Source organism: Notamacropus eugenii, chromosome 4, assembly GCF_028372415.1.
Source record: "Notamacropus eugenii isolate mMacEug1 chromosome 4, mMacEug1.pri_v2, whole genome shotgun sequence".
Classification (NCBI taxonomy): Eukaryota; Metazoa; Chordata; class Mammalia; order Diprotodontia; family Macropodidae; genus Notamacropus; species Notamacropus eugenii.
Window position 1 is genome coordinate 139,853,430 of NC_092875.1, and position 255,310 is coordinate 140,108,739.

Here is a 255,310-nt window from a genome sequence, read left to right on the forward strand (position 1 = left end):
TCAACCTCAACATATCAAAAATAGGATTCATTATTTTTTCTTAAAACTCACCCTTTTTACATTTTTCTATTGAGAGCAGCATAAGACATCAGATACAGAATACACACACACACACACACACACACTCACACATATTGATTTGCTGAACTTCCTCCCCTCTTTCATCTTTGTTACAAGAGAAGATTTGCTGAGAGGAAAGAGAGGTTTATTGATCAATCAGTAAAAATTTATTAAACACTTGCTATGTACTATGTATGGCACTAAGTGCTGAGAGTCCAAAGAAAAGAGAAAAAAAAAACCACATTCCCTTACATCAAAGAGCTTACATTTTAAAAAGGAAGACATTGTGTGTTTGCTTACATGTACATATTTACATAATATGTGTATTCATACATACATGCATTATAAATGGAAGATAACCTCAGAAGTAAGATATTAGAGTCAGCAGATGGATTTTTTTTAAATAACAAGTATGACTAAAAAATAAAAAAATCAATAAAACTTTAAAAATGAGATCCAATTGCTTTGCGGGTCATAGAATCTGAGATTTAGAAGGTACCTGAGAAGTAATTTATTCCAGTCTGCACTTAGAGAAGGAATTTCCTCTGCAGTATTTCCAACAAATGTAGTACAGTGGAAAGAGCAGTGAAATCAAAGAAGAATTTATTGTATCTTTATAGAAGGGAAATTGGAGACAGAGAACTTGGCTTCAAAGCCCATATCTGATGCTTACTACTCACATAACCCTGGACAAGTCACCTGACCTCTCTTGACCTCAATTTTCTCAACCTTAGAAATGAAGGCATTGCACCATATGATCTCTGAGGTTCTTTCTGAACTCCAGACCTATGGTCCTATGATTCAGTAATCCTTCACCTGAAGTTCTTTAGTGATAGGTAGCTCATTATTTCCTGAGGAAACTCCTTCTTGCGGACAGCTCCTAATTTTTAGAAAGTTTTTTCTTACATTGTGGCAAAATCTGAGTATCTCTAACTTCCAGCTAAGAGATCAGAGGGCCAAGAAGATATCTAATTATCTTCCACATAACAACACTTCAGACATTTTAATAGTAACATGCCCTAAAACATGTCTTCCAAGACTTTTCTTCTATATGCTAAATATAATCAGTTCCTAAAACCAATACTCATGGGGCATGATTTCATCGTTGTCATTGTTAAACTTATTAAGGCAGGGCATCTAGGATTGTAATTTCTAAGATATTTTTCTAAAGTTTTGGTCTTATATTTTAGATCATCCTATTGAGTTACACTATAATATGATTCTCTGTGATGGGAATTATTTTCCTCCAACCTGTAAGCACGCACACCAAAATGTCAAATAGTCAAAGATTACATGCACTAGTTACTGTCTTGGCTCCTTTGCTGTGTCAGGCTGTCACATTGACATTGTTTGTTTAGGGAAAATATTTATTTTTATAGTTGCTAATTGAAGATGCAGCTATAAGTTTTGAAAAAATCAAGGGAGACTTTGTAATAACTATAGTACTTCTCCAGCAATTTAAGTTCATAGGATTTTATAATAACTGACATTTAATTACATAATCACATTTAAGACTCATAACCCCATTAGATTAGAAACACAGGCATTATCTCCATTTTACAGATAAGGAAACCGAGACTCAGAAAGGCTAAGTCACTTCCACATGGTTACATAGTACCTAGTAAGAACTACTAAGTGTTCAAAGCAAAATTTGAATCTAGTTCTTCCTCAATTAAGACCAGCACTCAAGTCCAGCACAACTTTTTGCCTTTACAATTCAGAGAGGTATTGGAGATCACCTAGTTCAACTCTTTCTCTTAATGGATGGCAACTGAGATCCTTAGATGTTAAATGCCTTGCTTAAGATCATACAGGTAGTAAAATACCAGAGAAGGAATTCAAATAGATGTCTTCCAGCTGGAAACTCAATGTTCTTTCCATTTTTTCAGTGTTTATCGATGGTATAAATATAACTGGTATAATTTTATGAGTTGGAGATTCTCTAACCACACGCCTCCAGTCATCCTGATGAACATCTGGTCACTGGATCCAGATGGCTCAGGAGGAGAAGTGAGGCTGGTGACCTGCACAGCCCTCCCTCACTCAAAACAAAGTCAAGTGCAAGTCATGTCATCATTTCTCTGATGGCATGGTCTTCTTCAAAAATGAAGGACAAACACAACAACAACAACAAAAACAAACACACGTGCACTTTTACAGGAAAAACACAATGACAATACTTCTTTACTCATGACAAATGCATAATGTAAAATTTGAAAAATGTGGAAGAAACATATCCTAATGGAGAAAATTGGTCAGGGAACCCTGCAAACTTGAATTTCCTATGCCTCAGGTGATGTAATGGATAAGCACTGGACTTGGCATTAGGATGCTCTCAGTTCTGATCCAGACTCAGATATTTACTAGCTACGTGTCCCAGGGCAAGTCACTTAACCTCTTTGCCTCAGTTTTCCCTTCTGTAAAATGGAGATAATAAGAATACCTAAGGCCTGGATTGCTTTGAGGATTGAATGAAATAACATTTATGCTACATTTTGTAAACCTTAGAGTGTTAGCTAAATGCTATTACTGTACTTATTATTGTGTTGTTGCTGCTGATAGTAGCATCTGTGTAAGAAACTAACTTTAAACCTGAGGTATGACTCACAGTGCTTTGAGCACAAGGTATTGTCTTTGTATGTATGTGTATGTATTTATTGGAGATTTATACACCACCTACTTCCAAAAATCATTTGACAAGACCTACAAAATTAAATGCCATATAAAAAGAGAAAGTCTTGCATCTTCCACATACTAGCTGTGTGGCCCTGGGCAAACTGCTTAACCTTTGAGTGTCACAAGCTGCTGTCTGTAAAACTATATGGTGTAGAGAAATTGTCAAATGATTTGAGCTCTATATATTGATAAAATCCCATTTACAGATTAAAATAAAAAGGAAATTCTAAATAAGAAACACACACACACACACACACACACACACACACACACACACACACCAACAGCTAAAAGGAGTGGAAAGATGGGTGTTACAAAATGAGCAATGAATTTAAGCCTGTGTTTCTTGGCAGCTGAAGCCTAAAGGGAAATGCATTGGGTTACAGAGTTTGATAAAAGACTTTGCCACTAAAATTCAGGAAGAATTTACTGTGTGCATCCTCATATTAGAGATCCTGGGCAACATGACAGCCATTGTCTTCCCTGAGTATTCTGCAAAACACATAGAAATGCTGGTAAAATGAACTTTTAAAAATAACAGCCTTCCATAACAGTTAAGGGCATCACATTAAATCTTAATATAGTTGAAGTTATGTTCTTGAAAGAGCTGGGATAACATGGGTTGGTAAGATTGCTTTTTGATGATCTAACCATACAGAGAGAAGCTCAGAGAACTCTTGCTTGGGAGTAACAAGACAGGCTACAAAGGGAAGAAACACTCCCTATCAGTTCCTTCTGGTGTTTCAGGATAAGCGATCTCCTATCTCAGGCTCAAAGCCGAAAAGAGAGATCCACAAAGAGATATATTTGTGGATGTGGTAGAATCTCCTCTAAAGGGTTATATATTCCATTGAGGTAATATCTTAATAGCATTCATTTAGGGATGCAGGACATGGTATATGTCAATTTTCATCAGTTATCAATTTTTATCTCCTACCTACACATAGGCTGTCTTTTCCCCTGCTAGCAAAAATTGAGATTCATGGAGTATCTGCAGGATATTCATTAATTACAGGCTGTCACATCATACTCTACTTAAAACCATCCTTATCTATCGTAGATATAGTTCTTTAAGATTTTCAAAGCACTTTTTATATGTTAACTAATTTGATCCTCACAACTCTAGGAGGTAGGTTCTATTATTATTTCCATTTTATAGATGAGAAAACTGAGGCAGATAGAAGTTAAGTGATTTGATGCTGTGTGCCAAGGTCAAACAACTCGTAAAGATCTGAGGCTAGATTTGAACTCAGACCTATCTCACTCCAGTGCTCTATCCACTGCACCACTTCCCTTTGGACTGCGAATATCATAAGAAAGAAGACAAAATCTTGTTGATTATTATCATATTTCAGAGTTACTCCTTGGATGACTTAATATCTGAGGTGGAATATTGAAGGAACAAGGAAATAACATTTTGTTTTTATTTTATTAATAATTCACTGTTTTTATCAATAATAACATTTATATAGCGCTTTAAGGTTTGTAAAGTGCTTTACAAATATTATATCACTTGATTCTCACAACAACCCTGGGAAGTTCAATTGTTTTTCAGTCATGTCTGAAGCTTTGTGACTCCAACTGGGGTTTTCTTGGCAGAGATGCTAGGGTGGTTTGCCATTTCCTTCTCTAGTTTATTTTACAGATGAGGAAACTGAAACAAACAAGGTTAAATGACTTTCCCGGGATCACACAGCTAGTAAGTATCTGAAGCCAGATTTGAACTCAGGAAGAACAGTCTTCCTGACTCCAAGTCTGGCACTTTATCTATTCTACCACCTAGCTGCTCACTCTAAGAGGTAGGTGCTACAATTATCTCCATTTTACTGACAAGGCAGAGAATGAGTGATTTACCCAGGATTGTAGAGCTAATAAATAATCTGAGGTTGGATTTGAACTCATTTTCTTGACTCCAGGTGCAGCACTCTACCCACTAGGTTGTCCTAAACTAGCTGTCCTACTCATGAAAGGTTAGAGTTGACATTGCAAAGAAAATTATTTCAGTAGCAGCTATTCCTATATAAAGCAACTTGCTGATCTAACTAGACGGATCTGAATGGATAAGTTGAATTACCTTTTATTTGGGGGGGGGGACGTCCTGGTTAACTCAAACATCAAAATATGTTGCTTAGTCCTTCAAATTACGACGAATGGCCATCAGAAATCTCCAAATTAGACTTGAATTCAATTATTCCTTTATCTTGAAAGAGGTGATTGGGCAGAACCAAAAAAAGGAGAGTATAATTAGCAACTGGCTTCAGAGGTCCATAAAAAAGGCTCCGAGTGCTCCCTGCTGGCCAGTAAGAAGAACAGCTAGATAGCCATTTGAATTCTGGAAAAAGCATACATGTTGTCAATTAACCCACACATGTTTATTGACTACTTAGTAAGTAATAACCACTACTTTGTCCTGTGAAAGATACACAGAACTATAAGATATCCTTAAATAGCTGTTTCCCTTGCCTCAGAGGAACTTGTCTTTCTGCTCTCTGCCATTTGTATTCACAGTGCTTTTAGTCAAATCTCTTTAGACATCCTTTATGATATTGCCCATGATCACATAATTAGTACACATCAGAGGCAGGTCTTCCTGATCAAAGGCTAACCCTCTACATGTGACTCTGACCCCGCTTCTTTGATATTTGTTATCCAATTCAAAATTCAACAATTATCAATTCAATAAACAAGTATTAAGTACTTATTATTGCAGGCAACAATATTATCATTAAGATTTCTGAAATCAAAATGAAATGAATTCAACTAAAGGGAAATGAATTCAATTCAATAGACATTAATTCAGCTCACCTATGTGCTAGTGACTGTGCTATGCACAGTAGGGATGCAAGAATAAAAATCATGTAGGGATTGTGGGGGATAAGGATGAAAGTCATTTCTCTCAGGTAAAATCCCTTTGCACTCAAATTCTGGAAAGCCTTGCCACAGAGAGACGCTTCACATGTTCATAAATTTTCACAGGATCTCAGTCTCGAAGAAGTTTTAAAGATTATCTAGTTTAACTCCTTCATTTCATAAATAAGGAAACTGAGGTTCCAAGAGATGATTTAGCTAAGGTCATACAAGTAGTAAACAGCAGAGCAGGTATTTGAACCAACCTTCTGATTAAATTCAGCTCTCTTCTTTATACTACTTTGCCTTTCTCTAGTCAAGTCAGCATTTATTAAGCACCTATTGTTTGCAAAAAGCATATCAGAGACTCCATTTTTTTTTTGCTCATTTTTGCTCATTTTTTTGCTCATTTGCTCTTTTGCTCATTTCAATCTTAGTTATCTAACATTTCCTGAATGGCAGATTAACATCATCAGATCTATTTTGCAGATAAAGAAATTAAGGGAGAGGGACTGTATCTTACTTGGCAATTCAGAGACAGAGACTAGAAACCAGAATTTTCTGGTACCCAAGTGCCAAGGCTTTTCTTATTACATTTGTTCAGGAGCTTTGGTGGTCATAGAAAGGAATTTTTGTTGAAGCTAGAAGGTAACTTTAGATAACTACTTTGAAAAAACTAATAAATAAGATGGGATATTTTCACATGTTGTTTGGTGAGCAGCTGTAACAATTCTCTTGAGTTGGAATGAGGTCATTCACAAAGGTATGAAAAATGCAACATCCAATTATCTAGCACTCTTCCAAATCATCTGGTCCTTGCTTTGGCATTGGGGGATAAAACAATATATTTGCTATGCTAAAGCAAAGGCACAATTTAAATAACTTAGTTTGAAGTCCTTTTACTCTATACTAGAAAAGTATACAGGAGTTGTAATGACTTCATTTGCTTATGCAGTAAATAGGAATCATTTTATGAGTTTCTAACACAGCTGACAGTCCAGTGGAAATAACACTTAACTTTGGAGTCAGAGGTTCACCTATCTCTCCCCACAATGCAGTGGCAGGGTGCATGGCAAAATGACCAGGTGGGATAAACTTAAAAAAAAAAAATAGTGAATTATTGATTAAAAAAATTGTCTAGATTTCCCTCATAATGGGGAATTCCTTTATGGTAATTTTTTTAAAAGAGAAAAAAAATCAGCAAAATCAACCAACACATCGGAAAAAATCTGACATTTTATACAGTGTTCCACACCTGTGGATGGATCTTTACTTCTGGAGAGAAGCAAGGGGAGCCCAGGCTTCTCCTGTCTCTTCTTTGGGCACAGCATTGAAGTTCAATTGTTTTGTGGTGGTTCTTTTTTACATTAACATTGCTACAATTATTTGGTATGTTGCTTTTCTTACTATGCATAATTTACATCAGTTCATATACATCTTCTTCTTTGAATTTATCGCTTCTTACAGTACCGTAATATTCTATTGCATTCATGTGCCACAATTGGTTTAGTCACTCCCCCATCCCCGTATTAATAGGCATTTACTGTTTGTTAAAACAAAAGGTGCTGCTACAAACATTTGACTTTATATCGAGCTTTTCTTTTTGCTCATGAACTGAGTATAAGTCTAGCAACAGAAACTAAGTCAAAGAGAATGGACACTTAGTCACTTTGTTTCTAAGATCTTTCAGCTCCAATGCACGTGGAGGGCAATTTCTTAAAGGTTTTATCAATCTGTAAAGAACTGGTGACATTACATTCTTGCCATCTGAGGATTAACCTAGACTGATTCATCACACCAGCAACAGGTGATGAATTTCTATACCAAAGACCATCTACTAAATCACAAAAGCTATTGAAGCTTTCTTTGATGTGTCATATAAGGGGGTTTGACTACATTAGAATCTCTTAACCGTTTTTGTGTCATAGACCTCCTTTGGCTGTCTGGCGAAGCCTTGACTACTGCGATGTTGCCCACAACAGGAAATGTTAATTTCAGTCAGAGGATAGTGAAAGTTAAGATGCAGTTTTTCCCCCTTTTGTTTACAAACCACTGACCCCACCATAAGAGTTCCTTGATTAGACAATCTCAAAGGTACCTTCTACTTTTCAGATATTTAAAAAAATCTATTTCTGGATCTTTCCTTTCTCTCAAGATGGCAGACAAAAAGCCCCCAAAGGAACCAAAGGAAAATAAGGAGAGCAAAAAGGAAGATGTGGCTGAAATGGTGGTGAAAAAGCCTTGAAAGCATTGCAGTTGGAACTCAGTTCAGGTCCAGGGATCGGTAGATACTCCAGGTCTGAAATGTATTCCAAGAGAGCTACGTACAAGTAGAGATACACTGCACCAAAAACCAAGATTGAAAGGGAAAAAAAAAAGAGATGATGCCAGCTACTATCTCAAAGCCAGTTTGTGGTGATAAGAGTGGAGGAACCCCATGTGGTAAAGATTCGCAAAATGCCTAGCTTTTACCGTACTACGGATGTGCCTAGAAAACTGCTAAGTTATGGCAAAAAACCCTTCAGGCAGCATGTGAGGATACTTTGAGCTAGCATCACGCCAGGGACTGTTCTGATCATGTTCACTGGCCCACACGCAAGTGAGTGATTTTCCTGATGCAGCTGGCTAGTGGCTTGCTACTGGTGACTGGACCTCTAACCATCAACCATGTTCCTCTGTAGAAGGACCCATTAGAAATTTGTCAGTCACTTCTACCACGGTTAACCGTTTGGGCATAAAAATTCCAGATCTTACTGACCAATGCTTACTCCAAGAAGAGGATCTGTAAACCTAGCCAGCAAGGAGAGATTTTTGACACAGAAAAGGAGAAATATGAGATTACAGAGCAGTGCTAGGCCAATCAGAAAAAAGTGGATTCTCAGATCCTGCCCCAAATAAAGAAAATTCCTCAGCTCTGTGGCTACCTGCATTCTGTATTCTCTCTCTTCAATGGCATTTATCCTCACAAACTAGTATTTTAAATGCCTTGCAGATAACCCTTTATTAAAATATTTGGAATAGCTAAAAAAAAATCTATTTCTGTGAGCCTTTTGCCCTCAGTGAGCAACACTCTATCATTATGCTTAATGAGTGGAGTGGGCAAATATCTAAACAATTCTTAGTTGTGCTTTACTCAAAAATAGCTTACGGAATTTTGCAACTTCACTTCTAGAGCATGAAAAGGTCATTTTCCTCCTTTCTTTAGACTAAAAGTTTTATATAATTTAGCAACTTTTGACAGCTGACAAATCATAAAAGGCTATAGACTTCATGAAGTGAATGGCCTATACTTAAGAAGTACTTTATATATGAAAGCATAGCCCTGAAATTGCAGAAATCCCTTCGTAGGGCTTAAGTAGGACTAATTAAAATCTGAGTAATTTTAAAATTCAGTAGAATGATATTCTATCATAGACCAAATTATTAAAGTTTACAAATGGAATTCCCTATGGGAGAATACAACTATTACCAGTCAGCTATACTTGTTCTCTGAGGAAAGCCTGCCCTCCTCCTAAGGTGTTGGCTAGGTTACGTATGGTGCTCTTTCATCTCAGGACCAGGGGTCCAGATGAGGCCAAAGATTCCTCTCAGACTCATCTTCATCAATGTTCTTACTCCTACTTTGCCAGCAATGAGGCCTTAAAGTGTACTTTGTACTTGGTCTATAGGCCAAGGGAAAAGGATGGGAAGCTTGGTCTATAAGTTCTTTGGAGTAGAATCTTATATTTAATTTTTAGTACAGTGCTTAATAAACATATTTATTGATTAAAGACATTTTTATAATAAAAGAGAATACCTGTAGATAACATTTCTAGTCAATGTTAAAAGTTAGAAATACAAAACAGAATAATATAGTAGAAATATGTCATTTTCAAACATTTACATTTTATTTTTATTATTAAAATAATCTTCAAGAAAAAATATCAATACAACACATGGCTCATTACCAAAACATGTAAAATTCATCATACAAAAAAAAAAAAACACTAATTCAGAAAATGCACTCCAAATGTATGGCATGTTTTTTTTTATAGATTGAAGAAATCAAAGTACATGGTGGTGGTATCGTAGCCCATCTCAGAGGCTGGCATGCTGAGCAAGGAAAGTTCTTATTCGTTGTAAAAGTTCCTTCTTCACGCTGTCAGGTACAAGTGCTGAAAAGAATGAAATAGAAAAAGAAATAAAATAGCATACAGACTACTTCCAATTCATATACAGTAAAGTTTGCCATATGACTCATGCCTGTGAAAGAGAATTCTATAAAGAAGCCAGGTTAACACCAGAAAGGGAACTTTAAAAGTCTAAGTTAAAAGTATGAAAGACCTATTAAAATACATTTACCACACAGTTGAGATTTCCTCAACATATGTACTAATTCTCTACCTTAGGAGAAGACCTGAATGAGACACTACAGGTCATCTTTTTGTGGCCAACCTTCTTACTGATGATTTTTTGTGCCAACCAAACCAACTTGCAATTCTAGGCCTCCCTATTCACGTTCTTGCCTATTGCCAGGTTGGTGAACATCCCTGGAAGGACCTGTACCAACAATTCATTTTCTTTGCCCTTAGATAAGCCTATAATGCTACCTGGCAAACTTTCAGTAATTTATCCCCCTAAAACCTGGATTATGAAATGTAACCTCTTAGCAGTAAGGGCTTCTCAGGATCCACCTTCTTTACTTCAAGTCCAAGTTTCAGCCAAATTGGATAACTTGTTGTTCTCCAATATTATCTTGTCTTCTCCTGTCTCTATGTATTTGTAGAGGTGATTCCTCATGCCTAGGATCCTCCTTCCACATGTCCACCTGGTGAAACTTCCTTCATGAAACTTTCCTTAGCCTCCTGGCTAAATCTGAGTTTTCACTCTTCAAATTTTCTTACAATTCTGTCAGACACTCTCCTTTGCCTGTCTTAAGTGATGGGTATGTTGTTTCCAGTTCTTTCCCATCACTAAAAGTGTTATGAATATGTTGGTACATAAGGGACTTTCCTTTGTGTTTTGAACTCTTTGGGAAATATAGACACATACATACACACATACTGCAAAATATATCTTTATCTATGACATCATGATTTATAATTACACTAAAACAGTGACTAAAATGTCCATATTATTTTACCTTGAGATCCCACTTGTGTGTGTGAAATTAATGTACTTATTTTTCTGCAGACTGTCCAATATTGACTATTCAAATTTCTGGCCATCTGTGCCAGAATATGAGGTGAATATGTGCTGAATATGAGGTGAAATCACCATTTAAACTTTCATTTTTTATTAAAGAGTTGGAGTAATCCTCCATATGGCTGTTAAAAATCTGCAATTCTCCTTTTGAGTACTGCTTATATCCTCTGACCACTTAATTACTGGGGAAAGTTTCTTGGTCATTTATATTAATCTCTCTTCTCATATAGTACTATATGTACATATATGATTATGTATGTGTTTGTATTTAACGTGTTCTAATACTATCTCTTTCTCTGATATCAGAACTTTATCAAACATATTTGATACAGGGGATTTTTTTTTCTTTTTTTGGAGGGGGTTATGTCATCTAGACCTACAGTTCTGTCCATATGGGAAACTCCAATGTGTAGAAACTCTTATAGAGCAGCAACTACTTGGTAACTTACAAGTCAGGAAATCAATTGCTTAGGGAATGTCTAAACAAACTGTGGTTCATGAATGGACTATTATGGTGCTATAAAAAATAATTATAACAAAGAAAACTCATAACCTGATATAAAGTGAAGATAGTCTAAAAAAACAACACAATGACTACAAAAGAAAAAAGAAAAACAAAACTATAAAACCATCATATCTGAATGCCACAAAATTATAATAACTAAGCTCAGCTTTGAAGAGATATGATGAGAATGAACATCCCCCCATGTCTTTGCAGGCATGAGGCAGTGTGGGTGTCAAATAGTGCATATAATGCCAGAATTTTTTGAACTTCTCCATTCGCCTATCCCTTTGTCTTCCCTCTTCTTTTTTCTTTATTGTAAGGCACAGATCTTTGAAAGGGAGACAGGGGGAGGTATACATTGGGGAAATGTAGCGAATACAAAAACAAAAGACACCAACAAATTTTAAATTTATTTTAATTTAATTTTAATTCATTCATTATTAATTAAATTTAATTTAATTATTGATATAATTTTTAAAAAGAATCATTAGTGGAATTGATAACTTAAGCGACCTTGCTCATGATCACATAATCTTTACATTATTAAAGGCAAGAATTGAATTCCAGTCTTTGTGACTCTAAGGCAAACTGCCTCTTTGTCTTAAGGGCTATGTGACTGATTAAACATCATGAATAATTTATGCCACAAACAAAAGCATAAATGCTATCAAGGTATCAACTTCAAGAGAAAAATATAAGATTTGCAAGGTCACTGCTCTTTCATGGCTTCAGAATTCAGATAAATTAATATTTCTTTCCTTTGCTACTTCTAAGTAAAGAAAGCATCAGAGGAGGAGCTATGGATGAGGCTGTACTGCAAACTTTGCAGTCTAACAGACTGTCACGCAGGATATACAAGTGGCCAGTTCTTGTCACTTTTGGAGGTGGTATAAATTAGGGGCTTGGAATAGACCTACTAAGCAAGGGAAGAAATCCCAGAATAATGGCTAGGAAATGAAGATAGACTGTCAAATAATCAATGTAATGTATTAGACTTACAGTTAATCCAGAGTGTTTAGTTCTACAGAATTTAGATTCCTAAAAAGAGACTGTTTCAAACAACTTATTTCTTACCTCTGCCTTTTGGAGTTATCTCTGCCACCAAGTCATCAACTGTGACGTGTTCCAATCCTTTTTCTTTAATCACATCTTTAAAACGCCAAAAACAAAATACAAATACCATACTTTTTACAAGCCATATAATTAATTATAACTAAATAGTTTGTTTGACTAGACATCATGATTCATGTCAGGGAAAACACAATGGATATAATGTAACCTTGCAAATAAATTTTAAATGTTTACAAGTTCATTATTTAAAAAGCCTACCCTTTTTTAAAATATATAACTTCTACATTTAACAGAAACTAATAATAAAGCCCCAAATTAAGAAAATTACCATTTTATTATGATGCTTAAACACAGCATTTGTGAGGAGCTAGAATCTTCTGTCCATTGAAGAATTTGTTTTAGGATAATCTGAGGTTCTCAAAAATGAGGAAACCAATTTTTTTTTCTGTGCTTAATTTACTTGGTTTGGCCAAAATTTACATGTGGTATAACCACTCTGTTGTTACCCTCTGTGCCCCACTGTGGAATAAATCAGCATTTGCCCAGAGCCAAAGCAGTCAACCCAATGTACCTTCAAATGTTATTTGCTCTCTCTGTCTTACGAGAAGGAATACACAGAAGGGAAAGGAAAGAAAAAGGAATAAAAACATTTATATCGAACCTACTATGCACCAGGCACTGACGTAAACCACTTCTCATCTGATAAAATAAAGTAGTTAATGTGTAAGAGTGGGAGGGTAGATAAGTGGAAAGTATGAGGATTAAAAAATAAGATATACTTGGCTATAGGCCACTCTAGCAAGGAAATGCTATAAATTGTTTTCAGATCTATTAAATGTTGAGATGCACATCACATATATTTCTAAAACACACTAAATAATAAACACCTAGATATGTTAAAACCCATAAAAAACTGATATACTACACAAAAAACCTTTAAAAATGAGCAAACTTAGATATGCATGTACCTTTTGAGGCTTCAGTGCTAACACTTCAAGGGAAGAGAATAAAGTAAATGACAAAGCATGTCCTAACTGTTAATATGATTATAATGTGTGCAGGTGACATAACAAAAGGTCTTTAAAAGGTGAGACTATGATGTAATGAGAGGCTGCCATGCTGCAGTGCAGGAAAACCTGGGTTCAAGTGTCATCCTGGACACACGCTGGCTCTGTGACCCTGGGCAAGTTATTTAATCCCTACTGCTCTAGACCAGTGGTGTCAAACCCACATGCAGGCCACATGCTGATTTAGAAAGTCACAAAAGAACATCATCCACATTGTATCATATTTTTATTTGTTAAGCATTTTGAAATTACATCTTAATGTAATGCCCATTTTAATGTAGTGCCCCTGGCCCTGCATTTGATACCTCTGTTCTAGACTATCAGTTGCAGAGAATGTGCTAATCTGTAGCTGGTATAGGGAGTTTCCTTCTCCAGGTATTCTATCGATATATTGCAGGTACAGTCCTTATCTCTATCATGAATTATGGGGTTTTTTTTTGTTTGGGTACTTTTGGTAACCAAATCTTGTTTAAAATTTCATGCCTGGAACTATCTTCCTCTTCATCTCTGCCTCTCGCCTCCTGAGCTTCTTTCATGTCTCAGCCAAAGTCCCACCTTCTATAAAAAACCTTTCTCAGGCCTCCTTAATCTCAGTGTCTTTCCACTGACACTACCACCAATTTATCCTGTTTTTATCTTGTTTTTACTTGTTTGTATGTTGTCTTCCCCATTAGATTGTGAGCTCTTTGAGAGCAGAGACTTTTTGTTTTCCTTTCTTTGCATTCCTAGGCCTTAGCACAACTCCTGGTTCAGTGTAGAATCTTAATAAATGCTTCTTGATTTGACCTCGCTTAAAGGAATCCAAGGAGCACACAAAATGTTAATTTTGGTTTCTGTTATTCAAGGTTTGGCTCACATGCTCCCTCTCTAGGAAGAATTCTCTGACCCTCTGATATTAACTCCTTAAATGACTTTGTTTTTTACTCATTTCTGTACATGCTGTATTTCCTCCAATAAAGCATAATCGACTTAAAGGCAGAGACTTTTGTCTCTGTGATCAGTGGTGAGGTCACAGCCCTGACTGAATTGAGTATTTAGGCATTCCTAATGTCCAACAGAATGACTTACTTACACATAGCAGATACTTAATGAATAGAAGACCTATTGTAAATGATAAAAACTTGACTTATAATAATAAATGACCAATCTACATATTTCAAAAAGACTACTAATGCCTAACAAAATTCTTATGACACATTGTATTGATAATGCCTTTTTGCTTATTGTTAATTTTGTTTCTTAATGAGATCTTGCCCACCCATTAATGAGCCTGCCCATTAAGGGGAGTTTGATTAAGGAAAATTTGTAGGAAGGCCCCCACCTTTTGTTAATTTTCTAATGAGGTACTGGTTCTCAAGGGTTGTGATGCCCTCTAGCTCTGAAAAAATGCAAAATTACACTGAGGTGAGGCTTTACTTTGGGGCTTACTGATTGGAAGTGTTTGTTTGGTCAGATGAGACTCTGGGCAGCAGCTAAGGAGTCATCCTCCTCTCCCCACCCCCAAATGTAGGTATGTATGATCAGACAGTTATCTGTCTGTTGATTTGTGACGTATGTATTGCTTGTGTCAGGCAGCTGGAAACACTGTCTGTTGATTTAGCTGTATTTTCTCTGAAGTTCAGGGTGCTTTTCCCCTTGAACTAAGTGAAAGATGTATGTGCCTGATTAAAGTGATTGTTGACCTCTCAACCTGCTTTCCTTTTAGAAAAGCAGATCAAAGAACCTGTACAGCAGGCCCTCTTGTATATGTTGGGGGTCCTTATTTTTACACACATATAAATAATAAATATAAATAATTCATAGCTTCAAGAAGCTACTACACTTTGTAAATATAAATGAAGAAACTTATCCATTAGATATCCCAAAGTCTAAGCATGAGCAATCTTTAAATAAAATATTTAAGAACCCTTTCTACATGGGGAAATCCATTTTACATATAAGGTAAGATTTTAGGTGAGAACATGACATTTGTTTATCTTTTGTGCCATGAGTGAAATCAGATTCAGTGAAGACCCCTCAGGCATGAACTCCCAAAAACCCCCACCCTTCCAACCAAAGCTAAAATAACTAAGTATCCCCCTTAGGCAAATAAAATGCTCCAGGATGGAGGAGAACCACCAAAGTTCTGGTCATGTGACCTGGTGTACCCTTCCCCTTTACCACCTCTTATGCCAGTCCCATCAGCAATCTTCCCTTAAGTTTCATATTTGGTAACAAAAACCCTCACTGGTGAGCAATGATCCTTTCCATGTTCTTTGTCTCTGGGGTAAATTCCTGCACTTAGACTGTACGCCTGGACTCCCAGCCAATGGGAAGAGAGACTAGTGGGCTTCTGCATTAGGGACTATATAATGTTGTACTCCGCTCTGTTCAGGTGCATTCCCTAGTTGACACCACCCATGGTCTCACGGGAAGTGCCCCTTCTCATGGGATTGTAATAAATTCCTTTTTGCCTTCTACTTTGACAAGCCTGAGTTTAATTTGAGTAGGGGTTGCTGTATCCCACACATGCCATATTAAAAACGTCTTATAAGGTTATTTTTAATATCCAAACTAGTGAGATTTGTCATTCCTAAATAATTCTTATTTTCCAAGAGAAACTCAGAAAAAAGTTCTTACTATGAAAGTTTGGATGCTAAAAGTAAACTCATAAGACCTTGTTAATATGGCACAAAAGAAACAAATGTCATGTTCTCACCTAAAAAGCTTACCTTATATACAAAATGGATTTCCCAATGTATAAAGGATTCTTTGTCTTCTGAATCTGTAGAAAGGCATTGAGAGAGATCTTAATATTATCAAGTTCCCGTCTGCATTTGTTTAAATAAAAATCTGGGTAAAGACAAATTGAGTATATATGTATGTCTCTAACAGACACAAAATCAACAGACTTCAGTACAGCAAGACTAGCTTAAATTTGTAAACAAATCAAACACTGATTACCTTTACAATGGGCTTTTAATTGATCTTTCCAACCACATTCAATTAATTTAGCTCTCAGCAACTCTTTAAGTCTGAAAAAAAAAGAATGTTAAACATTTGTAGCATAGTGTTTTAGTACAGATTTCATTTGCGAATCTTAGATTTTCCTTCTTTCATAAGCACAAGTTCAAACCTCTTCCTTGATAATCAGCTGCACTGATTAGGTCCACCCGCCTTCACCAAATCAAAGAATTATAGCTCATATGGGTCACACTGTGTTATGTTACATGAAGTTACAATCTACTTCACATTGTCAAAAAAAGTCTGTTGAATTAACTGGTCCGTTTTAAGGATGAGAGAGCTAGGTGGAGCAGTGGATAGTGTGCTAAACTTGCAATCAGGAAGACCTGGGTTCAAATTTGACCTCACAATCACCCCCTGACATAGGTATTACAGGAAATATTATCATTTTACGGAAGAACAAACTAAAGCTCAGGGAGACTAAGGTGAGATTTGAACTCAGGTTATACTATACTCCAAATCTTTGTTATCAGAATTACTAAATCCAGAGGTTCTTCTGGAAACTCAAATATTTTCAATTTTTTTGTAGTTACGGCCTTAATCAAGGAAGAAAAGCTACCTCATTGACACCCTGAGTTCAATTTATTAAATACGTTAACCTTTGAATGGCACCTAAAGTTCTTCACAAACTCTATGCCTACCTTTCCAGCCTCAGTATATTTACTCCCTTTACTACATTCTATCACCCAAACAAATGGACCTCCCTGATACTCCTCACACACAACCATCCATTTTCCATTTGTGTGTCTTTGCTCTGGCTATCACCACCACCTTACTCATCTTAACCTTTTAGAATTCCTTGTTTCCTTTAAGACTCAATTCAAGCATTACCTCCTCCATGAAGCCTTTCCTGATCTCCACAGATCACTTCTTATTTATTTTGTATATATTTATATATATATAGTCTTCTCCAGCAGAATATAAGCTTGCTGAGGGTGAAGAACGTTTGATTTTTCTCTTTGAATCTCTAGCATCCAACATGACGTGTTATGGAGTTAATGCTTACTGAATTACTGAATTAAGAGATCATTTAGTCAAGTTTCATATGTTTGCATAATGATAAAACGTGAGTCTCACTGAGGTTAAATGACCCTACCAGTTAGTGGCAGAACTGTCCCTGCACATGCTGTTCTACCATACTCAGGCTTCTGCTGAATCTCCATGTCTAGAAAATGCACAAAAGTATGTTCACTTCAGAATCTTTAACTGCTTTCAAGGTGCTAACTACTATATAAAAGCCCTTTTAAAGAGGACTGCCAGGCTAGCCACCTCTTCATTTCCACTAGCTACACTCCTGTGGACTGGACTTCCATTATGCCCCTAGGAAATTCATCATCTTGTGAGATTTTATCAGCCTTGGTATCCATACCTCATCAATACTCTCAGCATCCTATGCCTCTCTGATTGAAGGTTAGGGGGAGGAGCACAGAACTCATCTCCAAACCTCCATTTAAAGAGGGCTCCCAGGACAATCATCTCTTTATTTCTCAAGTTGAATTCCTGGTTCCATCCTTCTTCTACTCTCCTCCCTCTTTGTTTCCCCTTTAGCTTCCTTTTGTGTGCTATCTTTCTCCATTAGATTATAAGCTTCATGGGAGCAAGGATTACTTTTATTTTTTGTATTTGTATCCCTGGTGCTTAGCAGAGTGTTTAGCACATCACAGGGTGTTTATTAAATGTTTACTAAATGACAAGGCCTTTCTTGATACCTTTTATTGTTAATGTTTCTCTCTTCCTTACCAAAATTTTGTGCATATTTTATACTGATTCATCTCTGTACAATTTGTTGAACAGCAGGGACTGTTTTGAATCCCTGTGCCTTGTACACAGTAAGTGCTTAATGAATACTTGAACTGGATAGACCAGATTTTTTAATTTCTTGTCCAGTGTCCCATATATATGTTAGACTAATTGGTGATGCTTTCTCCTTTGCCACCTCAAACTCATAAGGCAGCATTTCATAGTGGAAAGAGTACTGAAATGGAAATGGATCTGTGCTCTAATTTCAGTTCAACAACTAACTACTTGTGTTACCTTGGATAAGTAACTTAACCTTTCCGGGCTTCTGTTTTTTTTTTTTCATCTACAAAATGAAGGAGTAGACTAGATCTCTAATAATTCTTTGCAATTTTTTATTATTTTATTCCTTAGCTTTTCTTCCCAGCCACCCTCAACTGACTATCAGGAACTTACAAACTTTAGTCTGATAATACTCCTAGATGGATCTTAATGAGTTGAGAACTGAGAGCCTTGGCAGAGGCAGAGATTTAGAAGTTGTATAAAAATAAGATTAAAAAAACACCACTTGGAAATTGTACTTTGTTACAGCTTGTCTTTGTGAATTAATTTTCTCAAGAAATTGGAAATGGATAAAAGAACAGGCACTGACACACAATAAACATTTCTTTTAAGAAAATTTAACAAATAAAATCAGTCACTATAACAAAGCCCATAAAGTACCTCAGGAAAAAGGAAATACTTTTTCTCCTTGTCAAGCAGACATAGGACACCACTAGTTTAAAATAAAAACTCATTTCTAAAAGCTTATGGAAAGGATGATGGATGATTTGGATTACTTATCACTTCATAAAACATTGAGAATGAATAGAAGGTAAAGCTTACAGAAAACTTGGTAGAACTTAATGAAGCTAGGCCATCTAGAAGACAATGAGGAAATTGGATGGAGAAAAATGGGGAGAAAAGTATCAATATTTCTGTAACAAACTTTCCCAATAAGTACTGATATCCATATTTGGATCCTAATACTGCAGTCTCCCATATGTATTGAGCGAGAAAAGACACTTCATTAAGTGTCTACTCTGTGCCAGGCACTATATTAGGGCTAAGGGATACAACAAAAATAAAATGGTCCCTACCCTGAAGAAGCTTACATTCTATCAGAGGATACAATCAGAGGAATATCTAAGTAGCTACAAAATAAATAAAAATAGTATTTGGGGCTTGTGGGGTAGTACTACAAAGGCTTCTTGTAAAAGGTGGCATCTGAACTTGATTTTCATGTTAACTGGATTCAGTGAAGAGGAGAGAGGAAGAGGGTGAATTCTACACAAGAAGAAACTGCCTATACAAAGGAAAAGAAACAGCAGTGCTATCTGTCAGGAAAAGCAAGGTCAGTTTGGTACAACTAAGTATATGAAAAGGAAGTGAGTATAATAAGGTTGGAAAAGTAGACTGGCACCAGCTTATGAAGTGACTTTAAAGAGGAGTTTGTTTCTGAAACTAGTAGTAATAAGGAACAACTGGAGTATACTAAGGCATGAGAAGGGAAGAGATAAGCTTTTGTAAGTGATGCTACAGGAAATGACTGTGAGGTGCTTAATAATGAAATATCACTCTGTCTACTATTTGTTGATTTAATTTAGTAAAGTAAAATTCCAAATTATGGACTCTCCTCCAACAAGGTATCTCCCACACATAAGTAAACATCATACATGATTCTGTTGAGACATAACAGACACAACTCTGGTGACATTTCAATTTTTAATATCAAGTGAGGCATAAACAGGGAGACACATTCTAGCAAAATAACAATGACAAACATTGTAATGGAGACTGATCAGTACAGAATCCAAATAAAAGAGAGATTTCTTATAGATGGTGAGATACAAGAGAGTTTTTTTCTTTTTTCTTTTGGATGATATGTATTGATTACATCTTATATGAGATCCATAATCACCCAGGAGTTTACCTATTTACAAGGGAAAAACCAAATGGATGAAGAATAATTTATGGTCTAGTAGCTGAATGGAGAAGCCAAGGAGGTGGTCCATTAGTATAAATCTTGGACAGATATTACAGATGGATAAAGAATGAATGAAGCATTTATTAAGTAAGCACTTATACACCAAGTACTGAGAATACAAATAGAAAAAGTAAGATTGTCCTTGCTCTCAAGGATACGACATCCTAATAGAACAGATAACAAATTTTGAAAGATAGGAACTGCAGGTCAAATAGAAAATTCCCACAGTCTTTAAAGTGAATTGACAAAGCAGACAGCAATGCCTTTTCTTTAATGTTATTCGTTAAAGCCACTATTCCCAGGGTTCAGTATCCTACACTGTTGCCATCAGGTTCTGAGGGGAGATGGTAGTCAAAATCGTGGAGGTGGCTTGACTTGCCTGGTACAAGCTGCAGCCTCCTAATTCTCCCTCAGGGGGCTGTGCTCCTTCATCTAGGCTGGTTTACCCCTTCTCCATAGGAATTGCTTCCCTAGATAATGGCTGTGAAAGCTGATCTGGAAGCTGCTAGTTTGGGGTTGGAGTGTAAGACACAGGACTCCCACTCCCAGAGCTGCTGTACCTATGCACTAAGCCAAGAACTGAATATCTAGAAAACAATGGGGTGGAGTGTGTTTAGGTGCTATGAATGACTTCTCTCCTCAAGTTTCCCCTTCAAAAGTCCATCTTTTCAAGAACATTATTATTCTAGTAATACTGTATGGTTGTGAGTCATAGAAGAATTTTCAAGAATTAAAATTCTGGTTCACCCAAAGGAAAAGGGAGAAACACATTGTGGTTATGTGTAGGTTGTAATATATTACCTGCATAGAATTTTACATGAGCAACAGTATAAAATATATCAGAAGTATGATCAGAAAAAGAGTGATTCAGGTCATATTTCAAAACTGAGAGATAACCAATGGACAATCTTTATATATCACCCTTGGTATCCACGTAACATAGTTAGAGAAGGTTTCCAGTGTATCAGCTGGATTCCTCCAAGGGATTTTATTGGTAGGAGGTAGATAAGAGTAGCACAAGATAAAGTGTGGATGTGTTTTGATCTATGGTGCCAGAAGGAGTATTTACATTTGAGAAGATCCACCCAAGTTTTGAAGTAAGATATCCTTAATTAAGTTTCCTTTAAAAAAGTTAAGAATGAAGTTTATATCAATTTTCTATAACTCTTTCACATGTAGCCTACTATTTTTCTTGATATAAGCATTTCTAAAGATTTATGTGTTATAGTTACATAAAACTGCTTGACCAATAAAGTAAAATATTACTTACCGTTCTCGCTCACCAGTTTCTATCAGTTTCTGGTTAATAGTTGCTCTCATCTGTGCATCTTTGTTCATTTTGCTAATCTACATTTTAAAAAAAGTATGTTTTTATAGTGTTAGTTGTCAGATCCAATAGGCAGGATCACATCTTTTTCACATTTTACTCATTGCTTGGAATGCTGTTTTAAAGATTTTTAACAGTATTTACTTACAGAATCCCACGATGAAACACACTGATAAATTTTCTAATCCTATCTATACACCCTCTATTTTTTAATCTTTGGTTAACAATTTCTATTTTTTTGCTCACATGGTACATTCCAGATTGACATCATAAAGCCAAAGAAAATACTAACCAATCAGTTTACACACAAGAGTGAGGCACCATGCTTGACAACCAGTGAGTTTGGTCAATATCAGCTAATCACTTCTGAGAGAAGACGTATAAATTACTTTCCTAGACTAGGTCTATTACTATTACTACTTTGACAACAGTGAAGTTTATGAAAGAAAACTGACTTTAAAGTGTGTCCAAATTTTTTAAATCAGTTTATACTACTTAGAAATCATTTAAAGAATTATCAGGTTCTGAAAAATTCAATTCAACGAAGATATGACTAGTTTGGTGAAAGGACTACTGGATTAGAAATCAAAGGATCTGCATTCAAATTCCAGCTTTGTCACTTAATCCCTATAGTACAGTAAAAGTCAATCATTTAACCTCTGTCTCTTCATTTATATAACTAAAGAGTTGAGTTCAATGACTTTTGAGCTCTCTTCTACATCTAAATCTAAGATATAAGTATTGGGGACACAAAGGCAAAAAGTTAACAATCCTACACTTCAAGGAGCTGATAATCCACTAAAGGAATAATAAGAGAACACACAAACTAAGAGGAGGTCATTTGGGAACTATTAACATCTAAACGTATCAAGGAAGGTTAATTATATTTTTAAAAGTCATTTTTAATATTAATTATACTATTTCTCTACACCTTCTACTCTATGGTCCTTGTAGGTTTTGGATGAAATTTCCCTCGGTTGTATTCAAATAGACTTCCACTAACGAAGTGGTTTTTGTTTTATCAAGTGGTTATACAGATATTTCTTTCTGTGTCAGTTTACTGATGGGAAAAGCAAACAAAAATCCCAAACAATTTATCTGTTCCTTTTAAAAAGTTGCAGGACTGTGTATGGAGGTGAGTGGACATGTTTAGATTTCATTTTTAAAATGAGTTGCCCGGCCTGAAGGATGGCATTAAAAAAAACAACACCTGTACATACATGGCCGTAAATGCACTTTAAAAAATACCTTTGCTAACTATCTAACAAAATGTGGATACTATTTCTGATTATACGTTTCATCCTTATATCTAAAATGATTTTTAAAAATGGAGTCATAAACCAGAGGTTCTTAGTCATTTTTGTGTCATGAATTCCTTGGGCAGTCTAGTGAAAAAGCATATATTTATATGCTGAAGGTACTCTAAGTAAAGTTCACGTAGAAAATTTTGACTTGCACTGAATGCTAAAATTTCTTTACCAGCGGTGCTGCTTTCCTTTGCCTTTTCCTTTAGTGGGAAATAATAGCCAGGCTGAAACAGTGGGAAAAGCTTTACCAGTTACACTCCTTGTCCCTGAGCAAACCACTTCATGTCTCCACACGTCCATCTCTCTATCTGGAAGAGGGGATGAACTCTGTGGACAGATCTGTGGACAGCTGCCAGCACCCAAAGTCTCCAAGTGACGGGTTTGCTGAGTTAAAACGGCATAGGGTTTCCAGTGCGGTAGCTCTATGTTTTGGGAGACTGGGCAGGACAAGCAAAGGAATTTATGCTTCCCTAGCAGGGGTCCGAGGTTCACATGCGGGAAAGTCAGAAAACAGGAGGACGCAAAGTGAGCTTGGGTCAAGTCAAGATGCATTTATTAGACGCCTAGCTATTCGCCATGCACATCAGCTTAGAAACCACCAATCCCTCCGCTAAAACTGATTTTCGCCCAGCCCGATCAGCTCGTCTTACAGAAGTTCCCTTTTCACCGAAATCTCCGCGGTTCAGTGAACAGATGGCAGTTTCAACACAACCCGCCGGGCTGGTCTGCACCAGTCCCTTAGCTAGCCCTGAAAGCCTGGCCGCCAAATGGTGGTGGAGGAAAAAGAAGAGGATATGGAGTACAGGGGCCGGCACGACAAAGAAATACAAGTGACCGGCTCAGGGCCCACCTCCCTTGCTCAAGCTCCAGGGGTAACGCCACTGGGATAGGACACGGCCGTTCAGCTGGGGGGACGATCTATCTATCTATCTCTTAATGGGTTCCAGGCCCTAGACGGTAGGAAGAGGAATGCACAACACCCTTCGCTACCTCCTGAAAGAAGTCGCAAATAACTGAGTTTTATTAGACAGCTACCTACCGTACTCTTGCCTCCGAACCTTTCTCTGGTAACAACGCCTTATACCAGCAACTACAGGAAGCGAGAAGAAGTGTTTCCGGAGCGTAGCGACTCCTAAGAAACCGCACAACCCTCAAGTGGCCGGCTTTCTATTCGCTTAGCCTTCTGGGTAAACGAGTCTATGAGCCAATGGAAGACATACATTTAGACCTCATAAAAAAACAAAAAAACTACCCTTCCCAGCATGAATTGTGGTTTAAGACTCCCTCCCCCGCCGACTTCGACAACTACATTTCCCAAAAGCCCACCGAGGCTGCGGAGCTCTCTGGGACAGGAGAGAGGTTCTCTCCAACCCTACGAAAGCAGAAAGAGACGCGGACCTTTTAACCGCACTTTGAAAGTGGAGACCCGCGTTCTAGCTGACGCGGAGGGAGTGATGGAGGTGGCGGCTAATTGCTCTTTGCGCGTAAAGCGGCCCCTGTTGGACCCACGCTTCGAGGGCTACAAACTGTCCCTGGAGCCTCTGCCCTGTTACCAGCTGGAGCTGGACTCAGGTGAGTGGGGTAGGGCCCCGAGCCCCCCTCGGCCCTCCGACTCAGACTCCTCTGGGACTGCGGCTTAGGCTGCCCGCCCTTCCCAGAAACGTGCCGGGCTCGGAGCAGTGGGGCCCTCGGTGCTCCGATCCTCCTTCCCTCGGATGTCGGATGCCTGGCGCGTGGCAGAGTTCTCCTTCGCTCCCGCCCACCCGCCGGAGGATCCTGCCATTAACGAAGCTTCCAGAAGCCTGTGTTGTATTACAGAGAAACTGGCCTATCCCAGCTGGACTTGCTCTTGACTTTCAACTTCCCTCCTCTGTGCATTTGCCCAGGCTGTGTTCTCCCCTACGTGGCACGCACAGCCTCTTCCCTTTAGACTACCCTGTCTTCCTTCAGAGTTCAGCCCTGGGGCTCCTTCCACACCGGGACCCCCTATCCCACCATCCTCAGTGGGTAGCATTGCCTTGAATTGACTTCGTAGTACTTTTTGCATCAGTTTACTTAAAGTTTACTTAAGCTCCCAGAGGGTAGGGACAGTTTTCCCTTTTTGACTTTGGATCCTCAGCCCCCAATTCAGGGGCAGCATCGTTCAGGTTAGAGATGGTCTTAGAAAGACCAGGTTTCAGGTACACAATGAGTAACTCACTTGTGTATCCCAGGCAGCTCCCACAGCTCTATAAAGGGGTAGGAGTTTACCAGGATTTCTTCGCCTTGATGGGAAGATGAGAGAGACAGTGGAAATTTCCAGGGCTCTCTTACTGAATGCTGTCTGACTTGAATTTCCTGTGACCTTCCCCCATCCCCTTCACCTCTGTTCCGCAGTGTTTACTGGAAGATCAATAGTGAAGGAGCAGCCTCAGTTTGTCTTTTTATGTGAAATCAGAACCACCCGCTTTGTATCATCTGCCCCACTGTGCCTAAGTCTGCCCTGGTATAACAGACAGGTTTAATCTTCGTCTTTCAAATACTGCTATGTAGACTTAGACGCTTTAGCACTAAGTTTTTCTTTTAAATTACTAGGAAACACCTACTGGCTTTAAAAAAAATTTCCAGTAAGATATTTAATCAGTCAGCAGACATTTTATTAAGCTCCTACTATGCTGTGCCAGGCACTGTACCAAACACTGGAGACACAAAGTTAAAAAATTTTTCCACAGGAGCTCACAGTCTAATTGGGGGAACCACGTGCAAATAATTGTGTACGAACAAAATATAATCAGGGATAATCTTAGAGGGAAGACCCTACCATCAAGGGGGATGGGGAAAGGTGCCCTGCAGAAGGGAGGGCTTGGTGAGACTTGAAGGAAACCAGGAGGCATAGATGAGGAGGGAGGGGGTTCTAGCCATCACTCAGTGTAATGTAAGTGCTGGAGTGGGGAGTTGTAGTTTGCTGTGCCAATATCACTGCATCCCAGAGTCACTGTGGAAAGTGACATGTAAGAAGACTGGAAAAGTGGTAAAGGACCAGATTATGAAGTATAAAGGCAATAGCTTACATTTATATAGCACTTATTTTCTCAGAATTTCTTGTGAGTTAGTTAGCGGAAGTAGTAATACGCCCATTTTGCTGCTGCTGAAACACATTGAGCAGCTTTAGTCAGCCAAAATAGTTAAAGTCACTGTGACTAGCAGAGGGCAGGTCTTCTGATGGTATTTCTTCCTCATGCTATTCCCTAGAGTAATCATGCTGGTAGTATTGATTGGACAAATCAAATTATGAAGTATCATATTTTAGGGAAATTTTGTGGGCATTTTCCATTTAATAATAAAATTGATAACATCTAGCAAACCACAACATTCCATTGCTGCTTCAGTACTTTTTCACAGAATTGAAGGTTGTCCTCCCATTCCTGCAGTGAAGGCAAGTACCCCTCCAGCAAGAGTTCTTTCCTAGTTTCAGAGTGAACAGAATACTAGCCCTAGAGGCAGGAAGACCTGAATTCAGTTCCTTTCCCAGATGCTTCTCAGCTGTGTGATCTTGGGCAGTTCCTTTTTCTCAACTTCACTCAGTTACTTCAATTGTAAAATAAAGATAAAACCCCATCAGGATAAATGAACCTCATATGATTGTTCTGAGGATCAGATGAGTCTTTCTAAACCTTAAAGTGTATATATATACAAATGTTAACTGTTATTGTTATTACAAAAATCTATAATTTAACAGATGTCCTGACTATTACTGATTTTAGTAAAGTTATTTTCTCCATTTAATACCATTTTCTTTTTTTTAAATAGTTAAGGTTTATTTTTAAATTAAAAATATTTAAAAAATCTGCCCTCACCCTCCATTGAGAAAAAGCCATCAATCCGTAGCAGTATAATCTCCTCAAAAATATTCCCGTATCAGCCTAGTTTGAAAATGTCTCCTGTATTTTAAATTAATTGCCCTTCTGTTAGGAAGTGAGTGACTTTCTATTACCTTTCTGTTAGGAAATGAATGAATGTTTCATCTTTATTCTTTTAGACTCATGTTCATCTTTGCTCTGATCAGAGTTCTAAAATTTTTATAAGTTTTTCTTTAAAATAGCATATAATACTGTTTTCATTGTGCATGAAAAACTGTATTTGTAAATTTTGTGGCTTGCTGGATACTATCAGTCTTGATAGTCAATGAAAATTGCCATAATGTTTGCCTAAAATGAGATAGATTTTGTCATCGTGTGTTTAGTCTGAAATAAAAACCTCTAACCAGGGATCTATGTATCTTTTAGGAAGTCTTTACTGATCAACTAGGGTTGTTTAAAGATCCATTCCACCATACTGTGAGCAGTTGGCATAGGGGCTTTCCAGTTTGAAACTCTTTCTACCATAGCCCCAGCAGCAGTTGGTTTGTAACTTACAGTTTTAGATAGTGGCCTGGAATCCTGAGATCTTATATGTATTGTTCCTGGCGAAACAGTTAATATGTACCAGAGTCTGAACTTCATTCTAAGCGTTTGAGAATCATACTGTCTCTCAATCTAGTGATAGGTCTGTAGTAAAGAGAATTGTTTAATTTGGTCAGAGATAAATTTTTTTCTATTTTCCATCATATTGATCTTCAAGCAAGAAACACCTAGAGTACCAATCCCACTTAATTAGCAGTTCAAAAAATTTGTAAATAGCCTTAAGGAACTTCTCCTAGATAATACTTTGTGGCATTGTGGATATAGTACTGTACTTGGAGGCAGAATCAGTTAACTTCTCCAAGCCTTGGTTTTCTCATCTTTATAACGAAGGAGTTGGTTTTAGTAGCCATTGCCACACGTGAGTTATGACTATAAAGTTAATGAAACTTATTTAAAAAAACAGTGCCCCATAGAAATGGGTGTTCTTCAAAGTTGTTAACACTGGGATGCAGCCATTGTTATCGCCATCTCACAAAAATGCTTTTGAAATTGTCTTCTGATGCAATGTGAAATATCTCTCTACCTACCCAGAGCCATATTTGCTCAGAGCACTGTGAGAGATAGACACAAACCCCAAAACACCCAAAACCTCCAATATCATTATATGATGTTCATACCCTTTGTTTTTATTCATTTTTTAAAAAAATTCAGTCAGTCTGCATGCAGTTACACCTTCATCTCTAAGTGGTTCTTTACCTGATCAGGGTGCTCCAGCAACAAAACACTGATGCGTGTCTTGTGCTTCATGCCACATATTCTCATTTCATATACAGAATTTACAGTCATTCACTTTTACATTATGCAATGCCATTTACAGGTATTCAGTAAGTACAAATCAATAGTCCTTACTTGATGAGGAGGGAAAAAAGTAAATAGAGAAGAGGGTTGAAATGGTTAAAGAAGAAACTGTATAGAGTGTGATACTATAGAAGGAATGTTGAATTTGGTCAGTGGTTTTGTTTTTCTGTCTCTGCTCAATGACTAACTGGGTGAGTTGAGGCAAGTAATTTGACTCCAGATTTCTCATCTATGTAGTGAGGTAATTATAGAATTTCAGAGTTGGAAGGGCCCTCAGGTCAATCTAGGTCAACCCATAGTGGAGATAAAGATCTCCTCTAACATAAGTGACAAATGGCCACCATGTTTTGATTGAAGACCTCAAAGAAGGGGGACCCCCACTGTTTCCTAAGGCAATCCATTCCATATTTGGGTAGCTTTAATTTGATCCTCATTCATTGATGACTATGTCTGTAACAAGGACCAGTATAGAAATGATGAAATATTTGTTTTTGCACTGGCAGGTAGTAAATTTTGGAAACTTCTTGGCAGCATACTTTTATAAAAGGTCATTCAGTCTGAGGGGCAGCTAGGTGGTGCAGTGGATAAAACACCAGTGCAGGAGTAAGGAGGACCTGAGTTCAAATCTCACCTCAGACACTTGACACTCATTAGCTGTGTGACCTTGGGCAAGTCACTTAACCCCAGTTGCCTCATCCTGGGTCATCTCCAGTCATCCTAATGAATATCTGGTCACTGGATTCAGATGGCTCTGGAGGAGAAGTGAGGCTGGTCTGCACAGCCCTCCCTCACTCAAAACAAAGTCGAGTGCAAGTCATGTCATTATTTCTTTTATGGCATGGTCTTTTTTGGCAACAAAGGATAAACACACACACACACACACACACATACACACACATACATTCTCCCTCTCTACAGAATTTTATATCCATTGATTTAATTTTTATAGGTGCAACATGAGAAACTTGATCCTTTCGCATGAAAACCCTTCAGGTGCCTCATCCTTACCATTCTAAGGAAGTTGCCAACGTCATCTCCAGTAATCCCAGCAAGTGTTTAAGCCCTGGGAATATCCAAAGTTTAGGAACTCTATAAATCAGCCAAGTAAGGATAAAGGAAGGTGGCAGAATCCTTTTTCACTGAAGGTTGTAACTACAGCAACACATCACTTATCCTATGTTCTCAGGAAATTGTGTCTAGGCTTGGGGAGGTAGCAGCCCTAGTCTTCTGCTTGGCATAGATCACATCACTTTCAGTTCTGGATATCAAACTTTTTTCTTAATTTTAGGTTTTTTTAAAATTAAATTTTTTTTTTGATTACATTTTAAGTTACAATCTCTCCTTTCTCCACTCTGCACTAGAGAAGGCTACCACTTCTCACACAGACACACACACACACACGTATGTATGTGTATATATATGTATAGCTCTATGTGAAACCATACTATGTATACTTCTGTTTTTTAAAAATTTATTTATTTTTAGTTTCCACAAGATTTTGACTTCCAAATTTTCTCCCCATCTCTCCCCTCCCGCACCCCAAGACATCGTGCATTCTGATTACCCCTTCCCGCAGTCTTCCCTCCCTTCTATCACATTCCCTCCCTTCTCTTATCCCCATCTCCTCTATTTTCTTGTAGGGCAAGATAGATTTCTATACCCCATTACCTGTATTTCTTATTTCTCAGTTGCATGTAAAAACAATTTTTAACATTAGTCTTTAAAACTTTGAGTTCCAACTTCTCTCCCTTCCTCCCTCCGCACTCATCCCCTACTGAGAAGGCAAGCAGTTCAATCTAGGTAATACATGTATAGTTATGCAAAAGACTTCCATAAAAGTCATGTGTAAGACTAACTATATTTCCCTCCATACTATCCTGGCTCCCATTTATTTTATTCTCTCTTTTGACCCTATCCCTCCTCAAAAGTGTTTAACTCTGATTACCCCCTCCTCCCATTTGCCCTTCCTTCTGTCATCCCCCTCACACCATACTTATCCCCTTCTCTCCTACTTTGCTGTAGTGTAAGATAGATTTTCATACCAAATTGAGTGTGCATGTTATTCCCTCCTTAAGCCAAATGTGATGAGAGTAAGCTTCACTCTTTCCCTCTCATTTCCCCCCTTTTCCCCTCCATTGAAAAATCTTTTTCTTGTCTCTTTTATGACAGATAATTTGCCCCATTCCATTTCTCCCTTTCTCCTCCCAATATATTCCTCTCTTACCCCTTAATTTTCTTCTTTTAGATATCATCCCTTCCTATTCAACTCACCCTGTGCCCTCTATATATATATGTGTATAATCCCTCCAACTACTCAAATACTGAGAAAAGTCTCAAGAGTTACAAATATTATTTTTCCATGTAGGAATGCAAACAGTTCAATTTTAGTAAGTCCCTTATGATTTCTCTTTCCTGTTCACCTTTTCATGCTTCTCTTGATTCTTGTGTTTTAAAGTCAGATTTTCTATTCAGCTCTAGTCTTTTCATCAGGAATGCTTGAAAGTCCTGTAATTCATTGGGTGACCATTTTTTCCCCTGAAGTATTATACTCTATTTTGCTGGGTAGGTGATTCTTGGTTTTAATTCTAGTTCTTTTGACTTCTGGAATATATTCCAAGCCCTTTGATCCCTAAATGTAGAAGCTGCTAGATCTTGTGTTATCCTGATTGCATTTCCACAATACTCGAATTGTTTCTTTCTGGCTGCTTGCAGTATTTTCTCCTTGACTAGGGAACTCTGGAATTTGGCTACAGTATTCCCAGGCATTTTTCTTTGTGGCAGTTGATGAATTCTTTCAATATTTATTTTACCCTCTGGTTCTAGAATATCAGGGCAGTTTTCCTTGATAATTTCATGAAAGATGATGCCTAGGCTCTTTTTTTTGATCATGGCTTTTAGGTAGTTCCCTAGTTTTTAAATTGTCTCTCCTGGATCTATTTTCCAGGTCAGTTGTTTTTCCAGTGAGATAGTTTGCATTGTCTGCTGTTTTTTTCTTTCCTTTGGTTTTGTTTTATAGTTCCTTGATTTTTCATAATGTCATTAGCTTCCATCCACTCCATTCTAACATTTAAGGAATTATTTTCTTCAGTGAGCTTTTGGATCTCCTTTTCCATCTGGCCAGTTCCGCTTTTTAGGGCATTCTTTTCCTCATTGGCTTTTTGGATCTCTTTTGCCATTTGGATTAATCTGTTTTTTAAAGTGTTATTTTCTTCAGCAAGTTTCTGGGTCTCCTTTAGCATGCTTTTTGACTCCCTTATCATGATTTTCTTGCTTCACTCTCATTTTTCTTCGCAGTTTTTGCTCTACTTCTCTTACTTGATTTTCAAAATCCTTTTTGAGCTTTTCCATGGCCTGAGACCAATTCATATTGTTTTTTGGAGGCTTTTGATGGAGGTGCTTTTATTTTGTTTTCTTCTGTTTTCATGCTTTGGTCCTCCTTGTCACCAAAGTAAGATTCTAGAGTCTGATTCTTTTTCCAGTTTTTGCTCATTTCCTCAGCCATTTACTTGATTTTTGAGCTCTTTGTCAAGGTAGTTCTCTGGTTCCAGCGGGGGTGGGGGCTGTACTGTCAGCCGCTCCATCCCCCTACAGTCTGTGAGCCTAGAGCTTCAGAAACAGTTACTGCTCGTGCCCCTGCTGCTGTTGCAGCTGCTGAGGGTTCCTTCATCCCCTCCCCCTTCTGTTGCCCTGGGCCTGGGGCCGGACCACTCCACTCTTCTTCTGCACTGGTCCCACAGGCTTTTTCCACTGACCTTCCAATTTGTCCTTGGCCTGAAGTCTGGAAACTGCCATAGGTGGGAGAGATTCAGTTTTCCCAAGGCCTGATCACGTCCGCTCTGTGCCAGTATGACCTACGCTGGCCTTTGCCCTGGCCTCTGCATGGCGTAATAGACACTTCCCGTGACCCTTCCAGGTTGTGTTGAGCTGGAGATTTGTTTCACTCCATCTTTCTGTGGATTCTGCAGCTCCCAGATTTGTTTAGAGTCATGTCTTACAGGTATTTGACTGAGCTTGGCAGGAGCACTCTAGAAAGTGCATACTATTACTCCGCCATCTTGGCTTTGCCCCCTGCATCCTATGTATACTTCTATTTATCATTTCCTTCTCTGGAAGTGGGGGTAACATCTTCCTTCACAGGTCCTTCATTTGAATGTTTATAATATTCATAATAACAGTCATTCACAGTTGTTCTTTGAACAATATTGCTATTATTGTATACAACTTTCTCTTTGTCCTGCTCATTTTGCTTTTCATTATTTCATGCAAGTTTTCCCATGGTTTTTTCTGAAATAATATTGCTTAGCATTTCTTATAGTACAGTAATAGTCCATCACAATCATATACCACAACTTGTTTATTCATTCCCCCGTTGATGACCATCCCCTCAATATCTAGTTCTTTGCCACTGCAGAGAAAGCTGCTACAAATATTTTGGAACATAGAGGTTCTTTTCCTTTTTCTCTGATCACCTTGGGAAACAGACCTAATAGTGAAATTGTTGGGTTATACACAGTTTTAAAACTCTTTGGGTATAATTCCAGATTGTTCTCCAAAATGGTTGAATCATTTCACAGTTCCACCAACAGAGTATTAGTGTCCCAGTTATTCCAGTCCCCTCCAGCATTTGTCATTTTCCCCTTTTATTATCTTATCGAATCTGATAGGTGTGAGATGATACTGCAAAGTTATTTTAATTGTGTTTCTCTAGTCAACAATGCTTTTTTCATAGGACTATATATAGCTTTAATTTCTTCAAACAAAAAAAATGCCTATTCATATCCTTTGACCATTTATCAATTTAGGGATGACTCATGTGCTTATAAAATTGACAAAGTGCTCTGTATATTTGAGATATGAGATCTTTATATGAGAATCTGTCTAAAAATTTTCCCCTAGTTTTCTTCTTTCCTTCTAATCTTGGCTACATTGGTTTGATTTATACAAAAACTTTTAAATTTAATGTAGCAAAAAATTATCCCTTGTATATCTCACAGTGTTCTCTATGTCTTGTTTATTCATAAATACTTCTCCTGTCCATAAGTCTGAAAGGTAGTATGTTCCATGTTCTTCTAATTTATTTAAGATATCTCTTTTTATGGTTAGGTCATGTATCTATTTTGACTTTTTCATGGTAAATGGTATAAGATATTGGTCAATACCTAATTTCTGGCATATTACTTTACAGTTTTCCCAACAATTTTTTTTTTAACCAAATAGTAAATTCTCATCCCCAAAGCTTAAATCTTTGCATTTGTCAAACACAAAGTTACTATAAAAATACTATAATAATTTATTATTGCGTACTGTATGTCTGCCCTGTTCAACTGATCCACCTTTATGTTTCTTAGCCAGTATCAGATAGTTTAGATAATTACTTCTTATAAATGTAAATTAAGATCTAGTCCTGCTAAACCGCCTTCCTTTACTTTCTCATTAATTCCTTTACATTATTAACCTTTTGTTCTTCCAAATGAGTTCTATTACTATTTTTTCTAGTGCAATGAAATTTTTTCTCAATATTTAATTGAGGTGGCATTGGATAAGTAGAATAGTTTGGGTAGAATTACCCTTTTAATTATATTGGCTCTGCCCACCCATGAGCAGTTACTCTCCTTCCAATTATTTAAATCTGACTTTATTTGTATAACAACTGTTTTATATATATTCATATAGTTTCTGGGTTTATCTTGGCAGCTATATTTTATACTGGCTACAGCTGTTGTAAATAGAGTATCTCTTACTATCTCTTCTTGCAGGGCTTTGTTGGTGACCTGTAGAAGTGCTAATGACTTAGGTAGGTTTACTTTATATCATGCTATTTTGCTAAAATTATTGTTTCAACTAACTTTTTAGTTGAATCTCTAGGATTTTCCAAATATATCATCAAATCGTCTGCAAAAGAAATAGTTTTATTCCCTTGTTGCCCATCCTGATTCCTTAAATTTCTTTTTTTTCTATTATTGCTAATACAATATTGAATAATATTGGAGATAATAGCCATCCTTGTTTCACTCCTCATCTTATTAGGAAGGCTTTTTAGTTTATCCCCATTACAAATAATGCTTGCTGATGGTTTTAGGTAGATAGGTCTTTTCAGCTTAAGGAAATAAAATCTATTTTTACCTACCCTTTCTAGCGTTTTAAATTGCTGTTGTAGTTTGTCAAAAGTCTTTTCTGCACCTCTCGATATAATCATGATTTTTTTTGTTACTTTTGTTATAATGTATAACAATTATATATATATAACAATTATATATATAATATAATCAATTATGTTAATAGTTTTCCTTACCCAATCTCTGTATTCTGAGTATAAATTTTACTTGGTCACAGTGTATAATCTTTGTGATATATTCTTGTAGTCTCCTAGTTAGTATTTTATTTAGGATTTTTGCATCCCTCTTCATTAATGAAATTTGTCTATGTTCTTCTTTTTTCTGTTTTGGCTCTTCCTTGTTTAGGTATCAGTACCATATTTGTTTCATAAAAGGAGTTTGGTAAGACTCCTTTGCCTATTATTTAAAATAATTTATTTAATCTTATAATTAGTTTATCTTTAAATGTTTAGTAGAGTTCACTTGTAAATCCATCTGGTCCTGATATGTTTTTCTTAGGAAGCTCATTTATGGCCTGTTCAGTTTCTTTCTCTAAAATAAGTTTTCTGTTAATCTAGGCAGTTCCTATTATTATAAGTATTCTTCCATTTTACTTAAATTGTTAAATTTATTGGCATATAATTGGACAACTCCTGGATGACACGTTAGGAAGGCCATTGATAAGCTTGAAAATAGCCAGGAAAGAGTTATCTGGATGGGAAGGGTGAGTTCATGCCATGTGAAGATCACTTTATGGGAATGTTAAGCCTGGAGGAGAGATAACTTGGGCATGAGGGGAGGATGTTAACTCTCTTCAGGTTTTTGAAGAGCCCTTGTTAGGCTTATACTTTTTAGCTATGACAGCAGAATTAGGAAATTGATTAAAGGGAAATTTTGTCTTGCTATAAGGAAAAACTTATTATTTAGAGCTATCCCAGATTGGACTGGGCTGTGTTGGGAGGTTGGTTGCTTGGTTGGTTGAGTGGTCCTGTGTCAGTGTCTCCCATGTCATGCAATTAAATCCACAGTTCTTGAGAGAGACTTTGAAAGTTTCCTTGTATCGCTTCTTCTGACCACCATATGATTGCCTCCCCCATGTGAGTTCTCCATAAAATAGTCTTTGGCAAGTGTACATTTTACATTCAAACAACGTGGCCAGCCCATCAGAGTTGTGCTGTCTGAATCATAGTTTGAGTGCTTGACAGTTCAGCTTGAGCAAGGACTTCAATGTCTGATACCTCATCCTGCCAGATGATCTTCAGAATCTTCCTAAGGCAGTTCAAATGGAAGCGATTCAGTTTCTTAGCACTAGTAGATTGTCCATGTTTCACGGGCATGCAACAATGGCTCTGTAGACCTTCAGTTGGGTAGTCAATCTAATACCTTTTCTCTCCCGGACTTTTCTTCAGAGCCTTGCAAACACTGAGCTAGCTCTGGCAATGTGGGGAGGTAAGTACAGTAGAACTCACTAGGGTGTAAGCAAAAGCTAGATGACCACTTGCTGGCCATGATGCAAGAGGATTCTTTTGCAGGTATGAATGTGACTGGATGGCCCAGTGGCCTCTGAGGTTCCTTCTTCTCCATGAGATCCTGTTAAATACTTGAATAAAATTGTCATGATCCTCTCAAATCTCCTCTAGTCTAGCATGATCACCCCCATTTCCTTCAGCTAATCCTCCTATAACATTGGTTATTAGTTTCTAAAGTGTACTCCCAATAGTTATAATTCTTGAACATTTAATAATTTTAGCACTTTAGTGTTTCTCTACTTCACATTTTCACATATTACAAATTGACCAGCAAACATTCATGCTTCGTAACAGTTTCAGAAAGAGTTAATGCCACCCTGGGGCAGTATTTTTAATTTCCATTAACAAGGAGAACTACATGACTATTCTGTATCTTGTGGAGGCTTAAAAATCTTGAAGCTTCTTGAGGGCAGGTAGTTTAATTTTTTCCCCTTATATTCTTCTTGTGTAGCATTGGGACTTTCACCTACATATGTGATTGTTAAATTGAAGAGAAGTGATAGAAATAGATGAGATCTGTGATCCTGTTGATATAGTTATCTCCTTCCCTGATGCTGATTGTGAGCTGGTCAAGCTTTGATTCTCATTTGTCTTTCCTTATGTAACTAGAAAGACTTCCTTTAGGTCTTTTGACAAAAACAAAAAATAAAAAAAAAATTTTGATTAGTAATATAGCACTCCTTCTCTTCATCTCTTATCTTTCACTTACATGACATGGTACCTTACCTCCTTTGATCCATATATGCTTGTTGAGATATATATATATATTTTTTTCTTCCCAATGATGTATCACTGCTTTATGTTCTTTTGCACTGTTTTATATATGTTTATAAATTTCATCCACATGGTAGTGCTACAGAACAGTCATGTTATTGAATGATGCCTAGCCACTTAATGTGATTAAATTTTTTTACCTATTGTTGTAAAAGACTGCTTTTTTCCAGACTATTTAAAATGGTTTTTTTTGAAGGTATAGTATTTCAAGTCAAAACTGATGAAAATTATACAAAAATGATTGCCAAATTTAACTATGCAGGATATCTTCAAAATCTTAGTGCAGTTTTAGGCTTTAGTAGTTTAAAGCTGCACTAAGACTTCTGAGACAGTGTATATCTAAGTAGTTGATAATCCCTTCCTGATGCCGGGAATCTGGACATATGGATAGGAAAGGCTTGGCTCAACCAGAAATCCAGTCAGATCTCTGCACAATGTTGATATTGATGAATGCACTGTCAGTTTCAAAGTAATATATCACTTGTGGAAATTTCTAAACATAGATAGGTTTAGGATTTAAATAATGAAGCTAAGTATAATCAACCCAGCAACAACAAAATAAAATTACATCTTTTCTATTCTGCCTCATTAATGATAAAACAACTTGTAGTGACAGAAATGGCCAGAAGAGGGAGACTTGGTACTGTTGTTAATCTCTTTAAATGGCAATTTGATTTTTATTTATTTTTATTGAAAGCCAAGAGTTAGGTACTACTTATTAAACTAAATAAAAGGAAGAAAATCTTCAGTATCTGTTATATAAGGAGAAACCTTTTGTAATGATTTGCAATACTGTTGTACTTTGATACTGTGATACACTGTGTACTGTGATAAGAGTATATCACTTTTCTCCTTGGGGATATAGAATTATCACTTCCAATTGTTTCTGTCATTGAGGTAAATGTAAAAAAATACTGTGGAGTAGAATGTAGGGAGATAGATAAACCTTTGATTTGGAATCAAGGGAGCCTGTGCTCTTGACTCAGCTCTGTGGTTTGTTATTCAGCGTTAGGAAAGTAACGTTACCTTTCTCAACCTTCTTTTTCTTATGGGTAAAATGAGCTGAGGTGGAGTGGAGGAATATTGGTCAAAGTCCAATTGAATATATTGAAAGAATATCAGTATATGTTTAAGTTTCCTAGTATGAGGGCATGAGTTGGGGTGGAGGAGAGACTGTAAGTCAGCCACTGAATTCTTTGAGAAAGGTGAGGGAAGGAGTGATCTGGATGACCACTAAATAATGGAGGGAATAATAACCACTAAACAGAAAGTCCTTATATTCTGTTACTTATAATTTTAGTATTCCATAAATATTCATTAAGTATCTGTTATGTGCCAGGAACTATACTAAGTGCTAAAAATTTAAAAAAAAAAAAAAGAGGCAAAAGGCAGTCCTTGTTCTTAAGGAGCCCACAGTCTAATGGAAGAGACAAGCAAACAAATAAATACAAACTATATAAGTATAAATAGGAGGTAATTAGTAGAGGGAAGGCATGAGAATTGAAAGGGTTTGGAAAAATCTTCCTGAAAAGGTAAGATGTTAGTTGGTCCTTAAAGGAAGCCAGAGAAGCCATCAGGCAGATGAGGAAGGGGTGCAAGCATTCCAGGTATGGGGGACTGGCTAAGAAAATGCTCAGAGCTGAAAGAGGGAACAGCTTGTTTGTGGAAGAGCCAGGAGGCTGGAGTCACTGGCAGGGAAATAAGTATAAAAAGACGGCAAAGATAGGAGTTGGCTAGGTTGGGAAGGGCTTTGAATGCCAAACAACAACATTTTGTATTTGATCCTGGAAGTAATAGGGAGCCATTAGGAGTTTACTGAGTAAGAGGATGACGTGACTGGACCTGTACTTTAGGGTATTTTGTAAGAATTTAGTTTAAATTTGTAAGAATTTGTAAGATAATTTGTAAGAACTGATTTAACATTTTACTTGGAATTAAAAGATTATTGAAATTGCCAGTTTACAAACTAGTGCTTTCTCATAAACTCTGATCTGGTGTTCTAAGTTCTTAAGATCAACTGAACCCCACTTAGGCCAAATTGCTTGACTTGTGGGATCCTGGATCCCAAGAATCTGGGATACCAAGAAGTCTGGAGCAGAGACTGGATTTGGAATCAGAAGACTTGGTCTCATAGTCCTAGCACTGGTACTTCAAGTAATAGGCAGAGTTGGAGGTCACCTTAGAAATCATCTCATCCTTCTTAACCTTTTTTTGTGTCATAGACCCTTTGTGAAGTCTCTGGGGAAGCATATGTTTTTAAATGCATACTTAGGATTACAAAGGAAACCAATTATATTGAATTATAGTTATCACAATATAAAAATTCATGGACTCCAGCTTAAAACCTCTGATTCTAACTATGTTTTTTTTTCCATATGAGAAAATTAAATCTAGAGAAACTTAAATGACTTGCCTAGAGTTACAGATAGTTAAGTACTAGAATCAGAGTTTAAACCTGGGTCTTCTAGTACCAGAACCATTTTTTTTCCATTGTACCACATTGAAGTCTCTCTGAGTGATTTTGGAGCAGTCACTTTACCTGTCTCCTGGTTTTGTCATATATAAAATGAAGAATTTGGATCTGAAGATTACTAATGTCGTCCCCTTTCCAGCTTTGACATTTTGTGATTCTGTAGGATGAGTGATTTGGTTTAAGATAGGAACTTTATGAATTAATCTTTTAAAAAAGGTTTGGAAATTCCAGTTTTTTATTTTTTACAGTGTAGTCATTTCTGGAAATTTTCATCTCCTCAATGTTAAATGATAAAATACTTTATAACTGCTGCTACTAACTTGATAAAAGAGTATGCTTTTCCCAATTTCTCTGCCTTTCTTGACTGTACCATTAGTGGTATGGAAGGCTATGTGCTTTGCTTTTGTCTATTTGGTCCTTTCTTTGGCCTTGAAAGGAATCTAATTACAAAACTATTTTTCCTTTCTTTTTTTTCCTAGCTGTGGCAGAAGTAAAGCTCAGAGATGATCAGTATACATTGGACCACATGCGTGCCTTTGGCATGTTTAATTACCTTTACTGTGATTCGTGGAATCAAGATAATATCTACTTTGTTGATCAGCTTGGAAGAATTATGAACTTAACAGTTACTCTGGTAAGAATAAAGTCATTAAGAAAGAAATTAGATACATTTATATGGTAATCATTCAATAGATGAATATTTCTTTAAGTACCTGCTATGTACCAGGCACTGTCCTATGAACTGGGGATCTAAAAAGGACAAAAGACAGACCCTGCCTTCAAGGAATTTATAATCTGTCAACCAGTGGGATTCTGTACTTTATATAGCCTCTCTAGAATGTTCAGATATCAAATCTGGTATCAAGCCTTATACAAATAAGGCCCAGGAAGGGAGAGTATTTCAAGTCATGAGGAAGATCTAAGGGTGGACTTCATAGAAGGGACCATGGACCCTTTAATAAAGTGCCATTGGTTCAGAACTCTGCCTTAGTCTCTTATATTGTAGATTGGACAATTTTAATCCCTACAGAAGTACTGGAGTGATTTGCCATTTCTTTCTCCAGCTCATTTTCCAGGTGAGGAAACTGAGGCAAACAGGGTTAGGTAACTTGCTCAGGATCACACAGCATATTGAGTGTCTGAGGCCAGATTTGAACTTGGATCTTCCTGACTCCAAACCTTGTACCCTATCTACTACACCTAGCTGCCCTATATCTGGAGTACCTAAAAGATGTTATTATTGACTAAGTCAGTGGGCTGCCTCTTCAACTGCAGAGAAAGGTACATTAAAACAACTCTGAGGTGTACTACCTCATACCTATGAGATTGGCTAATATGACAAAAAAGGAAAATGTTGGATATTGGAAGGGATGTGGGAAAACTGAGGACACTAATGCATTGTTGATGAAGTTGTGAACTGATCTAACCATTCTGGAGAGCAATTTGGAACTATGCCCAAAGGGCTATAAAACTGCATACCCTTTGATCCAGCAATATCACTGCTAGGTTTGTATCCCAAAGACATCCAAAAAAAAGGGAAAATATTTATAGTAGCTCTTTTTATGGTAACTAAGAATCAAAGGGATGCCCATGAATTGGAGAATGGCTAAGCAAGCTGTGTTATATGACTGTAATGGAATATTACTATGCTATAAGAAATGGCAAGCAGGGTGATTTCAGAAAGACCTGGAAAGACTTAGATGAACTGAGGCATAGTGAAGTGAACAGAACCAGGAGAATGTTGTACTTAGTAACAGCAATATTGTTAAATGAAAAACTATGAATGACTTAGCTATTCTCAGCAGTACAGTGATCCCAGACAACCTCAAAGGGCTAATGGTGAAGCATACTATCCCCCTCCAGAGAAAGAACCAATATTGACTGAATATAGACTGAAGCATGCCATTTTTCACTTTTTCATTTTTTTTCTTTTATTTGAGTCTTCCTGTACAAAATGACCAATATGGAAATGTTTTACATAATTGCACATGTATAACATATCTGATTGCTTACCCTCTCAGGGAGGAATAAAGGAAAGGGATAGAATTTGGAACTCAAAACTTTGAATAAAATGTTTAAAAAATTGAAAAAAATGAGAGAAGCAAAAAAACAAATTATAAGAAATTATCTATTATAGAAAACTTTTATTGATACTTTTTTTCCTATTAGCCCTTCCATTTTACTTTTAGATATTAATCTATTCTCCTGCGGTATAAAAATACTAATATTAATTTTAAAACACGTTATTAACACAGTAATGCAGAGGTACTGTGTTTTAGAAGTTAGAACCAGCCTCATAGTTAATACCTGAGTTCAAGTCCAACTTTCTGCCTTTTTATGCCTTTTGGCAAGTCACTTAAACTCTTGCTGCCTCCATTTAATTCTGTTAACACTTTTAAGTTGCAGAGCTGGTGCTGATCCACCCTAATAAGGGAAATTCCCTCACTAGAAATTCCCTACGCCAGGGAGTCATGGGTATGTTTAAAACAAAGCAAATCACATAACACATTCCCCCATATACATACACACCAACGATACATACAGTGCACAGGTGTACTTATATGTATTCAAAAGTTGTCCTGTAGTTTTAAGGTATTGAAAATTGTGTGTATGTATGGAGGGGGTGGCATATTGTGTCATTACTGGTATTCTGATAACATTAAACCTTCTCTTTCAAGAGCTGGAACTCTTTTACCCTACCCATTTGTGATGGATGTATATATTTCAAGATTGTATTAATACTCCACTCCATCCTCAAATAGAGTATAATGGACATAACTCAATCTTTTCTTGATTATTTAGTCTTAGCAATTGTGAATAGCAATTAGATATAGTGATACCTTACTGAATATTTTATTTCAGAAGTTCCTTGTAGATTCAGAAGCCTGCGATCATCTATATTGCTGTCATTTTACTAGCTTATTCCAATATGGCTCATATTCTAACCCCAAAGTAAAAGCCCATAATGTATAATGTATTTGGATAACTGAGTAGTTGTATGGTTGTCGTTGGTGTAGAGTTGTTGTATGGTTTGTCAGTGTTTGTTCTAGAATTATGCCTGTATGTGGACAGCTAGATGTCACTAGTGTTCCTCTAATAGCTCATATTATAAGTTTTAATTTTCAAAATGTATTCACATATATTACCGTCCCTTGCCCCCCATAAAATCTCTGTGAGGTAGTTAGTAGTATCCTTATTTTGTAGATGAAGAAACAGATGACATCACACCATATTCACAAACAGTAAGGGAAGGAAATTTTCATTACCTCCTATTTTAAGGGGAGGGGCGGGTAAGGGAAAAGCTGTTAGTTCTTTTTTGAAATGGACCAAGGAAAGAAAGAAACCTAGTTTGCAAAAACTTGGTGGCAGGGGGCAGCTAGTACAATAGACAGAGCACTGGCCCTGGAGTCAGGAGAACCTGAGTTCAAATTCTGCTTCAGATAGTTGACACTTACTAGCTATGTGACCCTGGGCAAGCCACTTAATCCCCAATTGCCTTGCCAAAGGAAAAAACAACAACAAAAACTTGGTGGCAACAGTAGACTCATGGGGTATTTGAAAGAAAATAAATGTAGTTTAGAATGCCAATTCTAATTTTATATTGACCAGAAGCCCTAGTACACCAGGTACTTTATGTCCTCTTACCCAGATAAAGCTCCTATCTCAAGTTATAGGGACCAGCATTGGTGGGAATGCGTATTCCATATGTTGGGACTACATCAGAGGAAAGATAAATTCCTAACATCCCAAGTTGGAACTCTGAATATGTTTTCCTGTAGAAACATTATGGTTGGGTCCCTTAGCATTGTTAGTATAATACTAAACTTAATGCAGATCATGAGTTAAATAGCTTTTGTGGTTTATTATGAGAACGTAGCTGTCTTGTATAATATTGTTTCTATGGCTTTTATTAATTTTCAGTTTCAAATTTGTAAATGAACTTTTGTAATATAACCTATTTGTAAGTAAATGAGTACTTGATACTATTGGCATCTTGGGTACAAGACTCATTTATGATACTGCTAATGATTGACATTTATATGTCAGTTTTTAAAAGCACTTTATATATGGTTTTACATTTGATACTGTGACCCTGGGAGCAGGGGAATAGAAGAGTGATGATTCCCTTTTTATATCTGAGGAAGCTCAGAGAGATTAAGTGACTAGCCTGTGCTCACATAGCTAGAAAGCATCAGAATCTGTAGATGTTTTAGTCAATACCGATTAATTTGTACTTTCTAATTTAGATCTAGTTGTTCTCAAAAGGCAGGGTGGAGCTTGTCTTGCATTTATTATCAGTCTGATAATCTGTAGTTTTGTATTTCTTTGCTTCTAATTAAAATGGTACTTAGCTCAAATCTGGTTAGTTTTCTTCCCCCCTTAATATAGCATATCATTAACACTGGATCTAAAATATTAATAAATAACTGAAAGTTGAGGAGGTCTTCTTGATGAAGGACTAGTAATCAGAGACTGCTGTTTTCTTATTAGCAGTCCAATGTACTTGAAAGACCGTGTTCTATTTGTATTCTTTTCCTCATGTTTCATAGTTTATTTTCATAAATAGTATTTTTATACCTCTTTGTAGGATGTATAAATAAAGTTTGAAATCTTAGAAGGGGAATCTGTATAACATTCATCATAGCCAGGTAGGTCAATTTCGAGATATACACACTTGTCTTATTAAATAAAAATGTTAATAATCTTATTGATTAAAGAGTGTCTGTACTAGGGAAGAAAATAAACATTTTCATATCGCACTTACTATGTGCCAGGCACTGTGTTAAATATTATCTCATTCAGTCCTTAGAACATGCAAGGCAAGTGCTATTATTTTCCTCATTTTATAGTTGAGGCAACTGAGACAAGTTAAATGACTTGCCCTAGATCACACAGCTAGTTAAGTGTCCAGAGCTGCATTTAAATTTAGTTCTTCCTCACTTGAGGCCCAGTGCTCTGCATCCACTGCATTGCCTAATTATCCACAGTTGTCCCTTCAACTGTGATATTTTGATGGATTGTTGATCTCTTTGGTGTAAATGCTTTCTTCCCCCAGTACAGATAAGAAGCCCTTCAAACTTCCTCATTCAATGTGATTTTCATCTCTGTACTTCAGTAAATTATCCTTTTTATTGAGTACACAGAATGACTTTCTCTGATTCTTTTAATATCTTGAGCATCCTAGTGTGGCATATTTGAGTTATCTTTCCATGGTCTTACTAGCTATCTAACTGATCCATCCAATTTTCTCTGTATGATGGGTTTTACTCAGCTTCTCATATACAAACCTAATAATGTGCTGAAACCATTTGTGTCATCTTCAATGTTGATTTTTTTGAGATTGTGATGTTCCATGATTTGCAGCCATATGACATCATTGGGGAAAATATTAGTTTTTAAGAGGTAGTCTTTTCTAGTATCGAGCTTAGCATCAGTCATAGTTTATTTAGTTTCTTAAAGGTAATCTAGTCCTAAGACCCAGATGATAGGAGCCCAGAATTTATGTTAAGGAAGAACTTGGTTTAAATCTTGCTTGACATACTTATTAGTTATGTGACCTTGAGCATGTCATTTAACTCTCCATGTCCTAATTTCTCCATATTTTAAATAAAGGAATTGAACTTAATGGCTTCTAGGGCCCATCATGCTCTAAATCTTTGTTCCTGTGATCTCCAATAGACTACAGACTTAACGTAATTCAGCACTGTGATCTGTCAGAAAAACTGTGATATTGGATTGAATTGAGAGAACTGTTTCATTACTGCATAGATAGGCAGTTACATTACAGCATCTGATTCCACATTCTAGCAGTTCAGTACCATTATATTCTCATTCTTTCTATCTTGGACTGCTGGATTTCCACTGATGGCCAACAGGTTACAGCTTATTGATGAGGAACATCAAAGTTGGTGAAGTGGTGTGGAGAGGAGGAGGAGGGGAGGAAACGAACATTTGAATTAGAGAGGAGAAAAAAAGAAAGGGCATAAATATTTTAGTGATTATGTACTTTAATTTTTTGTTGATGCCTTTATGTTTCATAAAAAGATTATTAAATAAAAATTGTACACAAGATAAAAATACATTTTCTTAAGCTTCTGCGATTTGTTTTTAAAGGAAAAGTATTAATAGTCATACAGCCAAATAAAGGTAACAAACGTTACTGCTGAGAGCCTTTCCTCAGAACAAAGTGCTTGTTTTTAAAGAGCAGAAATGTCTACTTTGATCTCCACTTATTGTAGTTGATTGTGTGATTTTTTTTTCATTCTAGCTATGATTTTTTTAAATTAAACTGACAAATTAAAGTTGAATAGATCTGCTTAAGGCTCTGCAAATAGATATGAGCATGAAGACTATTTATTCAACGTTGAAATCTTGTCCAAGCTGCTCAGTAGACTCATCTTTTAAAGACATTTATAATTAGCATATTTAAAATATAACATTTTAATAAATATTTACCACATATTACTGTTATTATGTTAGTTGCCTTCGTAGTAACTGTAGTGTTTTTTTATACAATTAAAGGCTTTCGCATATAGTTTAAAATTGCTAAAAATGTATTCATTATATGTTGAATGTAATTGACCTGCATGGGGAGAAAAACACTGATGCTATACTTAAATAGTACAGTTTTTTCTCTTAAAAATTTGCCTTTGATACTTTGGATCTGTAATTTTATGACTGTGAGTATTCCTTTTATGAAAGTAGGTACATCTTGGCAGTCCTCAAAAGTCTTTTGATGTTGTTTGATTCTTGTTTATGTAGTCTATTAGCCTTGCGTAAGAAAACTTGTTATATTTTCCAAAGTTCCAGAAACATAAAGCAAACCAACTGATTCTGTTTATTAAAGGAAAGATAGCTGAATCAACTTCTAGAATTTTAAATGCCTACAAATCATCTATAGAGAGTGCCTCTCAAGAAATTAAACTGATTATGATGCTCATACATGAATTACCCTATGAGTAACTTTATCTTTTCTGGAGTATAAAGAAAAGGAGACAAAATTCCTGTCCTGTGTCTAAAGTCTATCTGTATCATATAGTTTAGGCAGAGATTTCAGTAACTTAGAGAACCCACAATCACAGATTACTAATCTAGTTTGTTCTTCCATAATTAAGGGGACAGATAACTTTGCATGTAGTTTATTCAGATGCCTAAAGGAGAAAAAAAAAGCTTGATTTGGGTTTATTATACATATGTATTATATATATCCTGTGTGTAGTGTGTAATGAGACAACCTGATGGTAGTGGATAGAAAGCTGGCTCAAGATTAGCTGGCTGAGGTTCAAGGTCTAGTCACTGCTACTTGTTAGAAAGGTTGTCTGAGGTGGCTTAAAGGTAGTGAGGGCCAAGGTGAAAAGCTTTAAAAGGAAGACACAGTTTTGCATTTGATCTTGAGCAATAGGGAGTCACTGGAGTTTATTTAGTAGAGCAGTGATAGGGTCAAATCAAAAAAAAAAATCATTTTGTCAGGTAAGTAGAGTATGTTTTAGAGTGGGGAGAGACTTTTGTCAGGGAAATGAATTACAAATTCATTGTAATAAGCCAGGTGAGAGATGCTGGGACTCTGAATGAAAGTGATGGCTGTAAATGTAGTGAGAAAGGAAAAGATGCTGAGATACCATGGAAGTAGAAACAGTAAGAATTGGCAACTGATTGGCTATGTCTTCTGTGGGAGAGTGAGGAGTTGAGATAAATACTGAAATTGTGATCCTGAGAGACTTAGAAGGATGACTGTACCCTCAGAAGAAAGAGGAAGGTTTGAAAGAATGGTTTGGGTTCGGGAGAGGGCGTTTTACATCTTTCACAGTCTTAAAATGATGAATCTCTGTAATAATGTGGACACAGAACAGTTTAAGAAGCTTTTAGGAAAAATACAAAGTGACCAATGGTTTGAGTGAATTTTCCTTGTAATTCAAATTTGAAATAGTTTTCTGATAATGGCATGGAAAATGTACAGTCATATCCCACTTAATCTTTTGAATTGGTTCTAAGAAAACATTACTTTGGAAGAAATATCTTTACTGGGGACAGTTTTTTCCATGGCAGCTATGTTATAGATGGACAAAAAGTTCCTTGGATAATCAGGGTTCAAACTATAAAAGCTTAAAATGTGCCTTTACAGAAACAAGAGGCTCTGATAACTCTGGTCTGGACTTGGCTTTGTGAATACAATAAAAGACATGTATTTAGAGTTTTCACAGTCCCACAATATGAAGACCTCTTCTACCAAGGGCCCCCCTGAGATTTTTGACTGGATGTAGTGGTGAAGTATGCGTATGTATTTGTACCTGGGCGCTCTGACCGAATGACACTAGAAACGATAAGAGGAGGTGGAAAAAGTGAGTTGCTCTGTGTTCCTTAGTTTAGGGTCCTGTTTAAAGTGTAAAGTTTTCACTAGATGACAATTTACATCCAAGTTCAGATATGGGAAGCCATGTGTTACAGTAGAAAATGCTGAATCGGAAGTCGTAGGACTTGAGTTCAGATGCTTGTTCTTGTACATACCACTTGTGTACAACCTCTGGGCTTCAGTGACCTCGTCTATAAAATGAGAGAGCTACACTGGATGACCTATTCCTCTTTCTCTCCCTGTCCTTCATTTACTCTTCTTAAAGAGATGGAGGATAAGAGCAAAGTGGGTCTTAAACTTTGAATTTTCAAAAGTTGATTTAAAAACCAAAACATTTAGCCTAACCTTTCTTTCTTCCATACTTCTGTGTTCTAGAAGCAGCTATATAGAACAATTAATTAAAATTTCTTTCAGGGTGGTGTTCAAAGAGATACTCAGCATTACATAGTAGGTTTATCAGTAAGCAGTCCCAATGAAAAACAGATTAAAACTGGGTAACTAGGCTTGGCTGGGATAGCCTCTTGGGATTGGCTGGCGAACAACAGCTTGGGCACTTTAGGGTGAAGCTTGAGTATAATATATTAGTTAATTGGATCAAGCCAACTTTATTGAGATTAGGACTTTATATAAATGTACGAATTCTTACCCATAAAACTTCATCATGAAAAATCAAAATGTGATTGCTTTATTCATCTATATGTGTCTATGAAAGATGTTGATATATAATATTTCTTTCTTTTTTTTCCTCCTAGGACACTGCCTTAGGAAAACCAAGAGAGGTTTTCAGACTCCCTACAGATTTAGCAGCTTATGACAACCGTCTTTGTGCATCTCTTCATTTTACATCTTCTACATGGGCTACACTGTCAGATGGAACAGGCAGATTGTATCTTATTGGAACAGGGGAACGTGGAAATGGTACTTCTGAAAAATGGGAGGTAAGGTTTGAATAATAAACCACTATGTCCAAATTAAGATAAACCAAGACTTTAAAAGATAATTTTTTTCTCATGGGAGTGGAGAGTCATTAGAATATTTTTTATCATGTAGTCCACTAAATTAAATAAATAACTTGATAAAGAAATTGTCTTTAGTTTTGATATATTGCTTTGCAGGCATTGGGTTGATATTACCGAATCCTGCCTGTGGAAGGAAAGTGCTGACAAAACACACACATTGGATGTATGAGACGGGGAAAGAGCTTAAGTGTTATTTAATGCTTTTTTTCTCTCACTGGAACCCAGGTTCCTTTTCTTCTAAAACATTTGCCTGGCTCTAACATTGTTTTTTACTTTCAGGTCATAACCTGGATATAATAGAGTCTTCTCTGACTGTCCATTTTTGTTCATCTGTGTCTTCTTTACTCATTTAAACTGAATATTTTGCTAATTTGGTTTCAAGAAATGTTAGTGGATTTAGCTTAGGTTTTTCCAACTTTGCACTCCCTTTCCTATACCCACCATTGTGGATAGTATGGTATAGTGGAAAGAACGTTGGATTTGGAGTCAGGGAGGGTCTGAATTCAACTCTTGCTTATTTGTGTGACATTAGGCAAGTAACTTTCCTTCTATGGAAGTCATTTTTTTCATCTGTAAATGAGAGGGGTAAACTCAATGACCAGTAAAATCCTTTTTAGCTCCAAAAAGCCTATGAACTTTTCCACTTTACATTAAAGTGCCATTTATATTATTATTTTGTAATTTCCCTTCACTTATGTATGATTTTTAACTTTTTTCATGTCATATCCTTCAACTTTATTTTGTACCTAGACTCTCAAGTGTTCATTTTGAAATTGAGTATAATAAACTCTAATTTGGGAGTGCTAGTGTTGAAAAATTAAGTATATCACTCCTTGATACCTTAGTGTTAATTGTTCTGAGCCAGTCAGATAATACTTACCTACTATCTTTGTGTACTTAAGGAAGTCAGGTAACTTCTCTAGGTCTTAGTTTTCTCACCTGTAAAATAAGTGTTGAGTTATGTGAACTCCTAAGGTCTTTTCCAGTTCCTAATTTGTGATCCTATGATTATCTAGTTGTGTAACATTAGTGAATGGTATTCTGGTTGTTTATGGAGAAAGGCAGAGAATGAGGGGTGTTTGATATCTCAGAACATTTCCAGAGACTTCCATGCTTGGCATAGATTGAAGGTCTCTCTAAGGGTGCATGAGAGCAGTGAGTACTTGGGAGACAGGAGAAGGGAGACTAAAATAAAAGATACAGAATTTTTGAGCTTTAGAACTTTGAGAAGTGTCAATGTTCTTTCATTAACTATTTTGTTTTTGCAGCATTTAAGGGTTTGGGTTTTTTTTTAGCGTTTACAAATGATGCTTATGTTAACTTTTTTAAAATGACATTTTCAGAGTAAATTCCAAATGTTGAAATTACTGAGTAAAAGGATAGGATTTTTTTAACTTTTTGCTATTTACTACTTGATTGTTCTCCAAAAGGTTCTAGTGATTTGTCATTTTATCAGAATCCATCTGAGGTGCAAAGCAATGGGACAGTACATCAGTTCTCCTTTTCTTCTTCCCCCATTTCCCTGTCCCAACCCCATACGTACACTTTTTCCCCTCCACTGGGTTGCTTGACTGCTCACACAACTTATTTGAGGTGGGAGTCACTAGATGTATTCCTTTTAGTGAGATCAGTCCTTACCAGTTGCCCTACCACTGCCTCCTAGGGTCTTCCAAGAAACAACCTGCTTCTAAACGTTCCTGACCCCTAGACCTTGCTATCTACCTTGTGTCTGAAGTTTCTGTTATGTTTGTCTCCCTCAATTCAAGAGTGAACTCCTTTGAGATCAGAGACTATCTTGATTTTTCTGTTTGCTACCCAACTCTTAGCTCATTGCTTGACTGATAGTAAACACTTAGTAAATACTTTTTCATTCATTCATTCAGTAACAATCCCAACAACATTTATTTTAAATAATTTTTTTTTTGCCACTTGATGGATGTAGGCTGCTACTGATGGGGTGCTCAGGCCCCAGCCCTAAGGTCATGTCTCTGGAAGCCTCCCAATTTCTCAGTAGGCCAAAATTTTTTTCTTGTTACAGAACACTTATCAGAACAGACAGAGAGCCTGACTCAAGCATTTTTCTCCCTGGCTGGCCCAGGGACTCTTCCTCCTACCAGATCTCCAAGATCCATGCCTCTGACAACTCCCTCAGTGTCTGGCATACTCCCTACACTTTCCCATCATAGCTCTCAAAGCCACCTGGATCCTTAGATTATCTAATTAGTATTCCTGGCATTCCTTTCCCATTTCCCTTTTCCATATAAACCCCAGCACCATCCTCAGTCTCTCACTGGTTCCCATAAGGGCCCTTTCCTGCTTTTGCTAAAGAATTGCAACAAACTCTTTGCCACTTGATTAAGAGAAGACTTGAGTGTGTGAATTAATTCCAGGCAACACTGCCTTGGCATTCTTGAGGTCCCAGCACCGCATAACCTTGTCACTACCTTAAAGTTGTTTTAATTTGTATCTCTGATTATTTGTGAAATTGACCTTTTTTTCAGGTACTTAGATTTGTGTGTCTTTGATAATTATCTTTTTCATATCTCTTGACCATCTATCCATTGCATATTAGGAGTTACTTTATAAATGTTAGTGTTTTGTTCAAAACTTCCAGTTTAAAATGCTGAGTCACAATAACTGTGGGTTGACCTTTTGTGTCATTTCCCTCCTTTGTCAAAATGAACCTGAGCTCATCTGTCAGAATTTATTACTTAAGCATGTTAATTTCTCATTTTATTTTTCTTATAGATTGTGTTTAATGAAGATCTTGGAGATCCATTTGTCATACTTCACAGTATTTCCATTATAAAATCTGAGGACCATTCAGTAGCTACCATACTTCTTCGAGTTGAGAAAGAAGAATTAGACCAGAAAGGAAGTGGCTTCTTTGTTTCTTTGGAGTGGGTCACTATCAGTAAGATAAATAAAGGTAAAATGTAAAAAATTTTAAAGTGTTTGAACCTCTCTGTGACATGGATATTTATTGTATAGTTTAACACTGTGAACCCATTCCTATTCGGGTTATTTCTCAGATTTGGTACCAAGAAACTGGAATTGTTTTTTGTTTCTGGGTGCATAGGCCCAGAGCATTAGCCTAAATGTGCCCTTTGGGATAGTTGAAAGAAACAGGAATAATACATCCTTCTGCATTTGATTTTATTTAATAGAATTCTTATTAAAAGAATAGTCAGTACTAAAATTTAGTGTTTACAGGATTACTCTTGGGTACTAAGAATGATATAATATGGAAAAAAATCATTTAAGTGCATCGATATAGACTGAAATCTCCCTTCACTAAGCCTCAGCCTTAAAGATTCAATTAAACATTGCATTTTCTTCTTACCCTCGGTAAAATCTCTTATTCTCACTAACAGTGCTTCCAGGGCTTGAAAATGGCCCACTCTTTTTCCTTTTGCCTATTTGTGAAGACTCATTCAATTTGCTACTAGTCAGGTCTCAATTCTCCTTGCCTTTCTAGCAATGTTCTATGAATGGTTAAGAGAAGTATTCCATAGGAATAAGGAATATTGTTCTCTGTGAAGAGGGCTTCTGTCCTCATTTCTTCCAGTATTTTCCTGTTTATATAACTTTGGTAATGGTTCATTTCTTTAGAAAAGGTCTTTACTTTAGGTCTTCAGGTTTAACTTTTTTTTCTTTTTAACAGGTTGACTTTTTTCCAGTGGGAGGAGGGAACTTTTTTTTTAAGCCAGAACTACTAAGTTCATTTGTAGTAAAGTTATTTGATTTGAACCCTGTAGGCCCAACTTCACTTTGCATGATTTATTGATTTTTTGGGCTCTGTGTCAGAATCTTTTAGCCTGACACAATCTGTTAAGAAATATCTTATTAGGGGATTTTTTTCTTTCTGTTAAGGTAAAGAGTCACTGAAGTTGGTAAAGAACTTTAGGTTCTGGATAAATACTTCCTATATTCTTATACCAGGTAGTATATCTCTTCTCTACAGATAAAACACATTATAAGAATACCTCATTTTAAGTCAGTCATCAAGGATTTATTAAGAGCTTACTATATGCTAAGCAATGAAAATTCAAAGAAAAGCAAAAATAGTCCCTCCTCTGAAGGACCTTTCTATCTAAGGGGAGAGACAGTGTGTTAACCACTATGTACGTACACAAGATACATACAGAGTAGATGGAAGATAATCTCAGAGGGAAGGCACTAGCATTAAGTGGAAACTTGAAAGGCTTTTTTCAAAAATTGGGATTTTTTAGCTGAGATTTAAAGGAAGCCAGAGGCCTAAGGTGAGAAGGGAGGAGAGCATTCCAAAACTGGAAGATATTTAGTGACAGAGTTGGGACATGGAATATCTTGTAAGAAGGCCAGTGACATTGGATTCTAGAATATGTAGAGAGGAGTAAAGTGTTAGAAGACTGGGAAGGGGCTAGATCAGTATAATGTTAATGGGATTTAATATCTACTCTGCCCATGGAGCCCATGCTTAGGGGAGGCTTGCTTATGGGCAGATTTTCACACCTTTTGCTAATTTCTAATTAGACACTGAGTCAAGAGGATTGTGATGCCTGCTGGTTCTGAGACGTGTACGTATACTCTGAGTTGGTATTTTGCTTTGGAGGTTCGCTTATGAGAAGGGCCATTTGATTCCCTGGTCGAGACTCTGAGTAGCTTTATGTAAAGGCTCCAGTGGTGCGTGTAAAATGTATAGCAATATTGTTTTGATTCAGGCAGTCAAAGCCCTGTTCGTTGGTCTTTGTGCTAATTTTCTCTGCCTGTATTTTTTATGATGTTCAGGGTGTTGCCTTTTACCCTGAACTAGTGAATGTAATTAAAGAAGATTGTAAACTCCTTAAAAATTACTTTTTTTTTTTTTTAAAGAAAATCAGATCCAAGAACCTGTGCCAGCAGGTCATCCTGGGTATGCTAGGGTGCTTGTTGTTACAATCAGAGGTAGGGAACCTGCTTCTTTGAGGCCACATGTGGCCCTCTAGGTCCTTGGGTATGGCCCTTTGACCGAATCCAAACTTCACAGAACAAATCCCCGTAATAAAAGGATTTGTGCTCTAAAACTCTTGGACTCAGCCAAAAGGCTGCACCCTCCTTTTCCCCCCAGAATCTTGAGGGCTGCATGTGGCCTCAAGGCCACAGGTTCCCCACCCCTGGGCTAGATTGTGAAAACCTATTAAAACCAAATGGAAAATTTTATATTTGATTCTGGAAGTAATAAGTAAGGAGCCACTGTAGTTTATTGAGTTGGTGGTGGTGACAGTCAGATCTAAAACTTTAAGAAAATCACTTTGGAAGCTAAATGAAAGATGGATGGGAGTGGAAAGAGACAGGCAAGGAGACCAGTTAGCAGGATTGTAGTCCAAATGTGAGGCGATGAGGGTCTATGCCAGGGTGGTAGCAGTTTAAGAGAAGAGAAAGAGGCAGCATCAGAAATACTGTGAAGGTAGAATCAGTGTAGGACTTGGTAGCTCATTGGACATGGGAGGAGGGATGAGAGAGTGAGCAGTAGAAGATGACACTTAGGTTTTGAGCCTGATTGATTGAGAGGGTGGTGAGGGCCTTAACAGTAATAGGGAAGTTTTGAAAATTAGGATTTTTTTTTTACATAAAACTAGTTATTAGTTGAGTGATTTGCTTTACAAAATAATTTTGGAATTTCTTTAACAAACTGCCTTAAAACATTTTAAATATTTGTTGTTGTTCAGTCATGTCTGATTCTTTGTGACTCTGTGGACCATACTGTCCTTGCTTCTTTGCAAATATGTTGTAGTGGTTTGCTATTTCCTTCTTTAGGAAAGGTAAAATATTTAGGCTACATAAATTGATTACATATAACTGAAGAAGTGCATGTTGATATAAGTGAGGCAAACGTTTTGTTGTTGTGAGAACACTTTAAACAACTCATTCTTTTAATAGTCATGTAAAAACCTTGTTTTAAAAAAGATTTTTAAAGAGTTTTTATTGAAAGTTTTTTTATACTTGATTAAAAATAACTTTTGTCTTTTTCTATAGAGATTCAAAAATATGAAATTACTGAACGTAAAGTACTCCGTGGTAAATCAGTTCCACATTATGCTGCTATTGAGCCTGATGGCAATGGTCTAATGATTGCTTCCTGCCATTCCTTCAAATTTGTTCATGATGAGAAACAAGATGAAGAAATTAAAGATGAGAAACTGACAGATAACGGTAAAGGTAATTTTACTTTAATCTGTTTTTAGCAGATCTATTTTGTACTTGCTTATGTGTATCTTTGTAAATAGTGTTCTGTTTGTGTTTGTTTTTCCTGCTTCTCTAATTATGTTATTAATTCTTTGAGGACAACAGTCTTTTTGCTTCACACCTTCTTATATTATTTATATGATTACAACAAATGGAGAAGTTTTGAATGGTGTGGATAAGTTGTGGTAGTGTACTTTCCAGGGATGTACACATTGACAGTGAGGTTGATGCACACATTGCCAGAGCTAACTCAGGAGGCTCCAAAGAAAAGTTTGGGAGAGAAGAGGTATTGGACTGACCAGCAAATTGAAGGCTTACAGAGCTGTTGTGCTGACTTCATTGTTATATGCCTGTGAAACATGGACAGTCTACCAGCGCCATGCCAGGAAACTGAATTGCTTCCGTATGAACTGTCTTAGAAAGATTCTGAGGATCACCTGGCAGGATAAGGTACCAGACACTGAAGTCCTTGCTCGAGCTGGACTGTCAAGTATTCAGCTTCAGAGAGCACAACTCCAATGGGCTGGCCATGTTGTTTGAATGTAAAATGTACACGTGCCAAAAAGACTATTTTATGGAGAACTCACATGGGGCAGGTGATCTCAAGAACTTTGGGTTTGACTGTGCAGCATGGGAGACACTGGCAGAGGACTGCTCAGCATGGTGTGCCTGCATCAGAAAGGGTGCTGTGCTCTTTGAGCAAAGCAGAATTGAGACAGCACAAAGTAAACGCAGGATGCATTTGGGATATCCACCCCACATATTCACACAGACTATCTGTGCCCAACCTGTGGTAGAGCATTCTGAGCTTGTATTGGTCAGATCAGCCACAGTGGGACACACTGAGAATTCACTTTATCATGGTGATGTCATTTTGATCCTCTTCGAAAATGAAGGACAACGACCAACCAATACTTAATGCCTAGTATAGTGCTTCACATAGACAATACTTGGTACATATAGTTTGACTTATTCGAAGAAAGAAAATATTCTTAATATATCCATCAAAATCATCAAAGCATATTGGTATAGTAAAAAAAATATATATATAGTATAAAAGAACTTAAAGAAAATTTACAGGAGAGAAGAGGGTGGATCTGGGGCACCAGGGTTACATGGGTTGTTTTATGCCATCCAGTATCTCCTGGGAATTTAGAACCTCCTTTCTGTTGCTATCAAAATACTTTTCATTTGCCAGCTTTTGTCTTCATTTGGTACCAGCTGCTCTCCTTGATTTCAACTCCTTCATCTTCCTCATCCATCTGCTAGGGCATGGGGGTACACCCCGTCCTGGTATAAGCTTATCATCAGATAAACTCATCACCAGGAAACTTTTCATTTTGGAGATTACTTCAGCTTTTCTATCCACATCTACTACCCTTAGTTGCTTCTGCCTCTGAATGGATATCATAAAATACCAAAGTGAAATATGTGATTTCAACCTCAAGCTTTTCTAAACCCTGCTTGAATCTGTGTAGCTAGGGATTGAAAAAAGGAGGTCATTTATGCCTTTGATCTTTTTTAACCTCATTTATTTTCACAAAAAATGCCATGAACTCTTAAACTGTATAGTCATTCATAACTTCAGAGATAGAACAGATACCAGAGGGCTGAGCAAGAATACCCGAACAAGAATCCCCAGCAAGTTTCTGGCAAGTATTTGTATAACTTCTGCTTTGAGATCCTTAGTAATAGGAAACTGACAGCTAATGAAAGTAGTGTGTGCTGATTGTGGATAGTTATAAGGAAATTTTTCCTTATAGTCATACTGACTCTCTTTAGCTTGGACCTATCACTCTTATCCCTGTCCTCTCAGGCCACACAATCAAGTTTAATTACAACTTTTAAAGTAATTTACAGTCATAGGATATCAGAGTTGAAAAGGGAATTAGAAGTTATCCTGTCCAGTCTGTACCTTAGGGCACACCCAGCAAGTGGTTATCTAGTCTATGTTTTACATTTCATTATCTCCCATAACAGCCATTTCTTTTTTCCCTAAATTTAGTTCCTTTTCCTAGCTAAATACCCTTAGTTTCTTCTACTTATTTTATTTATTTATTTTTCTTTTTTTTAATTTATTTTCAGTGTTCTACAATCACTACCATATAACTTAGATTTTTTTTTCTCCTCCCTCCCCCTCCTTCCTACCTCTCTCTCCTCTCCCTCCACGAGACAGCATACAATTTTATATAGGTTCTACACATACATTCCTGTTAAGTACATTTTCATCATAGTCATGTTGTATAGAAGAATTAAAATGAATGGGAGAAATCATATAACAAACCAAAATGTAATACAAAAGAAAATGATCTGCTACATTCTGCGATTGAATTCCATAGTTCTTTCTCTGGATGTGGAAGGTGTTTTGCCTTAAAAGACCACTGGGAATTTTTTAAGTCCTTACATTTCAGTGAAGGTCTAAGTCTACCAGAAAAAATCCTCGCACACTGTGGTTGTTGCTGTGCACAAAGTTCTCCTGGTTCTGCTCCTTTTGCTCAGCGTCAGATCATATAAGTCTTTCCAGGCCTCTCTGAAGTCTTCCTGTTCATCATTTCTTACAGCACAATAGTATCCCATTACATTCATATGCCAAATTTATTCAGCCATTCCCCAGTTGATGGGCATCGTGTCGATTTCTAGTTTTTGGCCACCACAAAGAGAGCTACTATAAATATTTTTGTACCTGGGGACCTTTTCCATTTTTATGATTACTCATTTTGTTTAGTAAATAAATAAAGTTCTTTAGTAAATAATATAAAATAAGTCCATTCATTCATATTGGTTTTCTTCTTTGGGATGTATTCAAGTTTATGAGCACTCTTCTTTACATGGCACCTAAACACAAACTCTGGATGTGTATGGAAAGCCAGTTTGGCCAGATTCCTTATTTTGGCCATTACATGTCTTAATTTATTCTAAGAACTTGTTAGTTTTTTTGCTTGCCAAATTACCAAGATTATAAGTGGCTTTGAATTCTGGTATTCTGAATTAACATTCCTTTTTTTGCTGTTTTAATCAATGTTTATTGCAAACCTGATGTGTTATTAGTTTAACATTTAAATAGATTTTCAGTGTCATTGTAGCTGGTACTTCTTTCATTGGCACAGATTACATCCCTTCCATTTCTTCTTATATTACATTATTGTTTTTTATGTCTTAGATACAGGAATCTACCTGTTGTGCAGAGATCCTTTTTCTAGATCTCTTGACATTATATAAATACCAGTACTACATATCTAGCTTATCATTTTTTTAAATTGTCCAGTTGGTATCATCAGTTATTTTATCTATTTCCCATTTGTTCACTTGAACAGTTTGTTTAAATAAACCTAGAGTTGTTCTTTTAGTACATGTAATATATTTTCCTTTATTGCTTTTTCTAATGTGATATCGAATTTTATCTTTGTTATAACGTATCCTGGACTTGACTATATACAGTTGGCTGATCCAGAAATGATTTACATACTGATCGTCATTCATTTCCTGTATGTTAGAATATAGCCAATTTTTAAAATGTTATGTTATTCTTGCTTTGTCTTGTGTACTCTGATTCCCTTTTTGAACAAAATATCATTGACTAAAGGGATGAGATCTTCATATGGACTAAAAGCTTTTAGTAGCTCTTATTTCTTATTCCTGAACCACATCTTTAAATATTTTTTTCTGTCCTGCTATAGAGGCATTGAAATATCCCATTGAAACCTTTGCATTCAGTTAAAAAGAAAATTCTTATCAATTTCTTCATAAAATTTCTCTGCCTTAACATCCTCTGCCACAGATGTTTTCATGATGATCTTTTTGGAAATGCTTACTGTAAAACACTGCGACACAAATTATGAAATTATATTTCCTGTTGCCTTCTGGTAAATGATAACATTGAGTGTGCCAGTTCCATTGAGAACTTGGAGGTCATTTGTCCATTTAATTTCACTTTCCTTTTGTCTTCTTGTTTCACTTATAGTGAAGATGTTGATGTTGATGGAATTACTTCCTTCCGTATAGTATGTTCAATCAGTGATTCCTAGATCTCACCAGCAGTTAAGGTGATGGTTAAATTTATAGGCAATCCAAAAATTGTGTGATTCATAATAACTTGTATGTCATTTTTCTCCACTCTGTCACTGCCAAAATGGAAAGGAGCTTCCCGGAACTAAAGGACATTTTGTATTTTTCTGTTTCATATATTGTCATGATCATACATCTCATGACCCTAATGGATATCCTATTGGTGTAGAACTTTTCCTTAATTAGCTAAGTTGGTTTAAGCTAGAGAACAGTTTGTGTAGTCCAATGGCTGGCACATAACAGTAACTCAATAAATATTTGTTGATTAATTACTTGAAAAGTATCTTTGGGTTTTACTGCTTGCTACAAGCTCACCATGAGTGAAAAGTAGTGTGGCAGCCCACCCAAAAATAAGTTATCTTAGCTCACATTCATTTCATAGGGATCTTAAACAGGTGTGGCCCAGAGAAGGTATGTAACTTGCTCAAGATCATAGTACAAAGTGGCACAACCAGCATTTGAACACAGTTCCTCTCACTTCACATCCAGTGCTCTTTCAACTGCTTCGCCTGCTTTAGAACCTGAGTGATTGTGAGGCCCACTGTACTTCAACCTGGTCAGACCTTATCTGGAGGACTGTTATTTAGTAAGAACATTCACAGGCTGAAAAGTACCTAGAGATGAGATGCCCAGAATTGAGAAGGTTCCAGAGACTGCCAAATGAATATCAGTTAAAGGAACCAAGTCTGCTAGCTTGGCAAGAGAAGGGCAGAGGTGGAGGTGGTCATAGGGACATGACTTTTAAGGTCCCTTATTTTCTGAGATTCGGAGTCTTTGGTTTTCAGAAAACAGATGTGGCCTCTGACATGGAACTGTACTTGAAACCTTTTCAGCAGGCAAGAACCTGATGAAACATTGCCTTCCATTAGCGCAGCTATTGAAAATTTAGTCATCTCTACGCTGTGACAAAGGCTTAGAGTAGAACTTTGTGGGAGATTTCCTTCATTGATGGGATTAAATTGTGGTGGGTTTGTAGCAGTATGACTTCTACAAGCTATATAAAATGGGAAAAGAGATAATATTATCTGGCTGTATAGGTGAATTGTCAACCTGACTGTGTTGCTTCCTCCAAGTCACAGCGATTACCTAGCTAGGGTCTTCATCAAATTATTGGTAGAAATGATTTGTTATTTTGTTTACTTTTAAGTTCTTTTAGATGGATTTGGAGAAGGGAGAAGATGGTGTGGGAAGAAAGGGCAGGCTCTGGACCTGTGATTTTATTGGTATGAGGAAACTCCTGCTGTTGAATCTACCTCCACTGATAGAGATTAACAAGTCATGGATTATTTATGATTTTAGAGAGCTACCTGGGGCACAGATTGTACTGACTTGTCTGTGGTCACACAGAACCTAAGAAAAGGAAAGGAAATTGATCAAATTCCTATTTTTATGAGACTAGAATTCCTTGTTCTGTGGAATATTAATTAAGAAAAAAAAATATTTAATGTGTTTGCCAGAATTCTGTAACTGAAGACCCTCATAAAAAAGTGTGGAATGATTTGAGATTTGTAGTCAGATTTTCTTGAGATCATCATCTGCAATGATTTCAGAACATGTATTTTTTTTTGAATGTTTGGGTATACAATTTTAATTATTTGAAGTATTTTCTTCCTTCAGTAGAACCTTTGTATTACTGGCAGCAGACTGAAGAAGATCTGACAATAACAATACATCGTTCGGAAGATGTTTCTAAAGAGGATGTTGAAGTACGGTTTTCCCCTGATCATATCAGTATTGCCCTAAAAAAGCAGTCATGTTTGGAAGGAAAACTGTATTCATCTATTGATCCTGAAAGTAGTACATGGATAATTAAAGAGAATAAAAGGTATTTTATACAGCATATTCTTATTATTCATTATTGCTATTGTTTTCTACCTGATTTTAAGGGATAATAGTACTGTTTTTTATTACCTAAGAATTCCTTTTTATTATATTGAATTCAGTAATAACTTTTCTAGACATTTGTAGGTTTTCCAGGAACAATTGGGTTATGAAGATGTCATCTATTACAAATGCAGCACATAATTTATAGAATTAAGATTCCGTGCTTTCTACAATACCAAAAGCCCCAGACAACTTTCCTAGTTATAGTGTACTCTGTATGCTTGCTATCAGACTGCCAAACTTTAATTTAGTTCATTATTCTTGAAAGCTAAAATATGCAAATAACTCAAATACCTTTGCAAAAGTATGAAACTAATTCAAAAGGAAATGGAGTTATCATTCTTCTTTCTCTTGTGGAGGAAAGAAAACATCCTCAGGGTTCCAAACACATGACAGCGATAAAAGATTATATCAAGGCGTACTGTTTACATGCTTAGCTTTTAGTCTCAGCAGCCTCCCCTTTCATTTATGGGCAGAATCTTACGTTTATGCTCTAAGTTTTCTGGGTTTTTTGGTACTTTTGCCAGACTTGGTACTTGATGCTCTCAGATAAATACTTAGTACAAAATTTGAAAAACAAAACAAAAAAATCTGTAGTTCAGTACAATGAATATTGCCTATATTTATAAATGAAAAAAATCCATGTGTATGCTATAAATTTTATTTCCTACCGTGAGCCAGGTTTTATATTTAAGATCTGTTCACCAAATCGACAATATAACATTTGCCTAATTTACAATTTAATTAAGAAGATTATATCAGATGAGTCAAAGTAGAATCTTCTGAACTTTTAAAGCCAAAATGATTGTCAGGACACTTCATCTAGCATTCTTCACAAAGACTGTATTTTTCAAAAGTATAAGTTATTTTGGTTGGATTATCTTCAAAATGACAACAAACAGTGCCCTATAGGCTTTCCAGTTATAAAGAAGGTTAATTTACAGAAGCTTAGAAAGCCAAGACTAGACATAGTAGACTTGATTGGCTGTTACTTACAGTGCATACGATGATATAACATTTTTAAGGCATTTTCTGTATTCAGCTTAGAAGATGTTTCTTCCCAGGAAGTTGAATTTTCTGTCAAATGCACTTGATCGAATGAGTGAATTTGGTTCATAAAATGGATTTATTGCAAACTTTATATATAAATCTTAGATATCACTAAAGAAGTTCTTTATTTCATCTTCTTATCTTACATCATGAAGCATATTAAATCTCGTATGGCCTGCAGTAACAAAATCAGTAACAAATCACTCATTGGATTTGTCCACAGTTTTCAGATACATGCTGTTAAACAGCCACATATTTTCATCTACTAGGTCAAGAGCTGTATGATCTATGAACTGGTTCAGATGATGATGATAATCCTTAGATTTCACTTTGCCAGCTAGTGAAAATTACATTTCAAAAACAGTGTCAGTCAGACTGGCCTGTTAACTGTCCCCCACACATGGCATTCCCTCTCCTCTCTGTGTGCCTTTGCACCAAAGATCTAGAATGTATTCCCTCCTCATCTCCACTTCAGAATCATTAATTTCTTTTTTTCTTTCTTTTTTTTTTTTTTGCCATGTGGATTGCCAAGTTTATTTTTATCATTTTAGCAAGAAATTTTACAAGTATAGAAGGCACAGAAGATGCAAAATTGAATTGAAAATTGAATTTATAAAGTAAGCAAAGAATAAAAACAAATTTCAAATTATAATGACACCACAGCATACAGCCCAGGAAAGAGATCTCAGGAACAAATGTTCTATTTCAAGTTTGGGCTTTACCTTCTTGGCACAATGGATTTTGAATTGGAACATCTTTTGCTACCACCTACAAGAATAGACAGATGATCTTGTCTGGTTTCGTCGTCCAACTAGAGACATCTTCAGAAGCTGCATACTGTTGCTTTTGGGAGAGCCAATTTTCAGAGTCTTGTAATTCAGAATCTTTGTTTCTGTGGCACTGCCCAAAAGGGACTCTTTCTTCTTTTTAGGCACTGTAGGTAGGACGATGTCCTCCCAGTGACAGTTTGGAAAGGGCAAACAAGCTGACCACTTTAGCCTCCTAAGATAAGGTAGTTACCAACTAGCCAGTGAGGACAAAGAAAATAAGGGATGTCAGAGTGCACTAAGTGTTACTTCTTAACTGTATTCAGGTTATTAATGAATTGTAGCAAAAGTCATTGTACTACAGAATTACCAGAGCAACCATATGGCTTGGCCTCAGAAGTAGGTAGTAGTGATATAAATGTATCCCAAATCCAGTTTTAAGAACAATACTTGTTTCATTTAGGATGAATGTATAGTGGATAGCAGAGCCCTATCCCATTCTCAGGCAGCTGCTGAGTGGAGAACAAGCAACACTCCAGTCAGAGTGTTGAGACAGCTTGCTCCAAACTCCCTCTACAGAGATAAAGTGCAACAGTTATCCACATGAGGAGAAATCAGGCACATTAGTCCTTTGGTCCATATAGGAGAGGATTAGTTTAATGACCTTAGAATCAAGAGCGCTCTGGCCCTGATCCTGTTGTTGCAAAATCTCCTTGCCTATATGCAACCTCCACATACACCTAAGATATGGCAGCAAGAAATTTTGAAGAGTTTCTGGTTGGATGGCAAGATCTGTGGACTGATTGCAAACTTTGCTGTGGAACAATAGAATCCACTCACTTAGAAAGTCCTTTCTCAAAGATCCTCAGTGTACCAGAAGTCAATCATTTCTGGGAATTCTGGTTCTGGATCGCAAAGGGGAAAATAATGAGCTCCAGGATCCAGTCATTTGTAGAGTTGATCTTTACTGTACTTGTTATACCAGGGTCCAGGGTTTTTTGTAAACTTTTGCAGGTTGCCACTTAGAAAATCAATAACTCATTATATATTTTTGTATTTAACATTCCAGTTCAAGCATTGTCTTAGCTTTAGTCTTTTCATTATTCACTAGAACCTAGCTTATAAAGGAACACAGAAAGAGCTTGAGAGAATTGTGATTGAAGAAAATCACCTGACTGCCAGGGAGCTCTGTCCTGCAGTCAGTGGATAAACCAAGCCTATTGCAGGAGAGCAGAATAGACTGAGCACTGTTTCTGTGAATTTGCAGAATCATTGTTTATGGCTTCCATCCCCTCTCCCCCCACCCTCCTGACGGCCATATCGTCTTACAGATGGATTTTTCCAGCTCCTTACATCAACCTGTACTCACTTTGTTTCCAGTGGGTCTTTTTTTTTAGAGGGCTCTGGGGCCTCTTTAGAGAGGACAGAGATTTTTCTCCCAGTACTGGCATCTGGATACTTGAAAGCTCAAGAAGAGTCCATGAATATGCTGGGAATGCTGCTGCCAAAGTAGCTGCCAAAGTAATTTGCAGCAGTGGCCTGGTACTTTTTAAGCTCCAAATATTCCAAGGTTCATTTAAGCATGTTTGAAGTGGCATGTGTGTGTACAGTGTAGTATTCTGCAGCATATTCAATTTCAGAAATGCATTTTTCAGTTTCTTTATCACTGTCCATTGAAACTGGGTTTTTTGCCACCTGTACAGTTTCTCTGTCTCTGTCATAGCTTTTTCTCTCCCTATTTCTGCTTCTTTCTCCACCACCTTTTGTTTCTGTGCATTAAAAGGAGTTTTTCTTAGCTTTCATAGCTCAAAATTTCTCTTAGGGCTTTTGGGATTTGGAGTTTTGAAACACAAAGAGCCTATGTAGTTAGCCTGAGGGCCGTGATATTCAGATTGTTTGTAGGGCCTGATTCATGTTTTCTACTATCTGATCGGACAATTCAGTGTGAACTTCCTAAAGAGTTTGGGCACAGCAAAACTGGCTCAACTCAGTTTATTTTATTGAAAATTTTAAGTTTGACCATAATTTGCAGTGTAGTTCATCATGATACCAAATATTACTAAAGAAATCAAAATATTATCAGCTGCTCTTCAGTCAGTATAGATCATGACCCCACCACTTGTTCCACAAGGCACATTTTTAACTTTGTCCGTTTGTAATGTTGTCTTCACAGAACTGTAGGTGGTAATAAAGAGCAACGTGATAGGATACCTTGGTCCACTAAGTAAAGTTCCTCCCTTTAGTACACAGCAAAGTGTCCCTTCTCTCTCCTGGGAGTGAAGGCACAGAAGAGAATAACTGCCAGCCCTGCAACTTCAGCCCCCAGAACTCTGGCTTGAGTCATTCCTAGCTCTTCCTTCTCTTTACCTGGTGGAAACCCCATTCCTCCCTGGCATCACCTCTGCTCTGCAATAGCCTTTAGGGGTCAACCCCCATGGACCCAGGAGGGAAGCCCTCCCACTAATTTATTTCAAATAGATCCAGCGACAATTTCTATGTGAGGCCTTTTTTAATCTTACCCCCTATATTGCTGTTCCTCACACAGTACTCCATTTCCCATCTCTTTGCCTTTTCACTGTCTATTTTCATGCCTAGAGTGCACTCTATGACCTTCTCTTAGAATCCTTTGTTTCCTTCCACATTCATCTCAGCTGCTACTTGTACATGAAGCCTTTCTTGATTTCAAAACTGCTAATGCCCGTCTTCTGTAAATTCGTCTGAAATTTTTGTAACATGTTTTCTTTGTATTTATATGTGTTCATGTAGGTCTTTTAGGAGCCTAACAAAACTTTTCAGTTTAGTCTTTTTATCTCCAATGTTTAGTACAGTTCCTATCATAATAATAAGTATTTAATAAAAGATTGGGAAAAGACTTGGGGGATTTGGTGAGCTGAAAATTATATTACAGTGTAATTACATTGCAACGAAGTATATTTGTCATACAATTATGTTACAGTGTTTGTAATATAATATATAATATTACATGTGTATGTATTACATAATATATATAATTATGTAATAATATATTGTATATAATATAATTACATTATATGCAATACAATAATATAATAAAGTGTATTGTATAATTATATATAACATATAATTATGTATAATAATTACATTTTATATAATACAGTATGTGTAATATAATACAATTATATTACAGTAAAGTAATACAACAATCAAAAAACCTAATGTAATGTCTTAAAAAAGACACTGTCCAGAACTGTGGAGATAATATCTTGCTGCATTTACCCTTTGTCAAACTATATGTGAATTATCGTGGTCACTTTGGAACTCTATATTCTAGGAAGAACATTGACAGACTTAGAGGACATTTAGAGGAGTGTGATCCAGATGGTGAGGAGAATGGAGACCATGTTGTTAGAGCATTGTTTTAAGAAACTGGATAAGTTTAGCTTTCAGAAAAGAGGACTTAGGAACATATGTTATCTCTCTTAAAGTATTTAAGACTGCCATGTGGAAGATGGGTTCAAATTGTGTTGCTTGCGCTCCAAAACCAAGAGTGAAGGATGTAAATTGCAAGGGACCAGAATTTGATGTAAGGGAACAACTTCCTAATAGTTATGTTGTCCTAAACAATGACCTTGAGTGAATTAAATCCCCTTTGCCAGAGGTCTTTAAGTTGAAACATGCATGACTACTTGTTAAAATGCCCTAAAGAACTGCCTTGGGCTTGTTAGGCTCCCCTTTACTAGAGTGCTTTAAGCTGGGTCTGTAGGACTATTTGTTAAGATGAGCTAATACTGTAGTAATACCTCAAAGTTTCCATATTCTTTTTTAAGTCATATCCAGGTCTTCATTTCCCACTTTGCGTTTCATTGGAGAATGTTTAGAGTGTGGGTTGTAGGTTTGTTTTAATAGCATATCTGGCTCAGTTCTCATGTATTGAGTATACGCCACTACATATAGCCTTTTGCTGCGTTGTGGCTTAATTTTCCACTATAGATTGCTATATTATACCTTCAGTGTGTCATTATCCAAATCTGGTGTTTAGAATGCTATTGAAGTGCACAAGATTTAGTTTACTCCTTCACTGAATGCTCTAGATTGCTATAATGTAGTTACAGGTCTTAAAATTAATAGTAATTCAGATTTTTATAGCAATTTACTGCTTGCAAAAGTACAATACCCCTTTGCAAATATTTTTACCATTTTACAGGTAAGGTTTTTAAGTGACTTGTCCATGAAGGCATCTGAAGGACTTCTTCAGATTAAGACCTTCTATCAACAGGTCTAGTATTTTCATTAAATAAGAGAATTATCATAGACTACACAGGTGTATAGTTCTACTTCTGTGTAGTTCTGGCTTTTCTCTTCTGTCACCTCAACCCCTTTGGCTTGAGAGGCTTTTCTCTGCTGTCACTACTTGCCTCTCCTTCCAACTACTCTAAATAATTTCTTTTTTTATGGCTACATCAAATGGTCTATGCATTTGTGTTTTTTTTCTGCTGCTTGAACCAGTGGCTTTTTTTGGTTTCTTCCAGTTTGGTGGCTATTCTAGTTGCTTGAAAATGCTATCAGCTGACTAGATAAAGGGGGTTTAGTAGATGTTAACTAAAGAAGGTTTTTTAAATTAGTATTATGAATACTAAAATATCATGCTTAGTTAATTGAAGGAGTTAGGGATGACAAGTTTAACTTTTTCAAATCATTTGGCACAAGTACAATTTATCCTTAATGCAGAGGCAGCTATCATAGATGGAGTAATACAGAGCTGGCCTTGTAGGAAGAAAGATGTGGAGTTAAGCTGTGCCTCTGACACAGGCCAGGGAAGAAGATGCTTGTAATACCTAAGAACTTTATTATTATTAGAGCAGTGAGAAGTATACATAGACAGAGGATATGCATGTGAGTTGACTATGATGGAATGATTTCAGAAATATAAAATGGTGGGAAAAGAGGGATGCATTGGGAGAAAGGGGAAGGGAGAGGTAGAATGGGAGAAATTATCTTACATAAAAGAGGCAGAAAATGAGCTTTTAGGGAGGAGGGGAAGATCAGAGGTGTGGGGCAATGAATCTTACTCTCATTGGAATTGGCTCAAAGATGGAATAACGTCGATATTGAGTTGGGTACAGAAATCTATCTTACCCTTTGTGGAGGGGCCAGTTATCTTGCCTTTTGTCTTCCCGCTACACTCTGACAACTGGAGGATAGAATGAGGCTGACAGTTTTGCTCAGCTCTGCCTCACTTCACATCCAGTTTACACACAAGTGAAGACATCATGCTCATGTTGTCACTGGTTCTCTTCGAGAACGAAGGATGAATAACAATTGTTTGTACCATTGTCTTTTTTGGTCTTCTTTCATACTTTCAACCTTTGGATTTTTTCCCCTTTTAATTTTGTTCCCCAGTTCTTCTAATCTGTGAGGTATATGAACATAATTTTTGTTGGAGCCAACTGACATTTCTCAGCAGCCTTTCATAGATTTTCCCCCTTCCCTATCCACATCATATCACTTTATACCTGGCCTTTGATGATAATCTAACTATTCCATATGCTACCTTTTTTTTAATGCCGTTCATCCCTCGAAGTTGCTGCAGTAATCTTTTTCAAACATTTGCTAATTTGTTAGTTCCTTGAAAAATCTTTCATAGAAAATATGCTGTTTTACACACAGCAGGCACTTAATGTGTGTGAATACAGGAAGCAACAAGAATGCCTGCTTATTGCCTATTTTACCAAATCTAAATTCCTTAGACCAGTTTCTTTATCTGATTGTCTTTAGCCCAAAACTTTCAGAACTGTGTAGTAAAAATCCTCTTTCTCTAATAGGTATTTTAGATGATTTCTCCTGTGTTTTAGTATTTTATGAATAATTTATTTCTAGAACAGCTTATAGTAATAAAACTTTTTGTCCATTAATCTTTTAGTTTGGAGGTGTCTTTGATTAAGAAGGATGAAGGACTGACATGGCCAGAGTTAGTATTAGGTGATGAGAGAGGAGAATTTGTAAGAGATTCAGCCCAGTGTGCTGCCATAGCTGAACGTTTGATGCATCTGACATCGGAAGAACTGGTAAGCAATTTAAACAGCTCTTCTGAATTTAAAACAGTCTTAGGTTATCTGTGGGGTATTATATGCTTTCTGCTGATGATATAATGTTCTTTCTTTTAAAAATATTTCTGATTGGGTCATTAACCTTGATTATATGAATATGACTTAAAATTCTAATATGACACTTGTGTCTCTGTACTATGAATGTGTTAAGTTTTCTTTCCTTGTTAAGTAGATTGACTGCTGACTGATTTGTGGTTGTTGCCAAAATCTTATTTTCACATAGTTCGAATTGCTAATAAACTGTTATCAGTTCTGGAAGTTGCATAATCCTTGATTATAGTATAATTTGTGTTGAATTAGCATTCAGTAGATTTTTTTTAGGTTAAAAGGTCACAGTATTAACTCATTAGATGCTTGCTTCACAAAAATAGAGTTAATTTAAAATACAGTATCGTATTCACGTAGTGGTGACTTGTGAAATTATATTTTAATTTTTTTCGAATAATCACAAAATTACACTGATATATACTACCAGTTTAGTAATGCCAATTGCTGTGATGACTTCTTTAATTACACACAATGGTGATAGATGACCTGGAGAACAGAATATCTTCTACATCTATAGGAAGTTTGTGGTTAAGTAAACTCTAAGGTAGAAAGAAAATAGTTGACTATTGATAGTAATTAGAGAAGAAAAGAAAGACAAATTTAGTAGTATAATTTCATCATCTTGTTATAGCTAACTAGAAATTTTATTTGTCAAAACGAACATCTGTAACATGTAGGATAAACCAAACATCAAATCCATAATTAAATAATCTAAGTAAACTATTCAAAGGCAGTTCAGTGCTATTAAGGTAATGATAATAAGTAGGAAGATGATTTTACACATTGTAAATAATTGGGGCAAATTCTGTATTGTGATGAATCTTCGATCTCATTGGTGTGGGTATTCCCTCCACTAGCACAGTTTGCAATTCATCTGTGCATTCATATCCTTTGGGATTCATGTCCATGTCCTTTTATAAATTCTGCAGAAGATCTATCCAACAGCTTGGAGCATATCCTCCTAACATTCCTTGGATATCAGTGTAACACTTTAGACTCTCTATCCATTATTCTACCTGCCCTTCACTTCTCCCTTCTCTTTGCCCTTCTTAATGAGTCTTCTTTTGGGATTGATCTTGAGGCCTTTTACAGACATCTTGCTTGTCTGTTTTTGGATGCTGTGCAGCATTTGATATCTGTATTAAAATGTGTCACTCAGAACTGAACATGGTATTTCAGGTATGGTTTGGTCACAGATAGTGTATCTCCTTCCTCATTCTGGATACTGTTCTTCCCTCATTGTTGTTGAGTTATTCATCATGTACAAATCTTCATGACCCCTTGGACCATACTGTCCATGGGGTTTTCATGGCAAAGATACTACAGTGGATTATCTTCTTATCTATGTCTCCAGTGGATTAAGGCAAACAGAAATTAAGTGACTTGCCTAGGGTCACATAGCTAGTAGTAAGTGTCTGAGGCCTGATTTGAACTTAGGTCTTCCTGACTCTTGGCGTGGTGCTTTATCCACTGAGCCACTTAACTGCCTCCTATCCATCCCTAAGATTGTTTTAGCTTTTTTGACTGCCATATTAGATGATTGCACTCTCTTCCTGTATTCCCTTCCATACAATCCCTACTGTTGCTCAGCATTTGAGTGACCATTTTACTATCCTATTCAAGCAACTTGAGTGATTTCCTATTGCCTCTAGGATGAACTATAAATTCCTTAGTTGGGCATTTAAGACTCCTTCATATTCTGACTTTAGCCTGTCTTTCCAATATTTTCATATTCTTCCCTCCCTCAGTTTGATCCAAACTAGTTTACTCCCTATTCTTGAAAAATTCTTTCCTATAGGGAATTATTTACCCATTTTGACCTTTGTATGGATTATCCTGTCTGACAGTAATGAGCACCTCAGATGAGCATATCTGTTTTCATGCTTTACTTAACCAGAATTATCTGATATTATTCCTGTTATGGAATCTTATTAAATATTTAGCTTGTGCATTGGAGAAACTTTGTTGGAGGAGCACCTTTAAGGTTGTTTCACTCTACTAAATTGTGATATATTTTTTCTTTTTCTAGCCACAAAATCATTTATTAGAAGTTCTCAATTTAATCGTTCTTTTCCTTATCTCATAATCTCTGGACATTATCTCCCACCATCTCATCATTTACAAGTATCTGATGAAGTGCTGGCCCTTCCCTTTGCCAAGGTTAACCTTTCTACATGGACCTTTGATGTACTAATTACTTTTCATCATTTCCAGAAGGTTCCCCTTCTCAATTATTTACTTTTCTCTAATCTTCAATCTTTTTCTTTCTAGTGGTTCCTTCCCTGATGATTTTTCCTTATCCCTGATAACCTCCCCTATCCTTAAATCCTATTTCCCCCAACTGCCATCCCTTTAAGTCTCCCCCTATTTTACATCCCCCCACCCCACATCACCATAAGCCAACATCTGTTGTTTCTCGTCTATTTCTTAGCCAAAATCTTAGAAAAAGTTATTTGTGCTCTCTGCTTCAGTTTTTCTTACCTTTTCTAAATCCTCTGTGGTATGGTTTCAAGCCTCGTCATTCAACTGAAAGTTCTCTTTTTAAGCTCGCAATGATTTGGCAATTAAGAGAGCTAACGTACTTTTGTCAGTCCTGATCCTTCTTGCTCGCCCCGTAGCTGTGTGTGTGTGTGTGTGTGTGTGTGTGTGTGTGTGTGTGTGTGTGTGTGTGTGTGTGTGTGTGATTTCGCAAATGATCTTATATTTTATATATACTTGTTGCCCTTAGCTTCCTTGTCTCTCTTGTTGAAATGCTCTTTGAACTTTCTATTGGCAATTATTTTGGGTCAGTTAAATTTCCCATGAGTCAGTTATCCTTTTTTCATTGTCAGTGAATTGTTTTAGTAGTTTGATCTAAAGCTTATGATTGTATGAAATGACTTCACATTTTATCCTTTCTTCACATGTTGATCAGTAACTATTCTAATCAGACCATGATATGATTGCACACACTGAGCCACTTCTGAAATGACTCCTATGTCAGTTCTGAGCTGTTTTCTGCTTAAGGTACAGCCAGTTTTGTTTTGGTTATAATGTTTGTTTTTACCACTTCCACTACTGCCTTAGTCTAGCTCTCTTCATTCATTGTATTGAAGTGTGAAATTTCTAAATATTCTACGTTTACTCCCATTTATTTCTTACTCATGAGCTATATTTCTGAATACTTTATCTCTTGGCAACCACTCCTGCATACCTCTATGTTGTAGTTTCTGAGTATCAAGGGAAATGTTGTCTGGGTTTGGAGGATCTTGCTTGTTTTTTTTGTATAATTTTTGTGATACTGCATCCTCTGCAACAGACATTGACCCATAAACTGTAATGTAAATTAGCTTGTGGCTGTTTGTTTGCTTGTACTCATTGTGATCCCTGCAAGGCAGAATGATTAAATGTGCTATGAAATAGTGTTTCTTTTTGCATTTTGGTACATAAAACCAACCATATCCACAAATGTTTCTTAGGAGAAATTGTGAGTTGCCTTTACATCAAGCTACACTTTAATTTCCTTTTTAGCGGTGATTCTAATATATATTTGACTCAGTTCCCTTAGTAGTCAGTTTTTTATTCATATTTAAAGTAGGATATAAGTTAATGTTTGTAGATAAAAGTGTGGTTCTTAGTGTCATCTGCCTCCTTGTCACATTGTCATGACAGAAGCAGAAAGAAGTCACTACATAATGGTAGGTAGGAAAAATATATTTTATTGGCTGAATTGCAATTCTGTTTTGCCAGAATTTTCAAGTCATTTTTAAAGGAAGGGTTCTTAATGTATGGTCCATAAACTTGTTTTTTAAAAGTGTATTTTAATCATCATAGTTCAGTATCATTGGCTTCCTTTGTAGTTCTGTGTATTTTGTTTTATGCATTTTAAAACATTCTAAGAAGAAGTTCTCTAAGTTTCACCAGACTGCCAGAGTTAAGAACTTCTTAAAGACATCCTCCTCCTTGCCCAACTTTTTCTAAATAATTGGGAAGGACTTTGTGAAACAGAGGTAACTTTAGAGGATTTTTGAATGATGGAAAGGAAGAGGCTTGTTGTTAAAGAGAATTGTTGAGTACCCACTCACCCTCAGTCAACATGTAAGCATGATAAAATTGCATAGAGTAGAGGGATAAAAGAAAAAATAAAGATTTGTAATACACACACTGGATAATGATGACCTTTTGGCATCGACTAAATAGTGAATTCTTATAATTAACAAACTGTAAATTTTACAATAGAGTTTGTCTTTTAGAAATTCAGGGAAGTAGAAAGACGCACATACACATAGCTCCGAACCCACAAACCACAGAACGTCAGAGGGGACTAACCCAGGGCGAATTCTGCACCCAGAGACCACAGAATATTGGAGCGAGGGAGATTTCTGTTCCGGAGAGACCTGCAAACCTCTTGCGGGGGGTCCTTCGCGCCGGGGCGGGAAGAAGAGAGCAGCCCTACCGCGGCAGCGACACCGTGAGAAAAAGATCCGAGAGGGCTACGGGACGGAATCTCCAGCGGCCACGCGGGTCTCCCCACCCACAGAGGGACCTGCAAACCTCTCGCAAAAGGTCCATCACGCTGCAGACACGGTGCCCAGCCCGGACCTGCGGCGACGGCGGCCGCGGCTCCGAGAGACACAGTTCTGAGAGGGATCCGGAGGCGGGATCTTCAGCTGCTGCACGGGCCCCCCACCAACAGGTGACTGACAGGTGTAGGTGAGAGAGTCTCTTTGGCGGGTTGAGAGCGGAGTGAGGTGCCCCCATGGCTCGGGCCCCCCCGGGAGGTGGGGGCTGAGAGGCAGCTGCGGACGGGGGCTCCCCAAGCGAGCGGGAGCCTGGATCCATTGTGGAAGGTCTGTGCATAAACCTCCTGAGGGAATTGAGCCAGAGAGGCGGCCCTGCCCCTGACCTCAGCACCTGAACTTAATTCTCACACTGAATAGCAGCCCTGCCCCCGCCAAAAATCCTAAGGCGGGAAGCAGCATTTGAATATCAGTCCCCAAATGCTGGCTGGGAGGACCAGGAGGCGAGGTGGGTGTGAGGAGAACATTCAGAGGTCAGGCCACTAGATGGAGAAAATGCCAAGAAAAGGGAAAAGAAATAAAACTATTGAAGGGTACTTTATTGGAGAAAAAAAACTTCCTCCCTTCCTTTCTGATGGGGAGGAACAATGCTTGCCATCAGGCAAAGACACAGAAATCGAGGATTCTGTGTCCCAGCCCACCCAATGGGCTCGGGCCATGGAAGAGCTCAAGAGGAATTTTGAAAATCAAGTTAGAGAGGTGGAGGAAAGACTGGGAAGGGAAATGAGAGGGATAAGGGAGAAGCATGAAAAACAGATCAGCTCCCTGCTAAAGGAGAACCAAAAAAATCTTGAAGAAATTGGCACCTTGAGAACTGGCAAGGGAGGTGCAAGGGGCCAATGAGGAGAAGAATGCTTTCAAAAGCAGAATTAACCAAATGGAAAAGGAGATTCAAAAGCTTACTGAAGAAAATAGATCTCTCAAATCTGGAATGGTACAGATGGACGCTTTGGACTTTTCGAGAAAGACAGATATCTCAGAACATACCGCGCAGATTCGAAAAATGGAAGATAATGTGAAATATCTTATTGGAAAAACAACTGACCTGGAAAATAGAATCAGGAGAGACAATGTAAAAATTCTGGGACTACCTGAAAACCATGATCAAAAGAAGAGCCTAGACATCATCCTCCACGAAATTATCAAGGAAAACTGCCCTGAGATTCTAGAACCAGAAGGCAAAATAAATATTCAAGGAATCCGCAGAACACCGCATGAAAGAGATCCAAAAAGAGAAACTCCTAGGAGCATTGTGGCCAAATTCCAGAATTCCCAGGTGAAAGAGAAAATATTGCAAGCAGCTAGAAAGAAACAATTCAAGTATTGTGGAAATACAATCAGGATAGTACAAGATCTGGCACCTTCTACATTGAGGGATAGAAGGGAATGGAATAGGATATTCCAGAAGTCAAAGGAACTAGGACTGAAGCCAAGAATCACCTACCCAGCAAAACTGAGTATAATACTTCAGGAGAAAAAATGATCTTTCAATGAAATAGAAGACTTTCAAATTTTCCTGATGAAAAGACCAGAGCTGGAAAGAAAATTTGACTTTCTAACACAAGAATGAAGAGAACCATGAAAAGGCGAACAGCAAAGAGAAATCATAAGGGACTTACTAAAGTTGAACTGTTTACATTCCTACATGGAAAGACAGTATTTATAACTCTTGAAACATTTCAGTATCTGAGCACTGGGTGGGAGTACACACACACACACATGCACACACGCACACATACATAGAGACAGAGTGCACAGAGTGAATTGAAGAAGATGGGATCATATACTAAAAAAAAAAAAATGAAATCAAGCAGTGAGAGAGAAATATTGGGAGGAGAAAGGGAGAAGTTATATGGGGCAAATTATCTCTCATAAAAGAGGCAAGCAAAAGACTTATTAGTGGTGGGATAAAGAGGGGAGGCAAGAGAAAAACATGAGATCTACTCTCATCACATTCCACTAAAGGAAAGCATATAATGCACACTCATTCTGATAGGAAAACCTATCTCATAATACAGGAGAGTGGGGGACAGGGGCACAAGCAGGATGGGGGGGAGGATAGAGGGGAGGGCGTGGGGAGGAGAATGCAATACGAGGTCGACACTCATGGGGAGGGAAAGGACCATAAGAAAATAGAAGTAATGGGGGACAGGACAGGATGGAGGGAAATATAGTTAGTCCTATACAACACAACTAGTATGGAAATCATTTGCAAAACTAAACAGATATGGCCTATATTGAACTGCCTGTCTTCCAAGGGGAAGGGGTAGAGAGGGAGGGAGCTAAAGAAGTTGGAACTCAAAGTGTTAGGACCAAATGTAATGTTCTTACCACTGGGTAACAAGAAATACAGGTTAAGGGGTCAAGAAAGCTATCCGGCCCTACAGGACAAAAGAGAAGACGGAGACAAGGGCAGGGAGGGAGGATAGAGGAGAGAGCAGATAGGTCACAGGGGCAATTAGAAAACTTGGGTCTGGGGGGAGGAGGGGGAAAAAAGGGGAGAAAATTTGTAACCCAAAATTGTGTGAAAATAAATGTTAAAAGTTTAATAAAAAAAAAAAAAAGAAATTCAGGCTATATGTGACTTTGGGAGAGAGAAAACGTTGGGAGCTTATTAAATAAAGTATGAATATGGAGATACAAACAATGAAAAAGATTAGTTTTTTGGTCTGTAAGAAGGATAGCTAAGGGGAGAGAATTAATTGCCTTCGATAGAAAGAGTGTAACATATTAACATATCAAATATATTTTTAGTGAGGACAGATGTTTTTACCAAATCTTTCTAATTCTAAACTACAGAAGAACTCCAAGAATTGTAAATCATATTGGCTAGTAAGCTTGTTGAATTTATTAACCTTAACATTTTATATAGGCCACAAATATAAGACATCCATAGAGTGCATGGCCTGGATTAGCTGTGTAACCCTGGGCAACTCACTTACATAAATTGCCCCAGTTTCCTCATCTGTAAAATAGGAATCCTAATGGCATCTACCTCAGCTGGGTTATTTTTGTGAAGATTCAGTGAGCTGTCTGGCACATAGTAGGTAATTAATAAATACTTGTTCCTTTTCCCAAACCTATGGTGTCACTATTCTGGAGACTAGAAGCACTTCTATATATCCACCTGCTGTATTTTGGTGTTTTAGAACTTGGCTTTTTAAACAATGGAATGAACTGCGGGAGAAAATTCAAAATAGAGTGTTTTCAGAAAGAGACAGAAACAGTGTTTGTGGTAGAGGTAGAGCCAAGTGTTAGGAAGCTGTTACATAGCGGCTGATGGACCATAAGCATAATTATTCCACCTCTCCCAGCTTGTTTCTACATCTATACAATTCTTGTAAAACATTAAATGCTTGCTATATGCTCGGCACTGTGTTAAGTTTTAGGGTTTCAAGTATCAAAAGAAAGATAGTCCTTGCCCTTAAGGAGCAAAGAGTGAGCCTTCCTATAAGAACAAGACCTGACCAACAGAGGAATGGTGGCCAATGAAGGGAGTTTTGGTCTAGGTAGAGAGCCACAGAGGTATGATGAGTTGATGTATTTGATAAACCTTTTCCAGAAGTACTGTTGACTGGGTTAGGTTCTTAATTTTTTTTTTAATGAAATTTAAGTTGGAACAAGTTGCTTCAGAAAGTAGATATATTGTAGCATCATGGAGTTTTGCAACCAGAAAGGACCTTAGAGAGCACCTAATCAACCCCATTTTATAGAGGAGGCAACCATAGTCTTGTAAAATGACTTTCTCTAGGTCACCCAGGTATGAAGTAGAGGTAGACTTGCAGCCCAGGTTTGCTGACTCCAGTTCTAATGTTCTTTCATCTGCTTCACGTTACCTGCTCCTAATCTTAAAACAGAGACTGAATTACCACTTGTTGGTATGTTATTGAGGAGATTCCTGTTTCATATTAGGGTATGGATTAACTTACCTTTAAGGGACCTTCTGATTCTGGGATTCTTTGATCTCTGAACTTTTAATTTTTATACTTTTTGATCTTTCTCTTTAGCACTATTTTTCCCTTTCAGCTTCTACAATAAATTAGTAAACGGTTTATTTTATTGAATTCTAAAGAACTAAGTTATAGAGAATTTAGAGCTAGGACTGGAATGTCCAAGTTACCCTGGGAAGTAGAGAAGTTTTTTTCATGATTAGTAGTAGTGGATAAAGAATAAGATAAATGGTTCTTCTCACTTGACCAAGAAAATTTAAATCCTGTTTATGAACTGTTTATTTTCCAAATTAATAATAGCTTATGACAGCTCTTGTACATAGATCTAATACTGTTACTTCTGATCATTGAATACTGTTCTTTAGCCTAGCATTGAAGGCCAGTCATAATATGCATCATCAAATATTACCTTTCCAACATTATCACATTTAGCTTTCTCCACATATTTTTTACTTTATAGAAATTGGACCATTCCCCACCCCCCCTCATATCTGTCCCATGCTTCCTGCCTTTATACTATTGCTTACATTGCATACAATGCCTGGAAAACTCTTTCTCATACAGACATCTCTGCTTGTTGAAATCCGAATAAGCCTCCAAAATCTTCTATTAACTTCAGTCTCCATGATGCTTTATTTGATTTCCCTTAAGACCAAATTGGTAGAGTCCAAGAATTTCAGTACTGGAAAGGACTGGTAGTTCTGAGGCTATCTAGTCAACTGTGTGATGGGTAATTAATAATAGCTGAGAAAACAATTTGAGCAAAAGAAATATATTGACTAGGCAGTCAGAATGAATGGATCAGTAGGCTCCCCAGTCATTCCAAAGACCTTAAATACATAGTGAAGCAAATTTTTATACATTAAAAAAAAATTTATACAAAAAAATTAATCAAATAAGACCAAATTAATTACAGTAAAAACAATCAGGTTAAAAAATTAAATAATCTGCTTTCTAAATAGAGGAAAGATTAGGGATTTTCTAAGTTAGGAGGGTGAGGGAGTTTCAGTCAAGTTGGGAGGGACACATGTAGGTTTTGGTGTCTTCTTATCATAAAATGAAAAGATATTGATTATACATGCATCCACCTGCATGTATAAGCAATAGATGGCTTATATAATCTAGTTTCCCATGCGTCAGTTATAGAAAAGCAACAAAATGGAGAATACATGTGGCAGTACAAGGTGGATTCATTGTTCATAAGATAGACTGTGATGTGAAACCAACTCCATTTTGTAATTGGTCTAAATTTTATAAAAACAATAATAATTATGATGATAGCTAATATTTATGTAGTGCCTACTGTGTGCCTGGGACTGTGCTAAACACTTAATAAGATTTGCGATATTGTCTCATTTGATCCTCACAACAACTGTGAGAATGTAGGCACTGTTATGATCTCCATTTCACAGATGAGGAAACTAAGGCAAACAGAGATTAAGTGATTTGACCAAGTAATAAGTGTCTGAGGTCAGATTTGTGTTCAATGATCAGAAGTAACAGGACGGTGCCACCTGGTTGCCACTCTGCAGCATGTAGTCATTTACTCTTTAGTTGAAGACTGCAAATAAGGTTCTGCCACTTGATGAATATCTTGTTACACTTTAGGGGAGTTCTGATTGTTGGGAAGGTTTTGTATATAAAGCTCATGTTGGAGTCAATCAATCCTAGCAGTGAAGCTGGTAGGAAATAATATAATGTAATTTTATACAAGGCATTTGGGAAGGGAGGGTGTTAGCAGTTATCAGGATAGCCTTCTTATAGAATGGGGTGCTTAAATTGCATCTTGAAGAAAGTAAGAAGTTTTTTGAGAGAGGATGTGAGGAGTAAATGTGTTTCAGGCATTAGGGATGGTCAGTATAAAGTCTTGGTGAGAGGAGGTGAAGTGCCATTTATGAAGAACAAAGAAAGCCAGTTTGACTGAGCTGTAGATATGAGAAAGGGAATAATATATACTCAAGCCAGACAGATAAGTTAGGACCAAATTGTGAGGGATTTTATTTTTACAATGATTATCCTTTATTATAACATTCATTTTGAAAATTTTGAGTTAGAAATTCTCTCCCACTTTCAGGTTCCTTCCCCTCATTGAGAAGGCAAGCAATATATGATTTACACATGTAAAATCATGCAAAACATTTTCATATTTGGCGTGTTGCATGTCCTCCCTTAACCCTCCAAAAAAGCAAAAATAAAGTGAGAAAAGGATATTTCAGTCTGCACTCAAAGTTCATCAGTTCTCTCCCTGGAGGTAGATAGCATTTTTCATAATGATTCCTTTGGAATTGTCTTGGCTCACTGTGTTGATTAGAGTAGCTAAGTTTTTCACAGTTGATCATCACAGTATTGCTGTAACTGTGTATGTTCTAGTTCTGCTCACTTTACTTTGCATCAGTTGTAGAGGATTTGAAAAGTCAAACCAAGGAGAAAGGGAGTATAACATGGTTTGACCTGTAGTTAATGGAAATGACTTTGGGTGCTTCGTGGAGGGTGAATTGAAATAGGGAGAGAGCTGAATCTGGGAGACCAATTAGAAGGCCACTGCATTAGTCTGGGTGAGAGGTGATGAGGGGCAGAACTAAGGTGGTAGCTATGTGAGTAAAGAAGGGGTTGTATAGAAGAGATGTGGAGGTAGAAATGGCATGTTCAAAGACTGGTGCCCTTGCTAGGAAGGTTCAGTGGATGGAGAAGAGTTTGCTTCTTATACATTTGTATATTAATTGGTGTACAGTGTGCGTGTGCGTGTGTGTGTGTGTGTGTGACAGAGAGAGAGAATGAGAACAAACCTTATTAGATTGGGCAAGGATCTGTTCTTTTCAAAACTGTATCTCACTTAGTACTAATCAAAATTCTCAAAGATTTATGGAGCTAAATTTAGGCTTATGGATTTGAATTGACCTTTCTGTGAAGCCTCTAGACATGTAAAATAATAACACTTAAATTTATGTAAATAAAAAGACAGTAGCAAAGCAAAAGCCCAGGGTTGCTGTCCTTGCATAGTGTATGATGAAAATATTAAGTTATCTCTTGAAAAATTGTTATATAGTGTTCAAGAAGACAGAATGTAGGAATATCTTAAAAATTACTAACCTGTAAACTTTATAGCATTTTAATATCTGTGTAGTATGTTGTTGAAGGCTTGTATTTTAGAGGGAAAACTTATTACTGTATATAATTTTAAAGATTTTGCTAGGCTTTTTAAAACTTAAATTAAAAAACAATATGATATTCCTGGGGAAAAAAATAACCACATCAGACCTGGTAGGGGTATGGCAAACTATATTTTCTTTGATGTAAGTTTTCCATTGTAAATTTTAAAACTACTAACCTAAAAGTCATAAGGTATATATTATAATCGCAACAATGGAAAGTTAGTAACAGTGCACCCTAATACACATAGATAGACCAGAATGTGTCCAGAAGAAGATGTCTAGAATAATGAGAAGACTGGAGAATACTTTACTCAGTGATCAACCTGAGGTAAAAGAGATGTTAAGCTTGAAGAAATACACTTTGCATGATAACATTTTTTTTTTGCAATTTATTTGTTTATTAATATAGTTTATTTATTTTTCAGTTTTCAACATTCACTTCCACAAGAATTTGAATTCAAAATTTTCTCCCCATCTCTCCCACCCCCTCATCCCAGGATAACATGCACCACATCCATGCCTTCCTCCAGTCTGTCCTCTCTTCTATTATCCCCACTTCTTCCATTCCCCTCCCCTCTATGTTCTGTAGGACAAAATAGATTTCTGTACCCCATTGCCTATACATCTTATTTCACAGGTGCATGCAAAAGCAATTTTTAACATTCATTATTAAAAGCTTTGAGTTCCATATTCTCTTCTTTCCTCCCTCCCCACCCACCCTCATTGAGGAAGCAAGCAGTTATCTATAGGTCATACATATGTAGCCATGAAAAACTCTTCCATAATAGTTATATTATGAAAGGCTAATCATATTTCCCTCTGTCCTGCCCTGCCCTCCATTAATTCCGTTCTCTTCTTTGACCTCTCCTCCCATAACAGTGTTTTCTTCTGATTATCCCTTTCCCCAATTTGTTGTCCCTTCTATTATCTTCCCTGTCCTATCCCCTTCCCCTTCCTGCAGTAAGGCAGGGTAAAATAGATTTCCATATCCAATTAAATGTGTATTAATCCGCTCCTTAAGCCAAATCCCATGAGAGTAAGGCTCACTTATTTCCTTTCATCTCTCCTCTCTTCCCCTCCATTATAATAGCTCTTTCTTGCCTCTTTTATGTGAGATGATCATTTTACCTTTCTCTTTCTCTTAATCCTAGTACATTCCACTCAACAGTAAATTTTATCGTTTAGGTATTCTCCCTTCATATGCAGCTCACCCTGTGCCGTCTGTCTATTGCATGATAACTTCTTAAAGTATGTGAAGGGCTTTCATGTAGTAGAGTAATTAAACTTGTTAGCATGCTCCCAGGCAGGAAAACTAAGAGCAGTGAATGAGTAGAAGTTTTAGAGATTCAGAGTTCAGCTTGATATAAGGACAATTTTCCTAACGATTGTAACTGTCTATAGTTCAACAAACATTTATTAAGTAATTACTGTGTACAGGTTCTGGGGATACAAAGATAAAAGTTAAAACAGCCCCTGTCTTCAAGGAATTTAACTTCTGTTTGGAGAGACATAACATCTAAGCAGAAAGATAGATCCGTAATAATTTAGTGCTAATGGAGAAGGCATTAACTATTAGGAAAATATTCCTAGAGATATCAAATGGTTTAAAACTTGAAGGAAGTTAGGGATTCTGAGTTGTGAAAGTGAGGAAGAAAGTGTTCTAACCATGCAGGGTGGAAAGTCAAACATCCAGTAGAACAGTTTGGCTAAACAGTAGGTTGTGTAAAGTTCTGGCAAGGATATTCAATAAACCTGTAAAAGTAGGTTAGAGGCAAGTGGTGAAGCATTCGAATGGCAACCCAAGGCACTTGTATTTTATTTGTTAGGCAAAAGGGAACCTTTGAAGCTTCTTAAGCAGGCAAATGACATGACCAGAATTGGGCTTTTTGAATCAGTTATTCAATGAGTAATCATTTATTAAATGACTCCTATATGTCAAAATAGTGTGTGAAGAATGGGTTGAAGAGGGTGAGACTAATAACGTGGAGTCCAGTTAGGAGACTGTTTCATGAATCCAGGCAAGAGGTCATAAGAGCATGAACTTTGTTGATGGCTGGTGTGAGTAGTGGCAAGAAGAGAACAGATTCAAGAAATGTTGTGGAGGTAAAAACTGAAGAATTTACTGCAGATTTGCAATCTGATTTCTTTGGGAGCACTGATGAAACCTTCAGAAAAGTCAAGAATGTGGGCTGAGAAAAGACCAAAATCACTGGATTTAACAGTTAAGAAATGATCACAAATTTGAGGCCAATGAGTCCCTCCCCTCATTTTACAGATGAGGAAACTGAAGCTCAGAGAGGTTAAGTATACTTGCCCAAGATTATTCAGATAGTAAGTATCTGATAGACCTTTGAACTCTAGCACCACTGCTCTTGCCACAGTACCTGACTGCCTCCTTTGTGCCAGAATGGCCTGTGTTGGACAGTATAAATGGATTGAATATATCTCAAGGAAGTTGAGGATGCTCAGTGATGGTGTTATAGACACACCCAGAATCCTCTGATGCTGTGTGTTATTGAATAGGAAAAAAGGAGCAACCAGAACTGGTAAGGGTTTTTCAAGAGACTGCTGGATTTCAGTGACTGAAGAATTCAAAGCCTTCATTTTATATGAAAATGGGGCCTGTATGATGATGTGAAAGTAGAAATGACAAGACTTGGCAGTTAATTGAATATGATGGATGGGGAAGATGAGTAAATGACCAAGGATAATTCCAAGGTGGCAAACCTGGAAATTGGAGGGAAAGTATTTCCCTTGACAAACATTGGGAAGTTAGGAGGAATAGGAAGTTTATAGGGAAAAGATAGTGAGATCTGTTTTGAACATACTGAGATTGAGATAAATTGGGGAGTGTAGAGAGAAAAGAGAAGAGAGCCAAGGAGAGAGTCTTGGTAGACATAATTAGTGGGCATGACCTGAAGGAAGATCCACCCTAGGGGATCAAGAAGGAAAAGAACCAAGAAACACTGTTACAAAAAAACTCAAAACCTCAGATATCTAGGAAGAGATAGTATTCAATTGAAAGATTAGGATTGAGGAAAAAAAGGTCATTGGATTTGGATTTTAAAATCTCAGCTCAAGGAAAATCACTTAAGCCCTCTGGACTTGTTTCCACACCATTAAATTAAGGGAGGTTGGACTAGATACTTAAGTTTGCTCCACTTCTAAATCAATGATGTTTTATGATTTGTCAGTTAATCATTGGAAACCAGTTTCAATTGAATGCTGACAGAAACCAGATTATAAAGGGTTGAAAAATTAGTGAAAAGACAGGGTTGATGTGACCAGAATAGACAGCTTTGTTTAGAAGTTTATCTAAGAAAGGGAAAAGAGATGCAGGATAATGTTTGAGGAAATAGCAGGGTCTTGTGAAGATGAGTTTGTTATTTTTTTTTAAGGATTTTGGAGGCAGTAGGGAAAGAACCAGTAGATAGGGAGTTGAATATTAAGGAGCCTCTAGTCAATAATAGTCAATAAACGTTTATTAATTTCCCTGTTGTGTGTCAGGCACTAGTACTAAGCTCTGGGGATACAAATTAAAAAAAAAAAAAGACAGTCCTTGCCCTCAAAAGCTTTTAATGTAAAGGAGAAAGACCACACACAAATGGGACTGAAAGGGGGTGGGGGTAAAGTTAATTAGCTTGGGAACAGTGATCTTGGATTCATAACCAAGGACAACAACTTGAGGGAAATGAACAGTTGGGATGATATTGGGCAATTTCTTTTTTTTTTTTTTTTTTTTTTACCTTTTTTAAAAATTTATTTTCAATTTTCAACATTTCCACAAAATTTTGAATTTAAAATTTTCTCCCCATGTCCCCCTTTCCCCAACCCTAGGACAGTGTGTATTCTGATTACCCTTTCCTTCAATCTGCCCTCCTTTCCATCACCCCCTGTCCCACTTCTAGTTTCCCTTCTAGTTTCCTGTAGGGTAAAATAGATTTCTATACCACATTGTCTATATATCTTATTTCCTAGTAGCATGTAAAAACAAATTTTAATATTAATTTTTAAAGCTTTGAGTTCCACATGCTCTCCCTTCCCCTCTCCCCATCCACCATCATTGAGAAGGCAAGCAGTTCAATATAGATTATACATGTGTGCTCATGCAAAACACTCCCATCACAATCATGTTGTGAAAGAGTTTGTTTCCCTCTTTCCTGTCCCACCCTCCATTGATTCTATTCTTTCCTTTGGTCTGTCCCTCTGTAGAAGTGTTTGCTTCCAATTCTCCCTTCCCCCAATCTGCTGTCCTTTCTGTTATCCCCCAAGAGTATGTGTAGAAGTCTTGATTTTTCTCTTATCAAGAGAGGAAAAAAATGTAGAAAGAAAAGAAGAGGGCCCAAGGGCAGTGCCCTGAGGCACAGTTACATATAGTGGATAGGACATGAATGATGATCCAGCAAAGGAGACTGGGAAGGAATAAGCTATACCTGTAGAAGAAGATGATTGATTGTTGTTGTGTTTTGTCCTCGAAGAGGACCGAAATGACATCACCATGATAAAGTGAAATTTCATTGTGTCCGACTGTGGCTGATTAGACTAATATGAGCTCTGAATGCTCTACCGTAGGTTGGGTGCAGATAGTCCATGTGAATATATGGGATGGATATCCCAAATTCGTATATCCTATGTTTACTTTGTGCTGTCTCAATTCTGCTTTGCTCAAAGAGCACAGCATCCTTTCTGATATGGGTACACCATGCTGAGCGGTCCTGTGCCATTGTCTCCCATGTTGCACAGTCAAATCCAAAGTTCTTGAGAGAGACCTGGAGAGTATCCTTGTATCACTTCTTCTGACCACCATCCTGCCTCACGTGAGTTCTCCATAAAATCGTCTTTTTGGCAGGTGTACATTTTGCATTCAAACAATGTGGCCAGCCCATCAGAGTTGCATGCTCTGAAGCATAGTTTGAATACTTGACAATTCAGCTTGAGCAAGGACTTTAGTGTCTAGTACTTTATCCTGCCAGGTGATCCTCAGAATCTTCCTAAGACAGTTCAAATGGTTTCCTGGCATGGCACTGGCAGACTGTCTATTTTTCACAAGCATACAACGAGGTCAGCACAACAGCCCTGTAGACCTTCAGTTTGGTAGTCAGTCTAATGCCTCTTCTCTCCTAGACTTTTCTTTGGAGCCTCCCAAACACTGAGCTAGCTCTGGCAGTGCATGGATCAACCTCACTGTGAATATGTACATCCCTGGAAAGTATACTACCAAGGTTAAGTGAACTTATCCACAGCATTCAAAACTTCTCCATTTGTTGTAACTGATGATTTCACATATGGATGGTGTGGTGATGGCTGATGGAGTACCTGTGTTTTCTTGGTGTTAATTATTAGGCCAAAATTAGCACAGGAAGCAGAGAATTGATCCAGACTTTGTTGTATCTCAGCTTCACAGGCTGCATTGAGTGCACAATCATCTGCAAACAGAAAATCATGCACCAACACTCTCTCTACTTTGGTCTTGGCTTGTAGCCTTTTCAAATTGAAGAACTTACCATCAGTATGGTAGTTGACCTTGATGCCGTGTTCATCTTCATTGAAAGCAGTTGTCAACATGGCTGAAAACATCATGCTAAAAAAGCATGGGAGCAAGCACGCAGCCCTGCTTCACTCCATTGGTGACTGGGAAGGCACGAGAGCATTATCCATTATCCAGAACCTGGGCAAACATGCCATCATGAAATTGATGTAAAATATTGATGAACTTTTCTGGGCAACCAAATTTTGACATAATTTTCTATAAGCCCTCAAGACTAACGGTGTCATAGGCCTTGGTCAGATCTACCAACATGGTGTATAGATCTCTGTTCAGGCATTTCTCCTGGAGTTGTCAGGCAGCAAACACCATATTGACTGTACCTCAGCTCTTTCTGAAGCCACACTGGCTCTCAGGTATCTTGCCAGTGATGACTAAGAGAGAGACTGCTCTGTGATTGTCATAGTACAGTCTATTCCCTTTACCCTTATAGAGATGGATAATGGAGGCATCCTTGAACTCCTGGGGGATAACCTTCTCTTGCCATATAACCTGGAAAATTTCAGTCAGCTTTAGTATGAGCAGTGGTCCCCCTACCTTGTAAATCTCAGCTGGAATAGAATCAGCACTAGGTGCTTTGCCACATGAAAGGAGCCTAATGGCCCTCAAAATCTCTTCTTCAGTTGGAAGTTTAGCTAAGGAGGGATTGACTTCAGTCTGAGATAAACGGTCAATGGCCTTAGCATTGACTGATGATGGCCTGTTGAGAACACTATGGAAATGTTTAGCCCATCTCTTTAGGATCATGTCATTATCACTAATCAGTGTGGCCCCGTCAGCACTGAGTAGTTGTGATGCACCATAGGTTTTTGGTCCATAAATAGCATTCAGGGGATCATTAAAGCACTTTGGATTGTTATTATCAGCATAAAACTAAGTTTCATCTCCCTTCTTACTGAGCTAGGAATCCTGCATCTTTCTTGGGGTGTAGGGTGCATTCAGGGAGGACCAGTACCTTGCGTGTGATGGCTGCTGAGCCCTTTTTGGGGCTCTCTCCACCTTTGGTTTTCACCTGGTTCACCTAACTCTCACCTGTGGCTCCAAGAAGCTGCAGCATGCACAGCGGCCACATCCTGGTAAACCATTTCAGCAGATGGGCCAAACCAGCTTCAGGGTAACCAAGAGTAGAAGAAGATAGTGATAACAAGAAAATTAAGAGAGGAGGGAGTATCCAAGAAAAGGGGTGGTCAACTGTGTAAATTGTAGAAGAGTAAAGATGCCTGATATCTGGCATAATAGGTGATAGGATAAGGTAGCAGGAGATTAGTTTAAGGGAAACATACTGTATAAAAACTTTAATCTTTAGAAGATTAATAGTGAAATTATATTTTCATTTTAATGTAATTGATACAGTTCTCATAGAATGAAGATTCCAAACAGAATTTTAAATGTTCAATTTGAAGTCGAGAGACCTGGGCTTGAATCCCCGCTCTGACACTTAGGGAGTTGTGTGACCATGAGCAAATCACTTAGCCCCATTAAGCCTCAATTTCCTCATTTGGAAGATGAAGATAATAATACCTATAGTGCTTATTTTATGTTGTTAAAGTGAGGAGGAACTGAAAGTGTATGTAAAACACACTACACTTAAAGCAGTACGTAAATGGCTATTGTTTTATTTTATTCTTCTCATCTTTATGCCCCATCTGACTCAGATAGAAATGGTCCTGGTACAAGTTGCTATTTTGCTCTTCTTTGATACTTAATGTTTGACAAACTACAGTAGTTAAATGAAATGTAATTCGGTGAAAGTACTGGCATCTAAAGACTCCCAGCAGTGATTTTTCAGGACAGCTCTAGTAGCAGATAGGATGATTGGGACAGTGATAAGTATTTTTTCCTATTCCCTCAGTCAGTCAACCAACCAAGAAGTCCTTATTAAGCTGCAAATCTATGCCAGTCACTGTGCTTGCTGGGAGCTGGGGATACTAATACAATACATACATATATACATATATATATATGTATATATATATATATATATAAAAATAATAAGGCCTCCTTGCAAAAAGGTTTTGACTTAAGTCTGCTGTGTCTACTTTTAAAATCTTTTCAACCCACATAAGTTAGAGGCTCTATATTTTCAACATAGAAATATCTATTGAACACATTGTTAAATTTGCGTGAAGTACTGTAAAATCTGCGTGATTGTGAGTGATTGCTTTATCTCTGATGATGATGCTCCAGTTCCAGTGCAGTCTCTTTGCTGAATTTTTGAGGATATCTTGAGGTTTATATTTGTGGTGTAGGGATTTGTCATCTGTTAAGTTTAGGAAGAACAGCAAAAATCTACTGTTACTTTTGCCTCTTTGTTATTCTGGCCACTGTTTCTTGTCTTTTTAGGTAATTGATAGGTGTGAAATCTTACTGTTATTGTCATCTTACATTTCAACTAGAAATAGTGCAGGAACAAGTTGCTATCTTACCATTATCCATATGTTTCATATTTGATGGACTGTTGTGCAGGTGGATTAAACGTTTGCTCTTGGTAACTGAATAAAAATATTAAGTTGTAAATTCATCTTCTGTAGATAAGATTTTGGGTTCCAAATTTTCTCCCCATGCTTCCCCTCCCCCCCCACCTCACGACAGTGTGCAATCTGATACAGGCTCTACATATACAGTCATGTTAAACGTATTTTCACATTAGTCATGTTATAAAGAAGAATTAGAACCAGTGAGAGAAACCAAAAGCAAAACAAAAAAGAGAGAGCAAATAGCATGCTTTGATCTGCATTTAGACCCCCATAGTTTGTCTAGGCAGGTAGATTCCCAAATACTTTACAATGTCTACAGTAAATTGAAATGGAATTTCTCTTGCTGTTGGGCTTTGTTAGTAATATGTAGAAATGCCAATGGCTTGTGTGGGTTTATTTTATGTCCTGCAACTTTGCTAAAGCTGTTTATTATTTCAAGCAGTTTTTTACTTGATTATCTTGGATTCTCTAACTATACCATCATATCATCTGCAAAGAGTGATAGTTTTGTTTCTTCTTTGCCTGTTCTAATTCCTTCAATTTTTTTCTTCTCTTATTGCTTAAGATAATATTTCTAGTACAATATTGAATAACAGTGGTAATGATGGATATCCTTGGATTATCCTTGTTTCACCTCTTATCTTACTGGAAATGTTTCTAGCTTATCCCTATTAAATGCTGAAGATTTTAGGTGGATGCTACTAATCATTTTAAGGAAGATTTCTTACGCTCTCCACTGCTTTTATTTCATTTTTAATTAATTAATTAATTTTAGTTTTTAACACCCAAGACAATGTGCATTTTTATTGCCCCTTTCCCCAGTCTGCCTTTCCTTCTATCACACCCCTTCCTTTTCTTATCCCCTATATGTTTTATTTCCCAGTTGGCATGTAAAAACAATTTTTAACATTCCTTTTTAAAGCCTTGAGTTCCAGCTTGTCTCCTTTTCTCCCTCCCTACCCACCTCCATTGAGGAGGCAAGTTATTTTAATAAAGGTTATGTGTAGTCATTCAAAGCACTTCCATAACAGTCATGCTGTGAAAGACTATATTTCCCTGCATCCATCCCCCCATTTATTCTATTCTCTCTTTTGACCCTGTCCCTCCTCAAGTGTTTAATTCTAAATTACCCCCTTCTCCCATTTGCCTTCCTTTCTATTATTTCTCCCCCACCTCCCGCTTATCCCCTTCCCCCATACCTTCCTGTAGTATGATAGATTTTTTTTTAACCAAATTGAGTGTGCATGTTATTTCCTTATTAAGGAAAATCCAATAAGAGTAAGGTTCACTCTTTCCCTCTTACTTCTCCCTCTTCCCCTCCATTGAAAAAGCTTTTTCTTGCCTCTGTTACGTGAGATGATTTGTCCCATTTTATCTCTCCCTTTCTCCTTCTCCCAATATATTACTCCCTCCCCCTTAATTTAATTTTTTTAGATATTATCCCTTTGTATTCAATTCACCGTGTCCCCTGTTTATATGTATATAATCCCTCCACTACCCTAATACTGAAAAAAGTCTCAAGTTACAAATATGATCTTTCTATGTAGGAATGTAAATAACTCAACTTTAGTAAGTCCCTTATGATTTCTCTTTCTTGTTTACCTTTTCATGCTTCTCTTGATTCTTGTGTTTGAAAGTCAAATTTTCTATTCAGTTCTGATCTTTTCATCAAGAATGCTTGAAAGTCCTCTATTTCATTGAATGACCATTTTTTCCTTCTGAAGTATTATGCTCAGTTTTACTGGGTAGGTGATTCTTGGTTTTAATCCTACTGCCTTTGACCTCTGGAGTATTATATTCCAAGCCCTGTGATCCCTTAATGTAGACGCTGCTAGATCTTGTGTTATCCTAATTGTGTTCTGCAATACTCAGATTGTTTTTTTCTGGCTGCTTGCAATATTTTCTCCTTGACCTGAGAGCTCTGGAATTTGGTTACAATATTCCTAGGAGTTTTCCTTTTGGGAGCTCTTTCCAGGAAGCCATCAATGAATTCTTTTAATACGTATTTTACCCTCTGGTTCTAGAATATCAGGGCAGTTTTTCTTGATAATTTCTTGAGAAATGATGTCTAGGCTCTTTTTTTGATCATGGCTTCCAGGTAGGTCAGTAATTTTTAAATTATCTCTCCTGGATCTATTTTCCACGGCAGTTGTTTTTCCAATTGAGATATTTCACATTGTCTTCTATTTTTTTCATTCTTTTGGTTTTGTTTTATAATTTCTTGATTTTTCATAAAGTCATTAGCTTCCATCTGCTCCATTCTAATTTTAAAGGAAATATTTTCTTCAGTAAGCTTTTGCACTTCCTTTTCCATTTATCCAATTCTGCTTTTTAAGGTATTCTTCTCATTGGCTTTTTGGACCTCCTTTGCCATTTGGGTTAGTGTATTTTTTAAGGTGTTATTTTCTTCAACTTGTTATTTGGGTCCCCTTTAGCAAACAGTTGACTCATTTTTCATGATTTTCTTGCATCACTTTCATTTCTCTTCCCAATTTTTCTTCCACTTATCTTGATTTTCAAAATCTAGTGCCAGTGATTCAGTCCCCCTGTTCAGGTCCTGTCTGACGTGGCCCATGCTGGACTGGTCTCTGCTCCCAGCCCAGTGTGATAGATACTTCCTGTCGACCTTCCAGGCTGTCTTGGACTGGAGATTTGTTTGCTCTGTCATTCTGTGGGTTCTGCAGCTCCAGAATTTGTTTAGAGTAAATTTTTACAGATATTGCCTGGATTTGAGGGGAGAGCTCTAGCAGTCTCTGCTTTTACTTTGCCATCTTGTCTTTGCCCCCTCTCTAGTGTTTTTAATAGGAATTGTATTTTGTCAAAAGCTTTTTCTGCATCTGTTGCAATAATCATATGATTTGTTAGTTTTGTTGTTGATATGGTTAATTATACTGATAGTTTTCCTAATATTGAACCAGTTCAGCATTCCTGGTATAAATCCTACCTGGTCATAGTATATTATCCTCATGATAAGTTGTTGTAATCTCTTTGCTAATATTTTATTTAAAATTTTTGCATCTATATTCATTAGGAAAATTGGTCTATAATTTTCTTTTTCTGTTTTGAGTCTTCCCAGTTTAGGTATGAGTACCATATTTGTATCATAAAAAGGATTTGCTTTTAAATCCATCTTGCCCTGGAGGTTTTTTCCTAGGGAGTTCCTTGATGGTTTGTTCAATTTCTCTTTCTGTGATGGGGTTGTGTAAGTATTTTATCCCCTTTTCTGTTAATCTGAACAATTTGTATTTTTGTAAATATTCATCCATTTCATTTAGATTGTCAAATTTATTGGCAAATAAGCTCCTAATTATTGTTTTATTTTCTTCTTCATTGGTGGTGAATTTTCATTTTCATTTTTGATACTGGTAATTTGGTTTTCTTTTTCTTTTGTTTTTTTTTTTTTTTTGTTAAATTAACACAAAGTTTATCTACTTTTTTTTTTTTTTTTTGGAAAACCAACTCTTAGTTTTGTTTATTGTTTGATAGTTTTCTTAATTTCAATTTTCTTAATCTCTCCTTTGGTTTTCAGAATTTTAATTTGGTATTTAGTTGGAGATTTAAAAATTGTTCATTTTCTAGCTTTCTTTGTTGTATGCCCAATTCCTTGATCTCCTCTTTCTCTATTTTATTCATGTAAACATTGAGAGATAGAAAACTTTCCCTAAGAACTGCTTTTAAGTTTTGGTGTGTTGTCTCATTATTATCATTCTCTTGGATCAAGTTACTAATAGTTGCTATGATTTGTTGTTCGATCTACTCATTCTTTAGGATTAGATTATTTAGTTTCCAATTAAATTTAGTCTGTTTTACCATGTCCCTTTGTTACATTTAATTTTTGTTGCATCATGATCTGAAAAGGATACATTACTATTTCTTCCTTTCTGTGTGGGATTGTGAGGTTTTTTTACTCTAATACATGGTCAGTTTTTATGTAGGTGCTATGTGTTGCTGAGAAAAAGGTATGTTCCTTTCTATCCCCCTTCAGTTTTCTCCATAGATTTACCATGTATTACTTTCCTAAAATTCTATTCATTTCCTTAACTTCTTTCTTCTTTATTTTATGGTTAGATTTATCTACTTCTGAGACGGGGAGGTTGAGATCTCCCACTAATACAGTTTTCTGTCATGTTTCTTCCTGTAACTCCCTTAAGTTCTTCTCTAAGAATTTGGATGCTATTCCACTTGGTGCCTAGATGTTTAGTAATGATATTACTTCATTGTCTCTGGTGCCTTTTAGTATAATGTAGTTTCTTTCCTTATCTCTTTTAATTAGATCTATTTTTTGCTTTTCCTTTGTCTGAGATCAAGATTGCTATCCCTGCTTTTTTAGTTTGACTGAAGCACAATATATTCTACCCCAGTCTTTTACCTTTACTCTGTGTGTATCCCTGTTTCAAATGTGTTTCTTGTAAACAACATATTATAGGATTGTGGTATTGTGGTTTTTAATCCATTCTGCTATCTGGCTCTGTTTTATGAGAGAGTTCATCCCATTCACATTCATGATTACTATCTGTGTCTTTCTCTCCATTCTATTTCCCCCTTTCCCCTTTTATGCTATTCTCTCCTTTCTGCCTTTCCCTGCTCACTAGAGTTTTCTTTTTTACCACTGCTTCCCTCAGTTTGCCCTCCCTTCTATCTGCCTCTTTCCCTTTTACCCTACTACTTCTTCCTTCCCTTCTGTCTGCTCTCCCCCTTTCCCCTCCCACTTCTTATTGGGTAAGTTAGATTTTTATACCTAATGCTATTTCCTCTTTGAGCCAAAATCTATGAAAGTTAGGTTCAAACAATGCTTATATCCCTCCCTTCTTTCCCTCTTACATAATAAGTCTTTGTTACTCTTCATGTAATGTAATTTACCCTTTCTTCCTCCTCCTTTCTTCTTCTCCCAGTACAATCCCTTTTCACCACTTAATTAGATGTTTTTTATCATCACATTAAAGTCAGCTTATACTCATACCCTCTGTCTATGTATATCCTTTCTAAATATCCCCATATCATAGTAAAGATACAGTTCTCAACAGTTATGAGTATCATCTTCCCATGTAGGAATGTAAACAATTTGCCCTTGTTGAATAATGAGTTTTTTTCTTTCCTGATTACCTTTTTTGTACCTCTCTTGAGTCCTGTATTTGAAGATCAAATTTCTGTTGAGCTCTGGTCTTTTCATCAGGAATATTTGGAAATCCCCTATTTCATTGAGTGTCCATCTCCTCCCCTGAAGGATTATGCTTAATTTTACTGGATAGTTGATCCTTGGTTGTAATCCAAGCTTCTTTGCCTTACAGAATATCATATTCCAAGCACTCTCATCTTTCAGTGTTGAAGCTGCAAGGTCCTGTGTCATCCTGAATGTGGTTCCACAGTATTTGAATTTTTTTCCTTCTTGCTGCTTGCAGTGTTTTCTCCTTGACCTGATAATTCTGGAATTTGGCTACAGTATTCCTTGGCATTTTCAATTTGGGATCTCTTTCAGGAGGTGATTAGTGGATTCTTTGGATGACTGATTTACCCTCTCATTCTAGGACCTCAGGGCAGTTTTTCTTGTTTATTTCTTGAAAGATGCTGGTCCAGGCTCTTTTGTTTATCATGGCTTTTAAGTAGACCAATAATTGTTAAATTCTCTGTTCAGGATCTATTTTCTGTTTGTTTTTCCAATGAGATATTTTGCGTTATCTTCTGTTTTTTCATTCTTTTGCTTTTGTTTGACTAATTCTTGATGTCTCCTAGAGTCATTACCTTCCACTTGCTCAGGTCTAATTTTTAACGAATTAATTTCTTCAGTTAACTTTTGACCCTCATTTTCCATTTTGTCAATTGTATTTTTAAAGGAATTGTTTTCTACATTCAGTTTTTGTCCTTCCTTTTCTAAACATACCTCTCTTTTCCCAGGTTTTATTCTACCTCTCTTATTTGCTTTTTAAATTCCTTCTTGAGTTCTTCCAAGAAGACTTTGGGCTTGACACTAGTTCATATTCCCCTTTGAAATTTCAGATATGGGTATATTGGCATGTTATCCTCTTTTGAATTTTTGTTTTTACCTTCCCTGTCGCTGTAAAAATTCTCTGTGTTCAATGTTTTTCTTGTTGATTTTTTGCTCATTGTATTTGCCTTTTTCTGGCTTTTAAAGTTGATCTCTGCTTCTAGGGCACAAGGGGGCACTATCCCATGCTTCTTGTGCTGGGGCCAGGGTCCTGGTCACTGGCTTTGTGTGCTGGGGCCTCAGGTGCTGGCAACTGGAGGCTTTAGGGGTCTGATAAGTTTACCTGGTGCTGAGCTGGAGCTGTTGGTGGTAGCTGGTGTGTGCTGAGGCCAAGTGAGGTTTCTGTGCATTCCCTGGGGCTACACTGAAATTTGCCTGTTTGTTGTAGCAGGGGGGAATGGTCTGTCCTCTGGAGGATACCTCCTCACTTGGATTATGCTAGAGCACAAGTAGGTTTAGCTGGTGGTGGACGCCTGTCTATTGGCACACATGGTTGTTCCCTGAGCTGGAGTCTGCTGGTTCCCCTGCCTGTGCCAAGGTATGTAGGGATCCTAGTGTTGGCACTTGCCTGCTCCATCACCCTGGGACTCATGATTTCCTGCTGTTTTGCTGAGGTGGGGCTTGCCGGAATGCCTCCTATCCTCTATTGTTCCCTTTCCACTGTTGTGTGAGGGACCTTTCCTTCTAATCCCCCAAGCCTCCTGGGCTAAAAGACTGCAGCACTCTATCTTTCTGCTGGCTCTGCTATTCCAGGATTTTTTGTGGGGTGATATTTTCTGTGTTCTTCTAAGTCAGTAAGGGAGGGTGAGAGCAACTCACTGCTTACTCTTCCATCTTGGTTGTTGAAAGTCTGTCGGTGACATGTATTTCGTTCCTGACTATTCATGGTTTCTTCTGCAAGGTCTCTTTGTTGTTTTCCATTTTTTTATAGATTGGAGATTATGAGTTTTCAATGCGGTAAGCTGCTTGTGCTAATTTTGGCCTAATGATTAACACCAAGAAAACATAGGTTTTCCACGAGCCAGCACCACATATCCATATGTGATAAGTTCACTTACCATGGCAGTATGTTTCCCAGAGATGTACATTTAGTGATGAATTTGGCACACACATTGTCAGAGCTAGCTCAGTGTTTGGGAGACTTCTAAGGAAAGTGTGGGAAAGAAGTATTAGACTAACTACCATACTGAAGGTCTGCTGTACTATTGTACTGATCTCACTGTTGTGTGCTTGGACAGTACCAGTGCCATACCAGGAAACTGAATTGCTTCCATTTGAACTATCTTAGGAAGATTCTGAAGATTCCCTGGCAAGATAAGGTATTGGACATAAGGGTCCTTTCTCTAGCTAAATTGCCAAGCACTTAAAGTACTGCAGAGAGTGTGACTCCAATGGGATGGTCATGTCATTCTAATGCCAAACATCTGTAAAAGACTATTTTATGGAGAACTCACTCAAGGAAGGTGCTGACATGGTAATCAGAAGAAGCAATACAAGGATACTGTAAAGGTCTCTCTGAAGACCTTTGAAATCGATTATGTGCCATTGGGGGTGCTGGCAAAGGACTGCCCAGCATGGTGTGCCCACTTCAAAGAAGATTCTGTGCTCTTTGAGTGAAGCAGAATTGCAGTAGCTCAAAAGAAACATGAGATGTGCAGATTTAGAGACATCTCTAACTCCACATTTATATGGACTATTTTTGTCCAACCTGTGGTAGAGCATTCTAAGTTTATATTAGTCTGATCAGCTGCAGTTGGGCATATTGTACCTTGATTTCCAACACTGTCATTTTGGTCCCCTTCCAGAAGGAAGGACAATAGCCAGACAACTTATATCACACTGCTTCTACCAGTTCTTTGAAAAACCTTCACTGATCGATGGCTGGGCTCCATAAGGATGACCTTTCCATGGTTTCTTGTGACTAATATTATTGTTTTTGATACCATTATTATTAATATTATGATTGATAAACTTTGTTTTCATTTCTTTCCTCCCAATATTACCATTGTTGAGATTAGAGGGAAAGGGTAGTTTGGAAACCTAACTAAATAATAATAATATAACTAATATGTGTAGTGAGGAAATAAAGATATTGGGGGGGAAGAAAATTTTTGTGCAGTGATATTAGCAGTCTAATTTTCAGCCTAAAGGAATATTTTAGAAATGTCATTTGAAGTAATTGAAAAAGAATTAGCTAAATTGAAGAATGTACTGTAACAGAGAAGAGCAAATTATTATCCTTACTCTTCTTTTGTAGCTTTTTGTGGACATTTTAATGCATTCTCTCTGTTATAAATTTATGGATATCATTTTAAATAGGCTTAAAGGAATTATACTGTATTAAATGTTTTACTATGTAAAATTGTAGTCATTTTAATAAAAATGAGTTTAAATTACATAGAAAAAGAAACTGATTCTGTATTTGAAAGGTAATTAAATTTTAATAGATTACAATTTACTTCTTTAGTGTATGGTCTTATTTTACTTATTTATAAGTAGCCACCTATAGTTTTGACTGCAAAAGATTTGAGTAGCAAGGTATTTTATTAGAAGAGAAAGCTGAAGACTTGCATGTCAGGTACCCTTTATACCAAGTACAAAGGAGCCCAAAGGGCAGGTAAAGACTTGGGTGTTTATGGGTTACAGCAGAAATGGGAGATTTCATGGGAGGAGAAAGGGGCAGTTTACTCCCAAATGTGAAGTTACATGGGAGGAGAAGGGTCAGGAATAGGAGGAGGGACAGCCCTCTGCAGGAACTATTAGACCGTGGAGGCAGGATGTCCTTGCTTATCTGAAAACTCCCACCTGTACAGTTTATCAGTTTGGTGTAGACTGTCTGTAACTTGCCTTATTGATGACTGCTTCATGTACACTAAGAGTTCAGTTAGAGTTGGAGTTGCGAAAGATCACTGTTAAGTCAGCTCAGGAGACTTCATCATTAGCTTGTTCTGAGCTTCCTGTATGCCCTGGGTTCAGTACCTCTGGGAATAGGGAGACTCAGGAAAATAAGTAAAGTTAGCTTTAGGGTCATATTCACAAGTGACAAAATCATTGTGCTCTCAAAAATTTAGCTAAGGTGGAAGCAGAACCAAGATGGCAAAGTAAAGGCAGGGAATTGCCCTACCTCTCTCAGACTCCCCTCCAAAAAACATTAAAATAACACCTCAAAATAGGTTCTGGAACGGCAGAACCAACAAAAAGATGGGGTGAAACAGTTTTGGAACCTAATAAAACTTAAAAATTTGTCAGGAAAGTTTTGTCTCATTAGTGGAGCAGAGTCCAGAGTAGGTTGCTCTGCCTTTTTTCCCCCGGACAAGCCAGCGGCAGGCCTGGGGTATTAGTGAATCAGCAATAGCAGCTTCTGAAACTTTTAGCCCACAAATGGTAAAGGGGTCCGCAACTGGTCAATAGGAAATTACAGGAGATGCTTTACTGGTACTGTGGTGCAGGACTCTGTAGCATTGCTCGAAGTTGCCCCAGGGCGAGAATGAGGATTAGCAGGAAGCAAGGACTCTGGTCACAGTTCCAGGGCAGAAAAGAGTGCTTGTGGGCTCTCACAGATAGGATTACAGGCCTGGAGAGCATCAACCACACTTTTTCCTAGATCATACCAGACCCTCAGCACTAGCTCTGAACACAGAGAGGAGGGCAACTGGTAGAGGTAGCATGGGTTAAATTATCACACTTTAAAAAGGCATGAAGGATCTTTTACACTGGAGGGGGAGATAATGAGTGATGGGCAGCTCTTGAACCTTACTCTCATCAGAATGACTGAAAAGGGAAATAACATACACACTCATTTAGGTATAGAAATCTATCTTATCCTGCAGGAAAGTAGGAGGAGAAGGAAGGGGGGACTGAAAGAAAGGAGGGTGATTTGGGGGAGGTAATCAGAAGCAAAACAATTTTGGGGAGGGACAAGGTGGAAGGAGAGGGAAAAAAGGATTTAAATGGAGGAAAAACAGGATAGAGGGAAATAAAGAGTAATCATAACTATGAATGGGAAGAACTCATCCATAAAATGAAAGTGGATAGCAGTGAATTAAAAACCAGAATCCTACAATGTCTGTCTGTGTCTGTGTTCGTTCTTCATTTTTGAAGAGGACCATGACATCAGAGAAATGGTGACATGACTTGCACTTGACTTTGTTTTGAGTGAGGGAAGGCTATGCAAGGTCACCAGCCTCATTTTCTCCTCCTGAGCCATCTGGGTCCAGTGACCAGATATATTCATCAATACATCAGGATGACTGGAAATGGCCCAGGATACAATGGGAGACCTTGGCCTATTCAGGCTGGCCTTTTCAGGTACTCGTTTAGAGGGAGGTAATGCCCATATAAGGATGTAAATAGTTTGTTTTCTTTTACAGATGAGGAAACTGAGACAGATAGCAGTTAAGTGGTTTACTCAGTCACAAGACTAGTAAGGGCAGAGAAGTTAGAGTACAATGAAAAACCTGAGGAAGAAGTGATCATTTTTTCCTGGGAGGTTGGGGAAGACTTCATGGAAGAGGTGGTATTACTTGGACTTTTGGATTAGATAGTTTTTAAGATTCCTTCCAGTCCCCCCAAATCTAATATCCTAGGTTCAGATGGATTTGGTGAAGTTATTGGGGAGGAGGGGAAAGGGGATGAGAAATGGAGTGGTGTAAAAGACAATATTCACTGAGTGACAAATGAACAGTAGAGACAGAAAATCCTCCAGGAGCTCAGAGAGAGAAACCACTCTGAATCATCTAGGTACTACAGTGGATAAGAATACTTTACCTGAATTAAGAAAAACTTGAATTCAAATCCTCACCTGAATCCTACAATGTGTTGTTTGCATGAAACACACTTGAAACATAGAGACATACATAGAGTAAAGGGCTTGAGGAGAATCTATTTAACTGAAGTAAAAAAAGATAAAGGGTAGCAGTCATGATCTCAGATAAAGTAAAAGCAAAAATAGATCTAATTAAAAGAGATAATATTTTTGCTAAAAGTTACTGTAGACAGTGAAATAATATCAATACTAAATATGTGCATCAAGTGGTATAGCATCCAAATTCTTAAAGGAAAAGTTAAATGAATTACAAGAGGAAGTGGACAATAAAACCATACCAGTGGGGGACTACAATCTACTCTTTTCAGAACTAGATAAATCTAACCAAAAAATAAACAAGAAGGAAGTTAAGGAAATGAATTAGAGGCTTAGAAAAGTTGGATATGATAGACCTCTGAAGAAAATTGCATGGGTAATAGAAAGAACCTACATAAAAACTGACCCTGTATTAGGGCATGAAAACTTCACAGTGAAATGCAGAAATATTAAATGCCTCCATTTCAGAGGCATTTGGTGGCCTGTTAAAACATAGATTAAAATTTAATTGAAAACTAAACAATCTAATCCAAAAAAAAAATGGGTCAAAGAACAAATAATAGAAACAAACATTAATTTCATTAAAGAGAATAACAATGACACATCAAAATTTATGTAATGCAGCCAGAGTATGTACTCACGGGAAAATATGTACCTCTAAATCAGCGAAAGAGAGAAAGAAGGTCAATGAATTGGGCATGGAACTTTAAAAAGCTAGAAAAAGAACAAATTAAAAATCCCCAGTTGAACACTAAATTGGAAATCCTAAAAGTCAAAGGAGGAATTGATAAAATAGAAAGTAAGAAAGCCATTGAACCAATAAATAAAACAAGGCAGCTGGTTTTAAGGAGGGAAATAGTTAAGTAAACAAACCATTGGTTAATTTGTTTTAAAAAAGGAAAGAAGAAAACTAAATGTCAGCATCAAAAAATGAAAAGGATGAATTAATCACCAGTCAAGATGACATTAAAGCAGTGATTAGGAGCTTTTTTGCACAATTATATGCCAGTAAATCTAACAATCTCAGTAAAATGGATGAATATATACAAAACTATAAATTGCCCAGATTTACAGAAGAGGAAATAAAATACTTAAATAACCTGATTTTAGAAAAAGAAATTGAACAAACCGTGAATGAATTCCCTAAGAGAAAACGCCATGACCAGATGGATTCTGCTATCTCCCAAGTGAATTCTACCAAACATCTATAATTCCAGTTATAAATTATTTAAACTATTTAGAAAAATAAGCAGTTCATTTTACAACAAAATACAGTTTTGAAACCCCAACCAGGAATAGCAAAAACAGAGAAAGAAAATATAGACTAATTTCCCCAATTAATATTGGTGCAAAAATTTTAAATAAAATTCTAGCAAGGAGATTATAGTACTAAATCAGAAAGATCATAACTTTGACCAGGTGAGATATATACCAGGAATGCATAGCCGTTCACTATGAGAAAAAACTATTCGTAGAATTGATTATAATTTGCAAAACCAACATAAATTATATGATTATTTTGATAGATGTGCAAAAAGCTTTTGACAAAATACAACACCCATTCTTTAAAAAAAAAAACCTAGTAGAAATTATAGGAATAAATGGAACTTTCATTAAAATAAGTAGTGTCTTTTTAAAACCTCGGGGAAGCATTATCAGTAATTAAGATGAGGTAGGGGCCTTCCCAGTAAGGTCAGAGGGGAAGCAAGAATGCCCATTATTGCCACTATATTTCAGTATTGTATTAGAAGTTCTGTCTGTAGCAGTAAGAAAAATAATTTGAAGAAATTAGAATAGGCAATGAGGAAACAATATTATCACTCTGCAGATGATATGATGGTATCCTTAGAGAATCAACTAAAAAGCTCATTGAAATAATTAACAACTTTAGGAAAGCTGCAGGATATAAAATAAACCCACACAATTCATCAGCAGTTCTATGTATTACTAAGTCTAGTAGCAAGAGATAGAAAGAAAAATTCCATTTAGAATACCTGTAGACAATGTAAAATATTTAGGAGTCTACCTGCCAAAACAGACTCAGAAATTATATTAACACAATTGCAAAGCATTTTTCACAGAAATAGTCAGATCTGAGCAGTTGGGAAAAATATTAGTTGTTAATTCTTTAGAAATTGCTGTTAGTTTTGTAAACTTTTGTGTCTATTGACATACAAGTTTTCTAGATTTCCAGTCTTAGGAGATAGTTGAATCTGGAGAATTAAGTGCTTTTATTTCTCGTTATTATACATATTTCTTCAACCTGTAGTATTTTTCAACTAGGGAAAGTTTAAATTGCAGGAAAATCAATTAGGAATTACTTTTCCTGTCCCATGGATTCACTTAAATAATGAGTGAGACCAGATACTCCTCAGTAGAATTCTAATTCATTAAAGTTTAATAGAACATTTTTCTACATATACATTTTTTCAACTGTGGATGACTGAATCTGTAGTTAAAGCCAATAAAGTCAGTAATTTTTACTTCATAATGATTTTTTAAATTTCATCAATAGCACTGTAATTTTCTTTACACATTTTCCCCTTTTAAAATTAAAATTTAAATTGCTTTGTAATAAAAATGCTCTAATTTCTTTGGTAACTGAATGAATGATTTTCAGATTTTTTTTTTTTTAGCATCTGATTCTCTAATTTGTGACAGATTAAGTGGCTCTTAGCTTTTTTTTTTTCTTCCTCACTATCAATATTTCCATCCAAGTGAAGCAGGAAGAAGTGAAACTTATTTGCCTTGGTTGGGGTAAAAAAAATAGAGTGGACAGAGAGCAGCATTGACATTCTGTGGCCTAAGGAAGAGAAGGCTGTACTTAGACTAAGGAAGACATGTTTTTAACTCCCTCTTCTTGCATTACTGGCTGCGCAATCCTGGGCAAGTCATTTAACATCTTGGTGCTCTGGGAAAATCTCTAATACCACAAGCTGTAGAGATGATGCTGCCTTGAATTGGGAGAGAAAGTTTCTTGACCTGGGTATCCTATACCAATGAAACAGCAAGTTCAGTCTCTGTCCCCCATGTTAAACGTCAGATTGTTGACTTAAAATGAGATTTGGTGATTTCAGTATTTGTGAATGTACCAACTTTGTAGAAACCACCCACATTATTATGAAAATTATTTCATATTGAATTTTGAGGGTATTTATCACTATTAAAGCATTTTCTTAGACATCAAAATTTTGTTGTCTCCATATTTCTGTTTATCTGCTTTTCTCCAAGAATTTAATTTAAACTTTATTTGAAAAAAAAATTTTCTCTGTAAAGGAGTAAGGCTTCTCTTTGAAATATTCATTCATGTCCAAAGGGCTATAAAACCATGCATACTCTTTGATCCATTAATACCACTACTAGATCTATATCCCCAAAGAGATCAAAGGAAAAATTTGTGCAAAAATATTTATGACAGTTCATTTTGCGGAGCCAAAGAATTGGAAATCAAGGGAGAGGGGAATAGATGAACAATTGTACTATATGATTGTGGTAGAACACTATTGTACTCTAAGAAATGATGAGGGGGATGATTTCAGAAAAATTTGAGATGCGTTATGTGAACTGATATAAAATGAACTGAGTAGAACCAGGAGATCATGTACAGAAAAAGCATTATTATAACAGTGATCAACTGTGAAAGACTAGATACTCTGATCAATATAAAGATAATTCCTACTCATGATGAAAAATGCTTTCTACCTCTAGAGAACTGATGAATTCCAAGTACAAATTGAAGTTTGTCATTCCTTTCAAACATGCAACAAAATTATCATATAAATTTCTCTTTTTTCTCCTCCTTTCTCCATATGGTAATCATTAGACAGAGGGTGTGTGTATGTGTGTGCGTGCTTGCGTGCGTGCTTGCGTGTGTGCGTGCTTGCGTGCGTGCTTGCGTGCGTGCTTGCGTGCGTGCTTGCGTGCGTGCATGCACATACATATATATACACACACACACATAATGTATGTGTAGAATTATTTTATATATACTTCTATTTATCAGTTCTTTCTCTGCATTCAAATAATGTCTTTTTTCATATGTCCTTTATAGTTAATTGAGGTATTTATAATAGTCAAAATAATTTGGGGTGTTTATAATAGTCAAAATAATTTACTCATTCAAAGTCTTTCTTAAAACAATGTTACTATTACTGTATACATTGTTCTTTTGGTTCTGCTCATTTCACTTTTCATTTTTTACAAAAGTCCATTTTTTCTAAAACCATTGAGCTCATCATTTCTTATAGCGCAGTAGTATTCCCATCAAAATCATATATCACAACTTGTTCAGCCATTCACCAGTTGGTGGGCATCCCTACATTTGACATTTCTTTGCCACCACAAAGAGAGCTGCTATAAGCATTTTAGAACATACAGGTTCTTTTCCTTTTTCCCTAATTATCTTCAGAAAGAGACCATGTAGTGGTGTTGTTGAGTGAAAGAGTATAAGTAGTTTAATAAGTCTTTGGGCTTAATTCCAGATTGCTCTCAACATTGTTGGATCAGTTCACAATTCCACCAACAATGAATTAGTGTGTCCCAGTTTTTTCACATTCCCCTCAACGTTTGTCACTTTCCCCTTCTATCATTTTAGCCAGTCTGGCTATTTCTTCTACTCATGAAGTTGTTTTGGAACCCAATGTTAACTTTGGGTTTTCAGACTTGACATTTATCCCTATCTAGTTTCATCTTTGGTCATCTTGGGTGGCATGGTGGGTAGAGCACCCGGCCTTGAGTTAGGAAGACCTGACTTCAGTTTGGCCCCAGTGACTTAACTAGCTCTGTGACTCTGGGCAAGTTACTTAACCCCGTTTGCCTAAGTTTCCTCATTCCTCATTCTATAAAATGAATTTGAGAAGAAAATGGCAAATTACTCCAGTATCTTTGCCAGGAAAAACCCAAATGGAGGTCATTAATAGTTGGACGTAACTGAAACAGCTGAACAACAACAAATTTCATTGCATTTGATTCCACTCAATATTTTATCCTAGGGATGGAGAACCTACTACTTCAAGGCCACAGGTGACCCTTTAGGTCCTCAAGTGAGACCCTTTGACTGAATCTAAGCTTCACAGAATAAATCCCTTTAATAAATAGATTTGTTCTATAAAACTTGGACTCCGTCAAAAGATTGCATCCAAGGACCTAGAAAACTGTATGTGGCTTTGAAGCCACAGGTTCCCTACCTATGTTCTAAGCTGTCACGATTGTGAATCCTTTCTGTTGTGCAATATTTTGATTCATCCTCCCAGCCTTTGGCATTTGGCAGTTTGACAAGTATGCCAGTATAGCCATTGGCCAACTCCTTGATAAACTATAACAAATATCCTTCTAATTTTGGGGCATCTGTTTAGACTGTGTTTCACTTTTTATTAAAGTTTTCATTTCTGGTACGTTTATATGTATCTTACTATTGGTTATAATCAAATAACTATTAAAATTGCAGTCTTTATAATAGTCAAATAATGGTCATGTAATAGAAATCCTATTTTAATACAGCTGCATATTGAAATTAGTATTTGAATATTGTTGTGCTACACATTTTATAATATGACAGTATTATTTAAGTGTCTAATGTTGGTTATGATTATTTTCTGGTATAAGAATCCGGATCCAGATAAGGGAAAACCACCATGTAATGCTCAAGAATTAGAAGAGTGTGACATTTTCTTTGAAGAGAGCTCCAGTTTATGCAGATTTGATGGCAGTACTTTGAAGACCACTCATGTGGTAAGTGATTTATGTTTATTTTTGTTTCTAGAAAATAAAACTGGTCAAGCATGAAAAAGCTATATAGCCAGGTGATTAATTGGAACTAGTCAGCTAAAGATTCAGCACTTTGCTGATTGCTAGATTATCATGGCACTTCGGAACAGTGACCCAAGTAGGAGAAAAGGAGGGGATTTACATGAAATGACTAATGATTAATTAATAAGTATTTAAAAATCAAGGCATAGGAAAAGTTTAATATTTTACTTCATTGATATTTAAACTTTTATTAATCGACATGTACAATTATATAGACTCTAACCTAATAGTAATATCTGATTTATGCCCTGATAGATGGTATATTGCTAAAATGACATTTCTTTAAAGGAAAAGAAGCACATAAATATGTGTTGAAAAATAATTACCATCTAAAAATCACCTCACTACTTGAGAGAAATCTGGTTTCCCCCCCTAAAAGTAAATATACGTGATTCAGTCACACAACATACTAAAATAAGGCATTACAGCAAGTTAAAAGGTACCTGGTGTCAACAGGCAATCCCAGTGTCACGAGATGTATGTGAAAGCTAGGTTTATTACAAGAGGAATGAACATGCATGTGGAACCCAAAAAATTCCCAGTCCTTACGGAAGTTTGCATATTTATGACAATACAGCAAAAGGAGGAGGAGAGAACAGGAAGAGGTGTGGCATGGGAGGGAAAAGGTGTAGTGACTCCTCCCTCTTTTCCTTTGGGAACTACTGGGCAGCTAGGTGGTGCAGTGGATAAAGCACCAGTGCAGGAGTCAGGACAACCTGAGTTCAAATCTCACCTCAGACATTTGACACTCACTAGCTGTGTGAACTTGGGCAAGTCACTTAACCCCAATTGCCTCATCTTGGGTCATCCCCAGTCATCCTGGTGAATATCTGGTCACTGGATCCAGATGACTCTGGAGGAGAACTGAGGCTGGTGACATGCACAGCCCTCCCTCACTTAAAACAAAGTCAAGTGCAAGTCATGTCATTATTTCTCTGATGGCATGGTCTTCTTCAGCAACGAAGGATGAACATACACTAGACCATGAAGATAGGAGGATCTGTTTATCTCTAGAGGACCCTAGCTGCACAAGCATTTTTCCCAGCCTGTCACAGATTGACTGGTGCCTGTCTGACCTCCCAAGCATGCACAGGGAGTCTAACTTGGGGTGCAAACTGCTTGAGTGTCAGCTAAGGGGGATTAAGGGCCTCCTCCATCCGCTGGATCCAGTGTTTTTGGAAAATCTGGCAATTCAAAAAGACAAGTTCAGAGGAACCCTTAATAGCACAAAATGAAGGATGTTTAGAATTGTAAAGAACAATTGGAAATCATATTTGAAAATATGAAAGATAAAATTTTAAAAATCTAAAACAGAATTTATATTAAAATATATGTTAATTTTATATGAATTTTAAAGTAAATGTTTTTGTTCAAACTTTGTGAAATATGCAACAACTGTCATTTTATTTTTTACTGCATTCATATTGAGGCCTTATTCAACAACAAAAAAAAACTACAGTTTTAATAGCAAACAAATTGTTAAGAGTTTGGGGGTTTCCAAATTCTAGCACATTTTGATCAGGCTTATGTCTGATGGCATGACCCACTGATATTTGATTTAAAAAAAAGAGCTTGATTTTCTAGGTACCTTTTAACTTGCCTTATTTTAGCCATGACTTATCTTAGTGTGTTGCATGATTGCCACTCAGCAATCTAACTATCAAATAATCAATAAACATTTATTATCAGCACCTACTATGTGCTAGGCATTGTTGGTGTTGAAGATACAAAAGCAAAAATAAAATAATCCTTGCTGTTGAGGAACTTCCATTTTTTTTGTGGGAAATAGATGCATACACAGATTAACAAATTTAAAATATATGCATAGAAAACAAATACACCCTTTATATTTTTTTGAGTGGGCAGCTCTAGCTGTTGGAAAAATGATAAAAGGCCTCCTGTAGGAGGTTGGCACTTTAACCTAACATGACGGTGGAAAGCGAAAGCACACTAGGCATGAGACACAGATTATGCCAAGGAACAGAGATAGGCTTTATGGTGTCACATATGAGAAAAACAAGGAGGCTTGTTTGCCTGGAAAAGCATTTGTGAGGAGGAGTAAGGTGTCATTATGAAGGTGGTCTAGAGCTAGATTAAGAAAGGCTTTATCTGCTAAACAGAGTCGTTCATATTTTATACTTGAGGTATTAGTTTCGTAAAGTTACATAGTCATATCTATGCTTTAGACACATTGTGGATGATGGGTTAGAGAGGAACAAGGCTAGAGGCAAGGCTTCCAGTTAGGATGCTGTGACGAGGAGAGAGGTGATAAGAATCTGAAGTAGGGAGGGTGGGTTTGTGAGTGGAGATAGATGAACAGATGGGAAAGATGTTGTGGAGATGGGACAGCTAGGACTTGGAAGGACTTTGGCTTTAAGAACTAGAGAGGGTGAAAAGATAAATATGATTTGGAGATTGCAAACTCTTAGATGACTAAATAGATGATGTGCCTATAAATAGAAAGTTAGAAAAGGAGAAGGTTGGGGGAGGGGGGAATGAGTTGTATTTTGGATGAGATTGAGTGATTCTTTCTATTCTAAGAAGCAGTATAGCAAAGTGGATAGAGAGGCAGCCTTAGAGCTAAGAAGATCCAAGCTCAAGCCTCCCCTGTGACATATTGACTTTGTGACCCTGTGGATGATGTTCCAGTAAAGGATATTTAAAAGGATTAAGTTGCCATTTATTTGGTTCTGATTGGTTAACCAGTTAGGGAGATTAAAAAGAATCATGGGATGAATACTTTCAGCATAGTCAGTACACCTGAGATTAAATTTAACATCTTAACTCTGAACCTGATATTTTTTCTCCTGGAGGAAAAATTTCTGTTTTTCATGATACCACAGATGCAGAATTTTAATTTCTAGGACTAATTTATTTAGACAGATACTGCAATACAATTGATAAAAGGAATTTCTAGATGAGGAAACTATGTGCTCACAGTGTAGATCAAAATCATCTCTGCAACTTACAGTCTTAAAGAGTTGCCTAGAGTACTGAGAAGTGCTTATTCAGGGTCACATGCAACTGTGTGTCAGAAGCAGACTGGAACCCAGGTCTGCCTGGCTGTGGGTCTAGTACTGTATTCACTACACTGCACTGTCTAAACAGTAAAACAAAAGCTTTTTGCCTTTGCTTCTTAGAGAGTTTTGATTTTAAACAATTCTTGATTATTAACAAAATTGTAGGAGCACTAGACTTTATATCCTAAGATCTGAATTTGCATCCTAGCACTGACACATTACTTGTATGAACATAGTTAGTTGTCTGTAAGTGGAGTCTCTGTTTCCTCAACTCTGAAATGGGAATAATAATAATACTCTCACTACCTACCTCAAAAATTTTCATGAGTCATCTATACCTTACCAAGCTATATAAATATGGCATTATCATTATTAATATTATTTATTCACAAACATTTTGGTGGTGTCTGTAAATATAACCTGAGGCTCAGTGGAGAGAGCACTGGGCCTGGAGTCAGGAGGACCTGAGTTAAAATCTAGCCTCATATACTTACTGCTGTGTGACCCTGGGCAAGTCACTTCATCTCTATTTGCCTCAATCTGCTGGAGAAGGAAATGGCAAACTACTCCAGTATCTTTGCCAAGAATATCCCATGGACATATTGGCCTGCTGTGGTCCATCTGGTCACAAAGAGTCAGACATGACTGAACAAGTAAACATAACTTACAGTTATATTCTCTTGGGTTGGTATTTGGAATAGATTTTTCTTGTAATTGTCTGCTAGTGAGGCTGACTGCCTCAGGTATCTCCTCACTCTGATTCATACTCCATTCAGCCACCAAAATGCTTTTCCTAAAGTGCAGGTCAGACCATACATCCCCCTCTTAAGCTCCACTGGCTCCCTACTGCCTGCCTCCAAGAATAAATGTGAAATACTCTGCTTGGCATTCAAAGCCCTTCATAAATTAGCCCCTTCCCACCTTTCCAGTATTCTCATTCCTTAGTCCCCACCAAATACTCTTCAGTCCAGTAACACTGGCTTCTTGAGTGTTCTACAGACAAGACATGCCATCTCTTGACTCTAAGCGTTTTCCATGACTGTCACCCAAGCCTGAAATGCTTCTCCTTCCTCAACTCCTGTTATTGACTTCCCTGGCATCCTTTAAGCTCCAACCAAAATACCACCTTCTATGGGAAGCCTTTCCTAGTGCCTTTTCTCTGTTAATATTTTCTCTTTACCTTGTATATAGCTTATTTGCATATTTGTTTACATGTATCTCATTAGATTATGAGCTTCTTTGTGGGCAGGGACTATTGCTTGTCTCCTTTTGTATCTCGAGCACTTAGTACAGTGTCTGGCACATAGTAGGAACTTAATAAAAATTTTTATTTCTTTCATAATTTTAGTTTTGGAACAAATCATTCTTTAAGAAGATACATCTTTCTCCCAACCCTCAGGCATAATGCAAAGACTCAAAAGTGGTTAAATTCGACTTAGCTTTTAGTTATTTTGAGAAAAAGGTTTGAGAAAGAAATAAATAGAGAAAGAAAGAGCAAGGGGACTAAGATTAAATCTTGCATCTGTCTTAATGGTAGCTTCAGTTAAATATAATTGTTTTTTTAGATTTGGGGGGGGTATGATTATTGTTTTCAGAATAATTAAATTGCTAATTGAGCTAGCCAGGGAGAAACACAGGAATACATTCAGTCTCATTCAATAGATGGTAAGTAGCATGATATCTTTTTACAAAATTAAAGTAGTATAATATGTAACAAAAATAAAGTGGTCATGTTCAGAAATAAAAACATTATATAAAATGCATAACAAATAAGGGAGAATCATAGCAATTATGCAGTTAACATGGTCTTTTACCGGTGAACATGTTAGTTATACTGCTACTTATCTTTCTTTAGGTTTTTGGTCATTGTACTGGTAGCTAATAGTATATGTGTGTCTATATGAGTGAAAGAAATAGGTATTTAATAAAACTACAAAAATGTTTATTAATGCTGCTAGTAAAAATATTTCCACCACAAAGAGAAGACTATATGGTGTGAACATAACCTGACCTGGACTCATATGTGGTTATTGAGCAGTAATTCTTCATATTCTGTACTTTTGTTGTTGATAAAAATAGACTCACAGTTTGATAATACTACTTGACAACTATTGACATTTTTGGAAGTTGTCACACAAATGGTCTTTAAGAGATAAACTTGAAGGGCCTCTGTATTGGCCTGAAGATGAGTTGAAAAGATCGACCAAGTCAGTTTGAATATTTTAAAATTGCTTATTCTGATTATTCTACATAACCTACTGCTTTGCAGTCAAAAAATGTAGAGGTTTGGAGTTGGAAAGAATCTTAACATCTACAAAGCCTAACTACCCTCCTACCCCCACCCAATTCTAGTTAACTGGGTGCCAGCCACTGTGGAAAGATCCCTGATTAAAAGGGATCCCACTTTGTACCTAGGCAGCACATTGCATTCTGGGACAGGTGGAACGTCTTTTTTTGTTTTCAAGCCTGCATCTAAATTTACCTTTTTGAAACTTCCACCGTCTGCTATTGGTCCTGCCCTTAAGGTCCAAACAGAACAAGTCTTTCTAGCCTTTGTTCAGTGGGATAATCCTTTTCTTCAAGCCGATTTCCCACTCTCCCCCAGGCTGTACTCTTCACCACTGCTCCAGATCTCTTTTTCAGGATAATCATCCCCAGCTTGTTCAGCCATTTCTTGTTTGACATGACCCAAAGCCATTTTCTAATCCTGGTTATGTGTCCCCAAAATATTTTTTAGTTCATCAGTGTATTTTTTGGTGTGGTGCCTAGAACTGAGTTCAGTCCTTCTGAGGTGGTCTAAAAACAAAGTGGAACATTGCAGAAATGTCATTTCTTCAGTCTTATAAGCAGTGCTTTCTTAAAGAAGCCCATGAGCACTTTAACTCTTTTGACTGCTCAGTAACCATATGAGTCACTGATGACTCATATTCAGCTTGTTTTTCACTTTTTTTTTTCAAATGATTTAGATGACAGTGGATAGAATCAGGAGGGCCTGAATTCAAATAGGATTAGAGATACTTAATAGCTGTATGACCCGGGGCAAGTCACTTAGCTTCTGTCGGCCTCTGTTTCCTCACCTATAAGAGGGGATAATAACAGCACCTACTTCAATCAGTTATCAAACATTTATTAAGTATCTGTCATGTACCAGGACCTTCCAGAGTTGTTGTGAGGATCAGATGAGATAATGGGTATAAACTTCTTTGTCTGGCACATTGTAGGTACTTAATAAATGCTTGTTCCATCATTCAGCCCTTATCTGAATATGTCCTCCACTTTGTCCTTAATTTTTGGAACCCAAGTGCAAGACTTTTTAAATATCAAGCACCCCATTAGAGTCCACCTCATCTTTTAGCTACTCCAGATTTACTTGAATCCTGACATCCATGATGTTAGGCATACCCCTCAGCTTTCTGTCATTTGCCAGTTTGATAAAAGCACCATTTTAAGAATGATATTTAAAAATGTTAAAGAACACAAATCTTAAGTATAGTTCCTGAGGTTTTTCACTGGACTTCTCCTTCCAGGGTGGTATGGAATCAGTATTGATTCCTTCTTGTGCCTAGTCATTAATCCAGTTCCAGATTCATGCAGTTATACCATCCGATCACCCCCATTTGTTTATCTTTTCCACAAGGTGAAAAGAAATCAATTGGTTCTGCTTCAAAATAGAATTTTATAATAGTTTGGGGAAATGTTAATTTTAAAATACTGAAGTTTTTGAAATATGCAAGTCTAGTTGTTACTTTAAAGAGTCAGATTTTATAGTGAAAAGTGTAAGAAAGAATAAATATTAACCAGGTAATTTTGCATTGCTTCCCAGAGTATCAAAAATTGTACATCTCTTTTTTCTAATTTGGGCCAAGACGTCCCATAGCTCATAAAATAGAGAGACAAAACTGGTGAATTTCTCATGCCTAAGATTAAGAGGGGAGCAATTGATAAATGATCAAAAAATATTAACAGGCAGTCTTCAGATGAAGAAATTAAAGCTATCTATAGTCATATGAGAAAGTGCCCTAACTCACTTAATTAGAGAAATGTAAATTAAAACAACTCAGAGGTGCTTCCTCATACCTATCAGCTTGGCCAGTATGACAAAATAAGAAGATGATAAATGTTGGAGAAGTTTGGGAAAATTGGAACACGAATACATTGTTGGTGGAGTTATGGACTGATCCAAACATTCTGGAAAGCTATTTGGAATTATGCCATAGTAATATATTTATTATGTAGATCTATCTATCTATCTATCTATCTATCTATCTATCTATCTATCTATCTATCTATCTGTCTGTCTATCTATCTACATATATATATATATAAATATAAAAAACTATGCATACCCTTTGATCCAGCAATACCACTATTAGGTCTATATAGGACAAAAATATTTATAGCAACTCTTTTTGTTGTGGCATAGAATTGGAAATTGATTGGGTGCCCATTAATAGGGGAATTGCTGAACAAGTTATGGTATACAAATGTAATGGAATACTGTTGCTCCATATGAAGTAATGAGCAGGCAGATTTCAGAAAAACCTGGAAAGATTTACATGAACTGATGCTGATTGAAGTGAGCAGAACCAGGAGAACGTTGTGCATAACAACATTGTGTAGTGACCAGCTTTGATAGACCTAGCTCTTCTGTGCAATGCAATGATCTAAGACAAACTCCAAAAAACTCATGATGGAAAATACTGTCCACATCCAGAGAAAGAGCTATGGAGTATGAATGCAGATCGAAGCATACTATTTTCTTTTTTTTTTCTTTCTCATGGTTTTTCTCTTTTGTTCTCATTCTTTTTTCAAACATGACTATTGTGGAAATATATAGCTTGTGTCAGATTGTATGCCATCTTGAGGAGGGGAAAGGGGAGAGAAGGGGGGAATTTAGAACTCAAAATCTTATACAAATGAATGTTAAAAACTAAAAATAAATAATGTTTTACACACAAAAAATAAAATTGAAGAGGCTAGAAAGGAGGGCAGTGGGGGGGAGAGACTGGGCCTGTAGGAAATTTTAAACTCAGCTTATCTTTTCTAGGAAAGAAAAATGAGAGACATGGGGGGGGGGAGTAAAAGTCCATGTCTGTAAGGCCAGCCTACTTGCAGCTCCTCATACATGACCCTTCATGTTCTGGCCCTGTGTTTTTGTACCAGCTGTCTCCATGCCTTTAATTTTCACCTTCCCTATCTCCCAACTCCTAGTTTCCCTGGCTTAAAGACTTATCCTAAATCCTGCCTTCTACAGGAAGATTTTTATGTCTTCCCTTGCCCCTTCACTTATGTATTAGTGCTTTGCTTCTAAGATTACTTTCTACTGACGTTGTGTTTCCTGTGTGTAGTTATTGGCATTTTGTCTTCATCTGTAGCATGTGAACTACTTAAGAAGTTTTTGTCTTTCTTTGTATCCTTAGCGCTTACCACAATTCCTGACTCATAGTAAGTGTGATTCACTGAGTGTGACTTTGCATGACTTAGGTAATAGCAAATTTAGGTGGCTGTACTGTTTAAGAGTGAGGAGAGAATCAGAAGGTCAGAATTCTTATCTAATGGTAGGATTCCCAAAAGATAATAATCTTTTTAAAAGGACAAGTAAAATATTTAGCATGGCCTTTAGGCAAGCATTATTAAAAGAAAAATAAAATGTAGTAGAAAAATAAATATTAGTTGATATTAATTAGAATTATCCAGCACAAAATAAATATAAAATCATGTCTAGAAAATCACTGGGGTACAAAGTTCAATTCAGGAAAGAGAAGGCAAGTACAGAATAGATTAATAATTTATTTGCATCAATCTGAACTCTGGAAGATATGAAATACATTATTAAATGTACTGTCAAAAAAGAAAGCCGTATCAAAAATAGAGCTGATGGAACAGTTAAAAAAAGTTAATTGCCAGAAACAGTGGTTTTCATCTGAGAGTTTTGAAGGAAACAGTGATAGAAACAAGAGTATAACTAAAAAGTTACATAGTTCATAATTTTAAATTAATATAGTGCATGAATTTAGAGAAGACATAATTTTTACCCATTTTCTTAAGTTATATTTAAAGGAAAGGTCAGAAGTCATCAATTAGCTAAACTTTTAATAGAAAATTTTGAATAAAATTTAAATAGAATTAGAACTTACCCATGTTGCTATATAAAAACAAACCACCACAGTTTTAATGGTATCACTATTAATATTGAAGTTCCTTAATACTTTGACTATCTGATTTTACCAGTGTAATTACTCCCTCCAATTCTGTAGATAGCTATTAACTCCTCCTTGCTTTCTCATCCTATGTGACTTGCCCATGTCTTCCATAAATATTCATACTTGAGTCTTTTCCCTTTTCCTTTTAAATATTGAACCAATTTAACCTGTATTGAATGCCTTCTATATCAAAGGCATTTAATTAAAAAGTAAAACATCCCCTAGTCATATTCTGTTGTGTATATTAATAGAGCAGGCTATTCGTCTATTGTCCCTTATCCTTTGTTATTTTGATTCTAACTAGAAATGGTGGTTTGTGATTTTTTGCTATATTGCATTATGAAAATATTTTTAGAGATTGAATTTCGCAAAAGAGACCATTTTAGGATCATTGAAAATATCAGATAGTTTCCCAAATTAAACTCTTGTTATTCAGATCAGGGCCCAGTCTGGTATTAGTAGACTGGTCTCTTTTGCTAAATTCAGTGTCTAAGAATATTTTCCTCATGATACAATATAGCTAAAAATTGAAGAACATCATTTCTTGTTAGACTCAAAATTACTGATGAACTAACACAGTGGGCTGCCCATTCAGCACAGACCACATTGTAACTTGCATTTTTCATTCACTTCTGTTTATCCAGACCAGTGACTTTTATGTTACTCATTATTTCCCTGAGGAAACTTTATAGGGTACCAGGACTCAATATAATTAGTACAGGAAAGACAGCACAGGCAGGGTACAGTCGAGTGACTTCCATCTTTCCTGTATCTGATTGATCTCTGACCTCTGTGTGAAGAGGTGAGGTGAGTTACACCTTCCATCCTGTGCTATGTCTCCTACCTGATCTACAACCTGCAGAGAGAAAAGAAGAGGAGAAATTAGGGCCTTCCATTTCACTGTGAGCCTTCTGTCTTATGTTGTATATGTCTCCTGCCTGATCTCCAACCTTTTCTAGGAAGAGGAGAAGCACCTTTATAATATATTAATATATTAATTTTATTTATTTTTATATATTTATAAATATATTTATTTATTAATATTTATTTATAATAAATAATAAATATTTATAATAAATAAATTTATTTATTAATATATTCATTTCTGGTCATGCCCTATACACCCCAGAGATTCTGAACCCCTGTAGGTCATCATCTAAATCACATTCCCCACAATCTGATTCTTTATTCCCATCCCCTTCAAGCCTTTCACCCCAGAGTCCCAACTAAACCTACCTACTCCTTCCACTGTGCCCTCTGGAATGCCAGTTCCACAGGCAATAAACTTGCCTTCATGATAAATCTTTTCCTATTCCTGTCGTCTCACAATTGTTGAGACCTGATTCTTTTCTCCCTCCTCCCTCTCCCACCATGATAGTAGCCACTTTCACTTATTCTTTCAATTAACTGGTCAAGGCAAGGGAGTTAAAATACTCCTGGTTTTCAATTGCCACTTTTCCAGGTTCTCCCCCTACCTCCATTACTGAGTAACATCTCCTCCTTTGAGGTTCATACAGTCCACATCTTCTACTAATTCAGAATCTTTGTACTATGGTCTACTGAGCTCTAGGACATTATCTTTTTCCTTCCTCAGTGAGTTTGGTACATAGCTCACCGTCTTTCACTCCTCCCCAGCTCCTACCTGCAAAATAGGGGATTTCAGTATAAAAACTTTCACTCTTTCTGTACCTCCTTTTTCAAGTCACTATCCCATTCTCCACAGCAGCTTTTCCAAATCTTTGCATTCCCTCCTCAAACATTCCATGCTTCTCTCTCTTCCCACCCTCTCAACTGAAAACCTTGTCCTATATTTCACTGAAGAATTTGAGACCATTTGCCAAGATCTCTCTTTTGCCCTCTGCGTCTCATCACTCAGATACCTTCTGCCACTGTCTCCTCCTTCACCTCCATCTCACACCTTGCTAAAGTCAAACCCAGTTAGTGGTACAAGCATTTCCATTCCATACAGTCTCCTCCAACAGATTGTCCCCTTTGTCATCTCCACACTCTCATTTATCTTCCATGTGCCCCTGTCTAATGGTTCATTCCCTGTTGCCTACAGACATGCCTATGTCTGCCCCATTCTCAAAAAAAACTTCTCATTTGATCCTTCCATCCCCTCTGATTATATAATTATATCTCTTCTGCTTTTGTGGATAAACTCGTTGGCCTCTAGGAGAAAATACAATATACTGTTTGGCATTTTAAAGTCCTATATAATTTGACTTCAAGCAGTTTTTCCAGATACTTCACATTGGTACCTTGCTGTTCACCCCTATAAAGCTATATTCCTGCCATATGGTCTGCTTGTTGTTCCCCACTTAGGAAGCATAGCATACCCTATCTCTGTGCCTTTCCACAAACTGTTCCCCATATCTGGAAGGCAGTCAGAGAGAAAGATTTTAAATGTGTATAAAAAACTTTTTAAAGGAAGTGTGGTCTGACTTCGGACACTGAATTTCAAAGTAAAAAGCATACTGCCAAGAATGTAACATGCCCTTAGGTTTGCAATTTACTGAGTGTGTGTATGTTGTGTGTGGGTATGAGTGTATGAGAGAGACAAAGCCAGAGACAGATACTATTAGATGGACATAAACTGGACCCAGAAACATGTAAGAGAATATTGGGCTGATAGTACATTTGAATGACTGTACAGTACTTCTGGTAATTCCTCACAAAATTGTCTCTAGCGCCAGTAACTCCCATTAATGCTGTATGGCTATAATTCAAGGAATAACATGACCTAAAATGATTGGCCACAACATGCTACCAGAGAAAACTTGTACAAAATGAGAGGAATAAAAGATCCTTTCTGATAAATCAGAAAATCAGAAAAGAAAATGTTATGGTCATGGAAAGAATAAATGACAAGAGAGAGACAACCAACCCTATTGATACATTGATATATATTAGATTCTCTGTGGAGAAATTGTACACAGACATGGATAAGAATTTCACAAGATGAAAGATGAAGTTGTGATCAATATAAGTAGAAGTAATAACCATACTAATGAAATCACAGTTTTAAACTGAACTAGGACCCTCTAGTTCAGTCTTTATTTTTAATAGTTGTGTGCTCATATTAACATATTTTATATGTGTCATATTTTCAGGGAAAGTAAATCTCAAAGGAAATAAATTTGGATGATTGCTATGGTATATGGGTGACTGTGTATAGGGAGTCATGGGTTGTCTACCGCATGTCTTTCAACATTTAAAATTCGACAGTGACTTTTAGAAGATGAACATGGAATTGAAAGATTTCTTTTCATAAAATTCTATTTCTAGCTCTCTTCTGCCCCTTGAAAATCTACCCAAATAAATTATGACATTTCATGTTCTGTGAAACTTAAATACTTTTTGTATTTAAGTTTAATTTGATAATAGCAACGAACAAAGAAAGGTTGGTAAAATGTCTTGTCTTTGACATTTAATCTTCTTAGTCCTTAATTGTTAAGTAGTCTGCAAAAAGGAAAAAACTTATTGACAACTTAAAATGAATGTTTCAAATCTTTTCTAAGGAATATTTTATTGTAATCATATTCTTTGGTACTTAAATCATTGATGGCTATGTCTGTAATGAAGACTAGTATAGAAATGATGAAATAATTTGTTTTTACACTGGAAAGTGGTAAATTTTGGAAACTTCTTGTCAGCATACTTTTATAAAAGCTTATTCAATCTGAGAAATCTGCTGATTCGTTTAAATTATTGCAGTCAATAAACATTGAGTCCCTACTTTATGCCAGGCACTGCTAAATCCTGGGGATATAAATAAAAAATAAATCATTCCCTTTCATCAAGAAACATATAGGGTTAAGCAGTGAAGTTGGAAAGGATGTCCACAGACACAGTGCAGTCAAAGAAGAATAAGTATAAAGTAGATTAGAGGAGCACTATTTGGAGGAAATGGGTGTAGTATCTGAAGAGGCTTAATAAAGGAAGTAGAACCTGAACTTAGCTTTGAAGGGATCCAGGGATACCAAGGGATACTCCTGCATAAGGAGTGTGTCCTAGCCATGGGTGTGTGACAGGCTGTGCATAGGAAGTAGAGAAAGAATTTATAGACGAGTATTCTAGTGTGGAGGAAAGAGCACTGGACTTGGTCAGTAGAGGCTTGGCAATGTTTGAATCTTAGCTCTGAACCTTTAGTTGTATGACCTTGGGCAAGCCATTTAACTTCTTTGAAACTCTTTTCCTTATCTATAAAAAAATGATAGGAGGGGTTTTTGATATTCATGTGTAAAGTGCTATATATAAATGTGTCATTACACAGCATGGTGTATGGACTGCTGCTGTTCTCAGTGTTAGGAAATCATGCCTTCAAGTCTGCCTTTGATGTACGGTGGCTATGACCCAGGACAATTTGATAAACTTCTCAGGGCTCTAGATAACTAAGACTCTCAGCGGAAGAAACTGGAAACAGTGTCTATCCTTATCTGTAGAGGAAGTCCATCATTGGGAGTTCTCAACATTAGTGTAATTATAGGTCTGGTTTTAAAAGAGAGACAGAAAGAGATGTTTATCTGGCATTGGACAATATTATTACATATATATAAACGTTGCTTAAATTTAATCCTTGAAATCCAAATTACTTTAAAAATTTTTGATGGAAACTTTACTCATCCATTATGTCATCTCTTCTTCTTACATCAAATATTCAAAATGAAACTTAACCTTTTCTTGATAAGTCAGGGTTATTTCTATGCATGATAACAATATTTTCTTAGGGCTCTTTCCCTCCACACTCATTGAACAAAAACTGCTTTTTTTTAAAAAAATAGTTTTGCCCTTCTCCTTCCTCTCTTACTTAGCTGCCAAGCTTTAATCCTTGCTAGAACAAGTGTCCGTTTCTCTATGGCCAATCTCTATCCCTTTCCTAACTGGCTGTTTTTTTATCTCTTGTCAGCTGGGGAATCACATGGACAATCTCAACTGAAATGTCTAAAATAGGGGAAATGGTTTCTTTCGTTTGGTAAGGGCCTAAACTCTTCTGTGAATGAAGTTTTTTCCCCCCCTTTTTGTATTCAGGTTTTTTTGTATTGGACCTATAGTTTCACCAGAAGATATCACTTAAAAACTGTACTAAGCAGAATGGGGCCTTTTAACCAATTTGTAATCTTAGAGCCCAGAGGTTTTCCAGGGTAAAATAGACAATATGTGCAGAGACAGGCCTGGAACCTAGTTTTTTCTAACTTCAAGGAGCCATCCCTTTCCTCCTGGACCATTCTACAAGTACAGTGTATGTGGTTTAGTGCATGGACTTTGTGGCATTAATTTTACCTGCTCGGATCACGCCGGCTTCCCAGTTCTTAGGATTAGAATGTCACTGCCCGTCTAGTTCTACCCAAACCTGACAAGTGCTCATTCAGCCTTTACTTGAAGACCTCTAATAAAGCAGAACCCTTTACCTTCCCAGGTAGCCCATTTTGGTTCTGGATTTTTCCTTACATCTAACCTAAATTTCCCTTTTTTGCAATTTCCACCTATTGTTACTGGTTCTACCTTCCCAAATAAAACATAGTCAGTAGTCACTTAGCCTCTACTTGAAAGACCTCCATTGAGGCAGATCTGATACCTCATGGCAGCCTGTTTAATTTCTGGACAACTGTAATTTTTAGAAAGTTTTTCAACCTTAAACCTTCCTCTTTACATTTTCTACCCATTTCCCATAGTTTGGCCCTCTACTACCTTTTAGAACAAGTTTAATTCTTTTTCTGTATCATGATGAGCCCTCTCTTAATTCCATCCTGGCACACATGAGCTTTTTTTTGCTGACAGATCACACTGCTGACTCATTTTTGGTAGAGCAAAATGTTGCTTTATATGTTACCCTCTTTTAAGGAAAGTATCTCCCATCTGTACATCAAAATCACTGTTGATTTCTTCACTCTGTTCAACTACTGTCTGATCATAAACATGAAGTAAAACATAAAACAAGAGAATGTATGCTCACCAAAGGTGTTTGCAATTGTGATGAAAGAGATCCAAGCAGAAACTCCATGTCTACTTTTTGAGATACTGTAGATTTCTTCTTTAGGTATGGATTTAATCATATGGCCTCTATGATCTTTTTGAACTCTGAGGTGCAGTATTTCTTTATTTGCTTCTTAAATTTTCATTGATCCTTAACAATTGACTATTACAGAACCATGGAATTTCAGAGTTGGAAGGGACTTCAGGACCCTTTTTGCCCCATAACTGAAAAATTCTTCTATTTGTTAGACTTGACAGGGTCATCTTCCAGACTTTGCTTAAATGAGACAGACCTCACTACGTCTTAAAACAATCCATTCTCCTTTTGCATAATGTTAATTATGATTTTTATCACACTAATTATATAATTTTCCTTACCTCAAACCAAAATTTCCTCCACCATTTCCGTTTGTTGCTCCTAGTCCTGCCCACTAAAACCAAGTAGAACAATTCTATTCCCATTTCCGTGTGCTAGTCCTTCAAATAATTTTACGCCTGAAATTCTCCTGATAGCAATTATGTATTAATGATGTCCTTCGAAAATCTGACAAATTTATTAACCATTTACAAATTTTTCCTTAGAAACCTGAAAGATTCTTCTCTGAATGGAATGGCCACAATAGCACATTAAGAGGAGAATTTAGTCTTTGAACTGTAGCAGTGGGAAGACAGAGCTTTATGAATAACCTTAGCAGCTAAATGAAATCAAGCCAAGAATTAGATTAAGTCCATGTGATATGTTTACGTCTAAATCTTAATTGAAACATAATTGTATTCCTCTTCTCCCCACGAATTTTCATCCTTAAGGTTACGTTCTCTCCCCTCCTTTTTTAAGGGAAAAAGTAAATTGTACATTTGAAACTCTTTGTGATATTAACTCTGCATTAAAACTACACTGAATCACATGTACCTTGTCTTGTTGTACCTTGTTGGAGAACCCAGAATTTTCTGATCTACTCCACCATCTGGGGTCTGCAATTTTTTGGTGCTTCTAATGTGGTGTTATCATGGGAAAGATGTGGTCAGTACTCTCCTGGTCACTGTCTGATCTTTACCCAGGAACGTCCCCTGTTCCACAAATACTTGTGCTCCTCCTAGCCCTGGAATTCCCATGTGACTGATCACAAGTGTTCCTCTCCTTCCTGAAACTGCAACTCAGAAATGTTTATAGGAAATAGAGTTGCCAGTCAGTACCAGCTATACTCAGTACCAGCAAGAGGTCCCTTTTAATCTCTTTCTGACAAGTTATCTGAGCCCCTTACCATCTCTGGTCTGAGAGCTCCTAAAGCTGCTGCTTCTGCTGTCTCAGCCACCTTGAAGTCCTACCATTGGTGCTCCTGCCTCACTACCTGGCCTGTGCCCACCCCATCCTGGTGTTACAGACTTCTCCTTCTGACCTTGTACTGGCTCTGCCATTACAAAATTTGATTTGAGGTGCTATTTTTAAAGTTATTTGAAGGAGACTGTTGGGATAATTCAGCTGGGTCCCAGCTTGTAGTCTACCATCTGATATCTACATTTTTTAAATAATAATTTTTATTTCAGTTTCCAGAAAAGAGGAGCAGAAAGGCTAGAAAAGGAATCTCTTACTTGGTCTATAAATTTTCCCAATGGCCATTTCTCTACTAATTTATTCATTTTTTCCTGTAGAACTTAACAGGTTTTTACCTTAAAATTCCCCCAGCTATTTAGGAGATAGTTAAAATAGCCCCAGAAACTAAATTTAATGGCAGATTAGCCTATGTAACATATTTTTACCTAATACTAAAGAGTTCACCTAGTCATTAAAGAATTTTGGAATGTACATATAATGATATAGTAGGAAAATCTGTAGTCTTAAATGTCACCTCCCTCACTAAACCTCTGATTCTGTAAGCTTGTCAGCATAGAAGCAGTATTTTTATCTAAATTTGATGTCTCAACTTCTGACATCATTGGCACTTAATATTTAATATGTTTGCATGTTTTTGTTTTATTTTTGTTTCATAAATCTGCAATACACAATTTTTATAATGATGGGATAGGCATAGGGATAGGACCTGGCCCTGTGATTTCACTGATAAAAGGTACTCCCAAATAACGATACTCCCTCAAACAACGTAGGTCTTCACCTTTTCTGAAGCTTCTACTTGTAGGAAGTTGCCTGGAGCATTGAGTGGTAAGGTGACTTGTTTAGGGTCACTCAAAGACCAACTCCAGCCTACGTCAGGCTGCCTCTCCATTTTTGTGACCTTGTGCATCCAGCAACACAGCTTCATTTTGATTCTATCCATTTAAAAGCAAATAGGTCCAGCTCTAGGCAAAACTGTGAAGTCTAAACTTTTCTGTCTTGATCCTTAGCCCCTTTTTTCTCAGCCCTTCTCTTCAGTGTTGACTTTTCTCACCTATTCCCAAGTTTAAGTGCTTGATACCCATAGTTGCAGGAATTTGTAACCTAGGGGCTGTGAACTTAAAAAAATTTTTTTTTAATAATTACTTCAGTATACAGGAGGAAGGTAAGAGAAGAGAAAAAGCATTTATATACTGTCTACTATGTACTAGCCATTTATGCTAAGTGCTTTGCAACTATTATTTCCTTTGATCCTCAAAACAATTTTGAGAGGTAGGTGCTATTATTATCCCCATTTTATAGTTGAGAAAACTGAAGCAGGTAGGTTAAGTGACTTGTTCAAAGTCATACATTTAATGCATGAGAGACCAAATTTGAACTCAACTCTTTCTGACTAGGTCCAGCAATTTATCCACTGTGCCACGTAGCTGAGTGATTTCCTTCATGAACTTTTGTTTTTAAAACATTATTCTATTAAGGAGTCTGTAGGTTTCACCAGACTGCCAAGGGAGTCTTTGATACAGCATAAAGATAAAGAAGATACTCTTCTGTAAAGTAAGTAGAGACATGGAACAAAACAGGGAGGATCTGTAATATCTTCCCATTCCCACTTCCCTCATCCTGCTTGAAGCCTGTTCTCAGGAGCTACTGAATCAGAGAAGCTTGTTTTCCTTGATCAGTGACATTTCCCAAGCCTTGGAGCCCAAAGGTCTACATATAAAACTTCGTTAATGAAGATCCTTTTTTCTTAACCCACTCCTTCCTCAATTTCTCTAACAGATACAGGGGAGAACCCTTTATCCAAACCCTCCTCAGATGGAAATTTTTATTTCCTAGTACATTTGATCTTGTTTCTTCTCAAATTTCTTTTTTTTTAAATTTAGTTTTATTTATTTTTAGATTTTGACATTCATTTCCACAAAATTTTGAGTTCCAATTTTTCTCCCCTTGTTTCCCTTCCCCCTACCCTATAACACCTTGCATTCTGATTACCCCTTCCCTCAATGTGCCCTCCCTTCTGTCATACCCCACCCTTCTTTTATCTCTATCTTCTCTCTTTTCTTGTAGGGCAAGATAGATTTCTATACCCCATTACCTGTATTTCTTATTTCCTAGCTATATGCAAGAACAATTCTCAACATTCATTTCTAATACTTTGAATTCCAACTTCTCTTCCTTCCTTCCTCCCCACCCATCCCCACTGAGAAGGCAAGCAGTTCAATATAGGCTACATATGTGGAGTTTTGCAAAAGACTTCCACAGTTTTAAGTCATGTGTAAGACTACCTATATTTCCCTCCATCCTACCCTGTCCCCCTTTATTCTGTTCTCTCATTTGACCTTGTCCCCCCCCCAAAGTGTTTACTTCTAATTACTCCTTCCTTCCATTTGCCCTCCCTTGTATCATCCCCCTCACTCCACTTGTCACCTCCTCCCCTACTTTCCTATAGTGTAAGATAGATTTTCATACCAGATTTAGTGAGCATGTTATTCCCTCCTTAAGCCATATGTGAAGAGAGTAAGCTTTACTTTTCCCCTCCCACTTCCCCCCTTTTCCCTCCATTGAAAAAACTTTTTCTTATCTCTTTTACAAGCAATAATTTGCCCCATTCCATTTCTCCCTTTGTCCTCCCAATATATTCTTGTCTCACCCCTTAATTTTATTTTTTATAGATATCATCCCTTCTGATTCAACTCAGCCTGTGCTTTCTGTGTGTGTGTGTGTGTGTGTGTGTGTGTGTGTGTGTGTGTATAATCCCTCCATCTACCCAAATACTGAGAAAAATCACAAGTTACAAATATTATATTTCCATGTAAGAATATAAACAGTTCAGCTTTAGAAAGTCCTTTATGATTTCTCTTTCCTGTCTACCTTTTCATGCTTCTCTTGATTCTTGTGTTTGAAAGTCAAATTTTCTCTTCAGTTCTGGTGTTTTCATCAAGAATGCTTGAAAGTCCTCTATATCATTGAATGACCATTTTTTCCCCTGAAGTATTATACTCAGTTTTGCTGGGTAGATGATTCTTGGTTTTAGTCCCAGTTCCTTTCACTTCCAGAATATCCTATTCCAAGCCCTTTGATCCCTTAATGTAGAAGCTGCTAGTTCTTGTGTTATCCTGATTATATTTCCACAATACTCGAATTGCTTCTTTCTAGCTGCTTGCAATATTTTCTCCTTGATCTGGGAACTCTGAAATTTGACCACAATATTCCTAGGAGTTTCTCTTTTCGGGTCTCTTTGAGGCAGTGATTGGTGGACTCTTTCAATATTTATTTTTCCCCCTGGTTCTAGAATATCAGGGCAGTTTTCCTTGATAATTTCATGAAAGATAATGTCTAGGGTCTTTTTTTGATCATGGCTTTCAGGTAGTCCCATAATTCTTGAATTGTCTCTCCTGGTTCTATTTTCCAGGTCAGTTGTTTTTCCAATAAGATATTTCACATTATCTTCTGTTTTTTCATTCCTTTGGTTTTGTTTTGTAACTTCTTGTTTTATCATATAGTCATTAGCTTCCCTGAACTCCACTCTCATTTTTAAAGAACTGTTTTCTTCTGTGAGCTTTTGAACCTCCTTTTCCATTTGGCTGATTCTGCTTTTTAAAGCCTTTTTCTCTTTGTTGACATTTTGGACCTCTTTTTTTCCAATTGAGTTAGCCTATTTTTAAAGGTGTTATTTTCTTCAGCATTTTTTTGGGTCTCCTTTAGCAAGCTGTTGACTCACTTTTCAAGCTCTTCCATGGCCTGAGCCTATTGCACATTCATTTTGTAGGTACTGGATGCAAAAGCCTTGACTTACTCTGACAGTACATATTGTTCTTCCTCATCCTAAAGGATGGAAGGAAATATCTGTTCCCCAAGAAAGTAACCTTCTGTGGTCTTATTTTTTTCCCTTTTTTGGGGGGAATTTTCCCAGGCAGTTACTTGACTTCTGAATCCTTTGTCAAGAGGAGGATCTTAGTGCCCCCTGCCCCCCACCATGCTCAGGGCTGAGATTCAGATCAGCTACTCCATTCCCCCAGGATCTTTAGATGGGGTGAGGCCCTTCTCAGTGCTGAAGTTCCCCATCAGCTGCCCCCAGGGACTTTAGGCAAAGTACTTCACAAATGGATATGCCCTGCTGCCACTGCAGCTACCCCCACTGCCACTACCTGGGGCCAGTGCTGGGGGGAACCCTGTTCCCCTCTCGCCCAGCTGGGAAAGCCCTCTCGTTGACCTTTGAAGCTTTCTTTGGCGCTTGTGGGTTCAGGGATCTGAGACCCTTCCTGCTGGGGATTCTGCCTTGGAGTCCTGTTCCTCATGGTGCCCCATGACCAGGGCTGGGCTCTGCTCCACTCAGCGTCCTGTGGGATAGACCTTTCCTGTCAGCCTTCCAGGTTACCTTTGTCTGGAAATCTCTTTCACTCTGTTGTTCTGTGGCTTCTGCTGCTCTAGAATTTGAGAGTCATTTTTTGCAGGTATTTTATGGGCTGTGGGGGAAGCACTAGAGTATGTGCGTCTTTCTACTCCACCATCTTGGCTCCACCCCCTCTTCTCAAATTTCTTATCATTGCCACCTGTTTAGTCTTACTTCTGGTAGTGAAGTTTTTGACAAAGTATATAATCACAGCCTATAATTTTTTAGGATAGAAGTATTAATGTAGTTGGATTCCTCTGAAGTTTAATGATATATTTCACATATTTCAATATGTAAATTATTGTTTTGGCAAATAAATTTGATTGGATTCCAAGTATTACTACTTAGAATTGTATTCTATATACTTCAAGAATATATATTATGATTACAAAATATCAAATTCTTTTAAAGAAATTATCGTGTACTGATGGAGGTTATGTTGCTACTGTTATCTTTCTTACACTGTTTGCTTTTGTATCAAATAATTGCCATTATCTTTGTTTACTTTTTTTAGGTGAATCTTGGAAGCAATCAGTACCTTTTTTCAGCCTTAGTGGACCCCAAAGAAATGCCCTGTTTCTGTTTGCGCCATGACGTAGATGCCCTACTTTGGCAGCCGCACTCCAGCCAGCAAGATGAAATGTGGGAGCACATTGCAACTTTCAATGCTTTAGGTATAACATGAACGGTTTGATAACATTTTCCATTCTATCAGTTATTTTAGTCATCAGTATTTTTATTTTATTTTATATTATTACTTTTTTTAAACCTTTCTTGGGCTGTACTAATTACATGTCAATTGATCTGTTCTGTAATTTGGTTTTTTATAAAATGGTAAATGATTCTTAACATTGTAACATGAATAATATCTGCTTGTATACAAGATAAATTTAAATAGAAATTTTAGTTATCTAATCACATGAATCATTCCAATTATTCATTCAGTTATTCTAGTGAAATTATATAATTAACATGGTATAGAATAGTGACTATGTAGGATAAAAGAAGTGTCACTCCTCTATATGACTAGGAGTAATATTAGAGATTATAGAGATGCCCTAACATGATAAATATCATCAAGTTCCCCTACCCCCCTTTTTTTCTGTAACAAGTACTGAAACAATAATTCATTTTTTTTTTTTTCCTAGAGAGTAAGGGAGGAAGGCACCTCTAGGGCCATGATTTAATTGATATGAAGAACTCTTGATAGGGAAATTCCTTCCACCATTGTAAATCAGCAGCTTATCTGTAAATTACAGTCTTAAAAAGTCTCTTAAGAATTAAGTGACTTGCCAAAGTCGTGGTCATTCAGAGCTAGTGTGTGACAGAAGCTGCACTTAACCCAAATCTTCTTGACCCTAAGGTTGGCCCTCTTTCGCCCCTTCTGTCTCTCCTAATCATAATAAAATCAGTTGACCAAAATAAAAATTAAATTTAAGGTGTATATTAATGAAAACATAATCTTTTAAATTAGGCCTTAGAAATATTGTCAGATACGTTATTTTAAACTTTAGAGTAATTGACTTTTTGTTGATATATATTGATATTTTTGGAAGAGAAAGTTTTATATTAATTACCTTCATTTCTTTGTTGAAATCACTTAAGACTGTATCATAGAATCTCTGACTTCAGAAAAACGTTTAAGACTCTTTAGTCCAAGAAAGAAATTCCACTACAAGATATCTAGTGTTCATCCATCCTGTATCTGAAGACTTTTATTGAAGGAGAATCAACTATCACAGAGGCAACCCATTTCATCTTTCTATAGTTTAAAGTATTTAGGAATTTTTTCCTTAAATCAAGGCTAAATCCACCTCATTATCACTTCTACCCATGCTTCTAGATCTTCATTCTGAGAACAACCAGAATGTCTGGTCCTTCTTCTGTCTGTTGACACTTGAGATACTTAAGGAAAGCTGTCTTGCTCTTTCCTCCAAACCTCAACCCCCTTAAAAAAGATGATGGGTTGAAAATACTCAGTTCCTTCCACTGATCCTTACATGACATAATTCAAAGCTCTTTACCACCCTGGTTGTTCTTCTCTGGGTATGCTAAATTTTCAAAGTCCTTCCTAAAATATGATACCCAGAACTGAACACAGTACTCAGACCAGGTCATAATGCAACAGGACTCTCACTTCATCCTATATAGTATTGATTCTCTGACCACAGTCTAGTTACCTTGTTCAAATACAAAAGCATATTGCAGTAGGAAATTAGCCTACATCATGTATACACTTTGTGTTACACTTAGTTTCATGGCTTCAGGTTGAAGCCTTCCAACTGTAACCCTTCCATATGTACACTTCCTTAATACCTCACTCTCCCTAACATAGGTTTTATTCATACCATAACTCTTAAATAGAAGCAGGTAGCAAGTATTCATCTCTATAGGGTATTTATTTCACTTCTTCATAACCTTGGCAAGACCCCTTCTCAAGCAGTTTTCACATTTTTCATCTGAATGTTGAGAACTCCAGTAATTACATTCTAATTGAGAAATCCTACTTCTTGTTTGTGAGAGTAAATACAAGTAAATATTGATTATTTTGTCTATTTATCTGAATGTATTATTTTAACATATTCAGATGAATAAAATAGCAACAGTGTAATTCCGTTTCAGTTCCTTTGCTGATTATTTATAATTGAAATTAAGTATGTGGACTCTGCTTATGGGTCCCAAAGCATTGATCTGGATTCAAACCCTCCTCAGGAACTTTGATTAGCAGTGTGAACCAGGGAAAGCCATTTAAACCTCCTTTAGCCTCAGTTTGTTCATGAGTAAAGTGGAACTCAACCAGGCAAATCAATCAGAAAGCATTTATTAATTTCTTACTTTGTGTTAGGCATCATGCTAAGAACTGGGTATACCAAAAAAAGCCGAGAGGTAGACGTAGCTCCTGACCCCAAGGACCTCACCTTCTAATGTGGGAAACAAGATGTAAATAACTAGGAACATGCAAGATGTGTGTGTGTGTGTGTGTGTGTGTGTGTGTGTGTGTGTGTGTGTGTGTTCTGCATAAGTAATAACCTATTATTAGTTCCTAACAGTTTGTTACTATTATTTTGCTTTATAATGTTGATTTTACTTATAAGTAGAACACTATTTTAGGCATGTAAAAAGATATATTGCATATTACTACATATATGGGGGTCATATTTCACACATAAACACATACATCCTTGGTACAGTTTTACATTGGGGTCTTATGGAATTATGAAAAATAATGGATATGAGTGAATTTGCCAGTTATTTGATAGGAAAGATGTATTTTGAGATTACTGAATCTTAGTGATAACTGTTAGGTCACTTTGCTGTTTGACAAATGAATTTGCAAATGTATGTCTGGAGATAAAGTGCTTAGATAGTGTAGGATCATAAATCATATATTAGAACTGGAAGGAGTCTTTAACTCATCTAGCCCAACCTCCACATTTTGTGGATGAAGAAACTGGGGCCTGAAGAGGTTAAATAACTTGTCCAAAGTCACACCCAAACTGACATCATAAAAGGCTGATCCTTTGCCTTCAAACCCGTTAATCTTTCTACTATACCATAAAGCCTTTTACTCCTCTGTGAACCTCTGAAACCTTAGTAATTTTATGTAAATGAACAACAAATTGTAAAATTTGAGCAAGATTATGATTCTTGTTAAAATTAACATTATACTTGTACTGAATATAAACATGTTAGGTAGACATTTTAATGGCAGACTTGTTTCTAGTGGATTAGAATGCCCTTACCTCTCCCATTTGTGCATAACTCACTTAAGTATAACTGATAGGGTGCTTGGGTGCCTGCTTGGACCCCAATTCTAAAATCACATTTCTCTGTAGCCTCAAAATACTATCCCAGGCAGTTTCTCCGCAGCCCAAGGACAGCCTGCCCTAGATCTCTCTTCCTGGCATAGTAGCCAGCTGGACCTATAGAATTTATTAGTTTGAACCAGCTACATACTGGCTGAATTGACTGTGTAATGGGTCACTGATCAATCACATGTATCTTGGACTTAGAAGTATGTATACTCCTCTCCTTTATCTTGTCTAACAAGACATTGATGGGGGTAACCTGGGTATTTCTCAGACAGCCCTGACTATTAGTTGGCTAAGTGATACTGCAGGCCTAAAACCACACTTCTGTGTAGCCCCACCTTGGGCTGTTTTCCAGTGAACTCTGGGTAAAATACCATCCTGAATCACCTACTTATTAGCATATTTGACACTTGTTTTACTATAGACTATCCTGTATAAACTTTACCTGAATCCCATTCAAATCACAGGTTCCCTAAGAACTCTTGCCTGCCGAAAGGGATAATAAATCTTCACCACCTTGATTTCAAGAATGTTTGAGTCTGTGAATTCATTCTGGATAGCCCACGCCCACGCGGGGAACTCCAATCTTGAGTTTCCTGTATTTTTCCTGACTCTTGTCATAACTCACAGTTTTCTTTAATAAGACTCTTTATATCAAATTTACCTTTGTCTTCTACAGATTTTAAAATTATTTGCATTTTTAAAAGCAAAATTAATTTGACTTAGTGGGTTAAGGCTTCCTGTTTTTAGGCTGAGTTGAGGAGGTGAGCTTGCTGCAGTGACTTTGGAGTGAAGTGAAGCCCAGGTGTCATGTATTTGTGCCTTTTGCCCATTATTTCAGCATTCTATTTTAATTTGTGGACAAAATTTGAAAACATTGAGATACAATTTTTTTGTCTATATTTGGTTTTGACAGGCTATGTCCAAGCATCGAAGAGAGACAAGAAGTTTTTTGCTTGTGCCCCCAATTATTCCTATGCTGCCCTTTGTGAGTGCCTGCGCCGAGTGTTCATCTATCGCCAGCCCACAGCCATGTCCACTGTGCTGTATAACAGAAAGGAGGGAAGGCAAGTGGGCCAGGTTGCTAAGCAGCAGGTAGCCAGCCTGGAAAGTAACGATCCTATTTTGGGGTTTCAAGCTACAAATGAGAGATTATTTGTCCTTACTACAAAAAACCTCTTTTTAATAAAGGTAAATACAGATAATTGATGATGCCAGTATGCTGACTTCTCTGTACTTGAGAAAAGTTGAGAAGTATCTAGAAGGCTGAAAAGTTAAACTGAATACTGTTGATTTAAATGTAAAATAAAAAATATGCTGTATCTAGTTTTATTTTTTAAAAAGATGTCTTCACTGTACTCAGTAGATTTTTAACTCTCTGAAAATTGTATCAAATGCTTCAGCTCTAGTGTTAGTTACAGCTCTAAGGGAAATGACCTTAATTGAAAATGCAAGAATATGAATAATATATACATATATATTTTTGTTATTTTGATTTATTAAGAAAAAGAACAGGTCAGAATCTGATCTTTTGTATCAGTTGTAGCGTGCAGTATTTACCCAATAAAAATATTTACTACATTCCCTTTGTATATTGGGTACAATTTGCTACATTCTGGAATATAGGCATTAAAGGTTTGAATATAATATTTGAATCTGTGAATTTGCAAAGATGAGCGAAAGAAAACAATGAGTCTAGGTAATCATTAGCTCTTTGACAGAAGAACTTAAGACCTGTTTTTGGTTTTTCCTTTATCATTTTTTTTTGTCTCAGATTACTTTATTATCCCCTTTTGTTTTTAGAAAATCATCATTCTTTTGATCATATGTCTCACTGTTCATAAAGACCTATTATGACATTATATATTTATACGAGTAAAATAATATCATTACATGTCTTAAATTTGTTAGCTTAATTTTTTGAACATGTAAGCCTGTTAAAATTCAAATAAAAATATTTTCATAATAATTATTTTGACCTTTTAAATTAATATGGTGTTTCTCTTACATTGCACAGATATTTATGAGATGTGAGAAGCATCTATATTAGTTTAATACTTAGTAAATTAATTTCATATGTAATTATATATACGGATTAAAGTACATGTATATTTACAATCTTTTCAGATCTTAATTGATTTTCTTCTACATAAGAACAGGAATTTTTTTTTAATAAATTGACTGAAGTTCATTTGAAAACTTCCAGTCACTCCAGTTATGTTTTAGGGAAAAAACATTATCAAATGTGAAGTATTTGTTCACACACAGAACCACAGAATCTTTGAATTGAAAGGGATATATTCTAGAATCCCACACACCTAAACAAGAATCCTCTCTACAACAAGCCCCAGAAGTCCATATTTCCAATCTAAATCTCCCCCTCTGTTCCCCTCTGCCCCCAAGAGAGTCAGAACAGTCTAATATTTATCCCCCAGTATGGTTTCACAAATACTCGAAGACACTGAATACCAACTAGTCTTATTTAAATGATCACATTTTAAGCATAGCAGTGATTTGGCTCTCCTCTCCTTTTGTTGTGTACTCAAACCTACTGTGACTGACCCTTAATCCCTGGCATAGAACCATTGATGTAACTTTACTATATTAAATACATTAGCAAATACAAATAATGCCATTAACTGATCTAGATTTGGAATTTATTAAATAGTGGTGACAGAAGGAATTGTCTTTCTTCCATTCACATCTTCCCTATGTATTTGTCTTTCTATACCTATTCCCATTCCTAGTGCCCTCTTAATATGATTTTTCTTAATAATTTTATAGTTCAGTAATGACCTAATGTTAAAGATCTACAGGGATCTAATAAATATGTAAAACCAAAATATATTTCCAGTGGATTCTTGGTCAAAGAATATGAACAAACATCTCAAAAGAATTCACAGCTATTAGCCACCATATGAAAGACTGCTCCTAATCATTAATAAGAGGAATACTCATCAAGCAACTCTGAATTTACCTCGTGGCTGGAAAATTGGCAGAGTTGATGTAAGATGGGGGTAGTCAGTGTTGGAGGGACTGTAATGACAGGCACACTGTGGAGCTGTGTATTGTTCCAAATATTCTAGAAGGCAATTTAGAATTATGCTAAAGAGAAGTGACTGAAATGTTTACACCCTTTGACAGAAAGATCCCACAAGTGGGTATATGCACAGCTCTGTGTGTTTGTGTGTGTGTTTAACATATACCCCAAGGAGGTCAGAGACAGAAAAGAAGGTCATATATATATCAAAATATTTATAGGAGCACATTTTGCTAAAGTAAAAATAAGGAAACAAGTTGGAAACTCCTATACAACGTGTAGTATATTCTAATAATGGAATATTACTGCACCATAAGGAGTGATGAATATGAAGAATTCATAGATGCAAAATGAAGTGAACAGAACCAGGAAAACATTGTATACACAGTAATTACTAAAGTGTAAATGGACAGAACATGAATAAAAAAGAAACCAAATGCTGCGTAATTATAGTGGCCAAACTTGACCCTAAAGAAGAAATGGGAAAATATGCCTCATTCATTACGTTTCTTCCTTCTTTGCAGAAGTGGTACACCATGGGCCTGAAATAATGCATATACAGACTTGGTTGATATGTTAATTGGTTTATTGAACTGCTTTATTTTTTCCCTATCTTTTTTATTTTTTGTTATAAGGCATGGCTCTGTGCAGGTGAGGGGAGAGAGATATCAGAAACAAAGGATATAAAACCATCAGTAAATATTAAAATTTTTTAAAAATCATATTAAAAGATTTGATCCCTAATTTTGTGACTGCATAATGGCATGAAGAAAATGAACTGTCAGCTTTTTAAATGACAGAATGATTACTGTAACAATTAAAAATAACATAATAAATTCTTCGTCTGAACTTTAAACTGTTCTCCCTGAATTATTCTGATTTTTTTAAAAATATGTAACAACTAAAAAGAGTTGAGAGTCAGCTCATGACTAAAGACCAGTAGTTTATCTGCTTAATCCAGTTATCCAGTGTGTGGGGACCTGCCTCATACAATTATTAGGTTATTAACAGTATAGCCAAATTATGAAGGGATTGTATGTGCTTGTCTGGGTGTGTTTCTTTTACTGTATTTCATATTCATGGAAAAGTTATTTACTAAGTAAGCATTTTATTTTGTTCCTTTTCCTTCAATACTAGATGTTATATTGCTTTGTAAGTAAAAAAATCGTCTATGCTAAGGCAAATTAGAAACTAATTTTAAACTTTTTAAAGAAAACCCATTTTATTCACAAAATAACAGTAATAACTCACATTTAAAGGTAGGTGGCGCATTGGATAGAGTACTGGACCTGGAATCAGGAGAACCTGTGTTCAAATTCAGCCTCAGACAACTTACTAGTTGTATGACTGGGCAAGTCACTTAACTTCTGTTTCCTCAGCTGTAAAATGGGGCCCCTGGAGTATCTTTGCCAAGAAAACCCCACTGGCATCACAGAGAGTCAACATGACTAAAAACAACAACAGAAAAGTGCCAATACCTCCACAGTGGAGACAGTCAGATTAGTTTAATATCCTCACTATTGGTAGATAATGTAAATATTATTGTCTCCATTTCCAGATGTGGAAACTGAGGCTCAGAGTCACCTGACTGGTAAGAGTAGAGCTAGAATCAAACCCTGGACTCCAAAGTATGCCCATCACTTGCTGTTCCCACTCTGCTGGTTCCTTGAATCTACCAAATAAATAACAGACACGAAACACAAGATGATTCTATGTATGGTATACATTTGTCACAAAACACTCAAAGGATTCCATAAGGTATTGCTGATAAAAAAAACTGCTTTTGCTATAACATAAATGACTACGTCCATTTCAGAATCTTTTTATCACCTTTAAAAATGCCTCAAAAATTACAATTTGTGAAAAGGAATTATCTTTGCTTTAAATTGTGTATTAGGGAACTTTATGTTCCAAGGGGCTAATTCTGTATGACCTGGAAGTATGTAAGAATCTTGATAACAGGATCATTTTATAGTTCTCCAGATGACTAATAGAAGAAAGTTTGGAACAAGTTAGTAAAGTCCCTGAGAGTATGATGTTTGATTGGGAAAAGACATGGGTTTTAAATAGTCCACCCTCTGCATGCTTAACCCCCAACCTACCCTCCTTTCTCTGCTACCCAGTGAGGAAAGAAAAGAAGCATAGGGAAAGGAAGTTTTTCCCCCTATAGGATGAAAGTAGGAAGTTGTTAGGTCTTTTCTTTGAGGATAAAAGATAAAGTGGATTTCAGAAGAAAGGCTTCAAGGCTTTTAATGGAATAAATGGGTTATCTAAGAGTAAAGGAGGAAATAATAATTTATTAAGCATCTAGTATGTGCCACACAGTGTGCCAAGAGCATTACAGGTATCTCATTTGATCCTCAATAGCCCTGTGAGGTAGGTGATATTATTCCCATTTTACAGCTGAGGAAACTGAGGCAGGCAGAAGTTAAGTGACATGCCTAGGGTCACACTGTTAGTAAATGTCTGAAGTTGGATATGCACTCAGGTCTTTCTGACTCCAGGCCCAGCACTCTACCCTGTGTCCCTCTATTGTAAGCAAAAACTTTTGACTTTTTATATTTGGGCAAGGCAAGTTAGAATCTGAATTATGGAATCAGGAATGATTTCCTTAGTTCTGCTTACACCTAAGGAAAAACAAATATAGACTAAAGATTAATTCATAAATCAAAAGATTAGTAAGGAAAATACCCGTTTGGCATCTAGATGTTTGTAATTTGTACTTTTGGTACACATTTTTGAGTGGTCGAATTTATTTACCTTTTTCTCAGTTACACATCATAAACTTGACTGTTTGGATGATGTATTCTCATGGACTCTGGCGTTAATTGCTTAAATTGTAGGGTTATTATATTTTTAAAAATATCAACTTGTAAAATGCTAGTCTTGAAAACTCAAACCTTAAATGATGACAAACACCATTTCTTTTATACATTATCTGTGTATTCAGAAAATTATCTCCTAACAGCATGTCAGAGAAAATCAGATACTGAAACACACAAATGGAACTGTTATCTCATTAGTTCAGGAGTCCCTTCATACCATTACCCATCTATATCTGTCTCTTCTCCATGGCATCCAAGGAGTCTAACTGATGTGCTCAAGGCCATTCTTTGATTTCTCTAGACATTTTGAGGTTATCTTCAATTTTTTATCCAACCCTTAAGCTTCCTTGGTTAATGTAGATGGAGGACAAACTTGTGTTTGTCCTTCATTCTCAGAGAGGACCATGATATCGAGATGATGACATGACTTGCAGTTGACTTCAATTTGTGTGAGGGAGGGCTGTGCGAGGTCACTAATCTCACTTTCTTCTCCAGAGTCATCTGAGTCCAGTGGCCTGATATTCATCAGTATTAGAGATGGCCCAGGATGCAGTATGGGACCCTGGCTCTTTTAGGCTAAAGTCTTATCACATTCTCACTTTGAGTGAGATATACCCATTTAAGAACTTTAAGCTACTAAATGACTTGTGTTAAATTAATATTTAAAATTTTTCTTCGTATATTTAGGGTTAGTGTAAGCAAATTATATCATGCTGGCCTCCACTCCCATGGCTTTTTGTGGGCAGGGGGCCCCCACAAGTCAGTTGGGGTTAAGTGACTTGCCCAATGTCACACATGTAGTAAGTGTTAAGTATCTGAGGCCGGTTTTGAACTCCTGCCTCCAGGGCCAGTGTTCTATTCACTGCACCACCTAGCTATCCCTTGTAGCTTCTTTAATAATTATTGTGGGTGTCTAACTTCCTGAGGGCCTTCCTCTATATCTCTTGATATTATGTGAGTAATGGGCACATACTGACGATCATCCTTTGGGCTTGCCCACCCCTTCTTCTGGTACTACTTTTCTCTGGTGATCTCTTTTAGGCCACCCTTCATTTTTAACATGCTGCAACCTCCTCACACCCAACATTGCATCTCCATTGCCTCTTTGTTCCTCTTTCATAGTGCAGAAATTTGATGGAAGTTATCACACTTGAGCCTGTAAAACAAGTAAAGAATGAGAAGACTTCATTGGAGGCCTTAATGAATTTAAGATTGGCTTCTGTTACAAAATGAGCATTTTTAATTTTCCATTGTACAGATAAAGGAGAGAATTTTGAAGTGATTAGACCCCATTACTTAGTCTTATTTTTATTATATTAGCAGTTCAGATGGACCTTAAGCCACTAGACTGAATGACAGATTTGACATTTCTTAGTTCTGGTGACAGAAATCCCCAAACTTCCCAACATGGTAGACCAGTATAAATACTATGAAAATTGCTTATTGTACTTGAAATTTGCCATTAGTGAAATTAGCACTATATACTATCAATTAGATTGTTAAGTTTGGTAAACATTTGGGCAAACAAATCTCATAATTTAGGAGAAAAGAGGGATCGACCTTGAAATAACTGACCATCTCCCTCCCATCTTGTAAGACAGACTATAGCTCTCCAGCCCTTCCAGTTCATGTGGCAGTTCTCCCATTCCTTTTGAGAGAGTACTTTGAAATCTTGAACTGTATGTTGGCTGATTTACAATCAGAATGAAAATCAAGTACATCTGGAGCTTAGTTATACCTTTTTTTTTTTCCATTATATGAATTTTAACCTCTTTTAAGGGCATATTTCTGTATTACGTTATACTATACAAAATACTTTCCTCACAACCACCAAACAGCACAGGTCATAAGATCATAAACAAAAAGCTGAAAAGAAGTCTGAGTTCACTTTGTCCAATCTCATTTTCACATTTTTTTAATTAAATTATTTTGTTTTTAGTGTTCTACAATCACTTCCATGTATCTTAGATTCCGCCCCCCCTCCCCACTCCTTCCCTGAGACAGTGTACAAACTTGTTTAGGTTCTACACATACATTCCTGTTAAATACATTTTCACCTTAGTCATGTTGCATGGAAAAATTAAAATGAATGGGAGAAACCATAAAACAAAACATAATACAGAAGAAAATGGTCTGCTTCGATCTGTGATCTAATTCCAAGTTCTTTCTCTGGATGTGGAAGGCATGTTGCTTCAAGAGTCCATTTGGAATTTTTTTTAAGTCCTTGCATTGCAATGAAGTACTTAGTCTACCAGAAAAATTCCTTGCATGCTGTAGCTGTCACTGTGTACAAAGTTCTCCTGGTTCTGCTCCATTCACTCTGTATCAGTTCATGTAAGTCTTTCCAGGCCTCTCTGAACATGGTTATACCTTTTAAGTGATATTTCTGATAGTTTATAATTGAAATGTTACAGGTGTAAAAAGACTTTTAATTTTTATTCAACTGAAACATTTGAACATTTTTAATAATCAGTAATAGAAACCAGCAGTGAAAATAAGGACTTGCTGATGGAGAGTAAGCATGGCAGGTCCAATGGGAATTTAGAAGTTGGGCTTGAAGAACTAATCTCTGCCTCTTTTTATTTGAAAATCTGCCTGTGAAGGAATGAGGCCTGTTTTTCATAGGCAGGGGCTAGATGAACAAGGAAGAAAAGAGTGTGTGTGTGAGTGTGTGTGTGTAAAGCCTTGAGGAGTGGAGACCAGTGTGCTACAGTTTGCTTACACCAACCCTAAATATACAAAGAAAAATTTAAAACACTAACATTCAAGTAATTTAGTAGCTTATCCTTACTGAATAGTTGCTTGTGCACTTGTGCTCTCTCTCTCTCTGCCCCTTCCCCTCCTTCCCTGTCTGTCTTTATCCATGTGTGTGTGTATGTACAATCACATGTGTGTATATGTATATGTATAAGTATGTACGTACACACACACACACACACACACACACACAGTGTCCTGAAAGAACCAATATAAATTTTGTAGTCCCAGGTTTTTACTCATTATTAATTATATAAGTCTGACTTACCTATTGTTTGTATTCAAATAGATACGAATGCCCCTTTTAAAGTTTTTTTATTTTGTGAATAGCTGGATTTGGCTTAAGTTTCCTTATGTTTTTTATATCCTGTACCCACTTGTCTTACTGTTAGCCATGGGGAGGGAGGGGACTATCAGTTCCATATTTTCTTTATTAGTCCTTTAATTCACACCTGTTTATAGAGATAAAAGCAAAGGTCAGTAGTGTGCGTGTGTGTGTGTGTGTGTGTGTGTGTGTGTGTAGTGCAATAGAAAGTGCTAGAGTTGGAATCAGGAGACTGATTATTGGTTCTGAAACTTGCTAGGCTTGTGATCATGAGCAAGTCACTTGATGTTCGCCTCAGTTTATTTATATATATATATAGTATATATATATATTGCTTCATATGTAAAAGATAATGACAATAACTTGTACAATCTATTCATGGAATCGTGAGGAAGGTGCTTTGTAAATCTTAACGTACTTGTAGAAATATAAGCATTTAGTGGTATGGATACATATAGTTACGTTAGTTTATAAGGACATTATAAACATGAGATCGAGGTTTTATATATTTAATACCCATATGTCCTAGTCATTTTTACTCTCATTCCCTGGTTAGAAATTGCAGTCCTAATCCAGAAAGTTGTCTATGTATCAGGTAGACAGTTTATAGAAGAAAGTTTATAGGTTGATCAGTACATATTCTGGGACCTCAGGTTTCAATCTAAGTAAGTATGCCATAGATGGTGAGTCAGTAGTGTTACCTCCACAATATAAAGAACAGGATATGCACAGTGATATGTAAATATCAATGACAATAAATTATTCTAGTAACATGCTTTGATTGGTTATACCGACGGGAAAAAAAAAACTACCAAACTCTTTCCAGTCTTAGTAAGTGAATCATTTCAGCATACACATTCTAGGCATCAGAAAGAACAAAGAAAAGAGATTTGAAAAAATGAGACTTGAAGACACCAAAGACAGTCATCTGATTTCACAGTTTCCTCATTCTCTATTTACCCTTCATATGGACAGATCAAATGTGTGGGAAGAAATAATTTGCCACCCAACAGTTGTTATATGCATTACTATTGAAACATCAACTATTTTGCTTCTAATTTATGAAGGTTTATGGGGTTGTTTGTTTTTTTTAAACATAGTTACCTTTCTTAGGTGCTTTATTCCTAGGGGATGTGTTCATTGAGCCATCACTGTGGACATGACATGAGTTATATCGTTTTGAGGACATAGGGCATGGTTCATCTCAGGGAAGTGCAAATCATGAAGTGTGGATAATGGTTATTAAACAATTGTTGATGGTTTCCCAAAGATTGAGTCTGTTTTGGTCTTGATTCTTTATATAACATTATACCTGTAAGAGAAATTAATTTTCAAAAGTAGAATTTCTGAACAACCCAGGTTCTGATACTGCCTTTCTTGTTTTCTCAATTTTCATTTTTCAAATCTTCTCCATTTAGGAACCATTTCATAATTTTAGGATTTAAGCAAAGATATGGACTAACAATGCCTTAAATGTATTTATCCAAAAACCTGGCTATGATCCCTTCCCAATTCCTTGAAACAAGAAAATATTTTGTTTTCCTTAAAGAGCTTGTCTTTTCCAGTTTGCTTTATACACTGTTATAAGCAAATGCTAAATGAATCATAGCTTGGATTAATATCCCTTTAATGTATTTGTAAGAACAAATATAAACATTGATGAAAATTTATCAGTAATTCACAGTGTCCCTTTCCAGATCTTATTTATATGTACATTTACATGTGCATTTCAAGTAGCACATTATTTCCACTTTTTAGTTTGCAGTATTTCATATAGTTCTTAACATTTTTCTTTTCTATTTTCTCTCTCTATTGTGATATGTAGTGATTCCATTGCATTGTTGTAATACAGTCTATTTGGCTCCTCAACTACTGGCCACTTAATTTGTTTCCGGTTTTTTGGCTGTTTTACAAATAGAAACTTAGCTTATTAAAAATTCTTTATTCTGATTTATTTTATTGATGTATGTTCCCAATAATGAAATTGCCAGGTCAAAAATATCAAAAGATTTGTAGCTCTCACAGGGTGTTGCCAGATGCTTTTTCAAAGGCAAAATATACCAGTTTCCATCATGACCAGCAATATATGCTAACTGTAACGGAATATTATTATTTTTATTTATTTATTTAACTTTTAACATTCATTTTCACAAAATTTTGGGTTCCAAATTTTCTCCCCTTTTGTCCCCTCCCCCCACCCTAAAACACCGAGCATTCTAATTGCCCCTGTCTGCCAATCTGCCCTCCCTCCCTCCCCACCCCTTCCCTTTGGAAGGCAGGCAATTCAATATAGGCCAAATCTGTGTAGTTTTGCAAATGACTTCCATAATAGTAGTGTTGTGTAAGAACTAATTATATTTCCCTCCATCCTATCCTGTCCCCCATTACTTATGTTCTCTCTTTTGATCCTGTCCCTCCCCATGAGTGTTGACCTCAAATTGCTCCCTCCTCCCCATGCTCTCCCTTCCATCATCCCCCTCCACCCTGTTTATCCCCTTATCCCCCACTTTCCTGTATTGTAAGATATGTTTTCATACCAAAATGAGTGTGCATTTTATTCCTTCCTTTAGTGGAATGTGATGAGAGTAAACTTCATGTTTTTCTCTCACCTCCCCTCTTTATCCCTCCACTAATAAGTCTTTTGCTTGCCTCTTTTATGAGAGATAATTTGCCCCATTCCATTTCTCCCTTTCTCCTCCCAATATTTCTCTCTCACTGCTTGATTTCATTTTTTTAAGATATGATCCCATCCTCTTCAGTTTACTCTGTGCACTCTGTCTCTATGTGTGTGTGCATGTGCGTGTGCATGTGTGTGTGTAATCCCACCAACTACCCAGATACTGAAAAGTTTCAAGAGTTACAAATATTGTCTTTCTATGTAGGAGTATAAACAGTTCAACTTTAGTAAGTCCCTTATGACTTCTCTTTGCTGTTTACCTTTTCTTGCTTCTCTTCATTCTTGTGTTTGAAAGTCCAGTTTTCTTTCCAGCTCTGGCCTTTTCATCAAGAATGCTTGAAAGTCCTTGATTTCATTGAAAGACCATTTTTTCCCTTGAAGTATTATGCTCAGTTTTGCTGGGTAGGTGATTCTTGGTTTTAGTCCTAGTTCTTTTGACTTCTGGAATATCCTATTCCACGCCCTTCGATCCCTTAATGTAGAAGCTGCTAGATCTTGTGTTATCCTGATTGTATTTCCACAATACTTGAATTGTTTCTTTCTAGCTGCTTGCAATATTTTCTCCTTGACCAGGGAACTCTGGAATTTGGCCACAATGTTCCTAGGAGTTTCTCTTTTTGGATCTCTTTCAGGTGGTGATCTGTGGATTCCTTGAATACTTATTTTGCCCTCTGGTTCTAGAATCTCAGGGCAGTTTTCCCTGATAATTTCATGAAAGATAATGTCCAGGCTCTTTTTTTGATCATGGCTTTCAGGTAGTCCCATAATTTTTAAATTGTCTCTCCTGGATCTATTCTCCAGGTCAGTTGTTTTTCCAATGAGATATTTCACATTATCTTCCATTTTTTCATTCTTTTGGTTTTGTTTTGTGATTTCTTGGTTTCTCATAAAGTCCTTGACCTCCATCTGTTCCATTCTAATTTTGAAAGAACTATTTTCTTCAGTGAGCTTTTGGACCTCCTTTTCCACTTGGCTAATTCTGCTTTTTAAAGCATTCTTTTCCTCATTGGCTTTTTGAATCTCTTTTGCCAATTGAGTTAGCCTATTTTTCAAGGTGTTATTTTCTTCAGCATTTTTTTGGGTCTCCTTTAGCAAGATGTTGGCCTGCTTTTCATGCTTATCTTTCATCTCATTTCTCTTCCCAGTTTTTCCTCCACCTCTCTAACTTGATTTTCAAAATCCTTTTTGAGCTCTTCCATGGCCTGAGCCCATTGAATATTTATTCTGGATGTTTGGGATATAGAAGCCTTGACTTCTGTGTCTTTCCCTGATGGTAAGCATTGTTATTCCTCTTCCGAAAGGATGGGAGGAGATATCTGTTCACCAAGAAAGTAACCTTCTATGGTCTTATTTTTTTTCCTTTTCTGGGCATTTTCCCAGCCAGTGACTTGACTTCTGAGTGTCCTCTCCACACCCACCTGGCCTCCGGATCTTCCCAGCCAGCGCTTGGGGTCTGAGATTCAAATGCTGCTTCCCAGCCTCAGTGCTTTTGGTGGGGCAGGGCTGCTATTCAGTGTGAGATTAAGTTCAGCTGCTCAGGTGGAGGCAGAGCCACCACACAGGGCTCAGTTCCCTTGGGGGTTTATGCAGAGACCTTCAACAATGGATCCGAACTCCTTCTTGCTTTGGGAGCCCTTGTCCACTGCTGCCTCCCAAGGGGGCCTGAGTTATGTGGACACCCCACTCCCCTCTTGGCAAGCCAAAAAGACTCTCACTGACCTTTAGCACCTGTGGGTGGAGGGACCTGTGCGGCTGCTGGAGATTCTGTCCTTGCAGCCTGTTGGGATCTGCTCCTATAGGTGCCGCGTGGCCAAGGCAGGGCTAGGCTCCTCTCTGGTCCAGTGCATGAAGGATCTTTGGTGTCGGTTCTTCAGGTCTCTCTGGACCAGAAATCTCCTCCACTCTGTTGTTCTGTGGCTTCTGCTGCTCCAGAATTTGTTGGGAGTTCTTCTTTACAGGTATTTTATGGGCTGTGGGTTTGGAGCTAGCATATGTGTGTCTTTCTGCTCCTCCATCTTGGCTCCTCCCCTTAGAGGCTTTTTAAAAATTAATCAGGTTTAAATAATTGGAGAAATAATCATCATTCATGGATAGGCAGGGCCAATATGATAAAAATGACAATTTTACCTAAATTAATATATTCAATGCCATTCCAATTAAGTTACCAAAAATTATTTTACTAAATTAGAAAAAATAATAACAAAAATCATTTGGGTGTACAAGAAATCAAAGGAATTAATGAAAAGAATGTAAAAGAAGAAGATTTAGTAGTATCAGATCTTAAAGTCTATTATAAAGCAGCAATTATCAAAACCATTTACTTCTGGCTAAGAAATGGAAAGGTAGACATGGAACAAAGTAGATATACAATTTGCAGCTGCAAATAAATACAGTAACTTTGTATTTGGCAAGTGTTAAGACTTGGGATAAGAATTCACAATTTGGTAAAAATAGTTGGGAAAACTGGAAAGCAGTATGCAGAAATTAGACATAAACCAAAATCTTAACACCATTTAGATAAGATAAGAATAGATACGTGACATAGATATGAAGAGAGATATTGCAAGAAAATTAGAAGAATATGGAACATGTTACTTATCAGACTTAGAGATAGGTGAACAATTTGTGAATAAACAAGAAATAGTGGTCACAGTGAGATGTAAAATGGATAATTTCCATTATGTTACATTAAAAATGTTTTGTGCAAACAAAACCAGTGTAGCCAAGATCAAAAGAAAGCAGAAAATTGGGGGTAGGGGTGGGAAATTTATAGGTAGTTTCTGAAATAAAGGTCTCATATTTCAATTAGATAAAGAATTTTGTGAAATCTAAAAGAATGTGAGTCACCCCAATTGATAGTCAAAGGATATGAACAGGAAGTTTTTAGAGAAATGTAAATTAAAACAACGTTGAGATGTCATCTCACACCTATCAGATTGGCTAAAATGACAGACATGTTGGAAGGGATATGGAAAATTAGAACACTAATTAATTGTTGTTGGAATCCCCTAGGCTATCTGGTTATAGCCTCTTCAGGTGCCAAGTGGTTCATATCAGAAACAGATATGATTTCGTCAGTGAAAACAACATTAAAGAGAATGTATCACCTTTTGTTTAGCTATTTTGCCTCAAGAACTATAATACCTTTCCCATCTGGCTTACAGAGTCTACCATTCCCTGCTTCCACCTCACAGCTAGCCTCAGGTCCTTCACTGTGCCATAATATTGTCACCCTTTGGCTCTTTACAACAAGATGCACTTGGGAAACCAATTAAAGAAAACTAAATAGGAAGTTCCCACAGAAAGATGGAAATCTCATGAGAGATTTCCTGATCATGACCTTCAACTATGGCCATTTCTTTTGTCAATTTCACCCCAATCTACTTAGAACCCTACAGGGTGGGTGCCAAAATATGCACCTCCCCAGAAGCCACTGTGTTCCCTTCAGGCCCCACCCCTTCAGGTATAAATTGGCATGCTCCGTGCATGTCAGTCCCTTTCAGCCATGCAGGTAGAGTAATGCTGCTCCATTGGAGGGAGGTTTTTATATACAGACACATCTGAGAGACACCTGGGTCCTCTCTCCCCCCTGCAGCATTTCTTCCTAGATAAGAGGTAAGAAGATTTTAGAGAGTGTCTTTGTTAAACAGCTTGTGGTATTACTTGGGATGAGCAATGGTCATGCATGTGTAATTTTATTGATATGAGGCTGACACCTTTTTTTAATTTTGTGGTTTTAAAAAATAAATATTTCTCCAATAAAACATGTAAATGTTGTAGCTCTTAAAGAGTACACTGCAATGACTTTTAGCGATATTGCTGAAGCTCTTGGTATGGATATATTAAGTGTTTCAAAGAGTCATTCATGTACACAATGAAACAAGTATCAATCTCCCCAAAGTGCAGAGGTGTGTCAGAAAAAGGAAAATAACAGTAGAGGTTGACAACCTTTTGTGGGAAAATAGCCTAATTGATCCTCAGAAAACATAAAAACTTTCAGAAGGGCTTGGCAGCTAAAGGAGCTGTAACTGATTCTTCAGCAGTGTAGTATAGACTCCTTGGAATTGTCAGAATATTTAGAAGATCAGTAAGAAAACCGTTGCTAACTACAGCATGAAGAAAGACTCTTGTTGTGGACATGACAGTACAAACACTGGAATGCTAAAGGTTAGAAAAATATAATTTTCACTGATGAAAGTCAGTTTTTCATTCAAAGTTATGTGGAAATGTTTTGGAAATTTTTCACTTTCATGGGCCTAGAAGTCTTGTTTCCATTTAGGGAGTGATGAACTCTGATAAATATATTGATATGTTGAAAAGTGTAGTTATTCCAGAATTACAGAAAATTTCAAGTGGAGATAGAGTGCTATAATATTGTCTTGCACCACGAAATTTATTAACCAAATGGTTAATAAATTTATTGAAGTCATGGAAATAGATAATGCTTCAGTGGTCTGGGAACCCATCTGATTTAAAGCCCATTGGAAACCTATGAGATAGAATCAAAACTAGACTTGGAGAAATGGACTGCTCATCAAAGGCACAGTTGATAGCCAATGTGAAAAAAAGTGTGGTTTCATGATGAAGCATTAAAGTCTATGTGTCCAAATCTTGTCAATTCCATGCCAAATTGTGTAAAATAAGTGGTTGCAACAGGATATGTATTAAATGTTGTATATTAAAGGTATGGAAAGCTGTGTATTAAAGATGTGAAAAATTGTAGGGCTTATTGTGTAAATAAATTTTATAATTTCACTTGTTCTCCCCACCCCCCAAAAAAAAGTAACTGTAGAAACTTGAGGTAACTTTAGAATACTTTAGAATAATAAGGGTAAGGCCTTATGTTGTAGCCCAGAATAATTACAATTTCATTGCCAAACTTGGTAGCACCATTTAAAATTATCTTCAGCTACATAATTTTTAATGGATTTCCAGATGGTCTACTGGAGCAACTGGCTCCTGTTATTTGATAATCATTTTACGTATAATCAGGAATTACCAGTACTCAGTAAAATAAGAAAAATTGACATTCAACAGTGTAGTCCGTAGAACAACTAGGTGGTACAGTGGATAGCATGCCTGGCCTAGAGTCAGGAAGATCTGAGTTCAAATTTGGCTCAAACACTTACTAGCTTTGTGACCCTGGGCAAGTCACTTGACCCTCTTTGCCTCAGTTTCCTCATCTGTAAAATGAGCTAGAGCAGAAAATGGCAAACCGTTCCAGTATCTTTGCCAAGAAAACCCCAAATGGGGTCATGAAGAGTAAGACACAATTGAAACAACTCAGCAACAAACAGTATAGTCTTTGAACCATCTTACTTCAGGCAAATTTTCCCTCCATTCCTTTGAAACTTTTCTGGATATTTTAGCAATGCTTATTTCCCTTTTTTCTTTTCTTTCCTTTCTTTTTGCCTTAAAATATATATTTTCAGCTTGTGGAAAATACTGGTCTGACAGCTTCTCTTTTGTTTATCCAAAAATCTTGCTTAATACAGAGAAGCAAAGTAAGCTTCCCATAGTGCCTCATGTTAATTGCCCTAAGCAATCCTTGGATGGATCATTAATAGCAATAGAGCCTGTTGACCCGTTTGCCAAGTCTGCCAACTGTGACAGCAATTGTAATGACACATTTGTACAATATGGGTACTTCTCCAGTAGGAATTTTGGCAATTTCCATTCTGCTCATAGATTTTTGGACACCCTTTAAATGATGACTCATAAGCTCAGAACCAAATGATCTCTAAGGTCCTTTTCAACTCTAAAATTCTATGAGTCAACATAATTGGCAGTGAGAGAAGGGGATAGAGTTGTGGACTGTCATCTGCCCTTTGCAAACATTTTCTCTTTGAATATAAATACCGCCAGAGTCTAAAGACAAGCCAAACAAATACTCCAAGCAGGGATAGTTCAGTCCAAACAAGAACTATTAATATAAGAAAGACAAGGAAATTGCTTAAATTTTGTAAAATGACTAAGCTCTCCATCCTGGGCCCAACAATCCCACTCTTAGGAAGGAAAAGACAAAAAGAAAGATCTGATGTATAACAATATTTTTATAAGCACTCTATGGTAGCAAAAGTCTTGAAACAAAGTACTTGCCTTTCTACAGGGGAATGACTTTTAAAAAAACACTATGTGACTGTGATGGAATATTATTTTGCCATAAGAAATTATGAAATGAGTACAATTGAGAAAATGGGAAGATTTATATGAGCTGATGCACAGTGAAATAAGACTACAAAAAAATGAACTCATTACTAAAAGAAAGGTGAACTCTTGAATAATGACGAAACCAATATCCCTAAGCATTGGGGATACAAAACTCTTCAGGTAATTGACAGTCTAACAGAGAAAGACAATGCCAAGAGGAGAATGGTAGTCAAAGAGAGACACTTTGTTCTGGAAAGTTACAGGGATGGCAAAAGCTGAAAGCTGAAAGAGAACACATCTCAAGCTCGGTGGAGCTCAGGAGAACATGAGACAAGAAAAGCAGTGACTAGAAGAGATAGTATCCAGCAGCAACTGCATTCCACAGATACCAGCAAAGAGCAGGATGCAGGAAGAAATGAAGCTGTCACCAAAAGACATCAGAATTCCTGCAGCCTCAAAGGGATGAGCTTTCCTTCACATGTGCATCCTTGCCCTATGTGTTCCCTACTTGCGTCCCTCTCCACGTACATTTATAAAGTGTATTCCTTCCTTCCGCTGATGGTTTATTTGTGGGAGAGCGTACCATAGATTTATGGGAGACATCCTTTATTGCTTCTTTGTTTCCTATGTGGTTTCAATAAATGCTTTTGCTTTGAATTAATAATGGACTCTGGCTGACTAGTAAATGTCAATACATTGGATTCGAAGGTCTCTGAGTTAATGGCTTTGAGTGGATGCAGACTTACACAGTGTCTTTAATTTGGAACACCCTTGTCTGAAGGAAATCCCGTGAGTTGGGAAGTGCTCTAGTTGATTGTCAGTCAGCTAGTATTTCTTAAGCCTCTACCCCAGGCACTGTGCTTTGTGTATATGTTTATATACATGTATGTGTATAAATGTACAAGCATGCATACATATGAAATACCTATTACACAATCGTTCTGCTTTTTAAATCTGTTTAACCTTTTGACCTGAACTCATTTGAAACTACTCTTAATTTCACAGAATGAATCACTAGACTGTATGAGGCTGCTCTGTTATACTTAGAGATATCACTTTTAAAATAAATGTTTCCTAATATTCATTTAAAGGTTTTAAATCCCTAAATTATTTTAATCTCCTATTAACTTTTCTATGTAAAAGGATTTCATATATTTTCTTTTAGGATTTTGTATGTATTTGAATAAAAAAATCATTTATTAAGTACTTACTATGTACCAGGCACTGTGCTAACTGTGGGTATATGAATATAAGCAAATAAAGTAGACCCTGCCCTCAAGTAACATATATCCTGATGGAAGAAGGTGATACATGAAAGGGAAAGTCACAGAGGTTGGTGGGTAGGACAGGGGGTAGAAATTTCCTGGAAGTGACATTGTGGCCCTTGGATCTAATTTGATTGCTACTTATAATCTCTCCTCTTTCTAATTCATCCTTAATACACATCCCCAAATAATCTAAAGCATAGGTCTGACCACTCCACGTGACTGCTCAGGAATCTACAGTGACTCCCTGTTATTTCATCTAAGATAAAATAAAAATTTCTCAACTTGTCATTCATCTATTTGATCCCAGAGGTAAATAGGTAACCGGGAAAATGTATTGAGTAAGGCCTGTCATGGTCAGATCTGTGCCTTAGGAATATTACTTTGGCAGCTGTGTAGAAGGATGAATTGGAGAGAGTAGAAAATTAAGGCAGGAAGATTGAATTCCTCTTGATGCATTAAAAATGTAATTGTTTGGAAGTTTTCTTTTTTGTTGAGCTGACATCTACCTCTATATATTTAACTCCTTGGTTCTAGTTCTATTTCCGGGGCCAAGCAGAACAATTCAATTCAATTCAATAAAAATTTGTTAAGCACCTATTATATGTCAAGAACTGTACTGAGTCCTGGTGTGTGGGATGGCTCAGGTCCCTACATAAATCAATTACTCAGAGGCCTCTCAAAGTGATGACAGAAAAGAGATTTATTTGATTCTCGAGAATCTGGACAATCCTACAGCAGTTCACCTGGAGTAGGAAAGCCGAAGACAAAGAAAAGGCAGTGATTTATATAGACTCTAACGCAAGTCCCTCCCCCCCGTACTGACCATTATTCTCATTAGCTGAGAATATGATCTTACATTCTAGACACGAAATCTAACCAATCCCTTTTGAAATGAAGACATTGAAGAATTAGGTAAACTTTATCCAATCATTGAGACCCTAATGTACTACATAGTTTTATATCCTTATATGGAATTATTCTGTTCTAAAAATATAGTAACCTTGAGCCTCTCAGTCTTACCTCACCCCTGGGAGAAGAATTACAATCTGAGAAGTCTTCACTAAACCTATCCCACTCACTGGGAATACAAATAATTTAAAAAACAAAACTGAAACACAGTCCCTGTTCTCTAGGAGCTTACAGTCTAATGGAGGAAGAGAACACACAAAGGAAACTGGGAAGTGGGGATTCCTGGGGGTATCTTGTTCCATGGAATTGAAATCAAATGGAACTGCAGATAGAAGGTGGAGTGAGCTAGAAGTGCAATTTCTGCCCTCTATAAAGGCAGGGAGAAAGCAAAATGTCCCAAATTGCTGACATGGAAGAAAAATCAGGGACCAGTATTAAAGGGAGTAACTAAACCAGATATCCTGTAAACCTCATGAACTATATTCGGGAAGAATGAGGAAACAATGTCATTGTTCTTCTAAACCCAGCTTTTCAAATAAAAGACTTCACAGAATGCTCTTTGTTCTCTTTGCCAAGTATTTCAAATAATTTCTATTATCCTTGTGTAGTTTTCAGCCTTTATCACCACTTATTGATCCCAAGCTCCCAACACCATCACCTTTATTCCCTATCTTTATGTGAATGTCTTTTTTTTTTTCAAAGAATTTTCCTGGTGACTTTGTTTTCTGCCACATTTTAACAAAAGAGCCTCAAACAAAAAATATATGCTCTCTAACCTTTCATTACCCTGACTAGACAGCTGAGCAGTTAATGAATAATTACAGCATTTGCATTTCTTTTGTTAATGTAAAAACATTTGAGTCAGAAAGTGTACATCTTTCACTCAGAAATCAAACTAAAAAATGGTCTTTGTCTCTAATAAATGGTGTGTCAACGTGTTCATTTGTGTGTTCTGAGTTAACTAAGTAAAGTCCAAGAATAATTCAGTGCCACCATAGACGTTAATCACATACATAGCTTATTCTTGGTGGGTTCCCAAAATTGAAATGGGGGTGTGGACTGAAAAAGAAAAAATAATAGTAAGCACTGAAACTAAAACAAATGATTGAAATGCCCACAGGTGAATTGTGTGTGTGGTGTTGTTGTTTCGTCCGGATTATCCAAGGAAACTTCTATTACTTATTTGGTCACTGAGATTAGATAGGAAATAGTGACAATTGGATATACCAAGGAGACGTGTCTCAGTAGCTAATCATATGTAGATGGGGGGGGGGGGGGCAATTCTAAAAGAAAGCCTTTGTCAGATTCCTTGGATGTTTCATGCCTAGTAGCACCATTCTTAGTTTCTCCAAATCTGACATTTTTCAGATGCTGGCAATAGGCTGCAACTTACTAATATCAATCGTGTGTCTTTCCATTGCCCTTTGGGTCACCTGTAGAAATAGCTAAAATAGAAAATAAGGCATTAAAGTAGATAAAAGAAGTACAAATCAAGTATTCTATGAATCCAAGGAGGGAAAGGTCTGAGTCATAGAATTTCAGAATTAGATAGGATGTCAATGGCTTTCTAGTCCAGCCTGTACCAAAAAAAAAAAAAAATACACTGTATATCTTACTCATATTCATCATCAAGCCTTTGTTTGAAGCCTTCAAGTCAGGGAAAACTGCTATCCTCTTAGGTACCCCATCAGCTTTTCACATCATAAGGAGGTTTTTTTGTACATCAAACCTGAATTTGTCTCTCTATAACTCCCACTCATTGCTCCTAGCTTTCTCATCTGGGGCCAAACAAAACATGCCTAACCCCACTTCCATGTACCAAGCATTCAGTTACTTGATGACAGCTATCCTGTTCCTTACCCCTAAGTCTTATTTATTTTAGGCTAATCATCTCAATTCCAGTAGATCCCCATGAGACATGGACTCAAGTCCCTTTGCTTTGGTTGATATCTTAGGCATGAGGCAGTGTGCTGCAATGGATAGAGCACTGGATTTAGAGTCAGGAAGAAATGTACTTGAATGCTTCCTCAACCACTTAATTAACTGAGTGACCTTGTACAAGTCCCTTAACCTCTCAGGGTCTCTAGGTTTCCAGATCTTTAGAATGAGCACAATAATAACATTTACCTCAAAAGGCAAGATGTTCAAATGAGATAAATTTTTGAAAGCTTTAAATATGAGACTCTCCTTATCTGGATGCATTTTTTTAATGTTCTTTCTTATGTGTTGTGTTCTGGTTTTGGCAGAAAGAAAGCTCTAGCAGATGTTCTGTATAAAGTAAAAAACCTTGAATGTCTGATAGATTCTCAAAAGTCTTCTCCAGCACCACAATTCAAAAGCATTGATTCTGCAGCGCTCAGATATTCTTATAGTCCAACTCTTTCGCAGCCGTACATTGCTACTGGAAAAACCATAGTTTTGACTGAACAGACTTTTGTGATATCTCTGTTTTACAGTATGCTGTCCAGCTTTGCCATAACTTTCCTTTCAAGAAGCAAGCATTTTAATTTCATGGCTTCAGTCACTATCTGCAATGATCTCTGAGCCCAAGAATGTAAAATCTGAAATTGTTTCCATTTCTTCTCCTTCTATTTGCCAGGAAGTGTTGGGACCAGTTGCCATGATCTTAGTTTTTTCTTGTTGTTAAGTTTCAAGCCAGCTTTCATATCTCCTTTTTTTCACCCTCATTAGGAGACTTCTTAATTGCTCTTTATTTTCTGCCATCAGAGTATATTATCTGCATACCTGAGATTTTCAGTATTTCTCTGAACAACCTTAATTCTGGCCTTTGATTCATCCAACCTAGCATTTCACATGATGAACTCTGTATATAAATTAAATAAATAAGGTGATGATATACAGCCTTCTCATATTTCTTTTCCAGTCTTAACCAATCAGCTGTTCCATGTTCAGTTCCAAATGTTGTATCTTGATCCATACATATTGCATCTTGGGTTCCTCAGGAAACAAATAAGATGATGTGGTATTGTCATCTTTTTGAGAACTTGCCACATTTTGTTGTGATCCACACAGTCAAAGGTCTTAGTGTAGTCAATGAAGCAGAAGTAGATGATTTTCTGGAACTCCCTTGCTTTCTCCATAATGCAGTGAAGGTTGGCGATTAGTTTTCTGGTTCCTCTGTCTTTCTGAAGACCAACCTGCTCTTCTGGTACTTCTCAGTTCACGTATTGCTGAAGCCTAATTCACAGAATCTTAAGCATAGACCTTGCTGGCGTGTGAAATGAGGACAATTGTTCAGTAATAAGAACATTGTTTAGCATTTCTCTTCCTTAGCGTTGGGATATAAACATTGTTTTCCAATCTAGTAGCCCCTGTTGAGTTTTTCAAATGTGCTGGCATATTGATTGCATCGCTTTAACAAAATGGTCACTTAAATTCACACATTCCTGTCCATTTGGGTTCACTGATTAGTTTGATGACTCTTTGTTTTCTCTAAAATCATCTACTTTGAACTTCTAGTTATTTAGAACACAAATAATTATGGGCATTTACAAAGAACAGACAGCCAGAAAATGTGATCGTGTAAATCCTGCTCATAACAAAAAAGAAATTCGGGAATTCAATGACAATGGGGAGGAGGTTTTCCTCACTGGGGATAGGAAATCAAATTTCAGATCAATAAAAGGAAGAATTATTAATAATTAGAAATGACAAAAATGAAATTGTAGCGGAATGAGCTCCCCATCACTTAATGAATATTTGTCAGAGATGTCGGAGAAGGGATTCCTGCTTGGGTTGGAAAGCTTGTCAACCTAGCTTTAAGAATCTTTTTTTGGTTATCCTGAATGTTCTTTCTAGTCCTAAATTCCTAAGATAAGAAACAACTTTACTAGGGAAAGATTGAAATAAAAATGAATAAACTCTGATAGAAGGGCATTAAGGGAGAAAGAAACTATGTTCCTTAGAAAAAAGAAAAGAAAAGTGAACTAACAGAAGAAAAATTTCTTCTTTGTTAACCTAATGGCAAAGATACTAAAAAATACCTTTTATTTTAGCTTCCCTGTGTATATTGAATTGCTTGTTACTGAGGAAATAAACTGAGAACCAAATCTATTTAGAACAGTTTCTCCTCGGAATCAGTGAAATGAGGTGTTTTTTTTTAAATCTCCTTTATCAGAGTATCTCTTCCCATTTTATATTTGCTTTAAAGAAATACATTAAAGGTACCTTTATAAGACTACTTAAAGTATGTGTAAAAAAATCTGTAGAGTTAGTAAAGGGTCAGATTATGTTAGTTGGAGTTGATTTTTCTAAAGAATTTCATGGAATTTACTTGAAAAGTATGGAAAGAAAAAATAAACAACTTTACTATTGAAAAGGCAAATTGAAAAGGCAAAAATAAAGGTTTTCAAGGTAGCAGTGACAGCCACATCATACATCCTTTTGGAAAGTGGACTTGTTCATATTTAATTACTTAAAAAGTAGCACGAAGGTGAACATCTCAAAGATGAGGCATAGAAAATAAGAAAGAAAACATGTTTTACGTCTCTGAGGTGTATTACCAAATTATTTTCATGTCTTTTCATCTTTAAGGAAGATTTCTATAGCTTTGGCATAATTCCAAAAGTACTGTGGCACTGTGACCATTATAATATAGGTGGCAACTAATCTAAAAGTGGAATCAAGATTGTAGTCAATTGATTATAGGGAAAACTCCATGTATGCTAAATTGATGCTAAGTAATGGGAAGCAAGGGGTTGCATGATGTCAGAAAATTATATATCTTTATTTAATAGATCCAAATTATAGTCATTTTTCTTTTCATAGACTTAATAACAGTTGTAGAATTAGGTGCAAGTAATTCTTAAGAAACCTTAAAAAAGCTTCCTTTAGCATTAATACTTTTCACCAAGACAATGAATATTTCCATTTGGGCCCCAAGAGCATCCCTAACTCTACTACAATATCATGGTTTTTATAAGGTCAGAGAGACCATATCATGTTTGGTCAGAGAGATTCTTTGGAAATGTCTTATGAATTGTGGATTGATATAGATAATTACCCTTTGAGTAACACTGACCTAGGAGTATGTAATAGGGCACCATGTACTAGAGATGTCCTTGGGGGTACATTCATTATTATCTGGATCTCTTTGGTCTTTTCAGTTAGCCAGAGGTGAATTTGCAAAGAGCTGAAATGGAATAGATTAACACCACACATCTCAGTAGCCACAGTTCATTTCAGAAAGAAATTCATAAGTATACCTTTGAAAAGCCAGCAAGAGACCTCAGTTCCGCATTGTCTTAGAACACAAAACTTCTGTTAAGACACACCTGCTATTACTTTGCAAAGAGAGCCTGGAGGTACCTAGAGCTTTGCAAAATGAAACAGCAACTTGAATCTTCCTACTTGAAAACAATAAAAACATGGACAGAAACTACTCCTAAATTGGCTATTGGTTGTGAGCTCATTTTACTAAAATTCTCCAATCTTCTTAGACCTATGAGAAGAAACACACTTGCCACTAATTAAAGAGTTTTTAATTGTGTTGATAATAGTGGCTAGTATTTGTATAGCAATCTAAGATTTGCAAAATGCTTTGCATGCATCATCCTATTTAAGCCTCACAGCAATCTTGTTGAATATTAATATTGTCCCCATTTTAGAGATAAGGAAACTGAGGCTCAGATATGCTGAGGACCATTTAAGGCAAGATTGAACACCATGCTTCCTTGTATTGTTTTCTACATCTTTCTATGGCACGTGTCAAAACATGATTTCTAAACAGAGCTTCAATTAATTTTTACAACCTCTCTGAAGGAAGCTGATTAGCTAAGTTTATTTAGTTCATCAAAAATCAAATAGCCAAGGTTTAACTCCTGGTTGTTGAGAAAACATTTTCCTAACTAAAATATTTCTTTTCTGCCATAGCTTTTTGGTGTTTATTTTGGATATAGACACTACTAAAGTTTTCTGTGAGAAAGCGCATTTAATGTCTTCTTTAAAAGCCCAAGAGAAAACTATTATTTTCAGTCTTTCCTGTTTTCTATAGTCAGAGAGTCCATGATTGTTATTGATTCACCTTTGAAAGAGTTATTGTTGGGAAGAGGCTTCTTTATCTTTTGTTTGTTGTAACAAATCAAGGGACTGTTTACTTGTTTACCAAGTGCAAAAAGAACCAAATCAGAATTTTGAGTTATACCTGAAACCCCTCGCATGACAACATCTGAAGCTGTATGGTATTAGATGAGAGCCAGGTTGTTATCCTTTGGTCTCAAAGAGAGCATTCTCAATGAGGACCAAAATGACGTCACCATGATAAAGTGAAGTTTCAATGTGTAAGACTGTGACTGATCAGACCAATATGAGCTCAGAATTCTCTACCACAGATTGGTCACAGATACTTCATGCGAACATTTGGGGTGGTTAGTCCAAATTTGTGCATCCTACATTTGCTTTGTATGGTTTCAATTCTGCTTTCTGATGTGAGCACGCCAGCTGAGTGGTCCTGTGTCAGTGTCTCCCATGTCCCACAATCAAATCCAAAGTTCTTGAGAGAGACCTTGAGAGTATCCTTGCATCTTTTCTTCTGACTACCATGTGATTGCCTGCCCCTTGTGAGTTCTCCATAAAATAGTCTTTTTGGCAAGAGTACATTTTGCATTCAAACAGTGTGGCCAACCCATCAGAACTGTGCTCTCTGAAGCATAGTTTGAATGCTTGGCAGTTTAATTCAAGCAAGGACTTCAGTGTTTGGTACCTTTCCTCAGAATCTTCCTAAGACAGTTCAAATGGAAGCAATTCAGTGTCCTAGCATGACTCTAGTAGACTGTCCATGTTTCACAGGTATACAACAATGAAGTCAGCACAACAGCTCTGTAGACCTTCAGTCTGGTAGTAATCTAATTATCTTTTCTCTCCCATACTTTTCTTCAGAGCCTCCCAAACACTGAGCTAGCTCTGGCAATGTGGGCATCAACCTCATTGTCAATGTGTACATCCCTGGAAAGTACACTACCACGGTAAGTGAATTTATCCACAGGCTTCAAAACTTCTCCATTTGTTGAAACTGATGGTTCTACATATGGATGGCGTGGTAGTGGTTGATGGAGCACTTGTGTTTTCTTGGTTATTAATTGTTATGCCAAAATTAGCACAGGCAACAGAGAATTGATCCATACTTTGTTGCATCTCAGCTTCACAGGCTGCATTGACAACAGAAAATCATGCCCCAACACTCCCTCCACTTTGGTCTTGGCTTGTAGCCTTTTCAAACTGAAGAACTTACCATCAGTATGGTAGCTGAACCTTGAAGCTGTTTTCATACTCATTGAAAGCATCTGACAACATGGCTGAAAACATCATGCTAAAAAGCATGGGAGCAAGTAAAATGTGTAATGGTAAGTTAAAAGAACTGAGATTTATTTTAATCTGAAGAAAAACACACAAAAAGAAGAGTAAATTTAGGAGCATGATAACTTATTATGCTCTATTTCTGAATGGAATAAAAGTAAATTATCCTAAATTATAGCAGGATGGACTTAAGTTGGACAGAGCTCTGGATTTGTAGTTAGAGGACCTGAACTGAAATAGTAGTTTTGCCATTTTATTACCTCTGGGACCTTGAGAAAATTACTTATCCTCTCTAGATTTGTTTCCTCATCTATAAAATCTATAAAATGAGAAGAAGTTTAACTTCTAAGGCCATTTGCAGCTCGAAGTGTTTATATAATCTGAAAAATGAGGTCTACCATAGCAGGTTAGAGAATTTCCTTATGCATAAATATTTAACACCCAAGCCCCAGTGCTCCAGAGACAAGTCTAGAAGAAACGAGCCTTCCTCCACAAGGTGCAGGGACAGTGAGCCCATCTTGGTGGGTAATAGAGTCCTTTTCAATTGACTTCCAGCCAAAGGTCATTTGGATGCTTTTCATGACAAAATTCACATTCTGATGAAGACTTTGGCTGTTCTTTCTGATATTGACCCAATCTCCACCTTTATCATCTCTTTACTTCTCAGATTTCAACAACTTGACCCCACTGACCACATATCACTGTGTGTGTTTTATTATCTGCCGAAGATCGATTCTTATCTATCAGCTTCCCCCATCTTCCCTCGTTTATTTGCTCCCATTACTTCCCCCTGCTGACCCCAGTGTCTTGACCTTCCCTTGGCGCCATATTCTGTCCAGATTCTCAGTTATCATTCCTCAGGATATCATAGTATCAACCCCCAGTTGATCTGAATACATGCTTTTACAGCTGGACCTAATGATTATAGACTAGTTTTAACAGGTAATCTATTCTTACCATTTGGCATCGATATCACTTTTAAGTTTCAATCTATATTGATAGCACTTGGGATCATAGGGCAGAGATTTAGAAGTGAGAGAGATCTCAGATTTCTTTCAAAAATTATTTATTCATATCTTTTGATCGATGTTCCATTGGCGAGTGTGTTCCCTGCAGATATTGCTATTTGATATATACGTACTACAAATGCTTTTCTCAGTCTTTTTTTTTTTAACTTTAAAAGATTTGTGTTGTACAAATCCTTTTATCTTTGTGAAAATCAAACCAACTTATTTTATATCCAGTGGTTTCATCTATTTGGTTGATTAAAAAAATGTTCTGGTTAAAAAAGATGTTGCTCCTTTTTCTTCCAATCTTAAAAATGATTTTCAAATATTTAGATAAAGCCAGTTATTTTGTTATATAGTATTTTCAAGGAAATAGATTTTTCAAATATCTTTTTTTCATAAGTTATATTTCTAGGTTCTCTATTCTGTTCTGTAATTGTACATATGACCTTGGATAAATTATTTAACCTCTCTGGGAACCCCTTTCTTCAAAATTAGAAAGTTATTATAGAGAACAGTTGTTACGTGATCGTGCTCTGAAGAAAAATGTTTCTTCTACTACTATACTTTGGAGAATTTAAATACTCAAATCAATAAAGTATTACTGTTGTATCTTATAGTACTTTGAGCCACAAATTAGGACTTTGAGAAGTCTTAGTTATAAATAATGTCTTATTATAATTGTTAAGAAAGAATGTATTGTTGGAAAGTAGGGAAGCTCCTATTTTGGTCCCCATTAACAAACATTACCTGTGTGACCTTGGACCCACTTAACCTTCCAAGTGCTTTAATTGACTCATTGTAAAATGGGGATGAAAATAATGCCCAAACTACCTGAGGGAAAGGAATAAACTGGGTGATTTCCAAAGGTCTTATGATTTGTCACAGAGTTTTAACAGAAATTAATGTCTGTTAGTGCATGTCTTTTTTTTTGTATATATATATATACATATATGTACATATGTATATATATATGTATACCTACATATACATACATACATACATATATATATATATATATATATATATATACATATAAGAAGCTGAGACCCTGATGGCTGCAATGAGTTACCCAAGGTCATTAAACCAGTAAGTGGCTCAGTTGAGAACTTCACTCCGGTGATCAGTTGGTCATGTGATCCAACCCTCTTATTTCAGAGATGCTGAGTTACTTACCCAAGGTCCTTTAGGTAATAAGTGACACTCAGAATTTGAACTGAGGTCCTTTGACTCCAATTCCAATGTTCTTTATATTGTAACATGCTATGTGCTTTCCACTTATCCATCACAACCCCTGTCAGCCCATTCCCACCTTAGGGAGACTTCCTGGAATGCATCCTCATGAATCCTGGAAGAATCTATTCCATTTTGATCAAGAATGAGGAGAATTCTCCTTCTTAGTTGTGGTTCTGCCTGAAAATATATGTTCTAAAGGTTATATCCAATAAAATCTTAAAAGAGTCCTTTCAGGCTTAAGAACTCATAATTTGATTTTTTAAGTACACTTTTTTCATAGATTCATCTATAGATTTAAACGATAAGTCAGACTAGATTTATCCTTTCTGATGATGTGTCATTGACATAGTAATCCTTCTTGGTGCGAGAGGAACCTTGGGTTTAGATGTTTGGTATCTGCCTAGCTGCAAAGCCAGTGGGGGTGAAGCTACCATTTAAATCTCTCTAAGTCAAAATTTCCTGTAAGCCTAATGATAACAATAACAAAACCTTTCAGAGCTTTGTGACCTTCTTCCTTTGCCTTGCAGCAGGTCCCTTGGCAGGGACCTATAGGAAGATGGTTCATTTGGGCTGAGGCACAAACTGATGATAAATTGTTTGAGAGAATCTGATTCTGGGTATAACTTTCTTACATGTTGGAGTTACCACCTGGTTAAGACTTATTGAGACTCAGCACTCTTGAAGCAAGCTTAGTTTTTCTTCTCCCTGTCACATTCAGTGCCCTAAGGGATCTGTCTGGGGGTTTTATCACTCATTTTATCAGTGACTTGGTTGGAGATATAGATGGCATGCTATACAAATACAGGTGACACAAAGATGGAGGTGAGGGATAGATGTCATTGAATGACACAATCAGAATCCAAAAAGATCTTGAGAGGCTAGAGTGCTGGAATGAATCTTATCAACTGGAATTTAAAATGTTATGACATTTGGCTTCCAGAAATGGGAGAGGCATAGTTAGATAAGAGTTTATTTTTAAGAGATCTGGTTGTTGTATGTAGAGGATTTTGAGTCAATTGAATGACAAGGCAGTCAAAACAACAAAAACAAAAAAGTAATGATATTTTGAGGTGATGATCCCTCTGTACTCACTGAAGTCAGATCTTTAAATATTGTGTTCAGTTGTGGGCACCACCGTTTATGAAAAATATTGATAAAATGGAGAAAACTTAAAGGAAGAAAATCAGAATGCTGGAAGACCTTGAATCCACATGAGGATCACTTGAAAGAACTGCATGTTTTAAACCTGGAAAAGAGAAGACTCAGAGGTCAAAGGATAGCTGTCTTTAAGTATTTGAAGAACTGTCACGTGGAAGAAGGATTCGACTTGATCTATTTGTCTCAAGAAAGCAGACCTAAAAGCAATGTAGAGAAGTTGCAAAGATCTATATTTAGGCTTTATTTTCAGGGGGAAAACTAACAATTAGAGCTACTAAAGAGTAGAACATGTTTCTTCAGAAAGTAATGGTTCTTCATTAGTGAAACTCTAAGCAAAATCTGGATGACTACTTGTCAGGTATGAGGAAGAGACTGTTGTTTTGTGGGGAAAGGCTGGACTAGATGACAAAGTCCCTTTCAACTCTGAAATTCTTGAATGTATTTTCAACATTAAAACAAGCAAAAAAAAATAAGGTAAATCCAATAGAGCTCATCAAAAGTTAACACCTATAGCAAGCTATCTTGGGCAATCAACTAAAATGATCTTTCACAGACTGATGGTACTTGAATATTGATCATGCTGTGAATTTTTTCTCCCATCTTTAAAAGATGACATTGTTACCAAGGAGAAATAGTTTATGGGACTACTGCTGTTGGAGACTGAGTATTAATTTCCTAAATTATCAGATAGACCAAAAAGTTCCTTTGAGATTCATTAGAACAAGAAAAAGTACCTTTTGATTTTTCTAGGTGATCTCAATAGGAGTGCTTTGTGAATTAATTTTGATTAATTTTTTTTCTAAATGAAAAGAGCTTAGAGGTTGATTTTTAATTAAATGTTTTATTAAGAGCAATATTAGCATCAATATAACCAACTAAATTTACTTAGTGACGATTTACATTTAAATTAATCTCAATTCATAGAGTAACATCATAACTTTTCAGTGATTACTTTTAAGTCCCTATCAGAACTCCTTTTCACTGCCATTCACTTTGCCTTTTTTATGTTTATAATGAATATATATCCTTCATTCTTCTGGTTCTAAATTAAAAAATAAAAGCTTAACATTATTTTATAAAGATATTTCCAGATTTCTTTGTACTTAACATTTTTTTGGCCTTAATTGTATCATTGTATTTAATTACTCTACTGAATCATAGTTCATTTAACTATTCCTCTATATGCTGGAATTTAGAGTGCTGCCAGCTTTTAGCAGTTACATATAAGGATGTTATAAAAATCATTTAATAGATTGTCAATCAGTAAGCATTTATTAAGAGACTACTATGTGGGTAGAGTCAAGATGGTGGCATGGGAGTCAGCATTTTTGCCCAGCTTATCCAATATATCTCCTCCACAACAACTTACAAAACATACCAGAACAAATTATGTCAGGCATATATCTATATCTATATCTATACAAATATATAAAACATTTTAAAAGTTATTAAATTTTTTTTAATGCTCAAGTAACCATTTCTTTACAGTGGGTATAATTCCAAATGGAAATGATTTTCTTCCCATTAGTTTAGTAAGGTTAAGACTACTTTTAAAGAAAGGTGAGGTGATATTCTGACAACTCCCCCTTCCCCACATACCTTTGTCCCCTATGTTGCCAGTCCTGAATTGAAGTAAGCTATTCAAGGCAATGATTTGTTACAAGGGCTAGCATGATTTCTCAGCTGCACTTTTTGGTGTTTATAGAGAGAGGTAGGTAGCCCATAGGACTGAAAATAGGAAACTAGCACAAAAAGGTCTGCTACTGAGTAAATTATGAGTGAACATCCAAACATGAAAAAGAACAACAGAAATTTCTTGTGGGCCATAGAAATCTGAAAAATATACTAAAGCTAAAGGTATGGGGGAAAATTCAGATCAATAATAGCTTGAATGTACATATGAGGACCCTATTTTCCCAAAAAGTCCAAAGTGCTTTCAAATATCTTGAGACAGAGTCTTGATAGGCTCTCAGTCATTTCTTAGGTGTATTATGATATCAATAAGGTCATAGAATCATGGAATTTTATTGCTGGAAGGATACTTAGAAATAAAATAATTCATCTTCATTGCAATGTCTCTGCAAGATGTCCTATTTTTCTTCCAGTAGTGAAGTGGACCCTAGGGCTTGACTTTCTGGTTTCCCAACCATAGCTCCTGTAACAATATTTATTCATTAAACAGTAATTTAATAAGTACCTACAAATATGCAAAGCACTGTTTGAACTGGCCTACTTGCTATCCTAGGTGCTAGATGAGATGTACATATGAGGAAGGCAGTAATTATTTTAGACAAAGGTCACCAGATCTGCCCAGAACCTTTAGGTCTTGGTTGATTTATGTTGGCCATAATTGGTATAATGTAGGTTGAAAAGAAATTTCTAGACTCAAAGAATAAATTGGGTAATAGCTGGCATCTTCTCATTTTCCTTCGCTGGATCTCTATCCATATTAGACTCATTAATTGTACATATTCCTCAAGGCTCTTTCCTGGGATCTCTTCTCTCTCTCTCTCTCTCTCTCTCTCTCTCTCCTCCCTCCCTCCCTCCCTCCCTCCCTCCCTCCCTCCCTCCCTCCCTCCCTCCCTCTCTCTCTCTCTCTCTCTCTCTCTCTCTCTCTCTCTCTCTCTCTCTCTCTCTCTCTCTCTCTCTCTCTCCCCTCTCCTCTCTCCTCTCTCACTGGGTATTATCATCAAGTCCCATGGGCTCAAATGTCATTGCTAATCATGTGATTTCCACATCTGTGTATACAACCCTACTGTGTCTTCTGAGCACCTGCTCTACATCACCAACATTGGGCATTTGTTTTTGAATGTCCCATAAGTATTTCAAACTCAATATATCCAAAACAGGACTCATTATCATTCTTTCTTCCCAACCCCAACCTTATTCCCCTTTGGAACTCCCCCATTAATATCAAAGCACTAACCTTGATGTTTTTTTCAACCCTTAACTGTCACTTCTCCCATATAGACAATCAGTTGCCAAATCTTGTCATTTCTATTGCCACAACATTCTCATAAATCCCCTTCTCTTTATTCTCATAGCCATCACTTGAGTTCAGGCTCTCATCACCTATTACCTAGGCTATTGTAATAGCTTATTAATGAGTCTCTCTGCCTCAAGCCTCTCCCTATTTCAATCCATCTTAGATAGCTGCCAAAGTGATTTTCCTAAAGCACAGATCTACCTATGTCACCCTTCTACTCAATAAACTCTAGTGGCTCTCTATTACCTCTGAGATCCAGAATAAACTTTTCTGTTTAACATTTAAAGCTCTTCACAAACCAAATCCTTTTATATTTTTGGTCTTCTTCCATATTAACTCTTTCATGCATTTTAAAGTTCAGCTATACTGACCTACTTGCTGTTCATAAATGATACTCTATCTTGCCGCCTCTGTGCTTTTGCAACAGCTATCCCTCATGACTGGAGTAGTCTCCTCTAGACTTCCACCTCTTAGTGTGCCTGTATTCCTCTAAGAATCAGCTCTACCAGGTCCAGGAGGCCTTTCTGCATCCCATTTAGTTGCTAATGAATTAGCTTCTATGGTTACCATCCATCTGTTCTGTATATGTCTTGTATAAATCTATGTGCTTCTACATAGCTCCTTGCTCAACACTGCCCCTCCCTCCATTGGCTGTTTTGTCATTCTTGGACTGACTCTACCCTGAGATCTGCTCTCCTGGTGAGTCTGTCCAGGATCCCCATTTCTTGAGATCTCAGCCATACTGCTCACTTCACTTCCAGATCAACTCACTCTCTGTACTATTGCGCCTCTCCAGCACTTGCTTTGCCACTGAGTAGATACACTCCCCTCTCCGGTATCACCTTTGTCACTCTTGGTCTGTTAGAATTTAAGTTCCTTGAAAGTAGGGACTGTCTTATTTTCTAATATTGTATCCCCAGCACTTAGCACAGCCCCTGGTACATAACAAGTACTTAATGAATACTCTTTCTCTCTCTGTCTCTCTCTTTCCCTCTCCCTCTCCTTCCCCCTCATCTTTCCCATTAGAGTATAAGTTCCTTGAGGGCAGGCTGTAACTACTTTCTTTTTAATATCCTGGTATACAGTAAGCACTTCATAAGTGCCTGCTGATTGACTGATAAATTCAAAATAAAAATTTAACCTGAGTTTGAGAACAAGTTGACCTATGCCTCTGGAGTTTAAAATCACAAAAATACAAGATAGTCATTGAGCCTATGTGCTGAAAGACAAAAATTCATCCCAAATGGGAATAGAAAAAGCCAAAAAAAGGTTCAATTCAGCTAAATCTTGTATGATAACATCAGAGAACAGCCAAGCTGTGGTAGAGTAACATATGGCACCAATAAGGAGACAAGAGCAGAGAAATGCAGTGTGGTCAGCATAGCCCAGCAGCTCATAGACTGATGGCACCACCAGACCAGCAGATGACATCAGGGACTGGGAAGGAGGAGTGGTGACAGCTTCAGCTGAAACATAACTTTAGACACCCAGACTGATAATACTGTGAACACTCTCCACCGCTGCCATCAGTTATGACGTCAGTCAGTCAACAAGTATTTATTAAGCAACTGCTATATTTCAGGTACTGTGATGGCAGATAGATAGACAGACAGACAGACAGACAGGTAGACAGACAGACAGACAGGCAGATAGGTGATAGATAGATGATAGATAGATAGATAGATAGATAGATAGATAGATAGATAGATAGAGTTGGAGAGAATCAAGAAAAGCTTATGTAGAAGGTATCATAGGTAGAAATAGTAGCAGTAACACTTTCTACCTCAATTTTTCTCATCTATAAATGGAAATATACATTACATACCTCACTGTATTTCCAGGAGAAAACTCAAAAATGAGATATGACTGGAAAGGTGTTGTTTGAAGAAAAGGAGTGGTAGAAGATGAGTATGAGAGAACCTTTTATTTTAACTCGTTTATCACTCTATGTTTCCTTTACTTTCATGCTTTTTTTTATTTGAGTAGACAGAACATGGAAATGTTTAAAGATGGACAGCAGTGGGACATTTTAGGAGAAAACAGCGTCTAGTAATAAAAGGCAGTGAGAGGAAGAAAAAGAGGGAAGGATAGAACGGGGACTTTGGGAAGGGGAAAAGAATGATAAATCTTAACAAGAAGAAATAAGGGCACATATTCAGCGCTCCCTCAAAGACTGGAAGCAATATTCCTTCCCTTCCACACCTTCTTTCCACATATCCCCCATTCCTGTGCCACAACCATCATGTGTAATTTCTGAACATCAGTTTTGCAAAAGCTTGCATGCAGAACTGCAAATAGATCACAAATGGTTTGAATGTATTTAACAGAGTATAACCTGAGTGAGATAATTAACTCAGAGCACTTTAATGTTCATTTTCTATCTTTAATTTATATGCCCCTACTGTTCCTTTTGAGCTCTAAATATAGTCAGCTTCTCTGTTCCATAGCTCCTTTGCTAACAAATGTACATTTTTCTCTGTGAGGCAGTAGTAGCAGCTGGTTCCACTGGACTCCCTGTGGAGAAGTATATTCAATTTATGCAGGGGTGGAGAATATAATACAAATAACAAGTTGCAGAGGAATGGGGGGGTCATGCAAATGTTAAAATGCTGCAAAGTTGAGAAAAATCCTAAAGTTTCTTCATTGCTTCTTGCTTTGGGTATTGGATAGACATTTTCACTGTAAAAAAAAATACTTGTTTTAAAAGAATGCATGCCAAATGAAAATGTAGTTTGAATAGCTCTTTCTTTTCTGTTAATTGTGCTGCAGGAGCGTGGCTGTGCTTTATTTACAGTTTATTTTGTGAATAGAGGCCATGAGAGGCCTACAGAGAGAGAGCTGACCTTTGGACCAAGAAGTTCAAGTTCTCACTCTGACCCACACACACAGATGATGCTGAGAAAATGACTTAGCTTCTCCAAAGGTGTCAGACTTGCAGGATGCCTCCAGCAACAGTTTTAGCTGGAACCAGATTAAAATGTAATCAGGAAATACTGAACAAAATAAATAAAAATACAGTAGGACATAGATAATGTTACTATGTGGTTTTCTAAGTCAGAAAGGCAAGGATCATTATGCCTAGTTTAGTGGCCCTTGTTTCAGTTTGAATTTGGTACTCCTGCTTTAGGGTAAACCTCTGAGACTATAAATTGAAAGTGCTGACATTCATTGGTAGAAGGAGTTTTCTTATTTGGGGATACTCTATAGTAACAAAAACAAAGTTCCTGTCTTTATTTTTTACAGTCTAAAAGTTCAAAGGATAGGGTTATTCAGCATCATAGAGTTGTATTCATTGCTGACCGAGTCAGTGAGATGGCCCCGTGAGTAGAGAGCTTTATAAGTTATGTGTAAATAGAGACATTTGCTAGCTGTATGACCTCTCCATGCCTCTGTTTCCTCATCTGTAAAATGGGTATAATAACTTCATAGGGTTGTTGTGATGAAATAATGAGATAACATCTGTAAAGCTTTTTGCAAACTATCAAGGGTTATAAATGTTAGTGATTATTATTAAGTTGAAATATTAAGTGATATACATTTCAGTATTGGTATTTTAAGTCCTATAGTGCTTTCTAAGCCTTTAAAATTTCCATGGAATGTCATATTTGAAATCAATTGTACATATTAAAAATATTAATTTTCTTTGGTGGCTTCAAGGACAGAAAATGTTTTTTCAAAATTGGTTATCTTTCAGCTACCATACTTTATGGTACTAAATCCTCTGCCCACTGACATCATTCCTCCTTCCAGTCAAGCTCTCTATTGCCATAACACCCAACACTTTCACATTGCCACTCCCCACCTTATGGCTCCATCCTCCTTGTCTTCCTTACTTTGACAAGCCCAGATGCCCATACTCTTTCCTCTCCACACCCTGGGCCCTCTCCAAATTTAGGAACAGAACATGTGGCAGCAGAGAGGCTGTGATGAGTCCATCAGGGAGCAAGGAGTGATATTCTATGTGAGGAAAGTGTTCACTGTCACCTAACCTTTGACTCCCTTTCCTTCTTGCTCAATTACTGTCCTTTCCAAACACTAGCATTGTATCTTCCAACTATCAACCTTCTCCACTTCTCTACCCATATTGCTAAACCCTAATGGAGGAAGTTACACAGCCACACTGATTGGGTCCACCACAAGTTCATGTAGTGAATGACTGGGCCTTCATTGCTGCACACCAGTCTTTTTACTTTCTCATGATCAACTTCCTATCACACTCCCCACAGTGGCTCTTAAGCCTTCTTATCTTTCCTGAAGCCTCCTATGCCACCTCTCCCTTTTGCGTCATACCTCACTGAAAAAAAAGTTTTGACCCCCACCTGCCATCCCACCCACAATTCTCTCCTACTTCATGTCAGACTCAGAGGAAGAGGTGGCTCTTCTTCCAAATGCCAACCCTTCTACTTTTACTCTTGATCTCACCAAGATCTTGTCCTTTTCTATCATTCCCACTTCCTAATGTTAAATTTTTATTTATTTATTGACTTATTCCCAACTACTTAAAGCATACTCTGATCACCCACATCATTAAAAAACAAAACACCTTCACTAGATCTTCCTACTAACTGATTATCTTATATATTTTCTTTTTCTTAGCTAAATGTGGTTATTGTATATATTCGTTGCTTCTACTTTCTCACCTCCCACTCCTCAACTCATTCCAAGCTGTCTTTGGAGCACATAGTTGGCACTTAACAAATATTGATTGATTAGTTGACATCAAATAAAACTGCTCTCTCCATGGATACCAATGATCCCTTAAGCATCTGAGTTTTCTCAGTCCTTATCCCTTTTGACCTCATTGTAACAACTGTTACTATTAATCATCAACACATAATAGACACCTACTCCTGCCTCCGTTTTTGGGATACTGCTTTCTCTTGGTTTTCCTAACTGCTTATCCATTCTTTATTTTCTCTTTCTTTTTTTTGTAGGGGGGGAGGCCATCATCAATACCCTAATTTCTATGTGTGGATTTATTTTCTAACTTTTTTCCTGGAACCTCTTCTCTCTGTCTCTGTCTCTGTCTCTGCCTCTGTCTCTGCTTCTCTCTCTCTCTCTCTGTCTCTCTCTCTGTCTCTCTCTCTCTCTGTCTCTCTCTGTCTTTCTCTCTCTCTCTCTCTCTGTCTTTCTCTCTCTGTCTCTCTTTTTCCTCTATCTGTTATTGATATCAACTTCCATGGGTTCAGTCCTAATCACAATATGAATTACTCCCAGATTCATCCTCTTATTCTCCCTGTTATTCTGTCTCTCTGTTTGTCTTTCTCTGTCTCTTTTTTTCTGTCTGTCTTTCTCTCTTCCCTCCCCCCTCCCAAGTCTTAGTTTCTCCTTATTTCCATTCTCAACTCATTAATTGCTACTGGATATTTTTTATTCATAGGTATTTCAGACTCAACGTTTGCAAAAAAGAACTCATTATTTTCCTTCCCAAGCCCTCCTGTCTTCCTAATTTCATTATTTCTTTTAAGAGTACAACCATTCTCCCAGTCACTCAGGTTTACAATGTCATTTTAATCCTCCACTCCTCCTTCTCTCTCACTCTATATATTTGACCAGTTGCCAAGGTTTGTTAATTCTATCTCTACCAAATTTGTTCACTTTCTCCACTTATTTCACAATTACCTATTACAATAGGATCCTTATTGGAATTCCTGAATTAGCCTCTACCCTCTTCAGTGGGCCATTCATACATGTCTCTAAGTGATACTTCTAAAGTATAGGTCTGACCATGTTGCTCCCTTATTCAGAAAGGTCCCTTCCATCTCTAGGGTAAGATACAAACTCTTCTGGTTTTTAAGGTCCTTCACAATATAGTTCCAACCTACTTTTTCAGGCTTATTACAACCAAATTCCCTTTATAGACTATATATCCCAGGCAAACTAGCCCACTTGCTCTTTCTTTTGCACAATATCCTTTCTTCCATCTCTCTGCCTTTACATAACTGGTCTTCTCTTACCCGGGCTGCATTCCCTCCTTATCTTTCCCACTTAGAATCTCTTATCCTATTTAAGGCTTATCTCAAGTATGCCCCTCAACATGAAGCCTGTCTTGCCCCCCCCCCCCCACTCCCGGATATTAATGTACTTTGTAATTACCTCACATATGTTTAATATTTTTGTATCATTTAATTTTTTTGTATCATTGGCTTATGCTTTTACCCAACAGAGTGTAAATTTCCTGAGGGCAGAGGCTTTCATTTTTTTTTTTAATCCTAAACTCAGTAATTTACACAACATCTGATACATTGTGAATATTTGATGACCTTGTTGAATTAATGAATGAATGAATAACATGATCAGAATGGGAAAAAGATAAATACTTGTTGACTGAATGTTTATAATTGTTGTTGTTCAGTTATTTTAGTTGTGTCTGACTCTTTGTGACCTCATTTGAGGTTTTTCCTGGCAAAGATACTGAAATGACTTGGCATTTCCTTCTTCACCTCATTTTACAGCTGAGAAAACTAAGGCAAACAGGGTAAAGTGACTAGTCCATAGTCACACATCTGGTAAGTGTGTGAGGCCAGATTTGAACTCAGGGAGATGCTTCTTCTTAACTTCCGGCCTGGAACTCTATCCACTGTGCCACTTAAGCTGTTCTTGTCAATGTATTTGCCTTAACAATAAATTTTGGTTTTATATTTCCATGCTGTGGGGCTACTTCCAGGCTTCCATTTCCTGATCAACTTTTCATATTCATTACTGCTACATATGCTATAGTACTTGGTAATAATCCTGATGCTACAGGAACTGGTCCAGTCTCTAGGAGGTAATTGTTAATAAGGGTTAGGGGGATAACTCATAGATGAATTTACTAGAGAAACTATAGTTCATTACTAAAGGGAAACCTAAATAAAGCAGCTCTGTCGTTGTTCTAAAATGGTGTGTGTCAATCTACTTCCTTTTGACCTAGTAATTTTCTGAACCAAAGTACTACTCTCTGGCCACCATTCCTCTATCAGTTGTTTCCTCTTTCTATGCTTTTGTATTTATATTCCAAACACTTAGCACAATAAGCCTTTAATAAATACTTTCCCCATTCCTTCATTCATAAATCAGTGAGATTAAAATCACTTACAGGTATAAAAGGTAGGACTAGTAAAACAATTAAGATAGCCTTGCAATAATGTTAGAAGTCTTGTATCCAGTGATGATGAACTTTGATGTTAAAGGTAAAACTTGTTCAAAATGCAAACTGGTATTGATAAAAATAGTCAATCAATAAGCTTTTTAAATCTTTGAACTCAGCACTTTTTTTCTTCCCTACTCAACAGTAACAAACTATTTTGACAAATGTGGGACAAGGAGGAAGTTTTCAGGAGAAGAATTATAGGAAGAAGATACACACATACACACACACACACACACACACACACACACACACACACACACACACACACACACACACACACACAGTTCTTCTGGTCCATGAGGCATAACTGCTATGTTCCCAAATATGCATTTGTTAATCCTTCTAGGGTCACTTTTATTGTGCAAGCCTTAGGGATTTTCTCAGAGAGATTTTGCTTTGGGGAGAATTTCCAGTCTCTGTTTCTGAACTGATGTTGGTTTCTATGCCATGTCCAGATTCCTCAGTCATCGTTAATTGGGGAGAAAGGGGAGGAATGATTTTTGTACTAGATCTATAACTAGCAATTTTTGCCCCTGAAACAAGCACCAAAAAGTATGCCTTGGACAAATCATGTGGAAGCTACACTTAACTGTGAAATTATGAAGGAGGGAAGATAAGTTAACATGGCGAAGAATAAGAAATACCAGAATACTATCAGGCTGCTTCTGGGGAGGGCTACCTACTACTGCTAAGGTCAATCATTTTTTCACATAGCACACCTGAACCCTGATAATCAGGGAAAGGAGGGGACAGGAGGTCTGAATTGAGGTGAAAATTCTTACAGTAAACATAGGTGGTTTGGGGCAGAGGGTTGAAAGAGACCAGTGTACACACACCCCCCCCCCCCCCCACATACACACATATACCAAAATGTTATGTTATGTTATGTTAATGAGTAATGTTAATGAGATTTATGTTACTGAAAGATCTTCCCTGCCCTAATAGGCCTCAGGTGGAACTCATTGGGTAAAACTTGATTAGGAGAGGCTTGTTTTTGTAGGAATGCCCACACCTTTTGTTAATTGTTAATGAGGCACTGGATCATTAGGGTTGTGATGCCCTCTGGCTCTGAAAAGTGTATATATACTCTAAGATGAGGTTTTGCTTTGGGGACTTCTTTGGAAGAGGCTAATTTGCCAGGTGAGACTCCCCACCTCTTCTTTGAAAATCCAGATGTTGGCATTTCTCTCTCTGGTAACTATGTATGTATATAATGGTCAGACAGTTGGATCTGTTGATCTATGATATATGTATTGCTTATGATCAGCCAGCTAGAAGCCCTGTCTGTTGGTCTTTATTTCTCTGCTTTTATTTTCTCTGTTGGAAAATGTAATTAAAGTAGATTGTTGACCCCTCAAAAGTTGTTTTCCTTTTAGAAAAACAGATTTAAGAACCTGTGTAGCAGGCCCTCCTGTGCATGCCAGGGTGCTTGCTGCTACAAAAGTCCACGAACTATTATATCATCACTAGAAGGATCTTGTGGATCATCTAAACCAACTCCTTGATTTTACAGAGGAGAAAAGTAAGTCCTCAGAGAGAGGAATTGAATTGCCCAATGTCAGAGGGAAGATTTATTCAACACAGTGGAACTGAGGCTGTACTGAGTCAAATGAAGACCACTTAAAAGTAGGTAGAAGTGAGTTTCGAGAACACTTTCTCCAAATCCTAATTTTCTATAGGCCCAGAGCTAATTAATGCAGAGACTAGCACCCAAATGGCCTAACTTAGTTGATAACTATCAAAATTTGACCTCCCCCTGTAGCACAGAGCTCTAGGGAAACAAGAACACTAGCCCTTCCAGAGAAACAATATGTGGTAGCATGATTCAATTATGAAGGGAAGAGGACCCTTTGGTCCTTCAAGATGTACTCTGTGGAGCTACAAATTGACTACACCCTTACTTCTTGTTGGCAGCTTAGGAGGGCAAAGCTTTAAGGGAAAGGCCTAGGGTTGGAAGAAGCAGAAGCATTCTCAAGAAGTTAGGGCCTTCCAATGGTAATTGAAGGAATTATCTCTTTTCTGCCTTTCCCCACCCGAAATAATCCTACCCCCTACTACTTTTTTTATGGAGCAAGCCCATGCCATTTCTCCTCAGTAGTAGCCAATCTCCTACAAGATCCAACAATCCCTGAAATATTACCTTCTACCCTTTTGCAATATGATTCATCACACTTTTAACTTTTCCTTCAGCCCAAACACTTAGGTCATGGGTCTTGAAAAAGCTTGAAAAGCAGTGGAGGACAAAATTTTGTGGAAGAGAAAAGTGTGTGTGTGGTGTGTGTGTGTGTGTGTGTGTGTATGTGTGTGTCCAACACACAGATCATCATATAAGTAAGAAATTTTCCAAGTAGTACAAATTACAGAAATTTCCTTCTCAGCTCAGCAGAACTTTCATTCCTCAAGCACTTAAATGCTTGTAAATCAGGTCCTGAATATCTAGGGATCCACAGGAATACACTCCATTCCAATTATCCTTCCAAGTGCAAAAGCCAATCTTCCTCCAAGCATCTAGACAATCTACTTGACTTAGCTACCCATGCATGAGTTTTATAGCTTTGCTTATTTAGCTGGTTGTGAAAGGCTTCCTAACTTGAAAAAAACCTGAAAATGGCAAAGGTAACCAAACTATGTATTTACCCCAGGCAGAGAATAGCTTGGACAAGTTTTTACATGGAGTCTGAATACCTAGAACAGTACTTTGCAGACTGTAGATCCATAGTAATTACTCACTAATGCAGCAACCCAGAAAAGGAAATTTGCTCAGCCATAAAGGTTGTAGAAACAAATCTTTGAGGGATGGGATTGTGAGGTAATTTTTGCTGAAGAATTTGATAAACAGAATTAGGACATATAAGGCTGACTTGATATAGGTGGAGTACTCCTTGAAGCCTTCCACAGAATATCTGGAGGGGCCTTATTGATTGCATGGTCATCGAGGAGATATTTTCTGATGTGGTAGAAATGCTTGAATTTCAATGGCACAGTTGCAATCAAATATATTAAATGAAACAGACATGCTTCTTTATCTCAAGATTGTTATGTTTCAGGAGGTCATCAAAAATGCTTCACTGATGCTCAAAGGTCATCAGATAGCTACACAATGGGCATAAGAAGACTACAATACATTACACATAAGAACTATTGAAGAGAAGTGGTATAAAGGATATCATGAGGAAATTAGATGACCTGGAAAAAAAGATGGGGTCATCACATAGTGAGAACAAATAATAGCTAATGGACATTCCATGAGTTCTATTGATAGCTGTACATGTAAAGGAAGAACCACAGTCATATTGGATGAATTTATGGAAAGATACAAATAAGAACTTGAAAGAATGGGCTGACATTTGATGAGATACAAACTGCATCGCTGGAGAGAATGTTCATATTAATGAAACTGTAGATCATTTGACATGCTAGAGTACCACTGATGCTAATAAAAAGCAAAATATGACTATTTTACAAGTAAAATTAGCAACAAATTATTCTAATCTTGTTGATATCTCAGATCCAGAGACCCAAATAGAAATGGAAATAATCTCCCAATCACCTTCTTAAAGAGATCCCAAAATGAAAATTCCCAGCAATATTCTAGTCAAATTTCAGAGCTCCTGGGTTGAGGAAAAAATATTTCAGGCAGCCAGAGAGAAATCATTCAAATATCATGGAGTCATAGGCAGCATCACAGAAGATTTAGTAGCTAACATGTTAGGGAGTGGAGAGGTTGGAATATGTTATCCCAGATGACAAAGGAACTGGGTTTACAAGAAAGAATCACCTACCCAGCAAAACTGAATATACTCCTTTAGGGACATAATTAACATTTAATGAAATAGAGTACTTTCAAGCACTCCTATTGGAAAGACCAGAACTGAATTGAAAATCTGACTTTCAAATACAAGACTGAGGAGAAGGATAAAAAGGTAAACATGAAAGAACCATGATAACCTTGATGGAGTATGAACTAACCCAACCTGGAACTATGCCCAAGACTATAAAACTGTGCATGCCCTTTGGCCCAGCAATACCACTACTAGGTCTGTACACCAAAGTGATCAAAAGAAAAGGAAAAGGACGTATATGCATACAAATTTGTAGTGGCAAAGAATTAGAAATGGAGAGGATGCTCATCAATTGGGGAATGGACAAACAAATTGTGGCATATGATTGTGATGGCATATAATTGTGCTACAAGAAATGATGAGAGGGGTAGTTTAGAAAAAGCATGGCAAGAACTACATGAACTGATGCAAAATGAAGTGAGAAGAACTGGGAGATCATTGTGCACAGTAACAACAATATTATAATGATGATCAACTGCAAAAGACTTGGCCACTCTGAAATGATGATCTAAGGCAATTCCAAAGGACTCATCATGAAAAAAATGCTATCTACCTCCTAAGAGAGAACTGATTAATTCTGAGTGCAAATTGAAATATAATTTTCTCACTTTATTTTTCTGCTATATGTTTAATGTGGAAATATACATTGCATGATTTCACATGTATAATTAATTTATATCATTATGCTTGCCTTCTCAGTGGGATGCAGGGATGGAGAGAATATGGAACTCAAAATTTAAAAAATAGATAAACAAAAGGCAAAATATTTAAAAGGTGGACTTTGTTTTCATGGGAAATGACATCATTAAAAAACCATTCCAGTTTCCTGAGGGAATTCTGCCTGGTTTCTGTTTCCTGTTTAACTCTCAAGCCCAGCATTTGAGATCACTATGTGGTGAGAAGTGCAACAGCTGCTAAGGATATTTTTGCCACTTGACTTCTTCCCTTTTCCCCTGGCATGGACCATCCAGCTGAGAAGCAAGAAGACCCACAACCACTGGGGATGTTTTAGATTCCTCCACTGCCATCTTCCTTGGTAGGGTCCACTTGGCTAAGAAGTGAGAAGACCCATCGCTACTAAGGCACATTGTTTGCTTGTCTTTCTCCTTGGACCTCCCTTCTGCTCCCACCTGTGGATTAATCAGAACCTCTATGGGCTAATTGACTGTTCACATGGTTTAGATAAGATAGGTGGGAATTGCCAGCTTTATTTCTCTATAATGGAGTAACACAAGGTCTTACCATCTGTCCTGTTCTACACCTCACCAAACACTCTCATCTGACCTATCCACATAGCTTAAGAACTCTGGACTTTGTTATCCTCTCAGCCCCTTTCTGCACCCTTAGGACTTCCGGTCTTTTCTATCTTTATTGTGTCTGAACATTCTCTTATGTATGTTCTCTCCCTTATGTGTTTTCTCTCAAATAAAGTGTAGCTTCTTCCAATCAACAACTGTCTCATTTTTTCTATGTGTACTTCCAGTGCTTATAATAGTGCTTGGCACATTGTAAATACTTAACAAAAGTTTTTTGTTTGCTCATTTGTTTGTTCATCTTCGCTATCTATCCCAAATAGATTTACTAAAGGATAAGTTCTATAGATTGTCTCTCCAAATGCATATTACAATATAGGCAATAGATATTCTTCATTCATTAGAATTTTCCTTTGTGGATGGTTATGCTAAACTCCTTTGAGTCATTTCATATCTCTTCCAGGAGTCTCTTCAGTGTTCTAGGGTTGATAAAATCAGAACAATGTCATTTGTAAACAGGAACATCTTAGTTTTGGAAAAGATAAATCTCCCTGTTTTGTGTCTCACCTTATGTTTGTGATCAAAGGGTCACTGAAAAGGGTTATTTCTGTTATATTTTTCAAGGAACCTTGAATACATAAATTGGTAATATCTTGTTTTTAAAGAGCTTGAAAAGTAGATTGTTGATTTACCTAATTTTTTTGGTAATCAACAAATGATAAGCACAGCACGATCTTATACTCTCTAAATATCCCAGATAATTGTGACTGATAAAGATGTGAATTATTGTTGAATAATGTTTACAAAAGCTTATTATCCACTGAAATCTTCATCAAGGATGCCCCCAGTTCATATGTAGATGAATCAAGAAGATTTTGTATGGAAGGGAGGTGAAGCATACAGATTGGTAATTATCAAAGTAATCTATGTTGCCTTCTTTCTATGATTAAGGTCCAAGATTTTCCCCCCACATATTTTGTTATCTCTCCCTTACTCAGATGCCTGGTATGTGTCTCCTCCATTAGGTAAATTGTCTCTCGATACCCTCATAACTATGTTAATTCCAGTATGGATTCCCCTTCATATATATTTGGTCCAATCTGGCTGTTTTTCCTATTTTCTTTAGGGTCATTTTTACTTCTCCTATAAGCACATGTGGAATTGTGATGTTAAAGCCCAGATATAATAGTTGCACTATCATTTCTGGAGTTTGTTATACTACTTTTTTACAAAATTTATCCATTTTTTCTATTCTTCTATTTTCACTCTTAAAGGAAAACAGAATGACTTTGCTTAGCTGGATATCTTTTCAGGCTTTCTTTAATCTACTTTGGCCCTCCGCAGCATCTCTCTTTTTTATGAGATGATAATGATAGCAATTATTCATCATTCTTCCTAAAATGTTACAAAATCTTTTATGTTTCAACTTTGACAGCCATCTCTTTTTGTTTGGCAACTTAGACATTTATTGACTTTCTGGGTGCCTGTCTGCCAGGCCTTGCTCTTACCATGTGAACAGCTCATCTTTATTACTATCATACATTTTCCTGATGACTGTTTATTTCAGTTCTTTGAAATTGTTCAATAAGTGTATGTCATAGTTTTCTTGTACAAATTGTGGGCCTCTCCATTGCTTCTATGTACTATTTATTTTCAGTTGTTATGATGAACATTTTTTCTAAACCTTAGAACAGTCTATAAATGTGAATTATTTTATTTTTTCCCTATGTTCCTTAAATCACAAACTATAAAATTACATCGGATTATTTATGGATGAAATTTGTAGATGGCTTTTTTGATATCATATTTAAGTGTTTTAGGCCATGTCCATATCAGCTAATCATTTTCTTATTGTACTATATATTTTGGTATTGACAACATTTTTTTTCCTATCTTTTTTAATAGAAAGGGAAATAATGAATCGTTGGTCTTGATGAGGGGGGGCAGGAACAAGGAGGATTGGTATGGTCAGACTTGCATTTTAGGAAGATCAGTTTGACAGATGATTGGAAGATGGACTTGGAATAGGAAAAGACTTGAGGCAGGGAGACCAACCACCAATCTATTGCAATATACCAGGTATGAGGTTAGGAGGCTCTAGGGTGGTAGAGAGAAGTGGGAGTGTATGAGTGATAGCAATGACCAGTCATGACAGCTGATTGGCTTTGGGCAGTGTGAAAGATTGTGAAGAGTCAGGCTTGACACCTAGGCTGTAAATCTGGGCAACCAAGAGGCTAGTGATGTTTTCAACACTATTGTCTACTGAAATCTTCATCAAGGATGCCCTCAATTTATATGTAAATGACTCATGAAGATTTTGTATAGAAAGGAGGTGAAGCATGCAGATTGGTAGTTATGAATGTAATCTATGTTGCCTTCTTTCTATGAATAAGATTCAAGATTCCCCACCCACCCCATATATTTTATTATCAGATGCCTTGTATGTCCTCCATTAGGCAAATTGTCTCTTAATGCCCTCATAACTATGTTGATTCCAGTATGGATCCTGTTCATATATATGCTATGCAATCTAATATAGGCTGTGACTTTAAATGTAGTTTGTATATTTATTTAGGTTTGTGGTAGGGTTGGTCAACCCCCAAACATTTTACTGATAGAGTTTCAGAGCATCTTTATTGGAAGGCCCTCATTGGAAGAGCCACTTTTCCCATCCATGGTAGGAACTGAGGCATTAGGTCAAGCTATTCATACATTCTTTTCTTCTTAAGCTTTTAGATTAGGGTATATCAGGGGGGAAGGAAGAAATTTCTTTTCCTCTAGGGGAAGCAAATAAAAAATGGCATGTGCTACCCAGATGACCTTCCTTTCTCTTGCCTTTCCTTCTTTTCCCTTTTCTTGCCTTCTGCTTTTGACGGATCTTACTTTTGCCTGTTTCTCTTTCTAAACATGGGCAGAAATTAGACAGAGTTCCTCAGGATGAACTGTTCCTGTCTGAACAGCTGGGGATTTTGACAAAATTCCTTCAGAAGCACATGGCAGAGGTGGAGCATTAGACTTGAGAGGAGAGATCCTGAGAGTACACCAACTGATCAATGGAGATACCCCCTGGATCATTTCAGCATTGGGAAGTCATAAATTTAAGAGTTCCTAAATTTGAGCATATTAGAATCGTAAAGGGAGATCTGATTCTTGTAGAAGGAAGAGGATTGCCAACAGAGGATCACTCTGTAGCTGAAGGACTAAAGCTAAGGCAAGGAGAGATGACGTCTGGATCTTGCCACTACTGCTATTTCTTTGAATTTTTCAGAGAGTGAAGGTCTATGGGAAGGGAGTTTCATGTCTAGTAACTCCCAAATGCAAATAGCTTTCCAGAGGGAATATTTTGGTCTGTTTGAATGTTTTTGTGCTTCTGCATTTTTTCATTGGCTCCTGTGCATCCTTTGTGTTTTGTGCATTTTTATGTAAGATGAAATAAAATCTGTCCAACGCTTTTAGCGCATTAAATTTCTGCACAGAAGTTGGGAACCCTGTAATCCATATTAAGAGTGGTAGTAAGGTAGTAAGAGCCTAGACACTTGCTATAACTAATTTTTATTTTGGAGATTTCTTCATAGCAAAACTCCACAGCAGGGATGAAAAACTAAAGAGAAAATGGGGATTAGAGGTTAGAGAGTGGGGACTTGGGAATTAGGCCTTCTAATTCAGAGTCTGTTGGTGGTGAGCTTTAGGCCACAGGTTATGCTATTAATATACATAATTGTCCTCTCCCATTACTCCAGTGTGCCTCTGCCCCCAGTTCCTTGAGGGGAGGAACTGATTCATTTTTATTTTGTATTCTATTACCTAGCCAGTTACATGACACAAGGGTTACTGTGGGATAATGGACGTAAAGAACTTTTCAAAACTTGCTATTTAAATGCTAGAAGTTATTATTATTATTGCTATTATCATTATTAACCTACATTCATCAGTTGTCCAGTCTGGTGATGACTTCATTCCCTGAGCTTTCTACAGCACTCCGGCTAAGCTCAAAGGTTATAGAGAAATACAAGGTTGTTCAGGGAGGAGGGCAAGTGTTTGCATAGACTTTTAAGCTTTATCTGCATTAACACTTTCTTAAATCTAGACAATTAACAAAAGGACAAATCAATCCCTGATTTGTAACAGTTGCTGAAGTTTGAGAGGTTCACATTAAAATTTTGACAACTGGCTCTTGATTAAAGCTGGCCCCAGTACATCCTGCTGAGACACAGGCATAGGGATAAAGAAGGACCTCTGATTTCCTCAGTTTAAAGAGACTTACAGGTAAGGAGTTCTAATAATTCAGGTTAATACATTCAGGACAATAAAAGGCTTAGAGAGTTGCCTAGAGCACTGAGAGGTTAGGCAACCATTCAGGACTACATAGCCCTTCGGAGGTGAGACTTGAACTCAGGCCTCCGGGCTTCGAGATCGGCTTTCTGTCCACAGTCACATTGTTCCTCATCTAGCTTGATATATAGTAGAAACTTAATGTAGAGTACTTGTTGAATGAACGAATGATGGAAATCCCTTATTTCTCCTCTATAAATGCTGGGTGGTGAAATGAAACAACTCAGAACTCTAGTCCCATAATCTAGAATTCATGAAACTTTTGCTCTTGGCTAAAGATATTCAAAGCTAACTCAGATGACACCCAGGGTCAAGATGCAATCCCGACAGTAGCCTAATACATAGTAAATGCTAAATAAATTCTGCTTGTTGTTCTCATTGATGATTATGATGACAGCAAGCAGTAAGAGGAGGAGGAGGAGAAGAAAGAGGAGTGAGAATAGCAGGAGGAGGAGGGAGAGGAGCAGGGGGAGGAGATCTCTTTCATGCTCTTTCCCCCATTTTTCCTTCAGCTTAGTCATGCTATCCAAATGGCATCTCAAATACTAAGGTTCCTTTCAACAATTTTAATTCAAAACAAATATTTAAGCAAAACAAAATTTCTTGGGAAATCTGGCTATATCATCCTCAGCTTGTTTATAATGATCTGTTTCTTAGGACGTGGTAGAAAGTTCGCAGGCCCTCACATCAGGGGGTCTTCCTCTGATGGTTGCTATATGACCTTGGGCAAGTCACTTAACATCTCTAGGTCTCAGTTTCCTCATTGTTAAAATGATGGAGTTGGACTGGATGGATTCGGAGGTTCCTTCCAGGTCTGCACTATTTTTTTTTCTGTTGCCATGTAAACATGACCTTAGTATTTCATTACTCTGAAATTTCTCATGAGAAAATTCTGGGAAATTAGATTCCATTTTTCCTTCACTAAAACTCCTTGAGTTTGAGGAAGTATCTGTGGTGATTTGTATTTTTTATTAAATTTTGATGTAGTCATTCAACAAACATTTTTAAAGTGCCTTCTATGTTCTAGGCACTGTGTTCCGTAGCAGGGATACAAAAAGAGGCAAAAGACAGCCCCTGGTCTCAAAGAGTTCACAATATAAGCAAAAAGAATAGATACAAACAAATTATGTACAGAATGAATGGGAAATAATTAGCAGAGGGAAGGGATTAGAATTAAAGGGGCTGGGAAAGGTTTCCAGTAGAAGACAGGATGTTAGATGAGATTTAAAGGAAGACAGAAAGCCAGGAGACAGTGATGAGGAAGGAGAACATTTCAGGCACGGGAGACAGGTAAAATACCCAGAGCTAGGAGATTATAGGATGCAAGATAAAAATTTGCTTGACAAATTCATATGTAGGATATAGCAGAGGGTGCCTGCTTCTAGCTCCCTAATTAAGAATAACATAGTTGGCCTTTTCTTTTACCAAAACTCTTTGTTTTGTTCTTGGAAAATAGAGTCTAAGTAAAGTCATTGTCTCTGCTGTGGGAAAATGTGAAAATAGATTGCTTATTCCAGGAACACTTTGAAAAAAATCTGTTGCAAAATATTCACATTTTCTAAATTTGCAAGATTTGGGTGTATGTTCTTGTATTCCACTAAATTCTAACTCTTTCTTGGGTGATTAGAATTATAAGAACACCCTATGGTACATTCCCAGGATAATAAAGACTACTGAAATTTTAGTTATGGAAGAGAGAGGCACGATTATCTTGTCTCCTTGAAGGCAGATTTGCTTATAACTTGATGAGGGGAGGGGAAAGAATGGTGGACCTTCTGTTCAGAGGAGAAAAACTATAAGTCTTTCTGCAAGTCAGACTGAAAAAAATCCAGGTGGAGTCTATCACAATGATAGAATTGAAAGATGTCCCCTTTGGAAATTCTGACTAATTGATTGCAAATTGTTGTTACTATCCAGTCAGTCAAATTTGACTCTTCATGACCTTATAGACCATAGCATGAGAGGACCTTCTATCCTCCAATCTCTCTCATGGTCTATCCAAGTTCATGTTCATTGTTTCCATGACTTCCATCCTCTTTTCCTTTTACCTTCAATCTTTCTCAATATCAGGGTCTTTCTGAATGAGTCCTGTCTTCTCATTATGTGACCAAAGTATTTAAGCTTCAGAATCAGTATTTGACCTTCCAGTGAATAACATGAATCAATTGAAGTATGGACGGATTTGATTTCCTTGCTATTCAAGGAACTCTAAAAAGTCTTCTCCAGCACCACAATTCAAAAGTGTCTATTCTGCAGTATTTGCTTTCCTTGTAGTCCAGCTCTCACAGCTACAGATCACTACTGGGAAAAACCAAAACAAAACACTGCTTTGACTATGCAGACCTTTGTGGGCAACGTGATATCTCTGTTTTTTAGTATACTGTCCAGATTTTCCATAGCTTTCCTTCCAAGGAGCAAGGATCTTTTAATTTTATGGCTGCAGCCACTGTCTGCAGTGATCTTTGAGCGCAAGAGTACAAAATTTGATGCTGCTTTCATTTCTTCTCCCTCTGTTTACCAGGAAGTGTTGGGACCAGTTGTCAAAGTCTCAGGTTTTATTGGTGTTAAGCTTCAAGTCAGCTTTTATACTCTCCTCTTTCACCCTCATCAAGATGCTTCTTAATTCCTCCTCACTTTTTTGCCATCAGAATGGTATCATCTGCCTATCCAAAATTATTGATACTTCTTTTGGCAACCTTGATTCTGGCTTTTGATTTATCCACTCTGGCATTTCACATGATGTACTCTGCATGAAAGCCAAATAAATAAGGTGACAATATACAGCCCTGTCATATTTCTTTTCCAAGCTTAAGCTGATCAGTTGACCCATTTTTGTTCTAACTGTTGCTTCTGGGCCCACATATAGGTGCTTCAGGAGACAAGTAAGATGATCTGGTACTAACATCTCTTTGAGAATTTACCATGTTTTGATTTGATCTACAGAGTCAAAGGCTTTAATATAGTCAATGAAGTAAAAGTACATGTTTTTCTGGAATTCTCTTGCTTTCTCCATAATCCATAATGTTGGCAATTTGGTCTTTAGCTTCTCTTCCTCTTCAAAAATCAGCCTGTTTGTCTGGTAATTCTCATTTCACATTCTACCAAAGCCCAGCTTACAGAATCTTAAGCATAACATTGCTGGCATGTGAAATGAGCACAATTGTTTGATAATTTGGGCATTCTTTGACATCACTCTTTTTTTAGGATTGGGATGTAAACTGATGATTTCTGATCCAGTGCCCACTGTTAAATTTTCAAAATTTACTGCTATGTTAAGTACAGCATTTTAATAGCATTATCCTTTGGATTTTAAATAGCTCAATTGGAATTCCATTACCTCTGCTAGCCTTATTGTTCTCAGTACTTCCCAAGGCCTACTTGAATTCAATCTCCGGGATATTTGGCTCCAGATAAGTAACCATACCACCTTGGTCATCAGGGTTGTGAAGATATTTCTTGTATAATTCTATATACTCTTGCCACCTTTTCTTAATCTCTTTTGCTTTTGTTAAATTCCTACCACTTTTTTCTTTTATCATATCCATTTTTGCATGAAATATTCCCTTGATATCTCCAATTTTATTGAAGCGATCTCTTGTCTTTTCCATTCTTATGTTTTCTTTGATTTTTTTGCATTGCTCATTTAAGAAAACCTTCTTATATCTCCTTGTTATTCTCTGAAATTCTGCATTCAGTTGAATATATCTCTTCCTGTCTCTTTTACTTTTACTTCAAAGTTAGCTCCATGTCTTGTTTTAACTTACTATATAGAGTGTCTCCACCTTTGGCTGCAAAGTATATAATCAGTCTGATTTCAATCACTATCTGCTGATGTCCATGTGTAGAGTTGCTTTTTGTGTTGTTGAAAAAGAGCGTTTGCTATGACCAGTGACCAGTTTTACCTTGATAAAACTATTTGTCTCTGTCCTGCTTCATTTTATACTCCAAGTCAAACTTGCTTGTTATTCTATTTTTTTATTTCCTATTTTAGCATTCTAAATCCTCTATGATGAATTTCTAGAAGATGTCGTAGATCACCTAGCTGTCCTCTTGTGGTATTATTTCTGGAAGGTATTGTAAGTCTTCATAGAACTGATCAACTTTGGCCTTTTTAGCATCATTGTCTGGAGCACAGATTTGTATCACCATGATGTTGAATGGCTTGTCTCAGATTCAAACATATCGTTCTGTCATTTTTGAAATTATACCCCAATACTAAGATTTCTTCTAAGGGATTCTTGCCCACAGTAGTATATGTAGTGATCACCTGAATTAAACTCACTCAGTCCCATCCATTTAAGTTCACCAACACCCAAGATGTTGGTATTTAATCTTTCCATCTCCTTTTGGACTGTATCCAGCTTACTTTGATTCATAGATCTTACATTCCAGGTTCCTATGCAATATTGATCTTTACAGCATCAGACTTTCCTTTGATCACCAGATGCATCTGCAACTGGCATTCTTTTTGGCTTTGGCCCAGATGTTTCATTGGTATTGGGGCTACTTGTTGTCCTCCACTCTTCTCCAGTAGTTTATTGGCCATGAAGGTCACATCTTCCAGTGTCATCTCTTTTATCATGTTAATATATTCATGAGATTTTCTTTCTTTTTTGTGTGTGAAGCAACTACGGGTTAAGTGACTTGCTGTAATGGTAATTTAAATGTGAAGATCTTTCCCATCCATTAATAGGTCCAGGTAACTGCCTGGATCACATGAAAGTCTGAGTCTCATGGAACCTGTGGTAGGAGGAGTTTACTGAACAGATGGAACAGGAAGTGAATCAGAGCAGCCAGAGCTGGGAAAGAGAGAGCAGGCAACAACTAGAGTGAGTGGGATAGCTTGTTTGTGATTTTGTTTGAAGGAATTGGTTTGTGGGAAGCCTAACAGAGGGAAGAATTGTGGATAATAGTGCCCACTGCATTGTTATTGTGTATAAATTTCTTTGCTGCTATGATGGATTTTATTTTGTGGTGTTGGCGTTTGGCTTTTTGGTGTTTGAATAAATATTTTGGTTCTGTTTTCCGTGTGAAGAAAAATATAACATATGTAACAAAAATATAACATATAAAAATATAACAAATATTACATATATTTTGTGATTCAGAACTGTGTAGGCATATTCATCTGCCATAGGCACTGTGAATATCGTATTGGTGCTATACTTGTCCAGGGTCACACAGCTAGAAAGTACCAAGTGTCTGAGGCTGGATTTAAACTCAGGTCCTCCTGACTCCAGGGCGGGTGCTCTATCCACTGCATCACCTAGCTGCCCCTGTTCATGGGCATTTCTTGACAAAGCTACTGGAGTAGTTTGCTATTTCCTTCTCCAGTGGAATACCTTTTGCCACTATGAACTGTCCATCTTAGGTAACCCTCCATGTCATAACTCATTGTTTCATTGAGCTGTGCAAGTCCTTTCATTATAACAAGACAGTAATCCAGGTGGGAATTGACTGCACAAGATGATTGTTATGCTTGTTTAGAATGGGAAGATGTTCTCTTTTGAATTCTTTCTCAATCTTAAAATCTTACAAGATCCCTTTAAAAGGTACACCAACATAGATAACTCTATTGACAACCTTCTGATTATTGTGTTAAGTGAGGAATAAAATAGAAAGATGCTGTCATTTATAACCTAAGCATGGTAAGATCCTTCAGGTACTCCAATTTGTGAATTGCATCAAATTGCGTGCATCAAACCCTAGAGCATTGCAGAATCTTCTGAATGAGATCCACAACCTCTCAAGAGAGTTTTGCCTGACCATCCACACAAGAAAAACAAAGGGGATAGGGAATCCCTGTTATCCAGATGATGATATAAAGAGGTATTCCATCAGTACTTTATATCATGGATACATACTGAACTTGGACAATTAACTGCTATCAGAATTAAATAAGGTGAAAAGAGTAGATTTTATTACATTTAGAAGACTATAATGCTTTTAACAAACTTCTCCCTGGAAAAGAAGGTCCATCTTTTTTTCCTGTGATATTTTATACCTGCAAATCATAGAATAAAACTTATGGGTCACCCAAAAGGTAATGGAGAGACACATGATAAACAGAAATAGGTTGGAAGTGGGGGTAAACTAATCTTGTTATGAGAGAAGCAATAATAGCCTGTTTGCTCTAATATACTTAACATCATGTCAAAAAGAAAGGCCTGAGGATTCAGGAGCATAAATACTCTAAAGGGAGTATTTGTAAGAAGGAACAAATGGAACTCTCATAGGAAGCAGCATGATCCTCATTCCTGAAGACTAGAGGAAGTACTAGATCTATGAGGTCCAAGACTCATTGAATTATAGAAATAATGCATATTGTTATGGACAAAACAATATTATTGTTTATAGAAAGTATGTTTGCTTTTTTATTCCACTGACTCATCTAATGAAATACCTCTTGCTCTTGCAGCTTTCAGAGATTATAAATCTGGTTAAAATGACAGAAGCTTCCACTTTATACCTAGTTTCACATTCAGTTTATTCTGGTGTTTAGAATTCAATACAAAGAAGTATAGACAACCTACTTTCACAAGCAAATGTTGGGGGAATGCATCGGGCACTTCACAGATTTATGAGATGGTGCTGGATTCTTAGAATGAGCATGAAACCTCCAGTTAGCCAGGTGCTTTGGGGAGAAGATTGTTTTTAAAGAATTGTGATACAAGAGTTCTATGATCTAATCTTGCCTGTTTGATGTCAGATCTGGGGATATGGCATTAGCAACATTCACTAAAAGAATTTTAATTCAGTTTTTTAATTCATACCTTGCCTTAAGAGTGGGGAAGTGTTCAGGTTTATTTAGTGGTTTGCAAATGTTAACCTATGTCACTTTTTACTTCTTGCTTATAAGAGTAGCTCACATTTACATTTAAAATAATAATAGATATCATTTTATAGTACTTAAAGAATTTAAAAATGCTTTATACATATTATTTCATTTGATCTTCACAAGAACTCTGTTAGATGAGTGCTATTACTATCCCCGTTTTATAGCTGAGGAAACTGAAGCTAACAAAGGCTAATTTGTCCTGGTTTACACTGTTATGGAGAAGTTTAAGGTTTTCAGAGTGATTTTTCTATTTTGTCTTATTTGATATACCCAACAGCAGTCTGAGTTAGGTACTATTCTCATTTGCCTGAGACACAGAGAGGAAATGACTTGTTTAGGATCGCATGGCTAGTAGGTGTGAGAGGCAGGATTCCAATCCAGGTCTTCCTGACTGCAAGTTTGGTACTTTTCATGTACCATGCTGACTGTGGGTGGCAGTAATTATGCTTCCCCAAGAGGTCCATATCCTATAGATTGGGCACCATGGATATATTCATAATATTCTAATGATAGTTTCATTGCTTTTGGCACTCCCTTAAATAATGAAGATAAAAAAATCTATCTAAATCTTATTACACCAACTTTTTGAGTTGCTATAAAAAAAAATTTCTTCATTCTGTAAGTCAACTTGATGATGTCATGAGCCTCTTTAAATTTCATTCTACGTTGATCCTCAGAGAAAAGATATCCTTGAATCCACATTCAAAGCCCTTTCCAGATTTGTTTAAAAGCCAGCCAGAGTTTGTGCTCCACCAGCATATCCTTTGAAAATCTAGCTTTATTTCCATGTCAAAATCAGGTGTCAGTATAAAGGATGATCATGATAATGATAATAACAATTTGTATGCCATTGTTATAGCAACAATGAAATATGAAAAAGATTGCAAGGTAGGTCCTTTCTGTCTTCAATGGTCTCTGATTATTTGCCATCCCTCCAAATTCTTCACTGCCACCAAATGCTTGCAAATCCTGCCATGATAGGGAAGGACCCTTTCTTCTTTTCTCCATCTCTGAGTGGAATCACAGGACTCATTCCAGCATTGACATACATAAACATATACAAGCAGAGGATAATCCAGACAGAGCAGTGAAAGATTATTTGTTTTGTTCCAAAGGAGGGCTGGGAAAAATGCATCTGCTTACTTAGGATGCCTTGAGGGGAAGATGTCATTGGAGAGGGACATGGTTCAACTCTGGTAAAACTTCATGATAAGTCACTGAGGCATGGTATAGGGAAAGAAAAAATACTGGCTCTTGAGTCAGAGGCCCTGGGATCAAATACTTCTGACTAAAATCATTTGATCGCTGTTGTCAGTTTCTCTTACTCAAAAATGAAGGCATACACTAGACGATCTCTGATTCTCTTCCAGCTCCAAATTCCATGATTAGATAGTTAAAGAAGATATTCCTAGAACTATAGTTGGAAATCTTCTTGTTAATAACCTGCAGTTAAGTCATTGACTGTTAGTGGTTTTGAAATTCTAACTCTCAAGTGCATTTAGCATAGATATCTTTCTAGTAAAAAATCCTATATATAATCAGGGGAGCTAGGTGACAGTGGATAAAGTGCTGGGGCTGGAGTCAGGAAGACCTGAGTTCAAATCTGACCTCAGACTTTACTAGCTATATGACCCTGGGCAAATCACTTAATCCTGTTTGCCTCAGTTTCCTCATCTGTAAAATGAGCTAGAGAAAGAAATGGCAAACCACTTTAGTATCATTTAGTATAGAAAATTCCAACCGGGGTCATGAAGAGTCAGATGTGGCTGAAATGACTCAACAATAACAATATATAATCAAGTATCATAGGAGGAAAATAATTTTATGACTCATTTTTTAAATTTTATTCATGCTGGGTTTTTTTTTTTTTGCTATAAATACATTTACTGAATTTTCTGGTACCATTCAGCATTGGGCAGTGGAAAAAATATTAAATTTGGAGTTAGATGACCTGAATTCATATCCTGACACTGCTCTTTACTACCTATGTGCTCTTGGGAAAGTCATTTAACCTCTGTGGGTCTTTATTTCCTCATCTACACAATAAGAGGGTTGGACTTTTAAAGCTTCTAAATAGAGGGTCCCATTACTTCATAGATTACTTGGAGAACTAGGTCTTTCAAACATGTAAAGGCTGAGTTTTCCCTCTGCATGAAGGTAAGTACACAGTTGTATAATCCTTTAATGTTACTTTGAATCTATAATGATAGTAAGTGGCATTTACATAAAGTTGGCTATGTGCTTTACAGTATACATAATCTCACTTGATCATTACACTAAACCTGTGGATTAGCTATTACAGATATTATCCCCATTTTCCAGATAAGGAAATTTAGGGTCAAAGAGGTTAACCAAAGATGAAACAATTTAAGAGCCATCTTTTATATGTATCTTTTCCTGATACCCCAGCTCTAGGTATTTTGCCTTTGACCAATTTGTGTGTGTGTGTGTGTGTGTGTGTGTGTGTGTGTGTGTGTGTAACACATACTGATTTTGTGACCTTAGGTAAGTCACTTAACTGCTTAGTTTTTCTGGGCCAATTAAGACTACCTTTCTGAGATGCTGCTGACCTGCATTAGTTAGAGGGAGTTTTCTTTACCAACAAAATCACAGATCTGTTTCCTATTTCCTAACTTATTTATCATATCCTGTCTCTGCCAATTGAATGTAAGCTCCTTGAATAAAGAGTCTGTTTCATTTTTGTCTTTTTGTCCCTAGGACCCAACACAAGACCTTACACATAATGGTTGCTTAATAAATACTTATTAGTTGATTGATTGACTTTTTCATAATTATCACATAGCTAATGCCAAAGGTGAAATTCAAACTGAAGCATTTTCTAACTTTGCCACCACAAAGAGAATTGCTATAAATATTTTAGAACATATAGGTTCTTAAGTGAAGAAAGAATAATAAAACCTTTCTAGAGATACTCTTTTACTCTGATATTGATGGAAAGCTAGGCTCTCTAGCTTTTAGTACCATTAGCACTAAAAATAAGATACAAGGCAACCCAAAGATCTTCAAGAAAAAGTAACAACTAACATTTATATAGTGTTTAAAAGTTTACAAAATACTTTCTGCATTTTATCTCATTTGATCCTAATAATCCTATGAAGTACATTCTATTACTTTACATATGAAAAACTAGTCAGAGAGGTGTTAAACTAGCCCAGGGTCACATAAGACACTTAGGTATCAGGAAAGTGTTAGGCAGAATTGGAACTTACGTCTTCTTGACTGTGGGTCTAGCATGTAATCTGCTATGCCACCTAGCAGCTTCTAATATCTTCAGATACAACCTGGAAAATACTAAGTTCAAGCAGAGAAAAAACAGACCCAACACCTGTAGGAAATCAGAAATTGCATGTGGGTCAGCATATTTAGTCACTGTTTAAGGAAACAACATGATCCTAGGCTATATTACTAGCCACATATAATGTAATAACTGGGAATTAATTTAATGTCAGCCTCTACATTTTAAACAAGGGTTGGAGAGGAGTCTCTGTTGGCCTATAATATTTGGTAGGTCACCCTGGATTCTTGAAATGTACTGCTGGTAAAGCCCAAATTCTACAATGCTGGAAAAGCTTTGAGTACAATCTCATCAACGGATTGTATATCTGGTATAGGAAGGCCAGCCTAGCTGAACACTGGAAGCTCAATACCAGTAGCCTGGCCCCTACAGGATGAATTCTGTAGTCATGGTAACCAAGGGAACACAACTGAAAAACAAACCAAAAAATGCAACGTTAATACTAGCTCTCTTCTGTTTATGCAATGATAGTAGGAGAATAGAAGAAAAGGGGACAGGAGTACTGAGTCATATTAGGGCAGAGGTAAATATGAATTCATAAATTATTGTTATTGTTCAGTCACGTCCACCTCTTTGTGACTTCATTTGTTTTTGTTTTTTTCCTGGCAAATATTTTGCCATTTCTTTCTTCACCTCATTTTATAGATGAGGAAACTGAAGCAAACAGGGTGAAGTGACTTGCCCAGGGTCACACAGTTAGTAAATGTCTTAAGCCAGATTTGAATTCAGGTCTTCCTGACTCTATGCCCGGCACTCTGTCCACTATACCACCTAGCTGCCCTGATAAAAGATTATGCTCAAATAAAAGAGTTTTAGAATTCATGAACATGAAAGTAGAATAGTTGTAAATGATCAGATTAAAGACATGATTATTTTGTATAGATGAGGAGAGTGGTTGAGTAGTACATGGAAAATGAGTAGATAGTCCACAAGTAAAGGAAAGGAGCTGGAATGCCAAGAAGGACTATGATCCAGGCACTGAACTCATTGAGAAAGGAAGGAGAGTGGACTGCAAGTTGGTGGATAACAGCTCTCAGAATCTTAATTGGGTGGCAAGTTTGGATTGAATGGATCTCACAGGAGGAAAGGTTGCTGAGTAATGGTGGTAGAGGAAAATTCTGAAAGTGGCAATGGAGAGCAAGGAGTACTCTGACTCACTAGGTCTCCCAATACCAGCTCCAGTGCTCTATCCCTGCTGCCCTTCCTAGTGACCCATGCTCACTATGTTGCTGTTATCATGGAACATGGCCAGTCTAGAGACCAAAAGGAAGCAGGGTTTCCTACAAATGGGTAGGTCATCCAGTTGCTCCTATTTACACAACATTCATTGCTTTAAACCTGGGAATATTACAAAGTTCTTTTAATCAAATCCTCAGTGACTCAAGGCTTAATAATCTACATTGTTTGAGAAGTTGAACAGTGCTTTCACTAGTCATGAGGTGCTTTTCCAAATAAGGGCCCTTCTCTTAAACATCATTATTCTTTTTAAAAATAAAATTAAATTAATTTTTGGTTACATTTTCCGTTCTGAGTTATGTCCTCTCCCTACTTTGCACTAGAGAAGGTTACCATTTGACACACACACATATGCACACACATGTGTGTACATATACATATAATATACATAATATATAATATGCATAATATAATGTATGTATACATGCATGTACATGTACACACATACATACATGTTAAACCGTATTATGCCAGCATCTATTTGTCAATTCTTTCTCTGAAAGTGGATAGCATCTTCCTTCCAATGTCCTTTGTAATTGATTTGAATATTTTTATAATACGCAGAATAGCTTAGTTGTTCACAATTATTCTTTAAACAATATTGCCATTACTATATCCAACATTTTCTTGATTCTTCTCATTTCACTCTTCATTATTTTATGCAAGTCTTTCCATGTTTTTTTTTCTAAAATTATTGAGCTCATCATTTCTTACAGCACAGTAGTATTCCATCACAATCATACCATAACTTCTTTAGTCATTCCCCAATTAATGGACATCACCTCAGTTTATAGTTCTTTGCCATCATAAAGAGAATTGCTATAAATATTTTAGAACATATAGGCTCTTTCTGGATGATTGCACTATTTTCTCCTTGACCTGGAAGCATAAAAAGGTGTTCTGTAATCTTAGCTTGCTTTATTATCCTGGTAAGTCTCTGTCAGTTGAAACAGAAAAACAATAAAAAAATTTAATTTGGAAAAAAAAAGTCATCGTATGGGTTCTTTTTCTTTTTTCCTGACCAATTTGGGAAACAGATCTAATAGTGGTATTGTTGGATCAAAGGGTATATTCGTACGTTTGTAACTCCTTGGGCAAAATTCCAGATTGCTCTCCAAAATGGTTGGATTAGTTTACAATTCTGTCAACAGGATATTAGTGTCCCACTTTTTCCACATTCCCCTCAACATTTGTCATTTTTCCCTTATATCATTTTAGCCAATCTGATAGGTGTGAGATGATATCTAAAAGTTGTTTTAATTTTCATTTATCAAATTAGTAATGATTTAAAGCATTTTATATGGCTACATATAGCTTTGATTTCTTCATCCAAAAACTTCCTGTTCATATGCTTTCACCATTTATCAGTTGAGGAATGACTCATATTCTTGTAAACTGAACAAAATCAGACCTCTTTCCTTTACATTTTTTCAATAATTCTTTTGATATTCTTGACCTTTTGTTCTTTCAAATGAATTTTATTATTTTTTTCAACAAACTATTGTTTTTAGTAATATAATTGAGATGACATCAAATCAATAAATTAATTTAGGTAGAAATTGTCACTTTTATTATATTGGCTCTGCCACCTATGACCTATTGAATATTTCTCCACGTAAATAAAAAATAAATAAAAATAAAACAATATTATAAATAAAATAAAAATAAATAAAATAATAAAAAGTGTTTTGTAATTATATTTATGTAATTCCTGGGTTTGTCTTAGCAGGTATACTCTCAAGTTTTTTATGCTATCTATGGTTATTTTAAATGGGATATCTCTTACTATCTTTTTTTGCCTGGTTTTATTGGTGATTTATAGAAATGCTGATGATATATGTGGGTTCATTTTATATCCTGCTACTTGGTCAAAATTATTAACTGTTTCAACTAGCTTTTTAGTTAAATTTCTACGATTTTCAAGCATATCACCATATCATCTGTAAAAAAGAGTTTTATTACCTCTTTGCCCATTCTGACTCCTTCAATTTTCTTCTCTTATTGCTATTGCTAGCATTTCTAACACAATATTGAATAATATTGGTGATAATGGTGTGAAACCTATGACCCCTCCTCTTGCTCAAAGAATCAACAGCCAGGTGTGATAAAGAAAAGATCTATGAATATTGGACTATGGAGACAGAGAGCAGAGCAGTGAATGTGTATGTAACTGCAAGTCATGTGCCCATGCTCTTTCTTACTATAAAGAAGCATACAAGCTTAGCATGGTTGGACCTTCAAAAGCATAGTCACCCCCTTAGGCACGAGTTTTATATAGATAAGTTCAGCTGGTGCTTAGGCTCTAACTGAGCTCACTATGTATGTACCTCAGGTAGGTCTCTCAATCTCTCCTCTTACACAAAATTACAGCCTTTTAAAATAGCATAAAACCCATGGCTTTGTCCACTGGTCAACCTGCCTTAGCCAGAGCAGACCAGTCAGTTTGGTCATTGAAACTAACTCACTAGCAGGTGAGCCCACCTGACTCAGCCCAAGGGGTACCATGATCCTGCCTTGGTAGTAGCCTAATTAGTAGCTTTCCATTTGCAAGAACAAACTCCACTCAATGGGAGCAATGACCCAGCTTTGCTGGCAGCATGGCGGCAGCATGTCATGTCATGTTCAACAATGTTTCACTCCTTGTTTCACTTCTGATCTCATTAGGAAAGCTTCTAGCTTATCTTTGTTACAAATAATGCTTGCTGATGGTTTTAGGTAGATGCTTCTTATTATTGTAAGGAAAAATCCATTTATACCTATGCTTTTAAGTGTTTTTAATAGAAATGAGTGTTGTATTTTATCAAAAGATTTTTCTGCATCTATTGATATAATTATAGGATTTTCACTATTTTTGTTATTGATATAGTCAGTTATGTTAATAATTTCCTTTACGTTAAATCATCCCTGCATTTCTGATATAAATCCCACTTGGTTTCAAGGTATACTCTTTCTGATGTACTGTTGTAGTTTCCTAGCTTGTATTTTATTAAGGGTTTTTGCCTCCATATTTATCAATGAAATGGATCTATAATTTTCTTTATTTTTGCTCTTCCTGTTTTAGGTATCAGTGTCGTATTTGCATTGTAGAAAGGAGTTTAGGACTCCTTTTCTGCCTATTATTCCAAATAATTTACTTAATATTGGGAAAAAAACCCCATCATTCTTCAGGTGATGATATTATGGCTGTGAGTTTTAGATCACTGAACAGCTCCAAAAATCAAAATTGTGGAGGCAAAACAGGTTATAGCATATTATCAGAGAAGACATATACATGAAGTGGTATAAATGATATCCAGAAAATGAATGATAGGAAAAAGAGGTGAGATGTTTCTGTAATTAGAGTCTGGGACAACAGATGGACAATGTGAGTGTGCAGATCTGTTATCGATGGAATGAATGAGTAAATGAAGCATTTATTAAGCAGTTATTACACACAAAGCACTATACTAATTACCTAGGATACTTATAGAAAAGTATGATAGTCCCTCTATCAAAGGCCTCACATTCCAGGGCAAGTTAGATGGAAAGTCCCTATAGTCCTTAGGGTGAAGAGGCAAAGCAGATGATAATGCTCCTTCTTTAAGGTCATTTGATTTGAAATCATATGAGTTTCTGATGTCTAATCATTCAGCAATGCCAAGGACTTTGGTAACAAGGATTTTCTTTTTTAGATCTCCAAAAGAAATGGAGGAGCAGTTAGGTTGTATCTCCACAATGGTTGCATCCGAAGATGAGAACTAAGGACCATGAACTGGAAGCATTGCTATTCCGAAGGCTCATGGGTTCAGGGCTGTCTCCATCAGGATATGAGGGAAGATAGGGGTCAAGACCGGGGAATATTAGACGACTTAGAAGTCTCAGCTTGCTGAAGATTTATGGGAAGACATGAATAAAAGTCACACATGATGAGAAAGGTAGATGAGTTTCAAGCTAAAATATTGGAGGGAAGGCCCACGTTAATGAGATTGCACTGAAATATTAGGTTCTTTAGAGCAGGTCCAGAGAAAAGCAGCAAACCTTTTGAGGGAGTAAAACATGGGTCCTATTAGGGAAAGTGAAAATAGTTGTATTTAATATGGAGAAAAGTAAATCTAAAGGGTGATGTAATGACTATTTTCCATTATATGCCAGAATACAGACCAATTATTCTCTATTTGCACAGAGGATTTAATGAAGAGAAATGAGCCTAAATTGTTACAAGAGAGTTTGATCAGATATGTAAAAAAAAATTGTTGATCACATAGGTGAGCAAACAAAGGAAACAATCGTAGAATTTGCATCCCCTTAGAGCTGTCACAGTAGATCACATAACCATTTGCCTTGGTCTGTTAAAACACTCTTCTACCCAGAAGCAGGGGATGGGATGAGATGATTCCTGGAGGTTCTTTCAAGCTTTATGATTCAGTGAGAAAAGAAAAGCTTCCCCCTAATGTCTCTCTTCATACTGTGGAGAGAACATTGTTAGATGTGAAGTTAGGGGGTAAAGGAGACAGTCAGATTCAGTATTGGTTTATCTGTGTCAGATCTTTAAAGTAAAGGAGGTCTTATTCATCATGATAATGATTTAACATATGAGTGATATTTTTATACAGTTAATTTTGATGAAAGATTCTAGCATGATAGGAAGACAAAGATTTATGTGTTCTTAATGCAGACCTTGTCATAATAATTAGATTTTTGATTCTCTGTGGTAGATATTGTACAATATATTTTTTTGACCTTTCCAAGCTTATGTAATTTACTGCTAGGCAAATTTCAGCTCTCATACTTGCACTTTTTAATCTCATTTTTATTTTTCTCACTTATGACCATTCCTTTTTCCTTGGATCACTCTCACCCTAGGAAAAGAAAAGGGACAAAAGAAGAAAACCCTTTGTTTTCACAGCAAAGCAGAAAATCTTTTGCCTCCAAGACAGAAGAAGGTGTTCGGCTTGTTTGTATTTTGTCCACAATGGTTGCCCTCCAAATTTATCCAGTGTTTTTGATGGTTTGTAAGCATAGCCTCTAGCTGTGTTGATGCAATGCCAAAACATTTAAGATAAAGAATTCCACCAATCATCTGGATGTTTAATCTAGATAAAGCCAATCAATCAATCAATCAACCAATCTAATAAGCATCTATTAGTACATAGGCATTGAGGATACAATGACAGAAATGAAGTAGGCCTCACTTTCAAAGGAGTTATATTTTTAAGGGGAGGACAACATATTTTATATGTATATATACATATTTGTATTTATATATATAATACATATATATATGAAAGAAGACAGAGAGAGAGAGAGAGAGAGAGAGAGAGAGAGAGAGAGAGAGAGAGAGAGAGAGAGAAGAGAAGATCTAGCTGTGGAAAAATAGAAAATAGAATAAATTTAGGAAAGAAGGTAAAAGGGACATGTGACTTTGCCTCCTCCCATTTTTCTTTTTACTAAATTGTGTGTCTTATCATGTACATTATTTGTTGTTTCTATTATTTTACCGTTTGTTATAACTAGATGAATTTGTCAATACCAAATGAAACCAAGTCCTGAAACAGGAAATAGCATTTATATACAACTGATGAGATAATGAGTATGAAAGGATGTGTGGATAATACTAGTATACAATATAAACTGAGCTGTTGATTGCTGTGTGTAGCAGGGATGTGTTGTTCACAATAATATGAGACAAAGGACAGAAGTATTGATTACTTTATTTTTAGACAATAGAAGTCCAAAGTCCAGCTATACTAGCATCAGAAGATAAGATGGATTGAGCTGAAGAAAATCTGAGATCTGAGAAGAGGAATATATAAAAGACCACTGGGATAATTATAAAGATACAAATATATGGGATGAGAAACTGCTGTGTCATGTGAATTTCTGTAGAGTTCAGAATCATGATGCTGAAGAAAACGTGTTTCTTGGTTCTCTAAAAAAAGAATAGGAAAGGCCATTGGAAGACAATTTTGAAAAATTTGAAACATTTAAAATTTTTTAGAGGATTAAGACAGGGGGAAGTGCATTATTTTATAGTCCATAATGGTTAACAATTCAATATTGGATAAAATATAAAAGTGAACTAAATGTGAAATGTACCACACCCAAAGATGCTTTGTTTGATCAGAGAATCTAATGTACTGAGCACATGTGTAGGGTTTCCATTGGCAAATCTCTGTGTGTGTTTGTGTGTGTGTGTGTGTGTGTGTGTATGCATTTGCGTGTGATAGTAATTGTGAAACATCTAGCTTTGGGGTAATAAACCAATATTACATTTAAAATAATTTAGGACTCCTAGATATTTTCTTACCATCTTTTCATTTCTCTTGGGTTCCAGCTGTTCCTTCTCAGTCCAAAGAGCACTTTTCTCAGTAGAGAAAATGGAAGAAAAATAGTGGAGTAGCATTGATTAGTTCTGACACCTCTCTGTAGTTCATTATCATTATCACCATCATCTTCCCATCCATCCTAGGCAGCAGTACTATCATTTCTTTGGTCATCTCCTTACCATCCAGAAGTGACTAGGTGGTGCAATGGGAGAGTGTTGTACATGGAGTCAGAAAAACCTGAATTCAAATCCCACCTCACTAACTGTGTGAACTGGGTAAATCTCTTAACCTCTCTCAAACTTGCTTTCTTCATCTGTAAAATGGGGGTAATAATATCACCTGCTTCGTAGGATTGTTGTGAGAATTGAAAGGCATAATATGTAGAGGGCTTTGCAAACCTTAAAGTTCTATGTAAATGCTATCTATTATCACTCTTACATAAATTTTTTTTGAAAAAGCTTATTGTTGTCAGTCTAAACTCTTTTTGAACTTCAGCACTCCTGATGTTATTTTTAAATAATTATACCACTCTTTTACATTCTTTCAGACTTATTGCTTTACTTTCAACTTCTGCATGTGTCTTAAATATCTTCGTGGGTTATTAGTTCTCTACTCCAAAGAGATCAAAAAAAGGAAAAATGACCGGAATGGTTCCTTGGCTGTTTCATTTGCTTTTTGCAAAATTGATGTGGGGAGGTGATCCTTAACAGTACTTAAAGGGACTCAACCAGACTGGGTTCTGTTACCTGACCCACTTAGATTCCTAACCCATTGAACTATCAGACCCCTGATCTTGAGATGAGTGGGTATAAGCACAAAAGTTCTATTTTTTTTGTTAAAAAATTTATTTATTTATTTTTTAGCAAAAATGTATTTTTCTCTTCCTGTCCCCTCCTACTATCAATAAATGAAAACAGACACTTTGTAACAAATACGCAGAGTCTAGCAAAACCAATTTCTGCATATCAAAATGTTTTGATAAATTTGATAAATTCTTTGGTGATGAAAGTACTATAGATCTACTCACATAAGTCACAAATAGACTCTACCCTCCTTGATCTTCCTACACAACAGAGAGAGGAAGGATTAGACTGATTGTGAAATTAATTAAGAATGCAAATAGATTGAAATCCTACCTGAGGTCAATTTGAAAATGAGATTATTCTCAGAGAGTTAAATACTGAAGGAAACAAAAAAACATCCTGGAAATCACCTGAATAAAGAATCTACTTCCCAAAACAAAGAAAAATAAAAGCATAAATAAATCCAGCATGCAAACAGTATATAGTGTTTTATAGTTCTGTGTTTAAGTTCCTTTTTAGAGCTAGAGATAAGATTGGGAAATGTCTTTAACATTTTATCAGTGAGAATAATAAGTAGAAATCGTAAGTGTATATGACTATGAAAGGGAACAAATTGAAAAACATGAAATTAAACTATCCAAATTACTCTGGTCCCCAGTTGCTGTCAGAAGCATGGATGGTAATGAATTTGTACATCCCAACTCCACGGCCTCAGAATCTATGCAAAAGGTAAGATAAATAGCAGTTCCCAAGACAACCCTTTAATTCTGTACAAACAAACTCTCTGAAGGATTTTCATAAAATACAAATGATGACTGGAGAAATGAGAAGTTATTTAGAATCCATCAAGAGAGCTAAATGAAATTAAATGAAACAACCTCAGAAGTTATATAAAGTGGTGACAGAGAAGAGGGAGAGGGAGAAATGGATGCTTAGCAATATTTTCCTTTGGTAATGGGCTGGATAAGAAACTGTCCTTATTCTTAACTCTGTGACATTAGGCAAGACATTTAACCTGTCTGGGCCTCATTTTTTTGTCTGTAAAATTTAGGGATTAGACTAGATGGGAGCCTACATTCATAAAGAACTGATTTCTTGTTAGCTCTATGACCCTGGACAAGTCACTTAACCTGTTTGCCTCACTTTTCTCATCTGTAAATGGAGATAAGAAAAGTACTTATTTCACAGTGTTATTGTAAGGATTAAATCAGATAATATTTGTAAAGCACATAGCACAGTGCCTAGGATATAGAAGATACCTAATAAATGCATTTTTCCTTCCTTCCTTCCTTCCTTCCTTCCTTCCTTCCTTCCTTCCTTCCTTCCTTCCTTCCTTCCTTCCTTCCTTCCTTCCTTCCTTCCTTCCTTCCTTCCTTCCTTCCTTCCTTCCTATAAATTTCTATGCCTGGGACAGGCACCACAAACCAATCGTTCAGTGTGTGGCATGAAAGTCACTCTCAGGTGGGATGATATACGTTGTCTTGTGCGGTGAAGATACAAATTCTGAATTGCCATAGAGCAGAGGTGAGGGAACCTGCTGCATGCAGCCCTTTGACTGAATCCAAACTTCAGCCAAAGGGTTGTAATTGAGGACCTAGAGGACCACAGGTGACCTCAAGGCCACAGATTTTCCACCTCTGCCATAGGGCTTCTGTTGGGAATGCTTCCCATCCAGAGGAAGTACTTGATTTGGTAACTTCTTATTAAAATTAATTATTTTTGGTATCTAGGTGTTAGTGCAATGGAGAGCACGTTCTGAGTTAAAAAGACTTGAGTTTGAATCCTTCCTCACATACTTATTAGTTGTAAGACCCTGAACAAGTCACTTAACCTCTGTCTCCCTGTTTTCTCATTTGCAAAGTGGAAATTATAATGGTGCTTACCTCTTAGGGCTGTCGTGAGGATCAAATGAGATAATATTTGAAAAGTGCATGACAAGCCTTAAAGCACTAAGTAAATGCTAGTTATTACTGTTAATAAAATTGATTTTTTTTTATAACTGGTATTCAAGAAACCTGATTACTGCGGATGGGGTAGGATGGCAACCTTTATAGAAAACAGGTGCTTTTGTGGAGGGGGATGAAGCTACACTTCTCCCTGCCACTCTCCAGTCCCAAATGTCAGAACTAGAAGGGACCTTAGGAGACATCTAGTCCAACTTCTTGATTTTACTGAGGAGGAAACTGAGGCCCCAGAGATCAGTAAGGACTTATCTAAGGTCACCAAAAAAAAAAAAATGGATTCTACTTTTACTGAAACTGAGGCCAAACTGAAGTATAGTTAAATGAAGCCTGAATATAGAGTCACAAACATATCTAGAAGGAATCTTACAGGCCACCTTATCCAACCCTCTGAGTTTATAGAGAAAACAGAAGTTTAGAGTTAATGACATAGAAGGGACTAGAATCCAGATCAAGTTCAACGTTCTTTCAATCATATTATTGAAATTTGGCTTTCTTTGGAAGGATGGGACAGGGAAGAGGAGGTACTATCCCCTAGAATAATGGCATCATTGTGGCTTAGGACAAACAGACAAGAAGAAGGCTTCTGAGTACTTACAGGTATAGTCTGGCTTCAAGCTCTTCCTTACCTTATGCCAATTGGCTCTGTGCCATGTAAGGTTTAAACATCTTGATGTCCTTAGAAGAGGAAGCAACTCCTTGGTAATACATGGCCTTCCACCAAGGGCTGAGGAGTTAGCTTGCTCCCTGCCTTTTCCCACTTACTCCTTCTCCCCACCATCTTACTTCTGAGGCAGAATATACTTTGAAGTAGCCATATAAGAGACTTCCTAGGATTTGGGAATCATTCCCACCTCTGCAAGATAGTCAGCACCCTTATTCTGAGGTTGGGCTCGGGACCCTAAAGTGCACTGTGCTCAACTCCCAGGGCTGCCCATTATATATTAAACAAAGCTTTCTTCCCTCCCATGTCCACCCCAGTTCCAGCCCATGGAAAAATTTGAGAAGCCAAGGAAGATGTAATTGAGGAAAAGAAAAAGTCTTCTGGGAACAGAGAAATCATGGCTGTCCAGAATGGATCAAAGCCATGTGTCTCTTCCTCTGCCTTGTCCTGATTCATGTTCCGGTTATAGGCAGGGTCCCTCTTCCCAGTGTCCAGGCTGTCTACTATAGAAACCAGAGGAAAAGTAGTCAGTGCTGAGAATTTATGGGACCAGGACATGAGAGGAGACCACAACAGAATTTAGACATGGCCTTCTTTCTCTCCTCACTGAAGAAATTGAGCTGCTCCTATAGTGGCAACACTATCCTGTCAGTATCTCTGATTGACCTCATCCACTCTGCCCCCATAGTATAGTACCTTTAAATCTTCTTACTTCTAGGCAAATTTACTCCCTTTGGGCAAATTGTCACTCAGGAAAATAGCTCAGGTAGTTTCATCCTAGTTATGAAATTCAGTGACTTCCCAGGATGAACCTAAATCTATGGCTAGTGTCTTCCTTTTGTACTGGTATAATGATGCCACATGGAGATGTAGTCTAGGAAATTGCTATGTACTCATGACTGGCTAGTTGTATTCTTGGGTCAGTTTTCAAGAGCTGGCTTTTTCTTCCTCAGTCCTCATTTTGATATGCTTATGCACAAGATGCCACGTTAACAAGGTTAACTCCTTATTTTTTAGATGATGATATCTCCTTAATAAGGTATGAATTCTCCATCAAGCTACAGTTCATTAAAGATTGTTGATTGAATGGAGACTATTCATATGCCTGAGTTATACCTTTTGACATTTTTTTCAAATAAAGATTAATTACTGAGACAGGGAGAGAACCAGAATTCAGTGTCATGGAAAGAAGAGGGATTAATAGATACAAATCTTAATTCCCTGGAGGGAAACCTGAGTATCTGTGAGGAACTTCCCCCTCAAAAGATCAGAAGAAGGTAAAAATAGAGTGATTAGGAGTTCTGGGGCCAAACTGGAAGTTATAGGAACAAGAGCCAGAAACAGTGGCAGAGTGAAGGAGGGTTTTTGGATAATACCAAAGTTGTAGGAAAGAAAAGGAATCCGTGACAGATCAAAAGCTAGAGTCAAGGAAGAGAAAATCTGGACCTTGCCTTACTCTAGTATTGTGAGCTGCATAGACTCTCAGATTTGAGGCAAAGAACTCAACTTTCTAGTAACTCCATGTTCTTTCCCCTATGAGATTCTTAGATTCCTCTGTGGACTTGTTCTCCTAGGTCAGGGGGTTTTAATCTTTTGTTCTCTCAAGGATACATCCTGCAAGACTGAATCAATCTTGATACTTACATCTTATCAGTATCCTCTGCCCCTTTCATTGGACCTCTGACTGGAGGGCAATACTATAGGTTCCAGGGCCTCGAGTTTTCCCATTTCCAACCACATATACTCCTTTTAGGCTTCTTTGGATTTTTCCATCACATCCCAGTGCATGACTTTACTACTTGCAGTCTCATAATAGGCACACAGTAGGGGCTTTAAAAATACTTGTTGGTTAATCACTTGGTGCTTAATGCATGTCTATTGAACGGAATTGAATTGTGATGATGTCTACCTTTAACACAACTTCTCAGTTCTCTCTCCTTCATGAAAAAGTGGTTAATTACAAGAGATCTGATCATCATCCATACTTTTAGTATGCAGAAACTGTAGAGTTCAACAGAATTCTCTTATCATTTGCCATTCCTTAGCATAATCTCTAATTATTCGACTTGCAGACATGCTTATTTAATGCTTTTTATTGATTTAAATTGCCTGTAAATGTTTGTTTAAGGTAATAAAGAGCCAGAATGGAGTATTGAGTGTGTTTGGTAGAAAGCCTTCCATATTGTTACTACGTGTAGATTGACAGGATAAGTGCTTTTGATGATGACAGAAAGATGAAAGGGCTGTAGATGTGATTGTTTCAAATAGTCAATAAGCTATGAACTCACAGCATGATTTTTGCTATTTGGATTTTCTCCTTTTAATTTTTGTTTGTTTGAGGGATTGTTGGCATTTTGATAGTGGGACCAAAAAAAAATGTGAATGCATTACATTGGCACATTACAAAGAACTCTGCAAACATTAATTACTTAGTATTCAGTACTAATGCTGAACAAATAAAAATCACTTAAACTGCCTGACACCTTGCTAAATGATTTGCCTAGTTAATAATAATAATTCACATTCTTATTGTTTTAAAAATTCCTTAGAGTCTTGCAAATACAAGTAGTGCAAGTATTATCATAGATGAAGAAACTGAGCTGCAGAGAATTGACTTGCCCAAGGTAATTCTCATCATAAATGTTGCTCCTAACTAAAATAATCGTAGAATTGTCAGAGTTGAAATGGACCCTGTGGCTATCTGGTCCAGTCAGTGACCAGTGGAAAAATCTCTTCTGCAACTGACTAGCTAAGTAATCATCATTCTAGCCATTTTTGAGACTTCAAGGGATATGGGAGTTACAAGTTCTTTAGGCTGCCTATTCCATTGTGTGTGTGTGTGGGGGGGGGGAGGAGCATGAATCTCACTGTTAGAAAGTTTTCTCTTATATGTATCAAGCTTAAATTGGGCTTTTTGTGACTTTTCCACCAATTATTCCTATTTCTGACCTCTGGGACCAAGCAGAACAGGTCTTATTCCTCCTTCAAATTTAAGCATCCTCTGAGTTTTCTCTTCTCCAATCTAAATAAATCCAGCACCTTCAATAAATCCTAATAGGGCATAATTTTGAGAACTTTTTTTGACCATCCTGGTGACCCTCCTTTATACCTTTGTCAGCTCATTCATGTTTTTCCTAAAATGTGGTGCCCAGAACTGAACTTAGTACTTAAAATGTGACCTGAACAGAGAAAGGCTATCTACCACCTCTTTATTTGGTGTTGTCTCAATGTCAGATCCAAAATTCAAACTCGAGGCTCCTTCCTGCTAGTACAATTCTCTTATAAATATTTGAGTGACAGGAGTGACTAGAGGCTATCTATTTGATGTCTGAGTCTCAAAGTGTTAAGCAACATACACAGATAATAACTCTCTGATACCAGCATTGTTTATCTGGAAGCAATAATATAAATGCTTTGATGAAAAATTATTTCTAATACTAGAAAAATATTTCATGGACAATATTTGGGAAACTGTGAGTCACTTTCAATGATTCCAAATTGCTTCTTCATATACATACCATAATCTTTTCTTTTTAATGTCAACACAATTCTAATGATGATATTTGATTACAAATCATAGAACATCACGATTCTTGAAGGATAAAAATCGTAGGTGAGCTACAGGACAATGGACAAAATCTTGGTGAGAATAAGTAAACTGTAGCATATTACCAACAAGGACTTGCATGCCAGATGGGGTATAAAGAAGACCATTAAAGAAATGTATAATCAGAGAAAAGATATCAACACTTCTAAAATGACTTCATTGACTCTCCACTGTCTATTGAATAAAATACAAACTCTAAAGTCTGATGTGAAGTACCTCCTAATATCTGGTTCCCACCTACTTTTTAAACACCTTTTCACTCTATTTCCACTTATTAACGCTACATTTCTGGCAAACTGGATTGAGCATTCTCTGAACTCAGTACTCCATTCTGGTGCCTTCACTCCTGCATATGTATAAGCCAGTGCCCAAAGTTGGAATAACCTCCCTCCTCTTCTCCACCTCTCAGAACCCTGATCTTTCAAAGCTCAGCCCAGGTGTGAGAACTCTTGACTTGTTCTTTACTAGTATGTGTACATGTGTATCCTCTCAATTGAACATTAGGAGCTTAAAACCATGTATTGTTTCATTTTTATCATTATAATGCCAGCACCTAGCACACAGGGGGTGATTACTAAATGATTATTGAATTGACCAGAATGTAGAGAATGACAGCCTGAGTGCTGTACTGGGGTACACCAAATTTTAAAAGACTCAGGAAGGTCATACGTTTTTTGAGGCAGATGAATATTTCATAGGTAGATCCAGGGATATGTTAGTGAATGTTTAACAACCAGCTCCTATGTGTATGTATATATACATATATATATATATATATATGGCATATATATATATATATATATGGTATTTGGGGATATATATATATGTGTTTATATATATATATTGCCCCAAATACTTTTAAGTTTAATTTCCATGATTAACATTTTCTCTGTCACTTTCTTAAGTCTATATAAGCAACAAAACAACAAACACGCCCTGATTTCTTGTGTTTACTGATTTTCTGAGACATAAATTCTCTCTCTAAAAATTGAACAACCAGCTCATAAGGCAGCTAAAGGAAGGGAATAAGCATTTTTAGAGCTCCTACTTTGTGCCACTATGCTGTTGTTGTTTAGTCATAACCAACTCTTATTGACTCCACAGACCATAGGGTCCATGGGATTTTCTTGGCAAAGCCCCGGAATGGTTGGCCATTTCCTTCTCCAGTGAATTAAGGCAAACAGAGGCTAAGTGACTTATCCAGGGTCATGTAGCTAGGAAGTCTCTGAGGTCGGATTTAAACTCAGATCTTCTTGACTCTAGGACCAATACTCTATCCACTGAGTCAAGGAGCTGACTTCTTTTGTGCCAAATGCTTTGCAAGTATTATCTGATTTGATTTTTATAGCAATCCTGCTAGGGAAGTGCTGTTATTATTTCCATTTTACAGCTTAGGAAACTGAGGCAGAGGTTAAGTAACTTGCCCCAGGGTCCCACAGCTGCTAAGTAATTTGACTGGATATGAACTCAGGCTTTGTGAATTGACTCCAGGCTCAGTGCTTTATCTTTTGCACCATCTACCTGCCTAAAGCTGGCCTCCATACACCCATGACTAGATCTTCTCTTGGATGAAAATATTTGGTCCATAACCCTTGTGTTTGTGGACTTTAAATAAATTAGTGATTCAAGGCTGTTTCTGGATGTGTGTATGGGTGGAGGGGCAGGATTGATAGGTAGGTGAAATCTGTGTTCCTTCCCATCTTCATTTCTGCAAACCTCTTTAAACCCCTGCACCCTACTTTTGGAAACAGCCTTGGGCATGCCGTTTTTGAGCCTGACAATTTCCAAAATGGCCCAAACTCTCAAAATTGTCTGTCAGCCCCTACACCCCAAAACTCCTATTCAGTGTATTGATTTTAGTTTGGCTTTCAGAGGACAGCAATTTAGTTAAAAGTTTTTTGGGTTTTTTTTACAATATAAATATGTTACTGATTATGTTGATGACAAACCTGATTGACCTTCCCAGGGGAATTTACATTTTATGAGAATGCTGATGATTGTAAATGAACTTCTAATGAGTGTGATATCAGGCAGTGTCATTGAAACATTTGGGGGTGTGGTGATTCCTAGGGCTTCTTTTAGCATATCACAGAGGTGAGAGCTTCACTTATAAAAAAGCTGGCTATGTCTGGTGCTCATGAAAATAGCAATGTATATTTAAGCTTCTTTTCAGAACTTAAAAAAAGGACTACATTTCCATAGCCCTTGTTGGGACTTTAAGAATTGCTCTTATGTTTTTGTTTTTCCTCCAACCACTACTGGGTTCTAGCTTCGAGTAATTGAGTAGCAGAGTTAGGAACTTTTTAACCAGTGGGGAAAAATACCTCAGATCCTTAAATCATTTTGCCTGTTTTAACATGACTGAATTCTTTGCTTTTAGTGAAATGTTTGGGGTTTCTTAATGACTCAATGATAACCAGTTTCATGATTTTGTCTTTTCCTCAGTGTTTTTGGAGTCATTATTTATATTGAGCCTCTTATACAGATAAGTACTAGGTGACACAGTGGATAGAGCACTGGTCCTGGAGTCCGTAAGATCTGAGCTCAAATATGGCTTTAGATACTTACTAGCTTAAATTGTATCTGCTTCAATTTCCTCAAATGTATAAATGGGGATAACAATAGCACCAGCCTCCTAAGGTTGTTGTGAGAATCCAATGAGATAATATTTGTAAAGAGTTAGCACAGAGCCTGACACATAGTAGGCACTATATAAATGTCAGATATTATTATTAAATGTGATAATATTTATAAAGGGCTTGACAACAATGCTAAATATTTGTTGCGTTCACCTCCTCATTTCTTATTGTGGGATCATTTTTTCCAACATATTTTTCACCATTTTTCCCTTTGTGTAACCATCCATTGAAATTACCAAGTATTAAATTAACTTATTACTTTAATTTGATTATTTGGATTTATTTGTCATTATTGATTTAATTTGGATAGTCTTATTGAATTCTTCATGGAATCTACCTGCTCATACTCTGCACTCAATGTTGGCACATAGCTACAATTGGTTTTTATGGTGGTCTTTTTGCAAATGTTTACCATAAGCATTATAATATGAGGAAAATGAAACATAATGGAATGAAGAAGCACTTTTAAAGTGCTCACTAACCCTTCCTAAAGATTAGGGATGCAAATAGAACATTTTTACAGTTCTTGCTTTAAAAGAGATTAAATTCTACTTCAGAGGGACAACACATAAAGGAAAAATCATATGTATGTTCAATTATGGCAGATTGAAATGCCAAATAGTACTTATTTGGGGAAAATAGATGGGAAGACACAGAGCATATTAAGGAGCAACAGGGAAGGCAGATGGTCAGTCCTCTATCAAAAGGATGGTAGGATTAGATTAGAATGAAATATGGTTCTTGGATATCTCTAGCAAAGGTAAGGATTTGGGGTTAGTGTCCAGCTGACAGTGGGAATCCTATAGATGTTGAGAACTAGGCAGTAGGAAAATGAAGACTGATTGAGAAAGGCAAAAACCTATGGTTCCACTCAGTGGAAACAGCTGTTTCTGGTCTCTCTGTGACTGGGTATGTGTGTGAGCAAATATCTATTAAGTGATGTATCTTCCTATCTTTGCATGTATTTTAATTAAACTACCTCTTTTGTCTCTTTAAGCAGAATCTGTGAGTAATCCTTCCATTTAGCTGAAAATCCCTTTTATCTTCTAGTTTCATTATAGTGAGAATGTCAAGACGGTTATTATTCAATTCCTCCAATAGTATACCCAGTCATGTTTTCTTGACAAGGATTTCATATTTAGAGCAAGGTAATGCTCTAAAGATTTAAAAATTGTTTATCTTTGCAACATCCGTCCCCTGTTTTTGTCATTTTTATTTCAGAAAAAAAAAAAGAAAAGGGGCAATAGGTAAATCTCCTGGGTCCGTTTTCTCATCCATAAAAGGTAAGAGTTGTACTAGATAGCCTTTGAGAGTCATTCTAGCTCTAGATCTATGATCCTTTGACTGAGGGCCATTTTTTTTCTTTTCTGGGTTTCATGGGTTGTCATGGTGAAAGGATTCATCACTAAGCATCTAGATTACTGTAGGGCAATCTCTCTGTAGGGTGATCCTTGGAAAGCAGACGTCATCTGTTAAGACTATATTTGAAGTCTTTTCACCTAGAATCTGTCAAAACTGACAGAGCCTTCAAGAACTAAGAGCCATATCCATACCACAATAAACTGTTATAGGAGAATTTTGTGGAATTTTTTCATTCTAACAACCACATAATTATCACATATTGCTTCTGGACTCAATGATCTTCAAGGTTCTTTTCAGCTCTAATGGTCTGATTATATGACTGTACAAAGTGACTTCAAATTGATGCCCAAATGACCGAATTTCATCCATCCAGGTGGTTTCTTCGCATAGTTTCCACTCTCCCAGCTCTTTAAATCAAAAGATTGAACCTAAAGCTATTGATTGACTCTCCTCCCTTTACCATGTTCTCACTGCCACCAAGGAACTTTTTCATGGCTTTCTCCAAAAAATAGTTTATGTCACAACCGGAAATTTTATTCTTAAATGATTTCCTTTGCTTAATGGGTCCAATAAATCTAAGCCAGAAATCTACAGTGGGTAGAAATTATTGATTCATATGAGTAACCTAAGAAGCATAGACTGAGAAGATCAGTGAGTTGATGGTAAGTATTCATATATCATCTTCTTTATGTGGCTGGCTGTTCTGAAAGCAAATTTGCTCAGATAGCGTGGTGCTATAATTCTAAGAAGATGGAAGTACCCATTCTGCCCCCAAAATGGCAACTCCCAAACAGCTGAGCCATAACTGTGGCTTTGCCAGATTTTAGAAGATTTTGATAGCATTTGTATTCCCTCAACAGTGAGAAACAACTGAGCTTAGCAAAAATAACAACTGGAATAATTAAAATTGGAAACTGTCAGATGGGTTTCTCTTTCTTCTGGGAGAACTCTTCCTCATCAAAAATTTCTCTGCCCCACATCCTATTGGTAGCCTTCCTAGAAGCAACCTCATGGTGTCCAGAGGTCTCTATTCATTGGAACTGGTGCTCCAGATATTCTTTCTCTCTACCCCCATCCTCAGGTGGGGTATCCTGGGGTTTTCTATCCCAGAGAGACTGGAGACATGAGGTCTGAGGTCCACCCACCCACTGTGTTTTCCCTGGATGCATTTTGTGAACTGCACCCTGGGCACTGGGGTTGTTAGTAACAATGTTGCTAAACAACTTCATTATATGAAATATTGCATAAATATATACATATATATAGATAAAAATTACATATATCATGGTAACTATCTACATATCAACCTATCTATAGCTGACAATGGATGCTTGTATATGAATCACATCTGTTGGTGAAGAAAGTTTCTAGACCAGCGAAGATCAGCACGGGCTTTACAGTTTATAGCTTTGGAGGTTTGTTTGAGATGTAGTAAGAGGTTATGCCCTCACCAGGGCCACACGAAGATGAAGCCAACTCTCTATTCAAGTAACTATACCATCCTGTCTCTCTCCTATGGGTTAATCCTAATCCAGTGCTGACAATATTTTACCATTTGTGGCATTTTTCTCATTCTCCAAGGATGAAGTGAAGCTTAACAAGGAGAAAAGTGAATCAAGAAGGTAGCAGCTTTTAGGGTCTTGTGGGATATCCAGTTTCGCCCTAAACTTCACCATCACTCTCCATAGAATTGGAAGTAAATGAAGAACACACTTTCTATTTGCTATTTCTATTTTCCTAAAAGATAGGAACTTCTGTCTTCCTGCTTTATTCCTTTATTACCCTCTCTTTATTCACCACACTTCTCTCTGTCTCTATTTCTGTCTCTCTATTTCTCTCTCTGTCTCTCTTTTCTGTCTCTGTCTTCATATATCTTCCTTTTTCTTTCTCTGTCCTTCTTACCTTCTCTCTCTTCTTTGTGTCACTCTCTCCTGTCTCTTGCATCTCTTTCCTACCCTCTCCCCCTCTTTCTTCTTTTCTTCATCAAACCTCTTCCCAACTTACTATCTATTAAAGCTAGTTGGACTAAATTCAAAAGGGTTCTGTACTTGGAACCAGAGGATTCATGTCAGAATTCTATAACAGAGCTGTATTAATAAAGTTCCTCTGTGACTTTGGACTGAGACCTTTCTTAGTTTCTCAGAACTTCTCTTTAAACCTAAAAGCCATTCTTAGTAGAAAAATTGAGCAACAGCAATAACTCACATTTGTAGAGTACCTTAAGATTTCCAACTGTGTGTTCTGTGTACATAAAGAATGACCAACTATGCTCATTTCCAGGAAAAGAAGAAAGGGCCTATGTTATACACATATCTAAGCATGCACATATAAAAGCAGTTTGGCAAGGTGGATAGAGTGCAGCTAGGTAGCACAATGAATGGAACACTAGGAGTCAGAAAGACCTGAGTTCAAATCTGGCCTTAGAAATTTACTAACTATGTGACCCTAGGCAAGTCACTTAACCCTGTTTGCCTCCATGTCCTTAGCTGTAAAATGATCTAGAGAAGAAAATGCTAAAACACTCTATTGACGTTGCCAAGAAAACCCCAAATGGGACCATGAAGAGCTGGTCACAACTGAAATAATTGAACAGTAACAACATGGTATATATATGTATGTATGCACTTATGTATGTATATATATGTCTGTGTATACACACACACATACACACACACACACACACACACACACACACACATATATATATGTATATATGTATGTATATATATATATATATGTATGTATATATATATATATATATATATATATATATATATATATATATATATATATATATATATACACATATACACGCACATATAGAGGTCACAATGTGAGCTGATTAAGAAGCAAGAATACCTAAAAAATAAAATTTACTGTTGAGTGGAATGTACTAGGAGCAAGAGAAAAGGAGAGGTAGAATGTAGCAAATCATCTCACATAAAACAGACAAGAAAGAGCTTTTACAATGGAGGGAAAGATGGGAGAGATGAAAGGGAATAAGTGAGCCTTTCTCTCATACTCAATTAGGTATGGAAATCTATTTTACCCTGCAGGAAGGCAGTGGGGAAGGGGATAGGAGAGAGAAGATAAGAGAAAGGGCAGCAAATTGGGGAAAAGGATAATCAGAAACAAATACTATTGTGGGGGGACTGATCAAGGGAGAGAATGGATTAAATGGAGGGCAGAACAGGACAAAGGGAAATGTGGTTAGTCTTTTGCAACATAATTGTTATAGAAGTGTTTTGCATGACTACACATATATGACCTATATTGAATTGCTTGCTTTCTCAATGAGGGTGAGTGCAGAAGGAGAAAGGGAGCAAATATAGAACTCAAAACCTTAAAAATGAATGTCAAAAATTGTTTTTACATGCAACTAGGAATAAGATGCATAGGCAATGGGGTATAGAAATCTATATTGCTCTACAGGAATATAGAGGGGAGAGGGATGGAAGAAGGGGGGATGATAGAAGGGAGGACAGACTGGGAGAAGGGGTGGCAGATGGAGAAAGATAGGGAGAAAATTTAAATTCAAATTTTTGTGGAAATGAATGTTGAAAACAGAAAAATAAATACATTGTATATATATTTTTTAAGTTTCTTTGAAGGGGAAAAGGGAATAAGCATTTATTAGTATTTACTATCTGTCAGCCCCCATGTTTTTACAAATGTTACTTCATTTGTTGCTTGCAATAGTTAGTAAGCATCAGAAGCCAGATTTGAAATCAGATTTCTCCTGTCTGGAGAAATCAGCATTCTATCCTTTATACCACATATCTGCCTCAGGGTATGCGAAATGCTTTACAACTATTATCTCACTTTGTTCTCGAAACAACCCTAAGAGGTAAGTATCCTTGTTTTCCAGCTGAAAAGACTGAGGTACACCGAGGTTAAGTGACTTGTCCAGGGTCATAAGACTAGTAAGAATTTGAGAGTAAAACATGCTATTTCACCAGTTGGAGAATTCCCAATGTGGGAATTTCCTTCAGTGATGGCTCTCTCCTACATCTCTTTCTTTCCCTCTTCTACTCTGGTCTTGATTGAAACTCAAAACTCTAACAATGAAACCGTACTTATTCTACAAGGGAATGTAGCATTCCAAGATCCAAGAGAAGGAGATGAAGATCTTTTGCATATTAGGACACTGTATGTCATAAGACTCAATAATAGTAAATAAAAGACACTATCACCAAATTAAGCTTGTCAGACTTTATCCCAGTACCTCACTTTGAACTCACAGAGGAGAAAAATAAAAATACTTGACATTTCCATTATGAAAAGTATTGTGACACAAGCATGTCAATGTTTTTGCTTATCTTTTAGAAATGTTGTTGTCTTCTAAAGTACTGGAATGTAGTCTCACAAGCCTCAGTGCCATCACTTTCCATAGCATTGGAAGTAAATGAAGAACAAAATTTCTATTTTCATTTTTTTATCCAAGATAGGAAACTTCTATCTGCTTGCTTTATTCCTTTTTTCCCCTTATTCATTATGCCTCTCTTGCCTCTTTTTCTGTCTCTCTATCCCTTTATGTCTTGCTATTTCTCTCTTTCTGTGTCTCTCTGTCTCTGTCTCTCTGTCTCTCTCTCTCTCTATATATATACACACACACACACACATCTTCTATTTCCTCTTTCTCTCTTCTTATTACCTTGTCTTCCTTCTCTGTGTCACCCTTTCCTGTTTCCTTCATCTCCCTGTCCTTCCTCTTTTCTCCATCAAATCTCTTCCCAACTTACTATTTCTAAAGGTTAGATGTGTTGTTCAGTCTTTTTAGTCATTTCTGACTCTTTTTGATCCCAGTTGGAGTTTACTTGGCAAAAATACTGGAGTGGTTTGCCATTTAGTTCCACAGCTCACTTGACAGATGAGGAACTAAGGCAAAGTTAAGTGACTTGCCCAGGGTCACACAGCTAGTGAGTATCTGAGGCCAGATTTGAACTCAGGAAGGTGAATCTTCCCAATTCCAAGCTCAGTGCTCTATTTACCATACCACCTAGCTGTCCAAGATAAGATGTATTAACTTCAAAAGGGCATTGTGGTTAGAACAAAAGAATCAGTGTCTGAATCCTGACTCTAACACATACTATCTGTTAGATTTCAGTCAAGTCACTGGACTTCATTAGGCCCTAGGTCCCTCAGCTGTAAGTTGATGGGGGAGTTAGACTAGATGACCTCAAAGATCACTTGCATTTCCTGATCCTATAAAAATCCTTAGAATGGTGTTAGTTGCTGAAATAGCTGGTGAAAAAGGAAGGGACAATTTTCTCTGAAGGACCTTAGGGAATGGAGAAAATTATCATGTTTCAAGAAGAAAGAGTGAATTCTCCCATAGGGTGTCAAAATATACTGAAGATTAAGGGCAATCTTCCAAACTGTGAGGAAAATATCCTGTCTGGGGAAAGGGGTAGCCTTTAAACTGAGATACAAGTGAGAGCTTTATAAGCCAGAGGTTAAGCTCGGTCAAGAGCCAGAGTTGGGCCAAGGACCAAAGGGTGAGGCACATGAAGGAAGCTGGAATCAGTTTAAGGTTTCAAGCCAAATCTTTCATTCTGCATGGAAACTGGGAGGCATTCTACCTAGTATGTCCTGAAATGACTGATGGTATAATTTGCCTTCTAGAGGCTTTATTTTTTTGTGACAGTAGCATGAGCTCACTTCCCATGCCTTGAGGTGATGTGTCTGTGTCCATTAGCCTGGGCCAATGGACAAGCTGTACTTTTTCCTGATTCAGTTATACCACTGAAGCTGTGGACTTGGCTATGATATCCTAATAAATCCAAGCAAATGGGCTGTATGTCATCTTGAGGCACTCCTTATTTTATAACTTTATGACACTAGGGAAAAGAAAATATAGTACCAGGATTCCTTTTCATTTGATAGAGAGCTTCAGAAGAATTTAAGGGAGCAGATATAACTATACTCAAATTTTCCAGTGAATCTCTGATTTCATCATCATGGGGAGTCCCTCCTGTGGTTCAGATGACAACCTATCCATTCCTGCTCATTTTGCATTATTCTTGTTCATGTCCTACCGACAAATTCTCTGTGGGGGTGGGGAGCCTCAACTTTCTGAATCCTTCCTGACTTTCTCTGGTAACTGAAGCTATCAACAGAGATTATAGCCTGTCCATTGGTTATCATTCCATTAAAACATAAATAATTTATCTTCTTTTTCACTCATATATTTCTTTCATTGAAAGGTATCTTGAGGCACAGCTAAATGGCACAGGGCATAGTTTCAGGAGGACCTGAGTTCAAATTTGGTCTTATAAATTTACTATCTGTGTGACCCTGGGCAAGTCACTTAACCTTGACTGCCTCCAAAAAAGAAATAAAGAAAGGATCTTGGTACAGTGGCCGTGGATAACTGGCCTTGGAGCTAAGAAGAGTTTCTGCCTCTGCCACATCTGTGGGACTCTAGGGCAGTTACATAACTTCTCAATGTTCAAGGCAACTCTCTAGGTCTATAAGTTGCAGTGAGGGAGCTGATCTGCCTCAGTAGATAAAATTTTCCTGTCCAGGTGTTGCTTGTGCCAATGAAATCACAGGTTTAGTTCCTGTATCTGTTTCTTCCATAACACTCTTAGTTCCCCTTTCCTTTTGTAGTTCCTTGTTTGTATGTATAATCAGTAGCCTGCTATACCCAGAATGAACATCTTCTGATCCAGATATATCAAAAAGCAATGCATTTTTCATTCTGGTTCCCTGAAATCAAGTCCTCAAACTTTTATATATATATATGAGAAAATTGAAATTTTCTATTTAAAAAAATTTATCATACTCATTTGCTCTAAAATCTTTATAAGTTACTAATCTGTAGCTTCCTGTGTAACTTCATGAACTGAAGGAGACTAATGTTTATTCTACTGAGTATGAAGAGCTGTTCCTGGGAGTTCGGTAGTGGAAGCCAAAGTGCTCCTTGGCTCACTTCAGTCTGTCGCCTATAACAGCACAGGCAGCGATAAGAAGGGCCAAGCTGTGTCTATCTATCATCTTGTCACTGTAATGAAATGGCCAGGCAATGCTTATCTATCCATTGAGTTCCCTCATGGATCAATAAACTTCCACAGAAAAGAAGAGTCTACCTAATTTGTCTCACAAGCAGGTTGTCAGGCCAGCTTTTTGTAAGCTGAAGAGAGGTATAGACAATGTGTCAGAAATCAGGAAGTTGTCAGATTTGTCCATAAGGGACCCCTTCCACAGAGCTGAATGAAATCAAACTAAATCAAGCTAAGTACCCCATATGTAATTGAGTTATGCCATGCCAAGGAGACAGTGAAGTGCTGCCAAAGCTCAATTGTTCAGACCTTGTTGAAGCAAAGGTTTATAAGATCACAGATTTAATGCTAGAAAGGACCTTAGGGGACCAATATTAACATCCACAGGAGAAGCAACTGCCAGCACAGAATGATTTTAAGGGAACCAAAAGAGTTGCCTGCCCCAAAATACCTCTTTAATCAACCTTACATCATATCTAAATGATGCCAGATGGCTGGGCAAGACGCTTTTCTGGGATCTTTTCTGTCAAGGAAAGAAGAAGGGCTTGTAGGTAGAAGTACCTAGAATGACAGATCAATCCATGGCACAGTTTCTGACCCAAAGGGTTTTTGTTTTGTTTGTAAACAACCTCTGTCCCTGTGTTTTTGGGCCTATTTATATTGTACCCTAAGGAGACTGGTGGGTCGTAAAGGCATCTGTAAGGGCTCTAGCTCCCTTTGTTTTCCTCAGCATAAATCCACAGAGACTCTACCCAAATTGGACTGCTCAGAATTAGTGGGCATTTCTGGGCAGAACTGATTGCCAAGACTATCACATGCTGCTTCATCTCTCCAAACCATGACCAGTATGGATACCCAGTTGACAGTGAGATAGTTAAAGAATGTGCATCCTCAATATTCTGAGACTGCCTCTAATTTATCCTGTATATATGGTGTATGTACATAATTGTTTACATGTTATCTTCCCCATTAGATGGTGAGCTCCTTGAGAACTGAGACTTTATTTATTTATTTTTTTGCCTTTCTTTGTATCCCCTGTGCTTAGCACAGTGCCTGACAAATAATAAGCACTTAATTGACTTGACTTCATCTATTGGATCTATTTGTATGTTATCAATAAACTTCATAGTTATGTCCAGTGAGTTTTATTGTTGTGTGTTGATATCCTGGACTGGACTGGCTGGCTGAAATTCCCAACAGAGGTCCTCCTTTGAGTTCAGAAAGACAGTCTTAAAATGAAAATTCTTTATTACTATACACATTAGCCTAGATTGATTTATTACATTAAATAGCCAATTCACCTAGACACAGAATAGTTTCATGAGGGAATGGAAGAGAAGAATGAAAATTATAATTTAGAAAAGTATATCAAGAAATGTCTGGAACATGACAGAGTGTATTGTCAAGGGACGGTCAACCTCAGGGATAGATACAGTGGATGTTCCTGGACAGTCAAGGAGACACCTGTGATCCCCTGAACAGCAAAGGGAGAGATCCTAACAGGGAAAAAAATGGTTCCAGATGAAGGGAATTGAGAGAGAAGATGATCAAAGCAAGCCTCACCTGTTTCTTGATTTATCAATAGTATGACATATGGAAGTACTTTGCAAACCCACTTATGTTGTTGTTTTCATTGTCATCGTTGCTGTTATTTTAGTAAAGGGCTGACCTGAGTGCTGACTGTAGAGTAATGAGGTCTTATTTTTATGCCTCCAGCTGTTGTCTTTTTGGTTCTTTTATGTCCTATTTGTGCTTCCTTCATAGGGTATTTGATGAGATGAAACGCAAATCAATATACAAGGCAACCCCTCAGCCTTAGGGACAAAGAGTTTGTCAGAGGAAATGATCCAAAATTCTTGGTTCACACAAGGCCTTTGGATTATCTACAGATTTCAATTATCCATGCTTTCCCTGTCCCCAGTTGGCAGAAGGTTCTCAAGGTTCAATGAATATATTTTAAGCTAACATACCTAGAAATGGGATTAGACAATGAACATTTGCAAGGATTTTCAAACTGATTATCAATGACCAGCACTGTTCAGCTGATGGAAAATTGGTATTTTTAATTTGCTTAACTAAGCTTTGATGAGATGGGGTCAGATCTCACTGTTGGGGTGAGAAGGATTTGGGCCTAAACAAACAAACATTTTCATTAGCCCCCATTTACCTATGGCTCTGAACTAGTATCTATACTAGGTTCCACTAGTAACTATTATACCTTTAGTGGCCTTAATGAAAGATAACACTTTAAGGCTTCACAGGACTTTTTAACATGGATCCATAACTCCCAGGTTGTCACTGGATAGAATTGAGGGAGTCTGTGAACTTAGTGTTGGAGTAACTCTAATGCCAGTACTCTCTTAGCTCAGGTTTGATGATGGGATGAAATGTCATTAAGCAACTAATAAAAGGAAGTTTTCTTTGCCCCAACACAAGCATACAATGGCACTTAGATCCTCGGGTCAGGTCCTGCTCATCTCTACATGGAAATGCACCTGATTATTGGGGTGAAGGACATTGCGATTCTTGTGGTCTTCAAAAATCCACCAAGTCAGAGAGTTTCCTGACTGTTCATCGCTGGGACTTCTATGCCTTTACGTGACCAGAAAGGTATTTAGGGAAATCCAGGATTAATCATATCCCAAAGACAGATTTATTTCCTTTTAAGGAAAGTTAATCCCTGTCAAATGAGGGTAGGAGGAAGGGCCTAAGCCTGTTGTAGGTAGGGGAAAAGAGGCTGGGACATGGAAATACTATTACAAATGAAGAGAAAAATTAATTTTTACTTCAATATAATTGGTTTCCTTTATAATCCTATGACTTTTTCAAATTTTATCCATTTAAAATATTATTCTGAGAAGGATCCATAGACTTCCCTAGATTGACAGAGGAGTGGATGACACAAAGAAACGTAGAGAACAAACCCCTTCACTGAAACTTGCTTACATAACAGTCATTCCCTTTGATAGCTGGAAAAAAGATTCTTTATTTTTTTTTCTATTTCAAGGCTATAGCCCCTTTGGATTTTCAATTAACTTTTTACCTGAGATGACTGAGAACAAGTTTCTTATATGGTAGGCATTCTGATTTTGTTTTCTTAATGTTGAAGAATAAAATACCAATTAACTCAGAGGGTCATCATTAAAACCACAGATTTACAATTGAAAGAGACCTGAAGGACCAATTAGTATGTCTCTTCTCATTTTATGGATTAAGTAACCAAGGACTAGAGAGAAGTGATATGCTTAAAGACATGTCAGTAATAAGTAACAATCCAAATACAGAAGTGTGGTGTCCAGAAAAAAAATATATGCCTCCAGGTATGTCCAGTAGGAACAATAGCAGAACTGATTTTATTATGGTTCATGGTTTTAGAATTGGAGACAGACAAAAGAAAAGAGTAATATCCAGGTTATCTGTTTAAGAGGAGTGAAATGAGACATGGTTGGGGCTTTCCTGAAATAGTAATCCCAGAGAGTCAGTCATCAATCAGAAGAGTAGGACACCAGTTCCTCCAGGACATGGTCTTTAGTATAGGCAATCAGCAGTTGGCAAGATGGCTATGGATGAGAGGAGAGAGTGAAGTAAAGGGCATCTGGGGTTTTCCAGAAATAGTAGTCAGGAGAGAAGTCACCATTCAAGGGAGTGGGTTTCCAGGGCAGAACTATAATATCCTGTGCCCCAAAATGGAACACAAATGGGACTGTTCTGGATTGCCCTTGGAAAGCTGAATAATTCTTTTAGTGATCTCAAATTTCTCCCTGAAACAAAGTACTATCTTTTTAATCCCAATAATCTCATGGTGTGCCAGAGGTTATCTGGGTGGTGCAATGGATAGAACATTGTGCCTGCAGTCAGAAAGACCTGAGTTCAAATTCAGTTTCAGACATTTCCAAACTGTATGATCCTGGGCAAGCCATTTAATCTCTGTTTGCCTCACTTTCCTCAACTGTAACATGAGGATGGTAGTAGCACATACTTTATAAGGTTGTTATGAGGATCAAATGAGACAATATTTGTAAAACACAGCACAGTGCCTGGCATATAATAGGTACTTAATAAATACTTGTTCCCTTATCCTCTTCTATTCCCTTACCTCCCTTTAGTCTTGGTAGACTATGGTCACTGAAGAATTTAAATAGAGAATTGCCTAAAGAGTAATCAAGAGATTTATAACAAACACAAACAGGCTGAAACATGAAAATTTGGAGGACATTTGGAACAAAAGATGTCATTAAAGAAATGTATGAAAAGAAAGGTCAGTTGTTCACTCTCATGGGCACTAACTGATGGAAAGACTGTGTGTTATAGTGGTGTCCTTGTGGTGTCAAGAGAAAGCAAGGAATGTCTCCAGTCCATTTGGTGGATCCTCTTTGGTGAACTTGTGGAAAGAAATGGACAACATGGTTTGTGAACTTTATCATTGAAAGCAATATCTACATTGTTGAAAAGTAGGATAACAGGAAAAAAAAATACTGGATTTGGGATCACAGGTCTCAGATTTGAGACCTGTGACCTTAGACAAATCACTTCCCCTTTCTGGTACTCAGTTTTCTCAACTGAAAAACTAATTAAATAATTTGATTGGATTAGATGATGTTAGAGATCCCTTCCATCCATAAAACTATGATTTTATGATTTTTAAAAATTCTAAACTTTGGTATATAATGATCTATTTTTTTTCCTGGAAGGAAGGACTGACTTGGTCCGCTCTTATAGATCAGTCTGTTAATAGTATTCATCAGATACTCACTACATGCAGAACATGGTGTTTCACAATGTCCTGGGTCATATTCATCCTTAAGGCTCTGTGTTTTATTAATTTGTTCCTAAGCTAGGCTAACATTTCAGTGTTTGCACCTGTAGCTATTGTTTCTATCCAGCTGCGGGTCTGACTCTCCCTCCAAAGCTCTTTGCTGAACTCTATCCTGCTGCCTGTGTTTTGATGAAAGGCATTCACTGAAGCTACAATCCTTGCGGGTAACCTCTGAGATCTCTCATAGGATCTGGGGGCCTTGTTTGCATCAGGTTGTCTTGGTAATGAAAAGGTCGTATTGCTCAGCCATCTATTCAATTATTCATATTCATAGAAAAGCAGAAAGACAATTTTCTTAATTACAGTACTTGATGCTGCTGTGTTTCTCTCAATTTTGTGCCTGACATCTGAGGTGGTTGACCCACAGGCTGAATGAATGCAGTACCTCAAAAAACTTTCTCCAGGAATTTCTTCAGGGCAAAGATGGAGAGTTATTTGCTAAAGGATGTCTCCTCTAAACTTTCTGGGATTGGTTTCAAGCTGGCTAATACAAGCAAAATCATGTCCCTGAATTTCTCCCTTCATTTGTTAATGAAAATTTAGAAAATCATTTACCTCAGGGTGAAGATTCAGACCTTTTTGGGGAGCTCACAATAGACAAAAATGCAATGGATAATTTGAAATTCATGGATACCTGGTGCAGACAGCTTGTAGCACTGACTTGAATGACTGAATCCTTCTTATGTGAAAGCATGGTATGGTAGAAAGAGACAGAAAACTTGGGCTCAAATCCCTGCTATGCCACTTATTAACTATTAGACCAACCTTTCTGAACCTCATCTTCCAAATGTCTCAGTCACAAGGTTGCTGTAAGGACCAAATAAGATAGTTCAGGTAAAAAAATCGTTTTGCAATTGCACAGTGCTGTATAAAAGTAAGTTTTGATTATTATGACAGCAACGTTGAGTGCTCAGAATAGCAGCTATAGGATCCTTTCAAAGTGTGCAAAATGTCAGGTGGATTTTTAAAATAAACTATACAAAGACCAGCTATATGATGAGAAATGAAGAGTGGGAAAGGGAGGAAAAAAGGCTAGAGAATCAATTTGTCTTTTGGTGTCTTAATGCAATGCATTCTTCTATTTGATTTCATATTTCAATTTTTAACATGTGCCAGCTGAATGAGCTCAGTGGTCCATTAAAAGAGATAAATCAGTTTACCTCTCACCCTTGCCCTAGTTCATACCCATATAGCTCTTAATAATTCAACTAAAGTTAACAAAAATTCATTAAATTCATGCTGTATGCAAAGTACTCTATCACTTCCTGGGGATACATAGATGAAACATAACATAATTCCTTCCCTTAAGGAGCTTATGGGCTATTAGGATGCCATATGGATGCAAAAAAGTATAATAAAAGATAAGATACAGGTAAAGATACAGGTAAAGAAGAAATCCAAAATTGGGGCTCTACAGCTATGTGGCACAGTGGAAAAAGTGCTGAATTTGTAATCAGCAAAGCCTTCATTCTAATCCTGTCTTACATACTTGGTAGCTGCGGCAAAGTTAAAAAAGTCACAAGTTTGTTGTGAGGATCAAATAAGATGAGACAAATAACGTGCTTTACAAACCTTAGGGTATTAAACAAATTCTGTCTCTTGTTCTTCTCTATTTGGCTATCAGGGAATGAGTCAGGGATGAAATGGCTCCTTATCAGGGACTTGAAGAAAGAGAATTTCAATAAGGGGGAAAGGAGGGAAGATTCCAATTTTATAGAACAGCCTATCTGAATGTTCCCACACCAGAGAAAGCAGGATAAACTCAGTGTTCATTTGGTTGGAGCATACAATGTATAAAGAGAGTCCTGTGAAATAAATCTGAAAAAGTTGGTTGGACTCAGGATACAGAGGATTTTAAATGGAAATTCCAGGCTGAAGAGTTTGTGTTTTATTTTGTGGCCAATAGAGAACCACTCAAGATATTTTTGGGGGGCAGGGGAGAGGCAGGAAAGAGAAGGAAAATTATGAGATTTATACATCAACAAGATTGTTTTTGTCAGTCATGTAAACCAATAATCATAGACAGATAGAAACCATAATGAATGCCCAAGAAGCATGAATTACAGTTGACTTTTATAACATTTACCACATTTCTTCTTTCCAAAGATGGCTTTTTTCCTCACTTTTTTATGTTTTTGTTCATTCATGCATCATCTATAGCAAAATATTCAGAGAAAGATTTATTCCATCATCATATAAGCAGAGATGGAGTCCACAAAAGATGTCAGGAAGTGGGGATCATGAAAGTCTCTGATTTTTACCAGGCTTCTAGTCAGTTGAACTAACTAAGAAAAAACTTCTCAATCTATCCACAAGAGTTTATTTAGTGCCTTTATAAGTCCCCTCTCATGCCAGCACCTTCCTACTGAGGTAATCTGTCATATGCCAACTCCCTGTCACATAAGCATACACTAAAAAGATATAAAGAGAATACATGCAAATAAATGTAATGTAATTAAATCCAAGGTAGTTGTGGGGAGGACACAAACATTTGGGGGAAGGGATCAAGAAAGACTTCATGTAGAATGTTGTGATGGCTGTTTTTGTTTTTGTTTATACCTGAGGTATAATGCCTCTGAATAACGTGATTAAGGAGAATCTTTCCCACCCATTGAAGGAAGCTTGATTAGGGGAGCTGTTTTGTAGGAGGGTCGCAAGTACTTTTTGTTTTTTCTATTGGGGCACTGGGTCAGAGGGTTATGCCCTCTGGCTCTGAAAAGTGTATAAATACTCTGAGAGTGAAGTTTTACTTTGAGGCTTACTGATTGAAAGTGTTTTGTTTGGCACCCCCATTCCCTTGGAAAATGGCAGATGTCAGTGCTATGGTAATTATGGTATGTGCTCTGGTAACTATGGTCAGACAGTTGGACCTGTCTGTTGATGGTCATGCAGAGGAAGCCATGTCTGTTGACTTTTGATTTCTCTGTACTTTCTTTGAAGTTCAGGGTGCTGACTCCCCTGAACTAGGTGAATGATATGTGTGCTTGGTTAAAGGAATGATAATTAAAATGGTTAATTAATGTTCTTGTTTAAAATAGTTGTTAACCCCTCAAAAATTGCCTTTTCTTTTATGAATGCAGATCCAACAACCTGTGATAACAAAGCCTCCTGTGTATGTTGGAGTGCTTACTGTTATAAATGTGATGCTTGAGCTCTGCCTTAAGGGAAGAAAGGAATTTTATAAGGTGGTGGTGAAGAGGGAGTACATTGCAAGCAAGTTGGACAGGCAGTGCCTAGATGGAGAATGGAGTGTGAGGTGTGAGGAATGGAGAAGAGGTCATTTTGGTTTCGTCACAGAGTGGGACTAATGTATAATAAGTCTAGAAAGATAAGGTAAAAGGCCAGATTAGATTAAGAAATACTTTAAAAACCAAACAAAAGACTTTCTCCTGGGAGTAACAGGAAGCACTAGAATCCATTGAGTACTATGATATGCCCAGACCTGAGTTTTAGGAAAAATCATTTGTCAGCTATATGGGGAATGGATTAGAATGTGAAGAGACTTGAGGCAAGTCCAAAGAAGGCTGCTGCAATTGTCTAGGAAAGAGGTGATAAGGGTCAAAATTTAAGAGATGGCTGTGTGAGTACAGAGAATGGGCCATATGCCAGAGAAGGGGTTGAGGTGGCAAGGGCATGATTTGTCGGGGGATTGGATAAGTGCTTTAAGGGAGAATTAGAAGAAGAAAGTGATACTGAAGTTATGATCTGGAACATAGGAAGAGTGAATTTGGATGAGAGTTCAGTTTTGGAGGAGAGATAAGTTCTGCTTTGGACAAGTTAGGAGCCATCAGACAAGCAGGAGGAGAATCAGGAGAGAAGTATTACAAAAACCCAGAGAAGAGACTGTATCCAGATGGAGAAGTAGATCAATAATAATGAATACAAGAAGGGTGAGACCTGAGAAAAAAACCATCAGATTTAGCAATTAAGAGGTCACTGGTACCTTGGAGAAAGCAGTGCCATGTGAGTAACTAGTTGGGAAGCCAGATTACAAAGAATTGAGGAATGAATGAAAGGTAAGCAAACACAGGCTTCAGTCTAGAAAATTTTTTATTTTAACCATTTATTTAGTTTTTGGAGTTTGATGCAAAATGAAGTAGAAATGTGGTGGGATTGCTTGGGGATGATAGGATTTAGAGAAGACTTTTTAAGGATAGGGGAGACTTGGACATGTTTGAAAGCAATAGGGAAGAAACCAATGATAAGAAGACAGCTTATGATGTAGATCAGAGTGAAGGGATGATTGTAGGGGCAAGTTTCTGGAGAAGATGGGAGGTGATAGAATCAAGGATATATATATATAAGGGATTGCTCTTGGTGCAGAAAAGGTTCCCTTCATTACTAGAGAATGAGAGATTGCTTCAAGAGTTTTTAAGTTGAAGAGAAGGGGATATAGGGGAATCTAATACTGCATGGCCTCACTTTTCTCAGTAAAGTAAGAGATGAAGTGTTTAACCTGATCCCATTCCCAAGATAATAATAGCTAACATTCATATTGTGCTTTAAGGTTTCCAGAATACTTCATGCATAGTAACACAATCGATTCTAGAACATATTAATTTTACAAATACATAATATTCTTTGAGCCCTCCCCATTACTATTCTGGATTCTGTATTTCTTAGGTTTAGGGAAATATTGTGGTACCTCTGAACCGGTGTTGGAAAACTGATTGAAACATTAGTAATGCTGCCGTCAGATGAGCTTGGTTCAGTTACTATCTCTGATACCATTTGTATGACCTTGGGTGAGCAACATACCTGCCCTGGGCCTCCATTTTCTCATTTGTAAAATGAAGAAACTAGATTACATGGTCTCTGAAGTTCCTTCCAGGTCTAGACCTATGACCCTGTGGTACTATAGTCAAGATAGAACCATCAAATCTCATAACTGGAAGATACTTGAGAGATCATCTATTCTAACCCACTAATAAAAGGGGCCCAGTAAGGTTAAGTGATAAGTCCAGATTTCACACAGCTAGCAAATTCCAGGGCTGAGCCTTAACTGACTTCAAGTGCAGGACTCATTCCATTAAGCCCAGCTGCCTATACAAGGCTACCTCTCCCTCAAGGCAAATATGTAGATTGTTGTTATACCCCAGTGTGTCAAGAACCTTTAAGAGTTAGTTATGACTAGTGTGGATGTGCAGGGCAAAGCTTGAATTAGATAACCTTTGTGGTCTCTTCCAACCACCTAGTTCTTCAATCTGAGACAATTTCTTTCCTTAAGCCTGTTTGTTTGTCTGTCTCTGGTCACCAAAGAATTGCATGGAACCCCAGAGCATAATTCACTTGCAAACAGCAACTTTGAGTGGACTCTGCTTTAAGGCAGTAGGAATTTAATACCAAATCATTAGCAGAGCAGATTGTTCTTTCCATTGCATTTGCATCATCTCTGCAATTTGCATATTGATTACTTTCTCTCAAACCTGCCTCAGTGGATTAGTAATACTTTCCCCTTTGCACTAGAAGTAGAGAGATGACAGAAGTTTATATCCTTTAGGTGTGATAAAAACAAATAGAAAGAATTTTTGCCAAGCAGATAGCCTTGAGTGGACACGTGGCTGCAATAATGAGCTGACTGGTTTCTAAAACTCTCTCCTCTTAGACGATGGTGGAGGCAGATTATGAAGGGAGGGGACTCCTGGAAAAGTCACCTTGTGAAATGAGCTGTGGGAGGATAAACAGCAGGGAGAATGATACCATGATCCTTGTGAGTTTAATAACCTAATAATGAATGCCTTTAATAGGAACATTACAAGTATATTTTGAAGCTCACAGGAAGCTAAGAATGTCCATTGCCAAATGTGCAGTTATAACCTCTGCTCAGAGTCCCTGTAGTTTGTCTTCCCTGTCATAATCACAGAATGGTATAGCCACAAATGAAGGCTGGCCTCAGACGGAGTTGTTCTGCTGCTTTGGCATGTTATAATGGTACATGCCCTTAGTGTGACTATTGACATTCTTTAACTTCCTTCTGTCATTAAAAAGACATTTGTTTTCATTTACTATTTTATTTGGGGTCGCTAGATGGAGCAGTGGATAGAGCTGGGCCTGGAATCAGGAAGACCTGAATACAAATGTACCCTTAGATACTTACTAGCTGTGTGACCCTGGACAAGTCACTTAACTCTGCCTCAGTTTGTTCATGTGTAAAATGAGCTGAAGAAGGAAATGGCAGACCACTTCAGTATCTTTGCCAAGAGGAAACCCAAATGGGGTCAGGAACGATTGAACAACAAACTATTTTACTCTCTCTACTGGATGCTGTTATTATTACTTAGAGAGCAAAATCTCAATAAGCACTGCCCTTGTCCAGGTGAGATCAATCAATCATGCAACAAATACGGTGTTCATTATGTGCTAGGCACTGTGGTAACTGTAGGCAAGAGAGAGAGAGAGAGAGAGAGAGAGAGAGAGAGAGAGAGAGAGAGAGAGAGAGAGAGCCTACCTGCTTTTTATGATCTTAGAAATTGTACTTAAACAGGTTTATACAGTGTATGCACAAAGTAAATATAACATAATCTAAGAGGAGTTGGGGGTAGAACCTAAAAAGTGTTCCTATAGAGAGTAGCGCTTGAGCTGAATCTTGAAGGACATCAGTCAGTCAAAGTGGCAGAAATATGGAGGAAGTTCATTTAGTGCATGAGGAATAGTCAGTGCAAAGGCATGACAGAGATAGGAAATGGAGGAATGGCAAAATTTGGCAGCTGACTTGATAAAGGACAATAGTCAGGAGTCGAGGATGACACTGAGGTTAAGATCAAGAGTAACTCAGGTTAATGGTGCCCTAGATAAAAACAATAATTACAAATAAAATATAAACATATAAATAATAATAATTCAGCAGAGAGGTAGGTTTGGGGAGAAAGATAATACATTTTGTGATCAACATGCTAAGACTGAAATGTACACATGACATTTATCTTGAAATGGTGAGTAAGCCTTGGGTGGTGCAGGGCTAGAGTTCAAGAGAGAGACCAGATCTATTTATGTACATCTGAGAATCATTCTCATAGAGATGGTAATTAGAGTAATGAGAATTAATGAAATCTCCAAATGAGAGATAAAAGAAAAGAGAAAAGGGCATAGGAGAGAGCCATGAGGGATACTCATTTTTAGTGGGCATGACACTGACAAAGATCCACAAAAAAAAATGACATATAGGAGGAGAGACAAGGGAAAACAGGATCACAAAAAACCCGGAAAGGAGAGACTATTCAGGGGCAGAAAATAGTCAACAATGCCATACACTGAAGAAAAGTCAAGAAGGATGGGAACTGAGAAAATGACTTTAGATATGGAAAATAAGATGTTATTAATTTTGGAAAGAATTGTTTCAGCTGAGTAATGAGGTCAGAAGCCAGAATGCAGAAAATTCAGAAAGGAAACTAAGTAGGGATACAATTGGGTTTGAATAAATGAATACTGCTACAGCCACCAAACAGCAGTTCAGTGTGGTGGAAAAAACATTGTAATTAGAGTCAAAACTCTTCAGGAAAATCACTTGACCTTTCTGAGCGTCAGTTTCTTACCTGTAAAATGGGCATAATGATGCTTAAATGAGATAATGTATACAAGGTATTATGTAAATGTACACTATTTTTACCTCTGTGGTTCAAAAAATGTTATGAACAAATGTCCTAACATTCATAATTTTCTTTTTTCTATTAATTAATTTATTTTTAGTTTTCAACATTCACTTCCACAAGATTTTGAGTTCAAAAATTTCTCCCCATTTCTCCTCTCTCCAACCCTAAGAACAACATGTATTCTGATTACCCCTTCCCCAATCTGCCTTCCCTTTTATCACACCCCCCTTCTCTTATCCCCTTCCCCTCTATTTTCTTGTAGGGCAAGACAGATTTCTATACCCCATTGACTGTATGACTTATTTCCCAGTTGCATGTACAAAGAATTTTTAACATTTATTTTTAGAACATTGACTCCCAAATTGTATCCCTCCCTTCCTCCCCACCCACCTCCATTGAGAAGGCAAGTAATTTGATTCAATTTAGGTTATATATGTGTAGTCATGCAAAACACTTCCATAACAGTCATATTGTAAAAGACTAACTATATTTCCCTCCATCCTATCCTGCCCTCCCCATTTATTCTATTCTGTCTTCTGATCCTGTCCCTTCTCAAAAATGTTTACTTCTGATTGCTCCCTCCTGCCATTTGCTTTCACTTCTATTGCCCTCCCCCCCATCCCCCTCATTCCTTTCCTCCCTACTTCCTGTAGGGTAAGGTAGATTTTCATACCCAATTGAGTGTTTATATTATTCCCTCTAGCCAAATCCAATGAGAGTAAGGTTCACCCATTCCCTCTCACCTTCCTCCTCTTCCCCTCCATTGCAAAAGCTTCTTCTTGCTTCTTTTATGTGAGAGATAATTTGTCCCATTCTATTTTATTTTTTAGATACCATCCCTTGACATTCAACTCACCTTGTGCCCTCTGTCTCTCTGTCTCTCTGTCTCTGTCTCTGTCTCTGTCTCTCTCTCTCTCTCTCTCTCTCTCTCTCTCTCTCTCTCTCTCTCTCTCTCTCTCTCTCTCTCTCTCTCTGTCTATCTTCTCTCCAACTACCCTAATACTGAGAAAACTCTCAAGAGTTACAAATATTATCTTTCCATGTAGGGATATAAACAGTTCAAGTTTAGTAAGTCCCTTATGATTTCTCTGTCCTGTTCACCTTTTCTTTTTTTCTCTTCATTCTTGTATTTGAAAGTCAAATTTTCTATTTGGCTCTGGTCTTTTCATCAAGAATGCTTGAAAGTTTTCTATTTCATTGAATGGCCATTCCCCCTGGCACTCCCCCCAAAGGATTATATTCAGTTTTGCTGGGTAGGTGATTCTTGATTTTAATCCTAGCTCCTTTGACCTCTGGAATATCATTTTCCAAGAGCTCTGATCCTTTAATGTAGAAGCTTCCAGATCATGTGTTATCCTGATTGTGTTTCCATAATACTCAAATTGTTTCTTTCTGGCTGCTTACATATGACCTGGGAGCTCTAGAATTTGGCTTCAATATACCTAGGAGTTTTTTTTTTTTTTGGATCTCTTTCAGGAGGCAAGTTTTCCTTGATAATTTCTTGAAAGATGATGTCTAGGTTATTTTTTTGATCATGATTTTCATGTAGTCCAATAATTTTTAAATTTTCTTTCCTGGATCAATTTTCCAGGTCAGTGGTTTTTCCAATGAGATATTTCACATTGTCTTCTATTTTTTTTCATTCTTTTGGTTCTATTTTAAAATTTCTTCATTTTTCATAATGTCATTAGCTTCTTTCTGCTCCATTCTAATTTTGAAGGAAATATTTTCTTCAGTGAGCTCTTGGATCTCTTTTTCCATTTGACCAGTTCTGCTTTTTAAATCCTTCTTCTCCTCATTGGCTTTTTAGGCCTCTTTTACCATTTGGGTTAGTCATTTTTAAGGTATTATTTTCTTTATCATTTTGGGGTACCCTTTAGCAAGCAGTTGACTCGTTTTTCATGATTTTCTTGCATCACTTTTTTTCCTCTTCTCAATTTTTGCTCTACTTCTCTTACTTGATTTTCAGAATACTTTTTGAGCTCTTCCATGGCCTGAGTCCAATTCAAATTTTTCTTGGAGGCTTTGACTTTGTTGTCTTTTTTTAGTTGTATGTTTTGATATTCCTTGTCATCAAAATAAAATTCTATTGTCTGATTTTTTTCCTGTGGTTTGCTCATTTTCCCAGCCAATTACTTGACTTTTGAGCTCTTTGTCATGGTAGTTCTCTGCTTCCAGTTGGAGGTGGAGTGGAGAGGGGTGGTGTACTTTCCCAGACTTCAGGGATTTTGTGCAGTTGTTTTCAGAAATATTTCTAGGGATCTGCAAATTTTCAGCTCTTCCAAGGTTGTATGATCAAAAGATAGGTGTTTACTCCTCCCCTGGTCTGTACTCATGTCTGTGAGTGACCTTATGTACTCTTTTCTGCCTTGGAACTGTGAGGGGAACCACTCTCCACCACTCCCACAATCTCCACCATGTCAGCACTCCTCCTCAACCGAGGACGGCCACTCAGGTCTGTGACCCAAATCTGTGTAGGGCAGAGCAATAGAAGCCCATCTCAGCACTGGCAAAGAGATCCCTGAAATTCCCCTCTGATCAACAGTTTGATTCCCACTCAATTGTGGGCTTAGAGCTTAGAGCTCCAGAAACAGTAGCCTCTACTGCTTCTGCTATGACAGCTATGCTTTCCCCAGGCTGGGGCTGGACCAGCCTCCTCTCCTGCACATGTCCCACAGGCTTTTTCTACTGACCTTTGAAGCTGTCTTTGGCGTTTTGGGGTTGAGAAGTCTGCAAACCACCACAGCTGCCAGTGATTCAGTCCCCTGAGGCCTGTTCAGGTCCTGTCTGTTTCAGTGTGACCTATGCTGGGCTGTGCTCTGCTCCCAGACCAGTGCGATAGATACTTCCTGTCAACCTTCCAAGATATCTTGGGCCTGAGATTGTTTCACACCATCATTTTGTAGGTTCTACCACTATAACATTTGTTTAGAATCATCTTTACAGGTATTTGGAGGGGTTTGGGGGAGAACTCAAGCAAGTCCCTGCTTTTAGTCTCCCATTTTGGCTCTGCCCCCACATTCATCATTTTCAATTCAATTTTGGTTAATCACATATTCCCTAATAGGGAATAGAAATCTCATATTCTGTCTCTCTCTCCTTTCCTCTTTCTCCCTATTTATACTTACTTGAATATGCCTATTCTTGTCCTTGAATATACAACATTTATACTAAAAGCTTAGGGATTCTTTTCTTCACTCTGGGGTTCAGGGAAAAAATGAAATATATGTCCACATGTTTGGCTTTCAAAATTGTGACAGAAAAATAACTGCCTATTCATGTCTCCTTTTTTATAGACATAAACAAGGGGCCAGTTTAGGGGTAAAGAATTCATTAAATAGCATAGATGATCTTGCCCTCTAGTTGATAATTAGAGAATTTTACCAGTAAAACACTGACTGTTAACTATTGGGCTGAAAATATGTCTAAGAAATCTTTGAAGTCCCACACATAGGGTGTCATGATTTTGAAGGTCATACACATAGAAACTCAATTACTCAAAGAAGGATTTATGTGGTTAAAGAGACAACTGGGAAGAAATTAATCTGTTTCATCATCACTAAATCACAATTGCTGTCCAAAATAAAGATAAAGTGGAGAATGAAAAGATAAAAAGGGTGTGTGCTCTTGACTCCTCAACTGGGGTAGGGGAGAAGGGAAGAGAGAAATTAAATGCTTGTTAACTGAAAAAATTGAAAAAAATACAAATTATTGTATTAAAAACAGCTAGTAATGCCACTTTATACGAGTAGCAGAGAATGATAACATGTAACACATGCTGAAAAGATCTAAGAATTTAAATGTAACCTATCTCTTGCCAGGACTATAAGAGTCTGAAGTTTCACATCTATGGGGACAGGCTGCTCAGTAACAGGGGTGGTCTTTCTATAAGCTCTGATTTGAGTTCTATTTTTATTTCATAGGTTTGCAAGTAACATTTTCTTCTTTGAGCATTTCCTTTCTTCTGAGTGGTATTTATGATAGCACACTGGAATAACCTGCCCAAAATGTATTCTTCTGCATTAGTGCAGGTGCTATATACTAAAGTAGGCCTTATTCTTCTTAGTTAGCCTTTCCTTTCTTGCCCTTCTGCCAGGTGTTGTCATTTATGGTAGATTGAGTCTATCTCTCAAAGTTGGTGGATTTGATCTCAAAGACTTAGTTTTTTACTTTTTATCTCAGTTTCTGAGAATCTGTTTCCTCCAGTCCTCCGGTCTGGATGTAGGAATCTGAGACTTGGGGCTAAAATCTCTCTTTTGCTGTCAATCCTGCTCAATTTCTTCTCAGTCGATTTTTCATCTTTATGTGTCTGTCACCCTTGGCCCATTGATTGGGTACTAGAAAAGTCTTTCCTTTTTTTTCCCCTTCGTGGCTTTCAGGTTTATTTTTTTTACCTATTCCTAGATTTTCGAACTATCCTCTCTTGGGCTGCAGGCCTTATATCTCCTTCATTTTCATTCCGGAGGTCTTACTGCCTTTTTTTTTTTTTTTTTTACTACAAGGTTTCATCCTCTCTGGCTTTCAACCCATCTTCTCCATTTCTTTTTTTTTTCTTTTAATTATTTATTTATTTTTAGGGTTCAACATTCACTTCCACAAGATTTTGAGTTTCAAATTTTCTCCCCATATCTCCTCTCGCCCACTTCATACATTCTGATTACTCCTTCCTTCAATCTGCCCTCTCTTCTATCACATCCTACCTTATCTCCATATTCTCTCTTTTCTTGTAGTGCAAGATAGATTTCTACACCCCATTATCTGTATTTCTGATTTCTCAGTTGCATGCAAAAACAATTCTCCATATTCATTCCTAAAACTTTGAGTTCCAGCTTCACTCCCTTCCTCCCTCCTATCCCTGCTGAGAAGGCAAACAATTCAATACAGACCATACATGTGTGGTCATGCAAAAGACTTCCATAATAGTCATGTTGTGAAAGATTAACTATATTTACCTCCATCCCATCCTGCCCCCTATTTATTCTGTTCTTTCTTGACTTTGTTCTTCCCCAAAAGTGTTTACTTCTAATTATTCCCTTTTCCCATTTGCCCTCCCTTCTACCAACCCCCCACCCCACTTATCCCCTTCTTCCCTACTTTCCTGTAGTGTAAGACAGATTTTTCATACCAAATTGAGTATGGATGTTATTCTCTCCTTAAGCCAAATGTGATGAGAGTAAGCTTCACTTTTTCTCTCTCATCTACCCTCCTTTTCTCCTCCATTGAAAAAGCTTTTCCTTGCCTCTTTTATGAGAGATAATTTGCCCCATTCCATTTCTCCATTTCTCTTTCCAATATATTCCTCTCTTACCCCTTAATTTTATTTTTTGTTTTTGTAGATATCTTCCCTTCCTATTCAACTTACTCTGTGCTGTCTGGCCCTACATATATATATGAAATCCCTCCAACTACCCAAATACTGAGAAAAGTTTCAAGAGTTACAAATATTATCTTTCCATGTAGGAATGTAAACACTTCAACTTTAGTAAGTCCCTTATGATTTTTCTTTCCTGTTTACCTTTTCATGCTTCTCTTGATTCTTGTGTTTGAAAGTCAAATTTTCTATTCACTTCTGCTCATTTCATCAAGAATGCTTGAAAATCCTCTATTTCATTGAATAACCATTTTTCCCTTGAGATATTATACTCAGTTTTGCTGGAATATCATATTCCATGCCCTTCGATCCCTTAATGTTGAAGGGGCTAGATCTTGTGTTATCCTGATTGTATTTCCACAATACTTGAATTGTTTCTTTCTGACTGCTTGCAATATTTTCTCTTTGACCTGGGAACTCTGGAATTTTGCTACAATATATCTGGTAGTTGTCTTTTTGGATGTCTTTCATGAGGTGATCAGTGGATTCTTTCAATATTTATTTTGCCCTCTGTTTCTAGAATATCAGGGCAGTTTTCCTTGATAATTTCATGAAAGATTATGTCTAGGGTCTTTTTTGATCATGGCTTTCAGGTTGTCCCACAATTTTAAAATTGTCTCTCCTGGATCTATTTTCCAGGTCAGTTGTTTTTCCAATAAGATATTTCACATTTTCTTCTATTTTTTCATTCTTTTGGTTTTGTTTTTGTAATTTTCTGGTTTCTCACAGTCATTAGCTTCCATTTGCTCCATTCTAATTTTTAAAGAACTATTTTCTTCAGTGAACTTTTGAAGCTCCTTTTCCATTTCCCTAATTCTGCTTTTTAAAGCGTCTGCTCCTCATTGACTTTTTGAATATCTTTTACCATTTGGGTTAGTCTATTTTTAAAGGTTTTCTTCTTTTATTTTCTTAAGCATTTTTTGGGGCCTTCTTTAGCAAGCTCTTTACTTGCTTTTCATGATTTTCTCGCATCACTCTCATTTCTCTTCCCAATTTTTCCTCCACCTCTCTTAATTGATTTTCAAAATCCTTTTTGAGCTCTTCCATGGCCTGAGACCATTGCATTTTTTTTTTGAGGTTTTGAATGTAAAAGCCTTGACTTTGATGACTTCCTCTGATGGTATGCATTGTTCTTCCTCAACTGCAAGGATGGAAGAAAATACCTGTTCATCAGGAAAGTAACCTTCTATAGTCTTACTTTTCCCCCTTTTTGGGCATTTTTTCAGTCAGTTACTTGATTTTTTAGTCCTTTGTCAAGTGGAGGATATACTCTAGAGATCCATAAGTTCTCAATTCCTCCAAAGTGGCACAATCAAGGGAGAGGAGTTTACTCCTCACCTGGCCTACTCTCTGGTCTGGGAGCAACCACAAACACTTTTCAGCCCAGGACTTGTGAGTAGAATTCCCTGTCCAGAGCCTCCACCAGCTCCTCCTCACCCCAGCACCACCACTCAGGATTGGATCCAGATCAGTGGCTCAGTTCCTCCAGGGTCTTTAGGCCTAGTTCTCTGGAAGTGGATCCTGCAGCTGCCTGGGGCTGGTGCTAGGGCATGACCCTCCTCCCTTTCACCCAAGTGAAAGCACTTTCTCACTGACCTTTGAAGCTGTCTTTGGCATTTGTGGGTTGACAAATCTGAGAACTGCAGCTGCTGCTTGTGATTTTGTACCCTGAAGCCTGACCTGGTTCTGTGCCTGCTGTGTAGCAAGGCCAAGATTCCTCCTCTCATGAAAATTGAGTGTCCTCAGATTGTCCAACATAGCTTCCTGGCCAATAAAATGTTCAAGCCGTGTAGGCTCCAGGCTTCTCAGACTTGGTGATTACCAGAAAGTTACTGTACTTGATGGCTTCCCTAGGAAGTTGGGTGAGGAGAAAGCTGTGTTAAGATAAGGACGGGTGGGTCAGGAAACTGCTCTCTACTACAACATCAGACATAACCCATACCATTAGCTAATTGCCTGTACTACCTTACTGATTTTGGAGTTTACACATGGCTCAAGTATTCCCAGTGCCAAATGCACCTCCTAGTCCTTACTTACAACTAGAAAAATATTCCTAAACAGACTACTCATTTATGGATAATCCCTTTTGTCCAAAGAACTAGAGCCTGCTACTAATGACTCTTTTCTAGAGGCTTGAGCTTATCATCTGGCAATAGAAATGTTTTTCTAAATTCTTAACTTATTAGGAAGTTTTTATAAATGATGTCGTGTTCCTATTGAGGACATTAGCTGTTTTGGCTGTCTTAATTTCACTTGGTAGCCAGTTTAATGTCATTCAGAGAAAATGAATGCTTTTAAAGGGATATTTTAGATAAGCCACAAAACAAAAACACTTTCCTATCATCAATTCCAAAAGGTGTTGGCAGTCTCTTCATTAGTTTTTGGCCTTCTGTTCTCCTCTTCTTCCACCCCAAATCAATTAAAAATCAAAACAAAATAAATCTAAAACCTGAACTAAAAACTGAAAACCTTTTGTTTTTAATCATATCTTGTTATTTTCCCCAATTATATGTAAAAAAGTTATAACATTCATTATTTATTTGTTTTTAGTTTACAAGATTCATTTTAATAAGATTTTGAGTTCCAAATTCTCTCCCTCCCTTCCTTATCCTTTTGTTAAGACAGTAAACAGTTTGATATAGGCTATACTTGTGCAATCATGGAAAACATATTTACTTATTAGTCATATTGTAAGAGAAAAACACAGACCAAAAATAACTGCCAAAAAAATGTCAAAAATAGTATGCCTCACTGCATTCAGATTTCATCAGTTCTTTCTCTGGAGGAGGCTAGCATTTTTCATAATGAGTACTTTAAAAATATCTTAGATCATTGTATTACTGAGCATAGCTGTCATTCACAGTTGATCATCATACAATATATCTAGTATTATGTACAATGTTCTCCTGGTTCTGCTCATTTCACTTCTCATTAGTTCGTGTAAGTCTTTCCAGATTTTTCTGAAATCATCCTCTTTGTCATTTTTTTTATGTTATAGTAGTTTTCCACTATAATCATATATCACAACTTGTTCAGCCACTCCTTGGTTGATGGAAATCCCATCAATTTTCAATTCTTGGTCACTACAAAAAGAGCTGCTACAAATATTTCTGTATACAGATCTCTCTCTCTCTCTCTCTCTCTCTCTCTCTCTCTCTCTCTCTCTCTCTCTGTCTGTCTCTCTCTCTTTCCCTTTCTCTCTCTGTCTTTCTGTGTGTCTGTCTGTCTCTCTCTGTATCATTGGAGCATTGGGTATGTCCAGTTTTTTAACCCATAGTTGCAAATTGTTCTCCAGAATGGTAGGACCAGTTCACAGTTCCACTAACAGTGCATTAGTGTCCCAATTCTCCCACACCCCTTTCAATATTTATCATTTACCTTTTCTGTCATATTAGCCAATCTGATAGGTGTGAGGCAGTACCTCAGAGTTTCTTTAATTTGCATTTCTCTAATCAATAGTGATTTAGAGCATTTTAAAATTGTGATTGTAGGTAGCTTTGATGACTTTGAAAACTGCCTGTTCATAACTTTTGACCATTTATCAGTTGGGGAATGACATAAACTTTCTCTTTATTCAATGTAATATTTATTTCATTATGATCTAGAAAAGGTGTATTTAATATTTCTGCTTTTCTGTTTTTGATTGTCAGGTTTTTATGTCCTAATATATGGTCAATTTTTGTGTAGGTGCTATGTATCACTGAGAAAATTGTGCATTCCTTTTTATTCCCATTCAATTTCATTCAGTGGTCTATTGCATCAAATTTTCCAAAGTTATTTATAATTTGGGGCCTTACTTCTGGGCTATTCTGGGGATCAGGGGCTGCTAAACTGCACTGGGGTTGGAAGGGCTATGAGATCTCACTGCTCATCTGCTCTGGGTCATGCTGCTTGACAGTTCTGGAGCTCAAGCCTTGGATGGAGACTTGCCCAGATGCTGCCTGCACTGCACTGTGTTCTTTTACCTAGGTGAGACAAACCTGTCCTGACAACCTTTTAAGTTGTCTTGGGTTAGAAAATTATTTCACCCCTTCCTTTTATTGATTCTGTCATTTCAGAATTAATTTTGAGGTGTTATTTTATAGTTGTTTGAAGGTGAATTTGGGAGAGTTCAGATGAGTTCTTGCCTTACTCTGCCATCTTGGCTTCATGACCCATCTCCCAGGCTTTTAAAACTGTATGAGCTCCTCTTGTGTTTTATGCAAACCTTAGTGGACCAGGACTTAACCTGAAACCAGACTATTGTCCTTTTCTTCTCCAATTCCCATGACTGCATTCAATAAATCACAGCATGATACCCAGATAGATACAGCTTGTTATTCTTAAATCTCCCCTCCACACCTCTAAAGTGGAATAGGTTAAAAACATGGTGAAACTTGGAGACGGAGGCTGAAGAAAAGGAAGTAAAGAGAGGTGAGAAATAAAAGCAGAACTCAATAGTCATAGGGAAGAGACCAACAGGGAATGTTAAACCTTTTTCTTAGCTAATAGTAGCTATTACTTTCATAACACTTTAAGGTTTGCAGATCACTTTAAATATGTTATTTCATTTGATCTTCACAAAGACCCTTTGAAGTGAATACTGTTATCATCCCATTTTCACAGATGAGGAAATTGAATCTGATAAAGGCTCTAAACACCATTCTATCCAACCAGCACACCCCTGTTATAGTTTATTACTTATAGATCTACAAATCCATAAAGATAAATAATTAAAACTTCTTGGACCATGAAAGTCTAATATTACTCTGTTTTGGGTCAAATATATTAATTACATACAGCAATTTTCAGTTTGAAAATAGGCTTAATTTCCTCCATTTACCTGGTTTCCCACATTTGTAATCTTGAACATTCTGTTTTATGAATAGAACACTGAACACAGTGCTTTTACCTGTTTTTTATTTCTTTGTTTTTCCACCAGGTGAGGGTTGGGAGTAAATAATGATCAGGGAATAATGTAGGTTAAACATTTGCAAGCTCACCATACAACAAGTAGCCTTCTTCATAGGGATGAGACTAAGTTCAAGATTGTGCAATGGATAGCCCAACTAGCCTTGCTTTGCTCTATAAATGACATTCCATTTCCTCCTATGTTCCACCTTCACCATTTCTCAGTTCATGATTGTAGGCTGTCCTCTATGCTTGAAATGCTCCCCTTCCTCCCATGAATGTCTCAGGATCCCTGGTTTCCTGGTGGATAAATAGATAACAAAAACCTGTTCATATGAAAAGACTGTGTGTCTATCATTCAAGCTATAGGCTAATAAAATTTGGAAAAACTTGGCACTTAAGTTTGGTCATAGTGTATCAATAGGAATTGCACCTGTTATTTCATTGTTATAGGGAGTTTCTCAATGAAGAAAATTCCTCTAACAAAGAGGGTTGGCACCTTTTTCACAATTTATAATATTAAAGAATTACTTCAAGTCTTTAGAAGTTAAGTGATTTACCCAGGGTCATAAATCAGTATCTCTCAGACAAGGGATCTGAACACAGGCTTTTCTGACTCCAAGTTTAGCTCACTATCTATTACTGAACTCTGATTTTCAGATCTGATGACAGAAGGAATATTTTCAGCAACAGAGATTCATGAAGACTAGCAACTAAGCCTTTGAGGAGATGAAGGCTATACAAGACAAGTGATGTCAAGAATATCCACAATGTGATATTCCATTACATCACATATGAAATGTGCATTTCAAATTCTTGAAGTAATGAAGACTTGAAGTATAAAGACCTGTAATACAACAAAACCAATTTTTGAACTGCCCAAGGTCTGAGGACCCCTGGGACTCCTTGAATCTCCTTCATAAGGGTCTGTGAGATTAAAAAATTTTTTCATAGGAATACTGAGATATTATCCATACATTAAAATACTCTTCCCTTTTCTAACTACTTATGTGTGTAAAGCTGGATTTTCTTTATATACTTCACCCCAAACAACATATCTCAATAGACCTAATCAGAAACAAATATGAGAATCCAATTTTATTAAATCAGACTTTATTTTTTAAATTAATTAACTTATTTTTAATTTTCAATGCTTCATTTCCACAAGATTTTGAATTCCAAATTTTCTCCCCATTCCTCCCCTTCTGCACCCCAAAATACTATGTATTTTGATTATCCTTTCCCCCAATTTGGTCTCTCTTATATCACACCCTTCCCTTCCCTTATCCTTATCTTCTCTCTTTTCTTGTAGGGCAAGATAGATTTCTATACCCCATTACCTGTATTTCTTATTTCCCACTTGCATGCAAAAACATTTCTCAACATTTGTTCCTACAACATCAGTTCCAACTTCTCTCCCTTCCTCCCTCCCCACCCATCCCCACTGCGAAGGCAAGCAATTCAATATAGGCTATACGTATATAGTTATGCAAAAGACTTCCATAATAGTCATGTTGTGAAAGACTCAATCTATTTCCCTTCCTCCTATCCTGTCCCCTATTTATTCTATTCTCTCTTTAGACCTTGCCCCTCCCCTAAAGTATTTACTTCTAATTACTCCCTCTTCCCATTTGCCCTCCCTTTTATCATCTCCCCACCCCACTTCTCCCCTTCTCCCCTACTTTCCTGTAGTGTAAGATAGATTTTCATACCAAATTGAATGTGGATGTTATTCCCTCCTTAAGCCAAATATAATGATAGTAAGCTTCACTTTTTCTCTCTCAGCCCCCCTTCCCCTCCACTGAAAAAGCTTTTTCTTGTCTCTTTTATGAGTGATAATTTACCCCATTCCATTTCTCCCTTTCTCTTCCCAATATATTCATCTCTCACCCCTTAACTTTATTTTTATAGATATCATCCCTTCCTATTCAACTTACCCTGTGCCCTCTCACTCTATATATGTGTGTGTATAATCCCTTCAACTCCCCAAATACTGAGAAAAGTTTCAAGAGTTACAAATATTGTCTTTCCACGTAGGAATGTAAACACTTCAACTTTAGTAAGTCCCTTATGATTTATATTTCCTGTTTATCTTTCCATGCTCCTCTTGATTCTTATGTTTGAAATTCAAATTTTCTATTCAGTTCTGCTCATTTCATCAAGAATGCTTGAAAGTCCTCTATTTCATTGAATGACAATTTTTCCTCTGAAGTATTATACTCAATTTTGCTGGGTGGGTGATTCTTGGTTTTAATTCTAGTTCCTTTGATTTCTGGAATATCATATTCTAAGCCCTTCAGTCCCTTAATGTAGAAGTTGCTAGATCTTGTGTTATCCTGATTGTATTTCCACAATACTAGAATTGGTTCTTTCTTGCTGCTTGTAATATTTTCTCCTTGATCTGGGAACACTGAAATTTGGCTACAATATTCCTAGGAGTTTTTCTTTTTGGATGTCTTTCATGAGGTGATCAGTGGATTCTTTCAATATTTATTTTACCCTCTGTTTCTAGAATATCAGGGCAGTTTTCCTTGATAATTTCATGAAAGATGATGTCTAGGCTCTTTTTTGATCATGGCTTTCAGGTAGCCCCATAATTTTAAAATTGTCTCTCCTGGATCTGTTTCCCAGGTCAGTTGTTTTTCCAATGAGATATTTCATGTTGTCTTCTATTTTTTCATTCTTTTGGTTTTGTTTTGTAATTTCTTGGTTTCTCATAAAGTCATTAACTTCCATCTGTTCCATTCTAATTTTTAAAGAACTATTTTGTTCAGTGAATTTTTGAACCTCCTTTTCCATTTCCCTAATTCTTCTTTTTAAATCATTGTTCTCCTCATTGTCTTTTTAGACCTCTTTTGCCATTTGTGTTAGTCTATTTTTAGAAGTGTTATTTTCTTCAGCATTTTTTTGAGTCTCCTTTAGCAAGTTGTTGACTCACTTTTCATGATTTTCTCGCATCACTCTCATTTCTCTTCCCAATTTTTCCTCCACCTCTCTTAATTGATTTTCAAAATCATTTTTGAGCTCTTCCATGGCCTGAGACCATTGCATATTTATTTTGAAAGTTTTGGATGCAGAAGCCTTGACTTTGATGTCTTTCTCTGATGGTATGTGTTGTTCTTCCTCATCTGCAAGGATAGAAGAAAATACCTGTTCATCAGGAAAGTAACCTTCTATAGTCTTATTTTTTCCCCCTTTTTGGCATTTTCTCAGCCAGTTACTGGATTATTGAGTCTTTTGTCAAGTGGAGGATATACTCTAGGGATCCATAAGTTCTCAGTTCCTCCAACATGGCACAATCAAAGGAGAGAAGTTTACTCCTCTCCTGGCCTGCTCTCTCGTCTGGGAGCAACCACAAGCACTCTTCTGCCCGGGATCTGTGAGCAGGATTCTCTCTCTAGAGCCTCCACCAGCTCTACTAGCCAGTATTCCTCCTCACCCCAGGACCTGCCACTCTGGACTGAGATTCAGATCAGTGGTTCAATGCCCCTAGTGTCTTTAGACTGAGGGCTCCAAAAATGGATGCTGTTGCTTCAGCTGCCTGAGGCTGGGGCTAGGGGAGGACCCTGTTCCCTTCTTACCCAGGTGAAAGAGCTTTCTCACTAACCTTTGAAGCTATCTCTGGCATTTGTGGGTTGAGTAATCAGAGACCTGCCGCTTCTGCCTGTGATTCTGTGCCCTGAAGCCTGCTCTGGTCCTGTCTGTGCTGCTACACATAGTCAAGCCTGGGCTATACTCCACTGTAAACCCAGTATGATAGACCTTTCCTGTTGGCCTTCCAGGCTACCTTGGCTGGAAATCTCTTTCACTCAGTCATTTTGTGGCTTCTGCTGCTCTAGAATTTGTTTAGAGTCATTTTTACAGGTATTTTATGGGCTGTGGAGGGAGAGCTTCTACAAGTTCATCCTTCTACTCCACCATTTTGGCTCTGCCTTAAATCAGCCTTTAAAGAGATTCACAAAAATATTTAAAACCCTGCCACTGTCCTCATTGTTCTTTTGAAAATAGCTCTTTTTGTAGGTTCTTCATTATCTTAACATATAATGGGTTTAATACATTTAAAATGAGTTAAATAAATATTTAAAAATTTATCAGTTTCACTTTTTAATACAGCTAATATAGATAGATATCATCTTAAGTATGGTGGTGTAGAAAGAATACTTAGATGGGATGCACTAGAAGATTTCTTATCATGAAGAAACTGAGGTCTAAAGAGTTTCTGTGATTATCCTCAAGGTTTCAAGTGTTATTGTTCAGTTATTTCAGTCAGGACTCTTCATGACCCAATTTGGGGTTTTCTTGGCAGAGTTACTGGAATCGTTTGCCATTTCCTTCTCTAGCTCATTCTGACAGATGGAGAACTGAAGCAATAGGTGCTTGATACAAGTCAGGGTCACACAGCTAGGAAGTGTCTGAGACCAGATTTGAACTCAGGAAGAGTAGACTTTCTGACTTCCAGCCTGGCACTTTATCCACTGTGCCATCTAGATGACCTTAGGTATTAGGTAGCAGAGTTGAGAATTAACCTCAGTTCTAAACCCAAATGCTTGAAATCCATAACCCTTGACCTTTCTATATCCTGTGCTGATTAATCCCAAATACTCTATTTTTCTACTGCCTCAGTGATTTTGTAAACAGTGTGGAAAGGACACCATTTGATGAGAGAACACTTTGGTTTAAATGCTGATTCTGCCTTTCCTAAGTCTCAATTTTGAGGGAATTAAAATTATTCTGTATCATTTGATAATTGATTCATTTCTGTAATTGACCCTATTCTGTATTACTGTCCCATTTTGTATGGCTCATGCCATAATTCTCTGTCCCTGAATTAAACTCAGGAATGCAGTTTTCCCTCCAAGTTAGTTTAAAGATATAATTAAAAGGGAATGTCTTTCCTTGCCTGTCCTTGTGCAATTAGGGGAGACTTGTTTTTCTTTAAGGGGACAGCAATCCTGGGAGTACTGATTTCCTAACAAACATTAAAAGAGGCAGATGAGTCCTATATAACAATTTACATTCCTTAATTGCCAGGGGTATGACTAGCCACACCTGAATGCTAACCCACTTTTTTTCAGTGTAGCTAATTATAATTTTCCCAATTACCTTGATCCCTTCTTTTCCTGTGTGTCAATAAAGAGGGTTCTACCCTTCTTTTGGGCTTTGCTGAGGTTGTCAGTGTGACCTACTTTGTTAACAGTTATATGCCTCATTGTAAACAAACTGATGTTGCTCAGAGTCTGTACCTCAGTCTACCTTTATTACGTTTACTCATGACAGCTTCCTCATTCATGAAAATGAGGGACATGGTCATGGTAATATCTATGACCTTCTCCAGTTCTTAATTTTATGATCAGAAATTTCACTTACGTAGAATGCCCTTCTTTCTCCACTTTTCTACTTTCCCAGGCTCTCCATTTCCTATCCATCTTTTAATACCTAGTTGAAGTCCTATTTCATAAAAAATTCTTTGACCAATTGATTCCTCTCTACTTTATAAAATTATCTGTAGAATTTAAGTAGTAATCTTTACCTTTCAGTTCTTTTATTGTTGACTTGACCTGTAATTTATACCTTTCATTGTTATTTAATTTTTCATGTATTTTTTTGTCCTGGCTCCCAAACTAGCTTGTAAAGGCAATATCTGATCTTTATAGAGAACCTTGCCATTGAAAAGTCTTTTCATATACATTAAATCTTTTAGTCCTCACAACAACTCTTTGAGGTAAGAAATGCAATTATTATTGTCTTTATTTTATAGAAGAAAAGAGGTTAATTGAATTAGTAAAGATTATGCAATTGGAAAGTGGCAGAAATGGGACTCTAATCCAAGATTTCGGGTGCCAAATTCATTGCTCTTTCCATTATTGCATACTGAAAAATCATAGTATCTTAGCACTGAAATGAACTTTATAGATACCTAGGATTCTCCTCAGTTTTCCTATGGGAAAGCAGAGGTGCTGAGAAGATAAATGGTTCACCCAATATTACTCAGATATTATATCTCAGAGTAGGATATAACTCAGGTACTCTGACCCATGGGTTATTAGTTTGTCCAGTATACTGCATTATTAACTATTATAAGTTTCTTGTCTATAGAAGGCTTTTTTTTTACTTCCATAACACCTAACAAAAATACCTTGTATAGTAGGAGCTCAATAATTATATGTTGATTTGATATAATAATAATAGTTAGCATTTAAATAATATCTACTATGTACCAGTCACTGTGAAAAGCACTTTACAAATAATTCATTTGAGCTTCACAACAGCACTGAGAGGTAGGTGCTATTATCCCCTGTTCATTCTTGAAGAAATTGATGGGAACAGAGACTAAGTGATTTGTTCAATATCACAAAATGAGTGCAAATATCAGATTTGAATTCAGATCTTTTGATTCCAGGTCCAGAGCTCTATCTACCATGCCAACTAACTTAAGAAATATACTTTTATTTCTTCCTCTGATTTTTAGGGTATTTAATCTAAGTTGAGGTTCTATTGTAGCTTAGTTGCCATTAGTAATAGAAAGCAGGAAGAACTCCTGTAAAAATCCAAGGGAGAATATACAATAGCTAAAAGCATTAGACTTGCTGTTTGACCAGGAGTATAGGAATTTTTTTTTCCTTCCTGAGATTCTCATAAAACTAACAGTTTTTAGATTTATTCAATAGATAATAATTTTGTTTCATTTATTTTATTTTTCAGTATGTGATGGTATAGTGGATAGGTGATAGAACTTGCCATTAGAAAAACTTGAGTTTAAATTCTGACTCTGATACATATTAATTACATGAACATGGACAAGTCTCTTAACTATTCTGTTGGAAATCTGTATCAGTAGATCAAGTTTCCATGTCAGTAGTGCCCTTCACCAGTGAAATTACTAGCCTAGACCAAAAAATATTTTCATTTGTATGTTTATTTCATGTAGTAAATCCAGATGGGCTATATATATATCAGAGACTACTTAGAGACAAGATATTAGAGATTATCAAGTCCAAACTTATTATTTTGCAGATTATGAAACAGAACCATGGAGTTTTCAGGATCTGAATAGACATTAAGGGTAGAAGGAAATTTAAGGATAATCCAGTTAACAGTCTAATTTTATAGATGAGGAAACTGAGACCCAGAGAGGTGATTTTCTTAAGATCATAAAAATAGTAAGTGACAGAGAACTGAACCCTCTGGGCATCATTTTCCCAGGGTTGTCAAGGTACAAGTGAAATGATGGTTAGAGTAATTTTAAAGTTCAAGAATAATTTTTCCCCTAATTCAGAGCCATAAGTCTCTGAGATGCTGTTTTCCCAGGATATTCTGGTAGGAAATGGGCATGAGTTTGCATGAGTTCCAACTGAAATGGTTTACTTTTCAAACGTGTGTTCTTTGGTTTGGTCTCTTATTAAAGTCGGTATTAAATAACTAAGTTATTCCTGAATCCCAATTCAGCTCTCTGTTCACTACTCCTTCAATTGGCTCTGATGTCATGCATAGTTTTGATTGGGGCTGCTAACCTTTCCTGATACAGTCCCTTCTACCAAAGCACAAGACTGTATGTAATCCCTTCTGTAGAACATCTTTCTGGATCTTGAGAATGATTGATTTGGAGGGATGATATTTGTGGAAGACCTCTACTCAGGCAACAGATGAGAGTATTGTTGAAATAAATTACCATTTCTTGATCCAGAAGATTTAGAAACAAGTACATGAGCCTTTAAAAAGCTATGGAAGTGTTGTACAATTCAAGTGTGATAACTTGGTAGTCACCTAAGACAATGCCAGGTCTAGAAGGCAAGCTTTCCCTTGTCATTTCTTTAGATTTGGACAAGGGTGTAAATTCTCAGAATGTCCAGTTTGGGAAGCACCATCATCCCTGCTATTTGTCCCAGCAGATCAAGTAGCTAGGGTAAGGCACAGTGGACTCACAAGGTGATAATGTTTATGGCACTACAAAAACCCACAGCCTTATATGCTCAGTTTTCTTTTTGATAAGTGACAGTGGGGGACAAATAGAGGAAGTGGACTTCAGTATGAGCCCTTGCACTATGGGGAAAGGTCACTGATTTTGGAACTAGAACATGTAGGTTGAAATCCTTTGCCTCTTATTAACTGTACGACCTTGGATAAACAACTAATCCCCTCTGGGTCTCAGTTTCCTCTTATGGAAGATGAAGGAACTGGATTAGATGACTGCTAAAGTCTTGTCCTTGTCTTGTTAATTCATAAAAGTATAAAAAAAAAAGGGCATCTAAAATGTTTCTAGCTCCAAATCTATGATTCTATAATCTTCCTGTTATTTTCTCTAGTCTGGTCAACAAGTAGATTCATTCGTTCAACCTCCCATACTTAGATGGTTTATGTTACTAAAGACCTTAAGTGGAGCCAAAATTTTTCCTTCAAGTATACACAACACATTCAAATGATCATTTACTTAAGAATGAACTCTAGAAGGGAACTATCTAAAAACTGGCTCAATACAACTGAAAAACTTGTCCAGTAGTTCTGGGAATAGAAGCCAGGTTCCCAAGTCCCATTCAAGTCTTCACATTGTGCCACACCAGACAATAAATTCCCAATACCTTTGGAAAGGGGATCTTGTAGCTGTTGTTCAATCACTCAGAAATTTCTGATTCTTTGGGATCCAGTGGATCATGCCAGGACCTTCCATCTTCTGCTGTCTCTAGAAGTCTGTCCAAGTTCATATTCATTGTTTCCATGACACTGTCTATCCATCTTATCCTCTGCCATCTCCTTTTCCTTTTATCTTCAGTCTTTCCCCAAATCAGGATCTTTTCCAATGAGTCTTGTCATCTCATTATATGACCAAAGCATTTAAGCTTCAGTTTTAGTATTTGACCATCCAGTGAACAGTCTGAATTAATTTTTTTAAGTACTACCTGATTTAATCTCCTTGGTGTGAGAGGAACTCTCAAAAATCCTTCTCCAAGTCTGCAATTTGAAAGCATCGATTCTGTGGCACTCAGCTTGCCTTATAATCCAAATATCCAAAATACATTGCTGCTAGAAAAACCGTAACTTTTAACTATGTGGACCTGTGTCAGTAAAGTTATGTCTCTGCTTTTTAATATGCTATCCCGATTTGCTATAGCTTTCCTTCTTCCAAGGAGCAAGTGCCTTTTAATTTCATGAGTGCAGTCACCATCTACAGTGATATTTGAACCCAAGAATATAAAATCTGACACTACTTCCATTTTTTCTTCCTCTATTTGCCAGGAAGTGATGGGATCAGTTGCCATAATCTTAGTTTTTTGTTGTTAAGTTTCAAGTCAACTTCTATGCTCTTCTTTTTTCACCCTCATGAAGAGGCTTTCTTAATTCTTCTGCACTTTTTGCCATCAGAGTGATTTTGTCTGCATATCTGAGATTGCTGATATTTCTCCACATGATGTACTCTGTGTGTAAGTTAATCAAATAAGGTGACAATATGCAGCCTTATACTGCTTCTTTAATCTTAAACAATCAATTTTCCAAGTTTGGTTCTAACTGTTACCTCTTGATCTGCATACAGGTTCATTAGGAGACATGTAAGATGATCTACTACTGCCATCTCTTTGAGGACTCACCACATTTTATTGTGATCCACATAGTCAAAGATTTTAGAGTAGTCAATAATGAAGCAGAACTAGGAAAGGGGATCATTTTTGCCTATTTTGCATAGGTATAAGAAATAGGGATTGGAGCTCTCAAAATTCTCTTTGAGCTCCTAGAGAAACCCCTTTACTGGACAGGGCCTCTAGACTTGCAGAGGTTCTTAACTTTTTTTTTGTATAGTAATTACCTTTAGCAGTCTAGTGAGCCCTTTTCAGAATAACATTTTTTAAATATGAAAAATAAAATATGTAGAATTATAACAATAATAATAAGTAACATAGGGTTAGGGATTAAATCTGTGATTTCATTGGTTTGGGGAACTCCTGGGTGAGGAAACTCCTTTGATCAATACAGCTTGGTATGATCCCTGAAACTCATAATTTTATAAAACTACCCAGAGCACTGATAGGCTAAGTAACTTGGCCAGGGTCAGACATCTGATAACTGTCAAAAGTGGGACTTGAAATAGTCTTCTTGGTTTTGAGGCCCATTGTATCCATATTTACCTGAAGATCTCAAAGTGTTCTCCTACTTAAGCCTAGAGGACATAGGTCTGCTTAATCTTTGGTGTGAACCCACTAATCAATTTGCCTACCACAAGTGTACTTCACAAAATTTGTAGGGATCCCATAGATGGGATTCACAGTATTTGGGGGCCTACTAATGAGGCAGAGTTGGGTAAGCAATATAGGATAAGTAGGGATATCTTTTGGGTAGCTGTCTTCCTTGATCAAGTAGTGTGGGTAGGCCAGATATAGAATATCCCTAGCTAGACCAGCTTCCTGCTCGCTTGTCCCCATAGTTCATCAGGTTTCCAGTGGATGAACTAGGCTCTGCCATAAGGCTGCCTTTCACTGACTACTAGACTCACTGTGCACACATTGCTGGATTAAAGAGAGCAAGTAAGCAGCAACATGTCTGGGTGAAATCAGGTCTGAGCAAATAGAGCCTGGCCCTCCAAAAACTGATCTACCATAAAAAAGACATTCCATACCAAGTCATGGCTGAAAGTCCAGAAAGAACATTCTGTCATGGTTCATTTCACTTGATGGACCTAGCAGATTGGATGATTAGCCACTTTGACTTGAATGGAGCTCTCAAACCTCTTACCTCCTGGATAAACACTTCATTGTGGTCCATTAGACTTACAGGAATTCTCAACTTTTTATGGATCATGATTCCTATAGAGTAGCTCATATACTCTTTCTTAGAGTGATGTCTTTAAATATGTAAAATAAAATACATAGGATTATAATAATATTATCTAATAGTAAGTAACATTTATTTATGGTTATAAAGCTACTTTAAGTTTGATATTATCATCTCATTTTATTTTCACAATAATCATTGGAAGTATGTGCTATTATTATCCTCATTTTAAAGATGAGGAAGCAAATGTAGGCAGAAATTTTGACTTGCCCAGAGTCACACAACTCATAAATGTTTAAGGCTGAATTTGAACTCAGGTCTTCCTGACTCCACATCCAATGCTCTATCCACTGTACCATCTAGTTAGGAAGCTAATTTTATTGAAATATTGTTATCAAACTATTTTTAAAAAATCGAGTTTACAGACTCCAGATTAAGGCAGTTTGGGTGGCTCAGGGAACAGAGTACTGGGCTGGAATCAGGAAGACCTGAGTGCAAATCTAGCCTCAAACAATTACTAGCTGTGTGACCCTGAACAAGTTGCTTCATTCTGTTTGCCTCAATTCCTCCTGAGCAAAAAATGAGCTGGAGAAGGAAATGGAAAACCATTCTAATATCTTTGCCAAAAAACTGCAAATGGGGTCATTAAGCATCAGACATGACTGAAATGACAACAACAATACTAACAAAATTTGGTAGTTATACCTTTCCATTTTCTGTCAATGAGTTGGCGTTGGACAGAAATGTTGTACCCTGCCTAGTGTATGGCTGACAAAGACAATGAATGTGGAAATCCATGGGCAAGACGTAGGATGGTAATCTTTTCCTGTGGCAGGAAGAATGGAGACGCAAATTAAAAAGGAAGTGGATATAAGGAGAAAGTTAGATCAGGGGAATTACTTGAATAACTGTTGGATGCTAAGATCATAGAATCAAAGGCATCTGTATTTGGAAGGAGACTATTCCAATTACCTCATTTTTTAGCTGAGGAAACTGAAACTTAGGGTGGTTAAGTAAAACACAGGTAGTAAGCATCAAAGGTGAGACTTAAATTCAGTATTCTAGAGTACTGTTCACTAGACCCTGTTGTCTCCTTACCACAAGTTTGGAAGTGGAGTTTGAGAGTGTGACATAGGACAAACTCTTTGGGAAGATCTTGTCTCTTGTCACTTTCTCTGGCCTAAGAATTCGTAGGATAGAGGAAGAAATGAGCAGCCTGGCTAAGAAAGAAGATCAAGTAGAAATGATTCATTCTATTACCTGGTAGCTAGGTGGCACAGTGGATGGAATACCAGGCTTTGAGTCAGGAAGACCTGAGTTCAAATCTGCCCTCAGACACTTACTGGCAGTGTAACCCTTGGCAAGTCACTTAACGCTGTTTGCCTTAGTTTCCTCATCTATAAAATGAGCTGGAGAAGGAAATGGAAAACCACTAAATATCTTTCCTAAGAAAACCCCAAATGGGGTCGTGAAGAGTCGGACTTGACTGAAAATGATTGAACAAGAAAAACAACCTTCAGTAAGACCCTCTGGTACAGATCCTTCAGTTTGCGTTGTGTATGTGTGTTGGTGGAGCAGAGAATAAGGAGGCGAGAAGAGGCTGGTGGGGAAGCTACTGCCATTCTGTTGCTGCTGGGCACACTGGGTGGAAGGCTAGTCTTAGAGCCAGAAGGCCTGAACCTTACTCTGCCCCTACTATCTATGTGACCTTAGGTAAGTCATTTATGCTCTTTGGGCCTTTGGGAAATGATGTCTTTGGATTATATAACCTCTAAGGTCCCTTCTAAGCTTTAAATCTAATAATTCTATGAGTCTTATGACACTAAAGAGCACAATTGTAGGCTGCACTTAGATTTTTTAAAAAAAGAAGTCTGATTTGGATGTGTGTGTGGGGAATGTGATATCAATTTGTATCAATATGGTATTTTATAGCAATTACTAAATATAAGAGACAACACATGAAACTTAGAACGCTAGGGAAATTTGGTGACATCCAATTTTAATTCTGGATGTACAAGTTATTGGCATAAAATAATAATACCTATTTATTAATCTATGTCTATTAATATCTCTGTCACCTTAAGGTTTGCAAAACATTGTACAAACATCATCTCATTTTATCCTTATAATAACCCTGGGAGATAGATGCTATTATTATTCCAATTTACAGATGAGGAAACTGAGGCACAGAGATATTTAGGGGCTTGTCCAGAATCACACAATTAGTATGTGTCTGAGGAAGGATTTGAATTCATGTCTTTATAATTCCATGTCGAATGATCTATTCACTGTATCATCTTGTTGCCTATTTAATTCAGTTGCTTAAGGAAGAAATTTTTCTTAGCTTGATCATCTATGGCAAGTTTTACTGGAAAAACCATGTTGTAGAAAAAGAATGCAAGTTATATAGTCATGATTTTCACTTTGATACTTTATTAACATTAGATCAGAAACATCACAGAGAGCATGTAGCATTCCACTTTCTGAAAGAGTATTGTCTCATGTGGAGACTTGAGTTTTTCATTCCTAAGCACATAGGTTTCTTAAGCAGGAAAAAGGCAGTCAGAGGCATATCTTTTGAGTCTCAGAGCTAGATCACAAGTTACATGCAATGGAAAAAGGAAACTATAACTAATCTAGTAGAATACATGCAAACTTTTCTAAACCCTTAGGAAATTTTCAAGGCTCAATTTTAAAGTTTATTTTAATGGGATTATCTCCACTATGTTATTATATGTTTGTTATTGATTCACTTAGTTAAGGATCTTGCAAAAATACACATAAATATTCATATGTACATATAATATATATATAATGCATAGAGACTACATAATATAGTGATAATGTATTCCCCTCTTTGAAAAATAAGACATAAAATTACTTCTGGTATCATGCCATACCTAGAATAAATAGTACAATATTTATTATTAAGAGAATAAATAGAATTCACAATGTTTGGAAAATAAAAAATAAATTCCACAGTTATTTAGGATTATATATACAAGTACACTTGTTTTGTATTCTTCTGTATGTATGAAGCTTCTCAAGTCATTGTATGAACATCTACACCCCTAATTTTCCTTTTCTTCTAATTATGAAAATTTTACTCTCACAAAGGATAAAGCTCATACATCCTCAATCTATCCATATCGTTATGATTAAATTCAGTTCAATAAGCACTTATTGAAGCTCACCACATGTAATGATCTAGGAGAGTTTTCTCTTTCTTTTTTCTTTTCTTGCCATGTACTGTGTACTCATCCTAAAAACCTTTTCCTGCCTTCATTTTTGTTTCCTTCATTGACTGGAAGGTTCTTCCCTCTCCATTTGCTTATCTAAATCCTTCCAATCCTTCAATGAATCATGAAGCACTTATTAAGCACCTCCTGTGTGTCAGTTACTGGAGATACAAAGACAAAAATATAACACTGCCTATACTCAAGGAATATATATATATTCTTTCAGTCCTAATACAAAGTACTACCTCTTCTATGAAACCCTCTCTGACAATTCCCAGTGATCCGACTTCCAATTACCTACAGTGATGGCCTGGACCACACAGATGAATACCTAAGTGTGTGCATTCTATTACTTGCTGCTCTTTCATGCAAGTTAGTCTTGTCTTCCCAGTGACTCAGTATGATTCTGGAGGACTTGGATGGTATTTCCATCCTCCTGGTTTTAGTATTCTCACCATTCTGGCATAATAATGTAGAATCTTTAGCAATTTACATATTGCATCCCACTGTAAAATGTAAACTCCTTGAAGAGAGGCGCTGCTTTTTTTCTTTTTTGTCTGTTTTCTCAGTTTCTGGCACTGTACCTTGAATTGATTATATTAAACCCTGAATAAGTGTTTACTAGATTCCATTGTATTCTTCACCGCATCCCTTACATCATTAATCACAGAGTTTAACTCATGTATATAGGCAAACTGGATCTCCCAAAAGTATTTCCCTTGGTTCCATTTATCAGAAAGTATTTTAATGCTGCCTGACCAATGACAAGTGTTTCTCAGTCACTTCAACATGACCTCGATGGACTGCAGGGAATCCAGGCAAGCCTGTTTTTTTTAAACCAGTCTCACCAGATGACACTAAAAGAGCATTTTAATTTGTGGTCTTGAGGGCCACAATTGCAGGCATTAATTAATCCTACAGCAGAACTTCCCCTTGAAAGCATGATAGACTCTGATCCTGGTTCCAGTGGAGTGCTGTCCTTGCAGTGTGAAATTTCCAGGTTTCTTTCTGCCTTTTCTATTTCCAAATGTGATTATAAAAATCCGAATTGAGTCTAATGTACATTTCCCAAGATGGCAAATAAGCAATACAGTATCATGTACAGTTCTTAATAAATGCACAATTTCTAAACATATGGAAATATCTAAATAGGTTACACACTGCATTAGGTTAAGCTCCACAATCCAGTGGAGCTAATGGTTTCAGGCACAATAATGCTCACTAAATATTCAGTGTAGGCACACAAAATTTGCTAAAGAATTACTAGCAATTATACCAAGAGGAAAAAACATAAAGAATTCAGCTGGGTCATAGTCCTTTTCATCTTGACTTGCACAAAGTCAAGCAATCAATGAATAACATCTGTGCAAATGTCAATGGACATATCAACCCATAAATTGTTACAATATATTAATGCTTAACAATGTTACCAAAGAGGTTATGTAGTTATTGTTCATAATTATTTTCATATGATAATTGTTCTTAAGTATTCCATTTAGACTCTGAAAAATACCAAACAGTTACATCTTCAGGTAAATAAATTTCTTACCTGAATTCACAAAAGGTGGGGAGTGGAGTAAGGAAATATTTAAAAACACAAATAGAAAGGACATAGGATCAGGTTCAGAAAAAAACTAACAAATTCTGATGGTTAAATGTTCTTTCAGAGATCAAGGGAAGTATTGGGCTCACAGGGAAAAAATCAGGACTATCTAAAGTGTGTTAGAGGGGTGCAAGGCTTGTATTTGGAGGCAGAGGACCTAAGTTCTAATCGTGAGTCTCCTACTCACTACTTATTTGATGATGCTGAAGGAATTCACTTATGTGAGCCTGTAAAATAAGGTAGTTTTGCTATATGACTTCTAAGGTTCCTGGGGAAATAGTACCTAGAGAGATAGACCTGGAGTCAGGAATATCTCAGCTAAAATCTGGCTTTCCACATTTATTTGTTTTCTAACTCTGGAAGATTATTTAATGTCTCTTGTTCTCAGTTTCTTTATTTATTAAATGAGGGAACTGCATTCTGTGGACCCTCTATTCCCTTCCAGGTTTTAAATTTACTATCCTACAAGCCCCAGCTCTAATTTTATGAATCCAGGACGAAATAGAATTTGCCTTTATGTACCCTTAAGAGGTAGGGAATGCTTTAATATAGCCAGATGAGATCTCATAGCTTTTGACTGTTTTATATAATAACCAAACAATTTTTATGCTTTTTATCTCAGTATGTAAAAATGAATACAATTGAAAAAAGATTGCTTTAGGGCTATTATTACCTAGTATTTACATATAATAAATGTAGTAGTTATGCAGTCAAACCTAAAAATGGAGTGTTTACAGGTGCTACAAGTGACATTTTAATATGTAATTAAAGACTTTTATAATGGGAATTATCCAACCAACTCCCTCTCTACTTCTGAGAGTGAAATGAAATAATTGAAAGAATCTTTCTCAGGTGCTGGCATACTCATATGCTTTGGTAAATTGTTCTGTATCACTAAGGAAACAAGAAAGCACTAATGAAAGCTTACTTCAGGGTCTGTATTTTCTATATATAGCAAAGAACAATGTACTTTTACAAAGCATCCTAGCTTTTACCAAATGTTACAAATGTTTAAAAACCTTAGCAGTAAGTATTGTTATTGTCCCCATTTTATAGATGAGTAAAATGATTTGCCCATGGTCACATAGATTGGAAGGGGTCATATCCCCTTTATTCTTTCTTCTTGGTCTAATTTAGTGCATGATAAGGTAGAAATTTCTATTAAATAGTCCCTTTCTAGGGATCGATTGTAGTCTGGTTCTGTATTACTCAGAACGTAAAAGGGACTTGAAAAGAATGACTGCATTGCCATAGTATATTTTTAAAAAGTGCCCTGGATTTGGAGTTGAATAAATCAATTTTAGATCCTTCCTCTCCCATTTGCAAGATTTTTGACTTTGAACAAATCATTCGCCTTCTCAGAGCCTCCATTTTCTCATCTATCAAGTGAGAGGATTGAACTGCACAACTTTGCAATTCAAGAGCTATAATCCTGTGATAACGTTCCTGATATGAGACTTTGGTATGAGAAAGAATAATTTTGTGGTCCAATGCATCAATATTGAAGGAACCAGTTTCAAAGGCAATGTCTAAACAATGCCAACGTAATCTGTTGAAAAGGGAAAAAATTCAAACATTTCTGAGGGTGACTGTGAAGAGTCATGATATGAATTGACTATTTTGACTGTTTAC

The 255,310-nt window shown here is 37.0% G+C and overlaps 2 protein-coding genes and 1 pseudogene across 6 annotated transcripts; 1 reads left to right on the top strand and 2 right to left on the bottom strand.

Annotated features, from left to right (window-relative positions):
- Positions 1-9,448: 9,448 nt before the first annotated feature.
- On the bottom strand, positions 9,449-23,938 carry ENY2 (ENY2 transcription and export complex 2 subunit). Of its 2 annotated transcripts, none has more exons than XM_072603274.1 (5): positions 23,850-23,938; positions 21,447-21,523; positions 16,354-16,424; positions 12,347-12,421; positions 9,449-9,737 (listed from the first exon to the last, which is right to left on the bottom strand). In XM_072603274.1, the coding sequence occupies exons 2-5, from the start codon at positions 21,512-21,514 to the stop codon at positions 9,661-9,663; spliced, it is 291 nt and encodes a 96-aa protein (XP_072459375.1). In that variant the 5' UTR covers positions 21,515-21,523; positions 23,850-23,938; the 3' UTR covers positions 9,449-9,660. The 2 variants fall into 2 exon arrangements, with proteins under 2 accessions (XP_072459375.1, XP_072459376.1); XM_072603275.1 differs by lacking the exon at positions 23,850-23,938 and adding an exon at positions 21,652-21,722.
- An 11-nt stretch (positions 23,939-23,949) lies between these two features.
- NUDCD1 (NudC domain containing 1) lies at positions 23,950-133,362 on the top strand. Of its 4 annotated transcripts, none has more exons than XM_072603269.1 (10): positions 23,950-24,382; positions 39,401-39,555; positions 48,024-48,209; positions 51,039-51,219; positions 54,288-54,470; positions 60,180-60,387; positions 68,163-68,307; positions 104,529-104,654; positions 126,169-126,328; positions 130,383-133,362. In XM_072603269.1, exons 1-10 carry the CDS (start codon positions 24,073-24,075, stop codon positions 130,673-130,675), a joined length of 1,947 nt encoding a protein of 648 aa, XP_072459370.1. In that variant the 5' UTR covers positions 23,950-24,072; the 3' UTR covers positions 130,676-133,362. The 4 variants fall into 4 exon arrangements, with proteins under 4 accessions (XP_072459370.1, XP_072459371.1, XP_072459372.1 ...); XM_072603270.1 differs by having other exon boundaries at positions 60,183-60,387; XM_072603271.1 differs by having other exon boundaries at positions 54,288-54,464.
- LOC140500602 (erlin-1-like) lies at positions 63,618-64,663 on the bottom strand (annotated as a pseudogene).
- Positions 133,363-255,310: the final 121,948 nt, after the last annotated feature.

What these genes read in the sequence shown, in the direction of transcription:
- ENY2 (XM_072603274.1), bottom strand. Translation starts at nt 21,514, where the DNA reads ATGAACAAAGATGCACAGATGAGAGCAACTATTAACCAGAAACTGATA. An exon ending in GAAACTGGTGAGCGAGAACG is followed by an intron (nt 16,425 to 21,446) that starts GTAAGTAATATT and finishes TTTTTTTTTCAG; the next exon opens with ACTTAAAGAGTTGCTGAGAG. An exon ending in ATTAAAAGCCCATTGTAAAG is followed by an intron (nt 12,422 to 16,353) that starts GTAATCAGTGTT and finishes GGCGTTTTAAAG; the next exon opens with ATGTGATTAAAGAAAAAGGA.
- NUDCD1 (XM_072603269.1), top strand. Translation starts at nt 24,073, where the DNA reads ATGAATTGTGGTTTAAGACTCCCTCCCCCGCCGACTTCGACAACTACA. An exon ending in CCAGCTGGAGCTGGACTCAG is followed by an intron (nt 24,383 to 39,400) that starts GTGAGTGGGGTA and finishes TTTTTTTCCTAG; the next exon opens with CTGTGGCAGAAGTAAAGCTC. An exon ending in CTTTGAAGACCACTCATGTG is followed by an intron (nt 104,655 to 126,168) that starts GTAAGTGATTTA and finishes TACTTTTTTTAG; the next exon opens with GTGAATCTTGGAAGCAATCA.